At 43.3% G+C, this 287,578-nt stretch overlaps 6 protein-coding genes and 2 long non-coding RNA genes across 17 annotated transcripts; 5 read left to right on the top strand and 3 right to left on the bottom strand.

Moving 5' to 3' along the window:
• Positions 1-50,831: 50,831 nt before the first annotated feature.
• Positions 50,832-59,490, bottom strand: EMX2 (empty spiracles homeobox 2). 2 transcript variants are annotated; one of them, XM_064431435.1, is made up of 4 exons: positions 58,074-59,490; positions 56,847-57,327; positions 54,629-54,813; positions 50,832-52,256 (listed from the first exon to the last, which is right to left on the bottom strand). In XM_064431435.1, the coding sequence occupies exons 2-4, from the start codon at positions 57,235-57,237 to the stop codon at positions 52,089-52,091; spliced, it is 744 nt and encodes a 247-aa protein (XP_064287505.1). In that variant the 5' UTR covers positions 57,238-57,327; positions 58,074-59,490; the 3' UTR covers positions 50,832-52,088. The 2 variants fall into 2 exon arrangements, with proteins under 2 accessions (XP_064287505.1, XP_064287506.1); XM_064431436.1 differs by lacking the exons at positions 54,629-54,813; positions 58,074-59,490 and having other exon boundaries at positions 56,847-57,544.
• Positions 52,840-54,294, top strand: LOC135306855 (uncharacterized). The gene is made up of 3 exons (XR_010367607.1): positions 52,840-52,966; positions 53,103-53,193; positions 53,644-54,294. It is a non-coding gene; the product is annotated as an uncharacterized LOC135306855 (long non-coding RNA).
• On the top strand, positions 57,844-121,951 carry LOC135306853 (serine/arginine repetitive matrix protein 1-like). Of its 8 annotated transcripts, none has more exons than XR_010367605.1 (5): positions 57,844-57,918; positions 59,670-60,574; positions 80,673-80,723; positions 112,407-112,574; positions 121,068-121,951. XR_010367605.1 is itself a non-coding variant. In XM_064431431.1 (3 exons), exon 3 carries the CDS (start codon positions 60,840-60,842, stop codon positions 61,839-61,841), a length of 1,002 nt encoding a protein of 333 aa, XP_064287501.1. In that variant the 5' UTR covers positions 57,844-57,918; positions 59,670-60,574; positions 60,673-60,839; the 3' UTR covers positions 61,842-62,780. The 8 variants fall into 8 exon arrangements, 3 of the variants coding, with proteins under 3 accessions (XP_064287501.1, XP_064287504.1, XP_064287502.1); XR_010367603.1 differs by lacking the exons at positions 112,407-112,574; positions 121,068-121,951 and adding exons at positions 90,493-90,635; positions 92,486-99,194; XR_010367602.1 differs by lacking the exons at positions 112,407-112,574; positions 121,068-121,951 and adding an exon at positions 90,493-99,194.
• Positions 121,952-135,003: 13,052 nt separating this feature from the next.
• Positions 135,004-187,492, top strand: PDZD8 (PDZ domain containing 8). The gene is made up of 5 exons (XM_064431428.1): positions 135,004-136,013; positions 152,287-152,409; positions 156,418-156,520; positions 181,720-181,882; positions 182,915-187,492. The coding sequence occupies exons 1-5, from the start codon at positions 135,136-135,138 to the stop codon at positions 185,107-185,109; spliced, it is 3,462 nt and encodes a 1,153-aa protein (XP_064287498.1). The 5' UTR covers positions 135,004-135,135; the 3' UTR covers positions 185,110-187,492.
• LOC135306856 (uncharacterized) lies at positions 156,527-164,052 on the top strand. Its single transcript, XR_010367608.1, has 2 exons — positions 156,527-162,835; positions 162,981-164,052. It is a non-coding gene; the product is annotated as an uncharacterized LOC135306856 (long non-coding RNA).
• A 1,113-nt stretch (positions 187,493-188,605) lies between the features above and the next one.
• On the bottom strand, positions 188,606-215,635 carry SLC18A2 (solute carrier family 18 member A2). 2 transcript variants are annotated; one of them, XM_064431429.1, is made up of 15 exons: positions 215,374-215,634; positions 213,276-213,627; positions 205,983-206,041; positions 203,878-203,961; positions 201,499-201,591; positions 201,006-201,095; positions 200,856-200,899; positions 200,721-200,781; positions 197,311-197,406; positions 194,408-194,486; positions 194,098-194,149; positions 193,620-193,683; positions 192,452-192,571; positions 191,751-191,884; positions 188,606-190,167 (listed from the first exon to the last, which is right to left on the bottom strand). In XM_064431429.1, exons 1-15 carry the CDS (start codon positions 215,492-215,494, stop codon positions 190,057-190,059), a joined length of 1,560 nt encoding a protein of 519 aa, XP_064287499.1. In that variant the 5' UTR covers positions 215,495-215,634; the 3' UTR covers positions 188,606-190,056. The 2 variants fall into 2 exon arrangements, with proteins under 2 accessions (XP_064287499.1, XP_064287500.1); XM_064431430.1 differs by lacking the exons at positions 188,606-190,167; positions 191,751-191,884; positions 192,452-192,571 and adding an exon at positions 192,924-192,956 and having other exon boundaries at positions 215,374-215,635.
• Positions 215,636-242,797: 27,162 nt separating this feature from the next.
• Positions 242,798-248,085, bottom strand: KCNK18 (potassium two pore domain channel subfamily K member 18). The gene is made up of 3 exons (XM_064429496.1): positions 247,536-248,085; positions 246,378-246,533; positions 242,798-244,165 (listed from the first exon to the last, which is right to left on the bottom strand). Exons 1-3 carry the CDS (start codon positions 247,750-247,752, stop codon positions 243,360-243,362), a joined length of 1,179 nt encoding a protein of 392 aa, XP_064285566.1. The 5' UTR covers positions 247,753-248,085; the 3' UTR covers positions 242,798-243,359.
• Positions 248,086-279,889: 31,804 nt separating this feature from the next.
• On the top strand, positions 279,890-286,479 carry VAX1 (ventral anterior homeobox 1). The gene is made up of 3 exons (XM_064431427.1): positions 279,890-280,645; positions 282,342-282,529; positions 284,402-286,479. The coding sequence occupies exons 1-3, from the start codon at positions 280,408-280,410 to the stop codon at positions 284,942-284,944; spliced, it is 969 nt and encodes a 322-aa protein (XP_064287497.1). The 5' UTR covers positions 279,890-280,407; the 3' UTR covers positions 284,945-286,479.
• Positions 286,480-287,578: the final 1,099 nt, after the last annotated feature.

The following is a 287,578-nucleotide window of genomic DNA, read 5'->3' as shown; positions in this document are numbered from 1 at the left end:
CTTTGAGAGCAGGACTCCATCTCAGCAGGCTGCACCTCCTTCCCCACACGACAGCCTCATGAAAGGAGAGGAGAGGGCAGGCACTGTCAGTCTGGAGACAGCATCACTGCACTGCTCTCAGATCAGGTGTCTGCCAGGGCTGTAAACAACCCAGGGCTGTAAACAAGGGTGAGCACTTGCGTAGCTCCAAAATATGGGTGTACTTGGCTCTTGTTGATTTTGGTTTTGTTGATTTTGTTTTTACACCATTGCACTACTCATTTGAAGCTTCTGAATTTTTTAATGGCTACTGTTGATTCAAAAGTTTGTGTAACTTCTGTATCCGACAAAGTGTTGATGTCTACACTTTGCCTGTATCTATTTTTTTCTGTTTTATTCTATTAGAATAAAGTCTGTGATGAAAAGCGGAAAACAAAAACTCCGTGGAAGCACACTTCCTAACCATGGAAACACATTTCTTAATCCCAAAGTGTATGATATGTGGAAATTTTAGAATAATACTTCCCAGGAAATCTTGGGGTTTGGACTTACTTATACAATATTATAAACATTAATTACTAGAGGTTTGATCTGAATACAATTATTACCCAAAAGCATTAACCTTCATTTCTGTCCATACAGTATCTCCTTACAGAATGCTTTATGACATATTTCTTGAAAATGCGCTGAGATACCAAGATGAGATCCATTAATTACTTAAATATTCTTCTGTTTTCAAGAAAAACTCTTATTTCTATGTGACAATACATTTCAAATATATATATGTGTATATATATGTGTGTGTGGTGAACAACTACCACATCTACTCATTGGCTTCTGTAGGGATCTTCCATTTGATCCAGAGACAGATGAATCAGAGGCAGGATGAATCATTCCAGCAGTCTGTGGGCTGCAAAGTGTTAACCAGTGACATCACTGCCAACAGCTGAGGACTGCTCTTAGCAGAATCAGCTGCTCCAAAATTGGCGTGCTTAAAAGCCAGTTTACAGGCTGCCCTGTAGCTCTTAGGAAAGGTGGAAGGGGGAAAGAAATAAGAGGGTTTATAGTGCTTCAGTTGCCTTTGATCCTGTGGTTTAGGGTGTGTTTGCTAAAGAAATCAATTTCTTTTGATTTAGAACAAAAAGTAGGGTTAAACTCATGCCTGATGTAACTCTCATGGAGTTACACCAGTGATTAATATTTTAGGGGAGTGGCATAAGCTATTTTAAGTGCTGTGCTTTCTTTCAAGCACCTTTGAATATATATATGAAATTCTAGAGTGGCATAAACTAAACAATATAAGGAGTAGTAAATGCAGTCTGTGCAAACAGCATAAGAATCTAGTAACACAAAAGAAGGTGTTCTAGTCAGGAATGGATATCATTGCCTTCAGGATACCAACAAGTCACTAACACTGAGAAAGTCTTTTTCATAAAGATAACAGGAAAAAAATTAGAAAAGGCACAGTAAAGGCACAGATGATGGGATGCCATGTTTATGACTCTGGAAAATATCCAGAACTTAAGTTGAGGAATATATTGAGTCTTTTTTTCTGTGTAGATGGATCCCTGTGAAGTGTAACTTATACCTCTGCTGGTTTGTGTGCAATGGGTTTCCACGGGGACTCTGGAAAGAGCATGAGATTATTTCCTGGATTCAAAGCAGATTTCCAATGTGAGAGGTGGTTGAATGAAGCATGGGAGAAGCACTCCTAAACTGGATGCTGTCCTGATATTAAGGAAATACCTTTTAAACAGTTCACCTTTTTCCAGTACTAACATTTTACTCCTCTAATATTCATCTTTTGCTTAGTGAATCATGCCTTAGAGGCTATTGCTGTTTTCACACAGCATTTTATCCCATTTCCATGAGGTTTAATAGTAGAAGATGCTATAGTCTGTATGATTCAGTGCACCTGAAGGATGTTGAAAAACCAAATCACACCTTTTCTTATCTCTTTACTGCATCAGATTAGACAGTTTAAAATACTCCTCTTTCCATGAGTATTCAAGATAGGGTGTTGGGTGTTCTGATGGTATAAGTATTTAGAAATGCAGTTTTGTAAAATGCATATAATTAGAACCAGCAGCATTCTTTTGGAAGAGAAATATGTCTGGGTAGAGTTCTTTAGAAAAATCAATCTGCATTCACCAGCAATTCCAAAGAATTTTTTCATTCTGTCAACTGTTTCAAGCAATAAATCATCGTTACTTTATATTACTTTACATAGAGATAACTTAAACTCTGGCTGATCGACAACTTTTTTATTCAGCCTTTGACATCAATTATCTATTATCTATTCTTCTGTCAATATCTGCTGTCTAAATCTCATGCAAAAGAATTACACCTTTAGAGAGGAAAAAGTGCCTTTACTACACTATCCAACATTTGAATGACTACATTTATTCAGTGTTCAATAGGACTGGGCAAATAATTTAATCAGCACAAAGCCACCCCAAATTTGTTGGAGTTAATGAGTTTTTTCAAGTCAGACTTGAATGTCTTTACTATTCCCTTGGGAAGCCTGGGCAGGAAGGTCTCTGGTGTGAATTTCCCCACCTCTCCCTGGGCTGCTTTGCAGGAGGGAGGAAATCACTGATGCTGATCCTGTGCCTTGCAAATGCCCAGCTGCTCTTACAGCCCCTTGGAAACATGGCCAGCTGAACAGGCAGGCTTGGGGCTACTGTAATTTAGGCCAGTAGTTTGTGTGGGGAAATGTTTGCAAAGAGCCCCATTCTGTGGCTTTTAGTCTTTTCAGAAAAGAGAAGCACCAAAGTGTTCCAGCCCCTGTGGACACTGGGTGGGTTGGGCAAAGGGGAAGATGAGGATGGAGCCCTGCCATGGCTGTTCATGGCGCACCCCAAGCACAGCCAGGGATGTTCAGGGACAATTCTGAGCCTTCCCAGGCTTAGGCCAACTCTCACAAGGGCTCTCCTGTTCTGGTTACCTGGACTGCACCAGGGGTTTGTTCTGCTCTTGGTCTGGGTTTGCACAGACTGTTGGAAATGGCATTAGAACATCCAGAGTGGATTGCCATGTGCTGGGATGTGGGTCAGCAACACACCTGGGGAAAAGCACTTCACTCATGGGAAAGCACTGGCATGGATAAGGCAATTGGGATGGGCTGAAGGGACACCATGGGAGCAGTTCAGGTCTACTGAACATATAATATGAATTTAAGATGACCAACTAATTGCATATCTTCCTTACCTTCCAAACAGCTTTCCAGCCTCTGTACATTAATAATGCTGCACAGCAAAAGAGAACACACATCTAAGGTGGAGCTCAGGCTTATACTCAAGTTTTCTAACTTTTTTTTTCTACTGAAAGACTTTTCTTTAAAAAATTGGCCTTTTTTCATATGAAAAATTGAATTTATATCAATGTCTTTATTCCATATTTCTTAAAAACCCACAAAACTCTCTGAGATGTTTCAAGTGCTTAGTATTAGGTCTATTTTTCTCAGGAAGACAAAAATCTGCCAGCAAATTCTCAGTTAAAGCGGCCACCACTCCTCATGGCTTTCTTTTTAAGCTGACGCTAGCCCAGGTCAGAATGCCCCAGCTTTGTCATTGTGTGTTTTAAAGCACACTTCAATCATCATTTTCTCTAGTGTCAATGTTTCCACTTTATTTTCCAGCATTGTTATTTGTGACGTTCTTCCATAAATCTAGGACAGGACTCAGCAACTTGGATTTTGCACTAATGTCTTCTAAAACAGTGAAGGAAAAGGCAAATAAAATAAAAAGCCTGGGCACACACCATAAAAATTGTTGAAGTAGGATACATTAGGATCTTTTGGCTGTTATTTAAAGAAGGGCCACTGTGATTTTCAGCAAGGCAAGTCTATCCTTAAAAGTTATTTTGGCTCTCACCAGGAGCATCCACATGCCTCTCCTGGAAAGTAGGAACTCCATTCTGAATGACACTGATGTAATCTTTGCATTTCTCAAGATGCTACTGAATATAGCATTAATGAAACAAAGATCATTGGGAATTCATTCCCCATGGCATGGAGACACATCTACTGTCAATGTTCATTTCACAAGGACCACAGCAAGTTTTCACTGCCAACCAGCCTCACATTCAGACTATGTTGTAGTCAACTTCTCAAACTGGTCTGTTCTCTGTGTATTTTACATATTTCTGTGAAGAGAAAGTTCAAAGTTTTTTGGGAAAGAGCTCCTTCTTTCTCTGCATCATTTATGAGGCACTGCCCTAGTCTTTACTGAGTCCTTCAGGTGCTAATGAATGAAGATATTAAGAGATAGTGACTAAAGTTCAAATATTATCAGAATTCTGGCAAGAAATTCCCTTCACAATACTTGCCAGAATTTTGGAATTGAGTTCCCTCCAGCCTTTGCAATGACTTGACTTTGAGACAGGAAACCCCAATAATTGCTGTGCAAATATCCAGGTTCATGTTCTGGCTGCTGAAACTCTTCATGGCAGGTTAGACCTAAATTTTTTGTTGCTGTCAAACTTTCTTCAGTCTTCTGGAGACAATTGTTCTACATCTTTGAAGCATTTTGAATGTAGATTTTTACTAAATTTAACACAGAAAATTTAGTAATGTGACTGTATCATGACCTCTGTAGTATTTTGTTTGATAGAACTTTAGGTTCCTTAAGCACAATCTGAGCATTTCCAAGCCATATGTTAGTTTGTTGTCTTTAGTCATTGCAGCTCAAAATGGCCAATGGATCCAATTCTGATCTCTGCTCCTTGTGATTACTCAGATAAAAGCTAAGATTCTTAGTGAAAATTAGCAGGAGGGTGAATTTCCCTGAAAATGCTGCAAACACAGACTACAGACACAAACTCGCTCTCCATTGTACCACAGTGGTTTGATTCTTAAAAACTCGTGGTAACCATGAACAGAAGAGCCTCTGGCTGAGACTAACAGCAGTCAGATCCTGAAATGAGTAGCTGGGACTTAAAATTCTTTCAGAAAATTCAAAACCCTATCAATTCTAGTCATTTTTACCAGCTCAGAAATAGCATTTTGTAGTATATTTTCAGAACTTCTAACTTCCATTCATATAAGGTGTGTTTGTGTTTCCCAAAGACATAGATACTCTCAAAAAGGGAAAGAGCTCCCTTTTGAGGCTTGATGGATGATGACTTTGTTTCTTTCACATTTTTTCTACTAAATATTCACCTGAATATTCTATTAAAATATTCATCATAACATCCAAATTGAGAAAGACAAAAATAATCTCAATCCCTGGATATCAGATTAATGGTTTGTTTACATGTGAGTTTTCTTCTCGTGGATGACAGGAATGAAAAGTCTCATTGTTCAAAGGCAGATAAATAAAACCCCATCTGCTGTAGACATTGAGAGAGTATATGTATCTATACTCTGTACAGAACTCTGCCATTAGCTAATAATAGCATTAACAGTTCAGAAGTAAAAAGGAAAAAAAACTCTCTAATACTCAGTCTTAGCAGCTGATAATGTAAAATAGGGTGGCATTTGGAAGCATAGGATGATGCCAGTCCCTGGGGAGAGAAAGGTGTTAACTTCTAATAGCTTTTCAGTAATAGCCAAGCATCTGCAGTCCACCATAAAAAAGGGTTTTTAAAAATTAATAGAGCTGAATGTGCTTCACACTGAGGAGAATGCCAGATTAATAAGCGCATTAAGGACCGCTTTGGATTGGAAATAATTATGGAAGATGACAAGGAGCAGAGGTGGCATTGGTGGTGCTTTCAGGAATGCATTTTAAAAAGCAGTTTAAAGAGCCTTCAGATGTTGGTATTATCCTGCGTGACCAAATTAAGAGCAAATGAGAAAAGTTTATCTGGCATTTTGGAGTATTGAAAGGGCTTAGTGTTATAAATTATACAGTATGAGGATAGGCAGTGGTGAGTAAATTCGTGTTAAACATTATTGGCAGTTTAAATAGCAACTGCTTTATACAGCACTAAATATTTTAATTTGGAAGCAAAAGTGCACTCACTCCCCTTCCAAAAAAGCATGTTTGATTTATTTATTTGCCAGCCCAATCATTAGACAGTTTTTCACTGATGAACTGGTGAACATTGTTCCCAACAGGCTGTTACAAATGTAGAATAACTGAGGTGAGTTATAAGTTTAGAATTGATTTAGAGCTCTGCTGATGAAAAAGTTGAAAGCCACAATGACATCTTCATCTTGAGCTGCAGGGCAGGCTGTGTGCATTCGGAGCTGTTTCCACATGGGCCTGGTGTTTATCAATATTTAATCTTCTTGTTTCAGCTCCTTTTTTTACTACTTAATCTTTCAGCCCTTACAGCAGAGATTTCTTCACACCATGGTTCTTGATGTTATTGATACAAACCAATCAGTCTCAGTCTCTTGATGATGAAAACACAAACTCAGGCTTCCAGGTTTTATTTCTGGGGCACAACAATGACATTCTGAGCACATCAGAGCTGTTGCAGTCCTGGCTGGTGGGTGGTTAATGCAAGGATAGCCATCCCTGAACCACACAGGTGATCCCAGAGCAATTCCAGCAGCAGCAAAAGTGCTATTCCCTCTCTGTGTCATGATCAGGTTCCCTAAGTACAAATAGAATAATGAAAAGATTTTACATGAATACAAAAGTCTGTGAAAACTCCCAAACTGATTTTAAGACTTTTTCCTCCCAGTCTAAAAGTGTGCTGCTTTTTTCTTTTACCTAAGTATTTGCAAGAAGTTACAAAAAAAGAATGCCATTAATATCCAATTCTCTAATAATTACTTTAGGAAAAAGCAAAACTAATGCTGAAATATCTTTTCGGTGAGTGATACTTGTAGAGAGGCAAACCCCACAATTATAACAGCATCTCCCATTAAACAGTTCTAAGTACTGTATATGCAACATGCTGGAGACTCATTATTTCAAATCCAACTTCTCAAAGATTTATTTTCCTTTTGAAACAATTTCTGACAGCTTTTGATCTTCTAAACTGAAAAAAATCAAAGAAATCTGTTTCTCTGGCATATTAATAGCAAAGGAATTTCTGGATGCTGCAAAGTAGGAACTGAATATAATAGCATCTCAGTTTTATTCATCTTCAAAGAAAACCAAATATATTTTTGAGACTAAAAAAATAGGATACCCTACAGATTTTGAAGGGATGGGATAAACCTCTTTTCACAAGAAAAGATGACAAGAAATTCATCTTGAAGGACATTCACTATGCCTCTGTCCATTTAATACATTTACAAGCCAGCTGCCATGAGTTAATCTGGCTTTTACATCTGAAGCAAAATTATTTTATAATTTGGGGCTCACATGCCTAAGGGATTTTTTTTCTGTTTCCAAATTCTTTGGATATTGTAGATCAACCTGCCTACAGACATGGCACTGGCATACACTGTTGTCTAAAATTTATTCAAGGGGTTCATTAAAAATCCTTCTGTAAGAGTTATATATAAGAATTTTACAATCTTTCATTCATGGCTTCCTCACTGCAACTCTTTGCAGGTGTAAAACTGAAATAATAGCAGCTGATTAATTATCAGATGTGTGTGTTCTGTATGTTTATCTATACACCTACAATAAAAATAATATACAGACAAACCCTTAAAAAATAAATACTTACAAAAACACATTTTACAAAGGTTCATAAATTTGGGTAATCCTGCAGAGTTTTTCTTGTAGAGCTGACTGGTGGAAATATTATCTTTGCTTAATACCATGGTGCTCTCTGAGCAGGCCCAGGACATTCATCCCACAGAGCCACGGGCTTAGCTATGGCTGCCATGGGAAGTTGCAATCCTGGGGGAATTGTGTTACTTACAGTGCCAGGCTTGTCAGAAGGAGGTCAAAGGGATATCACAAAGAAGAGCTGCTGGCCACTAAAAATCAGCTGGGTATGCAATTTTCCAGAGATAAATTATACTAAAAAAAAAAAGTAATTTAGACTGTAAACAATGAAGGGACAACGCAAAGGAGCCACCAAGGATGATAGGGCTGAAAAACTCTTGCTGTGGAAACGGCTGAATTACACATCATAGGGGTAATTTTAGCACCAAATTTTAGCAATTTTAATGTCATTAGCACCCAAAAATAACAAAATAAGTAGCTGTGAACACTGATGTACGTGAAATAAGTTGTACAGCTTGCAGCCATTCTGAGAGCACAGAGGATTTTATGTGGATTTACCAACTGAGTGGTATCTACTCTGTTGTTTGGTAGAGGCAGTTAATGGATGCCATAAAACTTTCCCAAGTTCCTTGTTTTTGCATGTATAAATGAAAGTTTTGATTTTATCTTAAATAACAGAAAGCAACAAATCTTGATAAAAAATCTTAGCTGGTGTAAATTGCTGTCATTTATTTATCTGTGGCAAATTATGCCAGGAGAGATTCAAAGGACTCCAGAGATGGCACTGCCTCAGCATGATTAGGCACCTGGTCACAGTTGAGGCATTCAGAGTAAAAGGATGAAATTTAAAGGCTGTGTTTTAAGAAAATAAAAGAAAACCTGACATTTTAAAAATCACATTTAGTGGGAAAGAAACCCCAACAAACAAATGTTTGTCTCTTCTGGATATGAATAAGAAATTCACACAATACACTGGTGGTTAGGCTTTCTCATGTCTTGTTTTTCCCCAGAAAGTATTTTTCTAAAAATCTGCTAAAAAAATAATGAACTATCTGATGGCAGACACCTGTAACACACTACAGCAATTAAAGCAGCCACTCTGTAGTTCTAATACTTCTTTGCTGGGTTTCTCTACAGAAGGAAATACAACTTATAAACCACAAATATGAGATCATACAAGAACATTGCTACCTTCAATCCAAAGATCTGAGGCACTGTAATTTATACTGGAAATTAAAAAACTCTGAAATTCATGTAAGAATATGTATCAGGAACAGTTTTTGTGGAAAACATCTGAATTTCCATGAATCACACAGATTGATTAAAATAAGGAGGAACCAGAATGTCAAGTCTTGACCTAGATGCAGATATTTTGAAATATTCTGGGATTATAGTTTCACAGTCTTTGTCATGCAGCTGCAGAAGATTTAAATTTTCCTCTGAGTTTAGAATTGGGATTTCTGTTTGGAGCTCCTTCTGATTTCACCACAAATTATCTCTCTAGGTAGGATGAGTAACAGGCATAGCTAAATAAATTAGTTTCTTGAAAGTTCACACAGTCCTGAAGATATAAAATCGTTCCAAAAATTTGACTTTAAAAGAAGAAATAGGAACAGAAAAGTGAAATCTCTTCTACCAAGAGACTCCAACAAGATTTTTGGTAGATTGCTGAGAAGCAAACTATTCCCTCATTTTCTAATTTATATGGAAGAACTATTCTCTGCACTGACGCAATTTATTAACTGGAATTGTATGATGAGAAAAATGTGACAGGGAGGAACCCCTACAAATGAACAGGGCTTTAAAAATCCAGTAATTGTTTATGAAGGCTAGGAAGTCTCAGTATGATATCTGCCCCTCATAAAAAAAACAGGGAAGTTGGAGATGTATGGACTATTATAACTCACCTCAGTCCAGGAAAAAATGGGAAACAACCTGCTTTGAAATGGAATAGGTCAGCCTCTGTGTCCATGAAATCTGACAGTGAACCAGCAAAATTTTACAAAATACTGAAACACAGTCAACAAAATTTCATACAATAATTTGTAAATGCTAATACAGAGAACCTGGTTTTCTTGACTACTTTGAATTTAATATGTTTGTAAATTCTTTGGAGCAGGACTGACAGCTCCTTTTTCTTTGAACAAAGCCTAACGTGATTTTTTATTTGGTTTGCAGTCATGACCACAGTATTAACAAAGATAAAAAATTCAAAACTTATATAATACCTATATTGAATTATGTAATATTAGTTTACATAATTTTATAATATTTATAGACATATTATTTCATTAAAGTATTGGCAAAAATGTCATGGGATTCAAGATACACCTCCCAATGAAAAATAAACATCTCCATATTTCCCACATGTTTGAATATAAGGTCTATGCTTGGCTTAAGGAGAAATAAGTTGGAAGTAATATTTTGAATGAATTTTTAATAACTCACCAGAAACTTGACTGTTGTGGTCCAGAACTATGGTTCAGAATTAGAAAGTTTAAAATTAGTGTCCCAGCCTTTGAAATTACACCAGACTTAGGATTATTTATTATTATTTTTATTATTGTTATTATTATTGTTATTGATTGTTATTGTTATTGTTAGTGGTGGTGTTGTCATTTTATTTCAAATTCTAAGCTATTCTGCTAAAAAGGATCTAACCCCCTGCCAAGGGGCTGAGAAGGGTGACCAGGAAATGAAATGAACTTTCCATTGAGAGAGCTCAGGATGGAGTCCTACAAGGGACTCCACGTCTAACAAAACCCCATGGCACTGGCAAGCTCCTGAGCTGCTCTCAAGGCTTTGCCTGAAAGCTTCCAGATATTTCCAAAAGCTGCATCAGACTCTCAGCAGGGTGGAAAGGCAAACAAGGCAAGGCCAGATGCATTAGCAGCTGCCCACTTGTGTAGCTGTCCTCTCACTTCCAGGCTCAGATGCATATGGAGCATCTGGGTGTTTATAGCATTTAAATTCTGTTAATTCTCTTCATTTGTGCTGTTTTCAGGCTGACATCAACGGGGTGTGGGGAAGAACTGGATGTTGCATTTGCCACTGCAGAAATTTTACAGTAATATTGTCATTTTTCCACCAGTTACCTTTCCTCTTCCAGACTGTCTGCTCTTTCAGGCATGGCACTGGGACTATAACTTTAGATAGATAATGTGAAGCCTGAACTCAAACACAGTAGCAAAGCAAAAGAAATTCATTTCTATCATTCAGAAATAATAAATTGTCACACATAATAAATGTAGATAGGCAGATGATGTCTGTATAACTTGCTGTCCCAGAGGGAAGATAAAAACAAACGTGTAACAGACCTGAAAAAGAGACTGTGTTGATACAACACAAGTTCAAGTGAAAATTAATTCAGGTTAGGTTGTCTCTCGTGTTGCAAACTCTTTCTATAATCTGATGATCATCTTTACTAGCTTGAATAATTTCAAAGAGTAAAGAGTAAAGAGCATTAAGTCATTGAGCTGACAATGAAAAAGGAAAGTATCTATTTAGCCAGTTAAGTGAATGCTGTAATCCTTAAAGTGTCTTTTTATTTGAGTTGCCACATTGCTGAAGCCAGAAAGTTTTGCTTTGTCACAGAAGACTTGTTTGTACCTGCAAGGAAAAACAGACTGTCAGCAAAACTCAGTGGGAAAAACAGACAAGAAGTGTGATATAATACCCCCTGCAGACACCACCACACATGCTGGATTCAGAAAATAGACCAAAATATTCAAAACAAGCCTCTAGATTGCAGTGAGACAAGGCTACTGCCCCTGTTGCTGTCACCAACATGCCTGTAGGAGTGATGAGCATTTGGGAGTGGGTGCTGGAAGATGTTCTGTTTCACCACTGCTCACCACCCTGGAAGTGGGCAGCTTGAGTGGCTCCAAGCACTGGAAGTTACAAGGAAATTGTGTGAAGTGTGGAAAGCACATGAAGGTTTGCAGGGATGGTGCACAATGAATGACAGGAGGTTTGCCCACTGGATGGGACACTTCTTCAAAGCAGCTCCTCGTGACCACTGCAAACATCACAGTAGTCACTTGGAAGCTCTAGCAGCCAGCATGAAAAGCATCCTGGATGATTTTATCAGAGCTATACCAGTAGAGTCATGTCTATTTTCAGATCTATGTAATGAAATGATTGGCAAACTTGTGAGCAATGGTTGTCAAAGAGCAAAGTACTTACTTAGTGCTTTGAACTCCAAAAATTCTTTCATGATGATCCATTTGAACATCATCTCAAAATCTAAGCATGGCTTTGCTGAATTGTTTTCTCTCTGGTTGTTTTCATTCCTAAATGATTTCAAGTTACTTTTGCAAGCAAAGAGACTAATGACTTTGAATATTCATGCTAGAACTGAGATATCAAAAAATTTGGTTTTTAATTTAAATAAGGATTGTCCTTCATCATTTTTTGGCTCACAATGATATTGGAAGTGAAGCAGAGGAGCACTTCTTAGTGTTCAAATGTCATTTTCTCTAATACTTCCTTGAAGTGGGCACAGAGGGTGATGAGATAAGAAATGGAAGTGCTGCTCTGGTTGTAACCTGGCTGCTGCAAAGAAACAACAAACTGCTTGGATTATCCAGCAAAGGTGACCTGGTGCTTGAATTCAGGTAAGACCCTCTTACCTAAATACAACAAAAATTTAAGAAAGAGAACCCTGGCTTGCAGAGTACATTCTATTTGTGATGCCACTCACAGTTGTGGACTTTTGTGAAGCTGGTATTCAGTATATAAGTACTATACTGAATATACTATACCCTGTACTATAAGGGTTCTCCAGATTCCCTGTGTGTAAGGAATGACAAAATACTAAAGGTTCAAAAAGTTTTTGTCAGATGAAGAACCTACCCTAGAATAGGTCCAGTTGTTTTGAAGGCTTTATTAAAAGAAGGGTTTATGGTCAGCATCAAAGTTCTCAAAGAACCACAAGGTGTGGGAGTTTTTTTCACTTTTGGTCATTTCATTTGCCTTAGTATATCAATCTGAGAAAAGCATTTCCTTAGTCTTATATCTGCATTTTGTTATATTTTGTTCGTGTTTGAAAAGCAAACCAACACCCTCACATGTAGGAGATGCTACGAGAGGCAGGAGAAAGTGGGAGCTGAAACAAAAGTCCTGAATTTCAAGAACTTTCCAGTCTGGATCAAAATCTCCTCCCTTCCATTCATTTCCCCAATATTTGTTATTTGCAGACCTCTAAATGAGGAAAATATGAAGAAATTCTTACCATGGCTTTAATTAAAAACTTTACTCTCTAGTCATTCAAGCTGTTGTTTAATTTATATTAGCTATAATTTTGAGGCAAAGAAACAATTTTTTTCTTTGTGTTTGGAAGCTTAAGGAACCCGGAAACAATGGAAATATTCTGCCTCCTGTTTTAAATAAATTGTTAAGAAACAATGTTATCCTGAAACCTGAACAGTCACATTAAAGGGGAGAGCAAATTTCATTACGTGATCCTTCTATTTATTTTAATCTGCTCATTCCTGGGGAAAAAAAAATGAATGAGAATTTAAACACACACAGCAGTTTTACAAGAAGCAAGTTTTTTTCTAATTATGTATTCTTTACTTATTAATCAGTGCTACAATTTCCTGTGACATTTAACACAGACACAAGTTATTTTCATTCCAAAAGTTAGCAGTTCACTGTATCCTATACACATGGCACAAGCATTGCAAATGTAAATAAATGTAGGCGTCTGGGTTTTAACCACTGCTTTCAGAGAAATGTCTTTTTTAATGTGGTATAACTTGCAATCACACTGAATGTCATCACAGCTTTTGAGAGTGGGCAAGTCTTCACGCAATCTTAATTTTTCACTGAAAAGAAAATCCTGGCATCTGTGCAAAAATAATGAAGTCCATAGCAGAGGAAAGAGAGGAATGTAGCTAATAATCCTATTTATGTTCTTACGCACTACATTTCATTTACTAGAAATAGCATGGCTAAATTCTAATAAATAAATATACTAATTGGTCATTGGAAATGCAAATTTCAACAACAATCTTTAATGCAGTATAATAAAACCCATTACAAGCACCAGCTTTGTAGATGCTTTGATTGTAAATAAGAGATTAGTTTTAAATTCAGATGTGCTGAACAGGTTGGCATAATTTCAGGTAGCAGTGGATTTAGGCTGCTTGCCAATCTGTGGGAAGAGCAGATATATTAATACCTGCACTGTTTCTACTCTCATATGTTCAGTCTGAGTGTTTGCTATTTGCTACATTAAATTATATTGAGTGGCAGACATGAATATGGTTTTCGTCTTCCAGCTTCTTGCAGATCAGTTTTCTTAAGTTTGGGAGATTCCATGGGGCCATTTTGCCTCAGAGCTTGTCTCAGCTTTTCATCATGTCCAAACAACCTGTCTCGATGGCCCCAGGACCAGCCACCTTCCCTCTGAAAATGAAAAGCTAATTTAAGCCCTAATTTCCCCTGTGCTGGGACATTGCAAACACGTGCCCTCAACACCCTTCATTTCCTCTGGCTGTGGTGCTATCCATCCCAATTCCCATGCAAGCAATGAGTAAATGTCTCCCTTGGCAGGTGTGCAGATGGTCTCAGCTCCACAGACTCTGTGCCAGTTTACATTGGCCAAAGCTGCTCCCCCTGCCTGGCACGGCTGGGTTTCCCACTGGGAGAGGATGTGAGTGACACCACTTGAGCAGACAAAGCCGTGGTGCCACACCACGCAAGGCAGGAGAAGTTTTGGCCCCAGTTTCTCCCAGAGGGAGAAAATCGATCACTTAATTTTGGACAGTGGGATTTATAGTGTTTCTCACTAAGCTCTGCTGGTTTTTGGGAGGACTTTTATCATTATAGGCTATTTTCATGGCTCCAAACTTTCACTCAAGCATCCGTTAGAGAAGAGTATCTCACAGGGCTGTTAACAAGAACCGCCTGATTTGCCTGAGCTTTGCTGAGAGTTTATCAGGTGGTTCTAGAGCCCTTTGAGCTTTCCCAGCCTCAGCCACCTGTCCTAATTCCTAAAATGAAGAATTCAGCTGATACTTGGGTACACATAATTGATAAATTTTGCAAACCATGCATTTCAGATTTTTTAAAGCACTTAAGCTCTAAATCACAACTGTATCCATTTTAGTTGTTTATACCTCAGCATTAAAAAAAAAAAAAAAAAAAAGATTGCAGCTGAGTCTAAGCCACTGTGTGCAGCTAATCAGTGTGACCACTCAGTGCCACTATGGGTTTCCTTTCCAATCCCCTCACCTTAATTACTGTCTCACATACCCACTTGTTGCATCCTGCCTTAAATTACTTGTAAATTCTTTGGCACTGGGAATGTTTCCAGTTAGGCTTTAGCATACCCCTAAGCACAGCAGTCTGAGTAGGACCTGAGGGACTTCTGTAATAAGAATAATTAGTACTGAAATTGGGATGCTTTGGCCTGAAGGGGAAAAGCCACAACAGGGAAATTGATTGAGGTGTCTAAAATGAAGTTGGTTTAAAAAATGAAAACTAAAAGCCCTGAGTGGCATCTCTGAGTGATGACATAACACAGTGACAGGTCTTTTTGATGCACTAAGTAAGCACGGTACCTGAGGAAGACAGTTTTGACATGTGCTGTAAGTACTTTGGGGCAAGACAACCCTTCTTTCCTTCAATAGCAGACAGCTGCCTTTTTTATCTTGAATTTTCCTCAGATTCTTTGGTAGCATACAAGCTTTGGTAGGGCTTTTCATGGCCAAGTCCCAGAAAAAATCTGGACTCATTGAGAAAATCCCAGTCTGTGTGCCCAGTATTTTTCCTCTCTCCAGTTTGAAAGGACAGTAGACCTTGCACAGCACCCCAGGTTGTGTGATAAACACCATTTTATCAACTTTTGAGACTATTGAGGTTGATTTTCTGTAGGAATTAATGGTAAATTTTAACTGACTTGTGTCAGATTTTGGTACCCACGGGATACAAAGGACAGGCTCCAATTTTACAGACCTCGGACATTTTGTTTAGTGCTTTTCTCATAACCCATTGAAGACTGATCCAAACTCATACATTTTTTATAAACTGGGTACTCTATGAAGTGGATGTCTAGTTTGGTTAATCATCTAGATCTCCCTGCAGGGCATTTTTCATTCTGCAGCATTGTCTTTAGCATGCCAACGATCTCCGTACAAATGGATCAATTATTTATTAAAGGAGTACTTAACTGGAGTACAACAGATCCAGAGACCCAAATTCCTTGCTCATGGACTTAAACCAAGTTGTACATACTTCAGTGAGGTCCTGCCTCCTTACACTACTGCTGTGTTTGACTGTCAGCCCTGAACTGTTATTAATAAATTATCTTAATGATTGTTTTTAGCTAAGACAATAATTTGAAAATTTCCTGAATACATGCACACGCAAAATTGCCATGAGGTTTTACATTTTGATCTTTTATTTCTCATATCCTGTTGAATGCCCTACATAAATAATTCATCTTTTAGCCTTGCTTTGTCCCTTTCTCTTAGTAATGACTTGCTGATGCCAAAGAATAAGATGTGATTCAGCACGAAGAGGATGAAGAGGACCCACTGGGGCTGGCTTTAGTCTACTCCCTGGCATTGCAAGCTGCTGGGTTTGTGCAAATAAACATATAGCTTTGGGGCTAAACCAGCTAGACTAGGTATTTCCAAGGTAGTACCATATTAATGATCATAAAACACACTTCCTGACTCTGTCCCAAGAGACCTTTTCAGAGCTGTTTTATGAGAGACTAGGGAGATCTGTTAATGAGTGAAGTAATTATTACCTGTGGGCACAGATTTAGAACAACTTCATGCTTCAGACTCCAAAAGCGTAAATGTCTTTGTTACAACTATGTTGTGTGCAGTAAACAAAAGGGATGCTCACAGAATTACAGATATGGATGTTAGGATGCATAATGGGGTTTTTTTCACATTCAGAAAAAAAAAATCACTGAGATAAACAGAAGATTTGGTATCATAAGCTCTTGAAACAAAAAAAAAAAAAGTGGAGTAATTTTCCATATAATGAGCATGATGAAATCTACAACATGTTGTTTATTTACAAGCATGCACAAAATTAAACTACATTTCCTGTTTAACTTACAGTATTAAACAAAGTCGTAATATCAGATCCTGATACCACCGTGCTAATTCAGAATTTGCTCACTTTTGTTTTGTTTCCAATATTGAATTCTTAATGTAATGTTGTGTGTTATTGTGGTATATTCATAGAGTCACACGCATTTGTGAGATGACATATAATTATAGCATAATCTATTTCAATGTAGCTTTTTTACACAGAGCCAGCACCATACAAGACTCCAAAATGTCAGTGGCCATCTTGAGCAGTATCTTTTGAGGTTTTTTGGGATTCTTTAAAGAGTTTGATAGTGTTCCACCACTGGATAAAAAGTAGATAACAGGGAGGAGGAGCAGGGTTCTGGGTAGCATGGCTTGTACCATTCCTGTTTTCAGCTTTCCACAGTCTTTAGGAGGCAAATATAAGTCCAAGGAGGTCTTGAAGCTGCCACTATCCCAGGGGCCAGGTGATGCCTGAACACACAGAGAAGCCAGGAAGCACAGAGCTGCTACACACTCACACACTCGGAGGTGTTTCACACACTCAGAAGTGTTTCAGCCAGGATCTGGTACCCAAAACCCCATAAAGACTGGGGGAAAAAAAAGAGATTGACAGTGGTTCTTTCTCTTCTTTTTGCCTCCTCTCTGCATTTAAGGAGCTTTACTGAAATGATGTGCTTATGATGTCACATGATGTCACACTTCTGAAGCACTGGGAGAAGTTGCCCTGAGAAGTTGTGGATCCTCCATCCCTGTTCAAGGCCAGGCTGGATGGAGCTCTGAGCAGCCTGCTGTAGTGAAAGGTGTCCCTGTCCACTGCAGAGGATTGGGATTAAATAATCTTTAAGGTCCCTTCCAACCCATTCCGTCATTCTGTGACTCTGGGAAGCACACACATGTACAGGCATGCATTTTTTTTTTCCAGAAAAGGAGAAGATTCAGAGAGTGAATTCTTTCAAATATATAACAAATGTTATGTTTTCTCCTCTGCCTCCACTTCTCCAAATCCCCCAACAACCATCAGATGATGAAAGGAGGGGAAGGAAGCACCTGGCTTCATGTAGCCCACTGTGATCTTGCTGAGGAGTTTTCAGAGGTCTCTGCAGTGCTCCCAAGAGGAGAATCTCAGCTATCAGCCTCTCTAGCAAGTGGAGGCCCCTCCATGAGGTACATGCACACGTGAGAAAACCAAGTGGGAAAATGGGAAATGGGTGTTTTCACAGCAGAAAAACTTTTCTTTCTTTCTTTCTTTCTTTCTTTCTTTCTTTCTTTCTTTCTTTCTTTCTTTCTTTCTTTCTTTCTTTCTGCAAGTCATTTTCTCTATTTCCATTTGGCTTAACTTCAACAGCTGAACAGCTGGTGGGTCTACAGCGATCCCTCCTCAAGGGCCAGGTTTATCTTCTGGTAGCTTGAATAATTATAATTTAAAAGCATCTGTTGTGGGTCTCCTCACCTTTAACACACATGGCCATTACATTCCTACTGGGGTGTCCAGTGGGCAGAACACAAGGAGATGAGTGAGGAAGGAAAAGCTCTTATTTCAGACTGAATGTTTTTAGAACTTAGTGGTGATTATATGAAAAGATTTTAAAAATAACTGTGTCATGGCTTAAGGTTCATTATAAATACATGTGAAGGTCTGAATTGCTCTGGGTACCTGCTTGCAAGCACTCAGTGTTTGCAGTTGTCAAGACAGGTAGGAGCTCATTTAAAGTGTAGCTTAATGCAATCAAAAAGGAGAAATTATTTCTATTTGCAAAGGGAAGATGGCTAAAATAACACCTGGAAAACTGATATAGTGGATACCAGAATCTCACCCAAAGCAGCAAGAAAGGCAGTTACCAGATCAACATCATACAGGAAACACGTGGCCTAAATCTTGATTTTTGTTAGAGCTCAACTCCACTGTGAGATTCTACCCCAAGAGCTGCATTTTGCTGCTTTGTGGATTTCTGACAAGTTAATTTAAGGTAAGTTTGGGGCTGGTTATGGCCAGGTGTGCGATAAACATAAAAGATTTTTTCAGTGTTCTTGAATTCAAAATACTGGCTCAACTAATGCATCCTTGGTGTAAAGCCACTGAAATCAGATATTGTCCAATAAATCAATTTTATTTTACATTCTACAGTGGTGCAATTGATATTCACCTGGCCTAAACTGGATCTCATCTTACTAGTTATTTCACTTTCTAGAAGATTTTTCTCCTTAAACAGTATTTCTTATTTTTGCTGTGTAGTTTGCATTTTATAGAGGGGAAAAAAAATCAAACATGCACAGATCTACCCCAGAAACAGCTGGGTCCTGTATATCTGTTTACTGAAAATGTGAATTTATGCAAGCCTTGATAAAACTGCTCACGTGGTTGTGTTTTGGAGTCCTCAGAAATGCAGAACCCAGTGAGTACCTGTACAAGGCTTCAATACTTTTAAAGGAGAACCTGTACTATGAAAAAACTCTTAAAGCATTTTCATTATTGAAGTCATAGTTTATCACTTATGTGCTTTTGTAAACTCTATTACACATTTAGCTGCAGCTTGAGTACCTAAATAGGATAAAAATATATAACTTTGCTTCTTCCATCTTTTTATATATTTCTTGTTTGGGATTTATATCACAACGACTTGTCTCAAATAGGAACTAAACTTCTTTTCTTTTTTTTTTCCCACTGAAAGGTATGAATTCCTGAATGGCAATTTAGCGTGGACACAGGGAAACACTGCATGACTTTTCACATGATTTACATTAAGCTTTCATTAAAAATGAGAGTGGCTTAGATCCTATTGCATAAGAGCAGCAGAAAGTAGATGATGGTCTCCAGAAGCTGAATGGAGAAATGGAAAATTGCGTTATTATTTCATTTTTTACTCTCTCCTTTTCATATGTTAGGAATTGTAAGGTAGCTCTCCAGATAACAGGAAAAAGCTGAGGATCAGTATCAGTTTGGAGAGGTGGACTCATAGGGATTGAGCTGGTCAAGGACCCTCTCTTTTCACATGGAATAAAATCCAGGATTTTAGTGGGAGAAGGGTTAAATTTTAGAGCTTATCCATGTGAACCAATTTGTCCTTTGGCCTGCATGCAATCAGGGGCTGAGATATGTTCTTGCCTGTTGGACTCAGCACCAGCACCACCAGCTAAAATCTACAATAATGTCATACAGAAATCCAGATTAAACAGTGATATTGGTCCCTGCTTGCCTTAAAATCTATGAATACATGCCCAATAAACGAAGATCATCTACCATGTAATTTTCAGCGAGATTGGAGCCACGGCGAGGGTGGGACAAGAATAGCATCAAATAAAGGCAAATATTGCTGAAATCTGCATGCGATTATTTCTACCCAGAAAAAGGGGTCTGCAGGTCCAGGCTGGTGGTAGTGGGAAAGAACATCTGGCAGCTGGAAGGTAACCAGAAATAAGGAACATATGGGAAAAGGGCTGTGGAGAGGTGGGGATGGGGTGGTTTCCAATACCCTGTGTCAGAATGCCTAACCCCAGATTTAGTAGGGGCCACTGAGTGAGTTTGTGTGGTTGCCAGTGCTTTGTGTAGCACTCTTGTTGCTTTGTTTTGTTTCTAAGGAGAATTACAATCTGTTGCTATATTAAATGCGGGGTCTGTGTGTGTGTAGAGATGCGTGTGCTTCTCCTCTGCTTTCAGACACCGTTTTCAGCTTCAGAAGTAATTTTCAGATTCAGAGAGGGTGGGAGAGCCAAGGAAATGTGATTTGTTTGTCTACATTATCTGGGAACTACATGACTTGCTGTTTCCTAGGGAAAGCTCTATAATTTGATTGCAGATCTATATTTAAATGTGGGAGAGAGTCTAAAGGGGACCTGACACCTCCACTGTAAAAACTCTGATAATACAGACTCCAGGAGTTTAGAGTTCAAGGTATTTACATATTGATGTTTTCCAGCACTGGTGCAAGCAATCTAAGAGCACAGGATTTGCCTCCAAACAACTGTTTGGTTTGAGAGTTTCTCAACTCTCATTTAAGTGCGAATTCCTCGATATTTGAATTTACAAGGGCAGGTCCACTGGATTTCCATTTGCATATTTTTGGCAGCAGTCCACCTCATTAATGCAGGAGAGAACCAGACAATATTATAAGAAAAACACATATGACACTCAAGGGAATTAGAAATATATTGTTAATTTGACGGAGTGTTAATAGGCCCCCTAATGTCACCAGTTTTTCCTAACAGTTGTCTGCAATGTTTATTTCTTGTTGTACCAACAAAATCATGGTTCGTATTGTACATGTGAGCTCGGTGATGGTGGCTCTTTAAGAGAGATGTGTTCTCCAGTAGCTGTTCAGCATTTAGTACTTCTCTTCATTTTAATCAAAGAAAAGCCTCTAAGTCAAAGGAGGGAGGAAATCAAACTCTGACTCAAATCTCTCATGTAGAAGTAGATATTATTTTTGAATGATGCCTCCTGAGAAACTTTCCATTGACCTCTAAAGCAGAAGGGCTGCAATGGAGCTGTTATCAGGTTTAACTTTTGTGACCCACAGCTGAAATCATTGTAGACGAGTGGCTACGGGGAGATTAAATTCAGAATGTCCTGTAAGCTGAAAGAAATATAAATCTAAGCAGTGCTCTTTAAGAAGCATTAAAGAGTGTGTATAGAAACTTAAAATTCCTCTCTGTTAAGTTACTTGGTATTCCTTTTCCATTCCTTGTAGATTTATGAAGGACTACACCATTATTTTTGACCTTTTCCTACTAAGGGCTGGGAGGTTATAAGTTTTGCTCTGGTAATTACCTATCAGTCTAACAAAGTAACCTTAATTAGTGAGATTTTTTCATCCCATATATAGGAATGGGGCATGGTGTGAACACATGTTATTATGATTTAACACCTCGCTCAGATCTCATGTATATCCTTTGTCTTCTGCTGTCACCACTGTAATTAGGCAGCAGAGGTGCAATATATTCAGATTTTTGTCAATACCTGCCCAAAGCTCTAAATGCATGTGTGATAGAAATGAAGGCTAATATGCAAAGAAAAGCTGTAATGACCACTGTAGACAACCAAGCTCCATTTAGCTCAGTGTAGTGAGCCCACTCTGGTTTGCTCACAAAAGCCTTGCTCATGGGATCACTCTGGTTTCATCAAGATGGATTATTGCTTAGAGAGAGCAGATTTTTTTTCTCTTTCATTTTAGCACAAATCTGTTTTATCTTCCCTCAACCTGGCTTTTGATTAGAACAGGTTGAGAAGTGCTGCAGACAATACTTGTATCACATAATCTGTGGATTTCCAATTCGACTTGCACTGATTAACCAACTTCATTATGCACAAATCCCAAGCAGGCAATCCCACACATCCCTGTGCCACACTTCCACCCTCCCCCTGTAAATCCAGTTCACCAGGACCTGGGAAAACATTTTCTTGCTGAACATAAGGGCTTCTTCCCTCCCTCTTTCCTCCTTCCCTGTCCTTACACAATGAGATTACACACATCCAGTTATTTTGTGCAAATGTCACAGGAAACAAAATGAAATTAATCTATGCAACTAAGTATTGCTAGAAATACTCATTAAAGATTTGTTCACACGGTTTCCTAAAATGTTCCACTGCTTTCATATTTGCTTCCCATCTAGCAATGAGGTCTCAGCCTTCAGAGAATTTCTCTTCCTGATCCCAAGAGCAATATTTATTCACTCAGAGATTAGAACCCATGCTGTGTGGTATAAGTAACTGATCACACAACTCAGACACTGACTATCAAATAATTTCAGTGAAATCTCTCCACCAAAAGAGAAAAGCAGCACAAAAGCTCTTATGGATTAATTGGAATTTTTTTAATTTTTTTAGGTCTGCCAAGAGACAGTCAGAAAGCAGGAAAAAAAAGACAAATTTTGCCACATAAGTTATTGTAAACAACATTGTGTCACCTGTTTTCTTCATCAAGATTATACTGTGCAATAGAGAGCAGGAACAGTGCTCTCCTAGTGAGAGACCTGCTTTTACTATCATTTACACTTTTCCTTCAATGTTTTGTTTGGAACTATCAGCAACAGTTTACAACTGTTGCAGCAGTGAATAAATTATTTCTGAGGATCCCCACTACAACTTTCCTTGTGATAAAACAGCAGCTGTGCACAGTGAAATTTGTGAGTGACCAGTTTCTGAGTTTCATGCAGCTGAAACTAGGTGAGAAGGGCATTGTCCACATCCCATCAAATTCAGAACAAAAATAAGCAGCAGAGGGAATAAACAAAATTTTATATTAGTTAAAGACGTACTCTTCATCAAGATTCTGTAGTTTTCATTTTTTGTGATGTAATAGTTATAATGCTCAGCCATTGACAGGAAGGTGAAAACTCTTGATATTCTGAATTTCATTTATTTTCATTTAACGTAATTAAAATTGTCATGTCAGCAAAGTTTCAGGAATTACTAAATTTTTCTTTAGCTATGTCTTTAAGTTAAGTAACATAAAAATATTAAAAGCCATCTAGAAGTATTTGGTTTTTTGTCTAGAGGTATTTCCAGAAGTATTTGTCATCCTTTACCAGAGGCACAAGAGTCAATGTCCTATAAATATCTGCTTAACACATTTTTGTCTATGAAATACACTGTGAGAAGTCTCATCAGGTTAATGTGTCAATATATCAACGTTAAAGGATGCTCTTAAAAAATAAATGCATCATGATCTCTACCTGATGTTTAAAACTCAAGGCTAAGTAATATAACTCAGAAATCTAAGGCAATAAACCATCTCTGAAGGCAGAAATGCAGGATGATTTCTTCTTTTCTGCTGGTTCCTGTGCAAGTGGCAATGTATTTTATTTTCCCCAGTGGGCTTCCTCACCAGAAAGGAAGATACATGGCTGAAAGCTGCACAGCAGGACAGGCTTTTGCAACTTTATTCCTGTACAAATCATCTGGCTGTAACAGGACTTGAAAAATATATTCATTTTTATGTACATTTCTATGGTATCCACCATACTGTGCACAAACTAAAGCAGGCCTAGGCATGGCTCAATTCTTACTCTGCTTTCTACCAGTGCAACATTGACTTCAATGTGCTTATTTCAGATTTTCTCTAAAGGAATTGAAATTGGAGGCAGATTGCTCTTTGAGCAGCACACAGAGCTATGTAGTTCAGCAGAATTTACACAGTTTCTATTAGCACTTATTCAAAGTTGACCACAAGTGTCAAATGAAGCTCCCATTTACGGAAATCAAGGTACTTAATTAAAATCTTACCAATAAAAAAGGGATTTTCCATTGTGTAATTGGAAGTCCAGATACTTAATCCTGCTTAAAAATAACAAGAGCTCACACTTTTAAATCAAGAAGTGCCCTTTTTATTTTACTTTCAGTAGTGTGTGAACAGTAAGCTCCCTATGGTTTTAACCACTGAATTATTATAATTTAAATGTTTTTGAACTTCTGGTGAATGTTCATATTTGTTTTTGACTTTGAATTTGATTATGCCATTTATACTGTGATGTCCCCAGAGCTTTGTCAGGGTAGGGAAGCTTCCTTTAGAAATCAAGATTTCCTCAGGATTAATAAATGAATGTAGGTTGTATCTTTTTAAACTAGTGCTGGGAAATATCTAATTTGCCAAGTCACTTGAATCAGCAGTTCAGGATCAAACCCAGAGGGTTGGGCACTGCTTTTCTACCTGGCCATCCAAGGCAAACAAGGAGGTAGAGGATGCCTAATGGTGATTGTCTGTGTAACAGCAGCTGCAGAGCATCCTGGAGAGCATCCCTATCATGGAGATACAGACTTCAGACTCTTTTTTTATGGTGGGAATCTACATCTCATGCTCTAATTTAACAGATGGAGAGACTGGACTGTGCAGGATGGGGTAAGATGTATCTCAGGTGATGCAGCAGGACAGTGGCAGGACTTTGTGAAGACCCCAGGGCTGCATCCAGGAGGTCAGGCTACCTAAAAATTAATTTGTCATGACCTCAGACCCCACAGCTCTCTTTCAGGGAGCAGCCAAGACACTGCAAAGTCCATCATTTCTGTGGAAGACACATCTTTTGACCAGTGACAGCTCCAAGTATAGAAAGACCAGCCCAACACTGTTATAACAATTACACCATTCATTTCCAAACTGACAGCCATGAGGGTGCTCACGGAGTTTCCTGAGGTGCTACAGCAATTTATGAAATGATCAGGAAAGTATTTATTTAGACATTGTTTAAACAGGACCCTCTGGGAATTATTTTTAATATAGGCAGAAACTAATAGAGAACTTCTCCAATTTGGCAGGGCACTGTGCAGGGACTGGTGTGTGCTTACATGTTCAAATTAAATTGCCTTTCTGCTTGTTCTGCATACCAGGCCAGCCATGAATCATTGTCTCTGAGTAATTTTATCTACAGATCATTGTGCAGTGCTGGGTTACTGTGGTCAGAGTACTTTTTAATCACTGCTGAAGTGCAGGTGAAACAACAGGAGGCATCTCAGGAGCCTTGTAGCATTCACCTTCTCTCATTTGAAGGCAAAAAAACTTTGTGAGGTTCCTCTTTGTGGAGAATTTCCTCCTCTCCAGAAACCACCATAGGTTTTGGCAGAGTCACATGCCATTTGGCAGGATTCATGAGGGTTCGAGGACTGCCAGGCCTTCTTTTGCCAGGGAATAAAACTGATCCAAGCTTTAAGGGAGTCTGTTGAGAGCGTTCCCATGGATTCTGAGAGCTTTAGAGCAAGCCTAGGTCAGAGATGATGCACCACAAAGCATTTCTAAGCAGTAAGCACAGCCTTGTACCCACTACAGCCAGTGAAGCCAGTTTGGTTACACTGGGTGAGATCCACTGAGGGGTCCTGGCCTTTCTCTCGCTCTGGAGATTTTTAGGATCATTGAGACATTTCACCTGATATGGAAATAGGAGCACAGAGCTGAGTGCAATTGCAGGGACCTCAGTAACTCATGTAAGCTCTTTTAGACCCATTTATTCTCCTGCTGGTACACAGGCCCAGTCAAAATGGGCACTGGGCTGTCCCTGGCCTGGTGGCTTCTGTTCCCAGTGGGAGTGGGAATGAGGCACTGCCCACCATCCTCCAAAGCCTGGGTGACAGCACAGGTTAGCCAACAGTAGGGTGTGACTCTGAGAGACACATCTTCACAGGGGTGATACCAGGGCTTTGGAGGTGTCCAGTGCTGTTTACCACAGAGATGTTTGCCCCATTTTTAATAATTCATATGACTGCACACATTGGATAATACATCTCAAAACTCTATTCATCCTCTATACCTCCTTTGCAGAGTTCCACATGCTGCAATAATGGAGAGGCTGCACTAAAACAGAAACTGTGAGAGCCCTTGTCCACTGTCCAGAATAAAGTAGCTGAATACAGTGCCTGTTTTCAGTCTCCTTGCAAAAGGATGGCCATCATCCTTGGAGATAATTAAACTGTAAGGTTTCAGGTCTTGTAAAGATGTTTAACTCTCCTGAAATTAAGCAGCAACTAAACCCTGAGGCTGAATTAAAATCCCTTTTTCTTCCTATCCACAAGCCAAGCTGTGTGCAGCATTCTCAGGGTAGGATCCCAGACTCCAAGTGGAGTCTGTTTACAGCAGACACAACACAAACCACAACCAGCATTTAGCTGATAGGATCAAAACTATGAATATAAGAATAGCTGCTCTTATTCTAATTATTATCCACTTTCTCTAGTTCTCCCCAGAGATTTGAGGCTTGTTTGTTGCAGCAGACATATCTATTATTAATCTTTAGGTAGTCAGTAGAATCATTTGCAGCATTCATTAAAAAGTATCACCTTATGGATTACTAAAAAGCATCTATGCTTTTGCTAATGAGCCCCAGTAGTGCAATACTTTACATATTTTATGGCCAGACAATTATGTGATGTCTTGTTTTTTATAGTCAATCTGAAAATAAATTGTTTCAGACATAGAGATAGTAGCCAACATGAGAGAAGTTAGCACTGGGAAATATTGCCTCCTGAGCTGCTGAGTTATAACTGTGAAGAGGTGACACATTTCCAAAGCATTCTTTTATTATTTCTAAAATCCTGCAGCCCACAAAAAATGTCTGTTATTCACACTTAGGATAAAGCATGATAAATGCAAACAAAAAGAAGACAGGAATTTTCAAAAATAAACTGTTCCTTTATTGAATGGTTTTTTACTTTATTTTTAAACAGGTTTCATCTGAAAATAATAGAGATATTTAACACTTAATGTGATAACAAAATCTGTATTTCATCCATAAGTAGATGGTGAAATCATTCATCTCTCAATAAAAGGCAGCATCAGTATCAAGTATTTGCTCATATTAAGTGGTTGTCTCCACAAAGAGTCACCAATTTACATAAAAATTCACCCATTTGACCTCACAATTATGCAAGAAAAAGTGTTTACTTCTGTTCCAAGATGTCTTTGAGAAACAACATGCTGTTCTTTTATTTTCCCAGTTACTCCACGTTTCTCATTTCTCCCTTTTGTCTTTGTCCTTTAAAAATATTAGTGAAGCAAATCCATCACAAGAGGTGGCAGCTCAGGAGCCTGGCTGTGGCCTGCCCATGCACAGCCCTGGAGGGACCACCTTGAGGCACGAGGCAATAATTCACCCTCAATGCCCATTAAATCTTCAGCCTCTCCTTGGAGACTGCAACAAGGGTGCCAATTAATGTCAGTTGTCACAGTGGTTTATGTGGCTGGGACACCTGCCCACGAGGGGCTGAGCAGAGATCCCCAGCAGCCCTTGTCTGTGGCGCTCCAGAATAGAAAAGATTTCACAGGTGAGGAAGCAGCACTGACTCATCACAAATTTCATTCATTGCTGGCACAGGAACTGCAATTCATCCAGAGGGGAGGACTCTGCAGCACAGCTCAGCTCTCCTGAGATCTTCTCCTCTTTCCATGATGTCTCTCTTGCAGCAGGGGTGACATGCTCTATTTTCTTCTTTGCAAACTGACAAGAATCAATACTTCATTGAAAGCTGCTGCTTACCCAGCTTTGCAGCCCAGCAGGTACAGACCAAGCTGGTGTTGTGACAGATGCAAGTTATTCAAGTGATGTTTGTTCTATACCTCCATAAAAGTGGGCTAGAAATAGTCTAGGAGTTATCAGTTATTGCAATTTATTGTGCTTCAAATGTTTCTTAGCTTATTAAAAAAAAAGCAGAGCATTAATCAGAAAAAACCTCCTGTCAGCTTCTCCTCTGTTCTCCATGCTGTATCACCAACCACAGCCTGTGGACACTGGGAATAACTGCCCACAGCTTGGGTTTCCAAAATTCATCTTTTGGCAATGGGCAGTTAATTTTGAGAGTGAATATGGCAAATTATAATAACTGGTTTGTGACTGAAGGTGCTTGGGCTTTCCCCAGCCAGGCTTGTGCACCCTGTCCTGCCTGCAGACCACACTTAGGTTTCCTTCATGCCTCATATGTTTATATATTTCCCCTTTCTTTTTCCCCAGATGTAAACACTCACCTGATTTTCTCTGAAATAATATTTGGCCTCATTCCCTGGTTTTCAGTGGAGCCTCTGTTAAAATTAATTGGTCCCCTGGGACTAACATTTGCCCATATCACCAATAACCTGTTGTACACAGAAGCAGATTCTGCCCACCCAGGGGAATAATTAGGGAGAGAATTCACTGTGGAAAACTTTGTGGACAGTTTTTATTCTCTTCCTCACTGTCATGGGCTTTACCAAGAAATTTGCTTATGGTCCTGACATGCTAACAAACTGATTTTTGTTGCCAGCCAGTTCAGTGCACTCATGTTGTGCCACAGGATGAGATGGACAATTTCCTTTCTTTCTTCTGACATGTCCAGCTATTATTCAGTTATATTCTGTTTTTAAACTGGCCCAATCACCTCAAAATCTGAATCACCCATCTGCCAGAAAGCTATGAAAACTGCAGAGTGCAATTAATTGTACTGTATAATTAGTGTATTTTCCTGGATTTCTGAGTCATGTCTTTCCAACATTCTGCAGTGAGAATTATAGAGGTGTTTCAGGCTTAGGTGTTCATGGGAATGAGATTCCTTTTGTGAGAAGCTCCTGAAAACATTAAAGGCTGTTCAGAACTAAATTCAATTATATTGAGATATTATGCTGCATTTGAGAACTAATGCTGGATTGCACACATATAGACACATAATTGTACACACTGGAATAAGAAAGAATAGAAAGAAACTTCTGAACATTAAAATTTTATTGTAAGTAGGGGAGGGTAATGTCTTTATCTTCTTGCAAATTTAGATGCCATCGAACCCCTAAAAAAAACATGGAATAGATATTAAATATCTGATCTTTTAATTACATCTCACATTCCTCCAGATCTTTCCCATGCAATGTGCAAAATTAAGTCCTGATCCCATCCACTGTGCAGGTGCATCCCTTCTTTGACAAACAACAGAATTTTCCTGGCATCAGAGAACTGCAGGCAACATGGAGAAGCTTTCATCTGAGCTCCCATTTTTTATCCTTTTGATGGCTGACCCACAGAAAATGGAAATGGACACCCACTTTTACTGGATGGGGGTCTGCTGGCAGCCTGGAGGGTGCCAGGGAGAGGGGGAGGCAGGGCTGGGTGTTTGTGTTTGCTCTGCACAGCCTGTGGGCTGGGCTGAGTGCTGAACTGAGCGTTCACTGATGCAGAACCAGAGTTTTTCTCATTTAGCCAATTGCCCTGGACCCTGGCTGGGGGGGTGTAATTTGCATAATCACTACCCAGGTACAGGCAGTGTGTGCATGCCCTGCTCTGGCAATCAGCCCCTGCTCACCCAATCAGGGATTTGCATAATCCCCTTGCAGCTCCTTCCCAGCAGCTTCACTCTGGATATGCAAAGCCCTCCATTCTCCTTGGCTGCTGCAATCCCTCTGTGCTGAACAGCTTCTCTGCTTCTTCATTTTTCATGTGTTTTCCAGCAATAAAGACATTTATTTTGCCCCGATGTCCATTTTCATGAAAATAAGAGAGAGAACACACTGAAATCTTAGCACAGATTGGTCTTTTCAGTAACTTCTCCTTCAATTTCTTTTTGATCTTATCTCTAAATTTCTAGGGTGAGGCTGAGGGAGGGGGTTCTGCCCCTCTAGCCCACTTCAGCAAGACTCCACCTCAGTTCTGGGGTCCTCAGCACAGGAAGGACATGGAGCTGTTGGAGCAGGTCAAGAGGAGAGCCACAGAGATGGTCAGAGGAATAGTACACACCTCTGCTGTGAGGAAAGGCTGAGAGAGTTGGGGTTGTTCATCTGTGGAAGGGAAAGCCACACAGAGGCCTTAGAGCACTTTCCAGTAGCTACAGTGGACAGGCTTTTCAGCAGGGGTTATTGCAAAAGGAAAAGGGGTAATGGCTTTAAAATAAGAGAGGGCCAATTCAAATTAGATATAAGGAAGAAGTATTTTACAATGAGGGTGGCAAAACAGTGGAGCAGCTTGTCCAGAAGGGTGGCAGATGTCTCATGCCCAGGAACACTCAGCCAGGTTTGATGGGGCTCTGAGCAACCTGGTCGAGTTGAAGATGTCCCATTTCTTTGCAGGGAGGTTGGCATGGGTGACCTTTGGAGATCCCTTCCCACCCATGCCATTCTAATATTCTGTGCTTCTGTGATCTTCCCTGTCCCATCATCCTGCACAGGGCAAGGCTCCCAGGCCATCTGTCCTGGTCATGTTGCCACCAGAGGAGCCATGTCCCAGTTTCTGCTTGACCTTTGCAGGATGACAGGTACACCCAGGCCAGGTCCTTTGGGCATGAGAAAGGAACAAGAGGGGAAGAATGGGAAGGACAAAGCAGTTTATGAATGGAGAGATCACCTCCAGGGATACACATCCCAAATACCTTACTCTACTTAGTCTGTAAAATTTCCTCTGCTCTTCCTGGCCTTTCTGGTCTTAGACTGAAGATTCTAATTCGTTTTCAAGGCAATGCAATATATAAAAGCAGCTAAAATGAGCTCCATAATACCAGTGTCCCTTGTGTAATCCCATTTAATATCACTGTCTGTTACATAGCTATGAAATTTAGAGATAAAATCCTTGACTTCACCAAATGAAGTGTCAGTGAGGGTGGAAACACACTGCACAAAAGCAGCAGTGAGTGTGACTGATTCTCCTTTTAAACTATTTTAAATTAGGATATATAACTTCATTTGCTTTTAATGTGTTGTATGATTGCACAAGAAAAATCACATTTAATGAGTGCATGAGGAATCATCAAACTCAGAAATAAGGTTGATTACAAACATCAACATCATCCTAAAGTTGAGGTCATGGCTTTAATCTGGAAAAAGCATTTAAAAACTCGAGGTAATTACTTTCTTTGTAAAAAACTAAATGGTATTACCTTTAACTGCTAATGGAGTAAAAGGTGCTCCCAGCCTGGCTCCTGAGGTCATAGACTATTTGTGATATACAACACCTTTTCCAAAACCTATAAAGGAAATAACCTTAGGAATGATGTATGGCACAGCCTAATGGTCTAAGAAGAGTCTTTTGCTGACCACCAAACAGTCGTGCACTCAGATTCCCCACATTTCATGATGTCACAGAACACAGCAATCCATAAATCTCTGGTAAATACCTACTTATCTCTAAAGCACCTACACACATTGTTGACAACATTTTTTGTGGAACTGTAAATTCTTACTAGTTACAGGTATTTTAATGTTTCTACAGCTCAGATATTTACTGTTCTGCCTTAGGAAGAAATATGCTCAAGGCAAAATTTTTACTTTATTGCTGTCTGTAATAGGCAGATATTTTTCTTGCAAGGGATTTCCTGCAATAAATACCATTGTCATTCTTATGACTGAAGTTGTTGGCTTGAAACACCTTGTCCTGAAATACTGCCTTTCCAAGCCATTATTATATAATTACTGCAGCTTTTGACCTAGTTACACAAAACAGGATGCAGTCCTTTTCTCTTCAGTATTCCCGAGGAAAGGACAAAGGGGAAATATTTATTTTTCAGGTGAAAAATTGTTAACTTAGAATTACCGGGAGACAGGTACAAACCCCCCCTTTGAGCTGTGTCTGGGGCTGTGTGTGTTTTATAGCCCCAGCAAACACCTGTGTTTGCAATGGAGAACAATTGCAAAAAAACACAGTAGTCATGATCCAGCTGCCATTGAACCAGTCAGACCAGAGGGGGACAAAGGAATTGCTGTGAGGGGTCCAGGGGTGTCCCAGACTGATGGGACTTTTTCACTGCCTGTGAGCTCTGGTGCTCTGAGAGGATGGGCTCTGCAACCCCTGCCTCCCATTCCCAGGGTTATGTGGTGCTGGAGGGGCAGGACTGTCCCCCAAAATATATATTTCACGTCAGATTTGTGGGAACACAAGCAAACCAGAGGAAAGGAAAGGTTCAGAGATAGTCTAGCCAAAAATTGTAGCCACGTTCAGCCACTTTTGGGTGTACCCTCAGCAGTACAGATCATGCCTGGGTGCTGAGGATAAACAATTCTGCTCCGACTCACAGTTATCCAAACCCAAGTGCTTTAAAAGCCTTCTGCATAGAGGACTATGGTTAGCATCACTAAAAGAGCCCTGAAATGATCTTCCCCTGTCAAACAGAAGCTGAAAGGTGAAAAGCTACTTTAATATGTCCTTGGACAAATTAAAAAATTTCCTGTGAAGTCAGGTTAGTGTGGGAGATGAACCTCATTCTTTGACCATTCTGAACTGTTGTTCTCTTTATCCATTGCATATTTGTCCCAACACCAGTCAGACAATTCTAATACAACACTTCAGGATATTGTATTTCTATAATGCAAAACACAAAAATTGCTTTATTAGTATCCCAGACTTTGTTGCAGTCATGTAGCTTAATTTGTTTTCCAAAAAAATTTTCTTTTTTCCCTCTGAATTATGATCTTCCTTTACATGCAATGAAATGTTGGCTTTCTTGTTTGAGTGCTGCTGCTTCCTGTTTGCAAGTACCAGAACCCAGGCTCTTTAAACTGCAGTTGTTATTAATAAAGGTCTCAATGACTGACAAATCCCTACTTCATGCCTCTTTATTTTACCCATGGGAGCTAGTTAAGCTGTATTGTTTGATTTGTATACATTGAAGTTCTGATAGCACTGGCCACTTCTGTTTCAGTTGGAGTGGAAATACATTCCTGTTGGCTCCTTATTAAACATTTCTTGGGCAGCTTTTGTGTCCACTCACAATCCCTTATTTTCAAACTACTTAAACACTGCTTTATTTTTTTGTCATTTTCTAATCTCCTGTGTCTTCTGAGTGTAGGAAGAAAAATAACTCACTTATTTATGTCTGATTCTCCCTTAACTTGCCCAGTTCTTCCAAAAGAGTCTCTGTATAATTACCGTGCTGTTAAACCATTGCTCCAGAATTCCTTAGAAATTTACTTCTTATCTCCCTTGGAAGTAAATCACAGTTTAATCACCTGCCAAAGCTGGTATTAAGTGTCCAATTAAAAACCAAACCTTTTGCAGCTTATCACTTTATGCTGTAAGGAACAGGTGTGTTTTTAGGTGAGTCCTGGGCTGATTTCTATTGAATTATCTGGGAGGACTCCCACTGGCTTCAGGGCATGTGGAATGAGGCAGATGGTGGAGGGTTTCTTTGGAAAAAGGACCTGATGGATGTCTTCTGAGCCTGGATAACTCCCCCAAGGCTCACTGAAGCCTGCAGGTCCAAAATTCCCAAGGATCTAACCCTATTACACTCCTCAGCCATACAGCTGTGGATTTGCAAATTAGGCAGAACTGGAAAGAGGCGTCATTAGGAAAAGCTGCTGGGATAGCTGGAGAGTGACTGAGGGGCACATCCTAAATGGATGCCTCAACCACTGGCCCAGGATTCCCAGCTCTGTTTTGAGCTGGGTGAGCACTTGTCACTGTGCAGCCAGAGATGATGAATTTGGCAGAAAGTTTGTCCTGGTTGCACCTGTGCTGTGGTTGCCACATTATTCATGACTGTGAAATGTCAGCACAGTTTTGTGCAAATTACACCAGACATTGTCCCAGTAAAATGTTCAGCCCATGCTGTTGGGCATTTAGGTGGGTTTATGCTGGAAAGCTGCTGAGGTCTCCCATCACTTGCAGTCATATTTGCCTTGCCCTTACCTGCCCACGTTTAGAATCTGATCCCTACCTGCTACATCAGAGCTGCACCAGTTCTTTTTCTGGGAGACTCTGTATCTGGGGAACCAGCTGGGTTTGTTCTTTACCAACCTGCAAGGATTCTGTCACCATGCACAAAGATGATTTAATTTACACTTGTTCTGGCCTATGTGTGTGCCAGTGACAGATTCACACACAAAGCTCTGCCCAGTACATGGGAAGTGCAGCATCCCCTGAAAGCCCTTCCTGACCACAAACACCAGCCCAGCTTCAGCAGCACATCCCAGTTGTTCTTATCAATGCTAACAACCCAGACAGTCTCCAGAGACTCTCCTCTTTTCCTGCACATTGTATTTCCCTGGTGCTGAATAATCCACTGCACACTCCCTCCTTCCCACATATCTCCATTTTTTAATCTCTTATGTGATCGTTACACATGATATATGATAAAAGGTAACTTTTCCATACCCAGAAATGGTGTCATTCCATAAACAGGCCATTTTGTCATAAGATAGCACAAAAGATGTTCATACTCACTTAGTAAATGCCCTCAGGGTACGCCAAGGCACAGAAGATTGTGACTGAATGGAAACTTCAATTCTTCTGATTCACTCAACTATTACCATGTGCAAAACCCTTTCCAGTGGATGTTGTTGCAAATGGATAGGTCTGGGTCAGACCTGGAAGACCCTGCCTGAGGAAAACTGCTGCTGAACTGAAGCCCTGGGTGAGAAGTGGAGTCAGAACCTCAAAGTCTGTTCAAATAAATCAGGGCTGATTATCAGTGAGTGGTGAAATTGCAGTTTTTACACAATGATATGTACACATTTGGCTGTTTGAGTTTTTTGTAGTTACAGTCATTTTCAGTCATCTTGTTAAATGAAAAACAGATGCCACCAACAAGTATTAGAGCTCACAAAGATGGATTTACACATTTCTTTTACTGAGTGTTTCTATCAATAATGCACATGAAAAAGGTCTGGGAAGTTTTATTACATTAGTTTAGCCACCATAAATCAGCACAGAATACAAAACTCACTAAAATTACCACCTTAGGGGTAACATAGCGAAGATGAAGTGTTATATTCTAATCCTTAGAGCAGACTAAGGGGGGATGATCCTTTTTTCCAGCATTGGTAGAGTGATCATGAGTGCAATGATGGACTTTGTGACTGTTTCATTCTGCTCATCCAGAGAAGGCAGGAAAGCAAAGGCAGGGCTGGGGAAAGCAGCTCTCAGGGGCTGCTGTGTGTTCAGCCAGGGCCAGGGCAGGATGCTGTGACACCGCTCACTGCTGGGTGTTTGCTCAGCCTCAGTGCAACTCCTGCTTTTCCCTGACAGCAGTTTCCTGGGTGCTGAGCGATCCTCTGGAGGAATCTTCTCTCAAAAGGGATTTGAACTGCTGGGGCCAGCCAGAAGAAAGGACACAACCCATGGGTGAGCCTGTGCCACTGCTCCTCCCCACACAGTGCATCTCCAGGCAGGGTGGGAGCTGCTGCAGCCCTGCCTGCAAGGGCAGGACCCAGTTCCTGCAATAATTGCTGCTGCTTTGGGGTCCCAAGCAGTGACAGCCCTGGTCCTGTCCCTCGCCAAGGCAGTGCAGCCACAGATGCTTTCCTAATCCAGCCACAGCTTGCATCCCTCCTCTCAACCCTGCTTTGCAGTAATCCCATTCAACTGCATAATTACTGCCATACTCAGACAACTGTATAATTTCCTCTTGTGAATTAATAACAGTAATAATAGTACTACTAATAATAACAGTAATAAACTATTGTTGGGATTTCCCCCCATTATTAATTGCTTTCTCCTTTGGCCTTCCTATGGAGATGGCCAGCAATAACGCCAAGCAGGAAATTGTTCTTTTATTTGAATATTGTCATATGCCTCCTAGAGCTCCTGTTGAGACCACCAGTTTGTTCCAGAGAAGACATGTTCATAACTATCAGATGATGATGACTAACTGGTTTATGAGTTCAAGTCAGTGGTCTAGAAGTGAAAGGATTTATTTTTCTGTTTGCTTTTTTAATCTCAGCATCAATCCTCAGAGCCAGAGTCATCCCATTTTTGTCCCTCCATCAAGCTGTGGTTATACTGATTCGTCAAGACGGTTTGAAATTCTTTTCTCTTGTCCTTTGAGGTCAGAAGCTTCTTTGTTCCTTAATATTTTCCTCTCCTCAGTGTATTTTAGGATGATTCTCTAACTCTGTCTTGTTAAACCTAATTGGACAGGACCTTAATCGAGGTGATACATCAAATGTCATGTTTTCCTCTTCTCTCACCATTACTCTAGCCTCTTCCAGGAGTTATTATTTTGGAGAAACTTTTTCTTAGGAGTATAAATGTTTGGAAAAGAAATTAGCTCCAAATGTGACTAGCCACTCACCCATAAGTCATTTGCCTATTTTCCCAGGCTTTGTTTCTTGTACCAGTCAAAGGAAAGCTGAAAACAAAATAGATTAAATGTTTTCGCAACGTAGCATCAAAGGCTATAATTTTGCTCATTGAAATAATTTAAACAAGATCAGACAAAGTGAATACTTGGAAGGGACCCATTCCAAACTCACAGGAAACCCAAGTATTTCAGGAACCGATGGTGTCTGCGCGAGATGGGCAGCCAGTGCTGAAGCGATGCCACAGTGTGGTTTTCAGAGAAAATTGTGAGAAATTAATCAGTTTGAATAGATCCAGTCAAAATAAGGGAACATTTTGTACATCAGATTTATGGCTTTGGTTAGAAGTAGTGAGATTCATTGAGTACAACATCTCTTTTGAAAGCACGTTGAAGTGGGGATGTGGTGTTCTCCAATCACTGAATGTTGTTCATATATGGGGTTTTTTTTTTCCACTCTCTCCTTTTTTGACTGAAATGCAAAGCTGTTTTCTTGATCCCATGGTACTTTTCAAAGTGTTAAGCACACAGCTGAAGAAATATGCACCTGAACTAATTAGACAGTGAAAACAAGGCTGTTTTCCTTCTTGTGAATTGTCTCAGCAAACATAGAACCTTACAAACCCTAACACTTCGCTCATTTGCTGTGCCAGCAAGGAAATACAAGAATATTTTGATTTAAAATAGAGCTAGAGCTGAGGACTTCAGCAAACCTTTCTAATGATGCTCAAAGCCCACGGTGACCCTCTGCCCACCTCCTGTGCTGGGGACAGCACCAAAGACAGCTGCTCAAGCACTTCAGAGACCACAGGGCTGGGTTTCATTAGTGTGGGAGCAAGTCAGAGAGACAACTGCGAGCTCTTTCTTGTGTCCAAGAGGCTCATCAAATCAAATATGTTACATCCGTTGCACTGGTGTCCTGGTGAGCTATTACGTCACCCAGCAGGAAAAAATATTCACATTTGGATCATGCAGACGCAAACCCAGGAGCTTGTTAGTGAAACGGGGTTTGGAGACATTGAATCACTCTCAATTATGTGTTCTAACAATTGCCCAATTGCATCTCATACAACTTCAGCCTTGAGTTCCTCTTCTTAAATTCCTTTACAGTGCTCATGAAAACACTGATTGCTCTGTGAAGGCTAAATAAATGCCTAATTGCATTTCAGTAATGTATTTTTCTCCAAAACAATTTTTGAAACCACTCACAGATAAACCCATTGCCATTTAAACTGTGTATGAAACATGAGTTTTTATTCAGGGTGAAATCCTGGCCCCAATGAAATCAATGGGAGTTTTGCCATTGACTTCAGTGGGGCCAAGATTTCTCCCTTGATGCACATGATATATTTTTCCTGACATTTCGAATGATGAAACAGCCCTGGTTCTGATTAGCCCAGGGTATAAATAGTATCACTCAACTAGAGCAAAATTCGAATCAAACCTCAGGCATCTTTGCTGATGCTGCTTTGTTTTCAGGGCTGTGTGCTCATAGAGAGACCCAAGTGGCCATTTGGAGTCAAGGACTTCATGTGGACCCCCTCCTCTGGGTTCACACTTCTGGGTGCATCAGTACACAGGCAGCAAAGGGTTAGTAAGCATGGAGGCATCCACTCATATGTCTTGTGACATACATTTTTCCAGCGTGAATTCTTCATTAAAAGAACCCTTGATGTCTCACAGCTTGTTACCAAATTGGGCCTTGACTCTTAATATAATTTAGATCAGTTTAAAATACGCTTCTAAGAAAAGCTGCCTCCACATTTATAAAAATTGTATACCATAATATTAGGGAGAAATCTGCTGCTTGTTTTGACAAGTTTCATTTTTTTAGTGTCTTATGAATATATTTTAACCTGCTGCTTTATATTTGAATCAGCAGTACTGCAGCAGGAAAGAAAAGTATCTGGATTTCTGAGACTATTCAATAAATTGCTTGCACATTGCACAGCAGAAAAAAACTATTTCTAATCTTCCCTAAAATGTAGGTCCCTTTTTTAGACAGAAGAAGTCATTGAAAAGCAGAACTAATGGAGATAGAGTGGCAGAGATGAATAGATGCTGAATGCAGAGGGAATCACTGCAATCAGGTAATTTGCTTTGCAGTTACTCCATAGCTTCCAGGGCCTGGTTGTGGAGTTTCCCTGGCCATCCTCAGAGCATCTTCTAGATAGTTCCAGCATGGATGGGGGCTCATCAGCTGGAGAGAGGCTCCCAGAAGTGGGGAGGCAGTGGCACAGCCCTTCTGCTCCTGCTGCCCCTCCCCGACCCCCTCTTATCTCCACCACTCCCTTATCTGCCTCTGCAGCACACATGGGGCTGTGATATTTCATGACATGATAGAGAGTAAGGACCTGTTATTGGCCTGCTATTCAGGCAAAACTCCCACTGGCATCTCTGAGCCCTTAAATAGTACAGCATGTTGCAAGTGGAATTGTTTATTGTGTTCAGTCAGAGCCGGCTGCAGCCAGCTCTCACTACTGACTCAACTACACGAAATCTCACCCTCCTGTCATCCCACACTGCTGCACTCACTGGGCCCAGCTCTGTTTCCACTTAAATGTTGGGAAAAAATGGAGTCAGGATTGCTCCACCATCTTCTTCTGAATTCTGAATTCTTTTCACTCTCAAAAAACTACGAGAGTCTGAAAGATGAAGACAGGAGGTCAGGCACTGTGCTGGTGCAAAAGGCAGTGTGATTTACACAGCCCTGGCAGCAGGGGTGACCTGAGCCCAGGATCTGCCTTTCCTGTAGCTCACCCCTCTGCAGACCAGCAGATCAAAACCACAGAGTGGCTCAAGGTGAATATCAACAGCAGGATTTGATCCCTAGTGGGTCCCTAGACAAACTGTCCTTGCTCTCCTCTTTTGTGCTCCAGTAACATCCAGACAGAGTTCCTTGCTGTAGATTTATCCCCGGTCATAAAACAGTGGCTGGAATTAGAACCTACAGGTATTATTGCAATTTACTTGGCTTTATAAAGCACTCTTGCAGCCTTATTCACACACACCACTGGGGAATGCTGCATGCAGCAGGTTGTTTTGTCATTTTAGCAGTGTTAAAATTCGTCTGGTATATCCTTCTTGCTAAGTGCAGGTAGAGACACTCTTGAGTGAATAGGATATGCTCCACTTGTGAAGCAGGTCAATAGACAACTTTCAAAAGGAACCATTTAGGATAATTAAGCAGCACATACACACCAGCAAGAGTTTATTTTGTATTGGAAGGCATGTGGTTAGGGAAACAATAGCAGTTTTTTCCCTGGAGAACGTTAATTAAATTGAACACCCTGGAAAACTGAACTATTCTTACCACAAATCTATAAATCAAACTGTTCTGTTTGCTTAATATAATGCTTTGCTATTCTAGTCACACTGAAGTGGGCCAGCCACACAATGCCAAGATATTTCCATGATGAGCACATTAGAAACACTGATTGACTATAGATCTTATGGATGTGAGGCCAAACCCGTATCTCATTTACTCCAGAATAACCAAGATCAAAATCTGGCCCACACTGTTCAGATTAGTGCATAAATAACATGAAAGGTTTGTGAGCTCTGTAGCAGATGCATTATGTACTTGTTATTTGTGCTGTAGAAGTCCCTGGCAGCTTCAGAAAGGCACCAGGACTCTGCTGTGTTAGGTGCTGTGCAAATACAGAGCAAAAGGATTTGTCTTTCTGCTTTGCCCAAGTAGCTTGAAAGTACCTGTGAGCAGATATTCACCTCCCCAACTTATCTCAGCAGGGTGAGGGAGCAGCCCTGTGCCAGAGGTACGGGAGGACAGGCATTAGCAGCATGGTCTGCTTGGTCCTGTCTTCTCACAGGCTAAAGGGGCTCTTCTTGCTAAGATTTATTCTGATTCTGAAGCTGAAATTCCCAGATTTTTTCCCAGGGGCCAGCTGAATTTCGATCTGGAATAAACCTAATTTCTCAGCCAGGCTGAGGCTGCCTGCAGGGGGTTTGGCCAGCTCAGCAGCAGGCCCTGAGAGCATCACCCACAGCAGGGCTCCCGTGCCATGGTGACTTCAGCTGCCACTCAGGTCTGCATCACAAGACACATCAAAATACACTGCACACATGGTGTAAACCTGGTGAAGCATTTTCATGTTTTCTTGAGTAGGCTGTGACTCAGGTTCCCATGGAAAACCCTTGCATGCAGTTGTTTCCCCTTCGCACGCAGTTGTTACTCATTGGAAGAAAGGTCATTTTAGCTCCAGCCTGCCAGCTTGTTATCTATGTCTCACTTAGATGCTAAATAGAATTTAGGCAAGGAAAAGATCCAAAATTGCAGGCTCTGAAGGGAATTTTGCATGCACTGAGGAAATGGGTTTAATGTCTGGCTGTGTGCTCTGCAAAAGCAAAGCACACGACTGAGCATGTGTTCCTGAGACAGGGGCAGGCTCTAGGGACAGCCATGAGCAGAGGATGGAGGAGCCACGCCAACCTGCACATGGGAAATCACTGACTGCTCCAATCAGCAGTGGATCAGTGTCTCTGGAAGAGGTGCTCCTTCAAGTGCTCCAAGAGATGCATAATTGGGAATGGTCTTTGTGGAATACAGAAGATTTTCTGGGCCTTGTTTGCGTCACAGAACTTGTATCAGTCAGCAGAGCAAAAACAGAGAGAGCTGGGCTTGAATAGCCATAGGAATATGGAATGCAAAGGCCACACTTGTCCCCTGAGCAGCTCAAACTCACCAGTGACACCTCTGCTGTGCCCTCAGCTGAAAGGACTCTCACTGTAAAGTCACCTGCACAGCAGCCCAGCACCGAAAATAAAAACTTCTGACACCAGTCATGACACAAAGCAGCCTAATCTATCACAATCTGCAAGTCCTGTTCATTGGAAAATCAAACCAGGTGTCTTTTTCCACCAGTCACAGGAGGACACCTGAGAGATTTGCACAAATTTCTGCCTTGTTTTCCAAGCACTGCTCACTCACCCTCCTTCAACCTCCTCCCTGGACCAGGAGTGGAAAAGTTTCCAGTGTTTGACCTGATGGCTCCATTCAGAATAGCAATCTTATCTTGAATTAATAAGTCTGGGTGACAGTGGATAGGCAGGAACAGACAGATATTTTGTGTCCTCCTAGAAAACTAGTGTGGAACAGGGACTATTAATATCTGCACTGCTCTGTCACAATTTCCTGGCCTTCATTTGTGAGATAAAATGTAAAGCCTTTATTTTAGAGCATGCAGAGTTACTGATCTTTAATATATAGCCCAAATATGCTACATATACCCACTGGAATGGTTTAGCTGCTACTGGATTGCAGTTATCACTTGTAAAAAAAAGACAATTCCTCAGCAGTAAAATAGTGTCATGAGATGTACAGGGCTGTAACTTTCCAAACCATGTAATTTAGCCTTTCTGAGGGAGTTATTTCTGATTCTGTCATGTATGAATGTTTTGGGCTCTCTCACAAGAATTGCAGAAATATGTTGTATTAAGGGAGAGGTCTGGTATAAATCACACTTGTTCAGCCAGACATCAGTCACATCACAGGAAAAAATGAAGGCTTCTTTCGTTCTCGTGTCTGACCCCTCCAACACAGTATTGTCCCCACTAATGAGCTGAACATTTTTGCTGATTTGTTACATGCAGCAAATATAGAAGCAATGAAACCCATCTGTGTAATTTATTCATTGATTTGGACTTGAATTCAAGCGTGTTCTAAGTAGTTCTTGTCTGTGTGCATGTGTGTGAGAGAGAACAGCTCATCAAAAACAAAAAGTCTTAAACTTACCTGCTTGAAATATTTATGAATAATGGAAAATACCTTGGATCTCCTCCTGTGCAACCCAGCAGTCATTTCAGAAATGGTTTAGTGTTAAATAAGGGCTGCTGGTTTCAGCCCTATATTTGCAGTAAGATCAAAAGATCATTTTTAGGGAGGTCTCCTGATAATCTTTTCCATTCTAAAAAATAAACAAATAAAATATCAGGGAAGGATGGAAGGCTGAAATAAAATAAAGCAAGCTCAAACACTCTTTTTATCTCCTCCTTAATGGTGAAAATACAGATTGTGATTGTAGTTTTATGCATCTCCTATGATTTCAACTTTCTGTAAAACAGTTTTAATTTGGGAGGGTGTCACTGTTTTTTTCCATGAGCTCTTCAAAACATTGCTGATTCCAATTCACCTGTTAAAAATCTGTTTTCCTTTAAGCTACCCAAGGGCCTATCTCTTTTATTTCAGAAACAAAGTTATGTTGTGAAGAAATTGGTTTTAAACAGTTGGTTTGAGCATGTTTAATTTCTATTTCAGATCTCCAGCCACTGTGGATATTTGGTTGGGATGCAGGGGTGGTATAAAGCCTCCCACACAAACATTCCCACCTGCACAAGCAGCTCTTTCTGTGCTCTGCTACGAATGAATGACAGAGGGAGGTTTATTGAGCAAAGTTTGTGGAGGGGTGAAGGTTTGCGTGTCCATCCCGAATTTTCTGATCACACAGCTGCCTTCTGGATGGGAAATGCAGAGGCAGAGGTGCTGAATGGTGCTCCTGCTCTGCAGACACCCTCTGCTTCATAATTCCAGCAGGCTGGTGCCAAACCTCACGGGATCCCAGTGAAGAAAGGGAAGAAAAAAAATAAATTTAACAAAGAAAGGAGAACAGATTAAACTGTTAAACAGTTAAACAGAGGATATATTACACTCAGCAAACGGAGTAAGAGTCTGATTGAACACAGACAGGGTTCGCTCAGAAACCCTTCTTTCTTTACAAGTGGAACATTAACAAGCTGACCAGGTCTGAGGTAAGTCAGACTTTTTCTCCATCCTGCAGATTTTTTTGGTTTATTATTTTCTCCCCTGACCGAGTGCTGGTTGCAACAGATTAGCAGGTCACCGGACCGGCCCTGAGAATTGCTGCCAATTACCTCGTCTCCGCCTGTTGCTCTGCGGGCTGATGGCATCGTTTAACACGCGCCTGTGTCCCCGCTCCCAGCTGCTGGCACCCAGCGCACGGCGCGGCTGAGATAAATCTGCCTACATCCAGGGGAAGTGGGGCTCATCATTGCAGGGCTAAATATCCTTTCCCCTTCCTTTTATCTTCTTCTCCATCCAGGCAGGGTGGGCAGGAGCCTGCAGAGGGACGCGGAGCTGTCGGGCCCTGCTGCCCCTCCGAGCCTCAGCTCTTCCCCCTCAGACAGCAGCGACGGCCAGAAACGTCTGAACCAACACCGCATCGTTTACTTACAGAACCGACAGCCCTTCCACTCGAACTGGTTTAAATTAGCCACATTCTTTTCCTTCTGTGTGTTCTCTTTTCCGCCTTTTTTTTCTCTCTCCCCTTTAAATAAGGGATATAAAAGTGCGCTGTTTCACCCGGCTGAATGCGAAGGAGTCCCGCGGAGGGCAGGGAGAAGCGGCGGAGCGGCGAGCGGGGGCGGTGGGATGCGCAGCCAGGGGATGCGGAGAGCTCCGCGGGTGCGGGTCCGGCCGGGCTGGGCAGCGCCTCCCAGCCCCGGCTGCCTCACGGGAACTTACCTTCTGGACACGTGCGGATGGAAAAGTGGGGACATTAAAATCGAATTACAGGCATGCGTAAAGACAGAGCCCTTCGCTGGCAGCAGGGATGATTAAACGGAGCAGCTCGGGAAACCTCCTGTATGAATATTTCATGTGAAATGATGCGATCCCCCCCAGAGTACAAGGGCCCTCCTTAATTAAACCGGTGTAAACGTTGCCTTTTACTCCTTTTTTATTTAAGTTATGGGGAGGAGCGGGCGGATATGGGCCGAGTTTTACCCTTACACCCCAAAAAGAAGGAGCAGCCCCTTTCCACAGAGCCGGGTGCGGGGACAGGGACCCTGGGGCGACACGGGAGTCACTGCCTGGGACAGGCGATGGTAGAGGAGGGCAGGGACAAGCCCTGGGCCCGCATTTGCCGGCCCGCATCTCCATCCTTTCCCGCGGGGACGAGAGAGGGCTACTGGCCGCTGTCGGTCCCCGTTCGCTGCCGCCAGCTCAGAGCCACCCCTCGCCTGTCTCTGACCCTCGTGTCAGGGTGGAAAAGGAGCCACAGTGGCTCTCCACTCGCAAGAGGAGCTCCTGCCCACCGAGGGACGAGCGGGGGAAGGTGGATTGGGGTGCCGGGAGGGACAGCGGGGCCGGGGGTCCCCGTCCGGTCCCTGCCGGGGCACCCGGGGCTGAGCCTGCGGGAACTTCGGTGGCAGCTGCGGCTGTTTCCATGGCGATGCGCGGGTGGCAGCGGGAAGGTGCTCCCCGCCACGCGGGACACGGCTGCCCACCCCGGGCGCTCTCCCTTCCTGCCTTTCCAAGGCCGGGATGGGGAGCTCGGGTAGGAAAAGTGCTCACTGGGGAGAGGGAAAAGGTCCCGGCAGAGGAGCCGCCCTGCCCGGCCGTGTCCTGGGGCGCTGCTCTGGTGGCTCCGCTTTGCCGAGCGGGGCTTGTGATTTGCCAGGGAAAACCTACAGAAAACACCGGCCCCGACCTCTCAGGACTTCGCCACAATGGGGGGAAGAAAGTGGATTTCCGACAGCCCTTGACTCTCCTAAACACAAACTGGGGTGAATTTCCAAGTGGGTCCGGCAATGAACTCACGACCCTCCCGTCCAGACTGCTGACAATGTCCCTGCGACGGCTTCATTCCATCCCTCTCCTTCCTTCCTTCCTTCCTTCCTTCCTTCCTTCCTTCCTTCCTTCCTTCCTTCCTTCCTTCCTTCCTTCCTTCCTTCCTTCCTTCCTTCCTTCCTTCCTTCCTTCCTTCCTTCCTTCCTTCCTTCCTTCCTTCCTTCCTTCCTTCCTTCCTTCCTTCCTTCCTTCCTTCCTCCCTTCCTTCCTTCCTCCCTTCCTTCCTTCCTCCCTTCCTTCCTTCCTTCCTTCCTTCCTTCCTTCCTTCCTTCCTTCCTTCCTTCCTTCCTTCCTTCCTTCCTTCCTTCCTTCCTTCCTTCCTTCCTTCCTTCCTTCCTTCCTTCCTTCCTTCCTTCCTTCCTTCCTTCCTTCCTTCCTTCCTTCCTTCCTTCCTTCCTTCCTTCCTTCCTTCCTTCTCTTTTTTTCCTCTCTTTTCCCCTATCTCTCACACACATTTTTTCATCTTTATTTATTTTTCTCTCTTTTTCTTTTCCTCTCTGTTTCCTTGCAGATTTTAGTCAGTGCAGGCTTTCTATTATTTTGCATTCCCAGGGAATTTAAATATAATAACGTTAGTCTTACGAAAATACCTTTTCATTGTTTATTTGAACAGCCTTTACTCTTCCAAATCATATATTTCCCCTTTCCTCTCTTTTCCTTGATTCTGAGCAGATATTTGGCAGCCCACGGAAAAGCAGGTAAGGGGTGAGCTACAAAAAGGCAACGTGCTTACCGGGACGAGGAGGGTGGCACAGGAGATAACTCTCTGAAAAAGGTTTTTAAATCATATTTGGATCCTAAACTTCCCATCGCAGCAAACGCCTCCTCTGGACACATGTATGCCAAATAAAATAGCCGTGATCGCGTGGATTATAAATGAGATCACAGAAGAGTTTATCTGGGAATATCTCAGTCTCGCAACCCACAAGAATGCACTTTCTTCCCTGCCTCTGATACCCACTTGCTGATCTAAAGATAAAATAACAGCCGTGCTTGTATTCTCCGGCCTTGGGAGAAAGTCGGGACTTCGCGCGTTCTGTGAACACAGCAAAACCACAAAAAGGTTGTTTAAATACTGATAAAGCTATGAGTGTAACTCCACAAAAACACCGGAATCCAGCAGCTTCTCACGAGTCAGGCTTGGATCAGCTGCTGCTTCCAGTTGTGCGGGATTTGACAGATGAGTTTCCACACCTTATCTAAGTTTATTTGGGTCCAGGTCACCCACACTCATTCAGACAACACTTTCACTGGGGGAAATGGTTTCGAATTCTTCATTTTTTTTTTTCTTTTTCTTTTTTTTTTCAAGTCCTTTTTAAGTAAAAAATACAATTACATAGGAAAAGAAAAAAAAAAAAAAACGCAGCTGAAGCCGAGCATCTCTGCTCTTCTGGACTGTTCCCTTCCTGACTGGAAATCCCTGAAACTTTCCAGAGCTCCATGTGTCAGGCGGGAGAGAGTAGAGCGGGGAAAGAGGATACTACTAGTTCGTCCTTTCCTTTATAGGTAAAGGACTTTTAGAAAGGTAATTCCAAGCAGGAGTCTGGCTAAGAACGTTGTTCCCTGTGGAGCGGCTTTCTGCCCCCTTGAAGCCCCCAAGGAATGTTTTCAGGCGTTGCAGGAGCCAGGGAGATCGCCCGCTCCCACTTTATAGCCAGGCTGTAAACGCCTCGCGGAGGTTTACTCACACTCAAACGCTTAATTAAGAAAGCATTAAGGGTCCAACTTAAACCAACAAAAGCCAAGCAGCTCCGAGACGGGTTCCCACTTTCCACACGGCGGCTCCGAGCCCTCTCCCTGCCCAGAGCCGCCGTCCCTCCATCCCCTCTGGGTGAGGGCTGGGGCTGCCCGAGTGCCCGAGCATCCTTCTCTCCTCCCGCGGGGCTGGCGCTTCCCCTCTCGTTCCCTTCCAGAAGGAATCGGCACCCAAAGCCTTTCCGACCCTTCCCTCAGCCCAGACGCACCAAACGCAGCCGGGACTCGATTTTTTTTTTTTTTTTTTCAGCCCTCTCCCCAGAATGTGAAGGAAACAAGCACTCGTGTTGGGTGTCCTGGGGTTTGTGCCGGAGCAGCCCAGGGTGGGGGTGCGGGGGATGTCCCCTCCTGTGCCCTGCCGGTCCTCACCACCCCGAGCAGAGGACCGGGGCTTTTCTACCTGCCCGGGATAACAGGCCGGGCTTTCTTCGGACTGCGAGATCCTTTGCTTGCCCCGGATCCTGCCTCTGCCTGCTCCCTATTATTTAACTGTCCCAGGGAAAAAAAAACCGGCCGGTTTTTCTGTCTGTCCAGCCTTGGGGAAGGAAGCAGAATTAACACGGGGGAGGCGACGTGCGGAGCACTGGCAGAAAAGCCAGTGGACTTTGTTTGAAGACATCAAAAAGGAAAGACAGAAAAGGATGGACACTACCTTCCAATACACTTTAGTTGGCTGGTGACAAAAACTCCGGGCATGCTCTGAATGCGTAATTACCCCCAACTGAAAATTCCCTATCTAATTTGATATTTGGTGCTCAGCAGAAGCTAGCCTTCGTAAATAATATACAAAGTAAGAAACCTAATCCAGCAGGCTAGAATGTTTAATTCATCATTATGCGAGCTAATTGGAAGGTGATTATATGGTAATTGCTCATTAGTGGTGTATATTTATCGCTGTACCTTATGTCAAGGCCATGGGAATTGTGTAGAGTCTGTTCTCTCATTTCAAGGATCAGTTTCAGAAGCAGGAGCAAAGCGGGCGAGATCAAGTTCTTCCTGACGTCAGGTCCAGCCGTGGGCGATGGAGAGCGGGTCTATAAATGCTCTCCCGGAGCCCCCGCAGCAGCCGGGGCTCCAGCCAGGCCGTGCTGGAGACGGGCGCTCCCGAGGCAGCCGGGCCGAGCGGCCCCGCGGCGGGGACAGGGAGAAGGATGAGGATGCGAGAAGGCAGATGCTGCCTTCCCTGCTCGGGCCGGGGCAGCCACCTGCGGGCCGGGCTGAGCCCGGTGCCCGCAGCATCCTGCCGGGGACACCCGCGGGGCCGGGGCTGCCACCGGGGGTTCCCTCACAGCCCGCGGGTGGCTTTCCCTGCAACAGGCGCTAATTGCCACAGGTCAATTAAAAGCGAACGGGGGAGGGTGATTAATGGCCCTTTCGGTCTCCAGCGAGGGCCACGGGCCGGGCTGGCCCGGCTGAGTGTCCCACCAGGAGAGAGGCGGGCGGGGAGCGAGGTTACGGCTCGGGGTCAGGAGGTTCTCTAAACTCCGGCTTCCCCCTCGCAGCGGGGCCCTTTGCAGGAGTAAATCAATGGCTGTTTGAGCTCGGAGCGGTCGTGAGCCGCTGGTGGGCACGGGAGCAGGGCTGGGACAATCCGCTCGGGCGGCTCTGCCTCTTTCCTGCGGGCTGGGTGCTAATTAGGGGGCACCGCTAATTTCCGCCGAGCCCGCGCAGGTAACAGCGCGATCCGCCAGCCGAGGAAGGCGAATAAACAGAGTTTAAACGCAACAAAGCCAGGGCTCCAAAGGCCAGAGAGGCAAAGAGAGGGCTGCGTGGGTGCGGGCTTGCGCCGCGTGGGGAGCGCAAATCCGAGCGCTGGAAAACAACCCCCGGCTGGGAGCCGCCGGCTGTGTCCGAAGGGAAAGGGTTAAAATCCCCGGGCCGGAGGGGTCAGGTCCGGGACGCGGAGCGTGGGGATGGGACCCCGGGCGGAGAGGGGAGGCGAGGGCGGGATGCGCTGCCCTTGGCCGACAGACAGAGCCAAGAGACGGAGCAGGGGCGGCCGCGGAGCCCCGGCCGCTCCCGGGGCGCTGCGCTCCGCACCCGCGGCCGCCGGGGGCTGCGGGGGTCCCCGCTTGTCCTGCAGCAGCCCCGGCGGCCAGCGGGACAAAACCCCCGCCAGGCACCGAGGGCCACGCGTCCTCCAGAGGGAGAGCCGGCCCCCGGCAGCCGCCCCCCAGTTTTCCTTCAAAAAAGCCGTAAAAATCCGCCCGAGTTTGCAATTCGCCACCCGAAATCCGCGCTCCCTCCCCCACCCCTCTCCGTTATTTAATATAAAATGTATTTTTGAACACCCGCTCGGATAGCATCTCGCCAATATTTATATTTCCACGTTGCCTGGCATCCACTGTCCCACATTAGACTCTGCCTCTCTCTCCCTCTCTCTAATCCTGCCACTTTAAATAGATGAATTAATAAAGCAAATGAGGGTCTAATAAGCTGACTGTCCTGCCTATTGAGGCAGGGGGAGAGAGACTAGAAAGTGCGCCAAATTTGTTTGCAGTGGATCAAGGCTAGCCGCCTTTGCTTCACTTTCTTTATCTTAATTCCGACTTGAAAAGATATAATTATCTAGTTTGAACAGAGCTGCTATCAAATCCTTCTCTAGGCAAGGCAGGGGAGAGCTGGAGTGGATTGCAGTGTTCTGAGCCGCTTGGTGCAGCCGGAGATAGGGAGTAATGAAGTTGTGGAGTCCTGAGATACAAAGGGCATTAACCTCATTAGCATGAAACCTTTTCTTCTAACCATTGTGGGACCCTTTCAGACTCCTAATCCCCCCTATTTTCAAAGCTGGGTTTGTAATAAAGCTTTTAGGGTTTTTTTTCAAAGCTAATGGCATTCTCTGAAGATTTTATTGCTGTTACGCTACATAGGACGCTTAATTTTTTCCCCCTCTCTCCCTCTCTTCCCTCACGGTTAAAAAAAAAAAAAAAAAAAAAAAAGGGGTGGGGGGAGAAATATATGGTTCCTGCAGAAATAAGCCTTTTATCAAGATGGGAAACAATTTCTAGAAAGGCCCAAGTCTGCTGTTCGGCCGCAATCCGTTTAATGTTTGCCCATTTGCCCGGGTTTGAAGTGGAGAGCGAGGCAGCTCGGGCGAGTTCAGGGGAAATGCGCGTCCTGCTTGGTTTCCAGATCTGCACCATCAGCTGTTCGAGGAGGGAAGAAACGCCACGAGAAGTTTACCTTGGGAATAGCTCTACTAAATAATTAGCCCAGGTTTAAATGGAAGGGACTGCATTGCGACATGCGTCCTAACCCTGACTGGGCCTCTCTCAGATTTTGTAGCACAAGTGAATGGAAAGTCACCGGGATTGTATAAGAAGAGATGCTTAAAAAAAAAAAAATCGGATATTTTTTAAAAAAATTAAATTTACATAGTACCCGATAGAGCCAACACGTGCACAGAATGTCTAATCTTAACTTTTCAAGGCAGTATGTTTAACAAAGCTCGTATTTTTGCGATGCATTGTAACTTCGCCTTATCACAGTGTAAAGGGTAGTCAGATTGTCCTAAATTATGTCCAACTAGCCCCCCTGGATCCACGGATTAAGAGATTAAAGGAGACCACTGGGCAATGCCTCCTCTTTCCCCTTCATATTCCTGGTATGATAATTGCCTAAACTGATTTGCACTTTCACAAAAGCTTGCAGGATTCTTTGTAGCTCGAACAGAGCAGACGAGGTTTCTCTATCAATGGAAATAAAACTGATTAATGCAGTCTATCAGGCTAAGGAGCAAATGAAGCATGAAAAAACAACTGTGTACCCCCAGAAAACCAGCTAGTTTCCTCAAGGACCCAGAGCAACATTTCTTTTTTTTTTTTTCTTTTTTTTTTCTTTTCCTTTCCCCCACCTCTTTAATGTCAAAGTTTTACTCCGCGCCCGGGATCGCTCCCGGAGAGCGGCAGGGACAGCAGCACAGCTGGGGCGCAGCCTCTGCTCGCAGGACCCGCTCCTCACCGCACCGACCTGCACGGGGGATGCGAAAGATGGGGGAAAAAACCCCCCCAAAAAAAATAAAAATCCTCTCTCGCTAAGTAAACCACGTATTTTTGCCGAGGAAAGCCTCTCTCGGCGGAGCGCGGCTGCTGCCGACCAGTCTCACCATCACGAACCGGTCCGCGCCTCGGTTTCCAGCCAGGGAAGGGGCTGGGTTTCTCCTTGAGGTTTTTGTTTGGTTGGTTGGTTCTGTTTCGGGGGGTTTGGGGTATTTATATACAGCAAGTGCGCCTCTGCGGCTTGTTTTTAGAGGTCTATTTAGCAGCCAGCGAATACATTAAGAAAATGCGCCCATGGCCGCAGGAATGCGCGGCGCGGCCGCGGGGGCTCAGCAGCTAAAAACAAGGCGGCGTGGGGGGAAACCATGGGTTTCCGAGAAATTTGGGGGTGAAGGGCAAAAGATATTGCTTAAAAAATTAGGGCATATTGATAAATCTTTATTGACAAAATATTGACAATGACATACTTCTTGGAAGTATATAGTGTGTTAGAATTCTAACAAATTAAACACAAAACACAAAAATATTTACATTCTGGTATAGGAGACATGAAGGAAACATTTGTCACTTTTTTTTTTTTTTTTAGTAGCTCTATGATCTCGGAATATTATAAGGTCAGTGCTTGAAAATTGACCCAATGAAAATGGTCATTAGGAAAAAAAAAAATCAATCCGCGATTTTAAGTCCCTTTTCTCTGGATCCTCCCAGCCTAGAAGGTGTCCCCACCGCCAAAACTGGTCGCTGGGTTTGCGCTTTGTAAATCTTAAAAAAAAAGTAATCATCATCCGGTTTTGCAATGGGGATACAGTTGGGGGGAGGGGGGAGATAATTCCATTTGATTTTTTTTTTTTCAGCAAAAGTTATGACCAACCCCAACCTCCCCCGCCCCCCCGCCTTTCCCTCCCGTCCCTCCCCTCCCCACCGTGTTTGTCCATCCGGAAGGAACACTATGCTTTGTTACTGCTACTTCATTTAGCTTTCACAAACACTTTGACGCCAGAAGTTATTATAAAATGTTTACAGACTGCACATTTCTCGTAAAATAAAATTAAAAAGCACACAGAACCTGTCTTAAAGGGGAAAAAAATTACAATTCATTTCTGTCTTTAGGAACCGGAGTAATTTTTTCCCGGTTTTTTCTTTTCATTTTTTTTTTTTCCCCAGACGGCTTTACACATGCAATTCAAGTTTCTGAAACAGGTGTGGGTTTTGGCTGCTTATGGAAATTTCTCTTTCAAAGACGGAAAAAACCGTGAAGTGCAAAATGTCCCGTAAGGTGTTAATTTTTCTGGTTTGGTTGGGGGCTTTTTTTTTTTTTTTGCTTCTATTTTTTTTCTTTTTAAGATTTTTTTTCTATATATTTTTAATTATTTTTTTTACGTTATGCTTTTAAAAGTGGACTGCGATAAACGGAATACCTGTCAATCACCTCGTCCCGGTGTTTTGGCTTTGATTGACAGATCCCTTTGGCAGAGCGGTGCCGGCAGTGCCACAGTTCGGAGCCCTCGCTGGCTGCCCTCGCTCGCTCCCAGCTCCCTCCCGGGCGGGAATCGTGTTTTGATGAAGATCTCCGTGTCCTTCCCCGCACCGCCACGCCGCGGGGGTGGCGGGGTGAGCCTTTAACACTTGCGGTTGGTGGGGTGCTGGCTTTGAAAAGTCCAAAAGTGCCAGTTTTTAATCGTCCGACGTGACGTCGATTTCCTCTGGACTGGCTTGTTTGGTGGCGATCCTCCACCGGTTAATGTGATGAGTCCCTTTTTTCTTCTGTTGTGAGTCTGAACCTTCCTCTTCCAACTTTTGCCGCTTGAACTTCGTCCGCCTGTTCTGAAACCATACTTTTACCTGCGGGAGGAAAGGCACCGGCCGTCAATCCCACGCCGGGGAGGTGCTCTGCTCTGTGTGCCACCCTGCCCGCGCTGTCCCCACTGCTGTCACCCTGGCCAGCAGAGCGGGGCCCCCCCAAACCTCTGCAGAAGGGCACGGTCAGGCCGCCCCACGCCCCGGGCACCTCCGGAGCTGCAGCGCTCAGGAGCGGGCGGCACCGCCGGGGGATGCTCCAGGACCTCCGCAGCTCCCGGCTGCGTGGAGCTGCCCGTGGGCCGTCCCCTCGGCCCGAGAGGCTCCGGTTCCCCGCTCCCGGCGAGGTGTCCACGTCTCCCAGCCCCGGGAGAGCCGTCGGGGCTGCGGGAGGGCCGCGGGGCTCCCACCTGCCCGGCAGAGCACAGCGAAGGCAGGGCCTCGTCCGTGCTAATGGGGCTGGGGGGCGGACGCACGGGGTTTTTATCTCGTGGAAAAAGCGAATAAAATGTACAAAAATGGCCCGAATAGGAAAAGGCCCGTGGCTCTCCGCAGCATCTCCCCGGGACGCGCCGTAGGGGCGATCGCGGCGCGGTGGAGCCGGCAAGGGGCATCATAAATATCCCTCTGATTTTGTTCAGCGCCGCGTAAATCTGACCGAACCATCCGGCAGCTGACTTCAGTGCTTTAATTACAGATAGTATTGATCCGGGAGCTATCTCCAGGGCTGGCCACACTCCTTGTAGCGTCCAAAGGTAAACTTTTTTTTTTTTTTAAGCAATTTAAACTCTGGTTCTGTCTGAAAGTGTCTGATAAAGGCCTCAGCAAGGGGGGGAAAGGGAACTGGAGCATTTTAATAAGCTGGTTTAACCCGCTTCGCTGCCTCTTCAGAACAGAGACCTGACTGGCCGGACACACATCTCTGCTGCATTTTCATATTCTCCAAAAGTCCCCCATTAAAAAGCTGAGCGGGGAACAAGGGGTGAGTTTAATTTGCTTTTAGTTTGCTAATTGAAGGGGAGGACGGTTCATTTCTGCACGCTGATCTCCCAAAAGGGAGCTCATTTGTAGGGGACTGGGGGTTTGACATCCGGACAAAAGACCCCAACCAGCTTCGGAATCAAGCAGCACAAAGACCACCTTAAATACAGCTTTCCAGTAGAAATAAGCCTGTGACCGGTCCCTTGTTCGGGGAACCTCATAAAAGTGGCGATCCCTTTTTATTGTTTTGTTAGGGAGACATTTTAAAACAAAAGCTCCAACCTCTTTATTGCTTCCCCCACGAAAAGGAGTTAAGGGAAAAAAAAAAGTGTTACAACTTAATCCGCCCAGAGAACGCTGTGTTTACTGGGAACTTTGAACTAGGCTGCGGCTGGGTATTTTGGCTTTTTTTTTTTTTTTTTTTTTTTTTTTTTTTTTTTTTTTTGTACAGTGCCACATACTGTAGCAGAGACAATCCCCATCTGGAACCCTCTCTCCACGAGTCTCCTGGAAGGGCGCAAAACAAAAACCCGACACGACGACAACCACCACCACCACAACAACAACAACAACAACCACCAATCCTCCAAACTCCAGCCTTTCCTCCGGCGGGGAGAAAACCCCGTGAAAAGCGGCCCCGGCTCCCCGGCCGTCGGGGCAGCCCCGGCCACTGCTCTCGGCCCGTTCCGCGCCGCCCCACCGGGACCCGGCCCCAGGACCTGCCGGGACCCTCGGGCCGGCCCCACCGCGGCAGAAACATCGCCGAGCGTCCCGCCAGAGAGACCGAAGCAGTCTCCGGTGCTGTTCTGGCCCGCAGCCAGCCGGCTGGGGCATGGGGGAGGGGGGTGGAAGGGGTAAGGGGGGGATTCCTTGCGACTAATTTCCCTGCTTTTATTTTTCGTCTTTCTGCCCTCCTGAACTGGTTCGTCGCATCCCCTCTGTCGGCTGGAAATGAGCGAAAATTCACCCGATAAACTGTGTTTCTGCTGTAGGGTCTAAAGGGGAGGTTGTCCCCCTCGCCCTCGCATTTGTTCTGGGGGCTTTTCCCCTAACATCCAACTCCTTCTTGAGGGTCACACCAGCCCCGCAGCAAAACGACGGGACCCGCAGATCGCAGCTCCGGCCGCTGCCTCCCCGCTCGGGCCGCAGCTCGGCCGGGGCTGTCCGGGGACCCCAAACCTCGCCCGAGCGCTGCGGACCCCCCGCCCGGCCGAGGCACCGCCACCCGGCACGGGCCGCGGAGTCCCGAACGGGAAAAGGATTTTACGGCACGCAGCCTGGGGAGATCCCTCTCTGCACTCCACCGGTTCGGACTGGAGGCCTAAACACCCCTAGAATCTGCCCTGGCCCGGATCTCGGCCCGGCCGGGTGGGTTTTCCTCACGAGATGCCCGTACTTTCGCTTTCCCAGCTGCCCGATCCCTGCTTGCCCCTCACCTGAGTTTCCGTGAGGCTGAGGCTGTGTGCCAGCTGTTTTCTCTCCGCTCCTACTACATAATGGTTCTTCTCAAAGGCATGTTCCAGTCTCAGTAATTGGGATGGGGAGAAAGCTGTACGGATCCGTTTGGGTTTCCTGGCCAGTGCATTGTGCAATAGGAAGCTCTCCGGGCTGGTTTCATTCCCTGGGAAACAGGGTAAAACAGATTAGTAAAACACCTTCCCCAAACGCACTCGACAGCACTTCTTAGCGCAACAATTTTTGTCTCCCATCATTACCCTCTGGATAAATCCAACTGTAGTTTCTTTTTTATTTTTCAACTCCTTCTTTGTATTGAATTTTCCTTTGATAAATACGTGGAGGGAAAGGATAAATAAGCAGGGGGAGGAGATGACTGGTAGAAATTAAAATGCTAAAACACAACCTGGGGAGCACTACAGAAAATAAAGAAGAAAAAAAAAAAAAGGATTGGCCAGAGCACGGCTGCGGTGTCTGCGGCTACACCTCACGGCTGCCCCCCTGCCCCGACCACCGGAGCCTCACGGCTCTCCCTGTTTGTTTGTTATTTCCATCTTCCCTTCTCGGCCAGCTGCTCTCGGGGCTCCCTGGCCGCCCACCGGAGCCGCCCGCCCGCTCCCCCGGCCTGTCTCGGCTTCCCTCGCCCAAAACTTCGGCCGGAGCCTTCCTCCCGCCGCTTGCCCTCGTTCCCCGGGGTGCTGCCCGCAGCGGGGCTCCACCGCCGCCTTCCCGGCCCAGTGACCCTCCCGCTGCCTCGGCGGCGCTGGGGAGCGGCGTGGAAATAAAGAATCGAACTCCGAGGAGGCCACAGAGCGGCCATCCCATCCCATCCCATCCCATCCTATCTATCCCATTCCATCCCATCCCATTGCTGCCGGCCTGCACCGGAGCGGGGGCAGGGGTGGTGAGCCGGGGCTTTTCGGAGGGCATTTCCCTCCGGGGTGCCCCTGTGCCGCTTCTCCGGGCTGGTCCTTCCACGGTGGAAACGGCACCGAGGGGCTCCCTCTGTAAGTGCTTTCAAAATCGTTGGAGGAGGAGGGTGTGTTTGAAATCAGGCTGTGGCTCAACACCAGGACATTTCCGCCTTTCATCTACCCCTCGTTACCAATCGCCTGGTGCCTGCGACAAATAATTTGGTGAGCGAAACCTGTAATTTTATTCTGAAAGGGTAATAATCCATTTTGTGTCTCAGACCGCCTGGCTTTGGAGAGAGTGGCTCCTTTTTCAAGCCGGCTGCAGCGGCCCGGCTGTGGAAGGCCGGGGAAAATGCAACATGCAGGTGGTTTGTTTTCGTTCCGAATTTAAAAACGAAAACAAGGGGGGGGGGGAAAAAAGGCAGATGGATCATTGCGAGTAGAGGCTGATTTTGTTTTGTTTGTTGGTTTGCCTGTAATGAAAGTGGCAGAAGCCGGACCCATTACGGGAGAAATCGGCTCACCCCTCGGAGAAGACGCTGCCGGTTACAAAGGGTTAAGCAAGGGGGATTTTATTGATTGTCCGCCATTGGATTCGGTTATTTCCCTTCAGCTGGTTATTAATCGCTTGGCATTCGGAGCCCCTGGTCGGGATCGCCCTCCGTGCCCCTTCCCCGGCTGTCCTCCGCAGCCCCATCTCCCCGCGCTGCTCCGGCGCTGGGATTGATTCCCCACACCCGCTCCCCTCCTCCTTTCTCTGGGGTTCGCTCCGCTTCTTCCCCTCCAACAAGGGCAGCGGCCGCGCTTGGGGCTTCCTGCGCTCGGCCCCGCAGCCCGGCGGGCACGGCCGCCTTCCCGGGGGAACCTCCGCCTCGCCACTTCTCCGTTCCCCTTCCTGCACGGCCGCTTCCTTCGGGGGCTCCTCTCTAGCTCTTAACACACCGGAACAAAAAAATATCCACCTTTTCGTCTGCTTTTAATGGGGGCAGAAAGCTGGCGAAGTCCCAGCCGGCCTTGCCTTCCCGCTTGCCCCCCTCTTCCCGGGAAACCAAAACAAGCCGGGAAAAGCAGCAAAACAAAACCAAGCCCAAGCTCCTCGGCTCTGACAGCTCTCCCAAGTTTGGCGGAGGGGGAGACAGGGACAAAAGACCCCGGGCCCCGCCGAGCCGAGCCTTCCGCTGCGGGCAGGGGCCGCCCCCCGTCCGCCGTCCCCCAACATCCGCGCCGCGGGGACCGGCCGGGGGATGCGGGGCTGCATCGGAAGGAGAAGAAAAGTTGCACGTACCTTGGAACCTGTGGCCCAGATACCGGTAGCGGTGTATTAGCCACGGGTAGAAGGTGGAGGGGTCCCTTTGCTGCGAGGCGAAGAGCGGGTGCGTGGAGTGCGAGGCAGGCAGCGGGTGGGCGGCCAGGGCGTGAGGAGGGGGCACGGGATGGACCGGCACGGCCGGGTTCGGCGGGTGGGAGACGGCCTCTGCAAAGACCAAGTCCGGGTTGGAGTAGACCCCCCTGCCAGTGGAGTGGAAGCCGTTGAGAAAAGGGTTCATCGGGCTGGAATTGGCATAGCTGAGCGCCGCCGGCCGGATAGGATCCTCGGAGCGAGACGCGGGCAAGGGGCTGTCTTTGGCCACCAGCGACTCGATGGTGAAACACCGCTTGGGTGTGGGCTGAAACATGCTGCCGCGACGAGAGTCCCCGACCCAATCTCTGCCCGTCTCTCTCTGGTGCGCGGGAGACGATCCGGGGAAGTTTGCAGCAGGGAGTGACTTGAGGAGGGATAGATACACACATAAATAGACAGGGGCTGGAGGAAAAGGAGGCAGCGGCAGCCAGCGGTACCCAAAAGGGAGACACACACACACACGCACCACGCACACACTCACACACACACACACACAAAAAAAAAAAGTTGCTGGGAGAAGTTTCCCTCCTGCAAGGAAAAGGCGGTCGCGCCCCCCCTCCCCCCCTAAGTCCAAAGACAATCCATGGATGTGATCGGCCCCTTCACAAGTTGTGCAAACGATTTGTTAGTTCATGAGCCTAATTAGTGCTGGGATCACATAAACAGCTTCCTCTGAAGCCTGGTAAATGGCTTGATGATTGGTCGCTATTACTCGCCTTGAGGTTGAAGGGGGAGACTCTTTAAAGTGCGTCAGAGGGGAGGCGAGCGCCGGGCAGCGCCATCGGGAGGGATGGAGCCGCGGATCGGAGTGCGGCGGGAGCGCGCCCGCCGGCGCGGGGGGAGCGCGCCGCGCCGCCGCCCCCGCCCCGCGCCGGCCCCGCGCCGCTCCGCGCCCCTCCGCAGCCGCGCTGCCCTCCCTCCCTCCCTCCCTCCCCGCCGCCGCTCGGCGACCAAGGTAGGCGGACGGGGACCGGGGGAGGGGGGGCTCGGCGGGACAGATGGGGGGCCCTGCATCTCCCGGGGTGGGGGCAGGGGGCAGTTGGGCTGCTGGGCCAGCGCGACACCCCTGTCCCTGCCACCTCTCGGGTACTCTCAGCCCGGCGAGGTTACCTTGGTCGGCCCCGGGGCGTCAGGGAGAGATGCCCCGCTTGGGAAAGATTTCGTCCCGGTGAGAGAACGGGTCGTCCTGCTGGTCCGAACTTATTTATTTGCCCTGGGCTCCTCCGCGCTGCCCGCACCGCGCGGCGCGGAGCACAAAGCGCGGGGCAGCCGCATCGTGCAAGGCTGGGACACGCCGGGCTCTCGCAGACGGGACAGGGGATCAAGTCTCCGGTTCCAGCCTTGTCCGTATTTTCGCGTTTACCTTTGGGTCCGGAGATGATTTTAGGGCTGAGTTCTCCTCCTCCCATTGGCTGGAGCTGCAGAATAATTATGATCACATCCTAATACTCTTGGCTGGTGCTTACTGTTTATTGGTAGTTAAGGATCTATTATCTATTCATCAGCCTCCCATTTTTGCCAATTACATTCTTCTAAAGTGAAGTACCAGCAGGTATTTTGCACATTTACAATTAATGATAAAAAAATCTGGCGTACTTTAAATCTATTACGCCGCTGTGTAATTTATCTTAAAGATGCAGAATTGCTAATGTAAATTAATGTTTCTGTTGAACCAAGGGATGGGGGGGAGTCTTAAAACCAGTCTAGCGTTTCTTTCCTTCTCTCCCGGACGTTGTTTTCTATTTTCTTTCCACTTTATACACTAAAAATCCGTTACTTCACTGCATTAAATTATGCTAAAAAACAAATCGCCGTCTAAATGGTTGTTTCCAGTAAAGGGCGAGGTGAATTCTGTTCTCCTTCCCCGCTCTCTGCTAAAAGCATCTGTTCCCAGCTCGCCGATATTTTTAACACAATGCCAAACCGAGGGGATAATATAAGTGACAAAACAGTGTTGGGCACGCAAAGATGCGGCTGTTCTTGCGCCTTTGTCTGAGGCCGTGTTTCCCTTTGTGTACCCCGCGCTGTGTGCACTTTGTGGAGGGAGAAGTTCACTTTCTGTAGGAAATGTAAATCTGATCTCCAGGCGCGGGGCGGCTGCACGTATAGACATCCACAGCCACACATGCGTGCGAGCGCAGAGCAAAGTGAGCTTTACACGGTGAAACTCAAGTCTTTGGGCAGATTTTGCTGCGAGGTGCCATTCTCCCAGGTCTCACACGTTTGGGAAAACCTTTCCTGCCCGAAGACACCGGAGTGCAGGGCTCCGGCCCCGCTGAGCTGAGAGAGAGCCGAGCAAGGGAGAGAAGGATTTCCCTCCAGCCCCACTCGTGTGCCCCGTGAATCGCTAATATCTTAACTTTTTAAGTTCCCTCACCCCTTCTCCGTGCAACTTTTTTCCCCTCAAGCGGTGGTCATTACGCCACTTCTCGAAAAGATCTGGGGTTATAGACACGAGCAAGGATGAGAAAGTGCCGTAAATAGGACTGGTGTCTGATGTGCTGATTTCGACTGGGATCTTGGTTCCAGAACACTGAAAATTAAGGAGAAAAAAAAAAAGAAAAAATATAAAAAGAGAGAAACTTCTCCTAGGAAGAACAGTGTTCTGCATCTGCGTATTTACACTTCTCCGGGACTGAAGAATGAATCTGAATTGGAAAAACTTCAACTCCTTTTTTTTTCCTTTTTTTTTTTTTTTCTTTCCAGACATCCTGACATAATCACGGGGCTCCTTTGAAAACTGCATCGAGTAATTTAGCACTTGGGGAGGGAGGAATTATATCCGTTTGAAAAGAAACCTCACACACGCAGAACCTCCAAAACGATCGATAAATTTCCCTCGACCTTCTTTACCGCCGGGGAAATATCCTCTAGCCTAAAATCCCTCTCCGAAGGGGTGTCCCGTTGTTTTGGAGCTGAACGGAGGAGCCTACGCTTGCAGCGGGGAGCTCTCCACATCCAAGTCCGATTTTTTTTCGGGAAAAGCGAGGGATCTCGGCCGCAGCACAGCCCTGCTCGCTGTGTGTGCTCTGTACATATCTGTGTGCATGTTGTGTGTGTGCGCGGGGACACATCCAGGCAGAAGAACCGCAAGCAGAGCCTGGAGAACACAAGCTTTCCCTGGGTTTTGTCAGAGAAAAAAACAGGCCGGGAGCAGTGAGAACAAAAAAACTAAAAGGACTCGGGATAGGATTTCCCGGAATTTTCCTCTTCTCCCTAAAGTTTTGTATCATTCTCGCACTCGCCGCCGTGGCCGCTTCTCGTGGGCTCCTCCCGGCAGCCCCGGCCTCGGCTGGCCCGGCCACCGGCCTGCCCCGGGAACGCCGCCCGGAGCCCCTCTCTTGAACTTCTCCCACCCAAGGTCTTGACAGGTTGCTCTCGCTGTCCTCTTGGCGTCTGCACGGAGAGAATCTGGCGGGGGCTCCCTCGCCAGCAATCCCGACCGGCTCGGAGCTCAGCCTCTCTCGGAGGGAGGGGTGCGCTGCATCCGCGGGCGGATTGCATGGCTGGCCTGGCAGGAACCAGCTCCGGATTTCCAAACTAACACTCATCTTTTAAAAGACGAGCCAAGAAGGAATTGCGAGGAAGGTCTCCGATGCGGGGACCTCGGGGTAAGACGGTAATTCATGGGCTAAACCAGGCTGAGCTTTCGCGGGTGTGGAGGTGGCGGTGAGGGAAGTTTCAGCCTCCCCTTAACTTTCTTTTCCAGGTGGGATCCGTCTCCCTTTTTTTCCCTCCTGTCCCAGAGATTCATGCACACAGCAGGGAGGAGAGGTGACCTAGGCAGGTCGTGTCTGGCGTGGGGCTGATGGAGTTAAAGGAGAGGGTGAAATGCCTAATTTAATTATTTTCTGGACGCCCTAAACCCTACTCAGTATGCCTAAGCCTCTTTCAAATGCTTCGCAAAGCGCAGTGCTCGGCAGGAGTGACGGGGCCGGGCCGGGCCGAGCCCAGCCGGGTTCCCAGGACCCGGGCCGGGCTGCGGGGCTGCGGAGAGCCCGGAGCCGGGCACCGCGGCCCCGCCGAGCAGGTGGATTCCCCTGGCAGCCCGCCCCGAGCAGCCGGAGCCACGCGTGGACAGGGCCCTGCTCCCCGCTCATCCTGGGTTCCCGGGTGGGACGGACACGCGGGATGCTTCCCATGGACCTCCCCATCGAGGGGAGCGGCCCTGAAAACTTCACCCCTCTGTGTCGGTGCCGCTGGGTTCCCGTCTCAGCGGCAGAGAACCGGGACCGGGACCAGGAGCAGGAAAAGGCCTTGCCGCCCGGATTCCTCTCACCGACCCGGGAACAGCGAGCGGGCAGGGTTGCTTTAGTTTTTCTCTTTTCGACGCTAATTCAGGGCCTCGTCCCCACTCGCTCCCGAGGCAGCGCAACTTGCGCGCTGCCCAGCCCGGCCCCGCCGCGGTTCCGCGTGGTTTGTTCGTCCCGGGGGTGTCGGACCGGCGGTTCCAATGCCATGTCACTAACACAGGACTGCCATAGCGCCCGGCTTTACACGCGAAGCCCTGACCCGCACCCATCCGCGCCAGACCTTTCAAACATCCCGCGCGGGGGAAGCGGGAGGAAATCCCGCAGCTGCGTGCGGGCGCGGTGGGCAGCGCGGGACCGAGAGTGCGTGCGGCCGGGCCGGGCCGAGCCGGGCCGGGCCAAGGCCGGGCCGAGCTGGGAGCGTGCCCGCCCGCCGCTCCCGCCGCCCGTTCCGCCGGCGCTGCCGCCCCGGTCCCGCCCGCTGCGCGGGAGCGCCGGGGCCGCGGGCGCGCATCCGCGGGCCGGCAGCGCCCCCTGCCGGCCGCCGGCACCGCATCCCGGGGGGATCCGGCCGCTCCCGAGCTCCCCGGTCCCGTCAGAAAGCACCAGGAGCATTAAGGCCGCTTAATGTGTCTGTTAATAAAGTATCAAGCCCTAAAAGGCTTTTTCTTTTTTTTCCTTTTTTTTTTTGTTTTTGTTTTTGTTTTTATTTGAGGGGCGCAGCATGCACTGAGAAAGCTCCACGCGAGTGTGTATTCACACACATCCACGCACACGCACTCCAAACTCTCCCCGGTGAGTTGGCAGAGCGCTGGTTTGAGCTCCCCACGAGGGACCAGCCCGCCTGCAATCGGCCCCTGCGGGGCAGCCACCGGAGCAGCGGGATGGATGCAAACTCTGCACCCGGCCCCTGAACTTATTCTCCCACTCTGACCAAAATCTTGGCTCGAGCCACGCCGTGCGCTGCGACTTCTCGTGCGTGATGCGGTACAAGCGAGAGGGCTTTGAAAAGGTGTGGGTTATCCTGTTTTTCCTGTCCGGCTGACCTGCGGGCTCTGTCCCGGGGGACCCGGTCCTGTGGGGACTCCCGGGGGCTCGGAAGCGCTGGCTTGTCGGCGCTGCGGTACCGCACGCCGGTGAGTTACAGCCAGTGTGCAGCTGTCGAGTGCTGAACTCACGGCAGACACACGGGCTGTGCCCGGAGCCGGCTACCTGGGCAGCCCTGATTGTGTCAGCCACGGGGGCTCAAAAGTGATGAAATTGGTCAGACTCACAAGAAAAAGAGAAAAAAAAAAAAAAGGAATAGAAAAGAAAGAACTGAAAGCAGAGGCAGAGTTAGTTGCAGGCCAGCCAGGGGCTGCAGGTGTCCGGGCTCAGGACACCCCGTGGGAAACCGCTCGTCTCCTATGGGAACGAAAAGGTGTCCAAGCCTCCACTGCGGAGGCTGCGTGGGAAGAACGCGCGGGAGATGCTCTTCCACCCGGTGCTTGTTTGTCCTAGCGGAGAACAATGCATACCAAAACAGAAACTCCACCACATAACCCCGCTCCGCACCTGGGCGGGACGGTCACTGCCCCGAGCGGGCCGGGGGGACACGGGGGGACACGGGGGGACACGGGGGGACACGGGGGGACACGGGGGGACCCCGCGGGCGGGCAGCGCTCGCTGCCCTGCGCGGTGAGGAGCAGAGCTGCCCTGCGCTCCCGGCGCTTCTCGTTCCCCATCCCACCTCGGATCGCAGTGCTCCCCATCAGTGCCGTGCTCCTCCTCGGCAGCCGCGGGGCTCCGTCCTGCCCGGGGCCCCCGCAGGTCCCGCAGCGCAGCCCCGGCATCGGGAGAGATCCCGCCCGAGGAGGGGCTGTAGTTACAAACTTCCCGAAACTTTCCTCCGGACCCAGCTCACCGCTGTCCGCACGGGGATGGGGAAGAAGCGAGGAGAAGCAAACTAAATAATGTCTTCAAAAGCAAAAGTTTTGTTTCTAAGGGGAAACAGAAAACCTCTGTGTAGTTTACCACGAGTTCTGTTCGGCACTTCTTGGTACTACTGAGATAATTCTAGTTTCTCGTTCGGACATCCAATTGTGTGAATTATTCAATTTTAACTTGCTCCTAGAGAGCCCGATCCCGCGGACCCGACTAAATTTGCTCTGCATTTCACGAAGAGTTTTTCTGGACAACGGAGAGATCCTCTCTATTTTCCAATGCCTCCTGACCAGGCTTTGGAACGAAGTTAGCTCTACTGGGGGTCATCTCCCTCTCCTCTCTTTGCTCCCTGGTCCGGTCGGGTTTTTTTTGGTGTATAATTTTTTTTTTTGTTTGTTTGTTTTAAATTTTGTATGCCTGTTTGAGTCCACTCTTGTCCACCCTTTGGGGAAATTTGAGTTTGCAAAAGAGCAGAGGGTTTTTCAGAGTGACTCTCTCTGCATCTCCCCACAAGCCCCTCCATCCACCCGAGTTATCTTTCTCCTGGTGACCTGCATAACTCACAAAGAGTTCGCAGTGAAAGAGACCTATCGGCTCCCAAATAACTCTCCAAGATTCTAAAATTTAGCGATTAAATGTTAGCACATTGAAGTGTCACTGAGGACGTTAATTAATACTTATTTAATTTTAAAACGTATATTTTTTTCAAGGACCTCAAGTACATAACCGCTTGTAGCAACATCTTGGAATACGAATACAAGTATCCAGCCCCGAAATGCGCATAACCTCACTGAATTCCTTCATTTGCTAATGTGTTCCCAAATATTCAACTCACAGGGATGTGCGCGCTGTGGAAGTCATACAGAGTGTAATAAAACAGAACTCCTAAAGCAAAATTAGCGTTTTCTCTGGGTGTTCCAGGCCTCCGACGCCCGGGGTTGCTTTTTTTTTCTTTTTTTTTTTCTTTTTTTTTTCTTTTTTTTTTCTTTTTTTTTTTTTTTTACGTGCATAATGTATGTCAAACATAGACATGGGGGCTTTTGCTTAAACTCTGTGTGTGATTCCATGGGGTTGCCGCTCATTTACCTTGCTTCCATCCGACAACTTTCTCCATAGATTAGTTCCGAACTAAGAGTGCTTTTACAGACTAATTTTTTCTTTCTTTCTTTCCTCCCTGAAACGGAAACAAGCTAAGGAAAAGTCTTTTTTCGGAGTTTTAGAAAACATCACCTCGGTGCAGTGCGCAGCTGAGGGAATACCTGGGCAGAGGTGCTGCCTTTCCCCACGTCCCTTCGCCGGCCCTTCCCCTGGGGTGATGCAGGTCTCTCATCGCTGGTCCGGCTCTTCTCGCCCCCAGAACACCGGCACAGGTCAGGCTGCTGCGGGCAGTCCCGCTCGGCGCCCGCCTGCGCGCACCCTGCTCCGCGGGCGAGCCACACCGACCGTGCTGCTCGGTGTGCCCGGCTCCTGCACAGCCGCCAGGTCTCTCCTCCAGCACCCAGACACAGCGGTGGGTGTCAGGGCCGGGCTGGAGCAGCCGCGGCCAGCAGAGGAGGACGGGCAGAGAACGGGCAGCGAGAGCCAGCATCGCCTGCCCGGGCACGGCTCGGCCCCGAGCGGGGCTGGCCGGGCACGGAGGGGTGCGGGGGACCCGGGACCCGGCTCCTCTCTCCTCTCTCCGGCCGTGAAGGCTGCAGGAGTAGCAGCCGGGAATGGAAAGTGACCCCCTCTCCCGACTCCTGCCAGGTCTGCGCTGTTTGATGCTGCGATCCAAGGAAAGTCTGAACTTCAGCGATAATCTTCTCCATATGGGCAAAGGGAGCGCGCACACGGCGGTTCTCTCCACAAATCACCTACCTCCAATCAGTTTTCACTTTCCACAAACTGTTACAGGGGGGATAAATAAAAGGAAAATGAAAAGGAAGGAAAAGAAAACTGTGATGGTAACGAAAGTGGTTTTCTGACCGCAGGTCGGAAAAAGCAACCGGTGTCTCACCGCGCACCGGCGAGGGGCGGGCGCGCTGCTGCCCGCAGGCTCGGTCCGAGAGCCGCGGGTGTCCCGGAGAGGGAGCGCTCCCCGCAGCCAAAGGCAGCGGATGGTGGAGGCAGAGCAGGAGCCCGGCCCTCCCTGTGGGAAGAAGTGCGTGCGGCTGCGAGGGGTCTGCTCCGCAGGCAGTGCCGGTGCAGAGCCTAGCTGCTGAAAATCTGCTCTGCAGCTTCCCCGCGCCCCAGCGCAGAGCAGCCAAGGAGAGCTCTGTCCGCAGCTTCCCGCAGCTTCCCGCGGCTTTCCGCAGAGGCAGAGCGGGCAGCCGAGGCTCCGTGGCGGGCAGGGACAGGCTGGTGGCGAAGGAGCCGGCTCAGGGAGAAGGGCCCCCGGGTCTCCGCTTGCCACCTCCCCGCAGGGTTAGCAGGGTGGCTTGCTCTCCCCTTTCGCTGTGTTTCAGAAGAAGGGAGTGGGAAGGAAGAGGACAGGCTTGCGGAGGGTTTGGGAAGGGTTGGAGCCGGGCCGCGCTTTGCCATGGCAGAGAGGAGCCGCAGGGAAGCAGTGCGCGACCCTCCGGGGCAGCGGGGACCCTCGGAGTCAGTGTAATATATTTTATACAAATTTTTTTTTAAGGTTTCAGCGAAACTAGCGGTTTTATTTGTGTTTCGCTCCTTCCAGCCCAACGAACCACCCCACGCATCCACAGGCGAGGATGTTTACGGAGGTGGCAGAGGGCTCCTCGCCTGCTTCCCCGCGTGTGTCACGACGGGACCGAGTTGCTCCGCGAAGCGATATTCCCAGTTTAGGGCGCTTCCTTCCAAACGAGCGAACACGACGTGTTTGTTTGTTTGTTTATTTGATTGTTTGCAAGAGTTGCGTTGTTTTCCTGCTCGCAATTTGACCGTGGGCAGAGAAACCCGCTCCCGGCGATCGCCGCCGTGATGCTGAGTCAAGGAAACACTACAGGTGTTACTGCGGTGTTCGGGAATTAATTCTCCTTCCTTTCCCCCTCCTCCTTCCCCGAGTTATTTCCTAGCCTACCCAGATAGCTGGGAAAGGGTCCCATATACCCCGGAGCTGTAAATTGAGCGCTGAAATACTTGATCTCACTGATCTTTGGAGAATTAAATCTGGCCTCATTTTACAGGAGGAAGCGAAGTCAATCTCGGAGGTTTTGCGAAGAAAGGCTGTTATTTCCTAGAGGATAGGCGTTTAAGTTGTTAAATATTAGTTTTTAATTACGTATTGTTCTCTTAAAAAAATAATATTTATACTTAGGTCCGTGAAGGTATTCAATTGAATTTTCAAGCCATCAGCTAACCATTCTTTACACGCCTGATGGAAAGTAGCCCATTGTACCAGCCCCCGGCTGTGTTTCACCAGCACACGGCGCTTCAAGGGTACCCCATTGTCCCCCGTGCCTTCAGCGGGGCCGCCGGTGACACCGAGCCTTCACACGGACCTCGGGGGGGAATCTCTGTCCCAAACCTGGGCTGGGGACGCGGCAGGGAGCAGGACACGCTCTGGCACGGTCGTGCAAAGCCACAGAGCAGAGAAAAGAAAGGGCAAGAACCTGTAATAATGAATAAAAAATTCGGGATTAAACGTACCCGCGATCCCCGCGGTGACTTAGGAGCTGTCCCCACCAGGTCCCCGAGGCTAAACGCATTTCCCGGCCCTCGGGCACCCCGCGACAGGGACCCTCTGGCAGCGTGACCGCGGATGCCGCAGCCCTTGCGGGGCCAGCCCTTGCGGGGCCGGGGGTGCGTGAGCAAGGCGGGACTGGCCGCACATCTGGAGGGGGATCCCCGGGTTAACCCCTTATCCCCCGCCGCCCCTTCCCGCACCCCGGCTCTGTGCGGAGCACGGAACCACCGCGGCCCTTTGCGAACACCAGCAGCAGGCTGTGCCCCCGCCAGCAGAAGAGGCCATTTTACAAAACTGAGCGATTTGAGCTCCCTCCGGCCTCAGCATCTCCCCTGCCCGCCTTGCAGAGCCCCGGGGCCGCGGGCGAGGGGAAGCCGGGGTCTCCTGCAGCGGGCCGGGGGCTCCGGCCATTAGGTAAACACGCTTTAAAACAGCGGGGCCGCCTGGGTTGGAAGTCAAGTTTGTGGTTTGGAGCGGGTGAGGGATTTATTTCGGTGTGTAAATGTTTCTGCTCTCCATAAACTTGCGGAGTGGACTAAAGTGAGCACATGCGGTTCAGCATCTGTTCAGCTGGATGCGTCTTACAGATGAATATTGACTTTTCACCTCCCGTTCCTAAATGGGAAATAAAAAGGGGTTGGTGTCCTCTATTGTGTTTGCAATTGCCTATCCCAGGATTAAAGAGATCTCCATTTTACTGGCTGTCTTTCCTTTAACTGTTTGGAGACCAGAGATGGAAAATATTTGCCGAGAAGAAAAGAATAGCTGCATGGGATCATTTGCAATTCAGTGTGAAAAATATTCTACCAAGCCCATTTCTCTCCCATTGCAGTTGAAAAAAAAATAAAAATAGGGCACAGCCGTCAACAGCCCATTCCACTCTGCTGGACAGCACGGAAAGTTTTAGGCAACTAAATTCCTAATGGGAGACAGAAGCAAACAGCACAATTATGTCGTTGACTAAACTCTGTGGCAGCTTTAATTGCTAGAAATGCTGGTATTAGCTAAAATATTACAGTTTTGGTAAACGAGAGACTTTCCAGCCATGGTGAACGGTACAGCCTGTATGGACAGACCCCAACAAAGCCTCAGCTTCAGGTGGCACAGCTGGAATAGCAGAGGAATGAGCACTTGGAAGGAAGTCAGGATAAAAGCAGAGCCGTCCAACGTAGCACGCAGGGTGTGTGCTCGAGAAAGGCAAATCCAGAAACAACTGCATTTCAAAGTGACAAAGAAATGAGCATCATTTTTCTTCAAATACCATTTCATTATCGCGGCTACCATGGGCGGGACATTTCACACAAAAACACGCTTTGCAAAGCGTGAGCGGAACTGGCCACCCTCGATCGCCCCCGGAGCGGTGCTTTGGTTGGTGTGGAGAGCTCTGCCCAGCTCCGGGAGCAAATCCCTTCTCCTGTGCCCACCCCGCTCCGCAGGAGCCGCAGTGCCCACTTGTGGCTGACCTCGCTCGGAGCACACCTAAAGAGCACCTGAGAGGCAGGAAATTCTTTGAAAACACGATGTTTGTCTTGTCCAGAGCTGGTTCTCCCTTGCTGTGAACACCCCGAAATGCGCAGGGAGGGAGAAAGGAGGGAATTGCATCCACTCTGCCTTGGAGCTGAGTGTGAGCACCCAGGACACCCGAAGAACAGCTCCCATGGATCCCAGCTCTGCACTGGCCGCTGCAGTCATGCACAGTTCAGTGCAACTCTGATGCTTTGGCACCTAAAAGCCTCCCTGGAGAAGGGTTTGGTTATGGATAACTCATTTGCTTTGCAATTATGTTTGGTGTACCCTGTCATGGACTAAGGATCAATTGTGCCACGCTCTTCTTCGGTGCACAGATAACAATTCTTGGCACAGCAGTCTCAGTAGGAGGGCAAAGCAAAAGTCTGTGCCTCCAAAAAAGCCAAAAAAGAAAGAATCAACTCTACAGTAAATAATAAGAAAGTAAGAAATGGTGAAGCTGAGGACAAAAGGACACTCCTAACTCCAGTGTACTGATTATGACTGTTTTCTACTGTGGATAAAGCCAGTGGTAAAATATGTCTAGGTACTCAGAGTGCAAGATTAAACCACATTACATGTGGATATAATGATTGTATTTAGCTCTCAAACAGTATTTCTCATCTTATTTTTTCCTACAGCCTGAAACATGTGAATTGTCACACAGTACTGTACATTATCCAGTACAGAGACAGAACCACCAAGAAGGTCAAAAAGCAAATCACAGGAGGAGCTGTAGAAGCAGGATGTGCAGCCACAGTGAAGGTGTTTCCTGTATGCAGTTTAGGAATTACATTGCGATTCTTACTCTCTGAGCTTCTACATCACTGTGGAAAATGCTTTTTTAATACTTCCTATAGAAAATCTATAGGAACAATTTCATGCTTGGAACAATTAAATAGCTACCAAACCATCAAAAAATGGCCATGTGAGCTCAGAGAAGGGAGCTTACCACTAAATTCTTTTTCTGACCATGATGCAGTCAAAATGAAGAAAGGAAACTGACACCTCAGAGGAAATCAGTCACATCAGATGATACACAGATGTATTTAGATTGGTATCTTGATTTTTCCAGCTTTTCCACCAGACACTGATTCCTCATTTGTTATCCTTAGGCTGGAGAGTCTCAGAGAAGGTGTGAGGAGCTGCAGCTTCCTCCTTCACTGGAATCAAAACCTGCCAGAATCCAGGGAAGCTCACTAACGTGAGTGAAAAGATGAAGCTCTTGCAGGGACACGTCCACTCCAAGCTATCCTTCCTCTCCAGTTGTGTCTGACTGGAGACTGTGCCTAAACCAAGGATGAGCTCCCCTTCAGTTCCAGGCGTGGTTCTTGCTGTCAGGCACCTTTTGGAGAAGATGCAGAGTGTCATTATGTCCCAGCAAACTGTTGCCTTAAGGTTTTCTGTTGGGCAACTTTCCCGAGCCATAAACACGTCCTGCAATTCAGACCTGGAGCATTAGCAACTACCAAACAAACACACGGAACACACACAGGCAGTCAGGGCAGGATAAATGACAGGTCAGCCCTCTGCTCTGCAAATGCTTTCAGATAGGTAAAGCAGTGCTATGTTACCTTCAAAAAGTCCATTAAAAGCTCCCCTGGAGCTGTGTTTTTTACCCACAGCAGTCAGTTTTCAGGCCACTCACCATGTAACCTGCCAGCTGTATTATTTGGCATTGCTGTTTGCATTTGTGCCAGGCCAGCAGACTCCGTGGCAAGAGACAGAAACACAGAACAAAATGATGGTCCCTGCCCCAGAGCACTTCCAGTCTTAATCTAAGATGCGAAAAGGGGAAGTAAAAAAATAAAAAGGAAAAGAAAACAGCAGGTGGAGACAGGAAAGGGGAAAGAAAGGATGAGACAGGACTGATTAGTGTGATACTGAGCAGCCTCAACACAACAGCTGCTATCTGGCATCAAATTCTGCACATAAGTGATGGCTGGATGGGGCCTGCAGGGAACTTGCCAGCACATTTTACCACATGAGCCATACGTTCTGTGTCACAACTGCCAAAAGCGCTCTGGGGCTGTGAGGATGGTTTGTGGTTGTGGCTTGGCAAGAAGTCTGAGGAGGCAAGAGAGTGTGTCTTTCAACTGTACTGATATGCCAAGAATAAAGGAAAAAAATACGGGAGGCTCTCAAGCTCAGTCCTCGTGACACTATCATGAAAAGAAATGTTTGTTTATAACAAGAGAGCAAATTTGTGAATCACAAAGCCTAAGTGGCAGCTTCCAGTGATGTGTAAGAATCAGCTTGAGAGTCTTCTTCCCTCCACTGTGTGTTCAGGCTGCAATTGCAGGCACAGTCACCTCGTGCTGACTACAGCCCACACAGTACTTGGCAAGCCTGATTTTTGAAGGGAGGCCGAGATCTGGGACCTCCTGGTTCCTGCAGGGAGCTGCCAGATGTTCACAGGAGGTTGTCTCACAGTGAGGGTCAGAGCTGGACTGATGAAGGAGTGTAGGGGGATGCCCCCAATGAGAGAGGGACAAACTAGCCTTTGTCCCCCAAAAAAGGAAGAAGGCCCAGAAGTTTCTCCCAACGATCAGGTGAAAAGCCACCTTATAGGACCCCAGAGACTTCACTAAAACCTTAGGGTCACCTAATTGGATGAGAGCCAAAAGATCCCGCCTGGGCCATCAGGTAGAAAAAGAGAAGACAAAAGAACTACGAGGCTTTTGTGAAGGTGTTTTACCAGGAGCAGACCTCTGTACCTGGATCGGATTTTCTGTTTATTGTTTTTCCTTTTATTAAACAGTTTTGTTTCCAACACTGCAGCAGAAGCCATCCTGCTCATTATTTGCCTCCAAAAGTAATAGCCAGGCTATTCTTTGGGTATTAAGTTCTCTTTTAAAGGCTCATAAAACCCTAGCCCGACAAAACAGAATTTAATAGACTGCCCCAGTGCTTTTTTGGTTTCTTTTTTTTTTTTTTTTTTTCTTTCTTGAATGTATCTGGCACGATTCACACCTCAGTTTGGAAACCTTGACCCATATTAGGTTACACTTCTAGTTAAAAACTCGTTTGTGTCAGTTTGAAAACCACATACTTCAAAATACAACGTACTTGAACATTCTTTTGCTCCCCTGCACCCCATGGCCTCTAATTTAGTGGGTCTTTAAGAGCATCATGTGCTTGAACTTTGAGCTGCTTCCAGGCATCTAAAAAAAGTAATTGGAGTATTTAGGCTTTAAATGGATTCTCTTTTCAATCTAAATGGTATCACACATCAGAGATGTCAGTACGAGTGGTTGAAGAGAGATTAGAAATTCTCCTAAACAGGCTGGTAATTAAATCATTTATACAGCCACATATTTGTTTGAAGAAGCTCTGGCTGCCCCAGGCCTCATCTCCTCTGTGCTCCCACCACCTCAGAGTGTGGGGTTTGAAAACTCATCCTGCCTGAAGGCAGCGGGTGTCAGCCCTGCTCTTGGCTGTTCACTTGGGATTTCTCAGGACTCTTCCCTGAAGGAATGCTACATTCTCAACAGAAACTCACAAGCCTGACTCTAGACAGCAGCTGATGGAATTAGGCACTAAAAAACCTTCAGGATTTATGCCTTCATCTTTTTATTCCTTTCATACAGTATCTAGTGCCTATCAGCCATTGCAAATAGGAAAATGGTAAGTAATGGCTAAATTCTGCTTCAAGTTCAGACCTGAGAGCTGTAGCTATAATTAAACCATATTAGTTACTTATCTTTTCAGTTCCTTTTTTAAAGCCCACTCCTTCTTATCTTCTCTGAAAAGAGGCACAAGCAGCAGCAGGAATGTCCTGCTTCACGTGGGGTAATGGCTGCACAAAGCGGCTGAGGATGCACTTTGCCCCTTGAGTGTTCTCTGCCTCTAGACAGGTTACCACTGCAAGGAGATTGCAGAAATTCCAGAACCACCTATTGATCTCAAAATAGGACACACCTAAAACAGATTTCACTGGTTATGAGTAGCCCAAACTACCTCTTTAATGTTCTTACCTATCAGCTTTGTTTTCTTTCTTTAATTCGCGTACAGAGGAGCTGATGCATGTATGTGCTCACCTTCTGTTAGTGTTAACTTTGGAGGCCTCTGTGCTGGGACAATCCTGACACACAAACAGAGATAGGCCCTCTTCCTACTCCTTTCCTTCCAAAATATATCAAAAATATGACGAGGCAATGCAAAAGTTTTCACATCTTGTCATTGCACTCAGTCACATGGACGTGGAGCAGCAGCTCTTTTGCTAACTGCACCCTTCTCATTAGAGTAATTGCTACAATAACTCAGAAATACACAGCCTCAAACACACGTGCCCAACTATAACAAAGGATAATGAGATTTTATGGTCACCAGCAGTGAATCAAATCACATCAGCTAAAGCTTAGCAAACATTTTATCTTAAAAACATGACAGAATTCCTCTACTTTGTCACAGTGCATACCCCATGCCCCAGAATGAGATGTTGAACATAAACAATGACCCACTCCTGGGTGGATTTTACATTCTGCAAGATCAGTTTTCTTTGTGCTTGGGAAGGAGTGACTCACAGCAGCCCAGTAAGCAGAGGTAACTATGCAATACATACAGTGACTCCAGCAGGTTTCCCAAGGGCACTTGTTCCACACCCTCTTCCACGAGGCACGCAGCAGCCACGTGCTTCTGACCAGATTTCAGGTATTTCATATAAAACACAGAGGTTTACAGTTAGCATGTCTTAGTCATCTGGGCTTGTGGCATGCACATCATCAAAGGAGAAAATCCCTTCACTTCAAGTGCAGTTTTAAAATCATGTTAATATTTTTTTATAAATTCCCCTCCCTTGTCCTGAGCTTATAGCAGCAAAGTAGTCATGCCTGTGAATCCCAAGATCCAAGTGGCAGGGCATGTCAAACCATCTGTCTTTCAAGTGCCTGCATCCTTTACATTTGCTGCTTTATTTTGTCTTTCTGAAAATGCTCTTCAATTAATTGAATTACTTTCAGTTATAAATCTAAGATGGAAAAATGAAATATTAGGCAGATCTGGCTCTCCATCCTTCAAGTAGTACTCATATGCACATTCCTTCCTCTTTCCAATCCCTGTTTATTCATAATTCTGCTGGATTTAAAGCAAAGGACCTTGCATGTGGTAGCACCACTCCACTGGTCACGATTCAAGGCAGCTGCAGATTTCCAAATTAAATACAATGTGGAAGTCCTTAAAACAAACAGAGACGCTTGGACTTGAAACGCCAGAAGTGTTTGAGATTCCTTAAATATACACAACAGCTCATTCTTTGTGCTTCCAAAGCTCGCTGGAGGAAGCAGGGCTTGTCATTTAGTAGAGTAATTATAATGATTCATTATTATGATTATTAATTATAATCATATAATCACAGTAATGATTAATAATTATAGTCATTACTATTTATATTAGAAGAGATCCTGGAGGCCCCAGTCAGAATAGTGGGCTCCATTGTGCTTCTTAAGGTCAGGAGAGATGATTAGGGCATCCTAAAGATGTGGGGACTGTGGGGAAGGACCCAGATCCTCCAGCTCTGAGCACTGCCTCTGCTCAGTGCAGGGGGCACAGTGTGCTGGGGCAGCACAGGGGTGTGAAGGAGATGTGCCATCCTCTCAGGAATGGGGAGTCACAAGGCAGGTGGTGCCTTGGGGAATGGCACTGGGACAACGGCAGGGGACACATGAAGTGGCAGTCACAGTTTGGAGAAGGGGCCTGCAGTGTTTGCAAAACCACTGTGTGCTTCTGTGCATCCCCTGGTGCTTCACTTTGTGCTTGGCTGAGGTGGGCTGCTGGGACAAGCACTGCCTAACTCCCCTGGTTTCCAGCTCATCAGCTCACTCAGCTCATGTGGATGCTCTAGGTGTTCTCCTGCCTTGAATTGGGAGGGATTTGCCTCATTCTCCCTTCTCTTCTCCAGCATCATCCCCTTGTCTACACAGAATCATTAAATGTTTGGGTTGGAAGGGACATTAAAGTTCATCTCATTCCACCCTCCTGCCATGGAAAGGGACATCTTCCACGAGAGCAGGTTTCTCCAAGCCCTGTCCAGCCTGTCCTGGAATGGGGCATCTACAACTTCTCTGGGCAACCAGTGCCAGTGCCTCAACACCCTGACAGTAAATGATTTCTTCCTAACATTTAACCTAAACTTACCCATTTTCAGTTTGAAGCTGTTTTCCCTTGTGCTGTCATTACATGCCCTTGTAAATAGTCCCTCCCCAACTCTCTCAGAGCTCCCCTTTCAACTTTGATTTAAACTTGGGGATTTTGAGATGCAAAAATACCACCTATACTTGGATAAACATTATTTATATCATATATTACCAAGCAGGGGACAACACTATCTTGTCTGCCCAGCACTGCCTGCAGTAATTGCTGAGCCCGTGACCCCCTGTAGCACATTTTGTTCACTCCTGCAATTTGCTCTCTGCAGTAGTTAAACACAGTGCACATTAATGAAACAGTCTAATACTGCATGCACAGAACACTCCTGAAGTCAAGGTACTACCAAAATTAATGGGGCTAATGATAAGTCTAAAGATAAGTGTGTATAACCCTTTGAAAGATAAAGTCCTTGGCCTCTTGTTCTGTCTGTACATAAATTGCTGCTTTCTTGCCACCTCCTTGTATGTGCTTGAAGATGTAAGGGAAGAGAGCTCTGCATCCAGTGTTGTGATTTCTCTGTTCTTCTCCAGGCTGCTCCTAAACTGAAATTTGTCTATTCCTGTAGTCGAGTCTCAAATTTCTTGGTTAACCAATAAAAACTATTTGCATTGCTCTATTTAGAGACTACAGGACATATTCAACTACTGAGCCTTGCCAACTTAAAGAGCTGTAAAGATCTCTATACCATATCCATTTATAGAAGCAAGGAACAAAATCCTTTTGTACACTGCGTGAAAACCCTTGACTTCAAAATGGTGGGGAATATAAAAATTAGTGATGCTTTATACATCTTCCCCCAACTCCTCCAGAGAGGGGAATGCACAGGTGATAATATTGTTATTATCAAACACTGAAAAGTTGATCTCTTCTTGCACAGGCAGATCTGCTGCAAATTTCTTTAGGCAAATTGGTGGAATTATATCTGGCACATGCTCCATGACACAGTGCAGAAGAACAAACCAGGAGCAGCCCTGGAAGTTCTTGTTCTTTCAGAAAAGCAAGAAAAGGCCCAGCTGATGCTCAGGCACAGGCTGTCCTCCTATCTGCAGGACACTGATGCTGTTGCACACTGTGATGCAACATTCAGGGGATTATTTTGATACTGCAAGGTTTTACATCCCTAAGGATTCTCAGTAAAAACATCCACAGGAAAAAAAATCCAAGGCTAAAAAAATAAGTTTGGAAATTACAAAGTTAAAGCCTTCTTATGCTCCAGTCCCTGAATACTTGACCAGAGATGTGTGTCAAACAGGGAGCAGGGTGGAGCTGGATGATCCCAGTGAGTGAGTTCTGGTGGAGCATTGTCTGATTCACTCCAAAGGTTGGATGGTATGCACTCCACGAGACATGTGGCTGCACAGCAAACAATGAGCATAAAAATAAAACCTGAACAGCTGCCTCATTTGCTAAGCATGTCCATCTTGTACATTGAGCAAGTCTGGGTTTCTGTGTGGAGAAAAAACCCCATCTGATGGTATTAGCTATATATATATGCACTGCATGTGGATACATCAATATCGGATGCTTTATAAGGCTGGGATATGTCCTGGACTCCAGACAGATATAAGAAGAAAGGACATCTTAGAGAATATTGCATTTTTGGCAACATGTGCTGGCTCAAAGGAATTGTAAAGGAAGTAAATTAAATAGTACTAAGAATGTGTATATTTATAGCACTTTTCATACAAGGATCCCAAAACACCTCTCAAAAAATTAAGCTTCACAACATTGCTGTGATCTAAGTAACAAGCATCACTTTTTTTCCTAATGTACAAAGTGAATCAGAAAAAGACAAAGTAATTTAACCAGACCATCAAGAGCAAGAAAGTCTGCATTTTAGGTTCAGATTTTAACTCTTAGCCAAACTGTCTTCTGTGAAGACATACAGGGAAGCTATTGATTTTCATGCTTCCTTGCTCTTCTCCAACAATCCAGCACAGTGCTCAGGCATATGGTTAACTTAAGGCCATTGACTGTTGGCTTATGTTTCTGAAAAAACCTTTTGGCATGAAGTACACACGGTTTTGAGGAAAAAAAAGAAGTAGGTTTATAAGAGCATTGGTCATTTTACCAACTGTGCCTAGAATTTCCTGGACGTTATAAATGTTCAGCTGAATCCCCAGTGTCGGATTGTATTAAAAGACTGTCCTCGGGAAGGAACATTCCAAATTTCCGTGAGCTTTGCCAGTTTCCAATGATTTGATGTTTATTTGAGCTATTGTACAAAGTTTTCTGTTGAGTCAGATCATTCAGGACTAACTGCTGGGACCACAGAGTGTCAGCAGAACATAATTCATCTGCAGCTGATGGCAGCACAGTTTATTGGATAGGTAAAGCTTCTTCAGGCAGAGATACCACCAGGAAATTCGGTGGGTTTATTCCCTGTTAAAACAGAAATCAAACATTCTGTTGCCCCTTTGCTTGCTTGTTGGATCTCTTTATGGGGTGCAGGAATACCTGTAGTATCTTTCTGGGCTGAAAGAGGGAGGGAGGAGCAGTATCATGATTTTAAAGAATGTCCCCAGCATGCTCTTTTCTGTATCATCTGTGCTGCCTCGAGTCTTTTGTTGGCTTTTTGTCTTTTTTTATCTTTATGTTTCCCACATATACACACACACCTGCTGAACCTCTGCCTTTTCAGTCTATTCCAAAAGGGATTCCTTCAGACTGCATGAACTACCAAGCTCTTTTTCTTCATAATGGAAGAAATACCTACCAAGATTATGCCTTGCTTTTGTGGTATGAACTTCAGTTGAATAAAACTTCCCCAGCTGCACAGTGAGACCAAGTCTTTGAGCTCACATGTGCTCATGTGCTTTCTGTGAAAACAGCTCGCCCAGAAACGTAAAGCAAGAATTTTTTTTTTTTTTTTTGGTGACTGGTTCTCAAAAGTAGCTATGCATAGAGCTCTAATTAGCTTTTACCTCTGTAGATGGGACATCTTGGCTTCAAGATACAGCCTGTGTTGACTTAATTACTTAGATCTTAAGCTATGCAAGGCTCTTGGTGCTTGTGTAGTACCTGGCAGTGCTGGAACTGGAAGTTCCTCAGCAAGACCTCAATGCAAATAATGAATGAAGCTACATAAGAGCACTTTGAGTGACTCGTTCTAAACCACGAGATGTTTGGACTGCAAATAAAGAAGGATATGTGGGATATAATCTGCTGTTGAGCTGTAGCACAATTCCTGTTAACTCTGAGCCTGACACAGCCAGAACAATAGCAGGCTATAGATTTTGTTTCTGTCCCTGACATTTACTAGGCACTGCAAGACTAAAACATTTTGAAGGTTATATCCAATGTCTTGCAGAACAAATGACAAATGTCAACCCTTACACTCTCGCAAGATCTGAGCAGGAATAAGACAACTCTATAGACTGAGGCAAGTTTATTATTACAAATACCTTATTAAATCTAAATGGTAATGGCATTCCAATTAGCTCATTGTTAGAAATCTTTCATGTTTGACTTTCATTTAGACTGATTACGGGAATAATGCAGACCCTGTATAAGTAATTGGCACAAAATAAAAGCATTTGAGCTGCAAAAACCCTCCTAGAGGCTGTGCTCTTTAAAAAAAAATAAATAAAAGCTTCCTATCTTTCCCAGCTCATGAGCTCTCTCTGTTCACCATAATAATGAGACAACCCATTGAGTCTCCTGTGGGCCTGGTGGTATCAGAGCTCCCTTTTTACCTACCCCTCTCTTCTCAGAAGCTGTAGGGGGGCTCCTTCTCTTTTACTCTCCACCATCCTATTCTGTGCTCCCTTCGTCACAAGCCTTGGCACTGTTTTATTGATCCTGCTCAACTGTGGATTCTTTCACACCCAGATCACAGGCTAGCCTCTGTCTCTCCCACACCCTCCTCCTCCTTCTCCTAACAGCCCTGCTGGTCTTTCCAGACGAGCAGCTGGGAACTTGCCTTCCTGCCCTGGCTCCCTGCTCCTTGGAGAGAAAAGGTGTTTCCTTCTGCAGCAGAGCCTCTGACAGCTGGACAGGGACTGTTGGTGACTCCTCACAGCAGCTTTCTGCTTGCTTCTTTCAGAGGGCAGGATGTGAGAAAGGGCTTTTTCAATTCTTTCTGCACACTGGGATGGAGGTTTTCCCTTTTCCCTTGGCAGAAGGAGGTCTGGAGAAAGAGCATCCACTGCGGAGTCCCCCTTGCCATGAGGAAGGCCAGAGCACAGCCCTTGTAGAGCTCAGCCAGGCTGGTGGGTCCTGGCATCCCCCCAGCAGTTAAGTTCCAGCAGGATAAGGGTGCACCAAGCTTGGAGAACCTGGCTTACAATTTTGTGTAGGCTGAAGAGGAAGCATCCCATTCCAAGAGACACTGGTTTTGGGGAAAGGCACCACAAGCCACTGCCTGGAGCCCCAGCTCGTTAGGTTAAGAGAAGGAGCAGCAGGAGATACTTGGTGAAGCATCATCCCTGCCAGACCTCCCTTCCTCCTCTGACTAATCTGGTGCCAGCCCTGGCGTGTTTCTGGGCACAGAAGCTGCAGTAAAATAAGCCATGTAGGAAAGATTTCCTGCTCTTTGGTCTGGCTGTGCACATCCATGTCACCCTGCTCTGTGCCAGGGCCAGCACACCCCCAAAGCTTCTGCCCCTTCCCAAGGACACCCAGCAGTGGGCTCTGGGGATCTGAGACACACTCCAGCCACTTCCCCAGCACTGGGATGGGGCTGGGAGCAGGGCTCTGGCTTGCAGCTTCCTGGCAGTGCAGACACAGCATGTGTTATCCGTATGACGGCGCGCCAGGAAAGGTCTCTGGTGTGGGAAAGGCCAGCAGTTCCTACTTAGGAACTGTTTGGCTTCTGCAGGGCTCTGGAGGGTGAGCTGGGAGTTACAAGCAAGCAGCAGCAGCAGCAGGGTTTGGGGAAAAGCTGGGGAATAGTGGATGGGAGCAGCAGGCAGCTGTAGCAGAGCAGGAAACTGAAGGCTGAGCTGAGATCTGCCCGGCTGCTGCTGGAGGGTGACAGTGCTCATGGCACACAGGGGCTGGGCTCACTGGCACTGCAGCAGCGCCCAGAAAGGTCCAAGACTGAGATCTTCCAAGCCCTGAGCAACCTGCTCTGAATTCAGCGTTGGCCCCCTTCTGAGGTGGAGCTTAGACTGCAGAGCTCCACAGGTCACTTTTGCCAGCACTTGCATGTCTGAACATGGATTGGGAATGCCTCTTTTGTTCTGTCCATTTGGAGAAAGCACCTTTCATTTCTGACAGGCCTGATCAAACAATGCCTCCCACTGCTGGAACTGAGAAGCCTGCATGTGCAGGAGGGCTCTGTCCCTGGGGTGCTGGTGGTGCTCACTGCACAATCAGCCCACAAATCTGTAAATTAGCCTGGTAATTCCTGGCATTTGGTCTCCTGGAGTGACTCTCTAGGGCTGGTGACCCTTTGCCTGCTGGTAGAATACCTTCCTTCACTCCTCTTGCCTGCTATGGACTGGCAGGTGACTCTCCTGATGAAATTAGGGAAGATTTACATGGGTTTCCATAGAAGAGTCAGGAATTTCAAGGATCTCTAGGCAATGATGCTTAGTGGACTTTTAATATTGGCTGGATCACAATCTGGTACAAAACCCAGTAGTGTTCTACAACACTTGATCTACTGTAACCATGTATCAAAATTTTGTGAGGAATTAGTTACCTAAAAAAAACCCCAAATAATGAAGAAACTGGCTCAAAAAGCTGTGACAGGTGAAATGATGACAAGTAATGGGCACATACCTAAATAAAGTTTATAGTTAAGCATGTGCTTAATTTCTTTGCTGGACTGATTATGGGTACTTTCTTGAAGTGAAATGAAAATTTCTCCATAGCTGAAGCATATAAACAGACCTGTGCAAGAGATCCTGTATTGTGTGAATAAGAAATACTCCCATGGATGGCTAAGTTTTAAATTAACTCTGATTTTTATGGGACTCTTTGAACCAGAAACCACAACAGAACTTTTAATACTAAGCTGGCAGTAATTTAGGCATTGCTGTATTGTCAGGCCTATTTATCCTGCCTTTGTGTTTGTAACTGGGCTATATTTACTTGTCACATTAAAATAACCAAGAGTTCACTTTTGTGTGTTTGAGCCATTCCATGAGGTACACAAGGATCAGAGCCTTGTTATCTGTCTGCAGCAATAAAGATGAAAAATCTGCTGACATCCCCAACAAGCTGTAAACCAGGTTGTTCAACAAGGTTTGTTTTGATGCTCAGAACCACCATGTTGTCACTGTTAATTAGGAACTTTCACTTCAGGTGAAACCTTGGATGTGTCCAAAGTGATCTGCAACAATGGATCTGGAGCTGGTAAGTGGCTTAATAGCTACAAATTTCTTCTGAATAACCCTACTTACACTTCTGTCTGTAAGGTTAACCAGAAAGGAAATTGCACAGAGTAAATTTTCTCTGTTTAAAACCCATAAGCCTTGCAAATTATATTTACATTTAATTAAAAAGTAGACACATTAGCTTTTTTTTTTTCTGCACTTTTTTTTTTTTTTCAGATTCTGCAGTGGTTCAAAATTTCTCTGTAAGATATTTAACGATAATCTTTTTATAAATAATAAGATAGTTAGACAGGGTTGCCTTTAACCCCATGTCTTGATTTGTAAGTTTAATCATTTTCCAAACATATTATTAAGAATTGTGAACACACCAAAAAAAAAAAAAAAAGGAAAAGAAAAAAAGAGAGAGAAGCTAGAATTGAGGTGCATTAATAATACTACTCAGGAGTGATACTGTTCCATCCCACAGAGCTGGATGAATTCCCTGTGTAGCCCTTGAAATTCACCCTGCTTATCTGTTGCAGAATTAAATCACCTCCTTATCTCAGCTCATGTTATACTCTTTATCCCAGAATATATGTTCTGTCAACATCCTAAAATTTACATCCAGAGTGATTAATGATTTTGGTATCTGGATTTTGACATGGGGCTACTCAGAATGAGCCTAATTTGTGTTGTGATATCTTTGTTTATTCCATGTCTTCCGCTAAGAAGAATATTTAATTTGAAAAACAAAACAATTTTAGGCTTCTGAACATTAGATTCCCCAAGTTTATATGAATTTCAAGCACTGCTCAGGTATGCAGGCAGCTCTGTCTTCTGCATACACCAGTGTGGACCCATGGTTTCCCAGGGAGCTCCAGGAAATGACACATAAAACAAATCCCAGGGAGATCTTTTAGATTAGGAAAAAACTTTGCTCACAGGTGAGCGCAGCCCACCAGGACACCACTGTCCCTAAGCTCTGCACTGCTAAATTAGCACCATCTGAGCCAAATTAGGCTTTTTTGGGATCAAAGTAATAAAGAGGAGAGGAGTGAATGTATTGCTCATAACAAGCGAGTTCAAATGAGAAAGATGAGATAATCAGGCCAGAGGGAGGTGAAAGAGGGAATTCTGATGATTATAGTTATTTGGGAATGCAGTGGAGGGAGGATCCCTATGGCTGAAAAACGTTTCCACACCTACAATTTGTGGAGGATGAGGTTTTGGTGGTGACTACTTCTTTGATGTCTTTTCTTTTCCCCGCCTTTATCTAAGCTTCACTTGAGCCTCAACCAGCAGCTTGCTCCCAGGTGAGGTTAATTCCTAGATGCTGTGAGGAACTATCAGCTGACTTCTTAAACCACTGTTTAATTAGCAGTGACATTACACTTTCAGAATGGAAGCATGCACACAAAGGGCTGGAGTTATAAATTACTCTAACAGAGGATAATCTACAGAGAGACAAGGAGAAGATGTATTAATGCAGTGCCCAGACATGCCCATGCATTGTGTCAGAGCTGCCCCATGATGAGTGTGTATGTGGGATATTTGACTAAGGGCTCACATAGCACAAAACAAAATAAAGCAAATAGAGGGAGGTAAAGAGGAAGGAAAAAATAAGACTTAATTCCCCAAGCCATTACATCACCTGCAAATTCAGACATCAGTAGCCTTTCACTGAAGAGGCAGCTGTACAAAAATTAGGCAGGAGGTTTCCCTATGTGCAGTGTGACATAAAGAAATACACAACGTTATCTCACAGGGCAGGAGCCTGTACTGCCACCATGAACAAACTTCACAATACATCATTCCCAAATCAGAGTAATTTACCACAAAGTCAAACTAAAATCCCTTTTTTTTTTTTTCCTGTTGCTCCACAGCCACTTTGGAAAAGCTTGATTAGCTGATGACTATGGAAAGTATTTTTTCCTCCTGCACCAATTATTAAATATCAGGTTTAGAGAAAAACATTGAGCAATAATCCCACCTTCCCATGCCCCAACTTCCACTTGACAAAACCAGGACAGCTCAGAGTAAAAAGCCACTTAGAGAAACAAACCAAACCTGAACAGTTTGTGTATGAAAACCAAAACTGAACGGTTTGAGCAGCTCCAGACCTGACATTGCAACTCCTTTGTGGCAAAAGGAAAGAAAGGGCGTGATGGGATCATCAGATCTTTATTTGCAGAACAGCTAGGTCAGAAATTTGTGAAAATTTGATCACTAAGTGAAATAATTATATTTGGATAAGTTATGACGGCTCTGGCTGTTTAGTAAACTAGGCACAAATTAAAATACTATTAATGAGGAAAACCAACATATTTGATGAGCAGTATTTTAACAAAATGGATCTTCAACAATGAAATATCCTGATGAGTATTTCACAGGTTTTTGCCCTTTTCTCAGAGGAGCAAACATGGCATTATTGTATTTTAGAAACCACAGAATCAATGAGGCTGGAAAAGATCTCTGAGATCATCAAGTCCAACCCATGACCCAACACCACCTTGTCAACCAGACCATGGCACTGAGTGCCACGTCCAGTCTTTTCTTAAACACCTCCAGGGATGGAGACTCCACCATCTCCCTGGGCACCCCATTCCAATATCAAACCACCCATTCTGAGAAGGAATTCCTTCTAATGTCCAACCTAAACTTCTTCTGGCACAGCTAAAGGCATGTCCTGTCACTGCTTGCCTGGGAGGAGAGGTCAACCCCCACCTGGCTCCAGCCTCCTGCCAGGTTTCTCAGATGCCCTGGAAAAACACACACATTTTCCTCTTTTCTCGTTTATAACTTGGAGCTCCACCCATGTCTTCCACAGCAAGTCATGAAAATAGCACTACCCTTGTAATCTTTCCACCAGGAAAGAGGGGTTTTGTCCAAAATGCAGAAAGAGCAGTGAGCAACCTGAGCACCTTCAGGGATCCAACCCCAGTGACTCCTGGAGGGTTTAGCAGAGGAGCAGCTGGCAGGTGCTGGCTGTGCAAGATGGACAACTGCCTGTGGGACTGCGGAGGGCTGATGTTAGCAGTGACAAAAAATGCAATTGGATGAGTCACGGATTGTAAGGAAGATCCAGATGCTCAGAGGTACAGAACTGTGCTGGGCCCTGATCCTTGGAGCAGTACAGGGGTAAAATGCCCAATCTTTGCAGAGAGCTTAAGCAGTCCAAAGCAAGTTAATCTGGTCAAGGTGCAAACAACAACTTTGTCCATGTGCAAAGCTTGAAGCAGAAAAGATGTCATTTGGCACTCCAGAGCTGAGGCAGACCCCTCTTGACAGTCAGGCCCCACAGAATTTGCCATCACTTATAAAAATTAATGTATTATTTAAAAATTATATACTATAAATACTATTCAATATTACTCTCTGAATTACAAGCAGGGGAGTTGAGGTTGTGGGCAACCTGCAGACCAATTAAATTTCAAGAGGAGCAAGCTTCCAGACTCTAGAGCTCTTTCTCTTTGCTCTGCACAGAGTGTTCCTGTCTGGCTGAGTGATACGTGGAGCTAGGGTGACAGCCTGTGGCAAAACAGAAGAATTTCAATATCTTAATGCTTTTGATTCCCACTTGCTTTTGATCTTTTCTCCACTTCCTGCTTGTCAGTCCAGACGAAGGTGGTCACATTCTGGTTGCTACCATTACCTCTGGTTTGAAGAATGGGAAATTGCCATCCTCTGTCCCTCTACATTCTCACTACTCTTTGTTGGTGTTTTTGGGTGCTGCATAAAATAAAAACTCATTTGACAAAATGGGTGCTGCTCCTGGCTGCACAACCTGCAGGAAATAATCTTATAGGGGTCTTTGCAAGGATCACACCAGGGGATGGCTGGTTGGCTCCTTTTGACTCCAAAAGAGAGGAGCAATGGAGCAGCCTTAATCTCAGTTCTACTCTTCTCATGTTTTTCTGCTCATTGATTCCTTCATCAGTGATATGGAATTTAGTTAAAGCCATCTCCTGTTGAATTCTTCTATTTGCCAGGGCAAAAGCCATTGAAGTTAAAAGGGAGGCAGGAACATCTGTGCTTCTAATAACACTTTAGGCAATTTTATTTGCAAAAATATTTTTTCTGAGGCAGGGTTTTTTTCTAGAATCATAGAATAGCCTGGGATGGAAGTGACCTTAAAGATTACTTAGTTCCGACCCCCATCACGTGGGTAAGAACATCTTCCACTAGATCTGGTTGCTCAGAGCTCCATCCAGCCTGACTTTGAACACATCCAGGGATGGGGCAAACACTTCCAGAGATGGGGCAAATCTGCTGCTGCTTCTTTCTCTTTAGCTGTAGAGGTTTTTTTTGATTATTTAAAAAAGTATATTCTCTTTATACTCTGCCCAAATTAATAAAATAAATTTTCTTTAAAGCAGCACTAAATGAGTCACAGATGCTGTTGCCCCTTTACAGGTTGCAGAAATCACCCATTACAGTTCTTTTAATTTATCAGTGAGGGAAAATAAGACGGCCTCCTGCTCCCTTGGCAGTAATAATCAGAAACAGTCTATTTGGAGCTTAATTTATCCCAAATACGCATTGATAGTTGCAATGAAGAATATGTGACCTCTTTGGGAGTCACCAGTGGACGGAAGGTGGATAGCTTTTATAAAACCACCTTTAATAAAAAAGAGTGTTATATTGTGTATGTTTGGTGGGGTATTTAAGCATATGGTTTCCATATCAGGAGCGAAGATGGCAAACACATGCTCCACCTTCCCAAAAACCTTTCTTATGCTCATCACTCCTTGCAAAAAAAGAAAGCTGCAAGGGTTTGTTTTGTTTATTTTATTTTTATTTTGCAACTCTGATTATATGGGAGAGCTGAAGTAATTCCACAAGGAATGTTAAACTTGTATCTCGTCCACTTAGATGTTAAACTTGTATCTCGTTGGAAGAGATGCGATGGAATCTGCCCATGGGCTCTGCGCGGTCCCGGTGGGATCCCTCGGGGGAGGATCGTGCCGAGAATTAAGGACTGGCTGAGGCTCTGCGGGCCCGAGCAGATCCCGGCCGGGGGCTCTGGGCACATTCCCGACCGTGGATCCTCGGATTTGTCCTGTGAGCTCCATCCCGGGCACAGCATCCCCGGGGCACTGCATCCCCGGGCACTGCATCCCCGGGGCACAGCATCCCCGGTACACCATCCCGGGCACTCCATCCCGGGCACAGCATCCCCGGGGCACAGCATCCCGGGCACAGCATCCCCGGGGCACTGCATCCCGGGCACAGCATCCCCGGGCACAGCATCCCCGGGCACAGCATCCCGGGCACAGCATCCCCCGGCACAGCATCCCGGGCACAGCATCCCCGGGCACAGCATCCCGGGCACAGCATCCCCCGGCACAGCATCCCGGGCACTGCATCCCCGGGCACAGCATCCCGGGCACAGCATCCCGGGCACTGCATCCCGGGCACAGCATCCCGGGCACAGCATCCCCGGGCACAGCATCCCCGGGCACTGCATCCCCGGGCACTGCATCCCGGGCACAGCATCCCCGGCGGCGGCGGAGCTCCCTGCGTGTCCCGGGGCTGCCGCCGCCCTCCGGAGCGGGGCTGCTCGGCCGCTGGGTGATAAATCTCGCCGTCCCCTGGCTTTTTCGTCACTCGCCTAATCCCGTGCCCCCCTTTCATGTGCGGTAATTGCGAGCAGCTGCTGCCGCGGCCCGGCCGCGGAGCGCGCAGAGACAGAACAATGGCAACAGCTGTTTCATTTCGCCCCGGGCAGCGCTTCCTGCTCGGTCTGCATCTGCCCTTCTGGGTCCAATTTGTGCTCCTGGGCTGTTGCTGGTGGTGTTGGTTTTTTTTTTTTTTTTTCCCTGTGACCCCGCTCTCCGTTGAGGAGGGGTTTGGAGGAGGAGGCGCTCCAGCCGGGACGCCCTGCCCATCGCCAGAGGCAAGGGGAGAGAGGGATGCCGTGCCTCTTCGAATGGAAATAATAACAAATGCCATGGGGGAAAACCCAAAAAACCCAAAACACCCTGAAGTTATACAAATGAGCAGTAAGGCTGCGAGGTGGGTAGCACTCAGGAACATGCATTCCCTGTGGGAAGCTGGGTGGCCAAGGTGCAGCTGGGGCTGGCTGGTCACAGAGTCACAGGATCACAGAATCCCAGAATCACAGAATGATTTGGGTTGAAGGGACCTCAAAAATCCCTTGGTTCCAAGGCCCCTGCCATGGGCAGGGACACGTTCCACTATCCCAGGTTGCTCCAAGCCCTATCCAGCCTGGCCTGGAACACTTCCAGGGATGGGGCAGCCACAGCTTCTCTGGGCACCCTGCACCAGGGTCTCACCACCCTCACAGGGAAGGATTTCTTCCTAATATCTGATTTAAATCTACCCTCCTTCAGCATCAAGCCATTCCCCCTGTCCTATCCCTGCATACCCCTGTAAAGGGTCCCTGCCCAGCTCTCCCAGAGCTGCTTTAGGTCAGCCAGGGCCCACACAATCTTTACAGTCCCCAGAGAGCACAGCCCACACTGTGGTGCCTTTAGGGTCTCTGCTTGGTCTCCCAATTCTTTGATTTCCTGGTTCCCAAACAACCATCATGGGCAAGCGGAAGCAAATGGTCCCAGCAATTCCAGGCAGAAGGAGAAGTGATTTAGACTGGAACACACAAGTGTTCAGGACCAGGAGTGAGCCTTGTTAAACTGTGGGCTTATTTAAAGGTCTGGAGCTGCTCAGGATGTTTCTTTTTAGTCAGATACACAGTTAGGATTTGCAGGATCAGCCTTTCATGCTTCACCTTTTAACATGAATCCTTCCTTCCCTCCTTTCTGTTTTTTCCCCCCCTGAGAAAGTGGCTGCATTCTTTCCTGAGTTAATTGTATCTTTCTGGGTTGGATAAGGCATATCTCATTAGAGGGGGAGAGAGATTTAATGTGAACTTCAAGCTGCCTTCTCCATGCTACAGAAAATAAATCCCTAATCAGCACAGTATATATTTTGTATAATTGCTCTTTGACATTCCCTCTTTGCTTGCTAATTAAAGTGAAAGGAAACGGTGGTGAAATGTTCCAGTGTGTTTTTCTAGGACAAGAAAAATGAAAACTCTCCTTTGTTTATAAATACAGGGTATTCCAAGGGCCCAGCAAATCAGATGTTTTCACAGGCACGCTGCTGAAATTTATTATTATTTTCTTTGGAGCCTGGCATTGAGCACATCTGCAGCTGAGGATCAGCTTTGCAGAGGTGTGAACGGCTTGGTGGAGGTCACCCAGGCACAGCCAGGTGACAGCCCTGTGACAGGTGATGCTGTGTGTCTGCTGGGGAGCATGGAAAGGGTTGTATCATCCTGCCCTCTATGACGGCCTTGGGACAATGTAGTTTAGAGTAAAATACTCGTTTTTGTTTAGTGATATACTTTATTTTTCTTTCAAGAATTAAATTTATAGCAATAAAAAGTATCAAAGTGCAAGCAGTAACATAAATGTGCAGCTACTGCTGATTATTTCTAGTGTTCTGGAGACTGTATAATGATTTTTTTTCCAGTATTGCTGAATCAGAAAATGCTTGTTTCCTCATCCCATCAGGTTTGTGCATTTATTTGGGTTGGTTTTATTTTTTTTTCCTATAAGCATGTTCTTGTCAGGGGAAATGCTACCAGGGCATCACTTTTCTCGATGGGATCTTCTGCATCACAAGGCTGACACTTGGCATCTTTTTGAGACGCGTGAGAATTAGTTTAAAAGTCTTCCATCACACAACAAATAGATGAAAATGTACTGGTTCAGCTAAGGAAAATGAATTGCAATTTGCATTTCATGTGGCCCTGACATGAGAGTTACCCCAGGTGTTGGTCCATGTCCATGTGTTCCCAGCCCGCAGTCAGAGCTGTGCAGCTCAAGGCTGTCCCTCTGCCCTGCTGATGTCTGTCTGTCCAGCCCTCCCAGCCCACTCTGGGCCACGTCAGCCCCTGCACTGAGCCACCAGGCCACGCTGCCTGGTTTGATCACACCTTTGTTGTGATGACATCAGATCACATCATAGCCCTCTGGAAAAGACCCAGAAGGGCATTCAGAACTGCTGATCACACAGGGGAGCCGGGGTAGCTGGCTGCTGACAGATTTATAGGTTTTAGTCCAATTAAAGTGCTGTTTATTGCCTTTGAGAGGGGCCTGTTTGTTTCTAATTTTAGAAGTCAGTTTGGGAAGTGACTACCTTGGCAGTAAGTTGTGAGCATGGAACCTGAAATTTTCCAATAGCACTGCTGTTGTTATTAACTAATGAGTATTATTAATAACTATTTGGCCTGGGACATCCTTCTTACATGGCAGGGCAGGAATTCAGGACCCAGAGAACAACAACAAAATTACTTTTGCTGTGAAAGTGCTCAGCTTTGCTTCTCTCATCAGAAATTACATCTGCTTTGACCAGGACTGGATTTGTCTCCAGTTTCTCTTGCTTTCCACCCTTCCTGCCACTCTCCTCAGCTTTTATGATCAGCATGGCAGTAGCCATCACCTCCAAAGCTGATGTGCCAGTCCTGGAACAGCCAGCACTGGTCTGGGACATGAAGTTGGTGTTTGAACCTGTTGCTCCTTTTCCTTGCACACCTTCTCTTCTGATTGCTCAAATTTATCCATTTCATTTATTTATGTTAAAGAATGGAAGAAGTCTCAAGCTAAAAAAGGGTACATTGGTGTAACTGATCAAGTCTATCTCTGGCCAGCAGTAATGGCAACTTTGGATAAATAAGAAGTGCAGAAGTAACAAATCTTGTTTGAGAATGAAACTAGAGCTGGAACTGGGATGTATTAGTTCTGTTCACAAGTTGGTGCAGTTTTGATGTGTGATTGTGGGAAAGCCACTTGGATATCAGCTTTCCTACTATCTAGAAAACCTGGAGTAGAAATTGTTATAAAACCGGACTATTTATTTGTGCAGTACTTTCAGAGCCTTTGGTGAAAGATGTTGAATAGCTGCACACTTCCCTGTGGTTCATTAAATGCACATTGATCACCATTCACCAAAGGCAATGACATGTTTTCAGCAGGAGGAGACCCAACCCAAACACAGAATCCTCACATTTCCAGACCTTGGAGAGGTCCATGTGCTGAACTCAGACTCAAAGCTGGTGTTGCTGCAGAAAGCAGAATGAAAACCACAAGTCTCCATGCAAGCCTCAAGGAGAAGACAGGGGCTTAACCCCATCTCCTGCCTGGTGGTTCTTAATCTCCTGTAGCAATGTGACATTCCCAAAAAGCTTGGGGTGATAAAGGGTTCATTGCCAGAACCCATTGAGAGGTACCTTTCCCTCTTCCCTGAATCATCTGTGACAATACTTTAGCTGGGTTCTGAAGCACAGGGAAAAAAAAAAAAAAAAGATGAAAGGGAACTTAATCAACACTATCACCTGTGATAGAAAGGGCTTTAAAAACGCCTGAAGATCTCTTTGATTGCACATTGCTTGGGCCATATGCCATCCTTTTATTACTTACCCATGTATTGGAGAGGTCACTGATGTTCTGTTGAAAATATATTTTTTCTTTTGGCCAAATCCAGGGGTATTTTTAGCAGAAAAATAAAAGGCTGAAAATATTAATTTTTTTCCCTCAAATGATCCCTTCCTTCCCTGAGTAGAGAAAACCAGATATTTTACAAGAAAATTTTGAATTGAGTAGAGTATAAATATCTGCTGAAATATATTTGAAGTAAACTTTTTGCCTATGGCTATTATTTTTGTCTAACATATAGTAACTCCTTGGGAACCTCTCTTCTGTAAACAGGATTATTACTAAAAATATACTAGAAAGTAAGAATGCCAGAAGGGGGAAATGTAAACTCACCATTTTCTTTTATCCTAGCCAGATCACTTCATTGGGCTATTATCCAGGAAGGCTCAAATATGAATGGATCCTGCACAGACCACACCAGATGGAAAAGATCTGAGCTGGGCAAAAAGCTCTTTGTTGGGAGCTGTACTTTTGGGTGAAATAATTTCAGAAAGGTAGGGTGTTAGGCAAAGGAGCACCTCCATCCTTTGGACACATTTTTGTGCTATTTCAAAGGAAAAGTTGTGAATTCTTGCTTGTGTTGTCATGGATGTATATTCTTTCTAGCTCTCTGGAAAACTTCCTTCTCCAGTGAGGTTGGGTCTGTGCCTCAGCTGCACAGAGGTGTCTGCCCCTGCCCCCCTGCAGGCTGTGGGCTGATTTCAGCCAGGTCTGCAGGGACCTGGCACCTTTGTCACATTTAGATGGGGAAAGGCAGCAGCGATGGAGAATCAGAGTGAATCTCTTACTTTCAAGCACCTCTAGCCTCCCTCCGATGAGTTAGTGCTTTTACAGCCCTGGAAAAAGATTAATGAGAGGATCCATGACATCAGGTTTCTTTGGGATTTCGGTGCAAGGGTTCTGTAGGCTTTTAACTGGCGCTCAATGGAAAAAAAATGTTCCTATGCATCAGGAAGAATAACTCCTGGGCGAGTGACTAGATTCACTGTTTTACACTGTGTGCTGTCACTGAGGTGCCTCAGTGCCCTCTCGACAGCAGGGGAAGTCAACACCAAAGGCAAAGCAGTAACACCCCCTTTTCCAGGGCCAGGGGAGAGAGCTGTTCCAGCAGCAGCAATTCACAGTCCCAACAGGAATATAGCACTTGGGCCTGGCAGGTGATGGAGCATATTTTCAGAACATATCCAACATATCCAAACATATATTTTCATAACAGAATCCACTATCTGGGCATGGCATTACTGCACAAAGCCCGTGTCATGCTCACAGTGAAACAGGATGGATTCTGTTCCCCACACATCCCTGACATGGGCTGAGGTCCCAAAATGAATCCCTTTGTAATACCCAGTGGACAAAAGTGATCTCAAAGCTTGCTAACACACTGAGCTAACACACTGAGCCTCTGCAGTAAAGACCTTTTAAGTAAAATCCAGGCTCCTTTCCCTGCTTAAAACCAGTATAACTGAAAATACAAAAGAGTCACAAGTCATAGAAGTCACTTAAATCTGCAGCTGATGCTTCTGAGCCTTGCTGGGCACCTCTTAATATGACACAAATCCTGCTGACAGGTAGCTGTGGGCACAGAGCTGTCCCTGTCTAAACCAAATCTGGATTAGATACAAGTTCTTGTGTTAAATACTCAGGAGCAATGCTTATCCAAGTCTCTCTACAGCCTCAGGAAGCAAAAAAGCAAACCTGTTTCTGTCTCTCTTTTATCAAAGGGACTAACTGGACAGCCAGGCAGTGTTTTCCTTGGAGCTGAAGCCCAGAGCAGCCCTGCACCCTTGTCATGCAGGCAGGGGTCTGGATGTGTGCACTGGGCTTCACTGGGGTACTGCAAGGCTGGCCAAAGGGCAGAGGGGGCACTGGGATGCCCAGACCTTGCACAGGGTGTGCCAGGATCCAGTGTGCCCGTGGCCAGGAGAGAGCTGGGGGAGGCTGGCTCCAAGAGAGGGAAGCAGCTCTCAGTGGCCCCTGCATTTGAAATGAATTTTACAAACTCCTGAGCTCTTAAGTCAAATGGAATACCTGGCCCAGCTGGGCTTTCCTGGCTGACCAAGGTGCCTGTGCTGATTTGTTTCAAATACCAAGTACCAAACAATGTTAATATGTAAAAAAGTTCAGCTTTCATTCATGCTGTGCTGTCTAGAAAGCTGGAAATATGGGAAGGTTTCCAACCTGAAATCCTTTTATAAATGGAAAAAACTCATCTTTCAAGAGAAAGACCCAGATCTGACCAAATGGGAGGTGTGCTGTCTTTATCCAGATTCAGCAGAAATTAATGAAAACTGGCTTAAAAGGCTCTAAAATACAATGTGATTCTATACCTTTCCTTTTTACCCAGCTGCTGTCCACCTTCTCAGCATCTTTCACTGCCCCCCTTTCCTCTATAAGAGGGAAATGTTTCTCCATGTGCCATGGCCTGTTGGATGTCTCAGGCACTGCTGACTGAAATAAAAACCTTATTATTTTTCTGCCCTTTTTTTTTCTCTGTTTTAATATTAAGTGCCAGGGAGATTGGTAAAGATTTCAGAAAAACAAATTGACATTTGGCCTAATAAAAAATTGTACACAGTTTTTCCTTTCTGCTCTGACTTGGCAGAAGAGTGCGTGAAAGCTCAGAGAAGAAATATTCCATTTTTCCTGGAGGGAGGCAGGAATCCATTAACATACAGTGCTGGAGCACAATATCCTGATATGCCCTTAAAAACTGACACAAAAATGTGAGATCTGTACATTAAAATTAAATTCAGAAATCACAAATGTGGTGGCAGAAGCCCTTCTAAGCAAGATTTATTGTTGTCAGCTCCCACAGTTTTTTCATGTCATATACAACACTTCCATCTAAAGCTGCATCTGAGGGAAGCATGCAATCAAGAAAAAGTCTAAGATTTGTGTTTTTAAATGAGAGGTTTTTTTGAGAAAGGTATCTTTTAAAATGGTAAAAATGCACCCTTCAGAAGGGAAATTAGGCACAGCCACAAATGCAATGCTCTTATTATTAAACTAATCACATATGCTTGTGGATTTCACTCTTTTCTCTTTAAAACATTTTGGTATTGGCAGTTTCAAAAAAATTGCCTCTCAGCTTTTTGCTTTGGGGCCACGTAGTGAATTAACAAACCTCCCCACCCTTTTGCAGCCTGGTTTCTCCACCCCAAGGGCTGAGCTGGCCCCCAGGCCAGTTTTAGCTCTGTCTCTCCCCCAGATGACAGCTCAGGGCTCCCCCAGGGCCTCTGGTGTGCTGTCCGTGAGCTCAGTGCCCTCTGCTCCAGCCCAGCCCCTCAGCACAACCCACTGGGTGCTGCCACCATTCTGCACCTACTAAATAATGGGGATGAGCACAGGAAATTCACATTCCCTCGGTACCTTCCAAGAGAGGAGCTCTGGATCTGCCTGCAAGCAGCTCTTGCCCACTGTTAGAGAAGCTGGGCTTCCGCAGGAGCTGTAAGCTGACATTTTATCAACCCAATAACTCAGAGGGTCAAAAACCTCCCGTGATGGCTCTCAGCAAATTTCCATGGCAAACTGGGGGGAAAGAGAATAAAATGAATGTTACCACTGAAATAAATGACAGAAGGCTTTGTGGTTTTATTCCCTAAAATCATCCACTTCTCAGCTTACTGGGCACTGCCAGTTTGCCATGAAGCAGATGGCTGCCATTTTGCATGGCTTTGGCTCTGTAAGTTGATGATACAGTTTTTTTACAGGCTTCAGACACAGCATTAGCCAGGGCAGAACCCTGGAAGATGATAAAAGGCTTGAAGTGAAAAAATGTTGACAATTTTAACCTGCATGGCTGGAAATAGGCCAGTGCCATGGCTTTGGCAAGATCTGTGGCTCTTTAATTTGGGAGCAGGAGTGGAAATTACAGCAGCAGCAAGCAAGAAGCCCAGTGGATGTAAAGGAACTGAGCTGTTCTTCCTGGAAAACAGAATTAAAAAGTAATGATTGAAAGAATGAAGGCCCTGCCTCTCAGCCCAGAGGAGCAAAGCCAAGGAGTGCAGGAGCAGGGATTGCAGTGAGAGATGGAGATGTTCTTCCTTGAGAAAAGACCCTGAATGCAGCCCTTGAGAGGGGAGCACAAGGCACCACTGAGGAGAGCTCCAGCTGCATTCCAGGGCTGGGAAAGCCAATCCTGCTCTCTGCCCAGTCACAGACTCTGCACTGAGGACACTGCACTGCAGCATCTGCCACGCTTGTTTGGTTTGACTTTAAAAATAGGGCACAGACAGGAGTGGCAGAAGAAAAACTGCTTTTACTTCTGTCTGCACTGCCTGAGCGTGTAAACAGCTACTGGAACCCAGCAGAGGAAGACTGTCAGCCTGGCAGAAGCTCGGTCAGATTTTCAGCTGATGTAAATCAGGAGGACTCCGTTATTAGCACTGAACTGGCTCACAACAGCTGAGGCTCTAGCTGAGCCACTGAAGTGGTAAATAGTGCTGACAGCAAGTTGTGGCTTCAACAACCTTAAATGAACTCCATTAAGTGCTCATTTCTGAAGAGAATGTTGTTGAAACCTGGAAATAAGTCTTTCAAAGGTTTAACATATTTGTCTGTTGTAGAGGGTTTTGTTTTGAAACCAGATGCACTGAGCAGCTCAGCGTTGCTCCACATGGCAGGAGAGGCAGCATAGTAGGGATGGATCCTGCTCTCTCCTTCCTGCTGAAATTGGAAGTAACCTTTGCAGAGTCAATGTCATCACATTAGTGTCAGTGGGACCAGAGGTAGGGCAAGTGTGAGTAATTCCTTCCAGGGAGATGGAGATGATGACAGCCTAAAACCTATCTGAATAATTGAAAAATGTTGGTGATGTTGCATTCTTGGAAATAAAACTGGCACACGTTCCACAGAAAACTCAAAGTAGCTGAAACAATTGATCATGACAGGGTTGAGTGAAGAAGCAAAACAGACTCTGTGGGTTTGAGCGACGCACAGGCAGTTTCAGTAAAAGACAGAGTGGGCAGGGGCAGAATCAGGCAGCAAAAATCTGCAGAGAGCAACTTAGGGTGAAGTTTGCCACATGAGTCAGGCAGGGCAGAGCTCAGGAGGTGGGGCTGGCACACCAGGAGCAGGGATGGGGCTTCATGCAAGAGATCATGCCAAGGGACTGATGTGCCACACAACTCACAGCACCAAAGCAAGCACTGGCCTCAGGCTGGAGATAGCAAAGGGCTTTCCCTGCCTTGATTTTTCACGTGCTTGGTTAAGATGTGCCTGCATCCTGTTTTTAAAGGAGTGTATTTCACTCAGCTGTGCTGAGGGAAGAGTGCTGCTGGTGTCCCTAACCCTGGCAGTGGGGTGGTCAGTGCTGCTCAGGGAGCAGTGGGGAATTTTGGGTAAAGCAGCCACTGCCTGGAGCAGCCAGATGAAAGCAGTGTGGTGGGAGCAGAGTGAACACATCCACTTCCAGGTGAGACTCCTCCTCATAACCAGCAGCTCCAGGGGCCAGGGGAGGCTTTGTGGTTTAGGGGATGCAGTGGCAGTGCTGGGTGGATGGTTGGACTCTGGATAATTTGAAGGTCCTTTCCAACCTCGATGATTCTATGGTTCTATGGAAATATTTTTCACAAGTCAGGCAGCAGAAGGTGAATTGGCTTCTAGTGCCTTGCTTGACTAGTGCTGGTTCATTCAAGTGCCACAGCCTTTAAGAGAGATATTGGAAAAGAAGCTGGCTGCCAGGAATCACAATGGAGTGAGTGGACATGTTCCATCACTGCATTAATGCTCCTCACTAGCCCACATTCAATTCCTTGGCCAGATCCAGCAAAGGACAGAGGCATCTCCAAGAAGAATTTCAATAGAATTCCAGAGAATTACAATGGAATTACACAATAGCACAGAAGATATAATTTATTGGTTAATATGGCTTGTATTTTGTGGATTCTAAAAAACTCAGCTGAGTGTAAATACTCCAAAAGCCTTTGGAGTCCATTGCCTCTCAGAAAAAAAAAAAAAACAAACCCCAAAACACAACCAAAACCCAAAACCCCCAAGAACCCAAACAGGCACAAATAAAGCTCCACTCAGTGTATTGTTGTTTGTTCATTCAACAACCCTCTAAAAGTGACACACAGGTGTGTCAGCAACAAGTTGTTCTTATCTCAGAGAGGTTTCACTGAAGAGTCACGCTGGAGAAAACACAAATCATCAGCTAGAGGAAAGAACAGGTGACAGATGAGGTTTATTCAGACTGCAGGATCTGTTTTTTCTCTCTTTCTGCCATTCCCAGCACAGTTGTGGCCCTCGGCTCTTAGGCTTGTCTGCAGTAGAAACTATAAACACCAACAACACAATAAGGTCTAAGATATTTTAAGGTTGGTTGTCTGGAGGAAACCATTAGGCATCCATCATGTGCCAGTGTGAACACAGGCTCTGTATGCCTCAGACTGGGAGGTTTTTTGGTAAGTTTTCAAAATTTTCAACTGAAACATGCAGTTAAAATGGCATGTCAGTTATCTCTGCATTATTGATGCTGTTTTTCACACTACAGGCATATTTATTGTTGGGGAATCATAAATACTTTTCATTTTTTTTATCCTGCTTTACACTGTGTCAGGACAGAGACATTTCTTTGATTATGAAAGCCTGGTTTGGTTTGGTTTTGTTCCCCCCTCCCGATTTCTTGTTGACATGAATAGTCTTTGTCTTTTCTTTTCCCACGTTGCTGGAGGATGGTAGCAAAACCATTAATGGATTTGGACCAGCAACACCATTTAAAGACTGGGAGGGGATAAAGAAAGTCTCATTCTTCACTAGTGAAGCCTGATACTAATTCACCAGTCAATCCATAACACCAGCTTTGCTGCAACAGATGTAGGGATTCCAGACACAAATGAGTCACTAAATGATGAAAAGTCTTTAACCTGATCAAATGAGAACAAAGCATAAATCATCTCATGCAGAGTCCCCTGTCAGATCCCAGCAAAGATATTTGCTTGTTATGTAGCAAAGACCATCATGGAGTATGCACTGCAAAGAAAAATATCTTTATCTTATTGTAGGCAAGTACTGCAGCTAAATTATTTTTGATCATTTTCAGTGAATATGAAATCAGAAAAAAATATCCTGGCAATCAAATAGAAGATTGTAGGTTTTTAGTGTACCTCCAAATGTAAATGTCCAGCATCCTGTTAAAATCATGAAACAAAATAATAAAAATGTCAGTTACAAGCTGCATGGACAAATGTGACACCTTTTAATCAGGGGATATTTTAAAAAGCTTCGGGAGAAAAAAAAAAAATGAAGAGTGTTTAATTGCAAGAACAATATTTGGTACTTGGGAAGTTGAAATCAACTTCTGAAATCCAGCTTCCCAAAAGCAAGTATGTTTAGCTGCTGCTAAACAATAGTTTGTAGCACTCTTAGATTACCCTTGAGATACAGGACGTGTTTATTTAAGTGAATTAGTGTGGTTTAGTGTACTTTCTATGTTCCAAGTGCGCTAAGGAGAATGAAGTATCCCATTGAGAGAATTCCACTCAGACCTATGGCACAGCACCTGCAAACAAAACCCCCCTGACCACAACCTCTCATCAAACCCCACAGCTACCCTGAAGCTATTACAGTGCAGAGGCAGCCAATTCCCCAAATTTGAATGGTTCCAGAGAAGATAAAAACATCCAAGCCAACAGTTATTTTGCATTAAATTTCCCTTGGCCAATTATTGCCATACTAGATATGTTTTGGATTTTTTTAAAACCAGTTTTGCGCTACTCTGAATCTCCCTGCAGAGCTCCAGCACGTCCTGCACTGCACACAGGGTGCTGGGGTGATGGGTTGGGCTGGAGCTCTTCTTCCCTCCCTGTGTGTCTTGCTCTGCATGCCACAGGAGCAGCTGGCACGTGGGGGCTGGCTGTTGCTGGATGGGCACTGTGGAGAGGTTGGGATGGGAACAGGGGTGCTGCCATTCAGTCAGAGCTTTGGCACTGAGACATGCCTGCTTCTTGAGTGCTGCTTGTTCTTTTATGTGACCCCATGGGACAGCTCCCTGTCATGAGATTTCACGGAATGACCAGGTTGGAAGAGACCTTCAAGGTTATGGAGTCCAACCCAGCCCCGACACCTCAACTAAACCCTGGCCCCCAGTGCCACATCCAGGCTTTGTTAAACACACCCAGGGATGGTGACTGCACCACCTCCCCGGGCAGCCATTCCAGAGCTTTATCACCCTTTCTGTGAAAAACTTTTTCCTGATATCCAACCTGTATTTCTCTTGAGGCTGTGTCCTCTGGTTCTATCAGTACTGCTGGAGAAAGAGCCCAGCCCCAGCTGAGCACAGGTACCTTTCAGGAGCTGTGCAGAGTGATGGGGGCACCCCTGAGTCTCCTTTTCTCCAGGTGAGCACCCCCAGCTCCCTCAGGGCTCCTCTCAGGGTTTGTGCTCCCAGCCCCTCTCCAGCCTCTGACTGGATTTTTCCTTGGAGCAGAGACAGCCAGAGCTCCCTCCCAAAGCCAGGGGAGGGAGAGCCATGGTGTGCAGTGAGGGGAGAGACGCAGGGCTGGGACTGTGCTGCAGGAAAATCTCCAGCTGAAACACCATCTTCTGTACACGATTGCCTGTGCTTAGCTTATTCAAGGGAGTATTTTTCCAAATAAGAGGATTTTTGCTTTCAGATTAAGTGATTTCTAGATGATTTTACCCATAGCAAATCAGCAGGGGGTGAGTTTAGCTGCATTTTGCCTACTCCAGAGAAAGAGAAGCTCACTCTTCTGAAAATCATCCACTAAATTAATGAAGACATGAATCTACATTAGGATGAACTTATTTAGCTTATTAAAGCCTCTCTCAGATCATTTCCCTCTGTGTGTGTCTCTACATCACAGGCTCTTCTGTTTGTAATTTCCAAAGCCGAAAAAAAGGGAGATTTTATCTTTTTTTAGGGGTTACCCTCAGCTTTCAGCAGTCAGAAGCAATATGTACAGTAGTCAGCCTAAAATCCCATAGCAAGATTAAAGACCATGCTGTATGCAGTTGTTACAATAATGACAATTTTACCTCACTCATCAAGCATAATCTGAGGTGTGTGCCACTGTTAGTAAGGAAGGAAGAACCTAAATGTGATGCCAGTTTATGTTCTGCTGTGTTGGACTTATTACTGGAATCTTTGTTTTATAAAATTTTGGCTAGGATCATTCTTACTCTCCTGAGGGAAATAAAATCTTTTGTCAATGCCAGTTTCTTTGACTCCCATTGTTTTTACTGTCTTTGGGAACAGATCCTTATTTTTTCTTTATTTTTTAATTCTCTTTTACATCCTCCTATCTAGTGAATAGTCTGATGCAAGAAATCAGCAAAGGGAAACTGCATTGATGGAAAATAAGGAAGTTATTAAAAAAATACAGAGGCCATTTCAGGAGAAAGCAGAACAATTTTCTGTAGAATAAAGATGCACACTGTTCTTTTATCCTGAAAGACACCCAGAATTGTTCTGCTGTTATTGGGCTGAGGTTCCCCAAAACCTAGTTTCCACATTGTTGAAATAGGAAAAACCAGAAAAAAATGGTGGATGACATAAATGGCACATTCCAATCTGTGGTTCAGTTGTTGGTTCACTTGGTTCAGTCTCTCTCCTCATAAAGAAGACACAGTGGACAAACTTAACTTAAAAAGACCCACAAGTAAAACAGAACTTTTCCCAGTCAGAATAAGAACTTCAGCATTGCAATTAGCTCCAATTAACCACGTACTCACAACATAGATTTTTTGAATTTACAGTATCAGCAAATTAGGTTCCTTCTAGAAATTTCTAGATGAAAAAAATCTAACATTCTGTTGCATTCATTCAGCACCTGGTGTTCCTGGGTTGAACAGAATTCTAGAAATGAGCTGTCATAGATTCTCCAGCCCTCTGAATTCCAGTGGGTGGAGAGTGGCTTTTGGCCAGCAGCCCAATGACTCCTGGCAGTGGTGGAGATGCTCCAGCCCTGCAGGGCTGCCAGTCTCACCCCAAAGAGGGCTGGGTGCCCCTGCTCCTGTGGGGTTTTAGTGCAGAGCATGGATCCACAGCTCTGGAGGAAGGTCCTTGGCTGCTCTCCTCCACAGTACTTTGTGTTTAGTGACCTTGCTTTGATAACTTTTTTCCTTTGCTTTTTTTAAAAAAAAACTTTTCCCCAGTTAGGCTTCTGTCAAATCCCTGCTTCTATATGAAGTTTTGCACCAAACTGAGGGAAAGCACCAACATAATCTATTTGTAATAGAATACTTTTCCCTTGCTTTAGTAAACTTAGTGGTTCCCTGTAAAAACAAACTCTTTAGTTACTCAGGTGTGACTAGTCACCATATTAAATCACCATATTACCTCCTCAGTGTAATAATGCAGTTATGTTAAATTGCATTTTAGAATAACTCTTCTCTTGCTGACATTTAATTTTGCACAGGAGTAACACTATCATAAAAGAACACAGGTGTAAAAATATTACATTTTTAGTAATTATGTACTGTCCATTACTACTAAAAACTAGTAAAACTATCAATATTTCTCAAAATTGCCTGGAATTACTAAGTTTAAACATTTAAGAGGAATCATCTAAGAGCTATTTTGCAGCATAAATGTGTGCCAGCTACACTTGACCACTTGCTGAGGTATTTTTTTAAAGTAAAATTAAACTTTTGCAGAGGTAACCAGAGTATTTTAACAGTGTAATGTTAGCATTGCTAAGATACAGCTCAGTAAAATGCAGGAGAGCATCAGGAGAAGGAGAGACAAAGAGGAGTCACAGGTTTGGTGAATGCCATTTTGACAGGTTTGTTTCTCTGGCTTTCAGATGTTGTTTTGGCCTCCCAAATAAAGCTCAGATTCTTCCAACAGGAACAATTATCACTGCAGTACCTTTTGGTTCTTGTGGTTGGGGTGTTTTCTTTATTTTGATAACAATTCTAGCCTGGACTGAGAAACCTTCCTCAGGTATTGTTAGAACCAACATGGTTCCCCTACCCTGAAAGAAAATGTTTATAATTTGGAGAAGCAGCAATATAGACATTCCTCCAAATAAAAGGGCTTAACCTTTTTTTCCCCAGTAAATTTTATTTCCAAATGCACATGCCCTTGTAGGACATGATCCAAACATGTCACAGTCCTCTGGGTGGGTTCTTCTAATTGAACATGAACCACATGAACGATGGGTGTTTAAAGCTGGACAAATCCTGAGCTTGCTCTTTCTGGTCCATGGAGCAAGAGCCCTGACTCACCTGTTGTAGGTACCTGCTTCAGGGAGGCATGATTCTTCCCCTGGAGTTTTTCACAGTCTCACTCACTGGAGAATCCATTTCTCCATGAATGAAAAAACACCCCCAGTTGATAACCTCTTAGTTACCTTGCTGTTAAACCACACTGCCAAACCTCTCAGAGATTAATCCCAGCCTGTTTTGTCATTGGCCTGGGTTAGACCCTGGATCCTTCAAGTTCCACTACAAAAAGCCTCCAGAACATCAGATTAAGATAGAAGAACCTTGTGGTGACCCAGCTGAGGTATGGGGAGCTGACCTCACCAGTAGGTCTGAACAGGCAGGTGTCAAGGTCACTGGGCTAATGTGTGCTGTGATGAGAGCTTTTGTTTGTTAATGCAAAACATCAGGGAGTCATGGCTTCATTCTAGCACAGACCAGATTAGACCATTTTTACAATAGAAGTTTTCATAGGCTAGAAAATATTACTTCCCCTTTCATCACTCAGAAAGACTATTCCAGAGGGCAGACAAAAATCCGCACTAAACACCAACTGACTTTGAATTTTGGCTTCCATGAAGGGGCTAATATTATCTTTCCTAGGCTAACAAGAGTCAGTCCATTCAGTTTTGATGCTGTGAGATCAGACTTTACTCTGCTATTTGTTATTTGGGCCATTGCTGTTGCCTCAGAGCCCGAGCAGGGGACTGAGCCTGGATCGTCCTGCACCAGGCTAAAAGAGCTGAAAGAACAGCTTCTCTCACAAAGTGAGAGCAAGAGCTGAGAATTTCCTCCAGACCTGAGCTGTAGCAAGGCTGCAACAGCAGCACTATGTCACAGTACAGCCTCCTCCTTTGGGCAGAGATGTCCAAGGGGAGGCAGAAGATCCGGGGTGTTCCTCCTCCTTTGGTAATGCTCAGTGACTGGGGAGGCTCTCCAGAGCCATCACAGCTTCTCAACTCCATGTTCTCACAATTGCTTTCCCTCACTATTTTGTCTACTCAGTTGGATTTTCAGCACATCTGAATCTGTTAGATTTCTCTTTGTCCTTATTTTTCTCCCTGATGTCTTCAGAAATTTTCCCCACTTTGTTATCTGCGGCTCCCATCTCTGCCTCTTTTTGTTGCTGTTCTTTTTCCCGAGCTGCAAGGGGTTTGCATGGTGGTTTCTCCTGTCATGTTTTTATCAGGAATTCTCCAGTAACATTCCTGCATTTGCCCGTTTTTGCCCAAGGTTTTGTTTACCTTCTCTATCTGCTCTGGGTCCACATGTTTTGGGGCTGTTGGATTTCTCATAATTGCACGGTTTGGGTATTTTTTAAAAGGGTTGGGGTTTTATCTTGCTAAGATGTATGTTTCTCTTTTCTTACTGCATTGGTCTGTTCATTTTAAAAACTTTCTTTTAATCAAATGAAAGGAATTAAAAATGAGGAGGGAAAGCCCAAGAATTTAAATTCCAGTCTCCTTTCTACCACAAGGAACCATGAATTCTTTCTATTTAAGACAATCACAGATTTTATCATTGTGACTGGTTTCCATTAACTTTGTAAGTAGAAAGACATTTAGTAAAGTTGAAAGCTGTCTCTTACATGATGACAGACTTTGCCTGTTTTAATATTTTTACTGGTTAACTACCAAATCCCAAGTCTACCACTGTCTACAGCCAACATTTAGTGTTCACTACTCCTCTGGCAAGAAACATGACTTAGAAATATCTCTTTCCTACTAAGCTTTTGAAATGTATAGTGTTTTGTGTTGGAAAAACAACAGTCTCAACATGTGAAAGAAATTGCCACAGCAAGGCCCCCCCTCACAGAGAAAGAAACAGAAAAAGAAAGGATGAAAAGTGTCAGACAGAGACTTTTCTTCAGCAAGCACAATCCATGAGAGTCTACTCTAATAAATATTGATGCATACACCTCAGGCAGGATGAACTGGTTACATAGACTGAGAAACTGGTTAAACCAACAATGGAGCCATGCTGGGATGCAGGGATGCCAAGAGGGATTTTCCTTCTGGAAGTCAGGGCCCAGTTTAGTCATGTTGGAACCCTTATTGTTGCTGTCAGAGTGACAAACGAGGTCCTGGTACCTGGGATGTCACCTGCCCCACACCTGGTGCCATGGCCACCTGCAGCTGCTCTCACTCCTCTCAAGAGTTTCTCAGGAAAATGGGAACAATGGGAGCCAAAAGAATTCTGAGCAGGAATGTGTGTACCACTTTTCAGTGTAAGCAGCACTGACTATTTCCAGCTTCAAGCTCAGGTCCAGCCAACAGCAGGAAGGCACTGCCAGCCCAGTTCTGCTGCAAGGAGTGAAAACACATCCCCCTGGGAGAGCTGTGCTGGCAAAAGTGGCTGTGTAGGTAGGGCAGATGTCAACAGAGCTGCTCCCAGCACGGCTGGCTCAGAGTGACCCCATGAAAACAGTTCTGATGGCTGCCTGGTGCTGATGGCTGCTGGGCAGGGGCACAGGGAGGGCAGTGGTGCCCACCTGGCCTTTCCAGTGGTGCTGAATTGAGACTCCTCATCCTCTATCTGCTTTTCCCCCTCCACTGAGGAAAGCAGACAGGAAGCAAGGCACTTTGCTGGGCCTGTGAAAGGAGAGATTTGCTCTTTCTGGTTCTTCTGAGCTTTGTCTTCCGTGCTGCAGAGTCCATCTGGCCCCAGTGACACCTGACAAATGTCCCAGAGCTGCCTTCACCTTCTGCAGCCAGGCTGCCTCGTGCTGCCTTTTAGATTGGCCAGAGAAGTCAGATTTGGACAGAGAACTGAGAAGAGAGACAATCTCCTCCCTTAACCCATATCCTACCTGCCCAGCTTCTTCTTCTTACAGTTTCTTGGGAAGGCTTTTTTGTTACAAAAAGTTTTTCTCTGATGTGCCTCTACACTGCTTCTACCTTCAGTATCTGAGCTTCTGAAAGGCTCCAATGTTGCAACAAGTTGGGAAAAAAAATCAAAGAAGGCCCATAAAGATTTGCAAAACTCCTTTCAAGAGGGTTCCAGGGCTCACCAGCAGGGATGGTGTGGAGTCACATGTGGAGAGGAGGACTCAGTCAAACCCCACCTGCCCTCAGAACTGCAGTTTTGGCTTTTCATCCTGAGTGTTTGCTGCTCCTCAGATACATCTGTTGCTAATTTCATTCTCAGTTTATTACAGAAAAAAAGTCTTCCTTACTTAATTATTAGAAACAGAGAATCCATAATGTACTGAAAGCTGTGAAAATGTAATCCTGGATAATTTTTTACTCTCAGAGAAAAGTCACTAGGACTGATCTATTCTTTCAATCAAGTACACCCATTTAGTTTATTTTTAACATTCCTTTCATTATGTTATGAGCTTCTTAAGGATAATGAAATAATTGCTTGTCTCTTTGATTGATCTTTGTTTTGAAAGGGAACTTTAATAGTGTTATTTCTAGAGCAGGCTTACAATATAATACAATTAAAGGAAAACATGACATTAAAACACATTCAAGCACATGTTCCAATAATTAGACCTACAATTCTTGTCAACCAGAGCCTTGTGTAGGGAGGAGTTAGTGTAAAAATTTATGAAGGAAGAATTCATATTATTCTGCCTAATAAAGCAAATATATTAATAATGACATTTTATGACATTATGTATCTGTGGCAATCAGTGAACAAGCTCCTTCCCCAGACTGCTCTGGAAAGCTGGAAACATGCTACAGGGGATTTTTGGCATTTTATTTTGTTAACATCAAAACACGTCAGTAGGAAGTGGTGCAGAGGACAGCTTTGACAAGCTCTGGTCTTTCAGAACTAAGAATTCTAGTTTGCACAATTCTCTGAGATAGCATATGGTGGGGGAATTTAAAACCTGATATCATTGGGTATATCTGAAATGTGAATGTGCATACATGCAAATCAAGTTAGAAGGCAAAATAAAAGGAGTGAAGAAAGCAGAGATCCTGAACCTGGATGTTCATGCTCCCAGCCAGGAATTCAGTTGTGCTGATTTTAGAATGAAAATGAGATAGTATAGGCAGATTACACTAGACTGAATAGGCAGGCATCTCCCAGCAAGAATGAGACAGAATTGGTCAGAAAAGCCTTTTACCCTGTTAGGACACTGACACAAGGGAAAGGCTGTAGCACTGGGGTCAAGGATTTTCTAAAATGTACTTTCTTTTCCACCTTCTGTAACCTTATTTCTCAGTAAGAAGGCTGAGATCCCAGATAATCAAAATACTCAGTTTTGGTGGTGTTTTCAAGGTCCAGTTGCATTCAATTTAAATATTTGGGGTTTGGCAACAAAGGATGAAATGGTAGAAATTTTTCACTTTTTTTTTGAATCCTAAACCAAATAATCTTTTCTTCATTTAAGATCAGTGAAATCACTTAAAGGCTGTTTAGAGTTTGATTGGATTTGTGCTGGACACAGAGCCTGCCCTCTGCTTGGAGGAAAGGACAAGAGGACAAGTGGGTCTGGAGCATCCTAGGGAGCTCTCTGTGGATGCACGTGGCTCAATCCTCTGATGAGGTTTCAGTGATTTTGCAGTGATTTTATTTAATAGCAAACGCAGCTTCTCTAACAAGAATTACTCTCTTTAACATCCACTCACACGTGGCACATGCAGTGCAAATCCACATCAGTGGTTGAGCAATATCTGGCAGGGTGATTTGGCAACTTAGGAGGGAAAGGGAAGACTCTGGAGTGAACTAAGAAGGTTTAGGTCATGCTCTGCACTTGTCCAAACTGGAATCACAGGTTTTGTACTTCTGCTTTGGAGAGGCTGGGCCACTGTTCAAAGCTGACCGCCGTTACTCCTGCAGCGTGGATGGCACCTCCAGGGCTTCTCTGAGAGCTCTCCTGGCTCTAGGTACATGCAAGAAGCAGTTCCAACCTGGGAATTCCCAGAATTCAGAGCTCATGCTGGGAAAGGACAGTGTCCTTGTTTTCCAGGATGCCTGCAAGCCTGCGTTCGTGAACGCAGATGACGGCAATAATGCCTTTGGGAGAATCTTGGCACATTGGGACTGACTGTTTTTCTGATGGAGAGCTGAGATAGCAGGAGAAACCTTTATCCTCTGGCTGAGCAAGAACATCTTGAATCTGTTTATATGTGTATGAAAAAAATTAATCAAACCTCCACAGGCGAGATTCCTCAAGGATGATAAACACTCGGCTAGCTTAGGAATCCTGCACAAGCAGTGTGGGTGAACCTGCAGAGCTGTTTAACTCCAGATACACTTGAGGAGCAAGGCTGTGGGACACATGTAGAGAAATATCACCAGGAGAGGACCAGCATTTTCTGTGCACAGAGCAGGTACTGGACCACTCCAGTTTTACCCACTTGGGTGTCTTTCACTCTCTGTTATTAATAAAGCCAACAAATATTACTCCTCTCCTTGCTTTTATTTGATGTCCCAGAGGTCAGAACCTGATCTCTGCCAGGATGAGTAAGGATCCTGGCTCGGTGGCAGATAATCTGTGAGTTTCATTTTAAGGAGGATTAAGAAGAAATCAAACACAGCAATCAAACACTGTTTTCTCTGGAGATGGGTAGGGGTGAGAGCGAGCCCAGCCTCACCTCTGCATGACTGAGACAGATGATGGTTGAATGTAGAAGTGGTTTGGTTTAGCCTGCCAGGTAAAACTGAGGCCCCTGCTCAGTTTTGTTCCCCATCCCACCTTCCCTGCAGCCCAAGAACTGAGGAAAGCCTCAAGTGAGACAAGTAGCTGGTCAAACCTGGGGTTGCTTGAATCATTCACTCATCATTCCTACACAGCAAGATGCTGATGATAGTTACCTCCAGGGGGGTGGATTCAAATCCACTTCTCCAGAGAGATTTGAACCTGCCATCTCCCACACCCTGGCTGAGTGCCTTAAATATTTGGTAGAGTATCTGGATATCCTCTACAGAGCTGTAAACCTAGGCCAAAAATAGTTTCCAGCTGCAACTATATGACTGATTTGACCTAAGACTACTTGGGAAGGGGCGGGGGGTGGTGTCAAGTATTCATTCACAGAAGAAAAATAATTGCCCTCCCCTATTAAGAAGACTGAAAGGAAGAAGCTCTGTTGCTACAGGAAATGAGCAATGAGATCTTTCAGACAAGGTTAGGAGGCTACACTAATAAACACCACCTTTCCCCAAGCTGTAGTTTGAAAAAATATAGAGTTCTTCTCTCTTTCTCCTTTTGTATATAGCCATACACTTATATTTGGGGTTTCAGGATGTCCTAGAGTTACAGCATATTCTCATCCTGTGCACTAACAATGACACACATTTTATGGCTGTGACCCCTGGGAGTGCAAGTGGGTGTCTCAAATACACACAAAAAAAAAAAAAGACCAAACAATCCACATTCAAATTACAGAATCATACAATTGTTTAGGTTGGAAAAGACCTTTAAGATCATTGAATCTGGTCCTAGGTTTTAGAAAGCATTTGAAGTCAGGCTTCTAGAGTCATATTTAGGCTTACAAATAAATAATCAAATTTTCACATGTGCCACATTCAGCTTCTCTTTGATTACACGGCTGCAGCTGGAAGGCCAACATTTTGGAAAATCAGCATAATTAGGGGCTTGAATGCAGGCCTAAAGCAGAGATTTGCAAAGGGACTTAGGAGCACAGTTTCTATTGAGAAAAGGTTTAGTAGTTCCACAAGCACAACTTTTAGGTATCCATTAGGAAAATCTCAGCTTTGCTGGAAACACCTCTGGATTCCTGAGATTTCGTCCCTTTGGCAGCCAGGCACCAAGTTCTGTTGTCTGACCTGAAAAGAAGTCTACTGAGTTCTGTATAACTTATGTAGCCTTTCTTTGGAAAATAAATAAATCACTCAACTGGAAATACTCAAAAAAGCTGGGCATATGTCCAGATACAGTATGCCTAGCTTAGTGGCAAAAAAAGTTACGGCACACATCCTGCATTGTCAAGAACACTGAATGTTTTGGCTGCCCTAATAGAAAAACAATAATTCAATCATGTATTATAAAGGAATTTCCTGGAGAAGTTTGGCCCCACTCAATCATCCTATTAGATTTATCCTTAATGTGGAAGAACAGCACATTAGATTCATTACATACATTAGGCCAGCTACGTTCATTTCCAGATGGGTTTCCGTAGAGTGGTCAAAATGCCTTAAAAAAAAAGGCATTTTGAAGATGCCTTTATATGTAACTCCTAAAGCATGATAATAACTGTGCAGTCTTACACCACTGTATGCCCAGTAATTCCTCCTTGCAATGGAAGGACACATTTAACACAACTAGCAGTAAGTATTTTATAAATCAATAATGACAGGCCCACAGGGCTGGGATCATTGTTTTATTTTGCTGGCAGGGGCCCACAAGACTGGGATATTATGCAAAGAAGAGAGAGGATGTGTGAGGAGATAGTTATGCTAATATACAGCACTTCCCCCCTCTCTCTCTCCTCCCTGGAGTCACTGTCTTAACATTACACGTGGTGATTTGTCCTTGGCAGTTCCAAATTACCTACACCTGTTGGCTCTGGCACACTAAATAAATACCCCATTAAAGATTTCTCTATTCACCAAGAATGAAGAAAATGCAGTCCAAAGTGCCCTGCTGCAGCCCTCACTGAAGTGTTTCAGCTACCTTTCAGATGAGAGGAGCTAGATCAGTACCAACACTTTTGAAAATAGGGCTGCAGAGTGATATTTATGCAATTTTAGAGGTTTAGCTTTCCCAGAGCCTCGCAGACTTGGTCCTGGCTGGGGTTTGGGATGGTGCTGCTGGAAAACAGCCCTGTGCTCCCATCAGAGCCTGTAAGGGACTGTGCCTATGAAGGAACAAAACAAAAGTAAGGGAGGTGTGTCACCTCTGGAGACAACACTCTCTTCTCACTCAACACTGGCCAGAATCCTTTTCTTTAAAGCTTCTCAAGGACCAGAACCTCTTGTGTTTGTGAAGACTGGTCCTACATTGTGTGACTTTTTCCCAGCTGCCAAAACACAGCTCTCAGCACACTCTTGGTGTTGACAGGAGACCTTTTAATTTCTCAGGGTCCTTTAGATGTTTCCCCCTCACATTCTCCTTCATCTCACAAATGTGCCACGTGTCCAGCTTCTTCTTCCTGGATCAGAGACCTGGATGCTGCTGGCTAGCCAAAGGACCAGTGGTCACTTCCCATTGGGGTCCCAGGCCAGAGGAAGAGCAGCACTTTGAGGGGCAACTCTTGTAAATGTGTCTCCATGAGAAAAGCAGAACTGCCTCTTCGGAGGGAAGCTGAGCTTATTGAGGGAGGTGGGTTTTGCTGTTCTGTGTACAGCTCCTTCTCTGCTGATCACACTGCACACACTGCAGATGTGCAGGGATGGGCTGAGGTACTATTTCAGTAAAAAAATTACTCCTGAACTGAAATTGTATAAAACTGCTCCAAAACCACTCATTACTTTAGTAATAAAGGATACTTAATTAAACTATTTAATTTTTTGCTCTATGCTTTCGCACATGCAGGGTGCCCAACCCAGCCCAGGACACAGTTGTGATCACGGAGCATCACAGAGCAGCTGGCCCCACTCAGCTGCACTGTGCTGGGTGCTCTTTGGGGCCACTTCTCTGCCAGGGTTAACAGACACGTGGAAGCTCCACAGCAGGAGTTTTGACTGAGGCAGATAGGAGAGTTGTTAATCACACACAGCAAACGACTGCAAACCATCATTCTGACTGTACTTGATGCTGGGAAAGGTTTTACTATTCTTGGATCTGCCACAGAAACATTTCAAGTTGTTACAATGCAAAGAGGCAGAAGGCTCCAGTGTTTCAGCTGTGCCAGTGCAAACAGTTTTCTCACCACCTTCACTCCAGAGTCTCCTAATGATAGCCCTGGACCTTGTGCTACACTCCATTACACATATGTAAAATACACCTACCTTCTATGCATGTGTAAATATACAGGCTTTGCATTCATGCATGTAATACAGGTATCAACTTTCCTAAGTCCACAAGATCTGCAGCTTTCCTGGTGCACAAGCATGTCCTCTGCATACTTAGAAATTATATCAACAACATGTGTGTGCCAAGACTTTTCAGGAAGGAATCTGAACCGGGTGAGCAGCCAGAAATTTCAATAAGTGCCCAAAAAGGACTGGGACATGCACTGGAGCTGCAAGCTGTGCTCCTCCCCATGCCAGCAGCAGGGCAGGCAGGATGCTCTGTGGTGGCACCCCATCTGTCCTCCTGCACATCCAGAGCTTTTAAGGAATAACTCCTGCACCCTGCTGGGACAATTTGCCAATAATATAATTTTACATATGTTTGAACTGCTTTTGTGGTCTTAGAAAACGTTAAAAGCACACGTATTTTTAAAAACTCTGGGTTGCCTGATGTGCTGGAAACTTGCTAGGTGCCTATAATGTTTCAAACTGAATCCTTGCCCTGTTCATTTCTTGCCAGGTTTTCTGTAGTCCCATGGGGTAAAGTTCTCATCTGTCAGTTCCAAATTACTGAAACCATAAAGCTGAGAATATTACAATTATCAAAATCTCGGAAATGATAAATGGAGGGTCTATTTAGAATAGTTTTCTCCTGCTGTGATGAATCCAGTCCCCACTCTTCAAGCCTTGAGTCCTTTGTTCTGCACTAATGGAAATAGTTTAATACAATTTCCCATGTCCCACAGGAACAGTTCACTGTGGTCATTACATCAATTAATCTTTTCTCTGAACTTGCAATGTCTCTAATACTAGGTCTGTGTTTGTTGTCAAATTCCATCTGTAAATTTGTAAGTTTGTAATTTTCTTCACCTTTCCCGACAGTCAACACCTTTCTTCCTCAGTGTTTGTGATATCCAGAGGTAAAAAAAGAGGAAATTGAGATACAGGTCAACTAGACAGTCTTTCTGTATATCAGTTCACTTTTATTTTTTATTAAAAATGGAGGAAACCTGATTAAAAAAATGAAATAATTACTAAGCACACTGTTAAAACTATGTAGTAATTTGTTGCCCTTGCTACAGGGAAGCTTGGTACATTTTCCTTTCTTGTACATTTTCCAGCCTTATTTTTCTCCATCACTTAACATCCATTGCAGGAGAGCAAAGCCTCTCCCTGAACAAAACTCTGCAGACAAACTGGGATCACAGACTGCATTCTGATTTCCTGTATGTTAGAGAAAATACAGTATGATGCCAATTACTTTGGGGGGGGAATGACTTTGGATTTATACCACTGTATCTGAGATCATAATTCTCCTTGTGAGTAATTGGGGTCACGTGTCTTCCTTTTTAACTCCACCACTGCAATGCCTACGCCTCATGCTGGAGGGTGAGTAGCCTGAACCATCCCAGATGACTGAGTCATGAACATTTTTCCTAGATGAATACATGAGAGTTTATATGAGAGCAAGTAATTGCTCTTCATATGTGCCTGGGATATTATTTCATTAACCAAACTACTCCCTGTTCATGCAGAAGCCCTAAAGATCAAGCAGCTGCTAGTGCCAAATTAAGTTTTCCTTGGGGTTAGAGCACAAAGCCAAAACTTTTGGGTCCTTTTTCATTGCCTTCCTCAATGTGACTTGTGACTTTAGACAAACATCAGTTACCTATCTATAAAGTGGAATGAAAGCTTAATTTACAAGGAAAAAGAGATGTGAAATTTAAGCATAAGCAGCCAAATTCTGTCCTCTTACTCATACTGAAACAGTCCCAGGCTCTGTGTTCCTTGACTGTTTGGCTCCATGACATCACCAAGGAAAGCTGCACTTGGTGTAAGTTCACGTGCTTACCCCTGCTCTCCAGGTAGGTAAAACACTCTGCAACAGGCTGAAATTCTGCAGTGAAAGCTGCTCTATAAATGCAAAGTGTTCTTGTGACTCAGGTTCACTCTTTGTTTGGGTACAGATTCAACGTCTCACTTCCTTGGCTTATGAGACAGGTTGTTATTACAACACTCTTTCCTACCTCCTAACACCTACTCAAACAGAAATCACTTCTTACTGGTCTCATGTTCAGGGCACAGAAATCTATTTAAACTTTCCTTGTGACATGAAGGAAATCATTAAAATCAGCTTCAACCCCTCTGCCCCTGTGGGATTGCTGTCTTGTTACACCAAACCACTACAGGTAAAGCCTTCAGGATGTCTTTAACTCTGCTTTTCTTAGGAAGGACCTCAGCTTCTGAGACTGAAGAGACTTCTCTGAAGCCATGAACAAACAGCATGGGAAAGCAAGGGCATGGGAGAAAAGAGAAGTTCTGTTCCCAAAGGAGGGGTTTTGACGTGGCTGAAGAAGGGAATTAAGACTTCAGATCGAGCTTTAGCACCATGTTAGGTAAGTGGCACCCTTCAGCATAAAATCACTCTATGGAGAGTAAGCAGAATATTATAATCTATGTTTATATAATCATTTTATATGTTCTTTTATTCAGTTAATGCATACATGAGTGGCTATATAATCTATAAGGCACTAGAGGTCTGTTTTGCCATGTTTTCCCCCCATGGTAGTAACTTTTCCTCCCTGTATGTAATGTTTATGCTATAGCCATCCAGGTTAGTGATAAAAAACTGTTATTTTCAAAATCCCACAGCTGTAATGGTGGCAGGTTTCTTTAGTACCAGGATGGGGTCAAACAGAATGACCCTGAGCCCAGCAGACTCACCCAACACCCCCTCACACACACACTGGACACTTCTTACCTTGCTTTTCACAAGCCCAAGAGTCCAAACCCATCTGTGTTCCAGAGATCTATTAGTGCACACACTAAAGAGCATATTTATGATACCACAAATATTTAAGCATGGTCTCTGCAAGTGGGAGGAGAAACTGCTTTCTCCAAGAGCTTTTGGCCATGGGATTTCCCTTTCTTGCCAGCCTCCATGTGTCCCCCTGAAGCAATGGGTTTGGCGGGGAGGCCTCAGATAATCATCTGACATCTTCCACAGTGCTCATAAAAAGAGCTAGTAAGAACTCCTTACATATTATCATATGCATTTGAGTTTCCACAGGACAAAGCAACACTTCCAGGAAAGGAGGGGGAAGCGTGCAGGGGGTGCTAAGGATTCAGGAGCCTCTGCCAGGCAGTGGAGTGGGGAAGGAAGGATCCTGCCAACGTATCCCACAAAGCTCTGGCCAGCTTCTTCCCTCTTTGCTTTCTTGTTGGGAAAATTCTAGTTTTCTAGACTAATATATAGTGAGACTGTGAAATGAAGCTGATGGAAATGGGTCAGTGTCAGACGAGGCTCCCTCCTGAAGGGCTCAGAAGGCCTACTATGCCAAACAGACTTATTTCTTAGGGAAGTCTGCTGGCTTCCCTAGAGTCCAGATTAAAGATGTGAAGAGAAAGCTTTCTGCCCTGGTATGAGTGTTGGATTTCTATCCATCATTGATTTTTCAGATAGGAAGCGACAAATTTGTGACAAGAATTTATAGCATAATCAAGAGAGGTTTCAGGGGCTTGGGACAATAAGTTAAGGGATCAGGAGCACAGGCAGTGCTCCCCTCCATCTTTCCAGTTACAGAGAATGATGAGGGAAGAAACAGGAAGAGCCAGCAGATCAATAGCTGGCTCCAAGCCTGGTGTTATCGGCAGAATTTTGGGGTTTTTGATCACGGGTTGGTTTACACGACCCCGAGCTGGATGGCAACAGATGGGGTACACCTGTGTCCAAATGGGAAAGGATCCCTGCACAGGAATTAGCAGGGCTCATTCAGACAGATTAAAACTAGATTTGAAGGGGGAAGGGATAAACCCAGGCTTGCTAGGGAGAAGTGTGGGCCAGCACCCCAAAATCTGAGGGGCAGGGTGCTAGTGAGATCTTTTGGTCTGCTCATCAGTGAAAGGAGGGGTGGAGATTTGTGCAGCAGCAGAGACACCAGGGTTATTGAAATGTTAGACACCATGGAAGCACCTGAGAATTGTCAGGCAGGAATTAGGACTTCTCCCTGGAAAAGGTGGCAGGAGTGCAGGAGAGAACTTCCTGACACAGCTGGGGAGGGAGCCAGCCAGGAAAGGCACCCTCTGAAACCTCTGCTTGTGACCAGAGAAGGACTGGGGGGATGTGATGGCTGGAGGCTGCCTGGGGCACAGGGATCATGGAATGATAGAGATTTTCATTCTCAGAGAAGTAAGAAGAAGGATCCACAGCACTGTTGTGTTGGTCATCTGGAGGGAAGACTCTGTCCTCTTTAGGAGACAGATTCACGGGGTCCCTTGGAACAAGAGCTGAAGGGCAAAGGAGTTCAGGAAGGCTGGGCATTCTTCAGGAAGGAAACCTTCAAGGCTGAGGAGCAGGCTGTTCCCATGTGGCCAAAGATGAGCTGGTGGTGAAACACTGGCACAGGCTGCCCAGGGAAGTGGTGGAGTCACCAGCCCTGGAGATGTTTCAAAGTCCAGTAGATGTGGTGCTTAGGGACGGGGTTTTGTGGTGGCTTTGGCAGTGCTGAGTTAATGGTTGACACAGGGATCTTAAAGGTACTTCCACCCTAAGAAATTCTATAATGCTATGATTTTAAAAGATTATTTAAAGTTGATATTCAAACCAGTTTCAATCATGGTTTGGACTAATAAATTGCTTTTCTGTAATATGCTGCTTTACAGAATGGTTGAAGAGAGAACCAAACTGAGCCTCTGCAAAATGGAAATGATCCTTGTCCCAAAGTTTACATTTTCAGCTGAAAAGAAGGGATCAGGTTCTCTCCCTCAGGCTGAGCAGATTCTTACTCTGAAAATAATTGTGCTGAAACCAATGGTAGTGCAATGGAGTTGAAAGATGTCCTGGCACAGTGTAAGGCCTCTAGCTTTGATTCCAATCATCCATTCACCTTGTTTACTTACGTATTGAAAAGCTTTAAATGCCCTACAGGCATTGCAGTATATTGGGACTGAGGTGCCATGGCTGAGCTTTGCTCCCTGCTTGGCTCTCCCACCATATATAAAGAAATCCAGGGTCAGAAAGCATGGAGCAAATTTGTCCAAAAAGCCATTTTGTTTTTTCTGATTGTGTTTTTTGATCATGGGTTTATTTGGGTTTTTTTTTCAGGGTTTTTGTTTTTGTTTTGGTTTTTGTTTTGTTTTGTTTGTTTTTCTCTTCCTCCTCCCTGCAGTCAAATTCCCAGTCACACTGGTAGAGTGAGTGTACTTCACTGGATACCCTGACTTAAATAAAGCAGCTTTTCCACCAGCAGATGAAAAGGGTGGATCCCATGGGGATGGTCCTGCTGCTGCTTTTCCTGAACAAAGTCATCCAGTTAGGTGAAGTACCTGCTCTGTGCCCCCTCTATGCTGTTACATGTATTTCTTTCATTTCCCATGACATTAATATAATTCTGCACATGGTGCTATTTCCCCACAGCATTAATATGGATCTGCATGTAGAGAAACAGGAGGAAAAAGAGGGAGCTCCTGAAAACCTCTTTGGCTTATCCTTTAACTCTCACTGAAACAAGTTGGAAAATCTCAGAAAGGAAATTTTTATGCTGGCAAAATGCCAGACTGATTAAAACAAAATGAGCCTCCCAGCATGACTCTGAGGAGTTCCTCAGGTTTCCAGTGAGGTCAGTGGGCTGGTGATGGGGAGAGCCCTGGCTCAGCCCTGTTAGAGCCACAGCTCCATGAGATAACTGGGTGTTGGTCACCACTATCTTTATCTGGTTATGTCACCACAGGAACTCAGCAAGCTGATGCAATTCACACTGGACCAAGCTCGTGGCTTGGATGATGAAGCTGTAAGGCCATGCTCTGCTCTCAAGAGCTTGTGATGGGCTCAGGAACCCTGCAGATCCAAAATCTGTGCTTTTGCAAATACCTGAATTACCCCAAACAACACCCAATCACAAAGTGGGTCACAAGGGGAAGGTACTCCAAAAATGCATTCAAAACACTTCCAGGTGGCAAGGAGGAGCTCAAAGGCAGTAATTTTGGGTTGCCTATACCAGCTTAAGTTACCCTGTCTATAAAAACTTCATCCCTTTAGCTGTCTGCTCCTGTTCTCCTTTCTCCTTTCTCCTCCCAGGCTGTCACCCAGTTTTTAAGTGGCTTGGGGATCCTTGCATGCCTAAAGGGGATAAATCCTGGAAGAGTCCAATTATTAATCTCTAGAAGTCTCTACTGAGTATACGATTTCTCTTTCAATTTTCTTTCTTAGAAATAGATTAATAGTTTAATTCCCTTGTTTTTCAGCTTGAGGCAGAAAAATCTAACAGGAGTTTTCAGCTTGAATGATGAAAGTTTGTGAGGCTATACTGAATGGCAAATAAGACATTTTCCTGGGAAATTCTGAGCAACCTTGGCATGAGCTGGGACCCAGACAGTCCAGGGTGGACTCATAGAATGTTTAGAAAAGCACTCCAGTGGTTGTGCCAGACCCCCCAGAGCACTGCATTGAGTGGGTAAATGTATGTGATCTGCTCAGAGGTCTCGGGGAAGCAAGACTGATTCCTTGTTTCATTGTCTTTGATGTAATTGTTCCAGAATCTCCTTAACTTGCCTTTCGTTGCCATAAAACTCTTTCTTCTCATCCAAAACTTGATGTCATCTTCTCTCTTCCTTCCCCAGAGCCCCATTTCATCTGCTCCTCTCAGATTGCCTCTCCTCTGGTCTGTGGGGATGCCAGAAGGGCAGAGCAAAGATATCACAGCACAGAATATTTTTGTCCTCTGATCTCTGCTACCTTTATTGCAAGGCTCCAGAAGCAGACCCAGCTCTCACTTGATGAAGTGTCCAACACATTGGGGTGGAACTGTAGAGAACTCATTTTTAGTGACCTGGCAGTTGCTTTGTCATTACTGTTTATCAAAATTTATAATACTGGGGATCAGTCTTTTATCCCAAAGAAAATAAACAGATCTGCCTTGTTCCACACAGCAGGCAGGGAATGAGGGTGCTGCTGAGTTGGCATTTAGCACCTGCTCCAGGAAAGTGTGGAGCAGGGTCCCAGCAGCCTCCCCTGCCAGGCTCCTGGCATCCCCCAGCTCATGAGCCAGGAGGAATGGAGCTGCTCCTGCTCCAAGCAGCGTTGACGTGGCTCCATCACTCCAAATCTGCAGTTTTCCCCTGCATCCCAAAATCTCCTCCCTGCCTAGAAGCAATTGTCTGGCAATGCAGGGAAACAGTCTGTGCCTGTGCTCCTTCACAGTTACAGACAAAGAAACAGGCGTGCTGTGCTGACTTAGGAAAATGGTCTGTCAAGTTCTTATAAACAATAATAAGAAGTAAAATAATGTTTCATTTTCTCCAAATTAGGAGGGTATTTGTTTCACACTCATAACAATCTGCTGGTCCTCTGAAATGGATCAGTAGTGACATCCAGTGGCCACAAACTGAGACAGACAGTAATTTTGGGATGTAACAGATTGGGCAGGATTTGTCACCATTTAAATGTCTCCTAAAAGTGTTGTGTATACAAAAAAAAAAAAAAGTTTGTAGATTTTATAAGTGCCACCATCCCGGGAATGAAGAATATATACATATATATAATATATATATATATAAATATTATATATATATATATATATACAAACACGTGTATCCACCCAGATGTTGTTCTAGGGCCCACTCTTCTGCTCTGACCCACACAATGATGTTCCCTCCATAGATATTGGCCTTCAGAATAAGCTTAATTCACTCAATAAGGTAATTTGGAGGTAAAAGTAAAGTATGGATGAACTTGGGGTGTCAATGCAGGTTGTCAGCTTGTTTAATCAGAATTTTCCAAGGGCTTTTTGACTCTCAGATGGTTTCTATTCATCTCCTTGGCTTCTTAGGCATTTTCTGGCAATGCTGTCTAAACAAAGGGGCTTTCTGCACTTGGCAGAGTCATACAGATGTCGTGGTTTCTGTATGATGAGTGAAGGATCTGCTATCAATGCTTTTTTAAAAGGAAATCTGTATGAAATACAGTGCAGACCCCTATTAAAACTTTCACAGCCCTATTTCCTGAGATTTAGATTGGCCACTAGATCCAGGTAGTCTAAGTCCAACTTGGCAATCCTACATCATGAGTGATTTTTTTCCTACATCATGAGTGATTTTTTTTTCTTTTTCTTATCATGTTATCATGTTCCAACCCACAATGTGTTAAATACAGCAAAGGGAATAATTCAAGCATCCAAATGGCTCCCTGGCCTTGAACAAGCAGACACAGGGACTGTCTAGGATGGCAGCCACTCTGCTTCACTCCTTGCTGAGCCAGGGCTGCAGAGTGACTCCTCATGAACCAGGCCACCAAGGAGTGCATCAGCTGGTTTGGATGAGTTGGGGAACTTGAGAACACCTTGATTCCCTTTCTTGGTGTGTTAGAAAAATACTGGCCAGCCCAGAGTGAGCCAGACACAGACTATTTGTTACCAACTGTGCACTAGAAATGCTCAACTCTCCCTCGGAGACAATAGGCTTTTCTTCAGTGAAGTGCTGATGCTGTGACTCCAGAAAGGAAATCCTCAGTAAAACACTGTTCCTTACTTGACCAGACTTGCAATTTAAGATGTTAAATTTACACCTTCTCTGGCAGCCCAGTGCCTCTTACTCAGTCCTAATGTGAAGCCACTGCTGTGGTTCAGTTCAGGGCTGGGGGAGATAATCAAGTTACTGTTGGCTGGAGAGTTTCTGTGTGTTCCTCGAGGCTGGGGGTTCCACCACATGCATTCTTCTAGACTCTCACAAACACTCAGCAAAAATGTATTATCTTAAATCTTCTTCTGCTGACATTTAAATGAACACATTTTTCCTCAAATATGAGACAGGCCAAGAACATCTGGCTCCACTGATGCTCAGTCAGTAACTCATTACACTGCAAGAGCTCACTCATTTTTGAGCCCTGGGCTTTGGTAACACTCTTGCCTGGTTTATGGCTCTGGTGTACTTGATTTGTGCTTGAGCCAGGGTTTTATATTTAGGCACTTGAGCAACAAGTTTTGCACAGAGATCCAAACCTTTCATTCACAGTTGTGGAAAGGGCTGCAGTAAAACCCTGCTCACTATTCATTGCTTACATTTAGAATACGGATGCTGCAAGGAATGACAGTTGAGTCTAAAAACACATGTACTGAAAAGCAGAGGCACATAAGCCAGCCTTTCAGATCCTGCTGATGTTTTATCTGAGATAGCAGCCTGATAAAACATCCTGCTTGTCTGTTCAGGGTGGTTGTTTAAGGACACCATGATGATGACTGACATTTCTGCCATGTCAGTTTTTGTTTCGCTCTTGTCAGGATGACTCTTATTTCTCTCCTGCTTCCATTTCTTGTAATGTTTGTTTGCCAATGCTTAAAAGATGCTAAGGCTCCAAATAGGACCCAGATGGCAGCAAGCTCCTATTATTCACATGCAACTATTTATATTCATCTTGTACTTAAAATCATTTGTAGTAACTTCAAATTCTGATTCTTCAAGGAAATTTTGGGATGACTTTCTGAACCAAATCCAAGGAATTTACTAATACTTCAGCAGTATAATTAGCACCTCTGCTTAACCTTCTGAACAGAACAAGTCCATCATTATTGAGGTTTGACTCCTGCTAAGGAAACAGAAGGGGAAAGTAAGCAGTGCCTGAATCCATAGGAGATCTGAGCTACTCCCTGAGCAACCCCCTGTCATGGGATGTGAAACATCCTCTAAGCTAGGAGAGAGTGAGCAGATTACCAGATATCAGAATCACATCCAAGAAAAATATCAGGCTGCAAGGCAGGAGTTAAAAATGGAAAGCTTTATGTCATTGGTGCCAGGCGGGTGACAGAGCAGAGTGGTGGTAAAAAAGCAAGAGTAAGTGACAGCATTGGTCTCCAGCAGAGTCTTTATGAGGCAGTGCAAGTCTAGCAGGAGTTAACAGAATGTAATAGGCTTAAACTTGGCTGAATTCAGAGCAAACAGTAAGATTTGCTTTCTCAGAAGTTTGAGATGCGGCGGTTTGGCACTTCAGTAAGAAATGAAACCTTGAAAGGGGTGGTTGGAGTATATTTTGATACTATTATTATTATTATTATTTTTTCCAAAAATCCCTGGCAGGCATGAGATCCTTAGGCAAGCCATGTGCAGAAGAGGGAATATGTGTGGAGGGTGGCTGCAGGCTGAAAGGAAAACCAGCTGTGGACTGGTCATGTAGTGCTGCCCTGTCTTGGAGCATGATGTGGGTCTGCTGGGGTGCCCTGCTCTCTCTCCAGTACTTGAGATCACCAGCACTACCATGGTGAGGGATTCATGACAGCTACCTGCTGCTGGGATAGTGAGCATAAAGAGTTAATCCTTACTGTGTGGAAGAGGGAGCAGCTCCCTTTGCACAGACAGCAACTGCTGGCTGTGTCTCCATGTTTTTGGGCTGTCTTTTATTTTCTCTCATCTGTTTTCTTTGGACCTCTCTACTAGATTGTGGATTATCTGTAGGTGAGGTACCACAACTGCATGGTGAGAAATGTACTCATGGTCTTCAAAATTTGTTAAGAAATGAGAGTTGTGTTCCCTGGTGAAGGCAGCAGTTCTATCATTAGCCAGAGACAAAATGGGTGAGTTCAGGCCTCTTTGTGCTGGTTCCATCTCAATGGGGGCTCAGTCTGGGGGCAAAAAAGGGAAGAAACTGAAAATCTTCTTCATTGTAATGATTGCTTGAGTATGTCTACACAACTGCAAAGCTCTTCTCTTAACACTGATAAGTAGAACTGACAAGATATAATGGCATATTATTGCCTGCAAAGGAAGGCTCTGCACTTAGGTTTTCCAGTATTTCTCTACTGCTGGGTTTAGTATCAGGTTACAGGAAGCCTGACTAGACAAACCTTGGCAAGATCTAATGGCCTCATGCTCTTTGCTGTTCTGCTTTACACACTGCTCTGCAGATGCTGATCTGTTCTGGAGAAAGCATAGGCTGGCTCTGCATCTTTTGCTATTCAGAAAGAACAAAGTTTCAAAGCCCCATGTCCCAGAAGGCCTATGAGGATGAAGCTTTGGACCATATTTTGTCTCTTCAAGCCAAGAGTATCTTCAGGAGGAAGTGTTCAAAGGATAATACATTTTTATTGTGCTGGTCAGGCTTTTAATGCCACAGGAAATCTGAGGGGTACAGCTATGAGTCTCTGTGTGGTTAACTCCTGAAGCATTTAATTAATTGAAATATTATATTTCACACTTAGTGAAAAAACCCCAAATGAATTAACAAACCAACCAAAAAAATGAAAGAAGAAAATCACAAACCTTAGTATCTGTAATATAGGACAGAGGTTCTCCTCCTTTCTTTCCTACATGAAAATCTACTTCATTTTATTATGACCATTCTCTATTTGCTTTTCCTTCCCCACAGCTGTGCTAGTCTACAGCACCTATTTAGCAATAGCCTGTTTGGGTCTATATGTTCAGCAAAATCTTGCGAGTTACTCCTTGGCATCTTAATTGCATTTCCAAATAACTTGTTTTTCAAGTTCTCCACCTGCTACTTCATCACAGCACACAGGAACGTGCACACTATTTGCCAGACCCATGCAGGACCTGGTTTCCTTGGATGAGATAAATCAGGAAACAAGTGTAGTTAGAGCAGAATGAACCAAGGCAAACTCAGAAAAGGCACTGAAAGTTTTCTTCCCAGATGAAAATAAGGAAAAAGAAATGCATGTGATTTATTGAGCATGAAATCTTCAGATGAAGAGGATCAGACATTGCAAATTCTCATCATCCATCACGAATTCTGGACTAGAGAAGCACTGAGTACACCAGGGGTATTGCTCAAACCATGAGCAGCTGGCTCTTGTGTAAGCAGTGGGCTGTGGAAAAGAGGTGTGTTTGCATCAAGACAAGCACTCCTCAGAAAAGCTGTGAACCAGAACTCTTCACAGCTACCAAGAATCATTCTTACACTGTTTACCCAAACCCAGCTCTCCTAAATGTTAGAAAAGGACACTTTGTATTGTTGGTAGATGGCAAAATGAGGAAGTGTGAAAGATGAATCACCAAACCACAGAGAGAGAAAATGTAGTGAGAGCAACCACAGCACCCTCACTGCCCCTGTGCTCCTCCCATAGCACCCAAAGCAGTTCCCTGCAGCCCTGGCCTCCCACAAGAGCCAAATTAGCTCACTAGTGTAGGTCATGGTGAGGGATATTTATTCCAACTGCCCCAGATGTGTCTACATGTCCAACTTATCTAACCAGTCTGTAATTCTAGTAAGCACATTTGTCCTGATCTGACACAAGTGACTTCAGGGCTTGAAGACCTAAGCCCCATCTCAAAGGATTCAGGTGACTAAAGATCTTCTGAAGACAATGAAGCAGGTTGGCTGATGTCTGTGGTGAGAATTCAGGCAGGAATCCTGGCACTGCTGTCTCACAGGGCTGTTCTCTCCAGGTCTGGTATCCAAATCATTAAAATACCCTCCTTAAATGTTGGGATGGGGCAGATTCAAAGCAAAATCACCTTGACAGCTGGGCATATTGAGCCCAGGCACAGAATAACACAGAAACAAAATATTGAGCCAAATTTGTGAGCAACGCGGGAAGACAGGACTGTGCCGATGAATTGTAACTAAAACCTGTTTCTGTAGCTAACACTTTCGTAGGAAAAAAAAAAACCAAAACAACCCAAAACAATGAAATTAAATATAAAATGCAAAATAATTACAGATTGTTAATCCTAACTCTACTAAATATAAAAAGTGTGGAAAGAAAAAGAGGAAAATCAATGGTGTGAGAAGGACAGCAATAACTTGCTATTAAATCTTCATTGCATCTGTGTGACCTCCTCTTCACCTAAATTTGAACCTGTGCTTGCTCTTAATGTCACCTATCTTGTGTCAAATGAAAAGTTTCCCCAGTAAATGCACATGAAGAGAAGGCATGAGAAAGAAAGTTACTGTGGGAAGAGTCATGATGAAGGTAACTGTGGGAATTAAATAAGAACTTGGCCTTGTGGAAAAGCAATATTTTCATTGTTCTGAGAGGGTTTCACAAATAACTTGGCATGCACTTTGAAGATGTCCTTGATGGTGCCCTTCTGACAGCAAGAAAGCAGCGAGCTCACGTTACAGCATCAGATATGCTGAGCAACTGGTGTGGAGGAAGCACTGGTGCCCACAAATCTCCTGTGTAAAATCAAACACAGACAATTACCTCGCTTATGAGCCATGGTGCTGTAACAGGCTTCAGCCAGCAGCCTGTCCAGCTGCTCCTTGGCACAGCTCCTGAACAGACCTTGCAGTTGGTCCTAAATCTTCAGCTACTTCCCAGCCAGGAGCTGTACTGACTGCATTAAGCATTCACAGAGCTGCTGACTGCTGCCCTTTTCCTAGAGCTATGGGCAGCTCAGCCAAATTGCCATCAAAAAAGCCTCTCCCAGGCTTTCCCAGCAATACAGCATGAGTGGAGGGTGGATATTGTCCTGAAGAAGGAGAACTGCCCAGATAATTGCCATTAAGAGCACAGCTGAATTAGCTGAAGAAATATGTGCTTCTGTCCTAATAGAAGAGAGAGGAACACTCAAGTAAACCAGCTCTGCCCAGCCCAGGCAATTCTGTTGCACAAATGCATATCTGTGAATCCCTGTTAAAGACCTCTGGAGTCCCTTGAAGAGATTTAGAATGGGACAATATTCAATCCTTTTACCTACCCTTCTGCATACCCTGTTCTTGACAAGGCTTGCTGTTAAACCTCCACTCATTTTTTTCCTGCCATCCTTCTCAACACACAATTTTTACATATTTACCTATGATTCCCTTCCCTGCCTTTGACATCCTTTGTGCCCAAGCTGCTCCAGCGATGGACCAGAGCCCTGTGTACATAATAGAGTGGAAAATGGATGACTACACTCTCATGCTCCCTGGTTTGTGCTCCCTCCAAAGCAGATAATTTCTGCATAGTACAAACAGTATTGCCAGAATGTGCTTTAAGCATTTAAGCTGATGAAGCAAAGATTAGCCTCTCAGAAGTCTATTAACAAACTTAGGAGGGTTTTTTTTACCCAGTATGTGTATTAATATATAATTAATGAAGTCTAAGGCTTGCAGTACATGCCTCTATCACTCTTGTATCACTGCTGTGTACAGCAGTGTATAAATTATTGCTCTTATTGGTCCTTGCTGGTTGTCTCTTAAGAAGCTAACAGTGGAAAGGAAGATCTTCCTGTTCCTTTCAGAAATGAAGCCCCAGTATCACTCAGCAGAGGGCTGAGCTCAGCCTTTTTCCACCTGTTTTACCTGCCTGAAATCTACACTCCCCTCTCGAACTGTAGGGTTGAGGAAATCAGGGGAGAACAGTAGGATTACTCTGAGATAACAAAGGAAAATGCTGGGTACAAGGAGGTCTGGAAATCCATGCTTGCCTAAACTCAGTCTTCATGCTGGAATCAGTAGGAGGTGAAGCTCTGGGGACACTGGCCCAAAGGAGCAAGAAAATGAAAGAAAAATTCACACTCTGCTTCATTTCTCAGAAAAATATCAGCATTCTTCCTGCTCCTCCTCCAGAAACAGCCATTGGGATCCCTGAGATAAACCCAACTGCTTCTGTTGTTCCTCCTCTCTTAATCAAGCTCTGCTCCCCCAGCAGCTCCCCCGCTGCAGCACCTGACACAGCTCACAGGGCTTCGAGGAGCTTTGCAGCTTCCTCCTCCTCCTCCTCCTCCTCCTCCTCCTCCTCCTCCTCCTCCTCCTCCTCCTCCTCACCACCCTACCTTCTAACTCTGCTTCCCCAGCCCCACTCCCAGGCATGATGAGCCTCCCTGCTCTCTTGTTTTCTACTATTCTGGTGGAATGTCTGACATAACCTGCTCAAATTTTCCTTTTTAAATTCTTTCTATTCCCACAGCTCTTCTCTCTCCTTTCTGAAGAGAAAAAGCTCTGACGGGTTGATTTTTCAGACCAGCTGCCTGTTGATAAGTAATGATGCAATATTTAGTGGAAATTAGCTGATTGCAGGGGAAAGCAAGCCTGTGGTGATCTGCAGAAAAACAAGGCAGGGATCATCCTTTCAAGCCTCAGAAAAAGGGTTTTGTTGGATGATTAGCTCACAGCAACATCTGCAGTGGAAGCAGTTAATAGCTGTATTTTAATAAACCATGAACATAAGACTAAGAGCATGTAAAAATATCTGTTCTTAATGTTGCTAGGGAGACTTTATTGTAGCCACTGTATGTGATGTGCATTGATTATATTCCTCAAAGGTAACATTTCTCTCTCAGACTACTAGAAAACAACAATTGTAGGAGGTGGTGGGAGTACACAGGCTGTGGAACTAAACAGCACTTGAGAGGAGCTTTACTCAGTTTTTCAGTCCTTAAAAATTTGTAGATATACAATTTCAGCACTCCATTAACAGCTCCTTGCCTTTGCAGATATCCCTTGTTTAATACATTTTGCCTTTTTTAAAGCAGAAGGGCTTAGGATCAGTGCTCAGGATCATTGTAATTGGGGTGATAAATGCAGCAATCCTATTATAAAAATAAGGGTTATCATACACATGGCTGGCAGTGCAGGCACTTGGAGTTCCTCAGTAAAATCTGAGTAGTTTCAACACGTGGCATTCAAATAAAAACTGCATTGACTGCATTAAAGATTTTATTTGTCTTTAAGCTGAGCTGATCAGGTCACAGCACCGATGGAAGAAAATGCATTGCTGGTACTCATGTAGTTACATGGGCTGCTCTTTTCACAAGATTTGAGAAAATGCTGCTAATCAAAAGCAGTTAAGTCAAAATCTTGGCAAAAAAACCTCCAAGTTTTTATTACCATATTCTAAGCTTTACCCATTCCAATAAAAATAACATTATTTGGAAATACAGCCCTCACAGAATTTCAGTTTCACTTTTTAGATGACATTTTTCATCTTCCTAGGTTTTTTTTTTTTGGTGTTTTTTTTTTTTTTTTTTTTATTTTTATGTTGATTTGGATTAAATAACGTTGCAGGGATGACAAATTTTAGCAGAAATTATTCAGGAACCCAAGTTTCTTTAAGGCTTATTTCAGAGAAGTTTTAAATTTCATATTGAAAATATTTGCTTCAGTTTTTCCATTTGTTAGATGTAGAGCTCAATAAGTAAATTCAAACAGAAGTGTATAGGCTGCATTTCAGGCAGCTGTGGTTTTAGAGACATGCTTCTTAAATTAGTGAAATAACTGAAAAGTTGTAGGCTGGCAGTGGGAGGAAATGCCAACCTGCTGTGATTCTGAGGACAACAAACAGGTTCCTCACTTGTTTTAGCTTGCAGACTGGAATTTCACCTTCTCACACAATTCAGCATCCTCAGCATCACTGGGTGCCTAGGAAAAGAGAGTGGAAATCAAACAGATCCAAAACTGTACAAACTTTCCTGAGCTTTGCCTTCTGGCCTAATGATGCTACAGGAGTACAGATTGTCCAAAAAAGGGGAAATTGTTCTTCAGTTAATTTGGAACTTTTGCCCTGTCAAAAGTGTGGAAGTGAACATGAAGATCCTTGTTTTAAATGGCATCTTTGTCAGAGATTTCCATCTGTTTTTACTGATAATCCAAATTTTAGAGCAACCTCCCCAGTCTGCTGATTTTCCTTACTCTTTTTCTTACTTATTGTTGTTACTTCCTTTGTGTAGGCAGTTCACTTAGCCCATTCCTCTGCAATGTCTCATGCACAAAAGAAAAAAAAAAGTGTTAAAAAAAGAGTTAAAAACTTATGGCCTAGACTCCATGTCAAAGGATAAGGCCACATCTCACTGTTACTACAGAGATAATGCAGTTTTCCAACTTGCAAAATGTTTATGACATTACAAATTGCTTGTGTCCTCTTGAATGTATCACTTCTTCAGTGTGAAACGTGAGGTTGTGTTTCTGGGTGAATTTAAATTTGGCCAATGTTTGTCTTGCTCTGAACAGTAGCAGCACAGACAGAGTAGTACGAAACCAGACTATTAAATAAAGTCTAAAGGGAGAATGGCAGGAATTGTAATGTTATGCTTTCTCGGCTGAAATATGTTATTAATGGTATTTACAGAGATTTCAAAAATATAGCTATTTATCTTACATAGTTAAACAAAGTAACTCATGTTATTACCAATATGTAGCCCAAATTGATATGTATATGTATTAAAATACAAACATATGTACTTATATTAGAATTATAGTTCAGATATGGTTGCAAAGACCATAATTTGTCATTAAACATGGCCTTTGGGACATCTGAGAAAATCTACTTGAGTTTGTGCAGAAATACGTTGTGAAGGGAATAAAATTACATGTGTATAGATTAGCCTTGGGAGCCCACATGCATATTTTTATTTTCTGGATACAGAACCATCAATATAGGCAGGGGAAGACTGTTGTGAAAACCTGTTAGTAGGATGAAACAGAAATAAGAATACGGAAATAAATGTTTCCATTTACCTTTCCTGAGCTTCTCACCAGTACAAAAGGTATTTTTTTCCCCCAGATTTATCTACAAAATGCCTGGTCTACTTTTGATGCTTGGAACATGTTACATTCATTTTAGTTTAAACAGCTGGGTTGGGGCGAGGAAGGACTGACCAAACAGGAGGGGAGACGGAAGGATCTCTTCATGCATTAGTGCCTGGTTCAGCTCCACAAACAGGTTTACAGATGCTGAGATGGACAGCTTTATGTACAACCCTGTGAAGGCAGCTCAGAAGTCCCAGGAATGCCAGGGGGACAGGGTACAGTCATTCCTGCCCACTGCACTTACACCAAACACAGCTTGCCCATAAAGTACATGAGCTGACCAGTAATTTCCTCCTTTTATTTTTTTTTTTTTAATGGCTTGAGATCTCGTATGAAACTTAGCACTCAGAGACACTAAGGTGAATAATGGAGAAATCCCAGAATCTTCCTTTTCTGAGAAAACTTCAATATGAGCTAAAATTTCTGAGCTACTCCCTCTGGCTTGAAGACCTGGAGCAGGTTCCCCCAAATCTCCTGTTCCCCTACTCATTTTCTCTTTCCAGCTGAGCCAGCATCAGGATCCACAGGGGTGTGAGCAGCTACAGGAGTCCAGGACCTGCCACGGCATGCTGGAATTGGATTAACCCGCCTTTGCACAAGTAATCCCTCTCCCCAGGACATGAACTCGGGCTGGGATTGTGGCAGGGCCAGGCGGTTCTTTCCCAACTGCTCCCAGTGCAGCCCTTTGCCCTCCCTGCTGCAGGACACACAGGCTGATAAAGGGTCAGACACAGAGGCTGATGAAGGGATAAAGTGTCAGATACAGTGCTGATAAAGTGTGGTGGGTGCTTTGTGGGGTGCTCCCAGGATGAGTGGAGAGACGAGAATCTTGACTCCATGTTTCAGAAGGCTGATTTATTATATTATGATATATATTATATTAAAATGATATAGTAAAACTATACAGAAAGAATAGAGAGAAAAGGATTCATCAGAAGGCTAGAAAGAGCAGTAATGGAATGCAATAACAAAATCTTGTGACTGCTCAGAGCCTTGACACCGGTGGCTGTGATTGGTCATCAAGTGAAAACAATCCACATGGACCAATCTAAGATGCACTTGTGGGTAAATGTCCAGACCACATTCCACAGCCATCAGACAGTTAATTGTTTATATTTCTTTTCTGAGGCTTCTCAGTTAGGAGAAAAATCCTAGTAAAGGATTTTTCATAAAATATCATGGTGACAATAAAGGGTCAGATAGAGAGGCTGATAAATAGATGGACATAGAGGCTGATGAAGGTTTGGACATAGAGGCTGATACAGAGTCAGACACAGAGACCGATGAAGAGATGGACAAAGAGGCTGATGAAGGGTCAGACATGCAGGCTGATGAAGGGACAGACATCCAGGCTGATGAAGGGTCAGACATGCAGGCTGATGAAGGGACAGACATCCAGGCTGATGAAGGGTCAGACATGCAGGCTGATGAAGGGACAGACATCCAGGCTGATGAAGGGACAGACATCCAGGCTGATGAAGAGTCTCTCTCTGAGCCACAGCGACTGCAGCCCAGCCACGTGCGCAGCTCTGACCTTTGCACAGGGGTGATCACCTCCAGCAGCAGGGGGGAGGGAGGGAGGGAGGGAGGGAGGGAGGGAGGGAGGGAGGGAGCTCCTTGCCATGGCCTGATTTGGCCGAGCTTATCTGGAGGCTAACAAGACACAGCAGATGCTCTGTGACCGGCAGCTGCCAGACATGACCAACCACCTGTGGACTGATGCAGGCAATTACACTTTTAATGAAGGGCAAGTGAGGCACAAAGGCTCCCAGAGACCCTCATCTCAAACCCCACATTCATCGCTGAAGTGTGTTTTAACCCTTTAGCAAGTGAATCCCTGTGCAAACCAAAATTGCTTTTTAATGCAGTTTCCTGAAGCCTCTCCATCAGCCAGAGGCTGCTTTGGACTAATCCAGGAAATGAGCCAAGCATTAAAAAAAAAAATAATGTGAGGTTATGGAACGTCAAAAACATATTGACCATAGTGTAATTATACTTGAAATGGATTAGGGGAAGTAGCTAAAACAATCTCCACTCTGAAAAAGATGATTTGGGAGCTTGCAAGAGGGCCTGCAATTCTGATGTGGGATGTGAATGTGCTTCAGAGCATGTAAGGAAAAGGTACCAGAGTGAACACTAAATGACAAATGTGATAATCACTGTCCCAAACACATCACTTTGCAGAGCTTAAGCAAGCTGGCATTTACATGAATACCACAAGTCAGCAAAGTAAATGCAGGAAAAAGTGAAATACATGTGACAAGTCTCACTCGCATCTGCGAATTAAGTAACAGTTTCTGGACTGAAGATGTAACAGCAGACAGGGAATAAAGGAAATCTTCAGCTTGCCTTGCATACTGGTAATACTAAAAACCTGATTTTGTTATATTTACAATTAAAATAGCTGTTTTAAATATTTTTTTAATTCTTGGAAAAGTTATCTGAGAGTTACAGTTCCTAAGTGGAGTATCTTGCTTCATGATATAATAAAAATCAGAGTCAGTGTAAGATAGTAACAAAATCCCTAATTAAGAACCACGATACTTTAAGCTTGAGTATGATGAGCCTCTTGAAGTAACTATCCAAAGCATCTTTAAATCCAAAATGTTAAGCTCTTGATTAAACAAGCAGAACATACTTTAAAAGACAATCAAAGATAAGCTTCAGTGAAAATACTGGGTTTGTATTTGGGCCAAACTAAATCTTGGATGCAAACCCTCACTGTCATTTTTAACATGTTCTGTTCCAAAGTGGCTGGGCTCTAAGCCGCTGTTATCAAACAACTCAAGGGTTGTACTTGTTGCAGGTAAGATTGATAAATGACAGCATCCCTGTTGTGAGACAGATGATACCAGATCTGCAAATTTGGACACAGAGTTAAAAACCTCTTCTTTTTCAGCAGTGTCAATTTGGGGCATCCTCATCTTTACTCAGGCAATGCAGTTGTTTTGTTTTTTTCCTCCTGATGCACACAACATTCACAGTTCCAAAGTAAATTCTGTAGTTTCTCATCATCTCTGAGCACTGAGGGTTGGCTATCTCAGGTAGCATCCACCAAAAAGCAATATTTATTATGCACTCCCATCTTGAAAAAAGTAAGTCTTCCAGTGAGACATTACTAAGATAGGAATAAAACCTTACAAAATTCCCAGTTGCCATCCTTTAAAAATATCTAGCAGTTGGGGGATGCATGTGTCATGTTTTTAGTAGGACAAATGGATGCATTAATGCAAGAGAGCCAATGATTTTTTCCAGCTGAAGAAATGTTGGTGGCTTTCTGCAGCATTAACACAGCCTAAATATGATTGAGTCACCCAAACTGTATTTTTTGCCACAAAATTCTGAGTGGGAGAATTTAGGTTATAATAGTAAAATGTACTTGAGAGATTTGGAAATTCATATGGAGCCCCAAGCAATGGATTCTCCTATGGACAAGGAATGGGCTCAGAGGGGGCATGAAACAAATTTGAACAAATCTCCCCAGGGACCAGCTGGAAACAGGGTGAGCTCTTTCTGCCAGCTCTGGGAGCAGACTCACAGTGCAACCTGACCCTTCAAAGGCAGATTAAAAACAAAAGTAGGAATTTAGATGGCATCAAAGGAAATCTCACCAGTGTTTTTAAAGAGTTTTATACCTATAAAATGTAGAATTGTCTGATATTAAGGTAACACTGTTCTTGGCAGAATTCAGAACCAGAACTGGAAGCAGTACTGATCCCTGTGTTTCCTATTTTTTTGGGTTTTTTAACACATCTTCAGCATTGGAGCAGACCAGCTGCTCTCTGTGCAGCATATCCTGTCTGAATTTGTAGATGCCTGAGGACAGTCAAAAGGAAAAGCTGTCTGTCACAGTGTAACTTCCAGCAATCTTTGTGTTTAATAGCCTTCAATGGATTGTTTTTTCCTCATGAATTTACCTAATCACTTTCTAAATCCTGTTTCATGCAGCACCATGAGAATGATAATCTAATTTTGGTCTCTAAGAGATGTAATACAAAAACAATGGGAGGCCCAGGAAAGAATGAAATCATTTTGCCAACAGATATTACAAAAGAAGGCAACAATTCCAGTCCAGTGATGAAGAAAATTACTAAAACCACTCATTACAAAACATCCTGCTTTGAAAAACAATCTATTTAGTTCTGAAAAAAAATAAAACCCACTCCATCTGTAATTGCCTTTGCAAGATTGTGAAGTGGATGTTTCATTCCTTGGTGCCACAACATGAACTTTAAAGTGTGCAGCTTTGCCTGGTCCTGCTGCCTGGGGTTACAGAAAATGCTCCCAAAGCCCAGTGATCCTTGGATCAGGCACGAGTGAGATGAACTGAGACAAGTGTTCCCAAGGCACCACCACTCCTTGCTTAGAACAGGACAATTGCCTCAAACACATCCCTTCTGTGAATTTATGCTACTTGTTCTCCATTATCAATTATGGAACTCTATATATTTTGTAATCTTTGTGCCCTGTTTGTTGAAAGCTCCCAGAAAGAGTTGAAATTAATTTTGAAGCTCTACACTTAGTGATTTGTTGCCATCATGTACTAAATTGATTTGCAAATGAAAAGAGTATTTTTCTTTTTAAACACAGGTAAAACATCCCTGTTAATAAACTATTTCCTAGTACTTTTTTAAAAGATCAGTATAAATATAGGGCTATTTATTTTGCATGTCTTGGGCCCCATTTAATGATTTCCAGCTATTCAAAGAGTAAACAATTGAGTACATTCTACACAGTTTTACGGGTGAAATTGGTGAGACTACATAAACCTTTCTATTTATCTAGACTTTCAGAAAATGCAAATAAAACCTTCCAAATGGAAGCCAAAGTAAAATATGTTCTTAAAGGCCCTTTTTAGATAGTAATAAAACGGATCTTCATTTTCTCTTCTACCCGACAAATTTTAATATTTTTTTCTTTTATTTCAATCCTATGTTATATGACATTTTTGCGCAATCGTTTTGTATTCACATTAACACATTTGCTATTTCCCTCCCTTCTCCCATTGCCATTGAAAACGCTAAAACATGCCCGGCTCTTGCTTCATAACGTGTCTTTTAAGATAACACAGCTCCTGTTGAAAACGTTCCCGGGGAAGGAGAAAAGCGATTACTGAGCTGAACATTTCAGAGGCTCTTAAGCTGCCATCAGGTGCACAGAATGTGCCAAATTCCCCATTCTGCTTGTCGAACAGAAGAAAATACTCAATTGAGACATCCGCAACATGACTTTTTATTTTTTTTTTATCCTCCTGCTGTTCCTCCTGACCCAAAAGCGAGGCTGCTATTGCCTTTTTGAATAGATTAGTCCTTATCTGAAAAGCCATTTAGCTGCAAATCCCAAACCTTGCCTTTATTACCACGTTTGCCTGTGTTAGCCATGGTGAAGGCCCGTAACAGAGCAGCTCAAATGTTGGACTAATGACCTTGCTGGTATTTCTATAGAAGTGCTCTGTTAAACACCCAGGCATTTCAACTTTCAGTCACAAGACCTATAAAAAATTCATACTCTCAATCTCTAGTTTCAAACCGCAGCACTGCATCATTAAGAGCTTTTCAATCCTCCCACCCCACACACTTTACGAAGGGGGATGGGGAAAGAGAGCTTTTATCTTCTTGGTAATAAAATTTCACATTTTCTTCTCCTCTTGTTCGCATTTTTAAGCAGTTCTGGAGGCTGGGGAAAACAACAACCAACAATGTGAGCATGAGTTTTCTTTTATTCTATTACAGTATAACATAAGCAAAGGACTTTTAGCTAGGTATTTAGCTAAACATAAAAAAAAGTGTAAAAAACAAGCTTAATCGTTAAAGTAACTTTTTGTCTTAATTGTTGCTGCCTTTCAGAAATCATAAAACTTCTATTTCAAGACTGAAAGAAAAGACTACCCCTGACAAAGGGAAGCACCTGGAAAAACAGTGTACAGCTGACATAGTACATTCTCCAGCAGTACAGACAGCTTTGATCTGGCCTTTAAACGAGTTTGCTGGATTAGAACACCAGGAGTCTCTTTTGGATATATGGCTATATTTTCCAGTAAAAATATGGGGATTTCCTATGACAATTCTGTAAGCCAAATCTGAATGGCTCTTCTGAGTTGACTTCTCAGAATGTTCAAAATGACCCTTTCTGAAGAGTCACACATTTGCTCTGCGTGCTGTAGCCCTGCCTCGTGTCACGTTTCTTCTTTCTCTCCTCCTCGCTGATTTTAGAGCGGTGCTGTAATGTCCATCCTCCCTGTAATGTCCAATGTCCCCAGTTTGAAGGGACATTGTCACTGTCACTGGCTGTGCCTCCTGCACTGCCCACACCTGTCACCTCCCTGGAAGGGCTCTGAGCAGCCTGGGCAGTGAGATCCCTCCTCTGCTTTCCTCTGTGAGCTCATCGAAGCCAGTTTGTCCTAAAAGAAACCCCTGTCCTTGGCTGTCCTACCCAAAGGCCAGCAGCGGCCTCACATGCATCAGGGGCTGAAATATCATGCAAAGCTCTCCGCTTTCTTTTCTTTGCTCTCCTTTTCTCCACAGCCTGGGTAGGGATTTTTTACCTCATGCACTCAATGATGACTTTTAAGCCCAAGCAGATAGCTGGAGGAGACGGAAACAGATTTATATCTCGTCACCAATAATAGCAGAGCTGGATAAAATGTCATCTAGGCAGGGGGTTTTTTTTGGGTTCTTTCAAAATGTGCTAAAAGCATCTCTCATCAGCAGGAAGCAAGGAGGTTTCTAGGAAGTCACACAACGCCCACGAAAACAGACTTTATGTCATCTCCCCTGTGCGGAGCAATTTCACCGCAACAATCCCCACCCGCCCGCCGAGTTTTGAAGATGCTCAGTGTCCTTTTTCCGTCAGGACCCCTCGGTTCTCCTCGGCCGACCAAGTGCCCCCGGCACCGGCCACCTTCCCCCGGCCCGCACCGGGCACGGCCGCCGGGCTGGGCGCTCGGGAGCGCGCCCGGAGCGGCTGTCGGGGCCTGTGCGCGCCCGCGGAGCAAATCAGGGGAGCGCGCCCTGGGAACGCGTCTCGGGAGCGCGCCCCGGCACAGGGTCTGGGGACTGTGCACCGGGAGCGCGCCCTGGGAACAGCTTTCGGGAGCGCGCTCTGGGAGCGCGCCCTGGGAACGCCTCTCGGGAGCGCGCGCCGCCCCTCACGGCCGGGGGTGACCCCTCCGCGCGCGCCCCCGCCCCGCCCACGCAGCTCCCCCCCCCCCCCCCCCGCCCCCGCGCGCACGCTCCCGCCGCGCCGTGACGCCACGGCGGCTCCCGGCGCCATGACGTAACCCGCCGGTCTCGCCAATCGGAGCGCGAGGAGGGCGGGGCCGGCGGCGCTGGTTGGCTGCCGCCGCCGCCCCGCCCCGCCCCGCGGCCGGCGGCGGGGGGGACCCGGATGAGGCGGCCCCTGGCGGCCGCGGCCGTTAAACGCCGGTGGGGCGCGGGCGCGACCCCCGCGATGGCGGCGGCGCGGTGAGGGCGGCGCGCCCGGGGCAGCGCGGAGGCCCGAGGATGCCGCTGCTGTACGTGATCCTGCTCTCGGCGCTGGCCGGCTGCTGCCTCACGCTCCTGTTCCAGCTCCTGCTCGTCTACAGGAGGAAGCCCGAGCCCCCCGGGGCGGACAGAGCCTACGGCGGCATCGTCTACACCCGCGTGGCGCCCGAGCACGGCCTCAGGGAATACCTGCAGAGCGCGGAGCCGGCCGGCGGCCCGGCGTCCGCGGAGCCAGCCCCCAGCCCGGCCCCGGCCTCCGCGCCCGCCGCCGCCCCGGGCCCCGATCCCGGCCCCAAGCAGCCGCAGCCGGAGCCCCCTCCGGCCCCCTCCTCCCGCGAGGAGACGTGCCACTTCCTCAATGCCATCTTCCTCTTCCTCTTCAGGGAGCTCAGGGACACTGCCCTGGTCAGGGACTGGGTCATCAAGAAGATCAAGGTGGAGTTCGAGGAGCTGCTGCAGGCCAAGATGACGGGGAAGGTGCTGGAGGGGCTCAGCCTCAGGGAGGTCTCCCTGGGCGATGTCCTGCCTGTCTTCAAGTCCGTGAAGCTCATCCGGCCGGTGGCCTGCAATGAGGAGGGCTGTCCCGAGGAGCTGGGCTTTGAGGTAGACCTGGAGTACAATGGTGGCTTCCACCTGGCCATCGATGCCGACCTGGTGTTCGGCAAGTCGGCTTACCTGTTCGTGAAGATCTCGCGGGTGATGGGCAGGCTGAAGCTGGTCTTCACCCGCCTGCCCTTCACACACTGGTCCTTCTCTTTTATGGACGACCCCGTGATAGTCTTTGAGGTGAAGTCTCAGTTTGAAGGGAGGCCCATGCCTCAGCTCACTTCCATCATCGTGAATCAGTTCAAGAAAGTAATTAAGCGCAAGCACACCTTACCCAATTATAAAATCAGGTGAGTTGGCCCGCGTCCTCAGCGTTACTTTGGGTGGTGTGCAGCAGAATTGCCGTTTTGCTCTTAATGGGTCTTTAGTGCAGTACTTTGCTTGTCTGCTGGCAGGAGCTGAAAGGAAAGATCATTTTCCATTTCTAACAGGTGAAGAAGCCTTGCACAATGAGGTTGTTCCGTGCCCTCATCTGGGTATAACTGAGTGGCAGAATCTATATGTATGAAAAGTTAGGGGATCTTGTCAGGTGTGTGACAACAGGACCATGATGTCCCTCTTTGGAAGAGGTAGCAGGATGGCTCCATGGAGAGCGTGTGCGTTTGGGGTGTCCTCCCAAGCTTCTGCCGCTGGGGAGACACCAGGGCAAGACTTGTGGCTGCTGCTTGCCTCTAGAGGTGAGGCGAGGTGATTATTACTTAATATAAGAAAGGGTAGAGTTCACTGTATAGGGAATATTTTTGAGATCCCATGATGTAGGCTGTCTGCTTCTTTTCTGGTCTGCTTAATTCCCTCAGTAAATTTTGGGGGAAGTCTGAAAGTTGATAAGAGAACTATTACCAATGCTTGTGGTAACTAAAACTTTGAAGGACCTTCTGGCTTTTTGGGGGGTTTTTTTTGGGTGTTTTTTGTTTGGTTTTTTTTGTATTATAGTATATTTTATATTACAAATGCACGCACTGCAGCACAGACTGCATTATGTATTGAATATAATGAAATATGCACTGATCCTTCTGTAGCAGCACTGGCAAGAGGCATATTCACTTTGTTTCTATCCCCTGATATTGATATTGGGTGTCTTACCACTGCTCAGGTGCTGTGTTTCCTTTCTGTTGTGTCTTACCACTCTCAGCATACCACGTTTCCTTTCTCTTTTGTTTGTTCTTTCTAGCTTTTGTTATGTGTTAAGTAAGGATTTTAGGTTTGTTTACAACATTCTTTTGCAATAAGCCTTTTCCCTGAAATTCATGAGAGATGAGTAACTGAAAATGCCTCTTTGAATTTTGAAGTGTAATTAGCTTTGTAGTGGTGTAATTTTGGAAGACTTTTCAGCTGGTTCCCCTGCAATTGAATTTATAAGTGCTCTCATGAAAGTGGATTTTTAAAATATCCAAGGTTTGGATAGCCCTGGCAGGGCAAAAAATATTTTTTTTTCGAGTAATGTAGTGGCTCTTTCAAGTTTTGAGGTACTGAACTGCTCTCCAGAAGAGAACAATCCCTGGACAGCAGGGAAGCTGTCACGACAGGTTTGCTTCCATTCTGTTACTGTTTTGGAAAGAGTGAAGATGTGGAGAGGAGCCTGAAGGAGAGGTTGGGATAGCACAGTCGTGGTGCACAGTCAGCAGTCTCAGTACACCCAGACAGAACAAATGAACTTTGCACTCCCTGGGCAAATTTTTAGGGCTCCTGTGCAACCTGTGGTGTATGATGTGCTCCTCCCCTTCAGCAGATGAAGACAGACACCTTCACTTGGAGACCTGGACAGTGAGGTGTTCTTATCGTTTAGTTGGAGACAGTCGATTTTCCCCATGTTTCTCAAACTTTCTGCCACCATAAAGAGGGAATGAGGCGTGTGTGAGGGACTGGAGGGGCAAATAAGGTAAGAAGCAGAGCACAGAGCCTGAAAAAGAAATGGGAAGTGTGATGATAGAAGGTCACTGACACTTAGAATGATATATGAAGCATAAATAATTCTAAAACTAAGACAAATTAACAGTTAACTTAAGATTAACTGGTTAAAGGAGTTGGGAATCTATGAGTGCTTCAGAGGAAAATGCAGTATCACAGCTGATTTTCACACTAGACAGTGGGCTGGTAGCCTGCTGTGTTCAGTGCAGGTGTCCAACCCTGCTGTGCTGATTTTGACCTGTACATTTCGTGCCAGGTACTGAAGGTGTCATTCCAACCCCCCGTGTTGTGAAGGGGACACTGAGGCAGGACACAGAGCTCAGTGCACATTAATGGACTTGTCCTAAGGAAGGAAGGTTGGCTCATTGGTGTCCAGCTGTCCTTAACATGGCATTTGCAGCTTCAGGTGGGAACCTTGAGCTGTCCACAGGGGCCCAAGGTTTTGTGGAACACAGACTAAAACTACAAATTCTTCCCCAGCATGTCCAAGCTGGGTTTAGGCAGGTGAATCCCCAAAGTTGGTAACAGCTGAGCAGTAACAGGACACTCAGGTGGTGGCAGAGCTGAGAGTTCAGGTGTTACTGGAAGCTGGTTTGGAAAATCAAGTCCCTTGCTGATAAGATGAAAAAGTGGGGCTTTAAATTGTAAGATTACATGGGATTTGAGATTATGGTATGCTAATATATTACTTAGCAAAGAATATCTGGGAGAAAGTCAGGAATTTCACAACTGCTTAATAACACCTTACTTAAAGCTTAAAAGTTTCTCATCTACATGAAATGTGATTATTCTCTCCCAGTTTTTTCCCTATTGCCTATATGTCCTTAAGTACATAGTATTTGCTTCCATGTGTAGTTCAAAACCTTTTTGATGTCTCCCTACTCTTGCTCAAGTAATTTTGTAAATAAAACTTTGACTAACAGTGATTACAACATTGTAAACAAAGGTACTTGGAGAGTGAGGAATTCTCTCTTCATCTGGTTAAGATGGGAGCACTTTGCTACTCTGTTGCCTTCCACATTGAAGCCCACAAAAGAGTTTTATCTTGTTTCAAGGTCTTAATTAGCATATAAAATTATGCCATTTTCTTTGTCTTTTGTATTAGGCAACTTCTAGGTTATTACTGGGTGGTGAATGGCATATGAAGAGAACTTTTGCCAGTAGCTGATTTTGAACATCCTATAACTAAGTTTGTGTTACAGATCCTGGCCTCCTATGTTATTTAGTTAAAAAATACTGTATTTAAAAAATGTATATTCATATGTGCACTGGCTGTTACTACAGCCTAGTTACTACTCAAGTACTTTGTATTCTTTCCAGCTAGGTACAAAATGTATGCAGCACAGCAGTGATGAGTAAGATCATATTTGGTATCATCCATTTCTACAGACTTTGTGTGATCTGCATAACTGTACCTTGAAAGTAGGAAAATGCATCTTGCATTCCTAAGAGTCTATAGGGAAAGGCAGTGAAGCCTAGTAAGTGCATTTAAAGTTTGTCTAGCATTTTATACACGTTTTTCTCCATAAAAGCAATTGTCTGCTAATTGAAAAAGAAGGGTTGTGCTTTATGTCTAAACTAATAAGTAGTAATTTGTGTTTTACTCTAATAGCATGTAATCACTTTTCTCTCTCTCTTTAATAAATGTGTTTGTGTCTGGCAAAACACCCTATTTTGTAGCTGCTCTGCCATTGAATGGGAATTGCTGTCTTGTGTAGTAGAATTTGAGGAAATCCCTGGATGTAAGGCTGTTGGTACAATCCAGTGAACGTAGGCTGGGCTGTTTGTTTTTTTTTTTTTTTTGTCATCATTGATAAAGAATTTATGAAATTCTATTGATAATAGCAATAGTTAGAATTTTGTATTTAATATTAATGTATTTGTTGCTTTATAATAGAAATGCAAACAGCTTTTCTGCATTTTGTTCAGATGTGGGGAAAATCTAATACAGCCTTGTTTTCATGTAGGTTTCTTTTAATAGACAGGGCAGTGAATGCTATCAGCACAAAGTGGAGTTTATCTTGTAACCCGAGTCCAGCCTTTGGTTTTTCACTGTGTGCACTGAGACAGTTCTTTAATGCTACACTGTTCATGTTGGTTTTAACTTTATCATGTCCTTTTAACAGTGGCTACTAAAGTGGTTAATAGGATTTAGAGGCACAGAGTAAGGACTGTTTCAGGTGTCTGTGTCCTTGCTTGATGGTGCTGTTGCAGTAGTCCTGGGTTCATCTGTGTTAGTTCTCTAATGAGCTCTACCTTGCTCATTAACCTTTAATTAAGTTGCTTATGGTGACAGCCTTGCTGTGCCCCCTCTAACCTCAGGCTTATCAGTACACTGATTATGCTGTGTCCAGCCTGTTCTTAGTAGTTGGGTTTATTTTTGCTCTTTTGCACAGCTCTTGCTCTTAGATTTTGCAGAGGTTTGGGTTTCGGGTTCCTTCTAGACATTGAAAATACACTTTGCCAAAATGAAGATACAAAGTGTATATGTAAAGGCCTTCTTCTGCCAGAATTTAACTTCCTGATGTTTCTTAAGTGATGATGTAAAAAAACCTACCAGGTGCCTTTTATTTCCTTAAATTAAACATGTTGCAAGTTCACCCATTCAAATTCCAAGCAGTGGGTCAGTTCTGTATATTTTAGGACACTTTGTTTCTTAGTTTGTTACATTAAACAACCCAACTATTTTGTATTGATGCTAGTCTGCTTTGAGAAGATGTTTGCTTTGTTTTAATGCATGTTACCACAGAGGGGGATAACTTTCTTTACTTTGTAAATATTCTCATAAAGCATTGCTTCTACCATTTCTGTATTGGGTGTTTAGATTATCTCCTCTGGCCACTTTCAACATAAATTATCCTTAGAACTGATCTTTGCAATATATTTAGGCATGTTTAATAGTTTTATGCTTTATTTGGAAGCTGGGGCTATATTGAATTTCTCTGGGAAGAACAATTAGACAAGCCTATTTTTATTTACCATTATAGAATGCAATTTGAGAGTTACATAGTAGTTTCTTATTTTTGGCAAAACTTAAGTCTAGGAGTAATGTAAACAGCTATTGATTTGAAATGTGTTTTACAATAGAAATTACTTCATAATGAGGAAATTGAGGTATTGGAAAAAGTATAAAATAAAAAAAGTATGTATTATTCATATGATGAGGCAGGAGTACCAGAAATAATCAGGTTTTGGGACTGTGATCATGTCTTTGCTTCAGAGACCTTTCTCTGTAGCTGCTGCAAAGGGAGGGTTTTTTTTTTAAGTGGATTTCTACTGTAGTTGATAGGAATCTCTCCCATGTTAAAGCTGTAAAATGCTCCTGTTTGAAGTTCTCATTCCTACTGCTGCAGATAGGAAAGAAGGGTGCTTTGTTTGTTGGTTCTGTTTATTGGGGTTTTTAATGCTATGCCTATTTTAGGTACAAAAATCATCTACCGTACAAAAGCATTAAAAAACCTCCAGGATCTGAGTCCTTTTCTGCTGTACAGAAATTGATGGCAAAGCAGCACAGTGATTTTCAGACTGCCCTGAATGATGCCAGCACAGACTATGCTGCTCATGGAAAAGTGGGGATAATTTTACTCAGTAGATCTGTCTGTAGTCAGTAGTTCCATGCTTGGAAGATTATCTTAATAGTGCACAAGCAGCTTTGCTTTGTCTTACAGGAATTGGATAAATGGGTCTGTGGGCAACCTGACACACCATGAACACAAGCAAACCTCTGGACAGCAATTATTTTCTTTTTTTTTTTTTTTTTTTCCCAAGGGTGCTACATGTAGAAGGAAGATTCTGGTGGTGCAGAGCTTTTTACTGTTTCTTCTTGGGAGGGCTCCATCTCAGGCACACATAATTTCTGGCGGGTTACTAAGTACAAGTTTGTTAAGATTGTATGAAATTATATGGTACGATGGCTGTATGTAAATCTTATGTAGCTAGCAACTTCAAATCCATTGGTTCTAAGGGCTTTGAGACATTTTTAGCCATCTTCCCCAGCCCCAGCAGTTCATGAGTTTTTATACTGGAAAGATTGAGTTCTGAAAGAATGCCAGTTTGAAACTTGTTCATAGTAAAGTCAGAAGGAATGGGTGACCAACTACATACCAGACATTTCCCAGCATGCAGGTGGCATTCTTTTCAGCTTAAGAGTGAGCCTTTTTCTGTGCTTAGTCAACAAATCTCATATTTTATATTCTTACCTACAAGGGTGAGGAATTAGCACATCACTGACTTGAGATGGATTAGTGAACAAATTGGGAGACCAGAGATGTGGGGCAAAGAGAAAATCTCAGTTGGAGGGAGTGATGGATAACGGAATATGTTTTGGTCATTAGTATCTGCCTTTGCTGCAGGTAGAAATCCAATAGGCATAATTGTTCTGACATGAACATAGAACCTCCTCCAACTTTTCTTCCTTGCACCAGTATATAAAACACTGTACAATAATACTGTAAAGAGAATTACCTTGTTTAATCCTTTGCTGGTTTGTATTAGAAGTTACTTGATCTTTGTCCTGCAGTGAGCTTTCATGTGGATGGTGAATAAGGACTCTGAAAAATCTGCTGAGATTTATTTAGTATTTGATGGTGTTTTGCATGCACCAGCATTGAGACCACATTTCTGTTCATCTGCACTCTGCCCTTGAACTGATCATGCTGCTCAAGGAACTCAAATATGGATCTTTTTATTCAGTTGTCCTAATTCGTGCTGCTTTCAATGCATTTAAATAAATATGAAATAAGCTGTAGTAGTGTTTATTTTTTTAAGGGTAACTTATTTCAAAATAGAGATCGTATAGGAATCAATCGCTTTATAGAACTGTAGGCACCTAAGAAATGTGTAGATTCTAAGAAATGTGTGGGCAGGTTCTGAGCCTGTCTGCTGCAGCAGACAGGTGTGTTCAGGCTCTGCAATTGGGCTGTTCTGGACCACCTTCTGCAGGCTGAATTATGATTTTTAGACTCTGTGATAGTATGGTTAATGTCTCCCACTTGTCACATGGCACTGAACACTGGGTTTTCCTGAACGAGAGTCATTCAAGGAAAGGGGCACAGAATTTACCTGTGAAGATCTGTAGCTTGTACAGCTCTCGGTAGCTCATTGGATATAAAAATGTAGGAGGCTTTTTTGTCAAACCTATTTATATCTATTAAATGCATGAAACAGTTAATCTTGTATTGGCAAATGGCACTTGATCAGAAAGCTCCTAAGAGCAGCCTGGGTAAGGACAGTGGGTTTTAGTGGGTGGAGCAGTGCAGTGCTGGTGAAGCTCAGCCTCACGCTGCTGGATTCACTGTTGGAGCTGGTCCTTTCATGTTCTGGCTTTCTGTGGGAAACTGCTCGTTCTGCATTCCTGCAGAGATGGCCTAAAGTCACCCAATGTGCTCCTGTGTTTGCAGTTCATGTTCACACTTGTTTGATTTAAAACTGTTTCAACGTTTGTGTATTCTTGATACTATTTTTTTTCTTTGGAGTAAAGGACTTTACTTGTAACGCTTCTTCTAGAATTAATAAGCTTTATTTTCTAAACTGACTATGGAGAGACTTTAGCAACCCACATGGGTAGATTACATTAATAGATAATTTGTGTTACCCCAGTCTGTTAAAATCCCTAAATTGTGGAGCTTACGAAAAACTGCACGATGATCTCAAACCATCCTTTCATCCAGAAAACAAGCAATGATTCAATGTGATGATGAAGATTCCTGCACCTGCCCAAAGCCATTTGGGTACATCTGATTCCCTAAGCACAGCCTTCCTTCTGGAAGGACTCCTACCCTTGTGGGGCCCTGCCTGAGTCAGGTCCTCTCAGGAATGTTTCCTGTAGGACCCAGCTGGAGGCTGGCTGTGTTTTAGACCTGTCTGTGGTCAAACACAGCTCTGCAAACTGCCAGGAGATGCTGGGTGTAGCAGAGAATAAAAGAAAGAAGGAAAACATTAAGTTTTGTGAGGTAAAAAACTCACAGAAATTATGTTCAGCCCTGAACTGGGCTCTGGAGAGCTGCTTGGTTTGTTTTTTGTTTTTTTTTTTTTTTTCCTAGTAACTGCTCTACTTCATTTTAGCCTTAAAGCTGTTGGGTACAACTTACCTTCATAACATCTTAATTGTGCTGTTCAGTGCTGCTGGAGCTCAGCAGAATGGCCTGTGAGCAGCAGTGTCTCCTCCATTAAAGCTGTTTCATGAGGAATTCTACTGCAGCAATAGAGTTCACACATTTTTGAAGGCTTCCCAGATGTCATAAAGCTGTAATAGAGTGTATTACAGTGATCAGCCACTGATAGTTAATCAGGCTGTTACACACACTCAAAGGCAGTAATTAATTGCCAGATATGACTAGCATAAAATTAAATTAGGATAATCACTTGGGAATTAATTTTTTAGCAGTTTTTTTTTTGTTTTTCTGGCTGAAAAACTTACAGGGACACTTTGAGATGTAAATTTGGAAACATTTCTTACTTTGTCTTTTAGAAATCATCTGGTGATATCTAATGGAAATCATAACACTCACGTACTTTGTTCCTGACTTTTTTTACTGAGACCTAATGCTAAGCAGGATATTTTCCTGTGTCAGTGTCAATGGCAACATTGCTATGAAAAATACTCACTCAGAAGGGAATGTGTACAAATATTGAAATATACTTTTGTAATGGCATTAAGTACAAGATTATGTGGTGTTTGCCAGTGAAGTGAAGATGGTAATACTGGTAGTAGCTACTACCACGTATGTAAAATGCTTTAAATTATACTTAAACCTGTGAAAAATATCCTGTCACATAAGTTTTATATGTGGTAGCCATTGAGTAGTAAAAATTAAAATGGATTTTTTCATGAATGTGACTTGTGTAGTAAATGGTTTAAATCTTGATTAAAGCTTGTTTCCTGTTTTCCTGAGCTTAAATAGGAAGAGTAGAAATGGAAGATCCCAGTCTGGTGTGGCATGGCACCAGGGTTCCTGGTAGTGTTTGGATCACCTCTGAATGATCTGGCTTGGTGAATACTTCCTAAGTAATTAACCAGGGGAAATTACTCCAAAAACTTCAACAGTTGTGTGGGGGTTTTTTTGCCTTTTTTTTTTTTAAAGAATAACCGCATAGTTGCTAACAAAACTTGATGAAATATGTTAGAAGAAACAAAACAAGCCTAATGTTTCCAAGAAAAGAGCCCAGTGAATTAGAAAGGGAGGTAGGGTGGGAACAGCAGTGTTAGGCAGTGGTATTGTTCTAAAACAATTCTACAAAAACTCAGATTTTTTTTCTGTTCCTCTGAATGAAGGGCAAATTAGAGAAAGTATCCAAATTCATAATTTGAGCAGCTGCTTCTATCAAATGTAATCACAAGTTGTAACGTGCCATGAGTGATGCAGGATTTGGAAAGTGCAGGAATCCTTCCTGTTAATTAACCTCCCAAACCCTTCCTGTGTTTGATTGTCACCAGTGGTGCCACAGGCCATGTCCAGACTGAGCTCCTGTGTTACTTGATCCTGTTTACAGTGTGGGTCTATTAATAAAATGCTGTGACTTGCCTGTGGTGTCATCTTTGCTTGGGGGACAGCTGGCAAGTGCATGGCCATGGTGTGTCCCTGTGTCCGTCTGTGCCCTCCCCACCACTGCAGTCCTTGAGCTGGGTGCATTCCAGCTTCAGGGTGAGCTGTCAGTCATCTCAGCTTTGGAAATGCTACTGCTAAGCCTGAGCTCCCAGGCTGGGAACTGGAGCATCTTCTGTCTTGTCAGAAGTGACTTGATAAATGTGGATTGAGGAGAAGCTTCTGCAGTTTGAGCCTTTTTAAAACTAACTGGAGGGGTGAGGATAAACCTTGGGAAGCTCTCTTGCCTAGAATTTACAGCAGATACAAATGTTTCTTCACTTTTGGTTTACAGCTGTCAGGGACTGCTTTCAGCAGTGAGACAGTTGTTTTCTGTCTAAGCAGCCTAAGAGATGTCACTGTATTTCACATGGATATAGGCTAGGGTTTAGAGCAAAGGATTAAAACTCTTCAGCTCAACGAGTGAGTCATGTTCAGAGCTTAGACTTCTCATAAAACATCCTCATAGAACATCATCATCTTTTTGTCTAACCAGGATTGCAGACAGGTGATGTTTGTAGACACTCGAGACTTCCTCATGGGAGGACATTCTGCTGAAGTGAGCAAAAGCAAATGTTTGCCTCAGTCACTGGGACCAACCTCTAATCCAGCTGGCTGAAGGTAGAGTTTCAGCGTGGCTTGGGTTTTATTTGCTTTTTGTGTGTGTGTGCTTTTTATTTTTGGTTATTTTTTTCCTGCTGCTGTTTTCCTTGAATGCCTAAAAGCTGATTGCTAAACCACACCTACTTCTCTTTCAGCTCTATGTGAACATAAGCACATTCTGTATTTTCTGTCCCATTTTGAGCAAAGCCACAGCAATTCAGGCTTTTTGGTTAGACAGGGAAATCTTGTCTTCATCCTGTCTGAATTACAGTGGGATTTTCATCCCTTAATTTGAATCAACAGAACCTAAAAACGTAGGGATCAAACAGACATTGACTACATTGAGTTAAGAAAGCTGTTTCAGTTTTTTTGGAATTCAGAATTTGGGAAGTGTTCATGAAATAAAGAATATGCATATGGTCAAGTTGATCTGGTTTGTGATGATTAGAAAGAAATTTTGGATAGATTTTTTTTACCCGTGGCTATTTCAATACAGGCAGTAAAATCATATCATTAAGACTGTCCATGTTATATTTGTAATTTCTGTCATATAAGCAAGAAAAAAAAATCTATTATCTTTTTTGAAGAAGCTACTAGACTGTTTGCATTTATTCCTTTATTTGTTCTTGTGGAAGTCAAGAAGAAATTGAAGTTAGGGAAGTATCGTGTCTCAAATGTGTGATACAAGATATACCTCAGAATTGCTGAGAAAAAAAAAAAAGACTATTTTAAGAATCTGGAAATGTGTGAAGCTTCTTTGAAGAAAAAAAGACTAGTAAAATCCTTTTTTTTTTTTCTTTTGAGGTCTTGGTTAAAAAAAAAAGGGACTGTTCATATATTGAGACCTTGTGTGTATGAGCCTCCTACATGTGTGTGGCAGAATATCCTGTAAGACAGTGGGTGGATTACTAGATCTGATTTGCAGTTTACCATAAAACTTCCTAGAAAATAAACACCATCTTATTGCAGTGGTTTTTTCAGGCTGCTTGTAAGTCAGATTTTCATGGCTGTGAGTAAAGCTGAAATTAATCTTATTTGTTATAGAAATCGACAGTAATTTGAATAGTTGAAGTCCCTGAGTGTGAATACTGATTATTCCTTGAGAAATTAGTGGAAGCTGGAGAATTGCTTTTGTAAACCTATAACAAGATCTATAGAGAAACCAGTACTGCTACTATTTTTTTTGTTCAGAATAAGAATAAACCTCATTTTATATCTTCAGTGTGAAGAATGATATAAGCTGTTTATATTATAATACCTGACAAGTGAATGTTAGCTGATAAGCACTTTTAAAATCTTACTAAGGTGATAATGTAATTTTAGAAGTGGATTGTAATATTTTAGAATTTTTGTAGAAGTAAAACTTCACCTTAAATTACATGCTGTGTAAGAATAGAGGACTTCTTTATATCTCAAAATATCTAGTCTCAATCCCTCTTTGAAATTTCCATGCTTTTCTAGTACCTGACTTGTGTTTCTGTGACTCAGGTGAAAAACACAAGCTAAAAATTACTCAATTCTCTTGTGTAGTTAGTTGAACCTTTTGATTAATCCCCAAACTGAAAATAAATCCAGCAGTTATTCTTTCAACAGTATTTTAGATAAAAGAATCTTCACATACAGTAGGACTTGCAAAATTGGAATCTTCTAAACACAGTTTCTGGTAAGATTGTGATAGAATTTTGCTTAACATTCTAGATGAAAATTAAGACTTGCAATGCATTCCAAGTTGCTTTATGCTGAAGATGCTTGCATTTTTGATTGATTGATTCTTCTGAGGTTTAAAATCTTTTTTGCTCTTTATAAAATTCAAACGTTCAGTTAATGTAACTTCAAAATTCCCAAACCTGAAAACGTTTAATCTTTATGTCAATAGAGTAGGGCTGGGATTCTACCAGTGTTTAATGTGGTCTTAAACTGATATTCAGTAATTTTAAACACTGTTTTACATACCAGACTTCCTTTATAAAACCAGAGACGAATTTAAAACATTTCCTATAACTTATTCTAGAAAAATATTCTCACTTAGTGAAAGCTCTACAAGATCCCACCTCCTTCTGCACTTAGAAATGAAACCATTTCTACTTCTCCAAGATGGAATACTGAGAACTTTTGAATTTTCTTTTTTTCTCTGTTTAGCTCTGAACAATTGTTGGTTTTTTAACTGTGATTCTGGATAGTCTTAACTGGTGCAATGAGCAGACAGAGAAGCATATGGTTATCATACCAGATAAATTGATTTTATTTTAGTTCTCAATAGATTTCCTTATACAACTAAAAATTTTGTTAAGTAGGTACTGAGGCAAGCAGTTAATCTGGGGATTAGGTTAATTAAACTAAGGTACAAAATACTTCTGTCCTCTTTTCTGTTAAAAGTTGGCTAAAGGACCAAAAAACAATCATCACAGAATAGTGAATTTAAATTAAAGGAAATGTAGGTCAGACATCTTTAAAATTAAATCACCAAATCCAGACTTATTCCAAGTAGATGAGTTCTGCCTCCCAGAACTGCCAGCTGGAAGGGAGAATTCTCCCCATTCCAGGGCTGAAAGTGCTCAAAATGAAGGGAAGATGCTTGATGTACTCAGGGTTTTTCTGGATACGCTTTTGATCTAGACTTTGAGGGAGGTGGTGGTGAGAGGGAGTGAGTCACTGAAGAGCAAGTGAGCCACTGAAGTGAGTCTGAAGTCTGGCATGAAGGGAGTGTGGAAGTCCTTCACGTCAAGGAGACACTGCCTGCAGTGGCTGGAAACAGTTTTGCTGTGCTTTGTATATGGAAGAGCTTAGTGTTGTGCTATTTTAGTGTCTACCTTTAATCCTATATATTAATTCAGTAACTTTATCTTAATTACTTTCAGTATAATCATCTGACTAATTCCTCGTGTGAAGGAGGAATTTTTGCTGTTTGTATCTTGCAATATTTGTTAAGAAACACTCACTATGCACAGCGTCTTTTAAATATTTTTTCTGTAGGGTTGGGGTTTTTTCACTTGTTAAAATGTCACATGAATTGTGATTGATGGATATTCCTCTTCATATTAATGCCAAGTTTTAGCTTTTAGCTAGCTTTTTCTTAAGAGTGTGCTGTCTGAATTTTAGACCTTTGGACAAATAAGGTGAGTTTGTGGAGGGACACTGGTAATATAAAAACTCGTTGAAAAGGCACTATAAGCATTTAATATAAAGCACTTCTAAAGACTTTCTGCAGGGAGAGCATCCATTGCTGGCCTGCTGCAGTCCTGCCAAACACGAGAGGGGTGATGGCTCTGTAAGAAGGTGTGCCCGGCTTTTAAAAGGTGGGGAAGTCCACAGACTTTTCCTACCATGGGGAAAAAGATGGGAGATCCTGTGATTCCCGACCTGTTGGGAGCATGGATTTCCTGTGTGTGGTTTTACACCACGAGGGAATGGCCCCACCCTGTTACCAGCGTCCCCATCTGGGTCTGTATTAGTTCACCAACTCCCAGTGAGAGAGTCTTTCCACATAAATAGTGTTGTCTTGTACTTAAATATTCTGACAACTGTTCAATTCCCTAGTATGTAATTGATATCTACAGGAAATAGTAATTTGTCCAATGTTTAATTTTGGAAATGCGCAAACTCTTTGTAAATTAAATAGCTAAGTGCTATGATATAAATTTGGAAGGCTCCAGAGCAGCACTAAAACATTAAAAATGCATTTAATGTGAGATACTCAGCTCTTTGTACATTGCTAGTGCCAATGCAAATAGGTGATGTGTGCCTTTTTTTTGCTAATGATTTTGCAAATTAGTTGTGATAAGAATGTGAATGTAAGTGCTTGTTGGAAATTAAACATGATGTTGAGACTGCCTTTTAATCCTGTATTTATAGAAAATTTAAGTAGTGCTGCACAAGTCCCCCATGCACTGCGAAGTGTTTTATATATTAATGTATATAATTGTATTGGTATTTTAGAATTAGTTCCTCTTTAATTCATTGTTATATAAATTTTTAAAAAGGATTTTGAAAATAGAAATCAAAATGAAAATGAACATTGTCTTAATCCAGCAATGAAAATAGCTTTTTCTGGGGATTGTTTCATTATTCTGTGCTGCAGCAAAAGCTTGCAGTGTGTGTTGTACTAACACTGTTCTGAAGTCACTTGAGGATGTTTTTAGTTTAAATGTGTAGGTGGATATGTGTGCATCCTTACTGGAATGTTTCAGTCTGTTATATGGCTTTTCTGTTCTTACTTTTAGTGTATAAAATAGGTTTGTGCGAGTTTGTGTTCTGGTAAATGGCCTGCAGGATGTGTGCATACATCAGCAAAAGACCTCTGAAATACCAACACTTTTAAGCATGGTATTTGCAGAAGTTGGGAGAGCTAATGGTAACTTACTGAATCCTCTGAAATCTTGTTTCAGTAAGTCACTGAAGCTCAGAATGGTTGTTCTTAGTTTGATACTCCCATGGAAAACCATCTTTGTAACAGATTTGGGAGAAGGAGTATTGGCAGTTGCTGGTACTAACTGAAAAGCAGTTTATTAAGGCTTAAAAATGCTCAAACCTACAAGTACCTATTCACTCAAAACTTATTTTCCAGTGTGCTTGTCTAACTCTTCCTTTTCTGCATGACAAAATCTGAGCTAAGTTTGTATTTTGAGGGGATAAAATCATTCCTAACAGGAGCAGGGTTCCCGTGCTCATGCTTAAAGTGAGAAATGTGAGGTGATTCTGGGTGGGGAGGTGACAGGCCCTGAAGTGGTACCAAGTCATGCAGAATCGAAACAGTGAAGTCATCTTGGTGGTTTTTTCCCTACTCTTGTGATGCTTGCTATTACATTAGTAATGCACGAACTATAAAGGAAGATTTTGAGTAAACTGCCAGATCAGTCAGTACTTGAACTAGGCATATCTTGAGTTAGTTGTTTGTGGTATACTCATAAACCTAAACCGAGGCCAGAGTGATTTAATAGCCTCATATTTTTCATGCACAAGACTTTTTAAAAAAGTATTTAAAACTGAGTATTTTTATGTGACATATTTCAAAATGGTTTTCTGTAGGAAGGAGTTAATGAGAGAGAAACTTGGAACCAAATTAAAGTTAGAAGTTGAATTGGATTTCAGGAAAATGGCTGGAGTGTTGAGTTGTGTTTATTCACAAAGAGAACAAAAGAAATTACTTTCTCATGGCTCTGTACGAGCCTGTTGCTCGTACAGAACCAAAGTGTCTGGAATCAGAGCATGGAGCTCCCTCCCAATGTGTGTGCTGACAGTTAAAGGATGCTTAATTATTTATTTGAGTTTCTGAAACTCTTCAGTTCAGCTCCATGTGACTGTTTCCTGAACATACTGTGATCTCCGAATGTGACAAGCAGATGCCTCTGATGGTTGAGCAAACAGTGCTTATGAAAGAGTTCTTTCTCATGAAATGGCAGAGCCATGCTGCAGCCTCTGCTGCTCCTTTCCTGCTATTTGTGAGTCTCCACACAAATAGTTGCTGGGAGGCTGCATCAGTGACACAGGATGGAAACCAAGGCACAAGGCAGTGCCGGGAAATGAGAGCAATAAATAAAGACAGAAAGAAGGAATACCCTCTAAGAGGGTTTTGATTTTTTTTTTTTTTTTTCAAAAACTGCAGCACAGATGCTGTGATATCATTCTTTGTGCAGGGTTATGGCCCTTGCTGTTGGGATTGCCTGTGTGTGTCAGCCATGTGATGGGGCTGCAGCTGTGCAGCCTCTCCCCCTCCTTCCCTCCCTCAGATCAGGGCTGTGTCCAACACCAGAGCACTATCACTTAAAAACCAAATTGGTATTTATAACTCAGCATTTTCTAATCAAAGAAAGAGAATTATGTGGTGAGATAGTTAATGTTTTGCAGAGTTATCTTGAACATGAACTGCTTTTCCTGTGAATCACATGCTGCAGTGAGGGAAATAAAGCTCAAGGGCAAATATTTAGAATACCTGTATCTTTATTTTTATTCAAGAAGAGTGGCTAAGAAGAGCCACTTAAAGTTTTTTACAAAGTAAGAGAAGAATCAATCTGTGTAACTAAAGTGAACGGTTCATTAGGGTGCACCAACAGTACTGTCATAAAAATTTAAGCTTTGTGGTCATAGCATGTTTTCATCTTTCTATGCTGTGATGTTTATGCAGATAAAGACCTGGTAAGATATTTACTACAATAGGACTCTTGTGTTAAATCATGTTTGCAATCATAAAAATACCGTGTGATTTTTTTACCAGCTTCCACTTCCTAAAAATTATCTGTGCTAGTAAATGTTACTCAGTCTGTTCTGTGAAGCAATTTTTGTTTGTATTGTCCAGTCTGCTGCATTCAGAAAGCTTTAGTAGCTCCTACTCATTCCTTTTGATCAATGAATGGCAGTATTTATCTTTTCAAAGAGTGTTAAAGACTCATTATTGTCCTGTTATTTTTTTTATATTTTTGTATGTTCATGTTGTGTAGTGTGAATTAAGAGAAGTTTCTTCTATATTTTTCAGGTTCAAGCCATTTTTTCCTTGTCAAGTATCGCCAGCTGATGAATATGAAGATCGAGACCTCTGTATACAGGATGTTCTGTTGACAGAAGGTCGACTGAGGGTCACATTAATTGAATGTACAAGGTATATTTTTGTGCACTTTTGCTCATTCTTGACTAAGCAAGGGCCTGTGTTTCCTCAGTTTGTAGTAATTACAGTTGTAGGGAAGTTCTGATTGGCAAAGTGGCAGCTTTGGTGTTATGATTGCACTCTAACCACAAAATGTACTTTTCTTGAAGTAGAAATGAACAAATGAAATTTGCAGTTACTTTCTCGAGGCACTTTGGGTTTGTGTGAGGGCAAGCCTTTGCCTTTCTGAATTTTGCCTGGGTACAAGGTAATCTGTGCCTCCTCTTACTTGCTTGGTTTGCTTTTCTGCCGCACCAAATTATGGGTCTCTTTCCAGGACAGTATAAGTGTTGGAATTACATTACTGTATTATGTAAGCAAAGGGAAATAAACGTTTCACTTAGTCTTACTTAGATAAATCCAAATCACTTTTATAAGGCATTATTTACTGCCTTGGTCTTGAGTAAATAATGGAAAGAAATAAAATCTATTTCCTTCATTCATTGAAGAGAATATTATTCGCTTCAAAGCTGGAGAAAAGGTGTGTGGGCTCTTGGTTTGTTGGGAGTTTTTTGTCAGGCCTCTTGGTTTATGTTAGATCTTATCCAAGTAGTGCTAAAGGCTTTGATCTAGTCATGTGCAGTTCTACTCTTCATGAACTGTACTGCTTTGCAGAAAGACTCTTTTTTAACCTGTTCTTTTCATTGCTTGTATTCCCATATCAACTCCTCTTTGCACTTTTTTTTTTCTGTAGCACTGTACAACATTTGAGCTGTATTTGCTGTACTAATGTGGTTTATCAGTGGTCAGGATTTCCTGAAGATATTCTTCTGCTTCTAAGGGTTCTGTAGTGGCAGTGGTCATGTTTTTTGTGATAAAATTCCTGCTTACCTGTCTTCCTATCTTTGTGGTATTTTCTGTGGATGATCCATGGATACTAAATAACTGTCTGCATTCCTTGGCCACCAGGAGCATTTTCCCTTTGACTGTACTGAGTAAGAGGACTCTGATCTCTCTTCAGAGCAATTTTCCAGTTTCAGCCCAGTGGTGCATTTGTTTTTATTATGAGGGCCAAAATGACCACCTTGCACTGTGTACAGTTGTTGGTTTGGGAAGTAATCTTTAAATGTTGTGTTTCCTGAATCTGAGACACTGTGCAGCATCAACTCTTGAGTTTCTTTGCACTGAGAACTCAGATTGCTCAGTCTGACATCATTCTGAACTCTGTGTTTTCAGCTGTCACAGATGCTTATCAGATGGCTGGGAGAGGATGCAGTTGCTGATTTGTCAGGTCTGACATAATCCAAGTGTTTTATGCAGCTTGGAATTTTTCAACACACACTTGGAAATTGTCTCAACAGACACTTTTCAGCCAAGATGTCTGACTGTTGGACCCACAGTAATTCCTCAGATCTTCCAGTTGTCCCATTCTTTTTTTGAACTAACCAGCTACAACTGCTGTCCATAGAGTCCCTCAGTGAGTAAATACTCTTGTTTAATTTGCATCTGAAGATATTGATAAGGGAGAAAGAGAAATAGAGAATTTTGGAAGTGAAAGAAGAAACACGCTATATGCACAAAAGTAACAGTAGTCAAATTTCCCTTTTTCATCAGTCCTCTGTGAGTGGTGTGAAGTTTGGCTGGGCTAATTCCCAGTGCAGCACTGTGTGCTGACATCCAGGGCTTTTGCACTTACATCTGCCACAGGGACCTGAGCATTCTCTCATTCTCATTCCACAGTGAAGGATCACTTTAATTTCTGTGTGGTTTTCAGTTTTGCTCAGTGCCCCAGAAGGTTTTATGTTTTCTCAGTACAGTAGATGATCTTTGACTTCTCTACAAAATTTGGAAGAATTCTTTCATCTAGTCAGGTAATAGAGTTCTGCTGCTTCTCCCATTTAAGTCTGGACCTCAGTAATGAAACCACAGTGGTAAAATGTTTAGCCAACTTTTTCTGTGTTATAAATGGCTTGGTTTTAATTAAATTATACTCTTCACATGACCAAATACTTGCACTTTCAACACTTCTTTTCTAATTGCAGGCTTGACCATAGCAATTTTCTGCTGTCATGCTATTGAAAAAAAAAATTAAATTTACTCATAAATTAATGAAAGTATGGGAACTTTGGTGTAAAGAAATAATAAGGAACATATCTGGCAAGTCTTTTTCTGACCTGTACAAAAAACCCAAGTTTTCAAAAAGTGCAATGTCCTCAAAGAACTTAATTGTTGCAAACATGCTGTTATCTGTCATTATCTTAAAACTTTTAAGAAAAAGGGAAAAGCAAAGCAACACTGTTACATTTTGGCTTTGTTTCTTTTTAATCATGAAACACTGGGAACAAAGTAACAAAGGTAATAAACTCTGATTTTATTAGGCAAGAATACACTTCCAAAACTGTGCCACAAAGTGGGCACTTTTCAATCTGTAGAATATAGAGTTAATATATAGACATATATAATAATGTCATTTTTTATGTGCAGCTGTCTTACAGGTGCAGCACCTTTCTTTGCATATTCATGGAGATACTGTTCAAACAAAACTTTTCTTAGTGTAGCAGAAGTTAAAATTTTGCCTTTGTCTTTCTGAAATGGGAAATTGAGCTCCAAACTTCCATCATGATGAGCTCTTTAAAATTTAAATGTGTAGTTTGGCTGCCTTGTGATGTGTTTGTTCACCTTACACCAGGTGCTATTAACCTGCTGTAAGGTGAAATCTCAACATGGCTCTTTGTTTTGCTTGTGGCTTATATTGCAATTCTGGCTAAAAATTGTTCTGTTCCTCTTTTGAGCTAACTCATATGCTTGTTTTTCTATCCAGTACAGCAAAATGGGCTGATACAGCTCCTGGGCTGATATTTTAGAGGGGCCATAAATGCCCTTGAAAAATTCCCTAAGAGAGTGTGTCTAAGTGAGCAGAAGTTTGAGAGCTGTCACAGTCAGAGAAGTGTTTACCCTTGGGTTGTCTTAATTTTACCAGTTGTGATTATTGGTGAAAGTGTCTTCAATAGCTTTACTTAATTTTCAAAAGATGTTTACTACAAATCTCCACATCTGAAAGATGCGGCACTTATTGATTATAAATATTTAACCTAGAAACATTATTTAACAGTGTCAAGATAAACAGAGAAAATTGACATGTTTTCCTGACAGCTTTTGTCTGTATCGTCTTAAGAGTTGTATAACACATCACAATCACAAATAAGATACTTGGGATGAAAGCTTGGAAACTGTTCTTGTCAAATGTGTATAGAAAGTTTAGGGGGGAATTAAAATCTAACAGCTCTTTTGAATGAGTAAGATTTGTTGAAGTTTTTATTCCAAAATACTTATCTGCTTCCAGCTGCTGTAAGATAAGCTGTGAATAACTTGATTGCTGTTCTATAACCTAAAGTTTATAGTCTGGTTTGTGTTTTTCTTTTCAAGTACTAGTATCTGTCTGAAAAGCTTTGTAGCCTTCTGGAATAGGGCATCATGCATTAAGAACTACTGTTTGTTATAAATGTTAAAAAAATCATAGATAAGAGGATTCCAGTTTAGTGAAATACCAATATAAGCAGCAGTAAACTGACTTTAGTGTCCAGTAGCACTCTCTTAAAGCAAAAAGAGCTTCACATTGTGATATTTAGGGCTAAAGTGGAAGACTCTGGTGGCTATTGTTGCTCTTCTTAAAATAAAACAAAAGCTCTTTATGGGGAAATGCCAATTGAACACTTTATTTAAAAACAAACCAACCAACCAACCCCCCCCCAAAAAAAAAATCAACTCAAAAAAAACCCCACCTTAGCTAAAAATTCTGTTATTTTTTTATATTTTTGGAGTTCTTCCACTAGAGGGTGGCAGTGTCTTTCCTTTGGTGTAAGGCTCTGCCTTTGCAATCTGTTCTCTCTGGACTTCTATATATGCACATAATGCATATGTAGAAGTAATAATAGTGTATAGATGAAGAACAGGGAGTTTAATGTGGTATCTGGGATATATGTAATGGTATTACAGTTCTTACCACAGGCTTTTCTATTTCAGGTTACTGGTGTTTGGATCCTATGAAAGAGAAACAAATGTTCATTGCACATTGGAGCTGAGCAGTAATGTTTGGGAAGAAAAATCAAGAAGTTCTATTAAAACGGTAAAAAAAAAAGGGTGTCATCTTTGCATATTGCACTTTGTCTTATGCACTTGATACACTGTCTAGAAAGTTTGTCTTTAGGCAATCAGATGGTGACATAACAGAAAAAAACAAACCCAAAACATAGTAGACCAGTTATTTACTTTTTACTCCACTGGCAAATTACCATGTATGGATAACATCACGTTCAGGTTTCACAACTGTGTTTAAAACTCTACCTGGTTTGAATATACTGCCAGCTGTCCAGCTGCTTTAAAACAAATAGTGGAAAATACACATTTTATAGTCCTGTTATATTTGGGTGGGGCAGTGTTTAGAAAGCAGTGAGTAAGATTCACCTGTCTTTGCCTGGCCAGTATTGTAAGGTAGTGTTTACTAATTATTGCACTTGATAACAGGAGTTCAGCAGCATACAGCCTGCAGATTTCTTTCTTTTTGTGAGGGTGAGAATGACCTTTTTCTGTTTCTTCAAAGAAGAGGTGTGATGTATGAAACAGCCTTTCAGTTTTACATTAGAGGGATATTGTGTTAGTAATCAAATTGAATTGGACTTGTGCTGAGCATTAAGTAGTGTGCTTATTGAAGAAACCCCCTAAAGGTTTAAAAAGCCTTCGTGTTAACAGTTGGTTTCATGTAAAGAAATCACTGGAACAAAAATCCCTGTCCTGAATTTTACCCTCTGCTGAGTGCCACTAACTTAAGAACTTAAGCCTTGGCTTTTGTTACATCTGACTGGAGATGTGTTTGGAGACCAGAATCATTTTCCACTGGAGCAGCAAGAATCCAGAATTTCAACATCTCATTCAGTTTTCTACCATTAAATTCCACTTTGCATTGGGTCTAAAATCCTTGTAACAAATGCTGTGATACTTGTTTTCAGCTTACTGTATATTATGTTTTGCCAAAAAGGGAGAATTGCTGAGCAGCAGCTGTGGATGAAACCATGCATGGATCTGCAGGGTTGGTGCTGTGTCAGTGAGGTGGCACTGCATTGATTTACCACTCCTCTAGACAAATTAGCATGTGATTATTTTTAGAGGTTGAGTAGCAGTGTTACAACACATTCTTCTACACACAAGAGGAATAAACGCCCTGCAGACACTGTGGCACTGGTGTGTTTGTGACAGCAGATGGCAGTAGGAGTAAAGGAGTGAGGGTGGAATGGCTTCTTTTAAAACTATGGAAAAGTACTCACGGAGAGGCTCTCAAAAACTCATCTTCTGTGTCAGTGTCTAAAGTGAAATGGCAGGTTTTTAAATGAAATGGCAGTTTGTAAAACTGTCCTGAGTTTTTGGAAATCTGGCCTGCAATGTATGGAGGGCTTTCTGTGCATTTGTGGTGCAGTCCTTCATTCAGTGGGTTCAAACACTGCCGGAGCAGAGACTCCTTAGTTTGGGGTGCTGCATCTCGAGCTCAGCTGGCTCTGGAGAATTCACTGTGCCCAACCACCTTGAACTTGAGGCCCCTGGAATGGTGGCCTGGTTTAAAGATCCTGCTTTTGAAATCTCAATATGGGACACTGTGGAAACTGAAACTTGCAAAACTACTTTTTGGTTCTCAGTTTATATTCAACAGATGTAGCAAAATCATGGAAATCTCTTTTCCTTTGGAAACCTGGTTAAATTTGCATGATAAGTTAAAAAACGTTAGGACATCTCACTGAGTGGTAATGGTATTTTCAAAGGCCCTCAACAAAATATGAAGTGTTGCTTACACATTTAGCACTGGAATTTTGTTATTTTCAGAAATATTAACTGTATGACTAGTTAAATAGTAAGTTATAATGAAAAAATTATTTTTCCAAACAAAAAGTTTACTTCTGTCCTTAGTAATTATTATTAGCTCTAATGCAATATTAACCATGAGGCAGCTGATGGCAATACTTAATATCTTTTTTATATTAAATCCTTATTGTAATGCTCACATGTGCAATATTTACTCAAGATGAAGTTAGAATGAATAACAACATCAGAAACTACAAAAGAGAAATAGCAGACAAAGTTGTAGTGAAAAGTAAAAGGTACATTCTGGTTTCACAGGGTCTAATTTATACAAGCCTCAAAAAGGCATGACAATACATCCCCTGATTCAGACTGTGTTCTACAATGTTCCTGAGGAAAATTCTCATAACTTTCTATACTTCCTGACATTTTCATTCTTTTTATTGTGTTAGTAGTAGTGATAAAAGATTAGACAGGTTTAATACTTTGTAATGAATTTTGGCAAGACTTTAATCTGATCCCAGAATTTATGGAACATTAGTAGATGTCACAATTGATTTTTTCAAAAAGAGTCTGTGTTATTGAATATATCTGGAGCATTATTGAAGTGTCTGTTACAATACAAAGGTGTCTCAGGCTTATGTTTGTCAAATCTGAAACAGGAGTAAGACTTCAGAGAGTGATTTGGCACATTCCCATGTGAAACATGTAAACTTCCTTAAATACCTTAATTAGTAGTATATGCTGCTGGAATTAGGTTAATCAGTGCATTGCTATGTAAAAGTGATGTATGGCTAGGATGCAGTAATTAGCATTAGCAGCCTTGGAGTGCCAGACAGGTGTTCGGTGTTAAATAAAGAGATATCTCTAAATCATGAGAGATGTGCTTGTAGATATGAAGTGGTGCTATGTCATAAATGTGGATGCGTGTGTCCACTGGACTGCCAGTCAGCAGTACCAGGTTGATTTCTACAAACAAAAAGAATTGTTCTATTTTCCCTTGGAGCACATCTGTTCAGAGTGAACCCTGGGCCCTCTCTACCCTTAGTCAGACTCTTGTACCAGCACTTCCTGTGTAGTGTTGTGAAAGAACAGCATGATTTTTCATCAAAAATCAAAATTTCTTTATTTAGAAAGGGAAAATAGTCTGCTTTCTGTAGAACTGGCAGAAGGATGGAGATGAAGTATGAGTAGCAGAGACCTGAGGTAGCTTTGTAAGTGAATTGACTGCTCTGTAGATGCTGGTGCTTTTCTCTGGATCCAGCTCTGTAGAGAAGAATGACTCCAAAGTGCAGTTGTATTGAGCTGAGAATCTTGTTTCTTATGAACTGCTCTACAAATCTTTGTAGTCATGTTTCTTTTGTCTACATACTGATTTTTCTGATAAAGATTAAGTAGTTTTCTAGAAATTGTAGAAACTATTGCAAAGAGATTGGTATCTTCTGATAATCTTATACATATGTAAACTGTAAGTGGCTTGTGCTTTTTATTGGTTGTAAAAATCCAAAGTAATGTGGAGAGGTTCTCCACTGCACACTAAAAATATATTTGTTCCAAATTTTCTCTTAAAGTCTTTTTTATAGAAATTCAGGAGCACAAGAGAACCATTATTGATCATGAAATAAGTTACATAACCCAAGAAAAATTTGAGAGAACACCTTTAAGCTCTGGTGTGAACTGTGTTGTCTGAGGTGGTACTGTAAGAATAGCCACAGGTTCATATTTCTGCACAATTTCTTATTTCTGCAGGCAGTAAGTCTTTGGGCTTTTTTATTGTTGGTAGGGTTTTTCATTATGATTTTTGAAATCCCTTCTATAAATATTAACTTTAGCAGAACTGAAACTGCATTTCATATTCTGCAAAGTAAAAATTTCCATCTCAAATGCCACGTCTGGTAGCCCATAGGATTCACTCTTGCAGCTGTTTTCTCAGAAGCACACAAATATCTCCTGAAGTAATCTAATAATAGAAAGAATTAAAGAATTAGCATCCCAGTGCTTTTTTATGAATACTGCTTGATGTTTTCTCCAGTTCATTCTGAGCATTGTGATCAGGACTGGAGTAACTCAAGGGGAGGACCTGTAACACCATCTTTCAATCTTGCACTGTAAAAAAAAAGAGTAATATTTCTCAGCTTTTCATAAAACTAAATGTCCTTTATCGGGGATTAAGGGAAACTTCAAGGTATCCCAGTACCATAACACATGAATGTAAAATGAAAAATAATGTAAATCAAATCCAGTACCTTCTGAAATGAGTTGCCTGAAGGTACTGAACTATAATGTCAAAATTTAAAGCAACTGTGAAATGTTAATTTGTGAATACATGGAGTTAAATGCCTCACAGTTGGCATTTCACTGTGCTTATTTAACAGCCTGCCATTTCAGCATTTAATCCTATCAAAAGAAAGAAGAAGGATTAAAGCAAGAAAAGCTTTTTGAAAATGTCACTTTTTATGAAAATTCATGATCTTGTAAAACTTGGTAATATTTGTAAATACAATGGGGAATAGTTCTGAGATTTGTGCCTTACATAATATTCTGTAATCTGTCTTTCAAATAAACTTGAAGGCCATCAGGATTTTTTCAGTTTCATCCTAAACATTTAAGCTTTTTGACTTGGGGCTTCAGAAAGCTTTACTGTGGTTTAATGAACAACCTTCTGTGAAAATGCACTGTAGTTCTTTATTACTTAGAAACTGTTGAATATGAACATTAAAAAAACCCCACCAAAACCCCACTGACAGAGGGGTTTATTTCAGTGTATATTCAGACAGTTTTTAGAGCTCAATGCCATTATTCCAGTCGCAGCCTGACCTGGAACAGAATGTGCATCCAAGCCTGGGGCTTCCCTTCCCTGCACCTTTTTCTCCCTATGTCCAAATTTGACATTATGATTTTCCCTGGAGTCCTACAGTCGTTGACTGCATGCAACAAATCTGACTTGCTGAGTTTCAAATTTAAAATAGTAGATGAAAAGATTAATGGATAAAATAACTTGAGTGAGAAGAAGCTGTGCTGAGCAATGCTTAGTGCTCTCTGTGTTCTTGCACTTCCCCATCCCTAGCTCTTACTCTGAGTTGCCAGTAAGGCTGATTCCTGGTCCTTGGATTTAGGAGGAGCTCTTCTGCTACTTGTCTTGCATAGTGAAAGAAGTTTGATTTGATGCCACCTAATTCCAGCTGAAACCTCCATTAGATTTTGTAGCCAAGTTGTATTCAGATGCCATTGGTGATACTGTCTATCCAGCTGAGGTTTTCCAAGCTGATATTTTGCAAGGCATTGACCTCTGAAAATGTGGCAGTGGCCTCCTGATTCATCAGAGTCATGAAAGAGGCTCCAGCCTTTTAGTTGTTATGTTGTGTGAATTGTCCTTAGTAAGACTTTTCTGTTTGACTGTTCCAGGACAAAAGCTAGATGAAACTTCAGGCTTACTCAGGATTAGTTCTGTTCTGTTTTTTACACAGCTGATCTGAAAAGAAACCCATTTTTTCTGTGTTTTTACTCATGGATTAGCCAACCTGTACTACAGATTCTGTGAGTTACCTTTCAGTTGACTATTTTATGTATCATCCTGATGGTACGCAGTTTGACTCTCATTGTAAGCTTTTCTTGTCATACTTTTAATGTACTGGTTAATATTTAAAGGTATAATTTACTGTTTACTTAATGTAACTATTAAGTAAACAGTAAATTATAGCTCTTCCTTAGAAATGCTTATAAAACTGAAGACTGTTTCAGAGTCCCACCTGGTGTGGTGCTGATGATTCCTTTTTTTTTCCCTGTTCTTATTGCCTGTTCTGTAAAAGGTCCAAATATTGAATGCAGTAAAGAGTTTTAAGTAGGTTTTACAGCAGCTGTCTTTCTCATTTGCAAAGAAATTGATTTACAGTGATAGCTGATCTTGCTAAGTAAATAGATGGCTGATGCATGAATGCTAACTGTGTTTGTATAAACAGTATGGCTTATTGTAAGAGAGATAAGAGTGTTTTATTGACCAGAGTACACAGAGTGGTTCCTGGGTAATTCAGTATTTCTGGAATGACTTTTTCAATTATTTTATTACATCCTATTGCAAAGTTACACAGCCAGATGAGCTGGCAGCTTGGAGGCTGCCTCACATGGCTGAAGCGGAAGGGAAGGGACTTGGTTAAACACAGATGTCTACAGCCACCTGTGGAAAAATAAGCTAGTTCTATTCTCATTGGTTTGTAGTTTGTTTTCCTCTTTAGCTTTCCGGTTTAATTTTAAAATATATTTTCTCTGATAACCTTGTAATGGTTTGCCTTTTCCTAACGTAGTTTTTCTTTCAGTTTGAAAGGCTGGGATCTGCTCTTACAAAGGAGGTAGTAACTGGAGCTAATTTACTCATGTGTATGGATTTTAGTGATGTTGCAATGTTTCCCTACCAAATCAAGATCTCATCAAGATGGGCAGGTTGACAGCTGTTTTCCTTCCACTGGTGAATAGTTATGTATCCCAAAATAATGAAGAAGGGGAGTCTGTGCTTGCATGTGTAATTACTGAACAGAAATGTTTTCCAGAGAGAAAGCCTGAGACTGCGTACAAAGCTGTGGGAAAGGGGCCCGTGGCAGTGAGTAAAAATCTTGTTAAGAAATAACAAGGTAGTGGCACTTGGTGCTCACAAACTCTCCTAAAACCAGTTGTCTCCCAACATCTGTGAGATGTGTGCAGGTTTGACATGACAGAGTTGCAGAGTTGTTCTTTTCTGACTGCAGGTTGCTCAGTGGGAATTTGTCTGAGCGTTACTGCCACGAGCAGTTCATCATCTGGAAGTTCATCTTGCAGTTAAGGAAGAGAAAATTACGTTGGAGTTTCTGCAGATTGTCAAAGGATAGGCAAGTGCTTGTAGTTGTCACAGAACAGCTGATGTTAACTTCTGCCCTTCAGGAATCTGATATTGTCCTTGCTTCCAAGTATAAATATCTCACCTGTTTATGGACTTGGAGTGCTTAATAACTACTGGGAAGATCATACAGAAAATCTCAGCTGCTTGATTCTGATTCTTATTTTTTGCTTACACTGGCTAAATTAACAATTACGTTAGCTTAAAAAGTATCATCAGGTTGCATACCAGGAAGAAATTTGGAATGGAGATTTAAAAAAATATCCTAATTAATAACTGTAAAGTAATTATTTATATTAATTATTTAACTAGTAAACCTACCATTCTTTAACACAGGTATTTGATGCCCTTCAATGGGATAGAAATGAATTTTCATGCACCACAAATAGTTGATGTCTAGTCATTTTAAATTTTATGGTTTGAGTGTCAAAATACACGTATAAAATGTGCTGAGTGACTGCAAAGAAAGCCTTTAATTTTGTGGGAGGAATTCCTTATTCTGAGTACAGTCTAATGTATTGTAACTGTTTTTATGAAGTCAAATGCTTTAAGTAGTTCAGATTCTTGAACTCAGGGTAATGCAGTGTTGTTACATGTGTCACATCTTGCTTTCCTAGAATGTAATTATTTAACTGAACATTATCTCAAATCAACTGTTTATCTTTTTTCTTTCTTTCTCCCTCTTCAATCACAAGCTGAACCAGAAATTAGGTGTTTGTCTCAGTCTTACAAGTCTCTTTTAGGTCTGGTGGAGCTCAAGACATGGATGCCACACAGAGTGAATGAGAACAGTGGTATATTTATACAGTTATCTATGGTTACTGCATTACCTGTTACTGTGGCTGTTCTATGTCTGTAGAATAGCAGGAGTGGAATCTCACTTTGTGGGCAAAAGTAAATATTAAGATAATTATCAGTGCAAGATAAGGGATTCTTATTGGTGACCAATGGTTTCCATAATTTAAAAAAAAATTTATAAGCAAAAATTTCCCCAGAGAAGTGCACTGCATGTTCTTCCAGAGCTCTGTAATGGTGGCAGAGAGCAATAAGAGAATAATGTGAGTGGGCAGTGCAGCAATTGTCCTGGAAAAGCCTTGGGGATCAAACCTGGAATTGCCAATTCCCGTCATACAAATGAAATGACTAAAAGGTCACCTGGTGTATTAAGGTTAGAGGGAGCAGAGTGATGCTCTGCAAAGGCCACCTGCAGATCAGAAGTGATCAGGAGTAAATAATCATTAGGAGATGGAGCATTTCCCTTAATGCCATCTGGTAAAAGGCTGTCTCTGTCAGAGTTTGGGTGAGATAAATAGAATTTATGAACTATGAGTGTCTTCACAGATACTTTAACCAAAAGTCATTCAGATCTATTCTTGTGTCATCTCTTTCCATTTTTAGATGCTTAATTTGGAACAAATATCATGTCTGTGCACCCTCAGATCCATTTGATATTAATCAAAGCTTTAGGTTTTCCTTGGCTGAAGGAAAGAGAAGAAGCCTAATTCCTTAGAAACCTGAGCCAGATATGCAGAAATATTTTTGTGTGTTTTGTTTGTTGGTTTTTTTAATTGTAAAAGCCATCTAAAAGTATATATATTATAAATATGCACGTGCACTTTTTATGTATAAGTTGTGTGTATAATACATACGCTCTCTCTCTATCTATATATATATAGTAAAAAACATCAATTGCTCTACTTCCGTTGAATATATATGGAAGTCTGATGGATAACAAGTTGACCATGCATTAAAAAAAAGTAGCTACTTGCAAATACAATAAGTGACCCTTGAGAAACTGGCATTGACTCACCCGAAGTTCATCAGCAGAGTCAAGAAATAACAAAGTTGATGCTTAGAGGGCAATTGCAGAAATCTGTTTCTAGGTTCCACAGTAGTTAAATCATACATCTGTGGGAATATATGAGAAATAGTTTGTACAGCAGCTTGTAAACTGAAAACAATCACTTTACATAACAATGTGAGCTACATGTGAAGGGACCATAGGATTACAGTGTTCAGAACTTCTAATGCAACCAAACATGTGGCTCATCTCCACTGTAAATCTCCCTCTTTCAAACCAGTGATTTCCACTGGTTTAAATCAGGTGCACATTTACAGTAGGATTTCATTTGGCTAGTTAAGTGTACAACAAATAACTTGCTTCAGTCACAAACTTCACTTCAGACACATGATATTTCTGTGAAATGTGGAGTCCAACTCTGTTTGAGCTGTACAGTCTGTTCTAGAAATGCACCAATATGGCAATTAGTCTATTTGTAGGTTCAAGACTTTTGTATAGACTGGAGATCAAGTTCTCTTTGGACATGTACATCAGGATTAGCATTAGCAGCACCACTGCTGCCACAGCTTCCTCTGCAGGAAATGCACTTGGTGTGTTCCAGGTGCAGGAACATTTCCTAATGCAAATCCAAGCACAGGGGGTGGAGACCATGGGGAGTTCTGCCCCAAGAGCACACGGCTGGCCCGAGCTGAAATCAGTGTCTGTGCACAGCAGTGAGGAGGAGCAAACAGTGACTGCCAGCTTGGTGCAGGACACCATGTGCAGTGATAAATACCTGCACCAGTTCTGCTGCACAAACAGAGCAGAGGCAATAGGGCAAGAATAACACTACCAGCAAAGCCAGCTCATGGGAGTAAAGTAGCTGTGAATATTTAGCTAGTGTGGAATCTTTAAAGTGCCTGATTAATGTACGTTATTTACAGGTTTGAGAAACTCCCAGGAAATATGTGGTTGTATGATCAGAAACATTCAGGAGAAAAATTGGCTTGATTCCAAGCATTTCTTTATAAATGTATATATAGTCCAAAAGAAGATTAAAATGGTATCTGGACAAGGTATCTGTTTGAGTGGAGTCAGTAATTTAGAATGGAAAGGACCTCTGGAAGTAATCTGGTCCCAGCTCCAGCAAAGTCAGTGCCAAGCTGGCTCAGATCCTCTTCCTGAGCACAGCCAGGCAGTGCTCATTGATAAAAAAGTATTTTTTCTTCAAATTGTATTTTCACTTTTGGTAAATACATGACAGACTATGCTGTTACATAGGGAGGGGAGGGCAGCAGAGCTATCTCATTTCAACTAGATAAATAAAAATAATTCACAAAAATACTAATTTGGTCTTCAGACTAGCCTAAGAATATATCTGTATGGAGGGCTTCAAATGGAATAAACTTCTTTGTGTAGCAGACAGTCCAGGCTGGAGGCAGTTTTAGCCTAAAAACTCTTAATTAAATTGCATCAATATTGCATCTGAGGTACAGACCTGCTGAAGAGAGAAAGTAATATTAAACATCTTCATTTTGGCTACAATGGGTGTTTAGCCAAAACATGGGAACATCTATGATGGATTTTTACTCCTTGCAAAACAATATTTGAGAAAAGAATTCATTTTTTAAACAAGTTTTTTGCCAATCTTGATAAACATTTGTATTTCCACTGGAGTTCTTGAAGCTTTCACTATTGGAAGAGAATCTGAAATAGGGAGTATTCTAAAAATGTTTGTAATAACTAGGAGCAAACTCTTGGCTGCTGTTGTGAGCAGAGGCATTCAGATTCTTGCCAACTGATGTGTAGAAGTGGATGAGGAACCAAAAGTCTTGGTTGCATATGACTGAGGTAACCAAGAGTTGTAATTAATTCCCGAGCTTTAAAAATAGCTGCTGGGAGGAACAGATTTTGTGACAGGTCATTAAAGCAATATTCCCTCATATCTAGCAATTGTAATGAAAATAAATGAAATTTACCAGAAAATTAAGAACCTGATTCTCACTAAGAGGGAAAAATTTATTTCTACAGAGATTAGATTTGTTTCTGAATTTGTTTTAACAGATGGAAGCAGTAACTTATAAAGACACTGGAAATGTGTCCTGGACATAATACACACTTTTCTGCACATTCAGAAATAATTTAGTGGAGCAAAGGGTTCTTTTTTTGATTTTGCCAAACCCTCAAACTGGTGTATAACTCTTCAAATGCTGAGGTAGGTATTTTAAATCTACAATAGAAAAGACTGAAGGAATGCTGCTGTGGCTGCAGGAAGAACAGTATTAGGAAAGATGTTGTGTGGGTCTTGACAGATTTTGTCCTGGGACTGCTTTTCAGCAAAGCAGTGGTAGAATGGGAGAGGTGCAAGCAAATTCCTTTCTCTTTCTTCTCTTCTGTCCATATCAGAAATAAATCTTTGACATTGAAACTTGTCACTCTTTCTTATTTTTTATTTTTGAATTTTACTGGGGAGTAACTTTACTAACTTTACCAACCAGATTCTGAAAAGAGATTGTCCTTCCTTATAAAAGCTAGATTCTTTTTTTCTTGCAACGTGTTTTCCTGATGATTGGTCTAGCAGTTCTACAGATTACTAGGTAAGTTTCAAGTGTTCTGTATTGACAAATGCAAAGTGCAGGAGTATGAATTTCTACTGTCAACAGAAGAGATTGAATTTTTAAGTGAAATTTCTCTTGAGGCAGCAGCATAAGCCCAGAATAGGAGAGCAATGGTTAATTTGTTGTTACTGAAATGTGAAAATTTTGCAAATAAGTCATGAACTTGAAGTGTACAGTCATCTTTTAATTAATCTGTAGGTATCATGCATTTCTACATAACGTTTATTAAGGAAGGAATAGCAGTTGAGAGTGCTGAATGAGCAGGCAGCCAGTAACTATCAGTTGATCAGAAATAATTTAAAGCAATGTCTTCTATAAGAGAGAGAGTGTGGCTGATATGCAAAATGTGCACTGTAGATGCAGACAAGCTTTTTTTGAGTATTGCTCCCATTTGTCTTGAATACTCTGTAATGTGAATGTTGGTTAGGGGTCTTATCTAGATTTTTTTTTAATTGGTTATTGTTAGTAGTGCAATTTTTTTTTATTTAAGAATTTCAAAAAAATCATATTTTAGCCATGCTGCTTTAAGGTTTGTATGTCATCTGAGTGTCACTGAAATCTGCAGGCATAGCTTTGATATCCATTCCAAAGTGTCTCATTGCTCATTGGAAAAGACTCATCTTTGTATTAATTTAGCTGTGTCTCCTTTTTTGATATTTGTGCTTGTCTGTATACCTGTAGAATGCTTGTTTATTATTATTTTTTTAGAAAGCACAGTTATTTGTAAAATAGAGTTTGAACTTCTGTTGGGAAAATGTTGTTTACCCAGACAGAGACTTAAACCAAGAAGGTGGCCTAGCTTGGTTCTAGTCCTCATTGGTGTCATTGGCCCTGTGTCCTCAGAGCTTTGCTACTTTTATGAGTTTTTTTTAAGTTGTATTTATTTCTCATGCATTGTAGGGTGTTGACAAATTCTTTGTTCAATTTTCAGTTACATGAGTGACTTGTGAGTTCTTTGGGGAAGGTGACTGGCCGCAGTCCCACACAAGCTGGGTTTGTGGTGGCGGAGGAGAGCAGCGGAAAGGGAAATAAAAAGATGTTGGGTTATAAAACCTGGTGGGTGCTTTGCAGAGAGCTGCAGCAAGCCCAGGTGAAAAGCTCGGGGTTTCTGTGGGGTGAGTTGGCTCTCGGGGCCCCCTGCTCAGGGACACCTCCCCAGCAGGGCAGCCTGGCTGCCAGGAGGGTCCTGCTGCCATGGGCGTGCAAGGTGCTGCTGTGGGACCACCCTGTCCCTCTCCACTCACCTTTGGGCATGGGTGATGTTGCCACCACTACCACTTGTCCCCATCAGGGCTGGGTTTGCCCCTGTGACCACAGCTGTGGCAGCTGCCGTGGAGCAGGGCCTGCAAAAAAAGCAGATGTTCTCCATGGTAGCAAGCACTTCACTCTCTGTGTAACAAAACCTTAGCTCTTTCAATAATTATTCACTCAATAATTTCAGTAATTATTAACAACTCACTAGTTTATATTATCATTATATTCAGATTATAATCCTTGCATGCCATTTTTAACCTTGGACTGCTTTCTATGCAAAATACTGTTTCAATTTAGAAATGTGTCCTTGTATGAAAATGGCAAAAAATCAATTATGTTTCTGTTGAAAGCATCTAAATTATAGTTAATTTTGATGTTTTCTGACTTAACAGTATAGATTTACCCGAGGCTTAATTACTTTGCAATGTTCTTGATCAAATGGTATGAAAGTATGTAAGTCACAGGCTGGTTTTGTGGACTTCAGGAGTTCATGAAGAAGGGCAAGCTGTGCATGATGAATGCACATGTTTATTCATTATGATTTTGTTTTGGTAGAACTCCTAAGTAAAAAAATAAAGCATTGATAGTTTTGCTTTCTTAGCTCCCAAGTTGTCTTTTTTTTTCTATTTTTCATGCAAAAAAGGGAATTCCTTTCTTAATATATTGCAATGTATATATGGATGTCTCTACCAAAATGGAACACTGTACACAAATAATTGAAAATTATCAATTTTAAGTTAAAACCATTGGTTTCTTGTAGTTAATGTGAATTAAGTTTTATTAATCAGAGGTCATGGGAATGGGAAAATTAGAAGTGTTTTACCATCATAGTGCAGCCATGGATTTACAAACTGTAACTTGTTCTTCAATCCAGATGTGATTTTTTTTTTCCGTCTCCAATCTCCTTTCCCTTCCCATCTTTATATACACAGTATTTTTATCCCTTTATTTTTTCTCCCTAAACCCTGACTGAATATAATTTTACCAGTAGGTTTTTTTTAGTATGTTGTAGAGGTTATAAAAAATACTGAACTGTAGTGGGAGGAAAGTGACTGTATAACCTTGGGAGCAAGCTGATGATTAAATTTGTAATTTTGTATCCTGAAGCTTTGCTGTTGGGAATTTTGTTGGGTTTACTCTTCTTTTTACTGTGAGGTATTTCATCATTCATCACATTGCACATTGTTTTTTTCTGTGGAGTCCTAATGTCTTAAGCCTGTAGGTTTTAAATGAAATATTTTTACAAGTACCACTATAAAAGAGAAGCCTCAGACTTTGGAATACTTAGTGTTGAATGTGCCATTTATGAACATTGCCTTTTTTGGGCTGTTTCACCAATGCCCTTATGGTGATGATCAAAAAAGTATAGTACCGTGGTCTGAACCAAGTATTCAAATTACTTCACAAGTTTTCATCAACTTCTTGGACGCAATTTTCTTTTTCTTTTATAGTAAGGGACATTGAAGTTATTAAGTAAGCTGAATTACTCCTACCTTCTTCGGTATGACTTTTTTTTAACGTTAGATTTATTTCTCAAGCCTTGTACGGTATTGACTAATCCTTTGTTCAGTTTTCAATTTAATGAGTCAATTCTGAATTCTTTGGAAAGGGTAATTGGTCACAGTCCCCAGTAAGCTGGGTTTCTGGTGACAGAAGAGAGAAGGGGAAAAGGGAAGTAGAAAGATGTTGCTTTATGAAATCCTGTGGGTATTTTTCATATATATTTCACCAACTATCAATAGAATATGTTGCTAATTTAAAAATAATAGAGCATAAAACCAGAGTGTATGAAGTTATAGTGAGTGCTGAAGTAAAAGAAGTTTTTAAGCTTGACATAATTTCCTATTCATTCTTTCACTTACCTTACAAAAGGGAGATGAGGAAATGGTATCTATTACTTCCATGAGCCAGAAGATATTGGGGGAAAAAAAAAGGTCAAAAGGAATGAACTTTTACTTCTACTATGGGTAGTGTTCTGCTTCTCTTGTATCGTTTTTTGGGTTTAGTCTCAATAAGCTGTTTCTGGAAGAATATTCCTTTTTAGCTCTTTTACATGCTTGAGTGTTAGAGAGGTCTGAAATTGGTTTCTGGAGAAGACATAGTTACAGAAATTGCTTTCTTGTCATTCAGATAGCTGACTATAGGGAAAGGAAATCCTACTTTTTATTAAACAGTTATGGTCACGTTGGTTGTGTGGAGAGAACGCTGCAGACAAAGATCCCTTCTGTGAAAAGTTCAGATGTTTGGTTTTTCATGAAGCGTTTTTAGAAGCTCGGTTGCAAAGCAGGCTGGTATGTGCATTCCAATTTACAGCTAACCTTCTGTTTCTAAAACATTATTTGAAGCTATTGGGAACGGATATTTATGTATATTAATAAATAATCTGAATTGTTTTTCAAGTGAGGAGGAGATGGAGCTGGGTATCGATTTTTTTTTTTTTTTTGCAAAATGAATTGTCAGTGTTTGAGTGAGTTGATGTGAAGTTATTTTCAGTTTAATAGTTGTGGCAATTTTTATAAGTGGTGGTCGTCGGTAACAGAATGAAAATCTGGTTTCTAGGTGTGCTGTTGTCTTGGTGCTGCTAATTAGATGTGACATTGAGCTGCTGTTTCACTGCCTGCCAGTGACTTGTGCCCTATAACCATAAATAAATTGATTTGATGTGATGTGTTCAACAAAATAACCAGAAATAGATGTATGGTCGTGGAAACCTTTACTGTATAATTGTGTGTTTATACTGCAGTGTTTTGTCCAGAATTTAATTGAAAACAACTCAGTGTGGTTTGGCTGCCTTTCTAGGTACAGCAAAATTATTATATACAAAACCTTGGCCTTCTCGCAGCAATTATTCAGAATAAGTTAAATATAAATCCTCATTTCTTCTGGCCGTGGTAACATAGAATATCAGAAAAGTGTTGGTCTGGTTTTACTACTGGGCAAAGGGTGGGGTTGGGGCTTGTATGCAGCAGGAACTTCATTTTGATACAGATGGGTCTTCCATTTAATCTCTGAAGAGCTGTTAAGATCACGAATCATTTTACTACATCTGCTTTAGTTCCTTTGGGCTTAGCTAGTTCAGTGGGAATGTGGGAGTCTGAACACTCAGTGGGTCACACAGGATATTGTTCAGGCTCGTGCTTTGCTTTAATAGCCATCTAGCCATTAATGTTGATGAGAAATGTACCAGTTGCCAAGAAAATGGTGTTTCTGCGGTGCAGAAAAAACAAACTGTTTTAAGTTCTATGATATTTCAAATTGTATGATTATGGAGCTTCTAGGTGCATGCGAGGTCCCTGTTGCTTTGGCTGTGTTATTGATGAGATGGAATTTGTATTACCTGCAGTCTTAATGCTTTGCTTGTGAAAGTGTAGCTTTTCTGTCAGAAAAGTAACTTCTAAGCCCTTTAAAATGTGACTTTTAAAGCCCGTTATCGAAATCAAAGAGTTACTGCTTTCTAGTGCATATAAATTATATTGTATCTATTATTTCCATGGAGGCTAGCATCTGTAATGCATATTATTGTAATCACAGTGGATAATAATTTTTCATATTTTTAGTTTTGATGGCAATATCCGTGTCAGTATTCAGGTAGTTAATGCTGCTGGGTCCAATAGTGAAAATTGCCAAGCAGTTTCTCTGTCTGGAGAAAACTCTTCACTGTGTCTGTTGGGTCCATTATAAAAAACTTCACCTGATAGTCCACTATTTTGAGCTTATTGCAGGAAGATTAATGGTAGCTGTCATATCACCATTAATTAGATACTTCCAAGATACATATAAATAATTACTGGTTTACTTTTAATGCATACACTGGAATGTTTTCAGGTTTTTTTTGCTTCCATCTCAGAGATGAGCAAACCCCTGGGTTTCCCTGTCTCATGTGCATGTATTCACAGTGCATAAACTCACAGGTTCTCATCAATCTCCTTTATCTGTAATTTGCAGTGCAGTGGTTCATAACAAGGTAAAGATTTTATTGGTTTGATGTCATACATGGTATTATTAATTAACTTAGTAACATTATTTGCACAAAATATTTACATGATGACCAAGTAATGCTTAAGCAATATTGGAGGAAACCTTTTTCCCATCAAAGGCTTATATGGTTATATAGCATTAGGAAAAAAAATTATTTTTTCAGAGCCTAAGGAAGTCATCAAAGTTAGGTTTAATAAAGACTAAAAGGATGTCAGTGAGTAAGAGCACTTAAAGATGAGCTATGTTGGTGTTTGTGCTAAATTGCTCTGCAAAGAAGAGCTCCACCTAAAACTGAAGGCCTTTATTTTACCTGCTTTTGACACTTCAAAGTTAAATGCAGGTTTTCTGCTGCCTTGTCTTTATCTCCTCCATTCAAGACCTGTAATTGCTGTAAGAATGTCCGAGCAATTCATGATAATTGCTAAACAGTTTGCTTTTTACATGTCGTGTAACCTGCTTCACCATGCAATTGGAAGGTGCAATTTTTTAGGAGTAGCTTAGCCCAAGAGATCCTGCAATGTGTCAGAAGTATTTGGGAAGATAAGACATGAGGAGATACAGCTCCTCATTCTGTTCAGTAACAAGCCTGTTCTGGATTTTGCTGATGTAAAAAGTTTTCAGTGCTCATCAGGGAGACATGCAGATGTTTAATTTTCCTGCGATGAATCGTCACATTTCTTTTCAGACAAGTAGTTTCTGATGGTGAAGTCAGACATGTGCACAACATTTGCCATATTGTGGTGTTAATGAATTGCTATTTTAAATATGATCTTGGCCCAGTATGTAACTCATTTCAGAACAAAATTATCATCATATTTTTAAACTTTTATTTTTTGGGGTTTTACGAGTTATCATGTAGAACAGAAAATGAGCCCCACTGGCTTGGTATTTAAGATGACTAGTAAGAAAATATCAAGACCTTTGTCCATAAGTACACTTCTTCCTAAAAGTAAAACAAACCAAACAGGAAAAATGCAGTGTTTATCTCAGATCGTTGTGTCTCCCCATGCACAGTTCACAAGGCTGCAAAGATTAACAGCAAAAGGTAAACATCCCACTTCCCTTTTTTCACTGTTTTATAGTCATCAAAAACCTAGTTTTTCTAATATTCCACAAAACAGTTGATGCCTATTCGTTCAGTAACACACAAGGAAACACCAAGGTGTAACCAGTCCTATAAAGCTGCTCCAGCTGATAGGGTATGGAATGCAAATATATGTCAAAAATGCATAATTACAAAATGGGCAGGGTTGAAGCAAAGGAAAGAAGCTGAAGAACTTATTTTCTGATATTGCACTAGATATTTTCTGATAGTTGTACTGGAACAATTATATGTGAATAATTAGTCTCAAGATGATTTTGAGTGTTGGCTGATTCCTTTGTTTCACTGATGAAAATTCAGGACAGAGTGTGCTGTTCCGAGGTTTTGGAGAGAAAGGTGAGCAGTGTGAAAAGTTAACTTTTTTAGGGGATTAAGCAAGTGGAAGTCTGCTCAGGACAGCTGTGAGTACAGAGAAACCCTCCTGACTCACGGGGTTTCAGCACACAGTAAGAGCTGCAGTGGAGAAAAGCAGAACTCCAGGCTGCGCAAAAAACCAATTAATTAAAACTGTCTAAAATTTGAATATGTCTAAAATTTTGTTCAGCCTGGTCCACAAACCCACAACAAACACTACAGTGAATGTTGGGTGCAAGTAAGGAATGGTTTAGCTGTCAAATAAGTGACACAGAACAGAAAGAGAAATTATGAACGTGTAGTTGAAATTTTCTTTTATTGGCGAGATCTCCTTATGGTAAAAGTCTATTTTAGTAGCTTTTTCAAACTTATTTTGGTTTTTCATGTTAAGTTTTTAATAGTATTATCAAATTACATCTTTCAGGCAAAATGGGTTTAGGAATGTCTTTATAGCAGTTGCTCAGTTATGACTGTAAAAGGAATTGTGTAAAAACAATAATTGGGATTGCTGTTCAACAGGAATTTTTTTTACAAGCAGCAGATAGTTTCCTTTTGATTTCTTTTTGGAAATTCTACTCTCACACACACACATATATATATATTTAAATTTTAAAATGTATTAATAAATTTAGTTATTTTGGAAAAAAAAAAATCACACACCCCTCTTTCATCTACCATTCTGTATATCTAGGAGAAATACATATTCATTCAACATATTTATCTGATATGTTTTGTCAAAATATTTAAAAAATCAAAATGTTTCTTGAAATTAACTGAATCACTGTAAACCTGGGAATGGTAGAAAAATACATTTAAATTTCCAGTTGAATGATACTAAAGATGTGTATATCTTGGTGTGGAGGAAGGATCACATAGCAAGGAAGAGTGTGTAGTTATTGTCATAGAGTTCATGATACAAATTGTGGAACAGTAACAATTTTAGATTTTAGGATTTAGATTCAATTATGGAAAAAAATTAATCCAATTTTTATTCAAGCAGTTTTTTATTTATTATTTTTAAAAAAATCTAAAATCAGTAAATTAATTTCCAAGTTTGTAAATGTGATTTCTAGTATATTTTGGTTTCTTAAAATTGCATATTGCATTATAGCTGTAGTGTATACTGATGTTTTAAGTAGCCAATGTATTCTCTTTTACATTACATTACCATGAGTTTTTTTCTAATGAGTGATTTGTAATTAATGCCTCTTCCTTGTGGGGAGGAAAAGAACTTAAGTCAATTTTCTATCTAGATTTAACTTGATTGCAGAGATTATTTCCTTCCTTTTCACTGTTTGTTGTACTGTATAGTGTAGTTATTCTATAAATATTACTACAGTTTTTTATTTTATTTAAACCTTCTGTCAGTGTGTTTGAACATTTCTGAACCCACTAAAGGAAACAGGTTAAATCTGGCGATGGAGGCACATCCACCCGTGTGCATCATTGCACCTGTGCATGGGTAAGGCATAACAGTGAGTGCAGTCTGGAACTGATAATCAGGGCATACTTCATTAACTGCTGAGCTGTTTAAGCATCCCAAGAGCAGGGGTAGCTCTTGAATGCTCAGAAAACATCTCTTTCTGTAACTGGGAGCTTTCTCAGTGCCTGGGAAATGAAAATGTTTCTGTCATTGTGGATTCCTTAGTCCAGGTTTGCATCGGAGCACGTCTGGGGTTACCGTGCCCCGTGGAAAAGCCTTGTGCTACACTGCCACAAGCTCTCTTCAGGCTTCAGGGCTGTGTCACAAGGAGAAGAAAAACATCTACTCCTTTTCTAAACCATAGATCGCAATCATCCTGGAACATCTTAAGAAAATTATTTTTTCCTTTGTGTCCAGTGTTTCTAAGGAGCAAATCGTGAGTTTGGCGATACGCGTTTCCTTTCAGTGCCTCCTCTCCCCTGTAAATAATCTCACAGCCTCTTTGCTGTGCAGGTCATACATAATAACTGTATTCAGTAATAGGGTTGAAAAAAGCAATAATACTAAAGTCAATGTTTTAAGGATGTTTGCCAAAAACGTTTTTTCAATAATACGAAGAACTGAGTCTTCTGAAGAGAAGAAACTGTTTCCCAGTTTTGGACTTTAATGTTTTGGGGGATTTTGACATGAAATATTCCTTCCTCTCCTCTCGGCGTGCGGGGTTGTCTGGGAGAATGTAATACTTTACAGACATTCACAGACATTTTCACTTTTTTCCTCAAAAGGCACTAGACCATACCTTGCGAGAATACCTAAGATCTCCTTTGGCCCCTCTGATAGTTCAGCCAAAAAGAAATATTTTTATCCATAATACAGCAGTGACATGGGTTCAGTTTCTGCTACATAGAGTGTGTTACATACCCCTGATGGGGAATATGAACAATTTTGAAAAACAGAATTCTTCTAGTTGATGTAAAGTCAGTAAAATAGGATTTCTTATTTGTGCTTGGGTAATGAAGCTTTTCTTAGCAATTATTCAAAAGACTGTGACATGCTTACTAAATTCTAGTAAAGACTTATGATGTTAATGCTTACAAATAGTTAAGCAAATTTAGACTATTACAAATTATTTTACAGTATAAAATTAAGCTTACAAAAACGACTATTTCCTTTTTAGTTCCTGAAAATAAGCAGTTTGTATTAAAAGCAAAAGTCTTATGCTCCAATTATCCTGCTGAGGCTTTTGTTATTTTCTATTTTTTCATGCATCTAATAGTTTTTAAAGTTTAGTTGAACGATGTTGCACTGCTGGTCAGAGATTGTCATACACACTTTTCTAGATTTTGTATTCTCTGTGTTTATTAATGGACATTATTTCTTATGTCTTGTCTTAGAAATTCTGAATGGAAGTGCTGTATCTAATGTAAATTTAGATTCTGCTTATGAGACTACAGTATTACTGGTGGCATTCTTACCTCTGAATCAAATAATAGTCTAGTTTCATATATAGTTTTGGAATAAATAGTAAATGAGATAGCGTCATATTTTTCTGTTGCCTGTAAAAGGGCTGTTTATCATCCCATTGTATTTGTAAATGATTTCAGACTGATAATTTCATGAAGCATTTGAAGATTAAAACTGCATCGTGTTTTGACATTCATGTAAATATTTGGCCATTTAAATGATACTAGCAGGCTGTAAACTTCTGATTAATCACTGTGGAGCTATGAAGTTCAGTGCTGGTATGTTGGAAAAGGTTTGGAAAAATTTCTTTTCACTGACATTCAGTGCTGGGCTTTCAGAACAACAAGGCTGACGCAAGGAAAGGCTTGAGACACAAGATTATTTTCTCCTGCATTGTGTTTCCAGAGCACACATCCAGTATTGAACTGAAAGTGGCAGTGGGGTTGTGCTGTGGAATTGATGCTTCTGGACTTCGCCCTGTAAAAGCCAAGTGTTCACAGCTCCACATCAAAATATTCTATTAATTCTAAAGTTAATGGACATCTTGTGTTCTCTTGTTTTATTGTTGGCTTTGGGGGGTTTTTTAATAATAAAACACTAAGGAAATTACTACCTTTTTTTTTTTCTCTTCAGGATAGTCATTCCTGTTTTGTTGCATCTTAATCTCAACAAGTATTTAATAAATAGTCTGGGGATTGTTTGCCCTTTTTTTTTTAAATATACATTTTCTAAGCTCTGTGATACAGTTTAGCTCTAACTATTTCAATATAAAATTGAATGTATGCCTGTCTGTGACAATGAAGTACTAATATCTGCTTTGTCTTGCTCCTTATTTAAATAACTACTGAGGTTTGCAGGAACTAGCAAAACAGAGCTATTAATTAGATCAAATTAAAATAAACTTGCTTTAATATGATATAGCTAATTGGTTCAAATTTCCCTTTTTCTTGGGTGCAGCTGTTAGTTTTTTTCCCTTGCAGCAAAGTTTCTTGATAATAAATGTCCTTTCATTATTAGCAATTTTCTTCCAACCTCTGTGTCATTTAACTGAAATTCATCCTCCTCGTGATTAGTGTTCCAATAGGTCTTTGGCTCTTCACATTTATTATCAAGTCTTAATTTGAGGGGGAGACAGAAAGGCATAAAGTAGCTGTGCTGGGTATACAAAGATGTTTGGGTTTGTGTGTGATCTTGTTGGGGGATTTTTGAGAGCTCCAAATGGTCTTCACCTGCATTCATCTTGGCCTGAGATAGGGTGGTGTTTCTTGCAGGTGCCAGAAAGAATAATCAAGGAAACCATTCATCTGGTTTGGGTTGATAAATAAAACCACTTTACTTCATGAGAAAGCTTGTGACTGTGCCAAAGTTAATAAAAAGTTGAGATGAACTTTGCTTGTTACGTTCAAAGGAACTCTTCTTGCAAAAACAGCTTTCCATCAGATACTGCTGGAATATGGGAAGTCTCCTTGCCATCAGTGAGTCATACATGTTGTAATCTGCAGGCTGTGTCCCTGCATGGGAGCCAAATGTTCAGAGATACCTACATATCTTGGGTCCCAGCTGTCCCTCATTTCTTTCATGTGGTCTCTCCCTGGAGGAGGAGGGAAGGGTAAAATGCTGGGGATCACCTCAAGAGTTTCTAGTTTTTGCACTACAGAATATTTTCACTGTTAAGTCATCCACTGTGTAGTTCTGCTCAAAGGAGTCCTTGGACTGAAAAGAAACTCAGGAACATCAGAGTCTGTACTGAAAAGCGCTTTTAAAAAGAGCTTTTGGTAACTTTTTTATTCTTATTTACTGTCTAATTGTGCCCTTTCTTCATATCTGTCCATCATGCACTTTGCCAAAATTGCAATTACCAAGTGGTCATTCCTGCCCTTCTTCAAAAAGCCACTTGTTGCAACACCAGCTCTTCCTCCTGACGTTCTCTTTCGTGACTTTCAAATCTTATCACTTTGAGCCATTCTTTGAATGGATGAGAAAATACCAGCTGTGGAAGAAAGGAGTAGGTTGGCCTGAGGTAACTCCTGTGACAGGGTAGTGGTGGCCACCTTCCTTCAGTAGGTGGGTGCTTTTCTGCTCTGCTCAGACCCTGAGTGGACCAGAGTTGTCTGATGTTGAGAACAAATCACAGCAGTGTCTCTTGTGCTGCCATGCAAAGCTAACAGGATATCCACCCTGGGCAGGTCTTGACTCTCAATCATCGTGCTAAAGAGCTCCAGTTCTGGGCTTTGAGCTACAGAACTAATGTAAGATTTCAGAAGAAACTATATACAGTCAAAATAGATGACTTCCTAAAGGACTATAATTAAATGGCCAGAATAACAGGGTGTTAAAAGGAAAACCATCTTGAGGTTTTTGTTGGGCTTTTCTTTTTTCCTTTCACTGTTCTAAGCATCCATTTCTTTCCTGGAATTCTTTCACTAAACATCTTTCTACTTCAGTGCACTAACAGAAATTAGGGGGAAAAGTGGTTATAATTTGTTTTTCAGCCCTTTGTAATTTTCATGTTTGTCAGCATTCCTTAAATGTGAGTTTACTTCCTGATCTTCATTATGATAGTTCCTCTTCTATTCAAACACAATGATTTGGAAATATTTTTTGAGCTTAATCACTTAGAGCAAGACTTACAAAGGAACCATCATAGGAAAACTGAGATTTGAGTACTTGGACTCCGAGCAAAGCTCAGAAATAATGGTTTCCTCATTGTTTGATAAGAATGTGCAGTTATATTATTGTGATCTTTGGATGTTGTTTTTGTTGCAGCTTTGCGTGCTGCCAAAGCAAATTCATGTCATTTGTGTTTTTGACAGTTAAAATATTCAATTAGTGTTGTTTGAAATTGCAGTAATTGTTCATGTTGTTTCCATACAGCACATTGCAACATTTGTGAATTGCTAGCTTAAAGCTATATTGCATTTAAATAAAGGGCTAAAGCAAAAGAAAAAAAAAATGTCTTCTTCCAGAGACATTTCTAATATTTCTTTGTTTCTTAACACTTAGTAGTTTATTGTTAAAAGTTTTTGAAATTTAGTTATGTAACAGTAGTTTTGGTGTAAATGAGGATGACATTTAAACAAATAAATGAACAAAAATCAACCTGAAAACTCCATCAGGATTGTTTCTGTGGGCAGCTATTTACTTGTTTCATTCTGGAATAACCTTAAAGTCTTGGAACTGCAATTAAGCTTATATTGGTCTTATTATTTTTGCATACATTGCTGGGTATTAACAATAGAAGTTTGAGAGAAAAGAGTAGGTGCCTGTGGGAAATGCAGAAAATAGTGACAAAGCTTAGAAAGTTAACACAAGTCTGCTTCTTCAAACTCAGTGCTGTTCTATAGCAAACTGCTGAGCTGCACAGCATTTTTATTTCTGTAAAGAACTGAACTACAATTATAAAAGAACCAAGGATGCAGTGCTATTAGGATTGAGGGAAAGGAGTGACAGCCATGCAGCCAAGGAGAGCCATGGACTGAGCTAAATAATCCACTTCCATCTGTGGAAAGCCATTGCACAAACTGAGTAAATGAGCACATCCTCCAAAGAGGAGGCTCGGCTTCAGACAGTTCAAACATCCACAACTGAATAGCAACAAAATAAATGCAGAAGGCTGGAGGAGAAGGCTGTGTACCTGAACTCAGTAAATTGAAAGCAAATATAAAATTTCCTGTGGAGGTTTCTACACTGTCAGCCTCTCTCTTCTTGGGAATCAAAAAAACAAATTAAATTTCTTTCCTTGAAGCTGAAACATATGAGTTCTCCTTTCAAATACAATATCTGTTGATGGAATGATGACTGTAGACAGTAATTTGAAATAGTCTAAAAGGCATGTGCTTTAGAAGAAAAAATGCTACTGTTAAATTCATTAAGGACTGCTTTTATTAGGAAAAGAGTTGCCAAGGATCTCAGACACTGAGGTCTGTAAATAATTGATCCCTACCTAGGTCTGTCATATGAAAGCCAGCTACAGGGATTGCGCCTCAGTTGTCCTTTTTTGGTTTTTTGTTTGTTTTTAAAAGGTATTTGAGGTTATTTGAGTTAAAATTTAAATTGTATTTCTTTTTCAAGATAAGTATGTGAAATACCATGTTTTCTGCCGGGCTGTTGGGGTCCACTCTGGCTGGCTATAGACCCTTGCCCACAAGAAGTATGAGAAAAGGGTTTGCCTCATTGAAGAAACTTTTTAGGCTATTGTTAATTGAGATTTGTTCGAAGTATACTTAAGCAATCTGTAAGTACGTAAGAGTTTTGTCACTCCAAACACGCTTTTGCACAGACTGCTGGAAAGCTGCTCATAGTGTTAGGTTTTATAACACAAATGAGCTACATTCAAAGTGATACCTAGACTGATGGTGCAGTGCTCCTAATAAAATGGATAATGAGGTTGTGTTTAATAGTAGTGTTTTATTTGGGGTTGGGACTTTCTATGAATATCTCCAAAGGTGTAAAATTAGTTAGCAGACAGTTAATCAATTAGGTGAAGTCAATGGATATCCTAATGCATTTTTAAAATAATAATTCGTTTTTAATATTAAAGTGGTATAATTGTATTTAATTTTTATTTAAATTATTGATAGTAGCCATGAATGCTTGCAGTCAGCTTTACTGAGATACTTTTGACTTCTTCCTCTGCAGGCAGAACTTGTGAAAGGGAATCTGCAAAGCGTTGGGCTCACGCTGCGCCTTGTGCAGTCCAAGGAGGAGGATGCAGGGCACGTTGTCATCGAAACTGTGACTCCAAACTCACCTGCTGCAGCTGCTGATCTGCAGAGAGGAGACAGACTGCTGGCAATTGGCAGTGAGTGATATGTCAGCTTTCACAATGAGGGTCGTCTTGTCGTGTGTGCAGTTCAGCCAGTCTCCCTTTCTTAATAGTTACCGTTGTGCTTGGCACTCAAAAACTAACACTTATGTATTTATGGTCACTTAAGGTCTTTGTTTGCTTGTTTTATTTTCTTACACATTTATTTACTCCTTCTTAGGTAAAAGGCAAAAGAAGCTTGAATAAACATTTGGCAACATCATTAAAAACAGAACAAACTAACAAAACAATAAAAAAACCGAGCCAAAACATTAACGTGACTGGGCTATAGCAGGAAGTTTAACCTTTTACAGAGGTTTTACAGACCAGAGCTTAAAATCTACAATGAGTTCTTTTGCTTAGGTACTGTCTAAATAAATCCCCATTGCAATACTCCAGTAATTTAAAAGGGTTTTCAGTTCCTTTGAATGGATAGCTGATGATTGCTTTAGAACAAAGGAAAAGTCATTTTTATGTGATCCCCTGCATGACTATTGGACTGTGTGCTCATTAAGATATTTTAGCTTGCATGTAATTTGGAGGTACATCAAATGGCTCTGAAAGTTCTGCTCAGGAAGATAGTTCAGCTCTCTTCAGCCACACTGATAATGTAGCATTATGCCCATAACATATCTGAAGTATTTTCATTTTAGCCTGCTTCTGTTATAATTATAACTGTGTTTAAAGATACTCATATTTTTTGAGTCCTTTGTTAAATGTCTACTGCTGAAAAGTCCAAACTTACAGTAAGAGCAAGGTTAAAATTGTTTCCATATCAAATCAACATTACTGTGTAAGATTATAGTTTTATTATGAGCAGCAAACTGGAGCGTTTATGTAATTATTTTTTCCAGCTCCATATTTTTATGAATAAAATGGAGAGAATCCATCTGTTACATTTCAATTAAGCTCTTCTGTCATAACTGACTTCCTTTGTTACTGAGCAACAATGCGTTTGTTGACTATTTTTGGTCACTTAGATGATTATCATAATTAGAACTTAATAATGTTTGTCTTTTTTTTTAATAGGTGTTAAAATCACATCAACTGTCCAAGTATTGAAGCTGATTAGACAAGCTGGGGAGAGAGTTTTAGTCTTTTATGAAAGGCCTGTTGGGTATAATCAGCATGGCTCAGCACTGCAGGATGGATTTGGACAATTGGAGGACACAGCTTTCTTGGCACAGGCAGAGGATGACCAGAATAGTTTAGCAGCTGATACTGATAGCAGAGATTTTGATTCAGAATTTGAAGACTTAACTTGTGATACACCTGACCAAAAAGAAGATCTGCCAACATCTCCCAGTCCCAAACGGTCGGTAGTAATTCTTGCTGCTGCTAAACCTCTTGGAACTATATCCCCCATCCTGAATCGAAAACTGCATTTAGGAAACTACCAGGCAGCATCCAAAACACAACAAAAAGATGGGGCTAAAGTGGCAACACCTAAAACTGTTGAGGTTTCAGATGCACCACAGCCATCAGGTAAACCGTCACAAGGATCTAGTACTAAGCCTCCTGTGCCACCTAGGCCCCAAATTAAGCCTGCTTTGTCTAGTAGTGATAGCCAAACTGTGTTAGAAACTGCAAGTGTGTCTTCTGATAAACCAGAGAGGCCACCTCCACCTGCAAGTAACGGAGAAAAATCTACAGAGAAGCTAATTAAAGTTAGTGATCAGATAGAAGACCCAGCAGTACCAAAAGTAGTAACTGCACCAAAGCAAGAAACATTAAAAGATGGACTAACAGAAAATGCACGTAGTTGCAAAGACAGTGATGATCATCGAACGTGGGAGTCACCAGAAATTCCTTATAAAATCCGTCAGGGCCGATGGCCAATGACGAGAGCATCCTCCTGTCTATTTGAAGTAGAAAAATACCATAAGTACCTTAATGTTGCACTGTGGTGCAGAGACCCTTTCAAAGCAGGTGGTTTTATCTGCTTAGGATATGCAAGCATAAAACTTGAAGAGATTGCTTTAGATTGTCTAGCTACGTCCTCGATGGAATTTGTTAGAAAATTTCAGCTGCGTGCTCCTACACCTAAAGCAGCAGTCACCAGAACAGCGTTGCGGAGTTTGACAACCCATAAAGGTTTCAATGAAAAATTTTGTTACGGTGATATAACTTTACAATTCAAATATTTAAAAGAAGGTGAAGTTGATGATTCAAGCGTACTGGAGAAAGAGAGAGAGTATCACTTAGAAGAAGAAGCTCGTGCCCTTCAGAAAGAGGATCCTTTTTCGGGACAAGTTCTCACAGAGAACAGGCATAACTTTCAAGATACTCAGTTTCAGAATCCAACTTGGTGTGATTACTGCAAAAAGAAAGTGTGGACTAAAGCAGCTTCGCAGTGCATGTTCTGTGCTTACGTTTGCCATAAAAAATGTCAAGAAAAATGTTTAACTGAGATGCCCTTTTGTGTAGGAGCTGAAAAGCGGCTCGATCGAACTGGGGGCGCCAGCAGGGCCGAGGGCCAGGAGGCTCCTGCAGCCGCAGCCCCTCGGGTTGATTCCGAGGCCAAGTCTGCCAACAGAACTACCGGTCTGACCAGGCACATCATCAACACGAGCACGCGGCTGCTGAACCTCCGGCAAGTGCCCAAACCCCGCCTGGCCGAGCAGGGCCCGGACGTGGCCGAGCCTTCGCCAAAGCACACCCCGAACACGTCGGACAACGAGAGCAGCGACACGGAGCTGAGCGGGCCCAGCAGCCCCTCCAAGCGCGCCGCGGGCGCCGGCATCAAGCTGGTCCGCAAGGAGGGCGGCCTCGACGACAGCGTCTTCATCGCCGTGAAGGAAATCGGCCGCGACCTCTACAGAAGTTTACCCACAGAGGAGCGCTTTCAGAAATTGGAGTTCATGTTGGATAAGCTGCAGAATGAAATAGACCAAGAGCTGGAAAACAATAATTCGCTGGTTAAAGAAGAAAAAGAGACAACCGACGTGAGGAAAAAAGCCCTGATTTCTGCTGCACTGGCCAAGTCGGGTGAGAGACTGCAGGCCCTGACGCTGCTGATGATCCACTACAGGGCAGGCATTGAGGATCTAGAGTCCCTGGAGAACATGTTCTTAGAGAGGCAATCCAAAAAACAGACTAAGGATTTTGAGGAGCCCAGTATAGCAGAAGAAGTGGATAGCGAAGACGGTAGTCTGACAGAGGCTCCAACATTGAACATCATATCAGAAGAACCAATTGATCCACCTCAATCTGATATTTACTGATATTTACATATTTAGTCTTTGAAGGAATGGACTAAAAGAATACTTTGCACTTAACTCCAAACACACACAAATTAAATTAAAACACTGGTATAATGTGCGTGTCCTGCTTCTCCACAGTTAATTGCTAATAGTGGTTCTTCTCCAGCTACAGCACCATCATTTTGTTCAAGTAGCTGGTTAAAACTACACTTTGGGGTTTATATTGGAAATTTATTTTTAATAACTTATTTTTATTTTTTCTAATTATGTAACCTTACCATTTCACATCAATGTGTGTGGTTTCCTTAATGCATTACTTGACCCCACTTCCCCTCTCTGTATTTTTTTTTAGCTAGTGTTTTCAATGGGAAACAGGCAGGGTTTTCAAAATGTTTAGTGTCCATTGTATGATGAAAACATTATAAACTTGTTGCATGCCTAAGCTGATGACTGACTCAGAAGTCACCAAGGGGCCAGGCTTTTAAGTGTTGATCACAGTTTTATTGTATGTCTTCTAGGTAGTTGTGTATTTTTTGCCAAACATATCATGAAAGCAAACAAAATGTCTTTCATTTTCTCTGTTATTAATACTTACTGAAGTTATCACTGCATATCATTTGTTTTCCATGTTTTTGTTAAATACAAGAACTTTGTGCAGTTTGTATTTAACACGAAATATAGTAATGCTATGCTAAAAAAAAAATCCTCTTTAGAACTTTGGACTATTGTTAGATATCAAAGTATAAACTGGTATCTCATAATAATTTAATTGGGAATATTTTCAAGGTAAAAGGCTCGCTGCCTTCCAGGACGAAATCATATGTTTGTGATGTATTATCTGATAGCCTGATAAAGAAAAGTTGTTCTTCACAAGAGTTGGAGGTTTCATTGCCTTCTATGAAAAAGCATGTAATCATGGTGTAAGTAATATAAAGAAGTTAATATTTTGCTGCAGACTATCATTTTGGAAAGCTTGAGGTGCAAAATACAAAGTAACTAATGTTCTCAACACTTTTTAGTAATCATAGCATGGTGAGTTGCATTCAGCTTCTCAGACAGAAGAGAGTCTGAGCAGAAGGATCACCTTTGTCAGTAAAATGTCTTATAGTGTATATAACATGTTTTATTTGAGTCAATTTGTGAGTCCAGTAGAGGTGAGGAAGAAATTCAGCCAGCTGCTTTTGAAAAGATCTGTCTGGTCTTGTGCTATGTGTAAACTGTGGATCTTAGCATCACCTGGCTAAGGCCATCATTCTTATTTATTTCCTGTAGACATTGTTTCATCTTCTGTGTATAGAAATTTTGTATAAAATATCATCTTTATTTTAGGTACTGTGCTAGGTACTTGTATCATTATCACTGGTATTGCTGGTAGTAGAAAAAGAAAAAGCCTTTGTGGGAGTGGAGTTTGAGATGGTAAAAATAATTCCTTTAGTTTTTGAGGTCATCTGTAATGTACCTCTCGTTTAAATTTGCTTCTTGGTTTAGTTTGTGATGGGAAAAATTAAGAAGCAATGGTTTTCATCATGGGACAGTGTGCTTGTGCTTCTAAGCAAAATGGTTACTGCCAGTCATGCAACTACTTGCACTTTTTAGTGAGTTCTGGGCAGTTGATACTACTTAGTTGATGTATGGAAAACTATCCATGCTAAAACAGGCATGTGACACACTTCTGAAATTAAGCTTTAGCAAATAATCGCACAAAATGAGCTTCCCTTCTTGTCTAAAAGTTATTTAACCTGTACTTGCTTGAGATGCATATTAAGACTTCCCCACTCCATTTTCTCAGCAGCTTACCATTGGTGGTGATCTGCATTCAATGCCATCAGTGTTTGCTCTTACAGACTACTACAGAGGTTTTCAAATATATCCAAGTGCTTCATTTAAGCCCTGGTGCACATGAAGGAGCTGTGAAAACAATGCAAATACTGATTTACTGATTTCAAAAACACACATTCATGGTTTTAAATTGACTCCTGTAACACGGTGGGTAAGAAAAGCTGGGTATCGTTTTCCTCGCATAGTGTTGCTAATGATGATGATTGTAAGAGGTTAAATTAAATGTAGTGCAATATTTTTAAATATACTGAATGGAAAAAGGGCAAAATAGTTGTATTTTAGTGATAAGAAGGAAAAACATGAATTCCTATCTGGCATTATTTACAATAAGCAGTGAATCTCCAAGGGGAAATTGTAATACTACATTCCTGATGTAATCTTTGCTTCATGCTTGACTGTAAATAGCTGAAAATAAAGAATACCACAGAAAACAAGAATATCTTGACTTAATGATATCTGAATAGGTGGCAGCTACACACATTTGCAGAAGACCTGCCTAATATGATTTTGTTGGCTATTATTTTATCATGAGAATAAGCTTTAATAAAATAGTTTTGCTAAATTATCAACTTTCTTGCATTGTGTCAATGTTTTTTAAACACTTCTATTGCAGTAGCTTATCATCTAAAGCCACCACTTAAAGGAAGGATCTTCAGGGGAGAAACACATTTTGCATTATATAAAACTACTGATAACTGGATAATTTGGGCTGAGAAATTTGAAACAAAGCATCTGTGACAGTTTACAGCTGCAGAGGAGGAATAAATAGTGGGAGCAAATGAATAAAGTGTCTTTATCACACCTGAATTGACACAGGTCAAAATATACAAAATAGGGAAAAATCCACATTTTTCTAGGATAGAAGGGGATGTTTTTTTATTTTCCAAGTAACTGTCTGTGACCTGACTGTCACCAAAGAAGGTTTGGTTATTCATTACTTAAAAAATCCAAAACAACTGCTAAATTTTTATTTGGAGTGGAGAGAAAGGTGGAGCAGAGATTACAAACACGAGTGTCTATATGGATTTGTAATCTATGGATTTTAATTAATCTTCCTTTTCTGATGGAGCAGGAGTGGAGCAAGAGAAGGGAGATGCTGCTCCCTCAGGCCCAGCAGAAACTGGCACCAGCTGTAGAAAAGGAATGTGATCCCTTTCTCTCTCCTTGGGTCTCCTCATACTCATGTTGCAGATTAATGCAAACTCCTCCTTAGTTCTGATGTGCTCAAACATTCAAAACCAAGCCATGAAAAAAGCCTTTTTGTGCTTTTAAAGAAATGTGAGTTGCTATGTTTGAATTATGTGTTAGTGAATTCAAGAAATACACTCTTTGATCAGCTGGCAAAAAGATGAACACGTCCTGTAATAATTCAGAATTATTGCATTGGCATTTCGGTCTCAAATTTGATCAGATTAACAATTTGATGTTGACCAAAAGACTTCAGTGAAGTTAAATAGAATAACATCCCTTGGGGCAAAGTTTCATTGTGCAAATCACAGTAAAATCTGAGCCTACTGTAAATAGCCACTGATCTGCACAATTATTACTTACGTGGTGTTGGTGAAGAATTCATCATATGACAGAATCTTGGTTTCTGAAGGAGCTCTGAGAAATGCTTTCCTGACAGCTTTTCCCACACTGGTAAAGCACACTGCATAAAGCAAATCATGGGGGGGGATTGTTCTTTTTTAATTTTTTTCACTTTATTACAATAGATCATGAACTTCTGTCAGATAACTTTATTTTTATGTGTTCTGAATGCATAATTATTGACAGAGCAATACTTGAAGTTTGATCCACTATATTTTTTCATATTTTTTTGACCATAGTATATATGCTTTACAAAACTATATGTAAACATAGTATCTATGCTGTAGTACATAAAACATCTGCAATTACATGAGAGAAGGCACATAAAGATTTTCATTTTACAAATGAAATGATACACCATGGTTGAGAAGGACATTGGGATTGCTTTTCAAATGCTTTCCTTCCAAGTCTTGTTTTTTTTTCTAAGTGCAGACAGAGACTGCCTAATACAATAATTCACCTGTATTGGGCTGTGTCCCCAAATGTTATGAGAGATTGGCAACAAACTGGCCGTTTCTTCCATTTTTTTTAAGCAAAGAATGTATTTGAACTCATTTATAAAAATAACTGTACATTGAATTTTTAGATGTCTACTTAAATGCATGTGAAAGAGTTGTTTGAACTGCTCCAGTCAGCAGCTCACTTTCAGTACATGCTAAAACTAAATACTGTAATACTGCAGCTTTTCCTGACCACTCACTGAAGATGCAACTAAAATAAAGTTGAAATATGTTGAAAGATCCAAAAGATAGAAATATAAAAAGTATCCTCATGCTGTTACATTCCCTGCTAAGGGACAGGAACAGGGGATGTTCATACCCACTTGTTTACCTGATGCTGTGTTTGGGGGCTTCACATTGCACAACTGCTTGATTAAAACTTTGTTAGATACCAATAATAGCAATACACTCATCTGTTTAACAACATGTTTTCCTCAGCATTGGTGGTTCAGGGAGAAGTCAGTATTTTAACAAAGAAATTGAGCCTCTTATTCATTTTGTATATATTATTAGGACCTGGAGTTGATGAAAAAAGTGATAGTGCTGTCCACACTCGGAAGTCCAGCTCCTCTCAACGCACTTACAAGGGTGTCACTTAAAAGGATGTAAATTGGATGGGTTTTCTTTGAGGGTTGCTTTTTAAAATTTCCAATTAAATGAGAAAGACTCAAGTTTGACAGTAACCTATGACTTCAAATAAAATATGAAATACTGTCAGTGAGGTGACTTTAAAAACCAAATAGTTAAAATTCACATTTTATACAGATTTATACTACACATTTAATAAAAAATAGAGTGTAATATTCAATAAAATTAAATACACAAAGAGTAACACTATACAAATGGTCTATAAAAGCTTTTTCCCCCCATAAGGCGGTTTGCAGTCTGCTTTATAGTCACGGCCAATAAATAATATACCTTTGGTTTTTCTGACCATTTCACTATTAAATGTACAGTACAACTAAAACCTATTCTGGATGAGATGTTTCACATGAACCACAGCATTTTGTACACCTAAATACGTTATATGGCTTTTCTGTTATTCATCACTTTCATATTCCTCCTCTTCTTCACCTATGGGGTAGGATTGGATGTTGTTCTGGGTGTACATTTTTGTTTTCACGGGGCAGTTGTGATCCATGAGTATTGCCTGGAAGAAAACAGAGTGTGAGTATTTCTGCTAGCATCCAGCTGAGGCTGGGGCTGCATGCACCACTCAGGGATTCACCTCTCCTCCCTTGAGGCAGAACCCAGATTGATTGTAATTAGGGTGATCTTAGTGCTAAAGACAGCTCTGGAAAATTTCTATTTCCAGCATTTCAGCCCAGGTATTATTGAAATAGTCTACCTGTTCTGCAGATACAGTAGTTTACCCCTCCCATAATTAATTTCCATCTATTAAAACCTGGATGAATGGACAAGAGCAGTCCTACTGCTTCCAGCCAATTCTCTTTTACTGCTTTGGTCCCCTCTTTCCATGGAGATCCAGAACAGCAAAACTGAGGATGGTGCCAAGAGTGGGGGTCCCAACACTGTGCTTTGACACCCACGGCAAGCTGAAAGTGATAATCATGGTCAGGGCTTCCTGCTGAGTGTAATTAAGCTTGGGGATTAATAATTATGCAAAGATCACAATTTTGGGACCATCCTTTTGACTCTCCTCCAACCTGAAAGAACTAGTACATCGTTTTACATCCATGAGCCTCTTGGGAACAGGAGCTGTTTTGCATTTAAAGGTATATTAGAGGTGGCAGATGCTGGAAGGTGTTGGAGCCATGGGGAAAGATCTTGTCCCTTCAGGGTTGTGATGTTACAAATTAAACAGTGAGGGACCATGGAAGTATGGGATAAGTTTTATATTGCCAGGAAACAGCAGCTGATTTTTTTTTTCCTTTCTGTTCCTCATCCTTATTGAATGTACAAATCCCAAAACAAACTAAACCAGTGCATTCAGCAAAGGTCATGACAAGGGATTAAGTGGGATTCTGCAGTCCAAATATGAGCCAACAGAAGGTGTCTGGCCTCACACACACCATTATTCCAGCAAGATTCAATTTTCCACCTTCTGCCAGTACAAAGCACCAGCATCAGGTGCTGTCCTTACCTTGCAGAGAGGTGCCACTGCAGAATAAGACCATGCAAAATTAGTTTCTTTTCACCCAAATAAACAACCAGCAGCTACATTTTGGGCCCAGATCAGCCTAAAACAAGCCCTGTGGTACATATTGGACAAGAGAAGCCACTAGTTTGTAGGGACAGGTGAACTATCTGAAGGAAGGAGAAGGAGGAAAAAAGATGATTCAAAATATTCTAAATATACTGTGGTATATTTTTTTTTTCACAGAGGATTTTGGGAAAAAAAAAAACAGGCACACCAAGGAATAATTTGGTCAATTGGTCAATAGAGTTCTGGCTCCTCAAGGAAAGGAGAAATTAATTCTCTACTGACTCCACCACAGCATATGCTGATGCAGAGGAATGTCTGCAGGACCCTGTCTCATAAAAATCAAATTTGTGACTCTGTAACATCTAACTAATAAAGAGTCTGCCTTTAGACATCTTGGACATAGGAGGGAGGGGGAGTTCATTCCAAAGTTAATGCCTGAGGGTGAAATCCATTGTGCTGGTCCTGTTTTGAGGAACTTCGAGGCAAAGATGCAAATGTAAGTAATCATTTGTTTGATTGAAAAAACCCAAAATTAAAAAAACAAAAAAGAAACCAAGTGCACTTACCATTTTCTCCTCTTTGGCAGGTGGACTTCGAAGGAAAAAGCACAGGGGAGCAAAGATGATATCCACAATTCCTATAATTGTCATGAGCCATGGGAATCCAATGGCCTTGGCAATGGCACCACCAGCAGAGGGACCTTGTACAGATAAAAACCCTTTTCTGGAGATTGCTCAGACACAAAATTTGCAGCAATCACTTTGAACAGCAGTAATTCTGTATACAAACCCCCCATCTTACAGATGGATTTGAGGAATGTAAAGACATGTTCATAATTATATCATAAAACTTTCCTGGCTCCATACCCACATTCCTTGGGGAGATTAGAGATGTTCCTGAGGGCATCTGTGTCAAGCTCTCAAGGAGGCAGGGGGTCAGGGGGGAGTGATTTCCCCCACAAACCCTTGGAGCACAGCTGTGGTGTTCATTTTAAATATCCCAAAGCCTCTTCCTCAGCATATCCCATTTGTGTTCAGTGCCTTCAGACACCTTCAGGCCTCTTACAGCTCATGGAGTGACCACAAATTGCTGCAGGGGAGGGGAACAGATGCCAAGCACAATTCCCCCGCTCTGATTTCTTGCAGAAAATAAGAACTTTTTCTCAAATCTCAAGTACCACTGGGTATTATAGAAGTACCACACTTGGCATTATAGAAGATCCCCTTTTCTTAGCTGTGCTTTCCAGGCAGGGAAAGGCTGGACTTACCTATGGCAAAGCCCATGCAAAAGGCAACGTCAGCTATTGCATACACACTGCCATAGACTGACACGTGGCGCAGATCCACCAGGTAGCCCATGATTGGCATCATGGAGGAGTCCACCATCCCTGCAAAACAGATTCCAGGAAAATGCTGCCTTTTCTTCCCCTTCTTTTAGCACCTTGGCGAGCTATGTGCTAAGAAGGGGTGCAAAAGCAGCTAAAGGATGTTTGTTCATAACTGAGCAAGATTTGTGTGGAAATAGTCTGTGTTAGCTTTGCTTCTTATGTATGGTCTTTGCTTCTTATGGTCTTTGCTGTGTTTGTGGTCACGAGTGGACAGGTATACAGGTGTACACACGGCACCTGGCAGAGGACAGGAGAGATGTGAGCTTAGGGTGTATCCACTCTTCCCACCAAAGCTCCCACCTCACATTCCCTGCCAAATAATTAGGGGAAAGTTATCTGGTGTGAACTTACCCTGACTGAAGGCCTAAAAGACAGCATTAGCCCCCTGTAAATCAGAATTATTTTCAGTGTTTTTGTCATGTGTCTTGACACACCCTCATTTCTGGCAAGAAACAGCACAGACAGCTCACAAAACTGCTGAGACACTTGGAATCTGAATTGGTGCCTCTAGGTTCTTTCCTCTGTGCACATCCCTCGTGTGGAGATGCCCCAGGACATCTGCTGAGCACCACACACTGAAAAGCAAGGCAGGGTCCCCACTGCAGCCTGCCTGCACAGCCCAGTGTAAGGAAAGTCACACTTGAGGAGTACATGTGTGTGAGCCTGGGAATTCCTCCTTATGTACAAACAATTTAAGCCCTTTTTTTTCCATTTATATGGAAATGTCCATATAAATCCCTTTCCTCTGCAGGAAAGGCTGTGGCCATGGAGCAGGGCACAGCTGCATTTCTAAAAACATTTACATTCATGGACAGGTTGAAAGGTCTGTTTAGGTTGATGGAGCAGTTCTGGACAGGCTTGAGGGCCCAGCTGGTCTAAAGCAGCCTGGTTCAACCTCCCTAAGCATCATCCCTCAATCCTTCTTGCTCTGCCAGTTTGTACCACTGTTAGATCAGAATGGCAACAAAACTGATTTTCTGTGTAACTTCATACCAAGTCATTTTCACAGAAACAACAGATGGTGAGAACTCATTGCAAATGTTCTTACCTATGGCAAATCCAACTCCAAAAGTTGGTGCTATGAGCCCATAAATGGTTTTGGCAAACGGTACCTACAAAGGAAATTTCAGGCAATTAATTACATCACGCTGCACGTGCTAATGAGGTTAGCTTCTTTTTCTGAGACAAATTCTCCAAGTAGTTATGGCCCACTTTGTACAGATCTGAGAGTTTGATCTTTGTTCTGAGCTGTCATTTCAGACAAGTGTGCCATTAAACCACTGACACACTTACTATTATAAACTGCTGAGTGACAGCTCAACAGAGGAGCAAGCTCCTCTCAGAGTCATCATTTCTAAAAATAATTGAAGTACTGAAATTGGAAAGCACTCAAAACTCTGATCTGGAACCTATTAACCACGCATTGTTTAATAACATGTCATAAAACTCTCATGGGAAAAGCACGTATTTGAAGATGAGCACACAAACATTCACATGATTTAAAAGATGTGTGATTGTCTACTTACACATAAAATACTTATTCCCACGATTAGCATCCCGAGCAAAGCACAAAGCCACCTACCAAAGAAGAAACATCACTCAGAGATGGTGATAATGAGATATTAGAGCTGATCCTGAATGTTTCAAAGCCATGCCTGAAGTGCTGAGTTAAAAAAAGTTGAAAGCAAAAGTAGCAAGTGTTCAAAAAAAAAAAGCAATTTTGCTCCTGTAAAACAAGCTTTAATAATTTCCACTATCAATAAGCTGCCCAGGGAAACATTGGAAATGGTACATGAAGAGACTGGAAGGTGATTAGTATTTTTAAATTAAGCATACCTTCCAATTTTGTGTGCAAGTATCCCAAAAAGATTCGTCCCAATGAGATAAGAGATGCTAGCTGGAAGAAAAGCGACACCTGAAAAATATGAATGAGATGTTTTATCAGCACGGATTTCAGTGAAGTGTTAGAAGAAACTAATAAATGCCAGACACTGCAATTTTGATCTGGACAGATCTAATAGAGCCCAAAGAATCAAATATCCGGTTTGTTGCAGCTTTCCTGTGAAATCTAAGGACATCATCTGTGAAATGCAGCAGCAGCGTGATGCCTTTGAAAAGAGTTTTTCAGCATTAGATACAAGAGCTGGCCTGGGAGAGGGGGCAGAACAACAAAGAGCAAAAAGTTTATATCTGACTGCAATAAGCTTTGGGATGGGTCAAGGAGAGCAACTCTCTGCAGTTCAGGGCTTGTGGAGCATGTGCTGAGCACATGCAGCCAGCCCAGGGTGCTCAGGGTGGGGGAACCCCTGCAGCAGGGGACAGCAGGGGACAGCAGGGCTCTGCAAGTGACAGTGCCCTCTGAGCCTGGGAGTGCCCTGAAGCTTCCAGTGACAGGCGAGTCTGTAGTGCTGTGACATGGTCCTTGGGCAAGCACAGACTGAAGCATGTATCCATAATGTAAGGGTAAAAAAACCTTTAAAAATTGTAGCCAAATGATTTAGCCAATGCATTTTCATTTTTTTTTAAATCACATATTGGTTTAAGTAAAATAATTTTTTTTAAACTGTAATAACTTGCAAATGAGGGCACCTGGGTAAATTCTGTCTCATTTCCCACCTCCACTTGGAAAAGCACATTGTTGGCACCAGTAATGTTTTCTGTCCCTGAAATTGCCACAGCAGTGGCTGTGTCTAGAGCAGATGCTGTGGTCTGGTGACATCTCTGGTTTAAAATCCAGTTATTACAGTCTGTACTGGAGGACTCATGCTCTCCTTACACAGAAGTCCCAGGGCAGGACCCAGCCAGAGATTCAGAAAGCAGCTGTGGTGTCAGGGTACACAGTCCAACCCCTGCCTTCACCTGTGTGTGCTCCTCATCTTTCACCAGGGCAACATAGGTTTTCTCATTTCCTGCCTATCCATCTTCCTTCCCATCTCTCTGATATATTCATAAGAAAAAAAAAATCAAGAGGTAATTTTTAGCACAGCAATATCCTGTGATTAAAATCCTTGTGGGTTACAGTGGTGGTGGTGCTGGGGAAAGATTTCATTTCAGCCTCTGTAACCACAGCTACTTCAGTACTGCTGGGAGCTATCTGGTTTTACCAAATGGTCACACAGAGCAGACCTTGACAGCTGTAAAAGAGAAATTACACTGCAAAGGCTTGTCAAATAACACTTGCACAGGTTGGTCTGTAAGCTGTGGTATACTGAGGCAGAACCATAATTTTCTAAATTGGCTTTATGCACAGTAATATTCATTGGTCAAATCAAGGTTCTTTACACCTTCTTCAGATCCTGCTTCAAACAGCTGGCTTCCAATTGCATAAAATAATCATTTGCTTAAAACCCTGCTGTTCAATTCACAATTTAAGAGGCTTAAAATTTTTCATTAATGCTGTCAAATCAGACAAAGTGAAATGGAGTCAATTACTTGTATCATTAAGGGGTTAAATTAGTCTTAATTTAAAATGGATATTTTCCTTCGAGTAACCTCTGTTCAATGAAGAGATTTGTAAATGTCCTTTCTATTGCACTGGTAATATGAAATTGGTGAGAGAGATAGATAGGCAATATTTATTTTTCCCTTTTGAGGTTCAAAATACCTAAGTTTGCATGTTCATTCTGCTGTATTACAGGCTAGAGGTTATTGCCAGGTTCAGCAGTACAATAAGAACTGCACCTGTGGCCATTCTAGATCTCAACTGCATTAATTAGAACAAAGGTTTGTGCTTTCTGTGGGGTGTAATGTGCACATTAACACAGAGCAGGGATATCAGCTGAACATCATTTTCATGAAGGATTTTTCTTTCAAACTTTACACTGATATTAAAAAATACCCTCATGACCACATCACTAAGTTAATCAGAGATAGCTGAAGGGTGGGCATCCCCCACTTAAAAAGATCCACATCAACCTCTCACACACAGTTTGTCACTCACTAATCCACTTTCTGGTGGCTTTTTCCTGCTCTTGCTCACCTCAAAGAGAAAGTAACTGCCCCACTTTACCCTGGAGGGCAAATGGAGCACATTCCATGTTTGCCCATGGACCTGGTTTCCCAAGGCTGTGTCCCTGCTAAAACTCGTAACGAGGTCCAAGGTGGGCTCCCCATTGCTTTCTGCTGAAAGGGATGATTAAATAACCACTAAAGGAAGCCAAAGATGTAAATGTCAAGGGAAAGTGCTCCTCCTGTGCATGTTTTAAGCAGCAGTCCATCTTTGCTGCACATGTCAGCAGCAGCAGGCTGGAAGGAGGCTGTGCTGCCATGAACCTGCCTTGCCCCCAGCACAGAGCACCTGCTGCAGCTCTCTGTGCTGCCTGCTCAGGGCAATTCAAACTAGACACCGAGAGGGATTCCCTGCAGGGAGAAAACCAAATGGTTTTGCTCTGCAAGGCTGGCCCTGCAGCTGCCCTGGCCAGCGCCCACTGCCAGAGCAGAGCTGGGATCCCCAATGGAGCTGATCACACCAGTCCTGAGGCTGCCTGCAAGTATTTTTCCTTGAAATGTGAGTGTAGCCCATTACAAGAGCCTCTATTGCAATAACATCACCCCTCTGTGTAATTTTTTTCTTACATACCAGTGTTTGTAGTCGTGCAGGTTTAACACTGACACTTTACAGATTGTAAAAAAAATAAATTCAAAAATTACCCCCCTGAAGCAAATAATCTTTAACAGGAACAGAACTCAGACATTCAACAGACAAAATATAGAGATGCAAACAATGTACTGTACTTTACCAAGCTGCCATTTTTTTGAGCACATGGTCTCCATCATCCAGATGGGCAAAGCTGGTTCAAGCATAGCAATAGCCATGTTTGCAAAACAGATTGAGCCTTCAAGAAAGAAGGGGAGGGGGAAAAAATAGTAGTAATCATTTCACTTGACTATAAACAAAACACCATGCAAAGAATGGATGGTTTTACATAAAATACTTCACTTTTTACAGCCGTATTTGTCATGTGTCAGATGGTGATTAACATTAAATAGAACATGGTGTAAAATCACTGAAGGCTAACTTTTTATATGTTTCTATTCTCCTAGAAATTCTACAATAAAGGTTAAGCTATTTCATAATGTGAAAGTTTGCAGTGAGCTTGATGACATTTGGAAAGTTCATGAGGTCTGTTGTACAAATGATTAGCTAAAACTACAATCACTTGGTCTTTACCTGCTCTCCTGGGGCAATACCAGAGCCCTGTTGTGTAAGAGGCTCAGGCTCTGACCCTGTGCCTCTGTCATGTGAGAGCTCATGCCTCCCTCACATGACAGGATGTGGAGGTCTCGATCCTGAAAATGCCAAGATCCAAGCCCAGGGATGTCTGTTCCCCACAAATGGGGATTTTCTCTGGAGATCCTACAGGCAGCAGTGAGCCAGCCTGTGCAGCAAACGTGGGTTTGGCTTCCAGCTTGCACAGCCCCATGAATTTCAAATGCTTACAAATGACTTTTCAATCCCTGGACCTTTAATTGCCCAGGCACAAAGGATAACAAGTGGTGGAAGTGCTGATTCAGAGTGGGCTGCCAGCTCAGCTCTGCCCCACAGCCCTGGTGAGCCAGCCAGGCTCCAGAGGGTTTGTGCCACGTTCATCTCTCCTCAGTGCAGGGATTATGAAACCCCACGGTATTTCTTTGGGTTCAAGATGCCTTTCATGCTCTCTCAAAAGACCCTCAGGCACTCAAAGCTTAATGCAGGGCAACAGGACACGTCCCCTGTGCTAATCCCTTAAAAATGGCTTTTGGGAATCACTGCTGGAAGTGACAGCCTCAGACTTGTGTTCCCATCTTTCTTCCTAATATTTACAGTATCTGAACTTCAGGAAAATATTTTAGACTCCTGCAGTCACTTACTACACAAATTTTACCTTTATTTTTTTTTAAAAAGCTGTATTTTTCAGAGGTCAGAGAAAAATTATTTCTCTTGGAGGGAGTTCCTCATCACAAGGTTCAAAACCAAATGAGCACTGATGTCACTCTTTGCTCAAAGCTGTCAGAATACATTAGACTGTGTATCCACAATCCCTAAAATGAACTTGCTGGCCTGCTGGCTCACTCCCTTCCCCAGGCAAGGAGCAACAGTTCAGCACTGCTTTGCCCTGAAGACAAAAGCCAACCTTTCCACTTGGGTGCAAGCTCCCAGAGTGGCTCTGTAAGGAGCCCCAGTTAAACACCTTGGGGCTCTCCCAGGCCAAAATCAGCCAGGCTCAAACAGCTTCCTTGATGCTGGAAAAAACATTTCAGGCTGCACAAAGTGCAGGACCAGAGGAAGCAGGACCATTCTAACTGAGACAGCTTAAATAGCAAAGGATTTGCTATTTCATTTATTCTATTCTATGTAATTTATTCTATTCTGGATAAAGCTCAAAGGAAGGAGAAACAGGTGTGTTTGCACATGGTTGTGGCACCTATTTCTCCTTAGCCAAGCAGCAGCAGAGCTCACCAAAGCACTCAGGGATATGGTGATAAAGGTGCTTCAGACCTGTAGAATGTGCCCCACGAGAGCCTGAGCTGTACTCTGCAATGTCAGGGCAAAGTCCAAGAGCCTGCTACCAGAGCAAAGCTTCCCCAAAAGAAAATAAATTATTTTTTTCCTCAGTCATGCCTGGAGCTGACCTTACTTTAAAGTGCCACGTGTCAAGAGCAGGAATCCTACACCTTTTCCTCCTTGAATGAGATGAAATGTCCTGTGCTGGCCAGAAGGTGTGAAATTGCAGCCTTCCAGCTGAATCCCATCTCCACAGCCAAGAACATCCCAGCTTTTGGCAGAGTGCCACAAACATCAGTGGCCTTTTCCTGTGAAGGAGCAGGCACCAGGGAAAAGCTGTCCCACACCTTCCCAAGGACCTGTGTGCTCATGGTGATATCTGTCTCAGTTCTGGGTTTGGATCTGCTCATTTCAACCAACTTGTCTGTCCATGCAGCAGCACTGATTTTCCTGACATCCCTGTCAGAGAGGTTTGGCTTCAGGAACAGCACTGATTTCACTCCCTGAGCTGCCACCAGCAGGGACAAAACATGTCAGCGACATTTCTTCTGCCTAGGCACAGGGTGCTGATGGCACAGGCTGTGAAGCATCACCTCTGACACAAACCAGGGCATTTGGCATTCAGCTCTGGCAAAACCAAATTTTGTCTGCAAGGGAAACAAAGCAAGGAGAAGAGGCTGAGGTCAGAGAACATCAGCATCATCCGCACTGGGCAGCCTCTGTCCCGGGGGGCAGAGACCCCAGGTGCTCCCCTTAATCCCACTGATAATCCGTGGGGATTTCTCATATTTTATGTGCTTTAACTGCTGTAGAAGAAGTTACTGAATCAGCTGAATGACAAATCTGATCTCTTATCACAAGTACTGTCACTGCTATACTTTTCCCTCAAATACTTTTATTCAGCATTTTTTTTCCTGCTCAAGAATTTCTCAAGCAAAAGGGTTTGCATAACTTAAGTCACAGCTCAACCAAGTCACAGAGTTAAGGTTTTGATAATTCCCTGAGATCAGCAAGAAACAGAAAACTTCCAGAAATGCCTGGAAGAATTGCTCTGTTAGACAAGCCAGTTAGGATGAAGAAACAGAACTGTGAAAATAATTATCTGTTTCCAGGTGTTTTGTCAACATTAGAAAAGGCCAGGTTTAATTAGAGACTTCAGAGTAAACATTAAACTATGTGCAATGCAAAAAGACAAACTTCTCTTGAGACAGAAAGGCTCATTAGAAAAAAGACACATATAATACCAAACACCATCCACCATTCCACCAGACCTTTTCTGCAGTACAACACCTCACACTCAAGAGACCAAACTTCTTCCTCAAACAGAAACAAAGTTCAGTGTTATTCCCTGTGCCTGCCTGTGATGTGCTGGCAATCCCTCACTCTGAAAGCCTTGGCCCAAGTCACTTGCCTCACAGGAAGTTTCCTGGCACCTGCAAATCATTTGTGGCATCTCAGTTCAAAAGAAACATCTATTTCAAATGTTCTGCCTATTGTGCTTCTGCTGGTACATTCATCCTGTATTACCAACACATTCTTAGATCTTTACATAAAGTAAACCAGCAAATGACAATGCTGTTAAAGCAGCTCAATCCAAGGCATGCCAAGAGGCCAGAAATGACATCAATGTCTGGTTTAAAGAAGGGGAAAAAAAGAGTCTGGTACCTGCTGCAATAATGATATATGGGTCCTTCAAAAGGGTCAGTAAAGGTGTCCCCTTCTGACTCTGCGAAACAAAAGCTTGGGATTAGGAAAGGCAAAGTGACACCCATTCCTGCAGTGTTTTACCTTAATACTCACTTCTGCCTGTGTTCTGGAGGGCTGCAGAACAAGTAACTGAACAGCTGTGAAAAGAAATCCATGCTGTAACTCTCCTCCAGGAAGGGGATGGATGGCAGGAAGAGGAAAGGGACGTGCCTCAGGGTGACACTGACTCAGGGATCTACTGACCTCCATCGAACAGAGCCAGGGCTGCCAGCACCAGGAAAGGAGAGCTCTTCCCCACAAACTCATACATGACACTCCCAAAAGGGGGGCCCACTGCCAAGGAAATGAAAGGACACAGTTGGGAAAACTCTGAGCAAAAACCCTGAGACCATTTGGGCATCCTGCTGCAGGCACACAGCAACCAAAAATCCAGTTTGAAAATCCCCTCAGAGATCATTGACCATGGCAATAACCATATTCTTCATCCCCCAAAAACAGTGTGCAATGTAAACAAAACCCAAACCCTGCAGAGATCACTGCTTGACATGTGTATCCACACAGGGAATGTGTGCTGTGGGAAAAGCTGTTCTTTACATGCACCATGAATCCAGTCTGGAGACTGTGCAATATCACAACACCCAGGGAGACCCTCTGCTGTCTCCAGAGGCCCCAAGAACAAGCTTTGGGATGGCTGGGGGATGGTTTCTACTGCCAGCAGAGCCTCCAACTCACTGACCTAATACTCCCATAGCCAGGCCTCCAAGTGCAATTCCCATTGCGTTGCCTCTCTCTTCATCATCCGTATAAACAGTGGCGAGCAATCCCATCCCTGCAATTCAAAATAAATTAATAAATAGATAAAGAGACATAAGAAAACAGCACAGCACAAAATTAGGCATCTGTGTGCTACAGTTTATGGTCATCATTTGCCACACCTACTAAACATTATACAGAAATGACCAAGTATTTGTGTGTATATATCTATATATGTATATATAGATGTACATACACTCCCTCCTCATAGAACTTCCAAGCAAAAATGGTTTTGGCACCATCCATGGTCCCCAAGATCATGTTCTATTGTGCAGTATTAGTCAGGTAATTTAGTGATGCCCTTATTTGTTAGATGGTTTATTCATCTCTCTGTCACAGAGCTTTTTGATGATGCTTTCCAATGTGCAGAATCGAAGCTTTTGACAAGTATTCACCATCATTTATTTACACTCAGAGTGCACAGAGGTCTGGTGGCCACTTAGCTCCAATTGTGGACAGATGCTCTGGGCATGAGGTATTATGCAGAGCTGATTGCTTTGTAAATGAGTATTTCAAGTTCAGCATCAAAAAATTAAAGGATCCTTTTGACCTTTATCTTCACATGCCTTATTTCTGCACTTGATTATGAGCCTCCATTTCACAAAAGGAAACATGAAGCCTAATTTGCTTGTCTTTTTGTGGAGCACTCAGACACTGCAGACGTAAATGCTGCAGAAGAGTCCTTATAGAAATTAATAATTCTGTTTTCAAATCAAGATTTACAGAGGACTCAGTAAATAAGTTCTTCAGCTACACAGAGAAGGAAAACAATACATTGCATGGTTGATCATTCAGTAAATACCATCCATCATCAAAAGAGCAGAGGTCCTGTGTGGATTACCATGCTTATTGAAAAGAGTGGATGACATCAAACTGTTTGCATGAACAGCTGGAGAGCTGCATTAGAATTCACAATGAATGTGGGGTTTGGGGAAATATTCTGGAAAAAAAAAGAGGAGGGAATGCAAAGACAGTAACACAGAGTTCTACACATAGACAGGAATGATTGCACACACAAATGCAGGGGGAAAATGATTGCCAGTGATGGCACACACAACTTCCTTTGCTGTGAGATCAGGGTGAGAGTCCCACTGCTGCTGGCCCTGCAAGGGGTCAGAGCTTCTCCCCAGAGCTGGGTCTGGTTCTGGAGCAGCACAGGGAGAAATCTGGGGCTGCCTGGAGACCAGGCAGAGAATGGCAATGCTCAGAATAACATCTGTGAGGGGCAGCTGCAGGACTCCCAGTTTAAAACCAGAGAGGATAAAACTGATGTGAGAGGTGATAACAGTCTTGCAATATGAAAGAGAGCCAAGAAGATAAAGAAAGGAAACTGATCTTTGTGTTCTCTGAAGGATGGGAAGCAGAAATAAGTTCACATGGCAGTAAAGAGCCTTTAGATGAAACATCAGGATAAAACCTTCCTGACCATAAAGGTACTTAAGCACTGAGCTGGATGCTGAGGGCAGTCCTGGAGGCTTCTGAGGACATGCCTGTCAAGTGTGCATGAGGAATGACAGATACTAAGCTGATCCTGCCTTCAGGAAGGGGTGGACTAGATGGGCCCTTGGCCTTTTCTGCTCTTTAGTGTTCATTGGCTGAGAAAAAAAAAGTCCTGTGTTCACCTAAGAGCCCGTAGCTCAAGGTGCCCCCTTGCACAGGGATGAGATGCAGCTCAACAACAACTTTAATTCTGGCATGTTTTCCCTTGGGAAAGCTTGACTTGCAGCCCTAACTGATGTCAGTTCCACCCATTGCAGGAAATTTTTCCAAGATTGGAATATTCAGCATGAACAAAATGCATTTTCTCCAGCCTCAGCCTCAAGAATGCTCAAATAATTTGGGCTGAAAACTCATACTCCATTTTACCTACTCATTTAAAAATGAGACACTTTTGGGAAATGTGGTACAGATATACAGAGCCCAAACTGGCAGCCTGCATGGCAAGCCCTTGAAAACAGCATTTTATTACAGAAATTTCCGTAACAGACAGAGCTGCTGTTCTAACTGTAATAAGTACCAACATAAGTTCCCAGTGACCTTTAAAATGGCTAAAAATGAATTTAAAATGTTGAAGACACAGGTGCAGAAATCCCAGGGAGAGTGCAGTTCATTTAGTGCTCTACCTTACTGCAACCTAAATACCAAGGAAGTCTTAAAAGACATTTGCTTTAGAGCTACTTTATATGAAAGAAACAGAAAAAACAATTGATTCAATATTTTTGTATTAATTATTGAATGTGCTGACAAAATTCAATTAAAAAAAGACTGAAAGTGATCTTCATTTTCCTCTATCATCTCTTACCTGCCACAGAAGAACATGAGGAACCCACTCCTTGAAGGGACCTGGCAATAAATAGTAGTGCATAGCTTCCAGAGAAGGCAAACACTGCAGGAAAAAAAAAAAAAAAAAGGGAGGTAATTTTTAAAATTAGGTTAACTATAACTAGGTTAAAAAGTTAGATTTCTTGAAACTATCACAAAAACTTCCTACAATTTAGTCAAGTGTTTACAGTGACTTGTGCCACTTTCAATGCTAACTGCATTATTTTCTCTTATTGCATTTAGATGTGTCAGTGTTGAATTGCTTTCAGGTGTCTAAGCCTCCAGGTAACACAGAATGCAAGAGCCCAAGCAGTTTTAACTAATTACTCAGGATTTGATTACATCTGCTCTGCTTCAGCTGCACACAAGAGGAGTAATAAGAGTTTTCCTTCCAGCCTCACCTCTCCACGCTGCTTCATTTAAAGCTGCCCAGTCTGGAGCTCCAGGCACTTGGGGAAGGGAGGCTGTAACACACCCTCACCAATGCTTCCTCCAATAACGAGTGGGTGGAGAGAGGTTTTCCCCTGGTGCTGCCAGATGTGTGGAGCACAGCTGGCTGCAGGTGCAGGGAAGTCAGATCCCTCCATTCCAAACCTTCAGCAAGCTCCCTCTCCTGCCACTAGCAGAGAAACTGCACCACAGGATGGCCACTCTTTCTTTCCCCAAGAGATTTATCCCCAGGTTTCACTCCCAGCCACTCCCTGCCCTTTGGGACAGAGACCCTGCATGCTGCACTCAGCCTGGCTAAATTCCCCACCCACAGCCCTGGAAAACAGGAGTTTCTCAGAAACCCAAACAATCTCTGCTGGTAGAGCCCATGCCATTGTCAGTCTCATTAAATCTACAGTGAGTTTATAAAGCTTTTTTTTCAGCTCCCATCTGTGGGCCACCTAAGGAGTTTTGGGCAGGTTTTAGCTGCAGGAAGGTGTTATGCACCAGCTGAACATGGGACCCACGTGCACTCCTCTCACCTGCCCTGTGGTTGTGCCTCTTGGAGCTTTTCACCTCATTTTACAAAAATCCCTACCGTGTGGACACATGAAAATAAAGGAAAAAAGGATTTCAGCAGACCAGCAGTTCTCTCCTCTGCCATGAATTAGGCTCCCTACTCTTATCTACATCCCAACCAGAATTTATCTAGCATGTTCCTAAAACACAGAGTTGTCAGAGGCTCTAAGACCAGATCATCTCCTCTAGCTTCAGCCCCCTTGATGATACAGTTTTAAGATCATAGAATCACGGAATGTTTTGGGTTAGAAGAGACATTAAAGATCACCTGGCTCAATCCCTTGCCATGGCCAAGGACACTTTTCTCTAGACCAGGCTGCTCCAAGCCCTGTCCAACCTGGCCTTGAGCACTTCCACGGATGTCCCAACAACATCTCCTCTGGGAAACCTCTCATTTTTCTTTCTTTCATGTACAGTGGACCTGGAAAACTGTTTGTCCCCTCCCTTTTTTGTCACCGGCTCTAATACATCTTACATCCACCTTCTGAGGCAAAAAGGGTTCTTTCACTGATCCTCACAGGCTTCTAACGAACCTTGATGTTCTCTGTACTCTTTCTGTCTGGGCCACATCTTTAAATGTCAGGCCAAAGCCAAACATAAAACAGCAGCTGAAGCCTTATCAATGCCATTAGAGCAGGCAAATTATCTCAGCTGACTTGCAGGCTGTGCTCCTGTTTGCACATCCCACAGCGATGTTTGGCAACACTCTGATCCTGTTGACTCATACCCTACTCATGAGCCACTGCAGCCTCACAATCTTCCTGATAAACCCCATGGTATCTGCTTGTCCAGGGCCCTGCAGGACAGCTCTGCCATGGCTATTTAAAACTGTCTGAGCACTGCTCCAGATCAGAAAAACCTGCAAGGTTCAGCTAAGGAAGAGACCTGCTGAGGAGGGATGAAGGGTTGTGACTCCTCAGAGCACGTTCCCAGGAGAGCACTTGCTTAATCTTATCTTAAACTTTCCTTGGGAATTAGTCCCCAGACATCAACAAGAGCAATTCCTAGTGATAATTATTATGGACCATTTATTTAAAAGTTGTGCCTGGGCCAGACCAAGTAAGATGTGACACTTACTGATTGTTGAAACAAACATGATGCAGAAGCCAGCAAACAGTGGGATCTGGTAGCCTATTCTGGAAAACAAAATGAATATTCACATTTCTGAGGTTTTGAGTTAGTCTTACACGAGTTCACACACCACGCAAACCCAACCTGTAGTTTCTTGGCAGGCTTTGAACTATTTATTGTGGACCACATGGCCATAATTGTTCACATCACAAATTTCCTTTCATCTGACATAGCAGACTTTTTATCTGAAATCCCTGGAAAAAAGATCCTTCTCGTGATTGCCCTGTTCTCATTCTGCCTTAATTGTTCCCAATAAAACCCCTCTGGGACTCCACAAGGTTGCCAAAGATATGCCAAGGGAAGATTTCCCTGAATGTGCTGAATTTTGAAACACCCCAGTCGAGTTTTAGTGCTCATCTGTTTCCATCCTCATGAGACAATGATTATAATGAGACACAGTCAAGCCAATGGCATTTTTGCTGGAAAAATTTGTCATCAGCTTTTCTGGGAGTTTTGCCTCAGGAGCACTGGAAGAGTCCCAAAGAGCCTGAGAATAATACTTTTGCTTTCCATGGGTTTAGGAGTAGAAGTGGAGCTGATCAAAGCTTCCTTCGTCAGGACTCTAAACAGCCTGTAGAAATGCCTGGTTGCTCCAAGTATTTTTAAGTTTCCAGGAAATAAAGAACTTCCTGGCTGGGAAGCACTTACATTTTTAGAGCAGATAAAACTGAAAATTCAACCACAAAAAAAAATAAAAATCACAACATATTATTTTTCACACCAATAAAAATCTACCCTATAGTCAAAACCTAGGTAGCTCTGAAGACAGTGTGCACATTCTATCCAGCACACTTTGTTCACAGCTTCATTTTTTGTAGGATTGTGCATCTCAAATGTATTTGCCAGGGCATTATTTAATGGCCAAATTCTTCAACAATGGATCCTGCTTTTCAGAGGAGTACTTTCAAAGGATTTCAGTTTCCAATGACTTGACAGTGTTGACATTTAAACAGGCAGCATTGGCTAAAACAGGTCAATCAAATAATTGAAGGGTTAATAATGGCCCTTTTAATAACAGTAGTCGTGACACAGACAAGCCAAAATAAATATTCTGAGCTTTGTTTTTGTATTAATTTTTTTATACAGTCAAGGGCCTTTGATAATGACAAACTCCTTAGAGTCCACAGCTTATGTTCATTGTTTGTCCCATTCTTGTGAATTAAATAAATTGAACTTTCAAGTGGTATTTTGCCTTAAATCACCACTGCACTAAAATATGATAAAATCATAGTGCACAGATTCTCCTAGTTGCAATCTGTAATTGGTGTTGTAAATATCCAGCAGAGAGTGGTCACTCATGAGCTACTCACCTGAGCTGGTGTCTCCAAAGCAAATTAAATCCCTACCACAAACTTCCCCTGTGGCCTTAGGATAATAATTTTAATCTCCCAGCACCTTCACACTTGATATATAAAAGAGCAATACTTTTTTTGTCTGCTTTATTTAAAGTGAATGATGTTTTCTAAGCCAGCCTTTCCCTTGCTGTGTGTGTAATAGGTATTACACGATGGGATGCTGGTCTCCACTGGTGTTTCTGTGTACATGAGGAAATAAAAAATTACCTCTTGACAAATTCTTATCTGCCTCAGAGCTGAATTTAGCACTTCCCAGGTAGAACAGGCCACAGAGAGTTTGATCACAATTGCTTTGATTTTGAGTTTTTCAATTAAAGAATGCACTGATAGGAGAACAGCCAAAAAAAAAAAATCTGCACATATCCTAGTATGGATACTGCTTTATCAGATTGTTCTGGGGTGTGAAAGCAGGTGGTGAATGTCTTCATGCCTTTGCAATGCAAAGTAAAGTAGGGCTGGGTCTGTTAAGGCCATCCCAGACATATCTAGGATGGGCACTGTGAGGGATAATTCTGATTTTAGCACAGGAATCAAGCAATTCATAGACTTGACACAGGGCCTATGAAATAGCAATTTGCTTCTGCTACAAGTACATTGAAATTATATTCAGTTACTTGCATGAAGAGAAATGCCATCCAAATTGGCTCCCACATTCACATTTCCATCATTATGTTAGAGACATGAGCTGTGAGATCTTCCACAAACATTCACAAATTAAACACAGAGCACTGCTATCATACTAAAAAGGAGATTTCAGCTCTTCCAATGGGCTTCCTACACCTGGGAACTTTCTGGTAGTTGAAGGCAGGAAGAAAACGAACCTTTTGGAAGTCATTTCTAATGCTCAGTGTAATACTGTTCAAGCATTGTTCTTAATTTTGGCAGTTGCAGATGTTGTTCTTCCTTTTCCTTGGACAAACAGGGCCACAGCAAGGTGGAAAGTGACACATAGCAGAGGGTGGGAGCTAAACAAGTCCTTATAATACTCTGGAAGGATAATACTGCCCAGAGCACCCCCCAAAATGTGGAGATGCACAGTTTTGGAGTGGTGCCCCTGCATGGAACTGCTGAACCCCTAGAAGCCATGCTTGGGCTTTCTCAGGGGACAGTCCTGCCCACACCCAGCTGACATTTCCTTAGAGATGCAGGTTGTCCTTTCCTGGGCAATCTCAACACGCCCTGCCTCTCAGCAAACCCTGCTCCTCCTGAAACAGCAGCACTGATGAGTGGGCAGTTGTGCTGCCACAAATGTCTGACCTGCAGCTGCATTCCCTGGTCTGTTCTACAGGTGCTGGACAGCACAAACTGGGAGGTTTTGCTGAGCAAGTGCACTGTGTAACACAAATAATCATAAAAAGGAGAGGCACCACCTGCAACAGGCAATTCAGTGATTCTGCCCCTTGGTCCTGGGCTATTCATGTTCTTGCCAGGTGAAAAGTGAATGTGCAGTTTTCCCTCAGCCATTACATAGCACCCTCCATCACAATTATCTCTGCATTTTGTTCCTCTGCATGTATGCAGCACCAAAGAATATTACAGCCTGTCTTCTCTCTTATCTTTTCTTGTTACTATGGCTAAACATATAATTTCCTTGGGTACTCCTTTCAAAACCCTCCAAGCAATTCTGAAGCAGAGTCCAGCACGTCTCACCAAGGCTGCCTGCAGCTAAAAGTGCTTATTAAAAAGTGCTTACAAGTATTTCTGACCTCTGGAAAAATCTGAGTCACTAGTTGAAGGAGGGAAAGGAAAGGCTGCCACTGATGGAGAATGCCCAGATGAACTCCATTTCAGTCACTGTGGCTCCAGATTGCAGGGCTCTCAGGAAATTATTTATACCCATTAACAAGATTACTCCAGACTAAGACAACAGATTGTTGGTCCTGTGCAACAGCACAATGAAGGTTACATTGACCAGGTGAGCAGCTGTGGATTATTAGAGCCTAATTACCAATTACAGTGCTGCAAATCCACTGATTCCAACCTTGCTGTTACACAGCTCCGTGTGAGCACCCCTTGCTAGCTCTGTCCTGGCTGCAACTCTGGCTCTCTTCTTCACTGCCAGGTGAACACTGGGGAGGATTCATGGCAAGAATACCTTCCTTGAGGTTCTGAGCCAATGAACCATTGAGTGGAGTTCAAATAGAACATGTAGGGTCAGCAGGGACAGGATGTGTGATCCCTGTGCTCCCATCCCCTTGCTGGAGCACAGGGAAGGCAGAGGGACAGAGTGACCTGAACAGAGAGAACAGGGCACTTCAACCTCTGCCAACACCTGAAAGGAAAGCTCACATAGGAACTGAACTGTAAATATGTAGTTATAAATGTTATTTATTCCTCTGCTTCCTTCTTTGTGTTGGGCATGAACACATTGTGGTCCTCGCTACTCTTTCTCTCTCATGCAAAAAGAGTTCAAAGCTGTAGCCAGGATGGTGTCAAAGAGATGCTGATGATGAAAATAGCTAATAACTTTTAATGTGTTTTGAGGGTGATATGAATAAAAACAAGGTTAAAACTACAAATTTTTTGAGATTCATGAAAAAAGAATAGGACACACATGGCAGAGGCTCTGGTGGTTGAGGGGCTGGCACAGCTGGGCTCACAGCCTGGTGCACAGAGCTTGGGGAGAGTGATAAAAGCAGTGGAGTCAACCAGGGAACCACAGAATGGTTTGGGCTGGAAGGGAACTTGGACCCCATCTCCTTCCAACCCCCTGCCAAGGGCAGGGACACCTTCCACTGGACCAGGGTGCTCAGAGCCCCATCCAACCTGGCCTTGGGCACTTCCAGGGATCCAGGGGCAGGCACAGCTTCTCTGGGCAGCTCTGCCAGTGCAGTTGGATAAAGCATTGTCAGGTGCTGTACTTATGGACAGTTTCTTACAAATTTCACCAGCAGGAAAAATATAATGTGCTTCTGACCCACAAAATCTTATCAGCTCTGCCCTGAAACCGTGCCAGGGTGGGAAGTGTGTTGTTGACTTCCTATGGCAAAGCCATCACCGGTGTTTGCTCTGCCAGGACTTTGTTAGGGCAGAGGGAATTTGTATTGTTTCAGGAACTGCAGACCTGTTCTCTGAGCCAGGTGTGTCTGGCGTTCCATGAAAAGAGCTGGGCTTTAAATAAGAAATGTTATTTGCAGAGCACACTCCTTGAATGAAACCAATTCTGAAATTTGTTTTTGAAAAATCTACATTCTCAGTAATTATAAAAGAAATAAAAACAAACTCCAAAACCTTCAGAAAAGCTAAAAAATAGTGATTATTTGCGCAGACTCATATGGGTAGAACATCCTGTTGCTGGCTGCACAAACTCAAAGCCAGTGCCTGGTGAAAACCAGCACTTGACTAAAACTCTAAACCCCTCTTGAACAGCTATATTTGATTGAAAAATAAAAATCACTGTACACAGTGTGCTACTTATTTGAAAAAGAAACTTACTGGGCATCCTAACCACTGTGCACACAGATCTTGAAACAAGAAATCATTTCTGCTTAAGCTTTGATATTTTGCTGGAATTCTGTAGAAGTAATAAAGGCACAAAGCTTAACAGTAACTAAACAGCTTATCAGTGGTAAGGAAGAGTCTTTCTGTTGATAACCCAGATATTTTCTGTTTGATTTATACAATCACGCATTTTAGCTGATCATATACATTGTTATTAGAAATTGTCAGCTTAAGAGGGGGAGGGTATCCAATAACTTCTACAGTTAACTGATAAATGTGTTAACTCATATTTCCCACTAAACATTTCTCAGAAGAAAGGCAGATACCAGTACCAAGATACAAATAAAGAATAAAAGAAAACCAGTGAACCCTAAATTTAATTTAGGGCCACTTTGCCATTAAGGCACTCACTTCAGCTGTGTGAGGGAAGAGTTTGTCCTGTGCAATGATGGGATGAAGTGCGCCTTGTTTTTCCTTCTCACACTCATGTGAGCAAACCTGCCCCTGTGCCTGCAGTCACACACCCTGCCCCAGGCAGAAACCTGGGGGATGTTTCCAGGAGGAAACCTCAGCTCCCAGCACTAAAGCTCACTCTGGTGTGGTGCCAACCCTGCCCCTAACAGGAAAGGGAGATGCTGCAGGAACACCTCCTGCCCCACTGCCAAAGCAGGGATGCATCACACCCATCCCTGGCTCCAGGGGACAGGTGTGACCACACACCTTTCTCCTTTTTTGGCAGGCTCTGGAAATGGTGGTCCTAACACCAAAAAAAAAAAGCAAATATCCATAGGGCAACCATTTAGGCAGTTAGGAAAACCTAGAAGCACATCCAAAGAACAATTATAAAAACATTATTTGATGTTGTGTAACTTTACCTGCAGAGGAGCTATGGCATCCTCACTAAACAATACAGGTAAGAAAAATCCTTCTCCACTTGCAGCAATATTTGTGCAAAAGTAATTTTGTGGTGGTGTATGTATATCAGTGGAGGTGATATGTATTGGTGATAAGGGGAAATGAGAGAGAAATGAAACTGTCTCTCTCATTTAAAGCTTTTGTGCTTAGATCAGTTCCACAGATCAAGCACAGGTTTTGAATACATAACAGTCCAAATGCTGCTTAGCTCTCAGCTGGATACTTTTTATGAGATTGAAAGGAAGCATTCAGACTATATACATATATATGTATATATAGTAAATATATTAGGTTTTACAATATATATATATACACTATAAATAAATATATATAGTGTATATACATACATTATATATATATTCACAGTGTGTATATATGTGTATATAAAACCTAAACAAGGTAGTTTTGGGTTCAAAACCTGAAGCTGGACATTGACTGCTCAAATAAAACTGTTCTACAAGTACAAATTTCTGCTGCATGTTATTTTCTGAAAAGAATAATTCTCTATGAAAATAGCTTATATAAGAAATATGCAGATCAGTGACCTGACTAAATACAGTTTGGAGTTTATTTTCTGCAGAGATTGATCTCATAGTCTGTTTGGGAGGACTGAAGATGCTCCTGTGGGGAGCAGTTACACAAAATGCTAACAGTGAAATCAAATTTATTATTAACATCAAATATTTAAATTATATTATATATACTTTTTAATCTTCATGTAAATATCATCAGTACTTGGATTTGGAGAGGGGCTTTAAATCATTGATATTGGTGTTTATAAGCTTGATCCTGGCTCAAATAAATTTTCTGTTAGGTCCCATTTAAATATATTTGGTTCATATATTTGCAAGAATTTAGAGGGAGCAATTAGAAGGCTGGGCAGAGTCATGTGCTGATGGCAATGTGGGACCCACTGAACCCGGTGGTGAACATGGCATCAGCAAAGTTGGACATTTGTTCACTTTTCACTGAAATCCACACAAATTTCCCACTGATTCTCACCTCAGGCAACTCCAAACCACCACACACCAAGAGCTGCTCATCTGAGTGAGAGCAGGGAAGGGATCTGAGCCCTGCCTGCAGTTTCATCTTTGAAATACAAGAAATACAATCTTTGAAATACAATCTTTGAATACCCCCTGCCTACAATATCATCTTTGCCTAACGTGGGTGTCACAGGATTATTGACAATTCACAATCTTTGTGAACACCACATTGCAGTGTCTTCTGGCCTCCTATAACTACATGGGAGATATTTCAATGCCATCTCTGCAAAGGTTTCTATAAAAACCCAAGGTCTCAGGAGCTGGAGGAAAAGTGTGTGATACTAATGGCTGATGTGCAGCCGCTTTGGAAAGGGTGAAAGCGTTTAGAACTGTTCACCAGACTTATTTCACTAAAACATTCCTCCAGAACAAGCAAGAGGGCAGCAACCCAAAAGAGAATTACGAACAATCTGTTTGAAAGACGAATCTGGGCTGAAGCACCAGTGTGAGACCCTCACGATGGTGCAGCAGCAGTGCCATACCTGTTTGTCAGAGGCCCTATGAAGGGGTTGGTCATCAGCTGCACCGTTGCTTTTGAAGCAAACAAGAGACCAACGCGAACGTTCTCATTCAGCAGCTCCTTGTCATCCTTGGGGCAGTCAGAGGGGGAAGGAGTCACTCTGACAACCATTTGCTCTGTCTGGGTCTGATGCAGCTCCCCGGGCTCTGTCTTGTCAGATTCGTTTCCAGTGACCATCGTGGAATTGTCGTAGTAGGAGAAGATGCTCTGGAAATTGTCCATGGTTGCTGAGGGTGGGTTAGGTTTAGCAGTCTGGATTTCTGTGGCATTTTTCTCGTGTTCGATGCTGTAAAGGTAACTGGGAATTATTGGCACTGGAAAAACAAATAGAATACATTGGCATCTTACTGTCGGGTTATTGGTAAATGGAATCACCAAGCTGCTTGCTGTGCCATTGATCAGGAAATACAAGGCTTTCCTACAAAGCACGTTCAGAAACACAGAACTGAAAGAGAAATTTGCTCATGGGAAAAAACACACCTGTAACTCAGAAGTGCAGTTTAAAACAAAAAGTTCATTTACACTGTTTTTTATTTTTTACCAATTTTCATAAGATTCCCATAAGGTTTTCTATACATACATACATCATTAAGCAAAATATTAGAAGTATCAAAACTCATGTCTGAAGCCTCTTTGTTGCATGTGGCTGCAAAAGTATGAATAATGAGAAGAGGATTGGAATGATTATTAAACCAAAATATAAAAATACAATATAAAACATTTCTAAAATAAACCACCAAAATATTGATAGGTACCAGCCATAAGAAGGAAAAGAAGTAACAGACCTATATCAAGAAATCAGAACTAATATGTCAATATTTGCCTGTCTCATTATTTTAAAATTTACATTGACAATATCATCAAAAAGGAGCCGTGTTTACATGTTTTAGGATCTTGGCTGCAATTTGCTTGCATTAATGTGTATCTCAGACATTAGGATTTCAGAGTTTGTAAAAACAGATGTCAGGTTCATTCATATTAATACAAGTGATAGAATCACCACTTCCCATCTTGCATTTCATCCTGAAAAAGCCCAGCCTCTCAAGTCTGCAAACTATAATAATTTCTAGGGCCTCTAGCGACATACTACTAAACAAACAATTAAATATTAGGAATTTATATTAATTAAAGTATATTAATGAAAAAAAATCCAAAATCAACTTGCTAAAAATAGATATTTTTTTAACCTAAGGTCTACCTTGTGGCATCAACTTTTAAGCTGAAACCCCTTCAAGAAATTCAGAGTCAGATTCAGAAGCTGAGTCTGAAGCATCACCTGGGAGCTGAGCTCTGCACAGACAGAGTCACTTCCAGGAGAACTGTGGGCATTCATGTGGTTTGTGTGCACATCCACGAGCCACTGGTTTTTCTGGACCATCTTCTTTCAATTCATATAAACATCTGAATATGAGGAGTTCTAAGTCTACCAGTGAAAAAATATTCAATTGTTTTATTTGAGTAGATTTCTGAACCTTGACGCTGTGCCACTGAAGCCATTAAAAGTTGTATCTTAGACTTTGATCAAAACTTTTGTTATTTTATTAAGCCAACTCATGGAAGTGCTTTTTTTTAAAGTGACTTAGATAATTTTTTTATTAACCTATCATTTTAAGACCAATGTGGGGGAAACAGGAGCTATCACAAGGAAACAGGCATCTCCAGTGTTATCTAGCCTGTTGTTTCAGTTGCATGACCACAGGAGAAAAAAAGATGATGAGCTAAAAATACTGTTATCTGTCACTCTACGAAGTATTAGTGGCGTTTAGCAGGAAAATGGAAAAAAAATTAAAAAAGAGAAAGAAAAAAAAGGAGTTATTAAGACCTTTTTATACCATTACTTATCTTGCAATTAACATGGAAATAAAGCAAGACTTTGATGTCCGCTGCTGCGCGTTTGCAATGCCTGGAATACAATTCACGGTTAAAACCAAAATTAATCAGTGTTTGGTAATGTCGGGTTTGAGAGCATCACTCAGGCATTCCGGGAGCACATCTGCCGCCGGAGATCACCGCCGGCAGGAGCCGGGGGAGGGAAAGCATCCCGAGCCCTCTTCACCTACCGACCACGGTGAGCAGCATGTTGTCCAGCAGCAGCGCGATGAAGACGATGAGCAGGATGAGCTTGCGGGACTGGCGGCTCTCCCGCAGCCAGCGGAGCAGCCCGAGCTCGCCCCAAGCCATGCTCCGGCCCGGCTGCGGACACACGGAGGCCGGCGGGGCCCGGGCACCGGCGGGGACACGGCGGGGACACGGCGGGGACCCGGGCGGCAGCCGCGCTCCGACAGCGCTGCGCTCCCGGCGCGCCCCGGCCGGAGCTCGCTGCAGGCGGGAGCGGAGAGGAGGAGCGGAGAGGAGGAGGAGGAGGAGGAGGAGAGGAGAGGAGAGGGGCGGCTCCTCTGGGCCCCGCGGAGCGCTGGCCAGCGGTGCGGGGCGCGGGGGGACTCGCTGCTTCTGCCCTCCTCCCTCTGTCCCCCCACCCAGGCAGGGATGCTCCCGCACAGCCGGGGCGGGATGCGCCAGAACGTCTGTGTGCCCAGCGGGATGTGCCAGAACCTTTGGGTGCCCAGGGAACCTCTGTGTGCCCAGCGGGATGTGCCAGAACCTTTGGGTGCCCAGGGAACCTCTGTGCGTCCAGCGGGATGTGCCAGAACCTCTGGGCTCCCAGCGGGATGTGTCACAACCTCTGGGTGCCCAGCGGGATATGCCAGAACCTCTGGGTGCCCAGGGAACCTCTGTGTGCCCAGCAGAATGTGCCAGAACCTCTGGGTGCCCAGGGAACCTCTGTGAGTCCAGTGGGATGTGCCAGAACCTCTGTGTACCCAGCGGGATGTGCCAGAACCTTTGGGTGCCCAGGGAACCTCTGTGTGTCCAGGGAACCTCTGTGTGCCCAGTGAACCCTCTGTGTGCCCAGTGAGCCTCTGTGTGCCCAGCAGAATGTGCCAGAACCTCTGTGTGCCCAGCGAACCCTCTGTATGCCCAGCAGGATGTGTCAGAACCTCTTTGTGCCCTGTGAACCCTCTGTATGCCCAGCGGGATGTGCCAGAACCTCTGGGTGCCCAGGGAACCTCTGTGTGCCCAGTGAACCTCTGTGTGCCCAGCACAGTCGCTGCTCAGACCCCGGAGCACATCAGGATCTTTGGCGACCCACACAGAACTGCCTAAAATTAGGAATCTCACAGGATCATAGAATATCAGAAGGCACCCACCAGGATCATTAAGTCCAGCTCCCAGCCCTGTGCAGGATACCCCAAGAATTCCACCATGTGCCCAAGAGCATTGTCCAAACATTTCTTGAGCTCAGGCAGCCTCGGTGCTGTGCCCACTGTCCTGGGGAGCCTGAGTGCCCAACTGTTGCAATAAAGCAGAAAAATCATAAAGAAAGGCTTCATAAAATCAAGCCTGCTCTCCTGGAATCAGTGGCTGGCCTGGTCAAAGTTAGCATTTTGCAAGTTCTCATGTGAAAGCAATCCTGTTGTGAGCAATTTGTTAACATAACAAGCTATTCCTGGGGAAAAAAATAACTTGCACCTGCATAAACTGTTTTTACACTGCTAGATAGAAAAATGAAAATTATCTCTCACAAACAACTGCCCCTACTCATAGACACTGAGGGTTTGAGTGACCAATCAATGCAGAATAGCAACTTGTTACTAACCAGTAAAGGTAATTGGCAAGAAAGCAACTGACCAGTTAGAGTACCACACAAAGTTTGCAAAACTGTATAACAATGTGAGTAAAGAATGGCCTTTTCCATCATGAAGAAAATGGAGTCCTGTGTGATTTATTCCCATAATCAACCACTGTTCAAAAACATCCTCTTAATATCTAACCCTAACCCTCCCCTAACTCAGCTTCATGCCTTTCCTTGTGTCCTGTGACTGATGATGGAAGGGAAGAGATCAGTTCTTGCCCCTCATGAGGTTATTAAAGACCACAATGAGGTCTCCTCTCAATTTTTTTTTTGTCTTCTCTTCATGGCACTCCAAGTGTTTGACTCAGCCTTACCCATTTCTTCTCAATTTATATTAAAAAAGAGGTTAACCACATTGAGCTGACCAAGAAACACATTCTAACAAAGGTTTCCACTTCTGTAAAACTCTTGTCTTTCATATCACATAACACACTGCTTTCTTTTAGTCACCAAATACTGAACTTTGTGAACTGTTCTTTGCTTCACAGAGCTCCAATTTTGGAAAAAACCCACTGAATGGGAGGGAAGTCTCTTCAGGAGCTCAGCAGCCCCAGATCCAAATGTCATACTGAGGATAATGACATCATCAGTACACATGACAGAAAATAAACCCTTATTTCTGTAGCTACATTGCCTGCAGTGCATTTTAATCCATTTAGTGGTTTCCATCTTCCACGTGTTGTGATTTCACTGCTGATGCAGGTTTCTTAGGAAAGTGCTCAAACTTCTGCTGGTGCCTCTGTGGCAGCAGCCTTCTCATGCTGTAAACACCCAGACTGAGAGCAAAAGACATTTTCACTGGAGTTTTGCCAATGTCAGTTATAATAAAAGTGTTTATGGTCTGAATTGCTCTCTTGGGTCTTAACCCATCTCTGGATGAAGTTTAACAGATCTTAAGACTGGGAATAAATTTTCAGGACAGTGGGTTATTTGCTCTCCACAGATTTTTCAAAAAAGAGTGACGAGTGGGAGAGGATCTGCTGACAGCTCAGCACTCTTTTGTTTGCATGCAGGTAGCTTTGATTTTATTTAAAATGTCGACCACATATTATTTCTATATAGAACCTATTATGCCAGCATGTGACAAGTATCACCCAAAGTTTTTAATGGGTTATTGATTCTTGAATGATGGCTTAGCATTGGTTTGGGGTTGTTAAACTTTTTTAACCAGCAGCTTCAGGAGTTGGACACATTCACATTTGAAGCTGAATTTCCAAAACAGGACTTCTGTATTCAGAGGAGATAGAAAAATACAGTCAACTGGCCTGAAGTGAGAAATGTTTCATCTTTGGAGTGTCAGATACTGAAGGCACTTAGTCAAAAAATGACATTATTTAGTTGACAGCTTGCATGGATAGCAGTAGGAGCAGGGCAGCACCAGCTCTGGTCAGCAGCAGAAGCAGCATTAATATGGAATGCACATGAGTGGAATGTCAATAGCAATATTCTACAGGAAAATGTGGGCCCGGGTATTTTTTATTCCCAACAGTTCACAGGACAGTGAATTGACAGCAGTGCTGTTGCTTTGTCACCTATCAAAAAGCAGATGTGGAGAGAAACAAGATGTTTTTCTACTTATTCCTACAGAGGAACATGACAGCAGAAGCAATCTGTGTCTATCTCTTGGCATCAATGACATGACAGGGGGGACCTTCCCTTCCTCCTGCCTGCTCTCTCAGTCCTTCCTTGTGGCATTTTTCTCCTCCTCATCCCTCTCTTGCTTGGTGCTACACCACACTGACAATATCTGCTCACTTTGCTGGAGTTTTACATCGCTCCCCTTTCCTATTCTCCTGGTTTGTTGCCTTCAGCTAATTGATTGTTTGATAAATTATGCTGAAATATAAATGCAGGATCATGCCTGTGCCAGCATGGGTAGACAGAAGAGCACTCAAAACCACCCATTTGCATGTGAAGATGCCTGTTGGTGCACGGATACTTTTGCTTTACCCATCCAGCTGATGGAATTGTGGTCACCCAGGCAGGGAGCAGGGCAGAGCCTGCCAGGTTTGTGCTCTGCAGGTGTGAACTGCATTCAGGAAAAAAATTATTCCTTCACTAATACCCATTTTTCTTTAATCAGTCATCTCTGTATCTACTCAAGAACAAGCAGAAAAGGAATAGCCACAGCCAAATCAGATGTTGATGATTATAAGTTTTTACTATTCTGTAATTTCTAATTAAGATTACTCCAAAAGGGAATTGTTTCTTCCAGTTGTTATTTTTGCTTTCAACACAACAGTGGACCAAAAATGCTCAAAAATACTTTCATGCTTTGAAAAATGCATTGGTCAGCTACATTTTATTTGCTTTGACTTCTTTAACTATACACATGCTTATTAGACCCATATTTAATAATGTGATTTCTTTATTAATTTTAATAAGAAATTAATATGAAATAAACTTCTAATAAGAAAATTTTAAAGTAAATAAACTCTGAAATTAGTTCCAAAAGCATATATTTATTTAGAAATAAAATTTTTCAGGACTTATAAATACTTCCCCTCCCTGGGAGTGTTCAAGGCCAGGTTGGATGGGGCTTGGAGAAATCTGGTCCCTGCCCATGGCAGGGACTTTGGAATTAGATGATTTTTGGGACCCTCTCCAACCAAAAGCATTTTATGGTTCCATTGCAAGCACCAGGGAGAAGTGGAAATTTGCTCATTTGCCTACATGTTCTTTAAATGTTGAAATTTAGAAAAAAAACTCTCCTGGTTCTCACAATCCAGTCTGAGAAATGCACTACCTTGCTGGCTTCTTTGGGAAAAGTAATCCCTTTTAAAGCTGCCTCTTTTTAAGATTTACATTTATTTTTAGTGCTAGGAGTTTTAATTTGCAATACTTCATAATTAACTTAGCTTTCTGTATGAATTAATCATTTGCAGTTATTGCTGCTGGGGAAAAATTCCTGCTATAAATAATTCTTACCATTTATGTCGGAAGCCATACCTGGCAGCTTATGTTTTACTAATAGCAAGCAATACACTTAGCCAGCTTTTTCATCCTTTGCAGCCCTTTCCAGACTTCTTTTTCCCCCCTCTGTGCCCGACAGTCAAGCTGCTAATTACTCTGCAGTGAGGCTGGCTGGTAGTTAGTTCCACTGAATAATGCATCTCCTCTTCTCCAGGCACAGAGGGTGTGCATTGTGTTTTAATCTGCAGAAATTGTAACCTACAGGAAGTGTACATGTGACTGTGTATTTTATACATACAACCACTCACTATGGCATGTAATGTTCAGAGGAGAGAGGAAAAAAAAAGCAGAAATTTTGCTTTTGAGAGAATCACTGACCAATTCATCAATAATGCTGAACATTTATTTGGCTGAACAGCTGTGTGTGTGATAACCAGGTCTGACATGCTCTGAGGGGGTAATTTTTAAAGCTGGGAAGGTTCAGGGTGGAGAAAGGGTGATGTGGGAGAAGAAAAGAGATTGAACAGCTCCTGTGTCTCTGTTACAAAGAAGTAAAATATCACTTATTCCCTTTGAATAAAAACAACAACATTAATTTTAATGTCAGAATACAGGGCAGACCCTTCCCCATTCACCAAGAAACTGTGCAGGAGGTTCTCACAGATATGGGAAAGCTGTGGAGGAGAGTAGATGAAAATATAAACATAAATAGGTGATTCTTTGTTGTGATGCTTTTGGAAGATCATACGTGTATATATGTGTCATGGACAAAATCCTGGACTTGTATACGTAATGGCATAAGATATCTATATGCACTAAATAATTTAACCTCTTCAAAAGTAAAGTTTTTCAATTTAAGGAACTTATTCTAAAATATCGTTCACACATAGTCTTGAACCCAAAATAGTAGTAGCAGTCTCAGATGGTGTTCCTTGAGGTTTGCTTTGCACAATTCACACTGAAAAAAATAAAAAAATACAATATTGTGAAGGTTTTGATGAAGGTATGAAATTTTCATTGCATTTCAAATTTAGGAAATTGTATTCTACAGTAAAAATGTCTTTAAAATTTTTTTTTTAAGTATTTTGCTATGCACATTAGAAAAAAAATCTGGGCTTGGGGAACTGCTTGAGTAGGAAAACACCACTTAACCCTGCTCCCTGTCTAAACCCTGGGACAGTTACATGAGTTACAGCATGAAAAGAGTGTTTAGGTATAGATGGGAAAATATTTGTCTACATATATACATGGTAGCTAAAGTAAGGACAGAATAAACGCCACGAATGCTTCATCAGTGGCTTCCTGGTGTGCCAGGTATATCCTCATATTTTGGACTTGCCTGAGAATTTAACCTCAAGAACCAGGAGACAGGAGAGGAAGGAGAGGCAGTGCCCTCCTTCCTAAAATATCATCATTTCTCTGCTGGCTTCTTGCACCCAGAAAATTCTTCATTCCTGAGAGCAAACATTGCCAAGAGCTGCATGGGGCAGAGGATTTGATGTGTCTGTCCTCATGAGCAGTCCAGGAGAACCATCACCCTGCAAGATGGCCAGGGAAGCTCTTCTCAGCATTTCCATGGCTGGCTTTCTCTGAGTACTCTGGTATTACTGACCACAGGTTAGTGATGGAGAAATCTTTCATCTGACAAGAAAAAGAGGCTCTGCCAAGCGCATTAAAAGCTGGAAAATAACTGGGCTAAATAACACCTTGTTGTATCTGTTCTTTCCAAGCTGGTTTTCCCTTTGGAGTGAATGCAGCCCTGAGGCCACTCTTAGCTCTGTGATCAACGGGAAGAAATGCTGGTCTCACTTTTACAAATCTAATTATTTTCTTCAGAAATTTGTCTTAAGCTAAAAAGCCTCTGACAAAAAAAGTCCTCCTTATCCCTGGAGCTCAGAGGAATTCAGTCATTGCATGTGAATTGTGTTTATATTGACTGCTTACATGTCTTTCAAAACTGGTGTCTTCTAGGTGGCTCTGCAAGAAAACACAGACCCCTCCAGGCACAAACTGTGAGCTCTTTTTATAAAGAAAAATGTTTAGCAATAAGAATTCAGGATGAGCTTGTGTTTACAGACACATGTACACAAAGGGATGTGTGTGCCTAAGATCAGTTATTCAGGTAATGGTGCAAAACCCACTCACCCTGGGAATTCTTGTGGAGAACAACATTCGTTGTTCTTTAACACATTTTTAGTGCAGCTGGCTTTAAGAATGTTAAACCAAGCTGTAACTTTGTCTCTTTAAAAGGCAAGTTAAGTGTGAATAAAATAAAAAAAAGGTTCATCTGCCATTTTAAAGAATTGTGATGTCACAGTAGAGTCCCTCAAATACACACTCATCAGTGAAAGGGCATTCAAAAAGTTGCCTTACTTAATTAACATTTAAGTGCAAATCCCATCCATCATAAAAAGTGAATCCACTCCCAAATCCTTGAATTGCCTGCCAGACCTACATCTAAATGTATTATCCTGGAACAAACCCTGTGGAAAATTCATAATGAAAAACAAGCCCACCACCCTGAGCAGGTGTGACCTGCAGGCTGCTGAATACTGTGATTGCTTCCCATAGATTATCATTTTAGCAACACCTGGGCTGAATGTGCTCTGCTGATGCAGCAGCCTCGTGGGTCCTAATGAAATAATTATGGGATAAGAGCACAAGGAAACAGTCAGGGCCTGCAAGAAAACAAACAACTGTAATGCAGGAACAAGATACTAGATCAGCTGGGGGACAAAAAGCTTTTTGTATGGCCTTATTTATACTGCTGGCATAAATGAAATCTCTTCAGACCTTTATGCAATATGTTAGATATAAGTGCAGTCAATGAGAAATGTTAACTGCCTGGTCTGGAGAAAATCACATTAGTTTTACAGGACAAGCCTTACATGAAATGTCCTGGTCTTACAGGAAAGAGAGGGAGGCAGAAGAAGAGGTTTCTGCCACCCACCTACACCTGCAAGTAGGAGCAATTCCAGACAAGCCTAAGAAGTCAATGGGCTTTTCTTTTGGTAGGTGATAGAAGTCAAGTTGATTGGTGAAATGTACCAAGAAATAAATATATGCCAAATAAAAATGCAAAAGAGACTTTAAAATATCTGAAGGTTAAAATTTTATATTGAACAGTTCTGAATCCTTGCAAAATACAGTTCTGAGGCTGTTCTGAACAATGCAGTAGAAGGTCAGTGAGATGTGGGGTGCATGAGCTGTACCTCTCAGCCAGGTGTGACTCAGGATCTCCTCAGACACCCAGAACCATCCCTGGACTTGCTCCCTCACCCATCGCTAATGGGTGAAATTCAAACAAGATTTTTACTCTAGTACTCTGACAGACCTAAGAGTTACCCACATGTTTAATCCCTGACTTCAAGATGTGACTTTGCAGGACTGGATCTAAAATGTCTTAGCAATAATTATAAATATTTATTTAAGAAAAAACCCCACAACTTTTGGAACAGTTATTTTTTGTGTTACTTTTAATTAGAAATTATATTTCTCTGAAATATCTGTTCTAGAGTCAATGAGGAGACAAATATTAAGTTTATATCCTATATGATCTTGTTGAATTCTTAACACTGAAAAACATGGTTTGTAATCTAAAATGACTGAGACCCTTTGCTTCAACAAACCAGTCATAATCTCTTAGATACCAGCATACACAACTGAAAATGCTGCAGTAAATTTCTTCAGCCAAATTCCTTTCTAAAGATCTTAATTGATTTTCTTCCACCAATACAGCTTGTGGTTTTACACTGGTTTCCAACAGGAGATTTTTTTTGTCCCTTGGACTGTATAATCTTCATATGAGTCTAAACACACTTGGAAAAATAGGAAACCCTGCCTGGGAGTATAAATTGCACTGCTGTGCTTAGTCACAAATGGCTGAGCACAATGAGATTTTACAATAAACCAGAAATGTCTGTGTTTTGTTGTGTCAATAAATGTTCCAGTGATGCTCTTAAAGACAATAAATTACTGGTAATGGAACACTATCCTCAGCATGTAGAAGTAATTTTCCACTTCCAGACATTCTCAGATTAGGTTTAAATTGCTATTAGAAAATCCTAAATGTGTTTGGTTGAAGAAAATCTTTTTAAAGCCTAGAAATAATCTGGCAGTGGCTGGTTAGGGCAGAGTTAGCAAGAGTATTCCTGGGGAGAACAGTTTACACATATGGAAGGGAACTTGGCTCCAACAGATCCCCACCACTCGCAGAGGGAACAATACACAGAGATTTCAGAGCCTGTAATTTTTTGCAGCTGCTCAGCTGAAAGGGAAATATGTCAGGGCTAAGGAAATCATTGTGAGTTTACAAGAGGGCTGGAACTCCTGGTCTGGGCTGCCCTTGGCAGAATTGTCTCCATAATGGTTGTTCTCCAAAAGCCTTTGAGATGGAAAAAGAAACTATGGGCATGGGAAGCAGGGCAGGACAGAAGGAGAGCAGGGGAAGGGAAGAATCAAAAGTGCAGGAAACAGCAGAAGACTGGTGTACAACCATTTTTTGTGAGTAGAGCTGTTGGTTTCCATGGGGATCCACTGAAATCCGTGGTGTGTGTATCAGCAGTGTTCATGTGCTGGTGGTGCCTGCAGCCCAGGCCTAAAGGTCCTGGGGTTCTTACACACTCTCTGTTCTTCAGCATTGGCTTTAGCAATAGAAAATCCAAGGACAACCCTCCCCTATTTTTTCCTTATTAATGGCTGCAATACTAAAGCAGAAAAGTGTGCTTATTTATCAGTGTAACAACTGTGAACAGCCTTCAATGCTGCCACACTTGTCCTCGTCCTACACTGAAAAATAAAGAGTTAACTAAAGATACACAGCATCAAGAGGAACTTCTGTATTGACTTTCTGAGGTTTTCCAGAAAGAAATCCACAAGGGATTGAGAAGGAATTTTCAGAGGGACTAATTAGCTTCATGCTCTATGAGAAATATCACTGCTAAACTTAGACTCTCCTGGACTGCACTGCACTATCTCCCACACTAATGACCCCAAAACATGGGGCAAATTATTCATTCCTGATCAATGCATTCAAATTCAAAATCACATTTCCCTCAGCATAAAGCCTGCTTTATTTCATCCTTTATTTTGCTTTGTAGAACCCTGAAATGAAAGGAGAATAAATTGGGGTAGTTAATGGATATATTTCCATTGGCTATAGCAGGGTTTGCCCACAGATGTGATGTGTGGCCTGTGCTGTGTAAGTGAAAAAGAAAGGTTACTATTTATTGTCAGAAGCCATAAAAACTGGTTGTGCTTCCTTCTGTTTTCTGTCAGTTTTTCAAGCTTTTGTGAGCCTTGTGTAGTCTTAATATGACAGATAATTTTGTGTAGTATGTACAGGGGTCCATGATCATGGACATGTAATGTCATACTGATGTACAAACACGTGTATTTATATGCAGGTGTGGATGCAGTATATTCATAAACTGACCTCTGCAGTTTTGTTTTCAATACTGCTAAAAAACCCCTCTATAATATATGCATTGCAACTTCAGTCAACATTTATATTGACTGAGCTTCTCCTGGTGTCTTTATGGATATTTTCCAAGGGAACACAATGAGTAAAAGCATGAAGCTGTGCTAAATGCAATTAGAAAAAGAGGAAGCAAATATGAGCCAGAGGGCTCCAAGCAGTGAAGAAAGTTCTGGCCATCGGTGAACTTGCTGCATATTTTCATGTGAGATTCCACTTTAAAGGCTCAAAACTTCCCTGGTGTGTTAGAGACAGCTTCTCAGATGAGCCTAGGTGAGTCCTAGATGAGCCCGCAGTGGTACAGGGGCTAGAGGATTTCCATGGAATGAAATCCAGGGGGAAAGCAGTTCAATAGAACACCTCTTTACACCTGCACTTTCTCAGATGCCTTCATTTTTGCCATTTGATCTAAGTAGCACAACAAGCTGGCCTGGTGTCAGAAAAAGCAGGAATTAACAGATACAATGGCAAGGAACCTCGACTGGTGGTGTGGAAAGGGAGGTGTGAGCAAAATGCCATCAGGTGAGAAAAGAGATCAGCCAGGGCCTTCCTGGAGAGGGGAGCCACTGGTCAGCACCAATCGTCCTCACAGGGTCCTGGGAGGGAGAGATTCAGGCCTTTGGTGCTGAAAAGTTAACTACAAATAACGGAGCCAGTGCTGAATCTAAAGGTGCATTTGTTCAGACTGAGAAGCCATGAACTGTAAAAGCTAAGCTGAAGCCAGAGCTTTCCCTGACAGCATTAAAAAGGCTTAGTTTGGCAACAAGAGATTTTTTTTCTTTAATATAGCAGAATGCAACACAATGGATAAGACCACGGAAGCCATGAAATGGAAAAGTGTGATTTGCTGGACACTGCATTTAAAAACCTTCAGTACATCCATCTTTATCCAGGGAACAGCCCATGAGCAGGAGAGTATTTCTGCAAAGGGACTGAAGGGATTCCTCGGTGCATGACATCAAAAGTATCAAATTCTCACTCTACAAATTCACTCTATAAGTGTTAAATTTTCACTCATTCTTGCCTTTCTGAAAAAGAAAGAGAACTTATGTAAAATCAGGATTCTGTGACATGGAGTATCTTTGTCAAGCAATCCTGGCTTTATATAATTTTTTTAAAAGTTATGTAAAGTTTATATAGTTTATAGTTATATAGTATAGTTAATAGTATATAGTTTAAAGTTTTATAAAGTTTTACATAGTTTTATACCATTTTTACTTCCATTTTCCTGTGTAAACAAAGCAAATCACGCACAAAATATTTGGGGACAGCTTTTCCACAGTCATAAAGTGTTTTGATGCAGGGCAGGTTAGTTAACCCTTGTGAAGTTTGAACATCCTGGGGGAGGGAAGTTCCACAGTTAGATGTTCAGATCTGACAAAGGCTCAGCATGCCACGTGTGGGATTTGAGTGGAGGTGCCCATCCTGCAGGTGCAGGGTGGAGGGGCTCGACTGCGCCCGCCGTGTGACGCTGCCTGGGCTCTCTATTAAATTAAACATTTCCAGGCACCAGATTTTCCCTGCAGGAAGAGCCAGGCATTGTCAACATTTATAAAGCCTGATGAGACCTCCTCACCGTAGGGTGAAAAGTGTTTCATCATGATGAGTTTCCAGCTCTTCAGTGACATTTGATGAAATCATATTAAAGGTAATTATATTTGAGGGGTGCACGTCTAAGTTTTAATGAGCCTTTATCGTTGTTCATTATCTGATTTCTTCACTTTCATTGTCCAAGGGTTTGTTTGCTTCATTCAGCTAAATTAAGGGAGAGCCACATTCGTAGCCTCTTCCCTCCAACTTTCAGGTCCTTCACTGTGTTTTATGACTGTACTGGTGAATATTTGCCCACAATTTGTTGATTTTTAGCTTCTAGGGACTCCCATCTTTTGTGAGAAGTAATGGACAAGAATAGCTTTATGAATAATAAACAGTCCCAGGTTTACAGGCCATGATTTTTGGTTTTCATTAAAGGAAATTCTTACATAAAGAAAGAAGGTTTTGAGTTTTCAGAAATGACTGCAGTTTGTGGGATGAAATCCAGGCATTACAGATGCTTCACACAAGAATTATATGCAGATTTAAAGCAGAAATCCCATTTTGACCACATATTCTGGATTGAAAGGGAAATGGACTGGGCATCACACTGACTTGTACTAAAGATGAATATCTTCTCTAGCTTAATTCATTATTTAAAGCCCTGACATGGGAAAAATACTCTGGATTTTAACAGGAGAGCATATCTTCATTCAGTTTTTCCTTCTCTTTCTGTGCCTTTTCCATGAGGAATCCAGGTAAGATATATCCACTGAAAGCTGCAAATTATACCCATACCCATAATTATAATTATCATTAACTATCTAGATTGCCTGCAGTAAAGAAGGTGAAGAAGTGATGTCAATTGACTTCTGTGTAATTATGTGTTTCCTAATAACTTTTCCTGATTTCTGATTGAAAATCCTTTTTCAGGAGAAATAAAGAATGCTTTTGAAATTCTACACTGTGAAAAATCACCTCAAGGAAAAGCTTCTGATAAGAAATATGAAGCACCAAAATATTAATGACCTCCTGAGCAGTTTTTCAACATTGCATATATATAACTGATTAATTTTATGAAATAATTATTTTTCATTTTCTAAATTAAATAATTATTTTTAAATGTAAAACCTTTTTCCTGTTTTTTCTTAGATTGTCATGTAAGTATATAGTAGCAGATCCCTCATAACTTTAAGATACAGTCAACCCAGGGATCTGAGGATCAAGCTCCTGTTATTTTTGAGTGTTCTGGAAATTCAAAACTCAAATCATATTTCTAAGTAACCTTTTTTTTGATAAGCTGGACATCTGAATTCTGGGCTGTTTGCAGTCTGAGTTTGAATCAAATTGTATCTTGAGCACCTCTAGAATTTCACTTGCAATTAAATACTTTGTTTTTCTTTCCATATGATTTCTCTTTGTCAAAAATAATCAGGTACTCCCACTTCTTTGCAAAAAACATACCTCTGATTTAGCTTTGCTTAGAGCCTGCATCTACATGAAAGGAGATTTCAATAGGCTGCCTACATTGCCTCTATTTTCAAATCACAATATTTCCACAGACTGTCTCTTCACAAGAATAAATAAAAGAGAGAAAGCAAAGCAATAAAAGGAAAATTCGAGGATAAAAGAAATAATTTGCAATCCTACTGAAGGCAAAGCATCCTGCTACATCTTTGTTTTTCAGATAACCCAAACCAACTTCAAAGTTAGACTCTAAAGGCAGGATCAATATCCATAGCAACTAATTGCATTTACTGCACCTGCTGGAAAGTGCAGTGGCTGTGTCCATGAATACCAGAGTAACCAGGCTGCTGCAAATAACAGAGAGCCTGGCTGAAGCTGTGCCCTGGGGCACCTCTCTGCCAGCCTCAGGATACCCCCCTGCTGATGCTCAGGCTTGTTATGTTTTTAATAAATATATTGCCCTTCCTCTTCTGCTGTTCTTGACACCAAAAACATTCTCCAAAGAATTTAAAAAATCTGTCGTCCTCCCTCAGCCCATGAGTACAAAAATCCTGGCACAGGTGGCACGTAGAAATCGCTGCCTGCCTGACCCTAGGCAGCACCACTTCCCCCTTGTGCTCCTGCATGCAGCCCTCCCTGTGCTGTTTGCAGTAATCAGATGTTGCCAGGAATTGCCTTTCCATTATTTAGTTATGCAGTGTTTAACATAAAGGACTTCCAGTCCCAGGCTGGGACTGCACATCAGAGCCAACACATCAACAGGGGCTCATCTCTGCTCTGTGCAGCACCCCTCTGTCAGGCAGCCCTGAGCTGAGCAGGTTGTCACTTTGCAGCTGGGCATGACCACCTCAGCACACACAGCACTGCCACCAACCATTCAGCAGGGCTGCTTTGAAATGTTTACAGAAGCAGAACAATATCCTGGAGCTGGAACTGCTCCTCGCGGGTATTGCACAAGCAGAACGCTCCTTCTTGGTGTTTATCAAATGTTGTGATCCAGCTGAATTTCTTTGCGAGACAATAATCCATTCAGTGTAAAAGGCTGATAATATTAGAAACCCTTTTGTGTGTGGTTAGTCCTGTTTGATTGCACAGATAACATGTTTCTGTTTCTATTTGTCAGTTTTATATACACAACTTGTAGAGTCAGAAAGAGAGCAGGGTCTGAAATGTATAGCAAAGATCATTAAACAGCAAAAAGACATGTTTTAAATGTTAATATTTCCATTCTGGATCCTGTAAGCCTTGCCAGGAACTACCTATGTATATATGATCTTATTTAAAGCACACTACTTTTGTGATAGGTGTTTCACAGGTAACTCTATGAAACAGATCTTGCTCTTTTTAAAATTTGTTTCTCCCCAAATTAATTGATAAATTTTACTTAATACTCACCAAAATAATTTGCTTGCTCTGACATAACCCTTGAGCCTTTTGTTACAGCTTTCCGGCTTTTCTAATAAGAGAGGCAACATTCATTGGGCAGACAGCAGAATGAATGTTTGGGCTCATTTTCTGTCCGTGTACAGTTCCCTTCTCCCTGCGTGTGTGAGCAGCCCTTGTGGTTTGTCCTGCTCTTGTCTGACAACAGGCACAGCCCAGGAAAGCAGGGCTGTGCAGCCCCGGGTCACAGCCAGGTTTGCACAAACCTGAATGGGAACACTGAGTGATAAATGCGTGTTGGGAATATGGATTTGGGTCGGTTTCCAGCCCTGGATGTGCAGAGCAGCCCGAGGGGCTCAGCGCTGATGCTGCCTCGGTCCCTCTCAGAAGCCCTGGTGGTAAATCCATGCTGCACTGATTCCTGCTGGAGTTTCTGTCTGAAATGATGTGGGAATTGCCCTGGAAGAGGCAGGGGGTGGGAAGAGGGCAGACAGGGAGGGCAGGGGAAGGACACAGTGGTTGCTGTATCTGCTCTGCATCCTCAGCCCCTGCCCTCTCCTCCTAAAGCAAACACAGATAAACCCTGCCAGGTGCAGCGCTGGGGGACAGCAAAAGGGGACAGCAGAAAGGGCAGCACGGGGCCACCAGCAGCGATCTGCACCCATTCTCCCTCCTCCTCCTCTCAGGAAGGTACCCCAAGGTCACACAATCCCCTCCATAGCCCGGGAATGACACTTGGGATCATGTCACCACAGGTCAGCATCTCCTGTCCCTGCACAGATCCATCAGCCATGCCCCATGTGCTGGTTGCCATTGCTGGCAGCCATCCTCCTTCCCCAGCATTGTATCTCCTCCTGCATTCAGGGCAGGGAAAGTTCAGCATCCAGGCAGCGTTCAGAGGGTGGTAGGGTCGGTGTTATTCTGGGGTGGGGTTGTGGTGCAGGAGCTGGCATTTGGTTCTGTCAATAACCATCAGACCTGCCTCGTGCAGTTATATTCACCCATGCCAGCAGGACCTGGAATGATTCAAGTCCCGTGGCCTCTACCACTGGAACTTAAATTCCACTAAAAATAACAATAAGAGAAACTGGAGACATTTAAGCAGAAGTCTGGGCTGAGTATAAGCAAGGATGGAAGAGAACAAATAAAAGATTATCTGTCCTTTGAAACACCACATCTTCCTGCCAGTTCAAATATTGACTGGCTGCAGAATAGGAAAAAATCACTGCTTGCAGTGGGATGGAAATGGCAGAGTTTGCTTCAGAGAGAACTCAGGAAGCAAAAATTATGTTTGGAGGCTTCCAACAAAGGCCAGGGCTCCAAAGCAGGAGAAAAGGCACCCTGTGCCTTGAGGGGGATATCTCAGGGATGTTTTTTTGGTCTGAAATCTGAATGGAGACAAAATTTCACATCCAGGATGCACTGTGGCATTTAGTATTCATAGATTAGAGTATCCTCTTTTGGAAAGGACTCACAAGGGTCACCAAGTCCAGCGCCTGGCACTGCTCAGTGGTGACACCAGCTTTAAAGAGTGGATGTGAAAACATCCTCCTTGCTGGCTGTTTCCATGGACGTGGTGAGAAATGCAGGGGAACTGATCTGCCAGAAGAGAAAACTTCTGCATTCAGGGTATCCTTCAACCAGATCCATTTTTTTTTCTGTTTCTCACTCTAAAATTGTAACAAACATCTTCCCACTGAGTTCCTGAAGGGATTACCCATCTCACCCCACCAGCTGTGAATGGGGTGTGCTTGGTGATAGGACTTTCAAGAGCTCCCCTCTCTTCCAGCACATCCTGAAGTCAGCATTGTTCTGACTGTGTTAGGGTTTGGTTTGACCATTATTTTAATTGTACTGTGATGGATGGTGGTCTGGTTTGACTTTTTAAAATTTTGTGTGTGTATCCAGTGGTTTTTTTTGTCAGTAAAAGACAATAAACTTCCAAATAAGTCTTTCTGTCTGAGATTTTCATTTTTCTAATGCTAGAAAGGCCTGTAGAGATCAATTATGGGAACAAAGAATTAGAATCTAGCTCCTCCTCTGGTATTAATTAAACCTTTTATCCTATGGTGAGCAAACAGCATATTAGGCTTTGCCACAGTCCTCAAAGGTATTATTACCACACTTCAGTGGATGAGGGCAAATAAAGCCAAGGGAGGCTGTCATTTCCTTTAGGTCATTTTTCCAAATTGATGCAAAATAGAAACCAGAGCATAAAATGCCCTGCTCTACATCAGTTTCTCTTTCCACCAGCCAGTGCTTCCCCCACTGGCATGCAGAGCAATGTGGGCAGTGCTTTTACCCTGCCTGGCCCTCCCTGCACATCAACAAGGATTGCAAAGGTCTGAATTTTCACTGCCTGCCTCCCATGTGGGTTTGGGTGGGCCTGGCTTAGGAACTGGCACTTTGTCACCTCCTGTGTCCCTGCTTTGGGCAGGGATCCCCAGGTTCCACTGCAGGAAACTTTTCACTGAGGAAAGGAGAGGAACAGGAGAGGGGCAGGGGAGCAGCAGCACTGCAGACCCAGCTGCTGGCTCTGGCTCTGGCCCTGAGCTGCTGTGCAGCTCTAAATCTTCTGTGCCTCTCTTTGCCCATTCATATGGCCATGATGAAGAAATTTGAGATTTTTCAGTACTTCCCATGTATTTTTTTTTTCTCTAAAATGAATGTTAAAATAAGAGCTGATCAAGGAGTATCTTAAAATCTATGTTCTCTGTGATGATAAATGTAGGGTGACACATCAAATTATCTTTGTGGCCCCTTTTTGCTTTAAAAACAAAACAATAATAAATTGACTATTCAATAACAGATTGACTAGTCTGTGTAAAGTATTTTGATATTCTTTCTTTCCTAAACTTCATTCATATGTCCCTCCTCTTAAAGTCCCTAACTAACAATCCCACTGTTCCCAATGTTGCATAGAATTTTCTAAGGCGTTCTCTGGCTGGCGGGGCAGAGGAAGGCTGAAGAACAGACAGACAGACCTGGCTCCATCCCAGCCGTGCCCTCTGCTGGCGCTGGGCCTCCCGCAGGAACGAGGTCTGCTTGCACCATCTAGTGGCTTCAGGTAACCCAGCCAAAGGGATTTTCTATTCCCAGCACACATCCCCAGCAAGCCTGAATAATAAAAATACAGACGAGGCATTTGCAATTTCAGGTAGCTCTAAGTGAACACAGGAAAAGCAAAAAGCACACTTACCTCCAGGAATGAAATGAGAATTTTCTCTTAATCAGTTATTTCCCCCTCACACACATTAATTTTATTTACCATTACCACCATTCAAGGCACAGAAAAGCAGAATCCTTAAGAAATAAAATAAGGAGGAAAGTTCTTCCACAACAATAAAAAAGAAGGCATCTGTCCAATCTCCCTGCCAGGATCGATATTCTGCAGGTCAGACTGTGATCATTATCACACATCCTTCCTTTTGCAGCTGCTTAAGGACAGATTTGCTTTCCTCCAGAGAGAAGTAGAGCTGTGAAAGCAAAGCTACAGAGAGAGTGTCTCATCACTCTTATTGAGTGAATGGAAATAAAAGCATCTGCAAAGACTTCAGAAGTACAACTGGAATGACAGGAGCTGCATTATTCAGGGATGGAGTCACACTAAAGGTTTTCCATTGAAGAAAATGAGAGCTTTGCAATAGTTGTCAGTCACTCTGAGTGTGGGAATTTACCTGAGCTTAGCAAACAGCACCTTGTTCTCTCACCATGGAGATCCACGGTCGTGCCAGAGGAGGGAAAGCCTCCAGGAAGAGAGAGGCACTTAGCAGTGAAGCTCCAGGTTATGTTTAATGGATGCCTAAGGACTTCTTCAAATACAAATGATTCACTCCTCAAGACAGCATAATATACATAGAAAGCAGAACACATCCACTATGAAACGCATGACCTGCTACACCACCTGCACAGAATTATTTGTAAATCATATTCTTCACTCAGAATAGCCTTTGAGTGATGTTTGTCACACCATGATATGGAAAGCCTTTCTAGGAATTTAAGCACTTGCTTGTTTGTTTTTAGGGTCCTCCTGAAGAGTGCCCCACAGCTTGCAGAGGATCCTATTTGGTTTAACAGGCTCTGGGGCTTTAAGAGAACATGAGCTTGAGTGGACAATTTCTTGTGCATATTGCTTTCCTCTTGTAAATACAAATTTAATGTCCCTTCACTCACTGTGTTCTCTGTGACTAAAAGTTAAATTTATAAAGGCAAATAGTGCAGAGAGCTTATCCCCATGTTAATCTTGCAGGAAGGAGCAGAGGTGTATCCTCCAGACTGCAGGGACCCAGAGATCTCTCTGCAGAGCTCAAGGGATGAAAGGATGCTCCTTGCCTTGCTGTCTCCAGAGAGCCATATAGACCTGCAGAAGTGAAGGGAGGGCTGTCCAAGAGTTCACGTCCCTCCCAGGTTTGATAGTTATAACCTATCAGACCATTGCCCAGCTCTCTCTCAGACATTATAGTCTGCTTTGCTTTGATTTTCTTCTTTTTTCACTAAAGAATGTTGTTTCAAGCCCTTCTTGCTATAAGCTCTCTTCTAGCTAAGCATCTTTCTGTACAATTTTGACAAATATTTCAGGGAGTGAGCCAGGAGGGCTCTGAATTGAAACATCTCCTGTAAGGGTCTATTAGTGTCTCAGTCTCTTCTCAGCAATAACAAGCATTCAAGTGTGGTTGCTTTTATGACTGATCTCTTTTCTGCACCTGTTTCATCTTAGTCCTAAGGCAACTCTTGCCTGTGAAGAATTGATGCTCATGGACCCCTGAGTGCAGATTCTTTTACTATAAATCACTCAATCTGGGCAATATGATAATACGACTATAAACACTCCTATGTGTGTGCTTCTCTGACACAGGTGCCTTCCAGTCCAGTCTCATAAAATGTGATGATGATTTGAAATTTCGCAAGTTTATCACTTTTTTTCCCCACTCTGGAGAGAGGAAAAGTGATTTCCTCAATCTGTGGTTTTCAAATCATTGCTGTGCTGGGTTGCACCACTTTTCCAGCTTTCCAGGCAGCTTCGAGCACCTTGAATGAGAGCTATCCATCATCATGAAAGATAAATTAATGTCTGAAGGCTGACAGGCTCGTGTTTCCTCAGTATTCAGAGTTAATGGAGAGAGATATTTATAAAGATATTTATAAAGGTATTTATGAATACTAACACCCAAAGCCAGTGCATTGCTCAGGCATTCTCTGATTGATTGTCCAGGCCACGTGTCCCTGAGCTGGACCACAGCTGGTGGGGTGAAGTGGCACAGCTGGAGCAGGACAGATGGGCAATGCAGACACTTCCTGAAATGTGGAAGTGCCATGAAATTTCATGGTGTTGCAGGAGGCTTCTGCACTCAGGGCTCCTATTTCACTGAGTTCCTTCTTTTTTGAAATACACCGCAGCTGCTCCACAGATCTACTCAATCACCCAGTGACACATATTTGTGCACGTGCCACAGGAGTTTCTCTTTCTTGCTCGGCCAGGACAGGCAGGAAGTGATAAGGGCTGCTTTAGTTACTGAGATGCACTCTGCAGCAGGCAGGCAGCTCTAAACTCTCACATAAATGGGGGTTTAAAGTCCTTATCTAAGATGCTCCAAGGAACCGCCATAATAAAGATAATAAACTCCAGAAATAATAATTATTAACATAATTCAAGGAGCCTGACCTCAATCCCATGTTGGGTTTATAATTTCATTATTTTTTCTGACTTTGACAGAGCTGCTTCCCTCTGAAACTGCTGGAAATGTAATCAAAGTAAGAGACCAAATATTTTGCTCTCCTTATTTATAACTGAGCTGCTCTGAAAGGTTGTATAGCCTCATGGTGATGCCATTCAGACTAAAAAGCAGGTGAGATTTTTAGATCAAAACAGCATTTGCCAAAGTCAGCTGCTTCAAATCCTTCTGTGTGAAGTGGCAGGCTGGAGAATTTTACAGGAACACACTCCCTAATGGCTTTTTATGACACCTTTTTCCAAACACTGAAATGCTGAGAACAGTGTCTAGTATGGTTTCCCGCTCCCTTCAGTAAAAGCTATAATTGAACAAATAAAATACCTGACTCTCAAAACACTGGACTTCAATTAAGCTCAAGTCAAAGTGTTTATTGGAACATCATCCCTAAAATCTATTTTAAAGTCACCTGGAGACTGAGTTTAATGACTACCTTAGTTGCTGTGTTTATAGTGTTGTTATTATTGATGCTGCAGCTTTCCTTTTAATGGAAAACAAGGCCAAGAGAGGGAATATATCCATGCTTCTCCAAGGAAGAAGTAAATCTCTGACCCATGGCAGGGTGAGCCTTGTCCCAGAGAACATGTCACACCCAGGCTCTTCCTGAGGATACAGGGACATGTTGGGCCATTGATGGGAACTCTCTTCAAAGCCAATGGGAAACATAACCACAAAAAAAAAAAAAAGCCACATGACTTCTTAATGTAGGTATAAGACACATCTTAATGTTTGTCTGGCTTTGATCAAGAAGAACTTGGATTTATTGAGAAATTTCCTTTTCTCAAGAGTCTGCAACCATGTCTTGATTTCAGGTCAGGGCTGTTGACCTGGAAAAATATCTAGTCCTTTTAAGAGAAAAACAAATAATCAGTTATTTAGGCAGTTTTTGTAGGAAAAAACCTTCCCATGTGAGAGCAGTTTAGACATGAGATAACTCCTCTAAAACCAAGATCAAAGTGATTAATGACAAAACATATTGTATTTGCCTGATTTTTCTAAAGCACTGTGAGCTTTGCCATGGATATCAAGAAGATCAGAATTCAGCCTTCTCCTTCTTAAATACCATTTATAAGTGGCTTTTTTAGAAGGCAAACACATGCACCCATGCCAGTCCTTAATCTCTCTGAGCACAAAATGTGTTCATTTCCTTGGCAGAGAAAATTGCTGTAAAAACCATTTCTTGCAGGGGAGACAGAAAAGAGGTGCTGTTGGCTGTCAAATGTTAGTCCAAGCATTCACTATTTAGTGACCCATTCAGAAAATCAGAAACTTCTTAGTGCAGCAAATTATGTGCTGCTCTTGAACTCCAAGGCAAATTCATGAGCTTCCATTTGCTCTCTTATTTCCTCTTCCCAGGAAGCACAAGGCTGTCTTGTCACAAGGCTATTTAAACTGTTTGAGAAACATTTTTTCATCAAGAACGTCACATATTGCTTTGTCTGAAGATCATACCATTGTTTGGTGTTCTCCTGGGAGGTGCAGAAAAGCTTGGAATGAGCCTTGGAGAAAGCCAGCCCTCTTTCATCAGCAGTGTGACCTGACATGTCTCTGTGTCAGAAGTTACAGTGACAGCATGGGAGGATCACAAAGAGCTTTCAAGTCCTTCCCTTCTTACTGACATGAATGGCTCAATTCACAGAGCCATTCAAAGGTGGAAAGGTTAAAGCCTTTCCAAATGCCCTCTCTTCGCCATCAACATTTTGTGCTTCAGCCAAAAACACGCCCTACACTCAGATTTGCTTTGAAAACACTTGCAGCTTTTGGCTGGCAAGAGTATTTGGAGCATCCATTAAGCACCAGTGAAATCTGGGCAGTCAGTGCTCTCCTGAGAGTTTGGATGCTTGTGTGAGAGATAAGCAGCCTAAAATCAGGTGCATTATCAAGCTGGTGTGCAGAAGGTTTAATAGATAACTGAATTCCCCAAACTCCCAAATTCCTTTGGCAGCAACATCTCCTATTACTTTCCACAAGAAAAGTATAAAGTAGGGAAAAGTGAGTGTCTGGTACCCAGAGTGAGAACCTCAGCCTCCAGGTCTGGTTCTGCTTCTCAAATATTTTTGCCACGTGTGACAGAAGGCAGAAAACAAGTGGCTCTCCCCTGTTGCCCTGATTTTTTAAGTTTTTCTAAACCTTCTGATGTCTACATTCTTGTAACAAACTTTCTGACACGCTTTATGTAAATAACTTATTGTTTTGCATTCTTTTATGGAGGAGGAGAAATTTGATGGACTGTTGGTTCTCCAGTGTCATTGGAGAGGTGGCACTTTCACCCTCCAACCCACTGTCACTTTTGGAAATCTATAAATGTTGGAGTCAGAAATTAAAAAGTCCCTTTTTACCTTGAAAAAACAACTTGTATGCATGGTGTTATTTAGTGTCCTGTAGTGACACTCCCCCACAGGGCACAGATCAGAGAGCACGATGACAGTCTGCAGTGCACAGCAGATCAAGGAGCTTTCCTCCAGCAGCACATCAAGTACACTGGCAATTTTATCTGCTGGTTTTGTGGTGTTCTCTCACTCCGTTTTCCTGTTCACACAGCAGTTTGTGGAAGCAGATAATGTAATGAATCAATGTTGGTAGCATCGTTACCCTGATTCCTCATCAGTAGATGCTTAACATAGAAATTCATTTTTCACTGTCGAATTTCTACTCTTTTCTTCTTGCTTTCCTTTCCCTTCTTGCCCCTTGCTTTCCTTTTCCTCTGGACTTTGGTGTGTCCTGAAAATGCACAAACATAAAGTTTTATGCACAAGATCAGTGTTGGAAGGATTTTGTCTCCAGCCAAACAGAGAGCTTTATCAGTTTGAAAAAGCCTGAACTAACCTCAAAAGAACTACATTTTATCTACTCAGAGACTGAATTTTTAACTCAAAGGAAAAAAAAAAAGATAAGAAGAAAGCTCCGATTCACATGCAAACCCATGAGCACACAAGCCAACTAACATTTGTTCAAGCACTTCCTAAAACCCTCTGATGAAAACCACGTGCAGACAATCAGTTATTGGCACGTACAAGCAACACATTCATGGACTTCATTGCTCATGAAGGTTGCACTTCGACCTCAGACTGCTATCCTAAAAATATTGGCTTCATATATGAGAGATCTGCTGTCTTCACGTAGCTATGATTTGCTATATGAGTGATGGAGAAAATTCCTCATATTTCTGCTGCTATCTGTGCCTGTGTACTTTAACAGAGACAATTGAAATTTATCCTGAGCAACTTCATCTCCCTTGATCTGTGTGTAAATGCAGGTTGCCGTGTCAGATGGCTTGAAAAATATTTTTTCTACTTATAAGTGGTGCATGAGGTGAGGAAAGAATGGAAATATAGCCCAGCTAAATACTTAAAGTTGGCCTTAGAATATTGTATGTCCTGGCAGAACATGCTGAATACAGCCTGTGGAGATGCTTACTAATAGTAATAACAACAACAACAACAACAAAAATTGTTGTTACTTATATAGAAGAATAATAAATTTTCACAGAGCATTTCATTTATGAGAGCCAGGTTAAATGATAAGACCCATCCTTCTGGGTTCACAAAACACTCACATTGCATGCAACAGCCACACATGCATCCCTGTGGTCTGGAAATTAGGATCACAAGGTATGCTGGGAACCTGAAAGCAAAGAGGACTGCAGGGACTGCTCCCAGCTGGAGTCCCAGCCTTGGCCTCTGCTGAGCTGCCACCACATATGCAATTAGCATTCATTATATGGCAGTGTTTTTATGATGTGGGTGCATCTCCACCTGGAACAAGTTGAAAAAGCATAAAAGCCATCAAAGTGTTATCAGATGTTATCAACATTGAGCCCACTAAAATCTGGACTGCATCTGAAGCACTGGCACACAGATGACAAGTCCTACATCCCACCAAGAATTTCCTGAGTCCTCAGACGTACTGCTCGTGCAAAAATGCTTGTGAACAAAATGTCATTCTTTGAATGACAAAGCACAGGATAAGAGAAATGTTTTTGATGGTTTCATTAATGCCTTTTCAGCCCAGACCCTGTATCTTCTTTCTGACCCTGTTTTATCTCTCAGGAGGATTCCTTGCATGACTTTCTGCCCTGCTGTGGCTGCTGGTGGTGAGAGCTGTGCTGGAGCCCACCACCCATAACCACTGTGCTGGTTCAAGAAGGGCTCTCCAAGCAAGCTCCCTGCACAAACCTTCCCAAGCCAGGGGAACCTGCCCCCACTGTATTTTCAGTCTCAAGCATCTCTTCACTATATTTGTGTCTACCCAGAAAATGGCTTTTTCATGTGCCACTGCTGTCATTTTCTCCTTCTAACCCTCCTGCCCAAAGATTATTTTCCACTCCTTCCACTCATTCCCATGGTTTCCCTGTGATTCCCACACCAGGGATACCCTGCCCTCTGCTCCTAAGTGCTCGTGACAGCTGCCATCTTGGCCCAATCAAGGGTGATTGATCCAGCATCCTTCAGCATCAAGTGCATTTGATCTGTAAAGCTCTCCAGCTGGGGCTGTAATAACTCATATCCGCTGTGGGTTACACATCAAGCAGCTCTTTCCCCATCAGTCACGTCTTTCCTGATAGAAGAGTTCTTCAGTGAAGCCCCTCACATCTAATCCACCATCTCATGCAGATCCTGATGGGGGAAAATTTATGAAAAGCAATATTTTGTACTGCTTTGAAGCAAACAAAGCTGATCTCCATGTCAATTTTGTTGAATAAAAACTTCTGTGGGCAGAGACTGTGAATTCTTCCAGGATTTAGTCCACGATAAGAACAGTCAAATCATAAATATTTATGCACTAAATGAGCCATTACTCACTACTTTGTTTCATTTTCATTAGCTCTGTGGCTATATTTGCTGTATTTACATTCAGATCCTGCTCTGCAGTGTGAACTGCTGCTGTCACTGCCAGCCCAAGGTTGCTGCTCTGCCACCTGGAAACTGGCTCCCAGCTCTGAGAGTGAGAGAATCAGGCCCAGATACTCCTGTTTGTGTGGGATCACTGCTTCAGTGCACCTGAACAGAGGACAGAAATACACTTTTATACCTGACAATGCAATGTGTGTCCAACTCTCCACCCTCCTTTAGGTTCATGACACAAGCCAAGTGACCACACTACTTTTACTGCAGACTCATTGTGTGGTGTTGCCTAAATCACAATTTTTGGTGATATGTTTTGCACAATCTGACTGGACTGGTTTGTCTACCCGGCACACAAATATGAAACTAAATATCTATTCAGGCATTGAATTTGCTGAGTGACTTTTTAACTCTATAGTAATATGTTTCTATGCATTACAGGCATGGAAATCAGGCCAGAACAGGATGGACAGAATACTTCCTGTCTCTGAGGGATACCAGGTTGCACAAGAAGAAAACAAGAACAGCAAAATCTGTAGAGAGGGTTCTCCTCATCTCCCAACTTAGAACTCAGTGATTATCAAGCCAGAATTGTTATCTTTGGATTTAATTGTTTTTAATGTTTTTCTTTCATGGTTTTGTCCCATCTCTCATTGATCTAATGGGAACTTTTAATTGCCACATCCTCCCGTGACAAGGAATAGCTACAGCTTAATTATATCTTGTGTGAAGCACCATTTTTTCTTCTTTCTGTTTCTTTTCTTAAGCCTGTCACATGTGGGATTCATTTGTCAGCCCCAGCTCTCATAATGAGAGATGTTTGAAAATCATTCCATCATTCCTTGTTTCCCTTCTCTGAGCCCTTGTAATGTGACACATCTCTCCATCAGTCTCTCACCTCTTTCCAGACCAGAGAGCTCCTGTCTCTGTCCTGTATGGAAGCTGTTCTCTATCTTTGTTCATCCTTTACCCTGGTCTATAAACCTTTTTCCAAATTTACATATCCTTTGGGAGGTGAAGGACCAGAGCTGTGCACAATATTCAACAGTCAGGTGCATTATTGGTTTATAGAGGGTAATGGTTATGTGATTTGTTCCCTCTCCTACAAAATCAATTTTTATCCCCCTTAACTGACAGGTTCTATAGGAAAGAAAGCTGTTTACTGCCATCCCTTGGCCATAACTAGAATGATTTGGTGCAGAATCTCTATTGTAAATCCAGCCAAAATTCCCTAAATTCATAAAGTAAATGGGAAGGTATTAAGATACCGTGACAATGAGAAATATATAGAGCATACATTCAGGATTAACTGCTCTCCATAAATGAGATCCCACTGATATGACAGAAACAAATTAAATTACATACAAACCAGTTATTAAAAATGTTGACAGGTTTAGAATATCACAAGGAAAGCCTTGAGAGGCAGGAAGTGCAGTTATCTGATCCATGCAAGTCCTTTCATTGATTTCTGAGAACTTTGATATGGCACCAAAGCTCTACACTGATTTTAATCTGAAGACACAAAATTAAGCAATATGGGAATAGTGATATGAATGAAGGGACTCTCTTAATAAGGCCAAAATCATAGAAAACATGACAGAGTTAACTGAAGTTTCTTCCAGCTTCTCTAGTTTTTATTTTTATTCTTATAAAACACTTTTTTATTTCCTATCAGTCACTATATGTCTTGCATATAATCAATGCTTAATTGCATCTAATTATTAATAAGGATTGAATACATATTGCCACATACATGGAGTGCAACAGACATAAGATGGCATGTAAATATTCTGAAAATCTCAGCTCCAACTGGTAAATTTGCTAATGGAGAATATTTTACATTCTGTCATCATCAAGCATTTTTTATTATCTAGAGATGTTCACACTTAGTGGGCATGCATATCATCAAAAGTTAAACGTGGTTAATTGAAGTTAGTGATTTCTTTTATATGAATTATATATTTTATTCTAAATTATTGGTTTTAATGAGAAGCTATTATTGGCAATTCAAATTATTAGTAATATAGGCAAACTGTTGAGGAAACAATGATATTCTCATCTTAATGTGCTCCACAATTCTATAATTACAGGATCCTCCCCACATCCCAGTGAAACAGCTGGGCTTTTCCTTCTGCAGGTGGCTCAGGGAGCTCCCAGAAGTGGAGCAGCCTGTGCAGAGTGGAATGGGGTGAGGAGTGGGGATCTCTGGGGTCGTGTTCAGCACCTGCTCCTGTGGCAGCAGTGACATGGAGCAGCACTCCAGGATTGCTGTGTGCCTTCCCCAGCCACCACCAGGGAGCAGAACTTGCCCTGAGCACCTGGACATTGTGGGGCACTCATTGATTCCAGCACAGACACGTCATGATGGAGCAGGAGTGCTTCCTGAACTCCTGAGCAGTTCTCTGACTGGTTTCTGGACAGGTGACAGAGATGGGGAAATGTGGTGTCCCTCCTTTGCATGGAACATTTCCCTGAGCTGTGCCAGGCGTGGTGTTTGCCACACACAGCAGCTGGGTCCACACCTCTCCTCCCCAGCTCTCTGATGAAGAGCAGATGGCAGCAGCAGGGTGTCACAGCTCAGGACAGACAGACACAGCCAAGCTGGCTGCAGAGCAGGTGGCAGGACAGGACCTTCCAGGAGATCTGGGTCTTGCTTGGACGAGTACTGAAAACAAACTTCCTGAATTTGCTTGCAGTGGGAGAGGGGGACAGAAAGGCTGCAGAAAGTCAGAGCTTTGCAAAAAATGTCAGGGAGAACTGGCAGGGAGAGCCTTCAGCTTCTTCATCATGGAGCATCTGTGGTTATTTAGGAGAAGGGACCCCTCTGGAAAGTACTCCCTGGAGATGCCTTCACCAAGTGCCTCCAGAGGCGTTCAGCCATTTCACAGTCATTTCTCAGAGGAAATCAGATTAAAATATGGCACCTGCCAGCCCAGGGCAGAAATGCACAGAAACAATTTCATCTCACTGCAGTGGCCAATGCTGACAAGTGAAGGAGAAATGACTGCTCTTATTTTGGGTATATCTTCTTTGATGGCATATTTTTCTCTGCACAAAATGAAATCACCTTCTTATACAGAACAATTAAGCGGTCTTGGCCCAGTTTAAAAACAATGAAGACAATTTCCATGCCAATTATAATGTAGAGGGAAAAAAACAAGAAAAACTTGGGATGTTCTAATTTTGTATCTCCAAATCCAATAGTGGTCAAAGTGATAAAGCAGAAATAAAAGGCTTCCTGAAAATCCATATTTTTTTCCCAGTTTGGAAGAATAGCAGCAGCACAGGAGATGTACACAAAGATAACGAGCACCATCAATACAATGGGCACATCTAATTTTTCTAACTCTTTTCCTATTTTGTCAAAATTCTTGATTACTCTGGACACTGTCTTTTCCCTGGCTAGTTCAGGACATGAACTCCATCTCTCTATGCTTTTATTTCTTGCTGGTTGTGTGTTTTCATTCTCCCTGGCAATTAACATTTCAAAAAGTTCCACGTTGCGATATTTGACTGGTTTCACACCTGCCTGACTTCTCAGCACTTCCATAATAGTCAGGGGCTCGTTGATGACTATTTTGGACTGTGCCCTGGATTTCAGTTCATTCCTTTTGCTACATGTGGATCCAGAGCAGAGTTTAGAGGCAAGAATTTTTGACTGTAGTTTCCTGAACTCGTTGTAGGACTTGGATAAGACAGTTGCAAGGATGTCTCCCATGTCTGTCAGGACCAAGAACATCAGGGGGATCCCAAATAAAGCATACAACATACAGAGATACTTCCCAATCCGTGTCACAGGATAGGTATTACCATAACCTTGAACAAGAAGGGGAAGAGAAGAGAGAGAGATGTGATGCATAAATGGTAGCAGAAGATATGTCTTTTCCCTAAATCCAGTTTGGGTATTTGTATTTCCTTCCTCTAACATATTGGATATGAAAATCAAGTTGTAAACTATTGCTTTTCCATTATAGTGGGAGAAAACTTTGGTATTATAGTGCCTGTATAAAATTTTAACAACCATTTTTCTCTTCATCCTTCAGAAGACATTGAGTATTCCTTCTCTCCCTTCTCCCTTCTCTTCCCTGCTCTTTCCTGGATGAGCTTCTAGGCCAAGTTCTGATCTTGTCAGATTATCAGCTCATATGCTGAGCTATGGTTTCCCTCATTTTCTTCATCCATGCATGTTTTCACTTGTGGCTGCCACAGCCTTTGGTCTGAACCCAGCCTCAGTTTCTGTTTTGCTGTGAGGCACTGAAATATCATTTATTCTTGGTCACTCTCTTCCCCACAGGCTAACTGGGAATGCTAATCTTTACTTACTTGGGGAAGATCATTGTCGTTATTGCACAGAGTGATCTTATTTATTTTTTCTTAAATTGTTTTCTGAGCATTAAAAATACCTTGTGCATTTTCCAGGCTTAAAACTTATCCCGAGCTTAAATTTAGCTATCCAGAAATCTATCCTAGCTGAGCCACTAGGCAGCCTCCCCAGGCAGTGAAGAGATGGCAGTTCAGACCATCAAACTTCAGACTAGATGCCTCAATTCTCTCAGAAAATTCAAGGTAGATAATTTGATTCTATCCCGAGATGATTCATCAGTTCCTAATACTCCAAATAACAAACCCACTGCAATGGAAATAGCCACCTATTCCACCTATTAGCAGCAAATATTCCAGGCTTTCTGCTGTTCCCAAAACTGAGGAAGATGCATTAATACTCAATGCTATGAAGGCAAAAAAGGCAGTTTAGAAATAAATATGTTGGGTCAGTGTGTATGGGGACATTTGTCAAGTCCCGTATTAATGGAGGTGGGTGAATATACCCAGGGAAGACATTTCCCACAATATGCCTTCTCATCAGCTTGCTGAAGTCAAAGCTTTCTGATAAAGCATTCCCTTTCAAAAGTTCTTGGCTGCAGTGTTTGTTCCAGGAAATATTCACAGGGCTGAGGATTTTGGTCTCACCCCCAGTGTGTCTCTGGCCACCCAGACTTCTGTTTTTAACTGCAAGAAGCTGAGTTTGAGCAGCCACCTAAGAGCTGAGAGTGTGAGGTTTGAGCTGTGACACAGCACACAAGGGCTCTGGGTGAGCACATCAGCTCTCACACTGTTCCTTGTGTAGGATAAGCTGTTTTTCAAGATTCAGTTTTTCTTTTACCATAGGATGCATCCCCATGCTGGGATCTTGAGCCCATCCTACTGCAGTGGAGAAATGTCTTTGCAATTTGATACAATCCTGTGGGAATATTTCCCATCCAGCTTTGATTAGGACAAATTTGGATAGACAGTGCCTGTACTTGCCAGCATTTGAGAAAGATTAACAAAGGGATAAAAGTAGCTTTGGGAATGAGCATGAGGAGTTGTATTTAGCAATGCAGAGGAGCAGATGTTTCTATTTGATGTAGGTCCTCCTTTGAAATATGAAGTCAGACTGAAAGATTTCAAAGGTGTGACTTAAACACTATCATGTGCTGTTCACCCAGAGAAATGTGAACACGGTGGTTAATTACAGAACCACAGATTAACAAAGCTGAATTAGACACAAGTAACTGAGAAGCAATTGAAAAAACAATATATGCATTATGAACTACCTTTTCCAGAGGAAAAAATATTACCCAAGAGGACACACAACAGTGGGAAGGAAAAGGGTTGACTGAAAAATGGAGATTTCTTTTTCGATCAATAGCTCGGTGAACATCATATATGAATACATATTATAGTATACATGTAATGATGCAGTTAATTAGTGTCTACCATCACTAATTACTAAATTGTGACTTGTTTCTGTGACTCAGCTATGTCTCTGCAGTCTGTGTTTGCAGAACTGCTTGCAGACTCATCAGCAATACTCGGGAAAAATTCAAGGGGATTTGGGCTTTGGGTTTAGAAGGAGTGGGCTTGCTTGTTTGTTTCTTTGTTTAGGGTGGTTTAAATTCTCTGGAATACATGCATTAGAGAAAGCAGCAATAGGAATTTCAGCAATAGGAAGTTATTCTGAAGGGTGTTACTTTACCTCTGTACTTACCCACTGTTGTGAATACTGTGCAGCAAAAAAAGAGAGACCCAAAGAAACTCCATCTTTCTTGTGGATTGATAAACCAGACCGGGTCAGCTGTGTTGAAAAGCTCACGGATGTCATTGTTAAACTTCTCATTCACTGTCACGTTATCTGTCCCGTTATCTGTCACAGTCACAGCAGGAGTGAGGCACAGTGAGTGTCTGCAGACCACCTCTCAGGGAGCAGCCTGCCTGCTACCCCACTGAAATGTACTGCAGCTGAGGATTTGCTCATATTCTCTAAAAAGATAAAAATATTCACCTTCTCACCCTCCCCTTTCAAGTCCCTCACCCCCAAAATCAGGTGGGTTCAGTGGCTTTGGTGAATAAAAGGGAACAAATAACCATAAAGAAGCAGGACAAGATGTTTGAGTAATCAGCTTCCAGCCTGAATGTCCTGTTTCATTTTGGACTTCCCAGGAGATTAGTCTTCTTTTGATCCAAAGACACTAAGAAATGATGGATCAGCAGTAGGGAACCAATATGAACCACTGGGATGTCACTGCCCCGAGCCTTGCTGTGAATCCTGCAACCTTTCTTCCTCCTCCCCATGGCTGAGCTTTGCTGGAAAGGACATTATTTATCTTATTTAATTGCCTAAAATTAATCATTGTGCCAGCACAGCCACCTGAGTGAAACTCAGAAGGATTTCTAGCCCTTCTTTTCTCCTCTACCCCCTCCAACCAGCATCACTGGGTCTGGGGTGCAGAGCTGCACCTGTCTCCCTCTGAGCATCCCATCACCAGAGGGCTGGCAGGGAAGCTCAGAGCAGGGAAGAGGCAGCTGGAGAAACTTTCTGAGAGAGAGGATTCAGCCCCCAGCAAACTGAAGGAAATATCACAGGAATCACAGCTGCTCTTTAAGAACCTGGGCAAAAGGGGAGAGCACAGGCATCTCAGGAAAATTCTTTTCAGGCAGGAGCACAACGAGTGGGGAAGCTTGCAGTCAAAAATCACAGCTAAGGAAGAAAATAGCAGTCATTAGCTAGGCAGAGGAAAATCCTGTTTGCAGGGTCAGCTGCTAGTATTTTAAAGAATGTCTTCAAAAGCAAAAAAAACTCATTCAAAAAGCAGGAGAATTATTAGCTCCCTGTGCAGTTAAGTCATTTTGAAATTCCAGTACATACCTGATAACCTTCTGGCGAGGTACATCAGCTTGTGCAGAAATGTTCTGTATTCTTCACTTACTGTGGCCTTCCGGGTACCTTCAATGTGGTAAAACATGAGAGCCCCAAGAAAAGCATAGATGACAAGAGACACAATGAAGCAGGCATGAGGAAACACTGCCCAAAATATTTTTTTACATGTCATTTTACCACGCAGAGACTGTGATGTTGTTGCCATCCTAAGCTCGTCTTTTTTTTTTTTTAAGGATAAAATTTTGTGGAGAAGACACAGCTTTTAGAAAGAAAGATGAGGATGTAAAAGCTTTTGCAGCCAAGAAAAGCTCCTCCTGTGAAAACAAGGATTGTTCTGCCTCAGGCTTTCAGATCACATGTCTTTATAAGTGAAGATTACACTACAGTCCCCACGGAAAAGCAGAACTGATCAAGCCCTGAAATACTTCTCAGTTGACGCCACGCCACTCTATCCCTGAATTATTATTGATCAGCCAGCCCTGTAATGCACATGGGCTACCAGCTCCTATCAGCTTCCACTGGAGCCAATTCATGCTTAAAGTTTCTTCTCCTGAAAAACAGCTTGCCATTGATAGAGCAGAAACACTTCCAGCTCCCAGAAGGGAAAATGTACACTGTAAGGGATGGAGTCCTTTAAAGATTTCTCTCACAAACAAACAGGGAAATTTAAAATTAATCAAAATAAGGGGATGGCTCTAATCGTAACCCCTGGGTAGACCATAGAACAATTAATTTCTCTTTCAGAGAGCTAACAGAATCTCTCTATACTACTCAATCTTTGTAGAGAAGGTCTTTTGAATTTTAAATTATTTTTCTCCCAAGAAAAAATAAAATAAAAAGAGTCAAGAATGTTTCTCCTAGTTCTCACTTGAATAAAATCTTCCTATATAAATAGAAGATTCAGTTATGACATACCAACTGACCTTAGTAAGCCAGAACTGCAAGATTCAGGGTTAGTGATCTTTACAAACTATTTCCAACTTTAAAAATAAAGCCTCCCTTTTCATCCTTCTCTCTAAAACACTTGGAGCAACAAGCAGTATCACTGCCCTTTGCAATTTTTGTAGTGGTAGTAAGGGGAGTTGGACTTTACAGAAAGAGGTGTTAAATATTTCATCTCCAGGCATCTTTGATTAAAAATTGAAACAGCCTTGTGCAGCCAAGACCTACTGAGCAGTATGTATGGAGCAAGTCCACACATCCACACAGAAATCCTACATGCTTACAGTGATTTCTTCTAGGTCAAACTCTCAGTAAATTTGATCAGAAGATAATTTGTGTTCACCAGGATGCAAATCTCCACTATAAAAAAGAGACTTTTAGAGCTAAGAAAAAATAAGCCCGTGTGCTTGCTATTTTTCTTGTTATCTGCCTTGTTGGCTCAGTCTTGCTTTTTGGCAACAGATTTATAAATCCTCTTATTGCAGTCAATCTGTTTTAATTTTTTTCCCCCCACTGACCTGAAACACAGGGTTAAAAACTGCTAATGTTCATAATTAATCAAAAGCAACAGAACTTCCTGAGAGGTCGTACTTGGAGATAATGTACATAGGCCTGGTGTCCTTAATGCTGGGAGTTGTTGCAATAAGGGCTGAAACATTGGACAGCTGTTTGTTGGTGTCCAAATCCACAGGTTGCACACTCCTGCAGGAGTCAACGTGGTGCTGCTACCCTGCTCTCAAGTAGCACAGTTACAAACTGTTAAAAATTAACACAGTTAAAAAATTTCAAAAGAAACAAGGGTAGCAGAAGGTGTGGACAGCTTTCAGACAAAGAATGACGGAGCAGCCATTGGCCAGGGGGGAAGAATTGTGGCAGAGGAACTGTCTTCAGTCTCCCAGGTGTTCTGGAGAGAGCAGGTGAGGGATCAGCTCTCTGTAGCTTCTTCTGGAAGCAGAATTGAGGATTATCAAAAGGAGAAAAGTAGAAATCTGCTTCAAAACAAAACAGGATTGTTTCTCACATAGCTAGAAAGGTCTTTTTTGCCAAAGGTTGTTGGGTTTCCATACATGAAAGAGAATGGAGAGATGTTTAGAAGAACAGTCACTAGTACTGACTACAAACCACACAGGGCTCAAGAAACCCCCTGAACTGAAAATAGCTTGCAGCTGTAAAAATAGGATGGGATACTGGGCCAATGGGCCCCTGTCTGAGGCAACATATTCGCACTCATGTTCTAAAAAAGGTTTTTTTACCATACTGACCTGTATGGTAATTCTGATACAATTTGTCCTGCAGTTTTTCATCTGCAACTCAAATATAAACATCTTTTCTACAAAGTGCTTTAAAGTCTTCTCAGCCTCCTCCTACACATGGTGCTGCAAAGTATTTAGCAATTCCCAGGAGCTTCTCAGCCATTTGCAGCATCAGGCTCTGAGCTTGTGACAACAAGAAAATTTAATAAAAATAAAACCAGAAATGATTTTTACATTATTTGCTTAATCTAAACCATTTCCCACTATTGCTGTATTACATATTTGAACTTAGTTGCTTAAAAGCAAATCCCACTAACCACAAGTTATTCCAAATTGAGTTACTGGTACTTGTATTGAGAGAGATTTTTGCAATACACATTTCCTATCCACATTAATGGACAGAAAACCTGCACTTGTCCCAGCTTCCATTTCTTTGATTAGGGCAAATGTGAGTGCTCTGTAAGGTGCTGCTTGAAAGGGAAGTTTTTGACCACAGCTGCAAGGTTAAATAATTCCAGTAAAAATATACTTACGATGAAATTGCTGTTTTAGCTGATATTCTGAATTACATAGGTTAAACCTAGAAGGTCATTGTTTGGGCAGAGAGAAACGTTTTTCAATAATCAGTAAAACTCTCTCTGCATTAAGTCATCTGCTATGTTGCCAAAGACCTGCTGTGTTACCTCCTCTGTGAAACACCACTGGATTCACCACTCTGTACTGACAAAGAGTGTCATGTCATCCTTTTTAACAGAAAATCAAAGTGACCTGAAGGATGACAGTGCTTTTTAAAAATAAATGGCAATGGATTAAATGGCTTGCTTTTACTCACACCTGGCATTGATTCTGATGGGAATATGGTTTGGTAGAGGACTGAGACCTCAGCCTGGCAGCACTTCACGACAAGGAGAATTAAAAACGTTCTATTCCAGGCTGAATGTTAACAAGGATCCTGGAAGACTTGATCCCTTGCCCCACTACAGACCCCTGGAAAGTATGTCCAGAATGCATTATTATACCTTAGCTGCCCCAAAAAAAGAATATTTTGGTGTAGTTGTGATATCACTAAGCACCCAAAACAGCAAAAACCAAGTGGCAGCAGTGGTTGCATTAGGAAAGCCATCTCAGGGCTGTGTGAGCATTAGATACGACCCCAAGACACAAGGACACACCACTTGAGGTCAGCTGGGTGGGTGGTGTCAGCGAAGTTTCACTTTTAGCACCTTCAGCGCTTTCACTCCTCCCACCTCCCCCCACAATGGTTATCCCATCCCTGCCAGCTCTGGGGCTCTTTGAGGCCTCTCCCTGTGGGATTTCAGGGATTTTCAGCAGTGCTGGCCCAAGCCCAGCCCCAGCACAGACGCATGGCATTTGTGCAGAGCAAATACACCCTGCCAGATGAGCCACACCAGCTTTTAAGGCACTCTGAAAATATTTTTCTCCTCACAACCCCACATTCCATATTGCCCTGGAACATTAATTCCCCTGACACCTCCTTCTTAGCCCATACACCTCACACTGCTGGGATGGAGAGAGAAATGCACAAACTGGCAGCATAAGGTGTGTTGGGTGCCCCAGGGAAGGTTTAGTTTTCTTTGTATCCATCTTTAAAAGTCTCAGCTTTTGCTTGAGTCAAGTGCTTGATCTTGTAACCTCTGGGAATATTTGAGAGCACTCAGGACTAACATCCTGACACTACACAGAATGCTAAGTGGATTCAAAGGTGTCCAGGACTCTCACCCTGAATAGGAGAATTTCCTATTTCATTCTTTGTTCACACCAAAGCCAGGCAAGTGGTCCCATCATTTCATTTGTGAGAGAAAACACTCTCAATATGCCCCAGGACCAGCCAAGGCCTGGGTATTAATTTCTGTCCCTCCTCTTTCTTTTTAAGAGGGATGAAGTCACACAGTCAGAACACACCTTTGATGGGAGCCTTTTCCACCTGGTTAGTAAACACAGGACCAGTCTTTGGTCAGTCACAAGCTAACCAGCCACTGATCCCCTCTCCCCCACCCCCAAATCATTGCCTGGGCAGAAAGACTTCACCTTGCCTTCCTCTTCCCCAAACCTGAGCAACCACAACAGCCTGGAAGGAGCCAAGCTGTCCCCAAAATGAGGAAATATTGGCTTTTTTCCCCCTGGAACTGGTAACATCTTCTCTCTCCCAGAGCTTCACCCAGTAGCCAGGGGTGCAGCTGATCCGGAGGGTTTGGTTGCTGCAAGGCTGAGGTTTCCGACACAGCAGAGCTCTGTGTCAGCCACTTCTGCTCTCTGAAACATGTGGGAAGTCAGAATTCACTTGGGGCTGGGAGGGGGAGCTGCTCTAGACAGACAACACTCTTCCAGACCCTTTCTAAGGGGCCACCAGCAAAACCAAGCACTGGTGGAGAGAGGGCAACAACTCTCAGTCAGGGTGGGGATGGATTTGCAAGCAAAGCCAGGTCACTGCTCATTGCTTTGCACGACTCCTTTGAGTGCTGTGGGACCATTGCAGGTGCTGGAACAAGCAGAAAGGTTGGTGTCACCTCGAGTCACCAGCACCAGACCCCACGGTGCAGGAGCCCTGGGTTCCCAGATAAGCAAAGGGGATTACTGAGGTTCAGCTACAAGTCTCAGCCAAGTCTTTACTGAGTTAATGTAGTGAACGTAATGCTGGTATAGTGGAGACTATCTCAGCACAGTGGTTCATTTCAAGGCAAACAAGCTCCCTGTAGAGAGATCAGAAAGCTGCTTCTTAGGAATTTAATTAACATTAGAGTATGTGAGATTATATGCTGCATGAAAGCTAAGCATCATGGTTCATGTCAACACTGCATTTATTTGCAATCCTGCACTTCTTTGAACTGGCAGAAAACCCACGTAGATTCACGATGACAAGTCCACTTTGCTCTTAAAAATGCTCATTCTTTATTATTATTAATGTGGCATTATATGTATATAAGCAGATGGAAAGAGGGGAATCTTAAACCCCAAGTACAAAAACAAACTTTTAGCCATAAATATTCACCAGCATTCATGTGAGACTGTGACAGGCACAGACCCTCTCAACTCTCAGCAAGCAAAATACTAACAAAAAAAAAAATCTTAAAATTATCTTATTTCCAATATCACACACAAGTTCAGTCGAAGAGAACACAGATAAAAATTATTCCTTTGCAGGCTGCAGTACTGGCCAAGTATTACAGATAACATCGAGGTCAAATGCATATCTGGAGGAGCTCTGAGGTCATTAAGGACTGTAAATCCCCAAAGTATTCTACTTACAGTGTTTTCTACCCTCAGTCATCCATGGCACTTAATAAACCACAGGCAGGAGTCTGTGAGATGCCCACAATCAGACACCTCTTTCTGTCTCCTCTCCCTGGCAATCAGACTGGGCACGCTTTCATGTCAGTGGCTCAGAGTTTCTTGAGTGTCAGGCTAAATTTTCCATCACTTGTTTTCATCCCAATTTTCCTAATGACACTAAGCAATTTCTCTTCCCCTTTTGTGTAAAGTAATCTTTGAAGAGTTTTAACTCCATTATCCTACCACTCATTAGTCATTGTGGATTTGAGGGGTGGAAGACACTTTCTCAGATGGGTGTGCCTTTGGGACAACATTGAGTGGACACTTGTCTTCAAATTTCTTTCAATTCTGCTGTTTTCCTTTAGCTCTGAGCAGGAATACATGAACTTTTCAAATCCTGACCCACCCATTTCAGCTAATAAACTATTAATTGCTCACCCTTTTGTAATGCTGGCCCTTCAAATGTTTTAGCTCTCATGGGAATAGCACTTAGATGCTTTTTAGTGACTCAGTAAACAACATTTTGCCACCTTAGTGGGGGACACTCTTTCAGGTTCTGGGCCCTTGTAGTTTCACTTATCTAATTAGTTTAATACATAATTCCTCAATGATGTGATCCTGCCTGGGCTGATGAGTGAGGCCACACTATGAAAGCTCCTCCTGCAAAATATTTTGGGCTGGGAAAAAATGCATGCAAAATTGCCCAGCTTTTCTGAGGAGCATCTTACAGAAATTGCATGTGGAATGAAGTCTTCTTACACTTTTCTTCACAAGGAAAAATCCTTTAGCACTTCTAAACGGGCCATCTGGGCCCCAGGCCCTGAGTGCAATGAGTCCTGTGGATTTGCCCAGGGACTCTGGGCTCTTCCAAGACTGCCTGGCACCCAGACTGCCCACCACTCACTGCTGCTGCTGCTGGGAAAAGCCACCTAAATGGCACTGGCCTTCTCCAGGGTCACTTGGGAATTTGAGATGTGAGGGTGAGGCAGCTCAGCTGCAGGATGAATGTAAGTTCAGCAAGGGTTAAAAGGCAGCTGGTTGCATCTTATTCAGAGAGATGGGGCTTTAGGTTATGGATTTGTCATTTGTCTAAATAAAAGGACATCAGAAACACATCAGAAAGGAAATGTTGAGCAGCTGAGAGATACAGGAGATTTCAGATGAGCCCTGAAGGTGGTTCACACACAGAGAGGGAAGCAAGCAGGGCTGGAGGTGGCTGCATGCCCCCATGAATGGATGAGTGCTGGCAGTGCTGGTCCTGAGGAGGACACAGCCTCCTGGGTCCTACAGCACCAAGAACCTTGGCTCCATTAACAACAAGAGGAAAGGAGGATGGAGCACAGCAGCCAGATCTCAACCAAAGGGTGTGTCCACATCCAGGGGCCTGGCTGGAAAAAAAGGGTCCCCAAACAATGGAGCTGCCAGCAGTCCTCAGCATAAAGCACAATGAAAATTCTTGACAAGATGCCTTATGGATGCTGCTGCATTTCCTCATTCTTCCAGCCGAGCTGCTGATGGAAGGAGAACTGCAGTGGTAGCCACTCATTGCTGTCCTCTTGCACATTCTTCACGAGTTGTTGCTCAGCTCTCATCTCTGCCCAACGGCCCCATGGCATCAGCTCACTTCAGCTCTTGGGTGTCACACCAAACCTGCCAGGATTTCTCAGCCTGAATGCCAGGACTTCCTTTTTCTTTCTTTGCAGAGGGAATATCTGATCACCAGGCTGAATAATTTGTTAGAAGGCCAGCCTTAGCAGCTGTGTGAAATGTTTGCCCCTAAACAGACCCACATCACAATTACATTTGCAGATCAGCTTCTCTGGCTGAGAAGGCACAGCTCACAGCAAGGGCACAGCACAGAGCAAGGGCACAAACCCCATCATCTCCCTTCCACATGTTGTGGGTCCCAGCTGGAAACACACAGTAACTACTTCTCTAAACTCTGTCAGACCAGGGTCCCCTCAACAAAACATTGATGCCATAACTGCATTGGCAAGATGTGCCCAGCCCAAATCTCCTGCTCTTTGTCAGCAAAATCACTGCTCTAGAGCTCGCCAAGCCAGCAGATTGGCTTCAATGTTGCTGGTCAAATTTCTGCAGGCTGGATGAGGAATCTCAGATCCAGGAGCTCTGGACATAACTGAGGTTTGTTTCCAAATGCACAAGAGGGTTGCCAAAGTTCAGAGAAGCCCTCCTTGCTGAATTTTTGTTCCAACAGCACATAGAACCTCTCTTCTTCCTTGCAGTCAGATGTTTGCATAAGCAAAAGTATCTTGGGAAGTGCCCTTTGTAGATTTGAATCTTTCTCTGGCTTCTGAAATGAGCAGAGTTTTTGTTCATTAATTTGAAACTGAGGTTGCCTGCAATGCAGCACTAATAGCAGAAATGCACCATTTACACCAATTAAGCATTCAACTTAATGCCTTTATATAGCTGAATTGTAGCAGAATTTGGTCAGATTTCTTTTAAACTCATGGAACACAGTTTAATGGATATGAAAGCAGAATTAGCTGCTTTTTTTTTTTAAATAAACTATTGTAGACATTCTAGCTTTCTTGGGTTACAGCAGATGTCTGCACACAGTTTTTCTGGATCCCAAAAGGGGGTGAATTGTGGCATAGCCAGTGGGATGGGTAAGTGGCCCAAAAACCCCTGTGTGAAGATAGGATAAGGGAGAATGACTTTAGGCTGAAGAAGGGTGAGTTTAGGTCATATATTAGGGTGAATGTTTTTACTCTGAGGGTAGTTGGACACTGAAACAGCCTGTGGATGCTCCATCCATGAAAGTTTTCAAGACCAGGCTGGATGTGGCTTTGAGCAACCTGGTCTAGTGGAAGGTGTCCCTCCCCTAGGCAGGGAAGTCACAAGCAGACGATCTTTAAAGTCCTTTTCGACCCAAACCATTCTGTGATTCTATGAAGAGATACACCTTGGCAAAAAAAAAAAAAAAAAAAAAAAAAAAAAAAAAAAAAAAAAAAAACCTCTTTTCACAGAACCCTGTTGCAAAGTGATTCCCAAAGACCCAAAAGCTGCCAGTGCCCTGTGCCCTGCAGCAGGGGCATGGCACCAGGGAGGAGCAGATCCCCCCCAGCCCCACTCCTGCCCCCACCGCCGCCTGCAGCAGCACGGCAGAGCCCGGCAAAGGGCGCAGTGCAGCGGTATTTTCCCGGAATAGCCTCTTACCCTCCAGCATTTGCAGTTCATGGGCTTCCTGAGCCGAGGATGCTGTTTCTGTGACAAGGAAACCATTTCCAAGCCCTTGCAAGAAACAGGAGCTCATGGGGGGGTGGCAGCGGCGCGGGGTGCCCGCTGTCCACCTCCAGCAGCGTTTCCCGGGAGAGGAGGCTGGAATGGGCCGAGGCAGCGGCGGCAGGAGGGCGCAGGGATGCTCGGGCTCTGTTCCTCGGCGCTGCCGCCAGAGAGAGCTCGCAGCCCGCGGGCTGACAAGAGTCGCGAAATGCAAGAGGGATGGAGAGGGATTTTTTTGCAGGAGCGTGGAGTGAAAGGGCAAGGGAGAATGGCTCCGGACTGAAAGACAGTAGGTTTAGATTAAATATTTGGGGGGGATTTGCTGCTATGTAGTGATGCATCGCAGAGGGTTTCCCAGGAAAGTTGTGGATGTGTTATCCCAGGAAGAGTTCAAGGATGGAGCTCTGAGCAGCCTGGTGTTGTGAGGATGTCCCTGTCCATGGCAGGGTTTTGGAACTTGCTTTGGTCTTTAAGGTCCCTTCCCACCCCAGGCCATTTAATGACATTAAGACTCCATGCTGTCAGTGCACTCTTATGATTATGCTGGTGAATTCTGGACACCAAATACACACAAACATAACCATAATCACTTGTGACCTCCCTTACACGTTGTTTTATGGATTACCACTGAAAGATCTGTCAGTGCTGGGTCAGTTGACCAGAGGGATGTTCTTCAGTCAATTTCCAGCTGCTGCAAGCTGAAACAAGAGGCCAGGCAGCTGCCTGGATATTGTGAGGTACCCTGGAGACACTGCCATTGGTGTGCTCACCACTGTTCTCCTGGGCACCCTGGCTCCTTTTCTTAGAACCAGCAGCCCCTGGTTTTGCAGGAGGAGAGCAAAAAAGGAAATCTCCAAAGTTTTGCAAGTATAACTATGGTGGATATCCTGCAGCTGTCCAGCTAGTTTGAGGAGTGTCATTTTAACCATAAAAACCTGGGATTTGTTATAACATTAACCCTTCCCTGAATCTCACCTGGATCTCACTCACTCCTGCCTGATCTCTAAACTAGTAGGAGATGAAAGGGTCTCATGAAGTCTCTGCTCCCCTACAAGCTCTGCCTCCCTTGCCAAGCTTAAGAGCATCTCCTTTCACCTCCTCCTCTCCAGATCTCCCACTGTCACACAGAGATCCCCACAGGGCATTCCCCAGGCTGCCTCCCTGTCACACAGAGCCCTGCACTGCTGCCAGGGATAGAGAACCTCTCCTGTCATGCTGCTGTTTCAGCAGGGAAAGGAGTGGCAGCTGCTGCTCCAGTCTTGCCCAGGCACACAAGAGTGGAAGCCCAACCATCTGTGAGGGTGAAGTTTCAGCTCTGCACATGCAATGATGGATGACAAGCTCCAAGGAATCTGCATGACAAGGTTCCTAAATTGGAGCATGGCTCTGTCCCAAAAGATGCACGAGAACTGGTGCAGTCCTTGCTGCCCCAGGAGGCAGCAGCTAAACGTGCTCAGCTGGTCCCCTCCAACTCCCACAGCTCCTGGGCCTGTTTCAAAACTATCAATGTCCCAGGCAACACACCTGATTTCCTTCAGAAACACCCTCAGCAGGGAGCCCTGGCTCTTCCCATCAGCTGGTTTTTTGCACATCTTCAAGCCAGTGCAGCAGACTGAGGGCTCATACCAGCACCCAGGGATAATTTGGATGTTCCTGACACACCTGAAGGGCTCAGAGCCCAACATTCATCCTCGTACTATGTCTGGTTTAGTCACCTCTAGCTCACTGGACATGTGCAATCTTTCACCTTGAGGTCTCTTTAAACACTTCATCATGTCATTACTTTCTTGGCAAACATCAAGTCCTCACAAGAAGACAAATATTAGTCAGGGCATGTAAAGAAAACAAGTAAAATCTTTTCTGATTATTCCTGCCCTATGGAAATGAAACCATGTAAAATGAAACTTAATAATTCACGGTTTATTTTCACATGGATGTAATATTTCATTAACTACTCTTGGGATTTTTGGCATGAGTTTTAAAACAGGATTCTCAACCTAATCTTAATCAAATGGGAAAATATATCTGTCATTGTGGTAAAAACTGTGGAGGAGAAAAACTTCTTCTAACTAACACTTTCCTTTCGGCATTCCTTCTCTTGCCCAGGGATCAGAGCTGCTGGTACTTCCTTTCCCCTGAGCCACTGTTTCATTCACATTTCATTCAGCAGAGATCCCAGATGCACTCAGAAAACCATGGATGCCACAGGTGGCAGCACCACAGTTATACACATCTCCCTTTGGAAGCAGGCCTGCCTTATGCCAGCTTGGCCAAGGACTGGAGAGAAGTCCTGCCTCAAGCCAGGTGGGTGATCACTTCTGATGCCTTCTTAGCAAGAAAAATGAGAGGGGAGGCCTCCTTTTAATGTCTGGGACTGAAAACTGGCCTGAGCTGCAGCACTGAGCAGTCAGTCCCTGGCAGGAGCTTTGTGCCTGAGTCCTGCCAGAGGCTGTTGTGACACCAACACAGGCTGGGGACTGTCCCTGTCTTGTCACATGTGTGTTGAGTCCCTTGGATTAACCTTTACTTAATTACACACCTCAGGCTAAATACTGTGAGTGTCATGTAGGGGAATCTGGCTTGCACAGGTCTTCTTTTGCCCCATTCATCAAATGTGCTGTGTCACCCCTGCCCATGTAGACTTTAAATGCAAAGACTGAATCTAAAAATCATCAATGCACCTGATGGGATTGCCTGAAACATATTTTTTAGCCTTAAAGCCTTTCCAAAAGTCCATAAAATATAGCATTTCCTGTGTATTTCTTCTAATAACCATGCTAATTTGCCATCCCAGTTGTGCAGATTGTGCTGGGGCAAGAGGTGTTCTGATTATTTCCTTTGTTTATGGTATTAGACTTAAACTATTGTTGATCTTATTGTTCTTATTTGTAACGTGTTCACCTCACTAGGACAGTAATTGTGTCAAGCAAGTTGGAGTCCAATCTGCAGAGCTGAATATTCAGAACTGCAAAAGAAAGGCTCCAATTTTTCAAGCAGCGGGCATATTACTCCTCCATTTGGATTATTAAATTCTAATTATAGCCTGTTGATCCAGTTACAATGTTGTTTGTAAATCTAAATACAGTTCTCTAAAGCCTGCATTTTATTTCTTAACCTGTTGATGCTTAGCAAAAAACACTGGTGTGCCTAATAGAGCAGGTGGAGCTTAGCTTGCTTGTGATCAAGGTCTTTTTTCCTCCTCTGTATTCCTTTGGATATGTTTAGGAATGAGTGCTTTACATCAGGAAGAGCCATGACCAGAGCCTATAATGCCTTGGTACCTGTGGGCTCAGTAGGGGTGGAGTCAGGATGAAATCTTCTGTTAAGTAACACTGGTGAGGATTCCCAGGTGTTTTGGGAGAAGGGGAAGGGCAGCTGGGTTTGGGTTCTCTGTTTTTTGGGAAGTAACCACAGGTCTTCTGGGAATGGCACCTTAACCATTCCCTTTTACACAGATAATTCTTTTAGTTCCTTCTCTTCTCTTCATGCAATGTTTTGTGCCCTTCCAAACCCATTTATTTCCTTTGTCTGAATGTTAAATGCAAGGAGAGCAGAGAAGTCCAAGCCAAGTGGTGTGAGCAGCAATGGTTCCCAGGAACTGCTGCATTTTGTGTGGCTGAGAAATCTGCACAGCTCTGAGCTGTGAGTGTACCTGCAGCATCCTCCCTCACCTGTAAGAGCAGAGAAGTTTTGAGTAAGAAACTACCCTGATGGGTGATTGCCTGAGTCCATAAACCATACTTCCATCACAACATTATTTTTTCTTCCAAGTCTTCTTTTAAGCTCCAGCCCCCTTGTGTGCTCACAAGCACCCAACACAGATTTCTCACTGACCTGCTGAGGTGGCCAGCTGTGGTTTGGCTGCTGGGCATGGAAATCACCAGGTGCACACCCAGGACTGCCACTAAGGCATGGGGAGCTCCTCCCTGAGCCAGACACAGCTCCAGGCAGTGAAGCACCACCATGTCACAGCAGTGGGAAGGGCTAGGAAGGGGTTGTGGATGTTTTGACAGGTGGTGTTGGGGAATTAACCCAATTTCTCCTTTCATCCTTGTCACTCAGAATCCCCTGAGGGGGAGGAAGGGAGGGAGCTGCCCTTCCTGATAGGAAATGAAGGGAAGGTCTCCTAGAGATTTCCTGCTGAGGTCTCTGCCCACGAGCACTTTCACAGGAATTTGGGATACAGACATCCAAACAATGGACAGCTCCAGCAGGTACCAACCACTCTTCCCACTGATCCTTTCCCATGGGTCCCACAGGGAAAGTCACTGGGGTTCAGGTGGTGGGAGTGGAAGGTAGAGCCTGTTTCCTCCCCTTGAAACAGCATCTGAGCTTACAGTCTTGGCCTGGGCAAACGAGGAGCGAGGAGTAAAAGGACTGAAAGAAATTACAACATTCCAGCAACTGGGATGGGGATGGAATGGAGGACAGAGTCACACACACACACATTTCTGTGCTGAGATGGGCAAGGTGGGGTGGTGCTCTCTGCTGGGAGGAAAAGCTGTTTGATTGCCAAGCCAGATGGGTCAGCTAAGAAGGCACAGTCTTCAAGGCATGGGAAAGATCTACCTGTGGCTCTGCTTGCATCTCTGTGTCCTTCTGGGTGGGGACAAGAGGGTTCCATCTCCTCCAAGCTGTCACTGAACCTTGGCAGTGCCCCCATGAAGGTGTGAAGGAAACTTTTCACTTCTCAGATGGTTGTGACCAATGGGAACAAAATTATTGAACCCAGGAGCTCTGCCAGGGAAGAGACGAGCTGGGCTGGAGGGGAGTGAGGGGGCTGCTTCTACTGCAAGGAATGAGGCAGCAAATCTACTTCCCCAGTCAGGCAGAGTGCAGCATGGTGCCCTCATTGCTGGGAGTGAGGGATGGCTGGGGCAAATGTCCTTCTTGACCTTCTGCTGGATCCCTTGGCTTTGTCCCTTCTGGAACACCCTCCTTCCCCCACCCTTAGTGTGCATGTAATGGGAAGAAAGAGGCTTTTGCTGCATTTTAGACATTCCCAGCAACCAGAGACCCGCAGAAGCAGACCTGAGAGGTGAGGAAAGGACCCTCACTCTGCCCAAAGGAGAGGCACTTGTGGCAGCTCCGGTAAAAACTCACTGCCGGGCCCGAGCAACAAGGGTTCTAAGGATCCCTGAAAGCCAGAGGGAAAGGATGCAAGCCCTGGGATGCCGTGCTGCCTCTCAGCCCCTGCGCTCCGGGGCCGTGGGGTGAAGGCGCCGTCCCCAGCCCGCAGCCTCCGCCGCCGGAGGGGCGAGCCGCGCTCGGGGGGACGTCGAGGGAGGAGAGAGGGCGAGAGCAGGAGAAGCGAGCAGAGCGGCACCCCCGCCTGACGGCAGAGGAGCGGGAGAGCAGAAGGCGCCGATCCCGCTCTCGGAGCATCCCCGCGGAGCCTGGACGGTGCCTCTGCCCGCTGTGAGCGCCCTCGGGCTGGGGCTGCCCCCCGAGCCCGGCCACTCGCGGGGGGCAGGGGCTCCTCACCCCGGGGGGCTCCGGGTGCTGTGCCCGCCGTGCTGCGGCCCCGAGCCGCGCCGCCCCGCAGGGCTCTCCCTTTGGGTGCCCACTCTGAGTGCTCCGCTCCGAGCGCTGCGAGAGGGCGCAGGGCTGCGTTTGCTGCTCGTGGCTCCGCTCTTGGCTGCAGCGGGGAGCGCCCGGGGAGAGGCGCGGGGCCGCGGGCGGCTCCGGGGATGCTCCCGATGTGTGCCCGGCCGGGCCCGCACATGCCGGGGATGGCCGTCCGCCCGAGCCTGGGGAGAAAATAAACAAAATGAGGCGAAAACACGGCGCTGAGCCAGCCGCTGGCTGCACCGCGGCGGCGAGCGGAGCGGAGGGATGGAGCCGGGGCAGGTCCGGCGTGGCTGGGCTGCTGTCCCCGAAAGCTCTGCCGGCCCGCAGGGCTGTCCCCGAAAGCTCTGCCGGCCCGCAGGGCTGTCCCCGAAAGCTCTGCCGGCTCGCAGGGCTGTCCCCGAAGCCTCTGCCGGCTCGCAGGGCTGTCCCCGAAAGCTCTGCCTGCCCGCGGAAGGAGCCGCGGAGCTGCCGCTGAGGAGAGGCTGTGCTTAAGCGTCTGTGGGGAGCGCAGCTCTCTGTTTATTCTGGGTTTTCAAACCACCTGTGAAATAACAAATAACAAAAAAGGTGGGCTAAGCTCTGGTCTAAAACGCTGGGAAGAAAAGGCCGTTTGCAGGCGTGAGCCCGCGCTGGGACCGGCCGGCCCAGGAGCGCCCGGGCTGTGTGTCCCAGTGTCCCTCGGCCCCGAGGACGGCACCATCGAACTCTCGGACTGGCACCAATAAATTATCTGCAGCATGTGATGGCGCGATTCGGTTTGTTCTATATAAGTTTTCCTCCCTTTACACGAAAGATATTCGGTTATTCCGTTCGATTATCCTCCGCCACGCTCCCTGTGCTGCTGTGGTACCCAGAGATCGTCGACGACAGAGAAGAAAACAACTTTACAGAGAAAATGTGAGGGGGAAAAATATTCAGTATTTTTTGATTTTCAGAAACCAGCCCTGACACCGACTATGCGGGAAGAAAAAAAAAATAAAGCAAACGCAAATCTTTCAAAATCGTCTCTCATTTGAGGTAAAATTCGACCAATCATTACAGGGAAAGATTTTAAAGCAACCGGCAAACTGTCAAAAGTTTTTTAAAATAAATCAAATCCGTTTAATTGTTCGGTGATTCTAAACTGTTTAATATCGAAGTGAGTTTTCAGATGTGAGGCAATACTTCCAAATAACAGACCACCACCACCTAAACGGATTTGAGTTGTGCTTCCATGTGCATGTCACATTATCGAGAGAATAAAATGCGCCATGGAGGTTCGCAAATCTCCTTAAACTTGCATTTTATCAAAATAAATTAATTCATTTCAGTTGTCAAAGAGCACGTTAAGCATGGTTCCTCATAGTCTATATTTACGCACTTTCCTGCATTTCTCTTTCTTTCTCTTTCTTTCTTTCTTTCTTTCTTTCTTTCTTTCTTTCTTTCTTTCTTTCTTTCTTTCTTTCTTTCTTTCTTTTTCTTTCTTTCTTTCTTTCTTTCTTTCTTTCTTTCTTTCTTTCTTTCTTTCTTTCTTTCTTTCTTTCTTTCTTTCTTTCTTTCTTTTCCTTCCTTCCTTCCTTCCTTCCTTCCTTCCTTCCTTCCTTCCTTCCTTCCTTCCTTCCTTCCTTCTCTCTTTTTCTTTCTTTCTCTCGTTCTCTCTTTCCCTTTCTGCACTTTCTTTTTCTTTCTCTCTTTTCCTCCTTCTCCTGTCATGAAAAACATGCTTTATACTCTTACTCTACAAAGAAATAAAGGAAAAATTACGCACTCAACCTGACATTTATCTCTCCATTCCTAGTTTCCCCTCAGCTGCATAAACCACAAGCCCCCGGTTTTCCCAAGGTGCCGTGAGATGGGTTCCTCGCTGCGCTCGGTGGCTCCCGAGCCCGGCCGGGGAGAGGCGGGGAACCCCCCCAGCGTGAGCAGGGGACTCGCAGCCCTAATCCCGCTCCATCCTGGGAGGTGGCACGCACGAAAAAAAGGGGGAAAAAGGAGTTTTGTTTCCCCATTGTGCCGGTGTCCTGAATAGAATCCTCTGCGGCTTCCGCCCGCCCGGGAGCGGCCGTGCCGGGGGAGGCAGGCGGGGGAATGGCCCTGGCACCCCCGGCTGCCCGCAGGGAGCGGGGCTGCAAACCCGGGCCGCGCTGGGGCACGATCCCAGCGGCCTTCCCGAGGGGCGACAGGGCCGGACACGCGGGGATCGGCGGCCGTGGCGATGGCCCCGGGCCCGGCGGGACATGCGGGGACGTGCGGGGATGTGCAGGGACGTGCAGGGACATGCGGGGATGCGCGGGGATGCGCGGGGATGCGCGGGGATGCGCGGGGGCGGGACGCGCGTGGGAGCGGGGGCGCGCGGGGTGGGAGGAGCGCGCGTGGGCGGCGCCGGCCGCGGGCAGCCCCGGTGTCCCATGGCCGTGCCCGGTGTCCCACGGCCGAGCCTGGTGTCCCACGGCCGTGCCCGGTGTCCCACGGCCGTGACCGGTGTCCCACGGCCGTGCCCGGACGGCCCCCGGAATGAGCCTTCTTCCCCAGGAGCAGCGTGGGAGCAGGGCGGCCCCGGGGTGGGCATCGGTGCGGGCGGTCTGGCATCCCCCACGCACGGCCCGGGCTCGGCTCCCTCTGGCCTTCCGCGGCTCCTTCCGTGCGGGCAGGTGCAGCGCTCGGTTCCCAGCGCCGGGGCTGCGCTCCCGGCCCGGCCGCGCCGCGGAGCCGGGAGCTGGGAGCGGGCAGGGAAGGGGCTGCGGTGGGACGGGGGCAGCTCCCGCTCCCGCCCCGCTCTGGGTCTGCGGTTTTCCCTGTCCCGGGAGCAGCCGGGCTGCAGCGTTGTCAGGCCGGGCGGCGGCACCGCCGACACTGCAGAACAGGTTTTTGTTTGTCTAGCCCCCTTTTCTTTTTTTCCACACAGCAATTTTTCCTTGCCTTTTTCCTTTTCGTTTTCTTTTTCTTTATTTTTCTTTTTCTTTCTTATTATTTATCTTTCTCATTTCCTTTTAAATTTTTTCCCGTCTTCCTGTTTCTTTTCCTTTTCCTCTTTTTCTTTTTCTTTTTCTTTTTCTTTTTCTTTTTCTTTTTCTTTTTCTTTTTCTTTTTCTTTTTCTTTTTCTTTTTCTTTTTCTTTTTTTTTCTCTTTTTCTTTTTCGTTTCCTTTTTCCATTTCCCTTTTTCTTTTTCGTTTCCTTTTTCCATTTCCCTTTTTCTTTTCCATCACCTTTTTCCTTTCCATTTCCCTTTTCTTTCTTCCGTAGTGCCAATTCGCCACAGTTTAAAACAAAGCTATAAACACCAAGCATCGAACGCACTCTCCCAGTGAGGAAGTTCCTGAGAGCATCCCCTTCCTCCGGCGGGGGCCCGATGCAGCGGGATTCGGGGAGAGGAAGAGCCGTTCCTGCCGCACGGGGCAGGGAGCACCACAGTGAGGGGCCAGGTAAACTGGAGGGGCTTTTGCGGCAGGTGCTTGAGAGTATTGCCTTAACGAGAGAAGTTATTTGAAAGCACTAACTCTGCCCATCACTCCAAGGCTGTTAGTCATTTTAATTTACACCCGTAATCTATTTAACACGCAAATCTGACACGGTTTTTCCGGCTAGCTGGCCCCTCGCCGTCCGAACCACACTGTGAGAGTTATGGTTCCCCAGGACCGGGAATCCAGCGGAGCCCTCTCGATCCTCTTTTCCCCACCGTCGAGGAGGTGATGGTTTTGCGTAGTTAATTCTAAAATGCTTGGCAGCTTGCCCGTCAAACCATAAGCGATAGAGAAATGCAAACTCCCTGTTTAATAGTCACTGGACAGTGCAACTAATCCACTGTAAACTGCTAATGGGTATCGATGTCAACAGGTACGCGGCGAGAGCCTGATACTCTGCACTCAATGGAAGACACTTCCCTTCTGAATGAGGATTATGTGCAAAATGCAACTTGGCAGAAGGATCCAAATTAAATTCATGCTTCAGTTAATTCAGATTAATTTTCCTGATTGCCCTAGCACACCAGACAACCAAATCCCTGTGTATATTTGCTCCTTTTCTTTTTAAGGAGTTGATACAAATCTCTTCTCCTGGGGAGTGTTGCAAGATGCATGTGCTGAATATTGTGATTCTCTCAGGCATTAACTAGAGTAATAAAATACCTGAGATGTATTTTTATATCACTGTTATTACTACAAACATTAGTTTAGGATACTAGATCCACTATATGACCGTGTTTCCAGTGTTTTTTCACTAACATGCTGCAAGCAACATTCCAGCTAATCACCTTAATGGAAATTAGAGAGGAAAATGGTCTATTAGGCTATTTAATCTAGCCTCACTCAGTAACATTTTCTTGCCGTTTTCAGTCCAGCCTTAAATTTAAAAATAGCCCGTAGGAATTATTCTGTAGTCTCCAGAGGTTGTTATACCAACAGATAGCTCAGAAAAGTGTGAAAATACACTAAAAAGAAGAAGAAATGCTTTCTGGTGGTCAGCTTTATTTTCTTTCTTTATGTTTCGTGTTATCCAGTTGCTATAAGTCACACATCCCTCTGACAACCTAAATATCTATTCTCTCTTCTTCATCTGTACTCCTGTCACCATGACCCTACCATGTTTTTAATGTGGGCGTTTTGGGGTTTGTTGGGGTTTTTTTTCCCCTACAGAAGGTTAATAAAAGAATGTGAGTTTAGCTCGGGCTTCATTCCAGGCACTACTCATTTATGTCCAAATTCTTGCTCTTTTTCTTTTCCCTTATTTGACACCTTGATAGCAAACAGCATAACCTTCCTTGCAGATTTATTTTTTCCTCTGAAATGATAGGAGAAGTTGGAAATTTGTTTGCTTCTGCCCCAAGCTGCTTTCTCTGCTGTTTCCTCTATGAAACATTTACATAGAGCTGGTACCCCACAGAGAATAAATGTATGGTATGGCAGCATGTGGGAGCTTTCTGTGTCAGGGTAGTACATTTTATGTCACAGTCTCAATGTAATTTCACCCTCTTACTAAGGGTATGGTCTGCCTCACCCTCTCCTTGGCAAAATTACTCCTTACACAGGGATCTCCTTCTCCATCTTCAGTGCAACCCCCCGTGCTTGTCCCTGCAGCACAGCCCCCATGTGTGCAGCTGATACCACAGTGACACCGAGGACTCCAGCTGGGGGGACACAGCCGCTTCCCGGGTGTTGTTTTATTCCATCTGCTTCCTCGTGCACTTACTCAGCTGGCACCACTGGGAGAAGCAGCCACAGCAGGATCATCTGCAGGGGTGGGGTGCAGAAGCTGCTTAACCAGGCTCTGCCACCAAAATGATGTCACGGGGCTGCAGTGCAGCTTTCTGTCGTCACATGAAGCCTCTGATGGCGTATGTCGGTGTGAGCCAGCCTGGCCTGCTGCTTCTGCTGGTGGTCAGAGGCTTAGACACAAACCATGTCCCCTCCTGGCCTGCTTGCCCCCACAGGCTGCCCTCTGGTCAGATGACGTGCAATTCCCTCCCCTAGACTAGATTGAATGCAGTCCAGTAATTGCCTGAGGAACAATAAATCATACATGAGACAAAGCATTCATTTACACCACTTTATTTCTGTAACAATGAGAGAAACTGAAATGGACCATTGTTAAAGATCGCTATTTCCTGCTCTGTAATAAAAGTCTCATCTTCCCTGATGCTTGTTTATTTTATAAATGTCTCTGCTTTGGCTTTCATATTTAGCTGCCAGCAGGACACCATTATTCCCTGACAGCATTCTGTTCCTTCTCCATTGTCATTACTGCTGGAGTGATGTTATATTGCTGTGCTTGGCCTAGATGGTGGTGCTTTCTTATCCTGCATTTCCCATTGCTTTTCCCATCCAGGCCTCCAACGTGGCACAGAGCAGAGGTGGCAACACTTAAAAAACAATGTTTTTGTGGAGTATTAGCAATTCTGGTTTTAGCTTTAAAAAACCTCAGCAACAAAACCCCCACTGACTGCTGCTGTTTATTATTATGTTTTCAAGGCCAGTTGAGAAGGACTGAGTTGAAGTGCATGGGTTGCACCTACACTGAAGTCCTGAGACCCCAAGGACCAAGTGGGTCTCTGCTGTCCCACTTGTGGAGACCACACCAGTGTGGCAGAGCCCCACAACCTGCAATGGACTGTCAGGAAGTGGAAAAAGGCAAAGACCCTGGGACACAAGTGCTGTTTCCATATTTTTTTTTCTCAAGTGGAGGGTTGTGTGCATCAAGGGCAGGGGTAAGATCTCAGACCTGGTGCCTGTGCACCTTCCGAGGGGATGGGCAGGGCTGACCTGTCCAGATCCACACACTTGAGGAGACAAGTGTGGTGAGATGAGCAGTACCAAGCTTGAAGCAAAGCTTTTCAGAGTCAGTGGGAGCATTTCCACTGATTTCAAGGACTTGTATAATCCTCTTGAACATCTACAAATGAAAGATACTGTACTCAAGACAACCTATTTTTTAGGGCCACCTTGCCCTGCTGCCCATCTGTTTTGTTGATCTCTGAGCATCACCAGCAAAACAGCAAAACCAACAGCAAAGTCCTGGTGTGTACCACACTGCTTCTCCTTTCAAGAGCTGAAATCTAATAATCCCCCTGACTCTCCTGTCCTTCAGTCACACACTGCATTCCCTTTAATATTGCTGTGTCTCACTTCTCCTTCTTCTTCTTTTCTTTTTTAAACAAAATTCCCAAGTGGAGGTATCAAGGTTTTCCTACAGCTCTGTTTCACTTTAAAAATAATTGGATCGTTATTTCCTGTAAGGACCAAACTTCAACAGTAAGTAATTTCTAGAGATGTCAAGTGGCTCAGCATAAAACTTAATCTTGATCTATTGGTTTGTTAGGTGTGTTTACATCCAGCCAGTTAGCTCTCCTTAAACAAGAGTGATTTGAAGCCCTTTCTGGAGAGCATGAAAATGATTCCCCCAGCACTTAGATCCTCAGGGCCATAATCCAACAAAAGCAGGCTTATCTTTAAGCATATGAGTAGCTCTGTCAAAGTCAATGGGGCTCCAGATGTGTTTAAAGATAAACACATACTTAAGTGCCTTGCTGTATTGGAACTCCTTGGCTGCTTTATTTCCACTTAATTTCAACAGTAGAGCTTAAATTTTGTGCATAGAGGCAGAGGATTCTTGCTGGATGGCTTGTTAGAATATTATTTTCAAAGAGCTTGAATAGGGAAATCCCAAATTCATAGAAATAATTTTGAATTATTCAGATGTTTTATTTCAAATGTTATGAATCTGTATTGTTTGACTTGTTTTATTTGGGGCTTCAGGACAGAAGCACTGCAAACATGGAATTGAGCCACAAAGCTCTGCAAGACTCCACTCCAGTGCCACAAGTTCAATATCCCACTTTAGGGAAGTTGCCTCACCTGCTCAAGATTCATCTCACCTCTGCAAAAATGAAGAGTATTAGCATTTCCTTTATCTCATTGCAGTTGCCTAGTAAATGCTTGAACAAGGATTTGATAGTCGAAAATGCTGAAAGCTGCTTCTATTGAAAAAATAAAACTGGAAAAAAATATTGATTGCAAACCTGCTTGGGCAAAAAAAAAAAAAAAAAGGTTTTTTTGAGTTTTCCACATGCTCTAGCAATCAAATTGATCAAACAGCAATTTTATGCAACTGTTTCTTAACATTTCAGAGAATGAGCTCTGCTATTCTGGATGACTGAGCTCCAGATGAAAGTGCAGCAGCAAAATCATCCCAGTGAATTAAAGTGAGGAAGCTGAGCTTTATTGCCCAGTGCATTGTAAGGGATGATCATCTATAAGGCCTTTTCTGTGAAATGCAAAGGACTCCTTTGGCAGGGTCTGTGCTGCCTGCTATGCCTGCCCTGCTGCAGGCAGGCTTTCACACCCAACAGGAAAGGAGGGTCAGCACCCAGCCCTGCAGAGCTGCTGGATGGAGGCAGCAGGGTGGAAGGCAGACAGGGAGGTGCAGCACATGCCGTGTCTCCAGATTCTCCTGAGATTCCTCCTGGAGGAAGAGACAGCCTTTGGGCTCATCTATATTTCAGCTGCTCCAGTGGCTGCAGCTTCTGCAGAGTCATGGCTGGTGGTCAGACACAGCAGCACTGCTCTGCTGTTTCCTGCAGCTCCCAGCACCCCTGGGCACAGGAGGGGCAGGGTGCTGTGTCTGCCCTGCTCCTGGCAGGACTGGAGCTGCATGGAAACATCCTGCTGCACAAGCTGTGGGTGTGGAAGGGGCTGCAAGGCAAGCGGCCTTTTATTCCTGCCAGATTGCGGGCAACTGGATAGATCCCGTTTAAAAGGAAGGGGATGGGAGGGAGGCACTCAAAGAGTGGGAACATAATGAAATGAAAAGAAATCCAGATGTGGTGTTCATTTGCCTGAAAGGCCTGCTGCCTGGGCCTTCCCACGCAGTGCAACAATTGCCACTCCATCTGCTGAGGAAGCAGCTATTCACACGGAGCCCTCTTCCCACGGCACAGCGCGGGCTGCCCGTGACACCCAGGTTTGCAGCACAACCCAACAGCCACCTGCCAACGTGGCACTATCAACAAGCTCGGGCAATGGGTGATGTCCTTGGCCCCAGCTGAAAAGGCTTTGCAGGAACCAGTGTGACAACACGGCCCCGTGTGCCACACGGCATCTCCCCAACACATCGCACGTCTTGAGGTGACAGAAGCGTGGACTGGCAGGACCACGGAGAGAAAACTCCTTCTGTGTAAACATCCACTGACCTGTGCTGCTTAATTCAAGGCTAGGCACTGTCCTGTGTTTGGCAGGAGAAGGACTGAGTGGTTACTCTAGACTGAGGTCCTACAACACCTTTTTATTTTCTCCCAGCTGACATTTAGCTCCTCTCAGTAGCTCAGCTTTCCATTTCCCCTTTGCCATGGCTGTTCTGCCAGGAAACTTGCTGGCTGCTTTATTGCCTTGAATGTCCAACTCTTCTGCTATTCTTTTCACATCTGTACAGTCATTTTTCCTTTTCCTTCTGAACCAGAGCACCACTCCAAACAACCCTGTGAAGTACAGTCTATTATCCCTTTTCTCCACAAAGCGGTTTTGAATTTTCATATGTAATGTGCTATATAAAAATAAAAAATCTTGTCCTGTCTTAATAGCCTAATTCTTAAACAGTTATGGCCTCATTCTCCTTCAAAGTACATAATTTCCATTGACAGCAGTGGGAACACTGCCAACACAATGGTGAATTAGTTCCCATGAAAAAAAGATGCAGACACCAAAAGGTCCAATTCTGCTCTTCATTAGGAGGAAATGAAGGTAGAGCCGACAAAAAAGATAAAACCAAGACACAAAATTGCATGAAACAGCTTCATACTAACCAGGAAGTAGGTTGCAAACCGAGAAATCGTTGGAACTGACCCTAATATGGCAGGAGTGTGAGTCAAGAGAAATTCAATAACACCAGTTATCAATAGCACCTCATCCCTGTGGAAAAGTTTGGGATCAGCCCTCAGAGCTGTGCCTTCCCCTGAACTGGGAAAGGTTGGTACAACTGGACCCTACCTGCCTTCTCTTACCTGGCTCATGGGGATCTGAGGCAGTGTTTCAAGAATGTTTTAAAATCTGTCCAAATGTTCGTCCCTCACAGCCAGATATGACACGGATGTTGTCTGTGCCATATCAAAGGGCAGGGAGTGGGTGGCATCATTTCTGCACCTGAGAACTCAACAATGGGGGCTTGGCAGTTATTCAGCCTCCCTGCTGCTTAACACCTCTGTTCTCTGAATATTTTTTCTTTTCTTTGTGGATGGTCTTGTAGTTGGAGCACTTCCCTGAGGATCTCACTCCCTCTCTCTGGCAAAACTGGGAAAGCATAACATTTTCTGGGCTTCTTTTTTTTTTCATCTATACAATAAAATAAAATAAAAAAAATAAAAATAATACAAATAATAATTTCTTCCATCTGTAAAAATAAAAGAAATTATATTTCTTCTCTTATCTAATTAGTCTGTTTCAGCTTGTTAAAAACCTAAAGAATACTCAATTTTTTTGTATGACAAATCCATCTAATCCATCAAGAGCACAAACAGATACGGGGATTCCTGATGTTTTTAATGTAACATCACTTCTCTTGTGCTATTCAATGGTAGAAACATCTTAGCAATAAAAATAGACAATTAATATACTAGTAATACCAAGTCTTTAGAAACATATTGTTATTTGAGATTTGTATCTCTCTGCTATTTAAATGAATGAGCAAAACTATAACTACACCTAAACTCCTTTATATTGATAAATAGGAAACTGTGGGAGCTTGGTAAGAGTTCCAAAGGGTTTCTGCCTGACAGTGAAGCTGCTATGTGCTTCTACTGCTAGAAGAGCTGCTCCTACTGCTCCTTTCACACAAAAGTGAGCCTTGGAATCCAGGCAGCAAGATCTGGACTACAGGATTTCTTAAAATCATAGAATTGTTAAAGACCTTTAAGATCTTCAGCCACCAAGCCAGCACCAGCACAAAGTTCATCATTAAACCATGTCCTCAAGGGCCACATCCACATTTTTGTGAACGCTTCTAGAGATGGTGGAATCATCTTATCTTACCTAGATTATTTCCCTCTAGGAACTGGAAAGCATAATAAATCATCCCTCTTGTGCACCCAGAGGGGGAATGCACCTTCTCCCACAGAGATGCCCAAGGAATTTGGTTTCCAAATTTTTCAATCCCTTTGTCAAAGGAATCTATATGAGTGCACCAGAGCAAAAACCTCTTATTATTGCTCTTCTCCTCCTTGTCCTTGCCTGTGCTTTGCAGAAACTTAAAGCACACCAAACCTTGACAAGCTTGGCTTTGCAGAACCTCACTTCTGAGCTGTCCTCCACATTTAGGATTAATGTTAACTGCTATCCCAAATGTACTGCCCTGGCTTTTTCCTACCCAATGCCACCAGTCTTTCAGGACCTTACAGAGTACCCTGCCCCTGGTACTTCAAGGAAGAACAAACTAGCTCCCAAACAGATGCACTTCTGCCTCACTCCCCAGGGTGAGCAGGGCCCAGCCCTGGGTGTAAGATTCAATCAGGCTGATCATTGTTTTCAACCTGTGTAATGAGTTAATCCTAACAATGTCCAACTCACTGTAAAATCAGACCCAGGTATTTGCCTCAGTAACCTCCTGCAACAGCAGCTCCCACAGGTGATGAGACGTGTCTGGGCATTTATTTTTCATTCTAAACTTGCTGGTTTTAAATTTAACTTGACGCTTATTCTCATGTGAAAAAATAAAAATAGAGTCCAACGTTCAGTGCTTGAGAATTTTGATTTTACAATCAGCTCCATTTTCATGTTCTTCTCATCAAAATAATTCCAGTCTTTGCCATGTCTTGTGTATTAATCCTAGCAGCCCTGCAACTATTCTTTATTTGAATTTCTTGAACATTTTTTGACTTTACTATGTACCTCAAGAGAGAAGAGGATAAAAAGAAGGAACACTGATTTAATGCATAATTGTGGCATAATCCTGCTATATGGCATAAACCAGCTATCCTGATAGTTTTTTGGCATTCTGCTCTATCTTTATACAATGAAACCAAATAGTCTCCCTTTTTTTTTGTTGTTGTTGTTTTTATTTTTAAAGCTGCTGCTACAGATTGAGGTAAATCAGACACTTCTGACTTCTGGTACAGGTTATTTTCCCTCAAAGATTGCAGGAAATTCAGGGCTTTTCAGATTATTTGAGCTGTACAGTTAATCACTGATGATTTACATTACTTTTCATTTAGCTATGCCCAGAGCTGTCTGCCATCGTGCTGCTCACCCTCCCAGCATGTTTAAATCCACCAGGTAAAGTATTCACCATACAGTGAACTCATGCCAAGCTGACCCACAATCTCCAATGGGTTTTAACAAACCAAAGTGCACTGATTCTTTTGCCTATCTTTTCCATAATTTTCCATGACAAAATGTTTGGAAGTATACTGAATCATTATTTTCAGGGATCCCTCTGAAATACTGCTATCTTCTGGGTAACAAAATCCTAGCATTCAAGCTACATATTCAATCAAAAATTTCCTGTAAATGTGACTCTGTTTCCCTTAATGTTACAAGTGTACCTTCAAGACCCATAGTTCAATATTTTTCTGTTTAGGCTCTAATTTGTTGGATGTAACCAAAAGATCCAGGTAGACAAACCTTTCCAGAAGAGATTTGATTTTTTTTGTGGTTTGTACTTGTGGTTGCTGTTGACATTTTCCATTTCTATATGGGGAATAAAGTAATCACGTGATAATAAAGTAAAAACAGCAAAAAAAATCAAGCTTAAACCATTTCAGGAAGATTTTAACCAAGTCTACTGGATGCTTTCTAAGTGAGCCTTAGGATGATGTCAGAGTTTCTCTCACCCCAGAGTGAAGGGACGGTTTCCAGTTTCTCACATCATTCCAACATGACTGTCCTCTGCAGCTTTCCCTGGATCCTTGGGACCATGCTTATGAGTTTTTGAGACACTCTTTGTGTTCAATCTGACCTGACTTAAGCTTTCAAAATCAAAGAACTAAATGAATGGTTTTACCCCAAAATGTGACTTTTTTTTTTTAATTTGATGCAAAGATCTTTAGTATTAAAACACCAAGTATTGCAAAGAGTACAGTTCACATCTACTGCTCTGGACACATCACCTTTTCAAACATCTCCTCTTGTTTAAATCTTCAATCTTGCTTTTATTGGCTCTGTGAAAAAAACGTGATTGTGAGAGTTTTAGCACCAGTAGTAAAGGCTCATGGTCTAACAGCTTTTGAGGTGGTAAATACTCATGAGTGCTCCAGGCGAGCTGGTAAAGCTCACTCCCCTCTCAGGAGAGGGTGAAATGAAGGCAGAGGGAGTTTGAGTGCCCAGGTGCTGGTGATTACAGAGGCAGTCAGTGACATGGGTGAGGCTGAAACCAAAGGCTCTCAATCTGCTGTCAGAGAACAAACAGTATTTCCTCTCAAATCACAGTTTTCCCTCACGGAAACAATCCTGTCTCAGCCCTGTTCAGATGGCTTGCATATGCCATGGGCATGATACAGGCAATAAAGCTTTGTAATAAGCTACTGTCCAGATTGATAACTGTAAGGAGCATCTCATAATGACCACAACATGATTAGTCATGATACATGTGTGATACCCATGCTCATTATTACTGGCCTCCAGAACAGCGCTGCTGAGTCCTGCCAATGTGCTCAGTTTAGTATCTGGAAGAGACAATACTGCAATTACTGCCAAAGTATGCAAGAAAATTTAGAAGCAGCTGGTTGGGGATTCTGCACCAGGCTGGCAATCAGGAGCACGGCAAAGCATGGGAAGGTAGGAGCTGCAAGGGCTAACTTAGATTATCTGGATCAATGCTTTATTTGAAATAGATCTCTGGGTGTGCCCAATTATTTTACACAGTTGTCTTGCAAAACAGAAGGCATGCTTGGGACACTGGCATGAAGAACACACCACCTGCATGGGAGCTGATGGAGCCTGTTTGGAAGCAGCTACATCCCAATTTCACACCAATATTTGATGTTGGTTCCTGCTTGTAAGGCAGAGAGACATTTTCTTTTTCTTGTTGTTGTACCCATTAGATTTCTTGTGAGTCTGTGACATTTAATTTCATGTACATCTTTTATGTCATGACCCAGGGACCCACGTGCCATTGAAAAACACAAATGTACGTGAGCATCAGTCCTTGGAAACTCTGGGAAAGTGGAATTAGAGCTGTTTCCAGCCATGCAGACTACCACAAACACGACAACCTTACCTTCCACACAGAGAGCTGAACTGAGTCAAAGACTTCAATCCTTTCCTTCAAAGACAGTGTAAATTTTCCAGACAGAAACACATTTCTGTTCTTCAAGGATGCTGCTCCCCTGTGTGGGAGGAGTCCATTTTCCAGGCTCTGTTGCAGGAGCTGAAGGCAATTCACATTAGAACAAATCTCTATCTGTAACAGAGGGCTTAGCACATGCCTTCTAAATGTCCCCTAAATACACAATAATATGTACATTTTGAAACTTCCAGAGTCCATATTCTGTGGTAAGGAAATGTCCTTGACAGCAGCGAGTAACTGCAAAAGCAAAAGAGTTGTTAATTATGCTGTGCACTTTGTTTTGAGAAGGTGCTCAATGTTCCTGCTGGTAAACATATTTCTGAGACTTGTGGGAAAGAACTTTCTGGTGAACCTTCATCTTGAGGAAGACCTTCTTCTTCTTCTGCACTGACACAGCATCTCTCACACTGGACAGGAATGCCCTGTCCAAGAGAATTGTAACATTGATGCACAAAATAATAAGTTTTTTCTTGTCTCTGTATAGCAATTCCTTGACATTAGCACATGTATCATTATGAGTAATCACCATACTCTCTGTTAATTGGAAATAATCAGGAAGTTGTTCAGCCCCAAGGTGTCAGTTCATGTACCCTGTGCTAAACAAGTATCCAGAAAAGGCCTAGCAGCTCCTTGCCAAAGGCATCTGTAAATTCAAAAGCAACAAAACAATCAGGAAAATTAATGGAATAAAAATCTGCTTAGGGCTATTAAACCCTGAGATAAATCTGTGAGTCAGAAGATCTCTGAACCATGCTTTCCAGCTTGAAACTTTTACTTTCATCAACAAAGAAGAGCATAAGAAGTAGTAGCCATAATGTACATCTCTTCTGTACATGAAATAGAGATAAAAATAACATAAATAATGGCAGTCAATGGGAGACAGATTTTTCAGTCTTCTACATGCCAATGCAAACTAATAAAATTGTATTTGAAAAGCAGCAAGGTCTACACAGCAAAGCACAGCCAGGGAGTACCTGTGCAGTGTGCTAAGGCATTTTAAGCATTATTTGAAGGGAAAAGAAGTAACCTTTAATCTGCTTATCCAGTGACACACCAGTGTGGATGTGAGAGTGCTGAAGCCACAGACATGCCTGAAGTTATGGCAGTAAGAGGGGGACACATTATTTCCTGAAAGAACATAACATCCAATAATGGTTTAAGCATATTGTGGGGGAAAAAATTAAGGAGAATAGGTGAAAAGAAATTTAGTGATTGCTGGACTAAAGAAAATGTTGCTTTTGTGAAGGGTAAAATTCTGATTTTCCCAGTGCTCTTCTGGATGTTGCTATTTGTTGCAGATGAGCGGGCCTCAATTAAAGTAACTGAGCTGTGTTTGGACAGGCTTGTCTGCTCACTACAAGTTTCCTGCAGGATTACACTCATTATTTGAATTTCCAGACCTTCAACAGTGCTATGTTCAAAACGTGACAAAGCAAACTTAACTGATCAAATTGGGAAAATTCTCTTTATACCACTGAATTCTATGGACAAAAAGATCCTTCAAATGTACGTATTGTAATATAGCATAAGTAGAACAAAATTCCCCTGGTCTTTATTGAGCTTTGGATCAGGGACTTGTCAAAAAAAAAAGCCAGATTATCACACAAATATAATATTTAATCTCCAGATTTTCTGCTTCAAACAGTGTAATTGAGTTCAATAGCTCCATGTTTATTATTATGGCATATGCATAGAGATTAGCATAAAGAAAACTATGGGGGGAATGTCATACATACACCCACACACCTATGCAAATATAATTCTAATTGCCTCTGCATTTCACAGTAAACCTTTTACAGGAATCACTACGCCTATTCTGTCTAAAATAAAATGTGTTAGGTAGAAATGTTTGCAGCAGAACTTTGTTTTGTTTAGCATTAAACAGCCATGTCCAGCTGGGACTGTTGGTGCTGCCTTGCCTGGCACACACACATGTGTATGTTTATCTATATCACACAACAAAGCTGGCCTGCCAAGCCCAGCCTCTACTTCAGCTGCATTAAAAATTTCCCTAATCAGCATCCACTTGTTGCATTTCCTTTTGAAAGACCAAATCTGTCTGAAATGTAATGGAGATTTCCTGGTATCCTGTCACCCAACAGGCCTTTGAACAGCACAGCAAACCCATGGAGGAAATGCACTCCTTCCATCCTCTCTCTGCAGCTGCATGAAGCCTTGCACAGGGGGCTGGGGTTTATTTGGGGTAAGGCTGCCATACAAGCAGGAGCAGATAACAACAGAGCACCACAGATCACTGAGATGCACTGGCTGTAAGGAAAAAAGAAACCTGGTCCATAATGAGGATGTTCCACGTCTGGTTGTGTGTATAAATACAGTTGAAATGAGAGGGTTTGATGAAGATCTGAGGTACACCTCACCAATCTCAATCTGGCTTTTCAGACAATGTCAATATAAATAAATTATGGAGATTTGTGGGGAAACGACAAAGATTTGAGATTTCCACTAAAGACAACTCACTGAAATGTACCTATGAACTGCCATCTTATTTTTCTTTTTATTATTTTCTCTTTTTTTTAATTTTTCCTTTAATTTTTTCCTTTCCTTTCCTTTCCTTTCCTTTCCTTTCCTTTCCTTTCCTTTCCTTTCCTTTCCTTTCCTTTCCTTTCCTTTCCTTTCCTTTCCTTTCCTTTCCTTTCCTTTCCTTTCCTTTCCTTTCCTTTCCTTTCCTTTCCTTTCCTTTCCTTTCCTTTCCTTTCCTTTCCTTTCCTTTCCTTTCCTTTCCTTTCCTTTCCTTTCCTTTCCTTTCCCTGTCCTTTTCCACCCTCCCCACCCCCCGTTCTTTTTTTGCCTCCCGTGAATTTCCTGTTTACGGTGATTGGGCCCCAGCACTGGATCCTTCCCTCCATTACTCCACCTTGGACAAAGATTGTGTCCCATGGGATGAGGGTGGGTGGTTTTTCCACCAGCAGAGGCAGGATGAGGCCCATGGAGCTGAGCCAGGGCGCCGTGCTCTGCTTCTCCCAACTGCACCAAGCCACGGGGCTGGCCCTGCCTGCTTCAGGTGGGTGGAATTCCCAGGCAGGCAGAGGACGAGGCAGGGAACAGCCAGCCTGGTGGATACACCGCCATTTGTGCGAAAAATTCTCAGGGAAAATTCTTTCTCTCCCTCTCAGGCCCCTAAACTCTTTGTGAATGGGGCCAGTGCAACATGTGGCCTTTCACCTCGCCCAAGAACCACTGCCAGACAGCCACACTCAGAGAATTGTTTGTTAATAGTCCAATTAGATAATTGCCATCTTTCACTCCTTTTGCTCTACATTTCCCATAAAGGAATGAATAAGGAGAGAAGCATGAAGAGGGCTTCTGCCCTGCAAGGTGACAAGAAGGACTGGAGCATGCTCTTTGCACAAGGCCATTTGCTTGAATTGAATCATTGTAGCCTAATCAATGGTCTTATTGGATTACTGGCTGTTGCGGTTCTCAAAGATATTGTAGCAGAGACAATGAAATAGCTAGAGTAAAACTTTTTTCTCCTTTAGTGGATCACGCAGTTGAGATTTTTCACGGGCTATCTCTCTCTCTCTCTCTCTCTCTCTCCCTCCTTCCCTCCCTCCCTCCCTCTCTCTCTCCCTCTTTCTCCCCCTCTCTCTTTCTCCCCCCTCCTGGATCCACTGCACACAAAGCTGGCTCTTTTTTTTTTTTTTTTTTTTCAATGAGCAGGCTCTGCGAATAGGTTCAGTGTTTGCGAAGGTGCAGAATTAGCAGACACACATGCATGCACACATACACACACACACAGAGGGAGAAGCACAAAAAGCAAGTATCGGGACTGAAATAAGGAGAGGTAGGAGTTTAAGATGGCTGTCTGTGGGGAGATGTGTTAACGAGGATTTCTGCTGGCCAAGATAACCTGCTTCCTTGGAGAGATCTGCCTGGAGGAAGAACTTTTTATGTGTGTGCGTTCCGGGGATCTGTTTGTTTGTTTACAACTCAGGGGGCTTTTTTTTTTTTTTTTCTTTTTCTTCACCCCCCCTGCAACTGCATTTTTTCAGCCTTTCCTAGCAGCTTTATTCAGATTTATTTGGCGTGCTTTGGAGAAAGCCACTATATAATCGGGAGGTCAAAGGCAGACTGAAGAAAGTTAATAATGGCTGCTAATGGTGCTAACAATTCAGGGTGAATCTTGTCAAAAGTTGCTTTTTTTTTTTCCCTCTCCCCCACCCTTTTTTCCCTCTCTCCTTTTTTTTTTTTTTTTTTTTTTTTTTTTTTTTTTTTTTTTTTTTTTTTTTTCTGGAAGTCTCAGTCTTTTGATTGTGTGTTTCCTGAAAGCAAGACCAATCATTTCAGTTTATTCACTGGCTAAACTCTACTTGATTGGGGACAAGCACACAAACCATCCATTACGATCTGATATATTATCCAAACAATTTAGTGTATTCATGAGGTAACCTAAATGTGGAGGCTGCAAAATTACCCGTAATCAATTGAAACAGCGAGTGCGCGTCCCTCTGTGTGTCTAACAACTACATGTCTCTGTAATAAGGCAGACATTAAATCATTTTAGAGTTGTACTGTTGAGTACCTGATCACTGGGCGCTCTGGGAAGCTGGACACTCACATTAGGACGCTGGGACTGAGGAAGCCGCTGCTTTTCCAGTGGGATAAAACCCGATCTTCCTTACTCAAGGTGCTTTACAGATCCCCACCGACCTCACCCTAAGTCGTGCAATATCCAGCATAGACTTCGTCTTCTTCTTCTTCTTCTACTCTTCTATAATTTTTTTGTTATCGTTGTTGGCGCTTTTTTTTTTTTGGTGTTTTTTTTTTTTTGTTTTGTTTTTATTGCACTACATGTTTGGGAAACAAGACAAAATGGACGTTAGATGCAGTTCAGAGACTGAAGCTAACCGGGTCTCGAAGAACGGACATAAAGAGGGCAAGGAAAGCAAAGGGTCTGAAGGAAATATTTCTACTTCTTTTTTGAAGGATCAGCAAGGGACTTTTTCTGCCTCTGCAGCTACGGAAGGTTGTAATAAAAGTAAATCTAGTTCGGCTGATCCGGACTATTGCAGGAGGATCCTAGTTAGAGGTATGAGTTTGAGGTGTTTGGCGAGGGTGGGGGAAGGTGAGCCGCGCTCACGCCCGGGAGATGGGTTGATTTTGTCGCTTTGCCTTGGGTCTGGCCGTGGGTTTGAAAGCCCTTCCTAGGGCTGCGGGGGAGAGACCCCGCTCCCGGCCGGGCCGTGCCCTGGACCCCGCTCCCGGGGGTTTTATCCCGGGGAATTTCCGCCGGCGTCTCGGCGAAAAGTTAAGCCGCGGTGGTTCCTCCCCGGCGCTGCCCCGGAGCGGACCAGCCCCGCTCTTTGTTGTTTTGTTTTTTTCTTTCCTGCTTTGCAGCTTTCCCGGGGTGCCCGTGCCCGCGGGGAGCCCTCCGGGAACAGCGTTCCCTCTGCCCCCGGGCCGGGCGCGCTCCTTCCGCGGCCGCGCATCCCGGCGTGGGGCTGCGGGCAGCGAGGCCCTCTCGGAGGGCAGAGGTTCCCTCTGTGCCCCCTCTCCCCGAGTCCGGCAGCCCGCAGGAAAGGGCTGTTTTGAAATAGCCACCGGCCTTAAAATAAATGGAGGAATGACGGAGGCGTTTATAATTATTATTATTTTTTAATAGTTATGCGTTTAATTTTCCTCAGTCTTCGTCCCGTCTCCTCCCCTTCTCGTCTCGAAATCATCTTATTCTTACTCCCTCAAAAAAAAAATTACCTGAAGAAATTTCAGTTTTATTAAGATGCGTTTTGGAGGAGGAGGGAGAGAAGAGAATCGGAACAAAATATGTGGGAAGCAGGCCTTGAAAGCCAGAATTAATCCTTACGCCACTGGCTGACCCAGAGAAGGGTCAGATTAAAATGATGTGATTGTCTCTGATTTAAAACGTACCGAGGAGGTAAAATTACGGCAAGTAAAGTTGGGAAGGATTTAAGGTAACCCGAATCTGGCTCTAGCTTGACAGTCGTGTTAATGAGATTTGTCCCGCTTTCCTTCAGTCGGGGCTACCAGAAAAGTGAGGTTTCTGCGGGCTGGTTGGTGCCTTGGTTTCTTTCCCTCCCCACCCCCCCCTTCCTTTTTTTTTTTTTTTCCCTCCTGCTTCTCGTTGCCAAAACCCCAAAGCGGCAGCGGTGCAGGGTGGGCTGGAGGTGTCCCCACGTTCACAGTGGCAGGCAGCCAGGTCGGGGCACTGCTGCTGCCTCGGAAAGCCTTTTTTTTTTTTTAATTTTTTAAAAATTTTTTTGGAAGCATGAGAAACTTGTTATTAAAAAAAATAATAAGAAGTGTTTATATTTTGGGGTGGGGGACGGAATGTGTATGGTGGCTACCAGCAAGTCCTAGCCCAAGGGGAACAAAGAGTAGCCCTGCACTCCAGGCACAAAGCCTGGCCTGAAGGATCTCTCTCTCCCCAGCTTCCCAGAGGGGCCGTGGGTGATGCCGCAGTGTCGTACTGTGAGTGCAATATATTCAAAGTAATTTTTAAATGGGCTGAGGGGATTAATTATAGAGGCCCGGGCCCCCATCGCCCCCTCCTTCCTTCTCTGTTGTGGGTTTTTTTCCTTCCGTGGGTGCAGTGGCCAGGTGCAGAGCCTCAGTCGCAGGGACCCTGCTCCATCCCGACTCGTGTCTCGGTCCTGAAGGCGCTGGGGACGGCTCTTTCCCTTGGAAAAATTAGAAAGCATAAAAAGGGGATGAAAAGCACAGAAGGGTTGCCTGGGTATGAAGCTGACTGCGCCTTTCTTTGCCAGATGCCAAAGGTTCAATCCGAGAGATTATTCTACCTAAGGGGCTTGATCTGGACCGTCCCAAGCGGACCCGCACCTCCTTCACGGCCGAGCAGCTCTACCGCCTGGAGATGGAGTTCCAGCGCTGCCAGTACGTGGTGGGGCGGGAGCGCACCGAGCTCGCCCGCCAGCTCAATCTCTCCGAGACTCAGGTAGCGCCTGCAGGACGGGACCCTGCCCTGCCCTGCGGGACCCCTTCCCCTCCCGGCCCGGGCATCTCCGTGCCCTGCGCGCCCCAAGGACGCGGCCCTGCGCGCCTCCTGCGCCCCCAGCGCAGCCGAGGCAGCCCCGAGGGGCCCACGCGTGTCCGGCCGGGGGAGGCAACCCGCCGCGGCACGGAGCTGAGGGGCTCGTGGCTGAGGAGTCCCGGCTGGGGACCCCTAACTGCGTGTGCCCCTGACTGCGAGTGTCCCTAACTGCGAGTGTCCCTAACTGCGTGTGTCCCTGAGTGTGTCCCTAACTCAGTGTGCTCCTAACTACGTGTGCCCCTAACTGCGTGTGTCCCTGAGTGTGGTTTTAACTGCGTGTGCCCCTAACTCAGTGTGTCCCTAATTCAGTGTGTCCCTAACTCTGTGTATCCCTAACTCAGTGTGTCACTGAGTGTGTCCTTGAGTGTGTCCCTAACTGAGTGTATCCCTAACTGCGTGTATCCCTAACTCCGTGTATCCCTAACTCAGTGTGTCCCTAACTCACTGTGTCCCTCACTGCCTGTGTCCCTAACTGCGTGTGTCCCTAACTGCGTGTGTCCCTGAGTGTGTCCCTGAGTGTGTCCCTAACTGCGTGTGTCCCTAACTCAGCGTGTCCCTAACTGCGTGTGTCCCTAATTACGTGTGTCTAGGGAAGGGGACTGCTGCCAAGGGGGTCCCTCCTGTCCCCGCACCAGCCCCACTGGGCTCACCCCGGCCTGAGGGTCTCGGAGGGAGCTTGGCCACGAAGCCAAACTCCTGCCGGGCCGGGAGCGGCTCCCCCGGCCCGCGGGATGATCCGCTCGGGCCCGCCAGGCTCGGTGCGCGGAGCCGGCCGCCCCCGGGCGCGGAGATTGCGCTGCTGGGGCCGGGGAGAAGCGAGGGGAGGCCGAGGCGCTCCCAGCCCGCAGCAAGCGGGATGCAGGCGCTCAAACTCCCAGAGAGAGATGGGCACCTTCCCCCGGGGCTGCCGGGCTGGAGACGCTCGGCCTGGGCTTTCCTGGGTATGAGAGATCCGGGGATGGGGCGGAAGTTTGGGCCGTATTTTGAGTCCTTGTGTGTCCGAGGGGGAGAATCGCTCCTCCACCCTCCAGGGCAGAAAGGCCGGGGACCGACAGCAGGCCTACAACTCTGTGAGAGCGCGGGGAAGCATCCAAAAAGTCCAAAGTTCTTAAAGCCGGTTTCGTATTTCCACAAATCATATAACAGTAAATTTTCCTGACACAATAATTAGCTTTTTTCTGTCCTTGCCGGATAGCAGTGACAAGTTCAACAGCTTGTAGGTTACAGAACCTGCCATGGGTGGGTTTTGTTGTGTTTTGGTTTGGTTTTGGTTTTGTGTTGTTTTTTGGGTGACTTCCAGAATATTTAAAAGTTGAATATTATTTAAAATTATTTGGGGGTGGAGAGAGAGCGTCCAGTTTGGAATTCGGGCAAAGAAGCTCATTGCTGCTGTTGCCCCCAGCAAGGGCAGTCGGAGCGGGCAGCGGCTGCTGGGAGCCGCGGAGCGCCCGGGGCTCCGGCTGAGCCGGCTTAGAATAAAGCGGTGAGAAAGGGCTGGCTCCGTCTCCCAGAGAATTCCCGGCCTGTAGTAAACTAGGACGAAGCGAGAGGTCTGGTTAAAGATGCAGAACGAAAGGCCCCGGGGTCACCCCGAAACCGGGAACACACGGAGGGTGTGGGGGGTTGCGTTCCGTGCCGGTGGCTTTGTGCGTTTTGGAAGCGCTCCCCGCTGCCAAGTGCGTGCGCTCCCTCCCCCGCAGCCTCCCCCCGCCCCGCGGAGCCGCGCCGGGGTCCCGGGGCGCCCCGCTGACCCTGCCTCTCTCCCCGGCCCTGCAGGTCAAGGTCTGGTTCCAGAACCGGCGCACCAAGCAGAAGAAAGACCAAGGCAAGGACTCCGAGCTGCGCTCGGTGGTGTCCGAGACCGCCGCCACCTGCAGCGTGCTGCGGCTCCTGGAGCAGGGCCGGCTGCTGTCCCCGCCGGGGCTGCCGGGCCTGCTGCCGCCCTGCGCCGCGGGCGCGCTGGGCTCGGCGCTGCGCGGGCCCGGCCTGGCGGCGGCTCCGGGCGGCGGCAGCGCGGCGGCGGCTCCGGGCGGCGGCGGCGGCGGCTCCCCGCACCCTCCGGCCGCCAGCGGCGCGGCCGGGCCCCCGCCCGCGGCGCTGCACGGGGCGGCGGCGGCGGGCCACGGGCTCTTCGGGCTGCCGGTGCCCGCGCTGCTGGGCTCGGTGGCCGGCCGCCTGTCCTCCGCGCCGCTGGCCGTGGCCGGCTCGCTGGCGGGCAACTTGCAGGAACTGTCGGCCCGCTACCTGAGCTCGTCCGCCTTCGAGCCCTACTCCCGGACCAACAATAAAGAGAGCGCTGAGAAAAAAGCACTGGACTGACTCTAAGTACCTTCCCCCCCTATTTATATTTATAGTCTCTATTTGTGGCGGTATTTATGGGACGGCAGCCTTGCCCCCGCTCCGGGCCGCCCCCAGCCCCGCGGCGCGGCTCCCTCCGCGGGCCGGGGCGGAGCGGGGCCCGGAGCCCGCGGGGCCGGGCCGGGCCGGGGGCTGCGGGCGCCTCCCGGTGCGCTGCCCCTGCCCCGCCGTCCGTCTGTCCGGGCGGGAGGGGCGGTCGCGCTGTCCGGGAAGGGACGCAGAGGGTCAGCGGCCGGGGCGAGGCTCGGCCGGGCTCCCTTCCATCGGCTCTGGCCAATGCCGAGCCAGGGAGCGGGGTTTCGGAGAGAGGAGGATGGAGCTGCCAGGTGATGCCCGTTTTTGGGGTGGTTTTTTTTTGTGTCTCCCGGACTCAGTGATTTGTAAGCACAAAGGTTTTTGGGGCCCCGCCTGTGGTCCCCGTGTACCCCCACACTCGCTGCACTACAGCCCCGAGCGAGCCCTTAGCACCCGTCAGGAAACCCTCCAGCAACTTTTCTTTTTCACGGGAAATCTTGAACGTGGGAAGGGCCGAAACGGACTGAACGTACAGTCACGAATAGGGGAGACAGAAACCAGTGGCTGCAGAAATTTTGCATAAAATTGTCTCTTCCTTCGAGATAACACAACGTTCCCCCCATTTTTCCCCCTTTTTTCCTTTTTTTTTTTTTTTAAATTTGAATTCCGACGGGCCTGTCCCGCAAAGCTTATCTGCAAAAACAAGTCTGCGGATAAATCATGGAACTCATGAATCTATTTGTATCTAGATCTGTTGCTATCGTAATTTAAATTTTTTTTTGCTCTGTTTGATATTTCCAAATAATTTCAGTGTTCATCTAAACACAAAAAAACCCTGTAGCCTTCCTTCCTCCTAAAACAACCCTCTCGCAAATCGCTCACACTTCATTTAAAACGAACGTAAAATATAAAAAGCGTATCTTTTATTGTTATTTTTGTACTTTAAAACATATCTATGTAACAAACTTCTTTTTTTATTTCATAATTCTTACTGCTATTTTCTCCACAAACATATGTATTTCACCTTCTAGTATTCTGAATCGAATATTTTCTTTCAATTTTGGTACTTGAATTTGCCACAAAAGGGATGCTGTACTTAGGTAGTTCTTTGGGGGAAAAATTTATTTACTTTGGTTTTAAGTTTCTTTTCTTTCTTTGAACTTTAACACATGGCGTTTACAAACTGTATAAATACGTGCCACCAAACTGTAACCAAAAAAGAAAAAAAAAATTACAAAAAGTGGAATGGTTGCTGTAGAATATAGAATTAACTATAGACTGGACAGAAGGAGCTGGATGAAAAGAAAATAGTAATTTTATTGTAAATTATTTACGTCTGAAGTTTCTAGGCAACTAGTCGAAAAAATAATGAATGAATCGAGCGCTGAGCCCTTGCTACTAACTTTTGTTCTGAATGTTTTGGATATTTGGATGTTTTGTATTTATGTGGTGAGAGTGAAATATATTATATCTATATGATGACGGAATTAGGTGTATTTTCGTTTTATATTTGCAGCACCCAAATTGCCTTTATTTACACATAAAAAAAAAAGAGCAACAAAACTCTATCCCTACATAACCCTCCCGATTTTTCCTTAAAAAAAAATAATTTAAATTCAATGTTTCATTTTGAGCCGGGGGCTGTGAGGTGCACTTCCTAGAGGGTGATTTCCCTGCTGGGGCAGTTTGGGGCATTCCCAAGGGCTCTGTCCCAGCCCTTGTAGCGCTCCCTGGGATGATCCCTGCCCGTGTCCGTGCCCGTGGTGCTGCCGGGGCCCCGGAGGTGCCCACCCTGCCAGGTGCCACCCCGGGCAGGGCACTGCTGAGCTCCAGAGCTCTCCTGGCAGCGCCGGGCCAGGCGGGCACTTGGGGACGCGCAGCCGTGCGTGTGTGACAGCGTGCAGACACACGGGCACACCCAGACACACGGGCACAGCCGCTGGGCACACACGCAGACATTCCGAGGTGTTTTCTGAACAGCTCTTGCTTCCATTCCGATTGGCAGCCCAGCCCTGAGGGTTTTTTCTGGGCAGCCAGTGCAGGTTTCCAGGAGCACCCCAATGCCCCGGCTCCTCAGGCCAAGCAGGGTGGCACCTGCTGTCCCCACGCCTTTGCCCTGCCCACGGGGCCCTGTGTGGCCTCCACTGGGCTCTGCCCTGAGCCTGTCCCAGCCAGGGCAGATGCTTTGCTCCAGATTAGGAGGGAAGGATGTAGTGGTGATGCTGATTTTGTTGGGTTTTTTTAATGAAGAGTGTAGAAATGATGTGGGGAAGGACAGCCAGGGTGAAGGAGGGGATCGGAGGTGACATTTGAAGAGGTGACACTGAAACTGCTGGTCAAGACTGGAAAACTTCAAGGGGAGGGGAGGGAAAAGCGTTGTTAAAAAGAAGAGAGCTGAGTGTGACAGAACAGATCTGCCAGGGAGATCTGGAGGGAGAGGGTGGTTTTCTGCTTGTGCCGTGCCTGGACTGCACAGCATCACCCACAGCCCCGGACAAAGAGGGGAGCCCTGGCCTGGGCTGCCTTCGCCAAGGAGGGAATTATCACCACCCAAACCCTCCCTGGGCTCCCCTGCCAAAG

Source organism: Passer domesticus, chromosome 8 (assembly GCF_036417665.1).
Source record: "Passer domesticus isolate bPasDom1 chromosome 8, bPasDom1.hap1, whole genome shotgun sequence".
Classification (NCBI taxonomy): domain Eukaryota; kingdom Metazoa; phylum Chordata; class Aves; order Passeriformes; family Passeridae; genus Passer; species Passer domesticus.
The sequence above is the reverse complement of the archived record's forward strand: the minus strand, read 5'-3'. Positions and strand labels throughout refer to the sequence as shown.

Bases quoted from the DNA above. Each gene is read 5' to 3' on its own strand.
- EMX2 (XM_064431435.1), bottom strand. From the start codon at position 57,237: ATGTTTCAGCCCACACCCAAGCGGTGTTTCACCATCGAGTCGCTGGTG. The intron at 54,814-56,846 runs GTACGTGCAACT...CCTGTTTCCCAG, and splicing joins TCTGGGCCACAGGTTCCAAG to GGAATGAAACCAGCCCGGAG. The intron at 52,257-54,628 runs GTGAGGGGCAAG...TTCCTCCCGCAG, and splicing joins TCAGCCTCACGGAAACTCAG to GTAAAAGTATGGTTTCAGAA.
- LOC135306853 (XM_064431431.1), top strand. From the start codon at position 60,840: ATGCCTAAGCCTCTTTCAAATGCTTCGCAAAGCGCAGTGCTCGGCAGG.
- PDZD8 (XM_064431428.1), top strand. From the start codon at position 135,136: ATGCCGCTGCTGTACGTGATCCTGCTCTCGGCGCTGGCCGGCTGCTGC. The intron at 136,014-152,286 runs GTGAGTTGGCCC...TATATTTTTCAG, and splicing joins TTACCCAATTATAAAATCAG to GTTCAAGCCATTTTTTCCTT. The intron at 152,410-156,417 runs GTATATTTTTGT...TTTCTATTTCAG, and splicing joins ACATTAATTGAATGTACAAG to GTTACTGGTGTTTGGATCCT.
- SLC18A2 (XM_064431429.1), bottom strand. From the start codon at position 215,494: ATGGCTTGGGGCGAGCTCGGGCTGCTCCGCTGGCTGCGGGAGAGCCGC. The intron at 200,782-200,855 runs GTGAGTATTAAG...TTTGTTTCGCAG, and splicing joins CCTCCAGAACACAGGCAGAA to AGTCAGAAGGGGACACCTTT. The intron at 191,885-192,451 runs GTAAGTCCAGCC...TATCTGTACAAG, and splicing joins TTGCATGGGCTTTGCCATAG to GTCCCTCTGCTGGTGGTGCC.
- KCNK18 (XM_064429496.1), bottom strand. From the start codon at position 247,752: ATGGCAACAACATCACAGTCTCTGCGTGGTAAAATGACATGTAAAAAA. The intron at 246,534-247,535 runs GTATGTACTGGA...TGACTGTGACAG, and splicing joins CCTCGCCAGAAGGTTATCAG to ATAACGGGACAGATAACGTG. The intron at 244,166-246,377 runs GTAAGTACAGAG...TTCTTGTTCAAG, and splicing joins CACAGTATTCACAACAGTGG to GTTATGGTAATACCTATCCT.
- VAX1 (XM_064431427.1), top strand. From the start codon at position 280,408: ATGTTTGGGAAACAAGACAAAATGGACGTTAGATGCAGTTCAGAGACT. The intron at 280,646-282,341 runs GTATGAGTTTGA...TTTCTTTGCCAG, and splicing joins CAGGAGGATCCTAGTTAGAG to ATGCCAAAGGTTCAATCCGA. The intron at 282,530-284,401 runs GTAGCGCCTGCA...CCGGCCCTGCAG, and splicing joins TCAATCTCTCCGAGACTCAG to GTCAAGGTCTGGTTCCAGAA.